Below are 284,449 nucleotides of genomic sequence, written 5' to 3'. Positions count from 1 at the left end.
TTTGAAGATCACTCCTGTGTAAATCTTTTTAAAGTAAGGATTGGCCTACAGTGGAAGGTTTGGCCATCGAAATTTTCTAACCTTTTGTATAAGATGATTTGTGTTAAAAACAGAGGTGTAATAACATGGACAACCCGACCACGATTTAGATCACGCAATCAGTCAAAATGACGCTGCCCATAATGAACTAAAATAAATCTCTTATATAATGTATTATTTAACCAGGCAAGTGGATCGCAGAGATTAAAAATCCCACTGCACGGGCCAAGTTAGCAGCAGCCGGCAGATTATAGGGGAAACATTGCACAACCTTGTACTGAAATCAGAAAGACTTGTATGAAAAGATGTGAACACATGAGATCAACGAGTGTGATGTTATCAAAGATGCTACGTGAACAAAATAGAGAATTATAAGTTAGTATATAGCATAATAGATAAAGAGATTCAAATATGTATCAGGTTAATAAATTGTAAAACAATTTTACCTATCATTCTGAGCAAATTAAATATTATAGAAATTACAGGTTGGCTTGTTTATAAATATATATATTATTTAAATAGGGAAGTAAGACTAAACTTTTTTGTTGCTTCATTGCAGATACTCACCAAGGATGATTGATTCTCGCCTGAACAGAACCTGATTTGGCTGCAGGATGGGGAAGAGTGTAATGGTGGCCTATGCCCTGTGGGCAATAGGTGGGCCTTTGGGCCTTCACCATTTATACCTAGGAAGAGACAGCCATGCTCTGTTGTGGATTCTAACCCTGGGAGGCTTTGGCTTTGGCTGGGTCAGAGAGTTCACACGTATCCCTGCTTACATCGCTGAGGCCAATCGAGATGCAGACAGGGAGAGAAGAAGACCCTCTGTCGTGGCCCCTCCCCCTGCAAGCCCCGTCAGATTCGCTGGTCAGGTTAGCGTTGGGATCTACTTTGGCACCGTGGCGCTGATAGGACTCAACTCCCTCCATTTCTTCTACCTGATCGTCCTGCCTTTGTGTGTGGGTGCGGGGGTGCATCTGGTTTCCACTGTTGGCCAACAGTCCTCTGACCTCAAAAAAACTCTGACTACTTGTCTGGTAACTTCCACGGTATTCTATGGCAGCAGCTTGTCACCTTTGCCTATTAGTCTAGCTGCCAGTGTGACTGCTGCTCAGCACCGCCGATTCAAACCCCCGCGGACACAGCAGAGACCAGAGGAACTAGGTGAGAATCTCACAAATATAATGATTACATCCGGTTTCCTTTTAGACATTGATCAGACTGCTTCTCTTTGGATTTCTAAGACCCACTAACATTGTTTTTCTGTTTTATGCCCAGGGCCGCGGCTCTACAAGCTCGGCCTAGCTTGGCTGGCCTTCTCTGCCCCATTGGGTTACTGTATTTTCCACAACACCACAGCCACACTGTACTATCTGTCCGACTGTGTGGCAGCGCTGCTGGATATCTTCTGGTTCCTGCCTTGGCTCAGAGGTGCGGTGGAGTACGTTCTTTTAATGCCATATCGCATCTTGTGTGCTCTCACTGGAGGGGGGTACTACGAGGAGGCCTGGAGGAAGGTGCTGGAAATTCTGCTCAAAGAGTACACAGAGGAAGAGAAGGCGGCACTGCAGGTAAGCATCCATGCATCTCTGAAAAGGTTATGGAGTGATGAGTCAGGTTTGAGGTGTATACTTTGTGTCAGTGTGTGCATATTCCGTTGCTATGGCATGATCATAATATTTTTACCCGTTATGTTGTAGGTATTGTCATTGGAGGCAGAGGCTACACTTCCAGAGATAACTCAAAGCTATAGGGAGCTGGTCAAGACATGGCATCCAGACCACAACCCCAGCAGTGATGCCGAGGCAACGTTTATAAAGATCCAGGAGGCTTATGAGGTCCTTCTCCGGCGCCACAGGCCCCGTCATCCCTTCAAATAGTTGCAAGAGGAAAAAGGGATGTGAGACTGTGAGATTGATGAGATTGATTGGATTGCATTGTTTTACATTGATCATTTTCTTACCATTACAGAGTGCTGACATTATCACTTCCCCTGGTCTTTGAGCAGCTTTCTGAGTGGTTACTTGGCAGAGCTTGCTGCCACCTTGTGGCGCCATACCTGTAGTAACACCACAAACTATTTCATCTCAACAATTTGACTTGTGTTTTAATGTCTGCTTTCATGCAATTAAAAGCTGAACCACCACAGACACACACGCACACCTTTAATTCAGATTGTGAATAATAAAACGAACCAGTAAAAAGTGTAATAGTTGTGTAATAAATGTATGTTTGTTGCCATAGAGAAGGAGACATTTTAAAATTCCCCTCCTCTCTATTTTTCCACTAGCATATCCGGAAGAGGCCTTGATCACAAACAGTGTCTGAATCATTTTTTGCAGGTTATTGACACTTTATATTCCATCACCTCTCCAAGTAGACATCCAGACTGGTTTCCCGCGGAGTTAACCACTCGATCTAATGACGTCAATTTCCCCCCCACATCCCTCGTTTAGTTTTTCCACCTGCAGCACAGCGCTGACATGCATCGATGCGTTCGACACTCGCTGGATCCAGAGCTCTGTTGTACCATTGTTGGGTCTGTATCCCAGCATGGGCCCGGAAGTTGTTTGGGATTCCCAGGTAAAGAAAAAAAGAAAAAAAAATCCGGGAGATGCTGTCGTCGCCTGGGAAAACAAACATCCAGCCAGACAGTTGGAACAAGGGGGAAGCAGCGACCGGTCGCCAGGTAAGGAGGAGGCCGGTGGACGTCGCCTCGGCTGCCGGTAAGAGCCATCCGTCCGTCGGGTTAGATGAGGGAGTGCGGCATGTTTGAGAGGAGTCGGTCGGGGTGAATGCCAATTGTCGTGTGGTCGGCTGCCATAGCAACGGCTCATGAGAAACACGGTAAAGGCGCAGGCCGGTTTTTGACGCTGCGGGATGACAGCGGCGTTTCCTCGCACACGCAGCGGGGACTCCGAGCACCATGCCCCCGCAAGCCGCCGGCCACAGAGCCGCCGATCGGTGCCGGAGCGGATCACCCGGAGAAACATGAGAGTTGCTGCGGGGCGACGCATGTGTGTGTGTGTGTGTGTGTGTGTGTGTGTGTGTGTGTGTGTGTCGCCCACCTCGGGCAGAGAGAGGTGTCATGCAACAGGCTTGCTGCTGCCACCTCCCCCCCTCCTCCATCTATGTCTTTATCTATTTATTTCTTTGCCCTGGTGAGTCTGGCGCGTCTCTCGGCTGCAGCAGCGCCTGTTGCTCCCCGTGTGAGGAGCTCCATCTCCCGGCGTGTCTCCCCCTCCTCCACAGTCTGCTCCTCCACAGTCTGCTACGTCCACTGCTGTCATCCATTTGTGCAGAAAGGTGCAGCAGCGCCCGGCTGGATCCCCCCCACTGTCCTTTAGACAACACCAGGTTCAACATGGGATTAAATAAAGCCTCACACATCACACAACACACAACATGTCTGGATGTCACAACTCAGCAGCAGCAGGTGTAGTCTACACACCTCACTTTGTTGTCTGCTGTGGAACAATCATGTTGTGGTCATCCTATGGCTGGGCAATACAACAATATCAATTAATAACATAATAATGGTAATAAAATAGTAATAACTTTATTTGTTTAGCACTTTTTTATACAAACAACAAAGTGCTTTACAGCAGGCAAAATATCCAATACAATTTAATAACATGAGGATGTAGTTAAAAGAAATAAAGTGCAGGTAAAACAGCAAGAAGCGTAATGTGATTTTTTATTTAAAAAAAAAAGTATTTTAAAAGAGTAGTCATAAGACTTTAAAAAAGAGGATTTCAATTTAATTTTCATCAATAGCAATATAACAAAAGTCCAGTATATATATTGCTCATGCATTGTGGATCACAGTGAGGAGACACATCACAACATTTTTGTTCAAGATTTGCTATTAAGTGTCATTTAAAACCACAACCTTCACTTATCAATATCGACAGAACATTTACATTCATGTGAGAAAATGCAATATATATTATAATAAAATATATGTATATATATGTGTATATGTAATATATATAATCTGAAGATAAAAAATTTCATTTCAGTCAATATCGTCAAATATCACAAAAATGTGTCACATCATTGTAATTTTTAATGTTAAAGACAAACTTTTCCTTTTAAACTCTTCTTTATGGGCAGAAAATGACGTTTGATTAATAGCAAAACATTTTACTAATCTGAGTTAGATAATTAAAACCACGTGTGTTATACCTCCTCACTGTGTTTATACAATACATAAACAGTATATGAATATATAAATGTAGAATCTTCGTTAAATTGCCATTGATGAAAATGATTTGCTTGAATTTGTTTTATTGCCCAGACCTAACAGGTGTATTTATCAATAACATAGATCACGTCAGAAAACTGCACTCCTGATTTTTCACAAACACAAATTCACCTTAGTTGGTGTAATATTCTATAAAAAGATTTCTGATAAAAGTGTTTTTTAAATCTGTATATAGCAATATTTGGTATTTTTCACTCATCTGCTTTCTTTTAATGTCTAAGTGATTTGAATATCATAATATTGATACTGATTAATATTTTTGGTTGAGATGTCATCACATCTTAAATATAAGGTGTAGTTTTGTGGTGGTTGTTTGGCACTGAATTGCTTTACAGTGTCAAGTGTTCCAGCTATTTTGTCCCCCCCCCCTCAAGTTGTAACTCCTCCTTCAACACTCATTACCTCTCTTTAAATGTGGAGCTTCTCATATTCATGTGCAGAAGAGTCTGGCACAGAGATAGCAGGGCCCAATCCAAGTTCAATCCTCAATTAGAAGTGAACTTATTCTTAGACACTTGGAACTGAGAGAGGGTCAAGCTATCTGTGTCCGAGCCTTATTCCTGGACAGCTACTAAATATGTTTCATATGGTTAGTATCAAAGATATGACATGTATACTTTTTTTGTTTTAACATTGATGATTATGGGGGAAAAGTAATATTTACTACCTTTATTTAAAAATGTATTACTGCAGGCATCTGGTGAGAGAATGAATGCTGATGACTGCAATGGGAGCTCATACGCACAGGGTAAGTTTATATATAAGCCACTCTACGTTTGTGTAGTGTCTAGACCTAATGTTGACTTCGATTACCTGAGCATGTTTTTGTGTTTCAGGTAATGGAGGTGAGTCGTCAACGGAACAGGATTTTTATGGCGCCCTGCAGGGCCCTCCAGCGAAATCTCCAACCAGTCAGCAGTCCTCGCCACACCGCTCCCTCAGTGGTCAGTTATCATCCCTTCGTTGCATCATGGCCGCGCTGAATTCTTCATTAAAATTAAACATGAAAACAATTGTGTTTGTTTTCTGTTCATCCTCTCTCCTCACAGCAAACTCCATCAAGGTTGAGCTTTGCAGTGACGATGAGTCACCGGATGCTCCACAGCCGGAGAACAGAGAGGCTGTGAGGGTTGATAGCGGTGGAGATGACAGAGGGGACCCCACGGAGGAAGGGAACGCAGAGTTCGCTGGAGCTGGTAGAGACAGAGCGAATATTTACGAGGAGATGGCCAGTCCCAATGCTGCTTCACCAGGACCTATCCGGCTCCCCAATGGGAAGCTCCAGTGTGAGGTTTGTGGGATGATCTGCATCGGACCCAATGTGCTGATGGTGCACAAGCGTAGCCACACAGGTGAGGAAAAAGCTGGGCAATACATAACATGAATGAAATACATTATTTATCTGAATATTGATACATATAGGCAATACTTTAAATGACTTATCTCTTAACTTTAAAGCTTTACAAATGTGTTCGTAGGCGAGAGGCCGTTCCAGTGTAACCAGTGTGGGGCCTCCTTTACCCAGAAGGGGAACTTACTGCGTCACATCAAGCTGCATTCAGGAGAGAAGCCTTTCAAATGTACCACGTGTAACTATGCTTGTCGCCGGAGAGATGCGCTGGCTGGACATGAGCGCACACACACAGGTAAACCCAAGATTTATCTGTAGTCACGCAGAACCTGATGTATTACTAGAAGAGATTTTGAATTACTCACTTATTGAACTTGGTGGATGCAGTTGTTCCATAATAATATCATCCCTTGTTGTTATGATGTAAAATGTGTGAAACCTTGGTAACAGGTTGAAGAGGGGATTCATTAAAACAGTCCAAATTCGCTCTTCTCTGAAGCTCAGGGGAAGTGGGGCTTCGTTACCAGAATGTTCTTGACATTTAGATTGTGACAGGAAATCCTGTTTTGTTCAATAGGTGTTCACATAGAGTATTAGTACAGTTGGTCTCTGTGGATTTCAACAGGTCACACAGGTTCATTTTCGAAGAAAAGAGTCTTGCTGGATTTCAGCGAATTGACGTCAGTTTCTCCGACAGCTTACTTAGATGGAACGCTGCGGTGAAGAGTTAGGCGTGTTTCTGTCGTCACTGGTGAGAAGCATGCAACGATGTCAGGAATTCTAAATTAACGGGGAAATCCAATCTTTCAAACTTAGCCAATAATACATTTTTTACGAAAAAAAAAAAGACTAACATTGAAAAATGACACTTTGACAATTTACAAACAGTTTTTAGACCAGAATTTGCTTATATGCAATGATAATAACCAATATCTAGGGTCAGATGGTGTCCCTTTTATCTCACTCGGAAGAAATCCTTGCACTTTGTTCTTTGTATTGCAGTCTCGTCTCCAACGGTGGGGAAACCCTTCAAGTGCAGCGTCTGTAGCCGCAGCTACAAACAACAAAGCACACTGGAGGAACATCTAGAGCGCTCCCATAGTTACGTGAGGAGTCTGGACCACCAGACGTCCATCAGCACACCGACTGCACAAGGTAAAATCTCACACTGACCTGAATCCCACTGACACAGAAACACAATATACCTGCTGCAAGTATATATAATGATTAAGTTTGAATACTAATGATGGTGGGTTTTCTGTTTGCAGGTGAAGAGTCAGTCAATATGGAGATTATCACTAGACCTGGGCCCCAGCCATCCAGTGAAAAAATCCAGTTTGTAGATAGACTGGCCATTAGCATCACCAAACGCAAGAGGTCAACACCACAGAAGTTTTTAGGTGGGTACAGTTTTTTTTTTTTTAAAGGAATTTAAACACCAAACACCCTTTTCTTTTATTGTGTTTCGATTATATTGTAATAATGATATATATTCAGCTGGATCAAGGACTTTTAAAGTACAGAAGTAATAAGATCATGGTCAAGATGCTTCTCAATGTCAAGAGACTGAGGTCATGTTGCAGCATGGCAGTCTTCAGAAGTGGTACCAGTCGCAGACAACAGGACTTGCTTGTGTCTCTAAGAATGTGCAGAGACATCCAGAGATTCTATCTCAGTCATGGTTTATCTCATTGTTTATGTTCTTTTCACAGGTGAAAAGCACATGCACCTTGACATACCTGAAGCACCTTATGAATTGTCCTCTGGCTCCGAGAAAGACGGGGACCTCACGAGCTCTCAGCCTGCCGGGCTGGCTGGTTCACGCCTCCAGGGCGCCAGGGCTAAAGGTGACAACCACGAGTCGCCTACTCTGTCTCAGCTCCATCCTGCCTTTCTGTCGGAGCTCCGCACGGTGATGGGCTCCATCAACAGCAACGTGACTCCTCAGGGCCCCCGAGCCCATGGCGGAGGTGGACTGGCCGCCATGTCTCTCGGGCAGCCTGGCCGGGAGGCAGGCGAAGGCCGTGTCGACAAACCCTCAGCGCACAGCCATACCACCTCACCCAATGGCTGCCCTGACTCTACAGACACAGAGAGCACAGCAGAGGAGCAGAGCACAAGGGCTACAGCCCCAACAAGTACCTCCAACAACCACCACCTCCACCATCAAACCCCAGCACTGCCCCGCAGCCATCCCACTTCCAGCCCCAGCCAGGCCAAATACTTGGACCCACAGTGGGAGAGAGCATGTCCTGTGCCCCCACCTGTAGTAAAGAGGAGCGCTGGCTCAACCCTTTCTTCCAGGGAGACTGTGCAGGTGTTAGACAGGGACGGCCGGCCTGTGCGCTCCTTCCACTGCCAGCACTGCCGCATCCTCTTCCTGGACCATGTCATGTTCACCATCCACATGGGTTGTCACGGCTTCCGTCAGCCCTTCGAGTGCAACATCTGCGGCCACCTCAGCCAGGACCGCTACGAGTTCTCGTCTCACATCAGCCGCGGGGAGCACCAGGTGGGCTGAGGGGAAGGGGGCTCGGGTGGCGGGCGGAGAGGCAGCTACTGCTTTCTAAAGTTGTGGGCTCACGTTTGTTCTGCACCAGATCAGTTGCTTTAAATCCAGAGTGTAAGTAAAAAAAAAAAAAGTTTTTTATTGTGAGAGTATTTATGAATCTAGAAAGTAGACGCAAGTGAAGAATCTTTTCAGCGCACCATTTAAAGTTTAGCGGGGGCTAATGACATGCTACGATTGATTGCACTCCCATATCAAATCATCCAGCAAAACTACTGGTTTTGCTTCTAAAGTGCCTTCTTGGGGGATTTCCTCTTAACGACAAAAACTGGGGTGGTGGGACAGGTGCTCTTAAATTTTGACTAGCCATCTTTTCCTAAGTGATTTAGTTAGCACTTTCCAGACGTCGTGCACAGAGGCATTTAAGAAAAGCATGGTGTGTAGATTCCAAGAATTATATTTGGTATGCACCAGGCGCTTTGTAATTCTGAATGAGGAGGGTGTTTGGTCTCGGGTGTCAGGAAAGCTTTATATGCACTGAAGAGCTTTGTGCTTCTGGGTTTGGGAGGAGCGGTTGTCACGGACGAAGCACAGCAAAGGATTGCCTTAACTCCTACACTAGCACGCTGCTGTAGGAATACATATTGTTTACAGCTCGGTTTTAACGGTGTGTGAAGTCACCTCAGAAGGGAGGATATTGTACAGCTGCACAGTGAGAAGACTATCAGGGCAAAGGAAAATCATGAGGGAAAGTAAAACTTGAAAATCTTCACCTGCAGGGTGAAAAGAGGCGTTCAGGGCTCAGATGTAAAATAGGTGTTTTTTCGGATGTTAAAGCGAGCCTCGGAAAGCTGGTGCAGATCAGACCATGAGCCATGTGGTGTACAGCCTGACTGAGACGGCCTGGGGTGCTATACCTATACAGGTTTGCACTTTTAGGTTCCCTGCTTATATATGAGCATCTTCGCCGAAGCACTTTGACGGCTTTACAATTTGTTTTGTTCTGTGATTGTTTCTACTGCACTGAGAAATCGCATCACGCTCACAAAAACTGATCACGTAATTTGCAACGCCGGTGTGTTTTTAACGGAGCTGGCCTTCTACAGAGTCCCACGACATTGCACTGGTTCCCGTGAGGTCTCCACCCCGAGTTTGCTGCAATGTGAGACTAATAAATCAAATCAGTTCTAACTAGAAGAATTCTTTTGGTGGTTTTGCTCTCAGCGGTTTAGGCCGAAGGTTCTAAAACAATCTCCGTCATGTAAGTGATTTAGCAAATGATTTAAAAATGAATGAACAAATCAGTTTGGATCTGTTGAGTTATCACTTGTGATTATCTATTTAGTGTTGTTTGTTTCAGCCTTGTTGTATTTAATCAGCTATATTCCAAATCTTATCCAGCATATTCCTCAAGTCCATGAAATGTTACCTCCTGCTTCTTTATAGCACCCAAATACCTTATTGCTACAGTATGGTGAGTTATCTGATAATGTTAATATTGGAAACACGAATGAGACCAAACTCAGTATTCTTACTTGTTGTTGTGGGGTTTGCTGCTTCATAGTTTTACTGGATTTCCTTTAATCGCAGGCAAAGATGTACTTGAAAGTGATGAAGAAAAAAAGAAATCTAAAACTGCACTTGGTTTGATAAGTAGAGACGTGTGTGTGAATGGAATATAGCATGTGTGCTTGTCATTTTTTCTGCTTTTACCTGAACCGTGAATTATTTTTGAAATGTGAAGTAATTTCAAGAAGTGAAAATGAGGCATGGGTTTCTGTCTCCTCGTGTGGACTTTTCAATGTACTATGATATTTTGTGAATGATGTAACATGACAAAACACTTTACCTCAAAGTTAAAGATGTACAACTGCCTCATTATTTAAAAAAAAAAAAAAGTCATGTTCCTTTCTGAGATGTTCTTGCAGTTACAAATGCGTGCCCCTCGATATTCTCAAAACTTTTTACTGTCAATAAAGTTACGTTTATTGTAAGACAGATTTTCTCTAGTTTGACTATGATGACATCCACATATTGTTTTCCCTTTTGTGACTTACAATCCAAATAAAAAACACACTAGATATTTATGTTACTTAATATACAACAATTTGGAAATATTACATCATACATGTAAGACTCGGCTCAGAGTGGTCTTTACGGTTTAATGTTCAGACACAATTCATTTAACTATGCTTTAATATATCAAGAAACTGCACTAAAGTGGACCATTTAAAATAAACATAAAACATATCACAATTATAAAAAAAAACGTCATGTTTTATTTAAATCCATAAGATAATAAATCTTGCTCAAATACTTGTCAGTGAAATAAATGTGGGAAAAACAGGGGCCAACACATTTGTTTTCTTCCTGTTTTCCATATTTGAGTAAAATTTTAAGTAAAAAATTCCCTTTATCAAATTAGAGTCACATATTGTACCTTGTAAATGTCAGTTGAAAAAAAAATGTAAACAGTATATACTTTTTACACAGAACAGGGTTTCACTGCAATGAAATGAAAATGGTATTTAAAAGTTTTGTCGCTAAAGAGATAAAGTGTGTTTTCCTTCTGAAAAGAGTGCTCACCCTGAATGCAGTTAATGTGAAAGTCAGACTATTTCTGCGCGACCTTTCAGCTTGTGCACGTGACAGACAATTGTTTTGCCTGTTTCAGGTTAGTTTGACCTTTTTTTTTCCGTCTGCAGTGGAAAATGTGTTTTGGTAACTCCTACATACAGGAGGAGGGCAGGTGAATGTCACATGGTACACAAATTAACCCAAAACCCCTGACTGTTTACAAGTTGAAAACAGAGCCTTCTTTCTCACTCTCACATAAAGTGACCTGCTGACGGATGAGCTTCAGTGGACCTCCTGATGAAGGCAAGGCAGCTGAACATCTCTGGTGAATGAGGCATGGTGCACTAGAGAGGAGTTGCATTATGTGTTTTGATTTCAAATAGATCAGGTTGCCCCTGACTACATGTGCCATTCAAAACATGTATTTGTGCCTCCACCATTAGATTTGCAGCCTTGATGTCAACATCTTGTGAAAATGCAAATGATCGTCCACACCCATCGTGCACAGCCTCTGTTTCGGTTCACCGTTCATTAGTCTGGCTGTCGATGCTATTGAAAGAAACAAATTTGCTTTTACCCTCTGTGAGAATATAATCTGCTTCCAATCCCTCCTTGAATATGCTGGGCTGCTGAAGGGAATTGCCAGTATGGTGTATTGCCTCGTGCCCATCTTCAACAGGAAGCTTCCAGAAGACACAAGCTCCTATTTTTCCGTTTTTACATGTTTTATCCACTTTGCTTCACATCTCTAATACAATATATCTGACTCTTTCCCAAATGTGTTTATTATTTTTGGATACATTTTCTAAAATCCCACTGATCACACTGAACAATATATTATGATTAGTGTTAGTGCAATCAAATGTAAAGAAACAAATCTTTCAAAAGCTTCCCACATGGTGTGTTCACGTGCATGTGGATAAAGCAATTATTTTGTATAAAATGGTCCAGTTTGTTATAACAAAAAACACCAAGGCTCAACTAGAGAACATTACCACAAAATCATCATAGCTTGCTTTAAAGGAAATCACCATATAAAGCAAATAAATGCTTAGACATTCAACTCATTTTACTAAATTAATTAACTGAATTGATCTTGTCAAATATGAATATTAGCATCTTTTCCCTTTTCAATCAATCAACAAGTCTATTATGATTATGATTATTATTTAAAAAAGGAATCATTATTATTAAAGTAAAGCAAGTAAAAATAATGACTAGCAGCTGGCTTCTATCTTAAATATGAGAAAACCTATAGAAACCAATGATATCAATAGACAGTAATATGAAAACAGTGTGTATATTCCCTTGTATAAAGGGAAGCAGCCGTTGACCCAGTGTGACATCAGGTGTCTCTTCAGATAAGATGTTCTACAACCAACACAGGAGCAGGTGGATTTCATTTTACTCAAAGTCAATCACAGTTGCATACAAAAGTCCTAAATTCCTAATTCTGCAGCTTTTTTCAGGTGAAAAGAAGTAAATATAACAAACTGTGGCAAACACGTTAAAGATGAACCTTTCTTAAAATATGAGTTCACTGGAAAAATGTTACCAACGGTAGAATGTGTAAAAGGTTGGGCAGGTTCCGCCCTTTTGGAATTTTCACCATGTCTTCCTTCACATCACCCAAAGTTCAGAGATATTTTTAGATGTTTTCCACACAGAGCATGTTTCAGATCCACCCACATATACATGTATTTCAGTGATGTTCAAGTCTAAATTGTGTAAATTATCTTTCAATCTCATGTACTCTCTGACTGATTGTATTTAAAATGAACTATAATTGGATAACAAAGTGACAGACAATTGTACACAAGTTTGTTTCGTTGAGACGTGTTTCCCCGAAACCATCATGTGGGTGAAGAGGGAAACTCCATCTAGAATGGAGAACATGCTTCAACACGACACCTGTGCATATGTTAACATTACCAGTGGAGTTTATCTGAACATATCTAGCAAGTATAAACTGTTCCACTTAGTCATTTGCCGACAGAATAGTTCAATAAAAAATCCAGGTAACCGTACTGCTGATAGCTATATAGCAGTTGTGAATAAGACTTTTCATGAGGGTAACTTTAGGAGTGATGTTTGTGCCAGATCTGTTCTGTCATGATCATCGGAGCTTAAACCTTAAAGGGATAGTTCATCAAAAAAATTTAATTCACTCATTATCTACCCACCACTATGCCGATGGAGGGGTGGGTGAATTGTTCAAGTCAATGAAGCACTTTAGGAGTCTCAGGGGGAAACACTGTTGCAGCCAAAGTGACCTCTTCTTCAGACGTAATAAAACAACAAAAAAACACAACATGCCTCCATACTGCTCGTGTGGTGTCATCCAAGTGTCAGCAAGCCCCGACGTTCATGTTTGACTTGAAACAGCATCATTTACACTGTGTTTTAAGCCTTAAAGTGTTTTAATGTTTTCCTGTGTGTCCGTGAGGTCGTGAACGCGCCTCCAAGGAGGATATCAGAGGACATTTAGTCTTTAGGCTTAGAACGTGGTGTAAATGACACCGTTTCGAGTCCACTAGGAATGTCGGGGACACTTGGATGTCAACACACGAGCAGTGTGGAGGCATGTGGTGTTTCTATATGATGTTTTATTACATCTGAAGAAAAGAGGTCCCATTTCCTTCATGATTGGATTTGGCTGCAACGCTGTTTACCCCTGAAACTCCTAAATTGGTTTGTGGACTCAAACACTTCACCCACCCCTCCATCGGCAAAGTGGTGAGTAGATAATAATTTAATTTTCATTTTTCGGTGAACTACCCCTTTGACCCCTTCACTCTTATGACACTTTTAAAAATTAGAATAAGTTAAGCTACCTTATACCCACTTCAAATTAATTATTCCTACTATAAGTGTATCTTTTTGATAAAATTGTCTTTTATTACATTGTACCTGTGTTTAAAAACTAATACGTTTTGTTTGAATTATCAATTTATAATGTAATTTGACCCAACCGCCACTAGATGTCAGCCTTACAGCACTGCTCAATGATACAATATGTCACCGTTCGTGCTCTTAGCAGTGTTTTAAAGCAGCACTAGTGAACCTCAGTGATTACCTATGATCCCACAGTGGTAGTATAATAATAATAATAATAATAATAATAATAATAATAATAATAATAATAATAATAATAATAATAATAATAATAATAATAATAATAATAATAATAATAATAATAATAATGGCTTGCATTTATATAGCACCTTTCACAGGACCCAAGGATGCTTATTATCCTTATCCTCATAATAATAATAACATGCAGTGATTACCACACAAGGCTTGATACAGAGATTGAACCAGCGATGCTTAAACCTAAATACTGCAATGAGTGTTTTTTATTTATCAATTAACTAAGTTAAGTGCAGTAAACTGGGGGGAAAAAAACTAAATAACAACTTAATTTGCTGTGACGACATTTTGCCTTTAAAACCACAGTTGTCCTCGGTGCATTTGTGCAGTTTTTGAAGAATCTTGACAGGTGCATTGTTATCTGTAATCCCAGACTAACCTTGTGATGTTTAGATCATGGGCTCAGTAGTTACTATTCTATCCGCTGCAAGACTCCATCTTCTTCTTGTCGATTGAGATTGTTCTTTGGAGCTGGAGCTGTGTGTTTTTGGGCCAGTGTCATGCTGAGGGATGCATTTGGAAGCAATAAGATCGCTCTCTGATGGAAACTGAAATTTATAGTGATTTTCAGCAGTCATGTTTGATATCTGTTTAAACTATTCATGAAGAGGAATAAAATATACTAGTTTCATGTCAGGACATTAACTGTCCTTAGTGTTTCTTTTCCAGGATCTCAGAGGGTCATGCCAGATGCTGAATCATGAGAAAGAAGACAGGGCACAGAAGTGCACAATTATCGATACAGGATGAACCCGAAAACAAAAATCTGCAGACCCCGGATTATTAAACCTGGACTAATGCATAGTCCCCTGACAATCTTTCCCCAAAACCACATCTCTTCATAATCTAGCTCATTAATTTTGATCCCAAAAAATTAAATCAACTCATAATAAAACTAACTTGTTCATGATTAATGATGTAAACTCTCTGGCAGCCAGACAGATGCTTAGCTGGTAGCCTATCAAAACCAGACCAGTTATTCTATCGAGTTTACACACCCATTTGTCTTTCAGATGGTCCGGATGCCAGAAGACGTCAGGAGCGTCAGCCAAGCAAAACAAAGTTGTCCTCACATGCTTGCAGTTCAGAGAAGCTGCTCACTGCAGCTGTTCCCTGAAGGCATGTGATATTAGTTAATGCGCTTAATGAGTCATTTCAAGTATTAATAAAAAGTGTTTATTATTTGGTATCTTTTAACGAGTTTTAACGACGCATTCAGGTGCTGCATTTAATCTTTCACTGTTCTCCTCTGCAAGACAGCGCTGAGGGTTCAATTACTGATTGTCCCAGCGTCCCATATGATGGCAAGCACAGGTCAATTTCTATTATTTAATTATGCACTTTTGCACATTGCCAAAACCATGGACTCTTTAATGGCACTAAATTAACCACGTTTGTACATAAAATCACTGCACTTGTGGCTGATACATTGTCGCTGTGTGTATTACAGACCTAATGAGATAGAAGAAGGTTTTTTTAAGGGAGCAAAATGTATTGAAAGGCTGCTGGCACAGTTTTTCAGATAGCTCTGACTCTGGAAATGATTAGAAAGCTCGGGATAGTGCATTGCATAGAGTCAAGGGTGGGTGGGCGCAGTATTGCATGTGTGTGTGTTTGTGTGTTAGAATGAGTGGGACACAGAGAGAGAAAATGTGTGTGTGAGTGTATGAGTGCGTGTTTTGAGAGAGGGAGACAGGGGAGGTTCTGTTATGCAAGCAGTTCTCAGTATGCATGTAGATTGGAAATGTGTGGCTCCTGTGGTTGGCTGTCCTCTGTGTCACTGCCTTTAAAAAACAGTTGCCAAGAGAAATGTCTTCTTTACAGGCTTTGGCTGCCAGATGCTGCGGATAATGGATGGAACTGCAGCAGGGAAAGATGGAGAGGTGTGTGTGCAGCCAGCCACACAGACATGCAGGAGAGCACACACACATATTAGTACACACAAACATGCACTTTTGCACACTTTGTGGGAAGGGATTCCCATAATGATGAAGTATGGTGTGAATAATTCTTCACTGCTGTAGAGCTGACACACACACACACACACACTCACACACTCACACAGGAAGAATTAGGCCTAGTTACTCATGTCATGTCACTAAGTTGACGTGAATGAGCACACAGTTCAGGTCTGCTTACAGATTCCAGAGGTGCCACATTTGCAGACGTGTGCAGGACACGTTAGAGGAAGTGGACGTGGGTTCAATGTGAACCCACACGCAGGGCGCCAGTGTGCGAATGCGATGGTGCGACTGCGAGCGGGACAGTCAGTGACACAAGAATGTGTCATAGCCACTCAGCTCCTAAACTGCAGCAAATAAACATTCCTCTGCTGCTGTGTCAGTGCTGAGCCTTCGCCCACTGTCGCTGTAAAACACAGCTTGTAATTAAAACCAAAAACAGAGTGTTTTTCCTTTTGTTTCCAGCAGGATTTGTAGATAATGGCCCCCATGCCTTCAGAAATTTCTCAGCGCTGTTAATTTACTCAGAGCTGCCACGGTGTGGCCCAGATAATGTCAACGTGGGCCAACTGCAAAGAACATGACCAGACTCATCTTTATTGATGAAGCACAAAACAGATGGAGTCTTTTTTATGGAGCTTCGGGTCACAGCGAGATTTTGTTTTTGAGGATTACTTTTGCTTTCCCCCACATTATGTTTTGCTTTCTCTTGCAATACTTTACCTAACCTCTGAATTATTTTATGTTACCTCCCAATACTTTGCGTAACCTTGTTATACTTTTGCCTTATCTTGCAAAACTTTTAAATAACCTTTTGTATTAACCCCTCAATACTTTTACATATACAAGTGTTTAGTCACCTGCATCCGTGCAGGTGTCCTGACTACTGTAGCTGGCTCTGAATGATTCATACAGAATCCTGCACATCAATGTACTGTGTTCTTCTGGATATCAGCATACTTAATACTTCAAAGATCAGCACAAATGGGCTGCACATAGCTCAGAGGAATAGAAGACAAGTATCGAGAGGTAACACAGAAGTATTACAAGGAAGCGCAAAGGTATCGCTAGAGAATACATAGCCTATCGCGAGGGAACACCAAAGTTATCCTAAAAAAAGTCCTTGCTGTTATCCTTCGAGGGACTCATTTCAGGACAATTCAAAAACGTCATACACTCAAATCCAGGGTTTCTAGACAGTTTCACAAGGATATATTTGGATGAGTTGCCGTGTTAGCATTCAGTGCAGCCAGACACATATTGCTGCAATTCATCGCTGACTCGTCTGTTTGATTTGGATAAATGCAGGCTTCATCCCTGCTGACAGGTGAAATTACGCAGAGGCTTAAGTTGTGTCACATAAATTCCATCAGTTTGTGTTCATATTTCATGCGGATCTCAGGCCTGAGACGTCCCAGTTGCAGCACCCTTACATTGTCAGATGTCTGTAAACATATTCCACTGTTGGTTGTTCCTTGCCTGGAGTCTCTCCCTGTCATTACAGCTCTGTTTACAGGAGGACTTACAATGTTTGCTAGCATAGGATCTCCCCTGGAATATACAGCGGTTTAAAGTCGCACTCTGACGCACAGTTTTCCAACTGAAACACTTAATCCCAGTGGAGCCCAGTTTGACATGTCGCTGTATGTTTGTTGTCACTCGTCTGGTCTGCCCAGGTTAATCGTTCACAGATTGCCGAGTTCCAGCATCTTGTTGGATGTTGGTTCTCACCAAATTTTTGTGTCACACTGCAGAAGTTTTAATTATTAATCTATTAACAATTGTATATCTAGTATTTATTGTGATTTTATTAGTGTGTTGGTTTCATTGCCTGCTTTATGTTTGAAAGGGACAGTGCTTTATGTTTGCTTCCTCCGGGGCAATCACACTAATGTCGATGACGTGCACCTTTATCTGTGAACTAACAGGGTGGAGGGAAGGACAAACAAGAGATGCAAATTGCAGGAGAGGAGGAAAAGGATGTGAGAGAGACACAGAGGGAAGACATGGCGTGGACGTGGCGTAGGGGAGGAGGACAGCAGACCGTTCAGTGTTTGCAATAAATATAATAATAAACTGCATCCTCAGATCTGCTCCGAATTGTTCACACTCATAAATATCAGTCACTTAATTTTTTTCCTCAAGATCCCATGTATTATTCTGAGAAATCAACCAAAATGTCAAAAAAAATACCCTTTCTTTATTAAAGAGCTAAAAAACATAATCCTGCATCTGCCCCCTAGACTGGATCCTGAACAATGGGTTCTCCCCTCACCCATTCCGCTTCCTTCCATCAAGTTTACTGGTTTTGCATATTGTAGTTTTTGCATAATCCTGCTAACTAGCAACCAAATGCAGATGATTACATAACCTCCTTGGCTCCCGGGCGGATGTAAAGATGCTGAGGGATTTGATGCTGTTTGACGAGCAGCCTCAGAGCCGGGGCTTTCCTCCGGCTCTCAGCTTTTCAGGATGAGCAGATGGAGGATGGTTCTCCACAGAGACGACAGACTGTGACTTTTGCCCTGCTGTGATCCCAGTTGGAGAATCGACAAGTGGCATTTACTGAATGGAGCCACTGAAGGAATTCAGGACTGTGTTGGGACCAGATTGTTGCAATGAGAGTCATAAAGTAAATTATAAAAGCATTAACCCACACAATGCGTTTCCCACTTTACTTTGCTGTCATTATACAGGTGGAGCGTGGTCGGACAGTTGCCTTAAAGCCAATAAAGCTGCACCAAAATTTACACACTCATGATTATCAGTTCCTTAAATGTGTCAGATTTTTTTCATTAAGATATGTCAATGAATCCCAGAGAAATTAGTGAAAATGCCCCCCAAAAAAGCACAATTTTAATGAGAGTGATAAACTAGTCCTGGATTAACCCCCTGATCCTCTTCCACACCAACATTTAATGAGTTCTTTCCTGATCCAAAGCACATCCTTTCACCTTTCATCCTTTCAAGTTTCATGGTAATTGATTCACTTGTTTTAGTGTAATCCTGCTCACAAACAAACCTACCAACAAACAGTCAGACAGGGGTTAAAACATAACCTCCTTAGGTAGCAAACGTTTAGTAGAAGAAGAAAAAGCTAAAATGCCAGTTAGAATTCGATAAAGGCATTTACAGGCATTTAAATTGAACCTTAATATCACAGGCGAACATATTGCATTATTTTGATGTGATTCTTTGTCCCAGTGCTTTTCCCCCCTCTCCTTTTGATTGTTTGTTGGTTTGTTTATAAGCTAAATTATTCAAAAATGAGTGCAGAAATAACCAAGACATCTTTAACATTGCCAGATCTGTTGTTCAACACTTGAACTGATTCATGGGTCTTGATGAGATAAATCAGCCATTTGTAGGAAACCCCTGTAATGAGTGTGTGAGATTCAGTGAAGCTTGAATTATGGGGCCTTGGTATGCGCTCTACTGAGGGACATTCTAGTTTCCCTTTGGTTCATCCCAGTCGTTATCTGATTTTGTTGTGGTGATTCTACTTGTGTAACTGGTTTTCAGACACAACCTAGAGTAATTGCTTATTGTTATACTCCAAAATGAAGTAGGTAGCCTCACTTTATTGCATTTTGGCGTGTTCAGATTTCCCCTGCTCACTTACACAGGAACCAAGAGTCACATGAACAAACTAATAACGTGTGTTTTTACAGTTTTGATCAGCGGACACTGTCAGGATCAGAATCTGTATTTTGACTTTAGGGTGAAGTGATGTTTTAAAAAAAGGCAAGGGCCCGTCAAGCATAGACAACCAAGAGGTCACACAGTTCAAAGGGTGGTGGGGGGTTGTTGATAACTCAGAACATCTTTATATATGTGTGAAGTGTGCTGGCGTGTCCCACACGCATGCTAGCACAAAAACCGCAAAGTTCTCTCCCTCCCACCTTCACTGCAGGCCTCGCTCTCCATCTCGCTCCGCAGGGGCACAGAGCCTGACCACAGACATCAGACTGATTGCTCACAGTGGTCAAGTGGTCTGTCCGCATTCCCACCCCGATTCCCTCTGTGCAGAAAACCCAACAACGGAAAGCAGTGGTTTGAGAGTGTCTGGGGGTTTGCGGACAGCAGAGTGTGTCCACCGTTCATCTCCTTCGTACCCCTGCAGCAACATGGGAACAGTCCAGCACAGACTCAAAACTAGCATGCATGGAATGTCTCGGACTTGAGGCCAGAGGCTGTAAAAAAGGAAGAGGGCACTTGAGTACGTAGAAGCGTGCATCTGCTGGGATGAGTGCAACCTTCCCTCTCCGCTGTGTGACGGGTTGTGGCAGGCCGGTAGATGATGAAGTGATGGAGATGTTAGGAGGCCACAGCCATTGTGATGCTGGGTGGCTGTTACTCTGGAACTGCCATCTGCTGAAAAGGTCAGTTGCTAGGGGATGATTCTCCTGGACCGTGTCTGCTTCCCAGCTGCCATCCACACACCCACACGTCCTGGCCTCGGTACGCGCACAAACTCACACACACACACACACACACACATATGTGAACACACGCACACTCATGATCTTTTCATTGTTTCCTAGAAATCTGAATTGAATTTGATTAAATTTGACCACTGGACTGACCACTATTAATTCACTTGGTAGTTTTCTGTAACTCAAGGTGAGGTTCAGTTGATTATAAATATTTATGCAATATTTGTGTGTGACCAGACTGTAAATGCATATCTTATTACATAATAGCCCTGCGGTCACTTAATGGCACCAAACAACTGCTTCTGATTATCATATGAGCGGTGTGAGGGTGTTCCCATCATAACAGTCCCCTAATTAATTGGAACCTGGCCGCTGATCAAACTCTAGTATAACAATGAAATGTCGGGGCAGCGCAGAAATCGAATCAGTGTCGTGTGCCAGATCCAAGCCGCGCCACATTGTCCGTAGCAACCACTGCGAGCAGCCTATCCTTCACTGCGGCGACCCTAACCCAATTTTAAATTCTTTATCATACGCCCTTCAAATTAAGGCCGGCTCCACCCAACGGGAAAACATTTTTTCCACAATTTAACAGGAATTTTAATATGAAGCTGCTGCGCCCTCATTATGCCATATCATCTTCTCTGCGTGTTCTCCAGTGATTGACCACACGTCTGCATTATTGTCTGGAGAACAATGTGGGCTGGTGAAAACCGTTTCCTTTTTGAGCTACAGTCATGAACACCCTTTGCAAAAGATTGTTCTATTAACTTTTTTCCTCCAGTTGTTTGGCTCCAGAAGTTACAGCTCCTTGAACGAGCACATTATGGTTAAATGAAGCTGTCTTGCTGATGAACTGAGGAATAGATCTATCCTGAAAGGAAATAGACCGTTTAGCAGTTAGTAAGCCCGTGGACCAAAGTGGGTTTTTTAGGCTTATAAAGGAGATACTCCTGCAAAATGTTGTACTGTCAATGTGATAAAGTGAATGTTTTGATGATGAGCAATTCACAACTGCTAGTCAATATGTTAGTGTCAATGTGTTAACCCTAACCCTAGTCCAATCCAAAAAAAGGACTCAACTGTCCACTTGTGTGCCATCTCCATCCTTTTTCTATCCTCCCTTTCAAACTTTCCTATTCTCTGTCCCTTTCCTCCCTCTTCATGCCCTCACCTCCAGCTCAATCTCCACTGGCCCTCAACAGACACTGACTTTTGTGTAGCAGTTGTTTTTGTTTGTGCCCTTCTTACCACGGCTGCCTGCTCACCGCCTGGCAGCCCCGTGTGTCAAAGGTGGCTGCAGCAGAACAGACTGTGGGAACAGCCGGTTAGCCTCCGCTGGTCCCCTGCTCCCCAACCAGAGGGGCAACCATCAATCCAGCACTCCCCCTGCCCTGCACATACACACACACACACACACACACACTGGAGCACAAACACACAAATGCCCAACCAAACACACACTCACACACAAAAAGCCTTCAACGCTCACACCGTCTCCCAATAATCCTCGGAAGCAATTTCATCTCGACTCGGGTGGCGGCCCATTGTCGCCAGCCCCTTCAATCTTTCCTTATTAACTCTCGCTTTGTCCCGCATCCGAGCTTCTGGACTCATCTCTCCTACATTCCGATCGGTGCCGCTCCCAGCACTCCCAGGCAACCTCCATTCGCTAATCCCACTGCCTCCCCCCACCAGCCGCCCCACCCCAAGGAACTCTTACTGCTTCTTTTTTTTCCAACCTGCCGATCACCTACTTACAGAGTAAGGTAGGGGCATTAACTCCATGGGTTTTCTGAAGGCAGAGTGTGAAGGCGGGTTGGGTGAAGGAGGAGGCGGCCACAAAGTGACTCCAGCCCAGACAATTAGAACAATGAGCCGGGCCTGTAGGGGGCTAACTCGCTGCGTCACGCCTGGACGGTGGGGTATTTTGTCAGTTTAATGAATTGTCCGTCAGGCCAGGGCCACATCGCAGGCTGCGCAGGGAGAGGCCAGCAGGGACCCAGACACTAAGTCGGTATTTATTACACTGCCTTTGTCACTAATTGAGCTAATTATCACTGACTCCTCAGCACTCCCACAGGCAGCACCCCCTCCACTCACTCTCTCCACCGACTCTCCCACCTCACTCTCACGCCTGAGATTTGAACCCGGCCTTCCCTCCTCTTTTTTGAAATTGTCAGCCATTTTTTCTGTCTTTTGTTTCTTTCCATGATTCCATGATTGCGCATCATTTTTCTGTCAAGGCTGAGTTGTGGTTTGCTTTCACTGTCCCTACGTCTAACTGTTTTCTCTATTTATTACAATATACGATATCAAATTCAGATTTTAATTTGTGACATACACCAATCATACGACGTACAACTTGCAGTGAAATGCTTTCTATGACGCTCCTTGACATGAATATAAGATAAGAACAAAAGATGAAAAGAAGAATTTGCTATTTTGCTGAGAAAATATAGTATGAGGAAGAAAGGATATACACTCCTGATCAAAATCTTAAGACCAGTTAAAAAATTGCATGAATTTGCATTTTGCACTGTTGGATCTTAGGAAGGTTCTAAGTAGAGCTTCAAAATGAAAAAAAGAAGACCAAAAGTTGTGAGCAGGCAATTTATTGAAAACAACAATTTAACTCAAATAGGCTGTTTATCAGCTGATCAAAAGTTTAAGACCACAGCCTTTAAAAGCCAAAATCAGTGCAAAAATGTGGATTCCATGTAATTTCCTGTCAAGTAATCACACTGTGAAAATCTCTTGATGGCAAAGGCAAAAAAGCTCACCGTCTTTGAACGTGGTAGGATTGTTGAACTGCATAAACAAGGCCTCTCACAACGTGCCATCGCTGCTGAGGTTGGACGCAGTAAGACAGTCATTTTGCATTTCTTAAAAGATCCTCAGGGTTATGGAACAAAAAAATCAAGTGGTAGACCCAAAAACAATCTCACCGGCGCTGAGCCGGAGGATCCGAATGGCTGTCCGTCAAGACACGGGACGATCCTCGTCCCAAATTAAGGCCATTACTGGTGCTGACTGCAGCCCAATAACCATCAGACGGCATCTGCGAAGGAAGGGCTTCAAAAACAAGAAACGTCTTCAAAGGCCACGTCTCCTTCAACGCCACAAAATTGCCCGTTTAGACTTTCCAAGGGAGCACCAAACATGGGACATTCAAAGGTGGAAGAAAGTTTTATTCTCTGATGAGAAAAAATGTAACCTTGATGGTCCTGATGGCTTCCAACGTTACTGGCATGACAAGGAGATGCCACCTGAGATGTTTTCTACGCGGCACAGTGGAGGGGGCGCCATCATGATCTGGGGTGCTTTTTCCTTCAATGGAACAATGGAGCTCCAGGTTGTGTAGGGCCGTCAAACAGCAGCTGGCTATGTGGAGATGTTGCAGCGGGCATCCCTCATGACTGAGGGCCCTCGTCTGTGTGGTAACGACTGGGTTTTTCAGCAGGACAACGCTCCAATTCACAATGCCCGTCTGACCAAGACTTTTTCCAGGAGAATAACATCACTCTTTTGGACCATCCTGCGTGTTCCCCTGATCTTAATCCAATTGAGAACATTTGGGGATGGATGGCAAGGGAAGTTTACAAAAATGGACTTCAGTTCCAGACAGTGGATGCCCTTCGTGAAGCCATCTTCACCACTTGGCCCAACATTCGCACTAGCCTTTTGGAAACACTTGCATCAAGCATGCCAAAACGAATTTTTGAAGTGATCAACCATAATGGTGGAGCTACTCAGTACTGAGTCAGAATTGACACTTAAATTTCTGTTTCCGGAGGTTTGGGGTTTTTTTTGAGCTGTGGTCTTAAACTTTTGATCAGCTGATGAACAGCCTACTTCAGTTAAATTGTTGTTTTCAATAAATTGCCTGCTCACAACTTTTGGGCTCTTGTTCCCATTTCTTCTTTTTGCATTTTGAAGCTCTACTCTGATTCATGCAATTTTTTAAGTAGTCTTAAGATTTTGATCAGGAGTGTATATATGCACACACACAGTGAGCCATCGTGTTTTAGCATGTCCTTCTCTGATAAGAGACAGATTATTAGTTCTGTAGAGATTAGATGTGTTATTCTCTGATCAATATAAACTCGAGGTCTCATCTCTCTCTTATCACAGGCTGACCACCTCATCGGTCACAACCTATTTTGCAGTATTTTGGTTCAATTTGCTCGAATTTGTTATTTGGCTTCTGTTGATCTCTTGATCTCTCTTCTCAGTTTGTCACTTAACCTCTAATTTAATGGCGAAAGCAAAGCGGACCCTCGTCCTCCTCATCACTGTCCTTGGAGCTCCTGGACCTCACCTTGTCTGCCCTCGGAGCTACAGCTCTGCGGCTCTGTTTATTGGACTTCTGGGCTGCAGGGCGAGCGCTGGTGGCCTCACTGCGTCTCCACTGCGTTCTGTCTGGATGACCCCGACTGCTCCTGTGCTGCGGTGGGCCCGAGAGAAAGTGTGAAGCTTTCCAAACTCGCGTGGTCGGTCAGGTTGCCAGGGGTCCGAGGAGTGGGGGTGCATTCTTTTTTCTTCACATTAATTCTTTATTTCTTTCCGACGTTAAACAAATGAGGCAAAAACATTCAATGCAGTAAAATCCTGTATAAAATAAGGTATGTGGCTGGATAAGCTGGGGCCGTCCCTGTGGTTGTGGGAGCACAGATGCAGGGATGTTTTGTGAGCCGGGGGAAAGAGGCTGCTTTGGTGCTGGTAATAGGATTAGGCAGAGGACACCCAGGGATAGGCTTATATGTTCACTTTGTTGGTTGTCAAAACTATCTCAAACACAAACCACAACAGGCATAATAGCATCTTTTGACACATTCAGGAGGGCAACTTAATTGAAAATATAGACTTTATTGTTCTATCATACAATACAAAAGCAGCTGGCACCTAAATCTTTTGATTAAAATCTAGAAAAAAAGTCTTCTCTTACATTTCTCTATAAAAGTATAAAAAAGTCCCCAGAAATAAATATTTTATATTTACAGTGATACAAATGTAAATATTCAGTGCATGACCAAACACAAGGGTTTTTACAGGAAACAAGCAAAAACAAGTGATAATGTTCTGTTTCTAGTAAGAGTCCTACTTTACACCGAAATCGAAAAAGGCATGAGACCCAAACATGACTCGACACTAATGATAGAATATTCTCCAGCCACTGACACGTGCATAAATCATACAGCAACACTTACCAGAGATGTCATTATAAATATATTCATATATTTTAATATTTACAGTATTTTGGTTCTCTTAGCTGATATACAGTATGATTTCTTCTGCACAGACTCCTTCAAAATAAAAGGTTTTAACTGAGACGTGGCCTGACGTAATACATTTTCTTACTAACTGGACTAGCTCATTAACAAAGAATTTATTTGTAGTATTTTTATGTACATGTCTTTTTTATGTTGGCTCCTCTGTTTGCCCCACTTCATGCAGTGATATTCAGTGTATTGATAATACATTCAAATGAATTTTCCTCTCTCAGTTCCTGGTTTTACGTGGCAAGCACCGGTCCAAGTCTTGCAACATCAGGACCATCCTGTGCGAAGTCAGAGTGGCAAGTTATGGTTGAGGTGTTGTTTAACTCAAAAGAAATCTTAATAAAAAAAACTAAAATGTGGTGACGAAATTCTGATTGGTTCGGCTGCATCCAGAACCGAATTACACATTTGGGAACAGAGAGTCCAGATTAACTTCAAATGAAAACAAAATACTTCAGCAGAAGAAAACAAAAAATAGATTTGTTTTCTCTTTTTAAATGACTTCCCTCTGTTTTGAGGTCTCCACCAGTTAATGAGAGAACATGTGGCTCTTGTTCCACAGAAAACCATCTGTGAGACTTTTGTGTCCAGTTTCCTCCCTCAGCAGTGGAGAGGAGGTTTGTGGCTCCTGGTTACAGGTGCAACCTCATCATCATCACTATGTCCCTTATCTTCTGTTTCTATTTGTGCACTATAGTGCAAACACTCATAAGATGTGGATGATTTCACTTCTACATGGAGAGTTGTAGTGGTTAAATACCTCGATGTTTAGAGCAAGCACTGTGACCTGTTGTATTTGTGCTTTTCTCCATCTCCTCCCTCTTAAAAACTACTGATTGTGTTTTTGTGCCAAAGTTTTCCCTGTAATAGTTCACCAGCCTGGAAGCTTCTCTAGCTTCTACCTAACATCTCATACCACCTGCCTGCTAGTCGCCGTCTCAACCAAATACCTGTTTAGCAAAGACCTTCTCCTTTCCCCTTCATATAGGCCTAAATATTCACTTGGTTTTCCACCTGTCATCATAGACACTGGTGTAACGTCCGTGTGCTGGTGCAGTTCAAGCAGCTGACATGGCAGCACCAGTGGAAGGTGCAGTTGCAACGCTCGGTCACAGTCTCAGTCCGGGTCTTAAACCCACGTCCGCAGCACAGCAGCTCACATCCATCCAGGCCCGGAGATGAGCTGTTGCATGTTCTGCCAGAGGTTCCCAAAGTGCCCGTTTTGCCATTGCGGGAGCAGAAGTTTGGTGATTTCTCAAAATAGACCAGGTCCATGGCAGAGGGGGGTTTGTGAGCTGGGTTTTCAGGTTCCAGGTGGCGGGGGTCAGCCCGATGAGAGGCTCGATTGCTTCCCTTGTTGGCGTAAATGACTCTGGAGGCTCCATCAAAGCGGTCTTTAAGGAAGTCCCCCACTGTGCGGAAGCTGGGCAGGCGCATCCAACAGGTACGAACAGTGCAGGAGCCGGACATGCCATGGCACTTACACTCCTGACGCATCTCCGAGGACACAGTCTGTACACAGGAAGAACAAAGACTACTGATAAGATCGCACACATAGTGGAAATCACAAATACTTTGGGGAATTCTGACAAAACAAACAAAACATGGCAGGTTCGGGTATCAAATCTTTACCATTCTTCCAGCTTCGTTATTGTGTAGGTTGGTGAGGTAGCGTAGATCTCTGCCTCTCTCGCTGGAGTCCACGAACTCCTGACTGAACACCCGGCCAAAGTCCACATTGTCACTGCAGCCCCCCCAGTGCCAGTCCGGCCCTCCAGGACCTCGGCGGCGGTAATCGCATGTGCACGATTCAATCGCTCCTTCTGAGCATGAGCGGGCCACAGCATGGGTCACCCCGGCGCTTGTTATTGCGAATATAAACGCTGTCTCTCTGCAACCTGAAGAAACAACATCACAACTAACCATAAGACTTGATCCAACCTTTTTGGACCAAAATTGGCAAACATTTAGCAAACAAAACCTTTAAAATGCACAAAAGGGATTCTGTTGCATCCTGTCCTAAATTGTCCAATGTCGCCTGGTGAGAAAGACAAGCAAGTCTTACCACGATTGAGGATTTTGCCAAAAACTGCCGGGCTTTGGGTGGTCGGGCAGTTCCAGCGGCGGTTGCGGAACTGCCACTTGCACTCCTTTATGGCGGTGTGCAGCCCAGCGGCGATGGCATGCAAGATGCCAGGATTCTGGCGAATCAGCCGTCGCTGGCGACGACTCAGCAGGGCCAGGCTTGGATCCAGGACCAACTGCACGTTCTTGGAATTGGTGAGGAGGTTGGATGAGGAGGCCACATTGACAATACCCCTGGCACAAGACAAGGACAAAGAAAATGAAGAGTGAAGGAGTGAAGGAGCTGGCAGTGTGTGCGTGTAGCTCTCTCTGTGACCTTCTAAACTCTCAAACTGAAGTGTCTTGGCATCTCATGTGCCTTTTTAAAATTACTGTTTTCATTATGTACTACAATAACAAACAGTGACACACGCTGTTCCAAGACCAGGAGGAGACAGGGAGTCTGAGACAAAATGCAGGTTTTTGGCTTGGCAAATAACATGAAACTGAAATATTTTCACCTCTGGCTGCATTAAAATCCATGGACACGGGTATAGCTCGAGTTTCCTCTCAATTAAACTAGAATATTTATTTCTAATTATATAATATTGAGTATCAGTCATGCACTCATCAGGACACAGTTAGATGTATCTGAGTGCTCATTTCTCCACAGGTCCATATCTGTATTATCCTCTTAAATATCACTTGTTATGAACCAAAAGCTGAAAACAAGTGAACTAAAGTCTTCTGCACATTGATCCCTAGTCTACAGATTTGTCCACACATGGTATTCAGTATGATTTCTTCTGCACAGACTCCTTCAAAATAAAATGTTTTATCTGAGACCTGGCAGCTTTTTGTAGCCTTGCCTGGTATAATACACATTTCAAACTTGGACGAACTCATTAACAAAAAACATGTTTTGTTATTTCAATGTTCGAATGTGTCCAGTCAGTCAAAAGGTCTCCAAACAGTTGGCTATTCGATAAAAGAAGCATGCTGGAAATTTTAAATCCTCTATGCCAAAAAACTTAAAAAGAGTAGCAGGTAAAAATATTGATCACCACACAACCAACAACTCAGTTTGTGTTTTAAAATATCATATTATAATCTCTCATAATCAGTGTCCAAACATGTGCTCCTGTAACTTTTTACAAATGTGGGATCACTGGCTCTCTTCTCTGTGATCGAACAGTTCTGGTGTTTCCGTTCACAGGCTGTTCAATTTTCCACTTTACTCGTTGGCACTTCCCTGTGAGATTTGTGTCAACATTTAATGGCTGTCTCCTGTTAAGCATTATTATCCGGAAAAGCGTGCGAGTCTTGGGCCTGTTGAGAGGACTGACCCAGGCAGGCAATTGTGTGGTGAGTGCTGGGAAGATTAATAATGATCTCGGATTTTTTGGGGTGTTTTCCCTCATTCCTCATTCCCATTCTTATCCTTTTCTTTTTTTTTCTCTCTCTCTCTCTCTCTCTCTCTAGCTGTTTTCTTGTATTTCAGCTGAATCTTGAAATATTTGAATAGGGACGCTGCATGTGCGCAAAATGCTGCCCATCTGATGGCACCGCAAAAACGACAAAAACTTTGTTGAAATCATTACCTCAACAAACCCAGCCCACAGTTTATGGATGTTTAAACAAGCGAGACAATAATCCCACTGAAGCAAAACTACACAGATCGGATTTGGGTTTTGTTTTCTCGAACAAAATATTGTGCAACTGGCTGGTTGTAGTTTCAGGTCGCAGTGTATGGACAGAGGAATGCAGGCTACAGTATTAGATCAACACGAGCATGGCTGAAACCTCGTATTCCTTTCAGCTGGCCTATGAAATAAATCCATATTTAATTTGTCCCACATTGGATTGAAAAAATGTCTTGTGTTCAAACCACATTGTCCAAATGACGGGGAGGCGGAGGGGTGGGTGGGGGAATCACATCAACCACCAATAAAAGGTAAAACTGTAATTACACTTTTTGAAATTTAGTTATGTTATCGTCACATAGAGCCAGCTGTAATCTCATATAAATGATGCCAAAATATGAAAAAAATGAAAAAATGAAGTTGAATAATTTATAGCTTCGCTCGTGGAGTAATTTGGAAATGAAATCCCACAAGAGCATGTGGTGGCTCTTTTTTTCAGAGGCTGAACAGAAGTTGTGAGCGGTGCCAAAACTAACACATTATTCCAAGCGCGCAGTAATAAAGGAGCCTGTGCGTATGGTCCTGCCCAGCTCCAACCAGCGTTTAACTGGAGATGTGTATGGCAGCATGTTGACATGTGAATGAATGCATCATCATCATATCTATATATATTGATATATAGGCTCATGCAGGCCTCCGAGTGCCGCTGAACTCACCACCACCGGCCGCTGTTGTTCACGGCCCCGGTGCCTGAGAGCGACGACACCAGCAGGATGCAGGCGGCTTTCACCCCCAGCAGCAGCGCCAGGCTCCTCATCGTGTCTTCAGGTGGAACACATCAACAATCAGCAACAACACTCAGGCACAATTACGCAAAATTTAAAAAAAAAAAAAACATGAAATAAACAGTCAGCTTAAAAACAAGAACAATTAAAAATAGACATTTATAGGTTTGTTTTTAAATTGCATAAACTTACTTGCTTATTTCTAATAATTTAAGTGTTTAAAATGACCGAAGGTGGATAAACACTCACCACAGAGTCCAGTGAGAGGGCTTGAGAGGTGAGACAAGCAGACAGCCCCTATGATTGGCTTGAATGGACGTTAAGTGGAGACAGGTTGCTAAATGATGTGAAGTGTCCGGGCAGGATGCTGCTGCTCCTGCTGCTCCTGCTCCTGCTCCTGCTGCTGCTGCTGCTGCAGTCCTCCTCCTCTTCTTCACTCTGTCTCTCTCAGTGATGCTCTGCGCGGCGCATTGAACGCGTGGGACAGTCCCGAAGACTTGATCCCCTCGGTGACTGATAGGCAACACATTCTTCTCTTATTGAGCGCTACGAGGGGAATAAAAAAGGGATTTGCTGCTCTCATCTCCCTCTGTTTTTTTTTCGGAGCCCTTTCAATAGGATTGGAGGGAGGGATAGTTAATGCTCTTCATAGGGCGCACAATGAATAAGGAAACACAACTGGGCAGAAAGGAGAAAGGAAGAGAAAAAAAAAAACGAGGGCAATCCACAGTGTTGCGCATATTAGGCTACTGGTGGAATCTCACGGTCGTCTCATCACAGAATCGATTCCATGCAAGTGTGTGCGGCGGCTGAGAGTAGTTTCCCCCCCTCTCTTGCTTCCCATGCACATCCAGTCCTGCGTGCGTAAAGCAGAAGTGCCCCTGGAGCAGTGGTGTGTTGGTGCAGATGCTGCTGTGGGTGCGCCCGGGGTTTGCTGCTCCGCCGCTGCTCAGAGTTGGTGTCACGGTGCAATACAGTTACAGCGGAATATGAGCCATCTAAAACTGGCCTTTTTTACCCGCTGGTTGGAATAGCCCACTCCCTAACCGCATCTCCTCCTCCTTTCTGCTAACGCGCTCTGGAAATGTGCAGTGACTAATAGCTTCTCTTTTCCGTTTCAGTCTGATCCTACTGACTACACACTTTTTTTGTTAAACATTATTTTACTTATCATATCTCTAATGTTGTTTATACTTATTTATTATATTGTGCCTTGTGACTGTATCTCTATATATTCAGATAAAAATTTGCATGAGGCCAAATAAACAAAACTATTATCAGCGCACACGCACAACAAATCTTGAATGCAGAAATTAACCATCATAAGCTTTCAGTTGTCCTATAACTCACACATGCCTGCTGGGCTAGAATATTTTTTTCTTTTTTCTGAAACGCGGGAGAGATTAAATACAGTCTCCAATCAGAAGTTTGATGTATGATGAGCAGGAAAAGATGGGGGACGAGTCAGAATAAAAACCATTCCACACATCTGGCCTGCAGACCTCCCTCGACGCACATGTAGCCCAGTGTAATCACAGCTTGAGCCACTTTGCGGCATCTCCATCTATAAGCCCCAGACTGGGAGCGCAACGTGCGTAAATGTCCCCAAAACTCCTCCATGTTGGTTCTCGGGTGAAATGTTTCATTATGTGACATTTATCTGCTAATTTGCATGTCCCACATTAGTCACTGCAGCAGTTTGCACGTTCAATAATCTCCCTCCCCCTTCTTCGCCGTCTCTCTCGCTTTCCCTGATGACAGTAAAAGGAAGTGGGCTTTTGTAAAAAAAAAAAAAAAAAAGAGGCTTTAATGACAGCCGCCCTACGTTTATACTCCAGTCTTATATGAAGGTGCTCAAACGGGCTTCCTGGAGCAGTCATGCGACACCGAGCAGATTAAAGCCTCAATCCGGATAAAGGGGGCCTTTTATATACAAATCAACTTCAAATCACTTTTTAAGCCACTTAGATATACACGCCAAGCCAGAATGCTAATGCACTTTTCATTGCTGCAGCTTAGGGAATGGAAGGAGATTAGATGAATTGGTGTCACTGTGCGAACCGTGTTTGAGGGGGGTTTTAACTTAATTTTATGAAAGTAACCCACATTCTGCTTATCGGTCCCAACAGCAGCGCCTGTCATTGTTGGAGATTTGTTCGAGAAATCCCAATTAATTCGTTGGATAATAAACATTGTTCCTGATGACCTGTGGATTCAGTAGCTGCGCATATTAACTGAGATCAATATGCTGATTGGTTTGATGCGGAGCTGCCACATCCTCATCAACGTCCGTGCAGAAAGGCCTGAGCATCTGGTTCCACAGGCCTGGTCGTTTACCGAGCATGACAAACGAATTTAAATATAGGCCATAATTAATATAATCACTTTTATTATGCGTAAAAGTCATTAAAACCCAATTTCCGTGACGCAGCATCCTCATTTTAACGAATCCATAACTGTAACTTGCAAATAGTTTCCGTGGGAGCGTGTGACACCGCCATTTGATTAATAATCACCAGAAAATCCTGTCTCTCCCCCTGATTTATGAATATCATTTTTTCGACCCTGAAATAAAGACTTTGGCGTGACAAAGTGAAGTTGTTTCAAACACAACAATGAAGAACAGCCGCTGTGGTGGAGGTGGGAGGATGGAGGGAAGGGAGGAGGGGAGGGAGGGAGGGGGGGGGGACCACATGACTTAAAAAAAACAGTATTGTTGCAGGGTCTGTTAGCGGAGCCGCCTGCCTGCTGCTGCCTCCCTGTCGTACAGTGGAAGCGGCAGCTCTCTACCCTCCCCTCCCCCCCCCCCATTCATCATTAAACTCACCCCTCTATGAACAAAAATCTTCTGTTGACTTTCCATATTTCATTTTGCGGAGCGCTTCTTTTGTTCCTGGTCCCCAAAGAGATATGCCACACAGTCTACAGCCGCCCACCCAAACAGCAAAAAATACTAGGACTAAAAACACTTATGTATCAGTGTCTTATTAATATTGTTCAGTATTTTAAATTAACCACACAACCTGAGGCTCGATGTGTGAACAGTTATGGGAAGTGGTGCCCGTGCGTAAAAGTTTGGAGACGTCCTTTTTACGCACGGACCAGCGACCACGTTTGGAAAATAACAAAACAATCAACTGTTGATCCGCCTTTAGATATTGGCCAATATTTTGCAAACAGTCGCCTGTGGAGGCATCTCCTCCCCTCCCCTCTGTCTCCCCCCCCCCACCCCCCCTCCCGTTTACTCCTCTCGCCCCCGAGCTCCTCTGTTCTCCGTCTTCACTCTTCGGTCGTTTGGCGGTGCATCGATAATACTCCACTCGTCTTCTTCTTGCCCCTCATATATTATTTTTCCGGTCCAGGACTTCACCACGAGTGGTTTAATGTCACGTCGTCTCGAAAGACGCTTAACAAAATGGAGCTATCAAACAAACTCCGTTGGGACCAGTTCTTGATTTTGGCTGCAGCACTTATGTCACCTGCATTAACGTAAGTGCACTTGAGAGCTGGAGAGCATGGTGGTACATCCCGGGGTCCGGCTCCGTGGGTTTCGGGAAGAGTTAGATGAAGTTTACTGTGATGTGTGATTTAAACCAACATTTTACAGGTTCAGCTGGGAAGTGAAACATCTGCCTCTGATTTCACAGAAACATGGGATTCAATGTTTGCTGATTTTGTTGCCTTTGACAAGTTTGAACTGTGCCACATACAGGATTCATCCTGGTTTCTCCTGAACATGTTTTCGTCTATTTACTTTCTGCTTGTGGGACTGAATGATCTGTTTAGCATTACATGTTTTCCAGATTCAAGCAACATCAGTAGACACACAAATACGTGTGCAAATGATTAACACGTTTTATTGCCAATTGTATCCAGCAAATCCCTTGGAGGCAAGTTTGATCCAGCGAGATTTGTCGCATATCCTTCTTAAATCTCACTGGTTTTGTTGCTTTTTTCAAAATGTCTTAACTTTCCAAATCCCCACACATTGCTGTGGATTTGACTGATGACCTCCTGACCACCCCTGACTATCCATCAACCTCGTCTCCCTCCCTCTCTCCCTCCCTCTCTCTCTGCAGGGTGCTGTGTAATGATATCCTCAGCCTGAAGGTGGCAGGAGATCCAGTGCTAACCCCGAACTCCGTGTGCCTGAGGCTGGCAGGCCTCAGTAAGCGGCAGATGCGGATGTGTGTGCGCAGTCCCGACGTGACCGCCTCCGCGCTGCAGGGCATCCAGGTGGCCATCCACGAGTGTCAGCACCAGTTCCGGGACCAGCGGTGGAACTGCTCCTCGTTGGAGGGTCTCGGCAAGGTGCCCCACCACAACACCATCCTCAACAGGGGTGAGAGGCCTTGGCACGCTAATGGTGGTCACAATGTTACCTGGGGTTTGCGAAGGGAAATGTTCATCCTAGTGTAGAGAGTAAATGTTATTTTACGCATGACATTTACGCACAGGCGCTGGATGATTTTCGAGCTACTTTGTTGACCATCATGTTCAACTCCTGCTCCCAGGTTACCGCGAGAGCGCCTTCTCCCTGGCCTTGCTGGCAGCGGGTGTGGCTCACTCTGTGGCCACGGCCTGCAGCATGGGCAAGCTGCGGGGGTGCGGCTGCGAGGCCAAGCGTCGCCAGGACGATGACAAGATCCGACTGAAGCTCACACAGCTGCAGCTGCAGACCCTGCAGAAGGGCGGGGTGGGCCTCGGCATGACACGGTCATTACCCCTGGAGTTGAACGGTCGCCATGGTGAGCTGCCCGCTAACCTGCGCTCCACCCACCCCTCCGCCCTGCTCAAGCCTCTCCCAGATGAGCTGAGCTCCATGCAGGAGACCTGGGAGTGGGGGGGCTGCAGCCATGACGTCCGCTTTGGGGAACGGTTCTCCAGAGACTGGCTGGACTCCAGCGGGTCTCCGAGAGATATCCACGCTCGCATGAGGATCCATAACAACCGGGTGGGACGACAGGTGAATGATGTGCTTACCCACAGTGTCCTCAGTGCTCCTCAGAAAGCAGACTTACTGCTCACTGGCATTTATAATCCAAAAGGTATTTTCTTTCTTGTTTTGCTGACATCACTTACCTTTCTCCACACAGGCAGTGAATGACAACATGAAGAGGAAGTGCAAATGTCATGGCACATCCGGGAGCTGTCAGTTCAAGACCTGCTGGCACGTGTCTCCAGAGTTCCGGCTCGTGGGTTCTCTTCTCAAGGAAAAGTTCCTGTCGGCCATTTTCGTCAACTCGCAGAACAAGAACAACGGGGTTTTCAACACTCGAACGGGAAACGGCGCCGGCAGGAGCTCGGGGGGGCTCAACGGAGGCCGCCGCCGCAGCATGTCCAGAGAGCTGGTGTACTTTGAGAAGTCTCCTGACTTCTGTGAGCGTGATGCATCTGTGGACTCCCCAGGCACACAAGGACGCATCTGCAACAAGACCAGCTACAACACAGACAGCTGCAGCTCCCTGTGCTGCGGCCGGGGACACAACATCCTGAAACAGACACGAAGCGAACGCTGCAACTGCAGATTCCACTGGTGCTGCTACGTGTTGTGCGAGGAGTGTCGGCTCACGGAGTGGGTCAACGTGTGCAAGTAGATTCAAGTTCACTCTGCAGTCCCAGCTGCCTTTGGCCCGTCCAGGACTCAAGAGTGTGAGCCTGTCCCCTTGGCCCACTCCTGTTGTTCGAGTGTTTGTTTTGCTCTTTGTGTAACTCTCCCAGAGAATCTGTTTACCCCCTACTCCCCCACCTCTTCTTTTTTTTCACTCCATCATCTGGGATCTATTTTCTCTTTGTAGCCGCTGTTATTCTGAAAATGCCAAGTCAGAGATTGAAGAGGTGATTCATGACATTTGTCTTGTTTAGACGCTGCCCTCTCAGCCATGAAAACCGCCTCCTCGCCATCTTTTCTATACCACAAAACAACAACGAGCAACAGCAAAAAAAGTTATAGCATCACACTTACTCATCTCTTTGAACAATAGCCGTGTATTTTACTGTGTACATGTATATTTGTAAATTTGTTATTAATATTAATATTATTATGGTGTTGGGGCCGGTCTTTTCGGTTCTTGTTAATGACAGGTTGATGCTGGCTCATGATGGTGAGTCTGTGCTGTTGTAGAAACAGTTTCACAGCAGAATATATCTTTTGTGACTTGACAATAATTTGCACCTGAAGCTCAGACAGAGGAGTCAGTCTCAAAATCTGTTTATGAAGGCAAAAAAGAGTAGAGTGGGTTTTTGTGATGTTTGAAGCACTGATACTTGTGACAGTTACCCTTCTCGACAGAAAGCAAATGCATGCCTTTCTAAGCTCATCAAAGCTTGATCACCTGTAAGACTCAAGATGAGATGACACCACATCCGTTCTGGAGACAGATCGAAGCCTCGGATCTCTTAACCGCTGAATAAACTAATCGTTTACATTTATTTATATCATTGTAATATAGTAATTACTTCACAAGAGCGAACACTAGTCCTGTTATGAATTCTTGCCAATATAATGATATAAATATGCTTCGTGGCATAACTGCGATATGTCACTTTGCTGTGAAATCATGACTGAGACCCTGTTGCTCTGTGCCTGCTTTTGTCTGTTTCATCAGTCCGAGCACTCCTTAGATTCTTCCCACATGTAGGACATGTCAAAGTGAGAGATGGACTCGCTTTAGTCCTGAAACAGTGCTGAGGGGGGTGTGTGTGTATGTCTGAGTGTGCGTCTGTTGCTGTGTAAATGGGGGGTAACCTCTACGCACTGCAGATTTGGGAGGTGAGAGCCTATTTTATGGCCACTTCATGCTGAGAGAAGGACTTTTTATGGGCGCAGGATATTGTTTCCTTAAAGTATGACTTTTATTACTGGAGAGAACCATCAAGAGAGCAGAGAGTGGGGGTGACTATACCAGTCTTTGCTGCGTGAGTATCTGAGGGGATCATCTGTCCAGAGTTCATAGCCGAGGAAGGTATACTCGCTGAACCACGTGCGGTCGGGATGCTCAGTCCCTGTTACCTGGGAGACAGACGGCACAAACATAAACACACATGGCTTCACGTACAGAGACACTCGCATGTAGCAATGCTGGCACTGATGCACAATCAAAGACATGCATGCTGGTGTGTACACATGAACTGTCAGAACTCCTGGTGACCCGAGTGATTTGCACTCTCATTCTAGTCACACAGCAAAGCGCTAATGTCAGCACCTGGCTGGATTTATGATGGCTGCATTCCGAGATATCTTGGATGATCCAAACTGTCTCCATGCGCGGCCTACTGGGAAAACCTCTCCTGCTATATAGGATTTAATACCAATTAAATCCTGTTTGTATGGACTAAGGTAAATATCCCTTGACTCCTGAGGAATGGCAGTGCCAGTGGCTGAATCAACTGTTCTGTCTGTTTGGTATTTAGCGATGGAATAAAAAAGAGACAGCGACTGGTGGGGAATAATAACGGACTGGATTTCTGGTTTGCATTTCGTTATTCCTTTATCATTTCACCCTCCAGCTGCTGCAAAGGGGAATTTCCTGTCACTCTGTGACATGTGTGAGACAGAGGTTGGTGGACAGCCTGGGATTGCTTTCTCTCTCCCGAGCTCTACGCACTCTTTTCCTCCCTTTCCCATTCTCCCCCTCATCGCTGCAGACACAGACACATGCATAGCAACACATTGACTGCCCCCCCGAGTAATGACAACCAGACTTGGCTGAAATTAAAGAGAGGGAGGCATGAGAGAGGAAGTTAGGAGAGATAAAAGTTACCCACTATGATTGACAGGATGATTATATGTATAAAGGAAGGCGATTTAGTGTGTTTAGTTGGCTATAAAGATAGAGAGATAGATCATCGCTGTACATGGAGCAGGGATGCCAGCGCAAAGGACAACTGGGGTATGGAGGAGGGGGGGTGAATAAAGTGTACTCTGTATAAATACATGCCTCAAAACATCTGCTTCTCAACTCCCCTTTCATTTTTGATGTGGGACAGGCAGAGAAGGAGAGCGGGAGAGAAAACACAAGGAGCCAGCTACCCAGAACATCAAAGCCCCTGCCCTCAACGCACAGGCCCTCATTAGTTCAGCTAGCAGAACCAGCGAGACTTGTGATTGTGTTTGCTGGGGTGCACGCTGGCAGACACTTCAGAGGAAAGGCTCCTTTAAGTCATAACTCCCCACCCCACCTCTCTTGCCACCACCCGAGCCCGCTGTAACCCTCGCGAAACTCCCAGCGCACACAAACCTCGGCAAGCTCCCCCACCATCCACTCCACCCCGTAATCTGGTCTGCAGCTGCAAACATCTGCTCCCCTCTTTATTTCCCCGGCCTTCACCACTGAATTGATAAAAACATCCATTACCGGACCACTGGCGGACTGACACGCAATAGAGAGGAAGAGGGAGATAAATGTTGGATCCACCTATGACTGTGGGGCTGTAGGTCACAGGTGTGTGTTCTCGTAATAATGGTCGGTGCTCATATGTCAGGATGGACGATATGGCCACAAATAAACTCTTAACATCCAGCGATAGCAATGTTTATCATGTTCAATGTCGCATTATTATTTCTTTCAAGTTTAAAGACTGATTTTTACACCTGAGTGAAGGTTGTGGTTTTAAAATTTTCTTTATGGGCAGAGAAGGACAAACACTTGATAAACAGCTAAATCGATTGTGGTATACAACTGTGCTTGTTCAATGCATACACATTATATGGATTATGGACATTATATCCCTCCATTCATTATCTTTACAGTTTTATCCTGAGAGGGTCACCAGGAGGTTAGCTGGATCCTGACACTGACCGAGAGGCAGAAAATCACAGGGCAATTTTATAGAGACAAACAACCCATGGTCAATCTAGAGTCTCCATTAAACCCTATCCCCATCTGCATGTCTTTGGACTGTGGGAAGAAACCAGAGTCCCTGGAAAAAACCCAAACAGAAACGGGAAGAGCAAGCAAACCCAGCCCAAAAAAAACAACACCTTGGAGGGAGGTGACGTTCCTTCCTGATTCCTAAATGTAAGAGAACATAAATGTAAACCATCACCTTCATAAAATACAATAAATCTTAAAGCATCCCTATCCAAGATCAGTAACCTGCTACAATATTAATTCAACTTGTGTTTTCTTGCCTCACCTAATTATCAGTGACACAAAGACGGGCCGCTTCCAGGAGGTATCACTCAGCATCCTATTACAGCGAGTCGTTTACTTATTCATTAGGATGATTCCTGTTTTAATTATTCAAGGAACTTTGCCTGAAGTCCCACAGTTACATTTCATATCGGTTTAAGCGTTGGGCCTCTGTAACAGCAAGTAAACATTTAAACAGTAGTAATTAATGGTTGTCAGAGGGGACAATGTGTGATAAAAGCTGTTTCAACTGTATTTCAACATCATAGTGAGTCTCAAATATCTGGAAGCTCATTTTCACTGGTCGAGTCAGAACTATGAGATATTAAATCATTGTTTAGTTGTTAGTAAGTCATTATTTTGAGATACAAAGTCGTAATAATGAGATACAAAGTTATTATTTTAAGTGATTATTTTGAGTTAATGGGTTATTGTGTTGAGACACCAACTCATACTGAAATACTGGTGTATAGATACATCTGTTAATAATAAGTGTTTATTAAGAGAAAGCTTTTCATTATAATGTCTAACAGGATTTATATTTGAACAAAGAGGCAGTTAAATTAAGTGTTTGATAATGAGGCAGTTGAATGTCGGTGGCCTTGCAGCCGACATCAAGCCATAAAACTGAGATACTAAGTTTTTATTAGGAGAAATGTTTTAATTATAATGTTGTATAACGTTATTATAATTTGGCTCATGACAGTATTGATGACAGTGGTTCTGCAGCAGATATCAGGTCAATAAACTGAGATAATAAGTTATTATTCGGAGAAATGTTTTAATTAAAATGTTAATATTATAATGTTGCTCAAGATAAAAGTATTGTTGACAGTATCGTTGACAGTATTGTTGACAGTATTGTTGACAGTTTTGATGACAGTATTTTTACAGTATTATTGACAGTATTATTGACAGTATTGTTGACAGTATTGATGACAGTATTTTCACAGTATTATTGACAGTATCGTTGACAGTATTGTTGACAGTATTGTTGACAGTTTTGATGACAGTATTGTTGACAGTATTGTTGACAGTATTGATGACAGTGTTGATGACAGTATTGTTGACAGTATTGATGACAGTATTGTTGACAGTATTGTTGACAGTCTTGATGACAGTATTTTTACAATATTATTGACAGTATTGTTGACAGTATTGTTGACAGTTTTGATGACAGTATTTTTACAGTATTATCGACAGTATTGTTGACAGTATTGATGACAGTATTGTTGACAGTATTGATGACAGTATTTTTACAGTTTTATCGACAGTATTGTTGACAGTATTGTTGACAGTATTGTTGACAGTATTGTTGACAGTATTGATGACAGTATTTTACAGTTTTATCGACAGTATTGTTGACAGTATTGTTGACAGTATTGATGACAGTATTTTTACAGTTTTATCGACAGTTTTGTTGACAGTATTGATGACAGTATTGTTGACAGTATTGATGACAATATTTTTACAGATTTATCGACAGTATTGTTGACAGTATTGTTGACAGTATTGATGACAGTATTGTTGACAGTATTGATGACAGTATTGTTGACAGTATTGATGACAGTATTTTTACAGTTTTATCGACAGTATTGTTGACAGTATTGATGACAGTGTTATTGACAGTATTGTTGACAGTTTTGATGACAGTATTGATGACAGTATTGTTGACAGTATTGTTGACAGTATTGTTGACAGTACTGATGCCTGTGGTCCTGCAGCAGCGCCTCTGGCCTCTTCGATCATCCTGGGAGACGGAAGTGAGTTCTCGCGAGAACACACCGCTCCCCGCAGCCTCGTGTCATCGCGAGACCTCCCGCAGTCCTCCGCCTGACTCCAGCTGCTCGCGCTGCTTCCTGCCGCGGACGGGTGAGTGTAATAACGGTGTAATAAGGTGGAGACGAGGATCTGACGGTGACCCGGAGGAGTCAGCGCTGGTTAAACGGTGCGTGACGCTTACTGGTAAATTAGCGGTCGACGACCAGAGGCCGACTGGTTCCGCTGGTCGTGACCGCACGGGGGGATTACGGGACACCAATTGACCTGGGGGGACTTTATTCCCGCAACACTGAAGACACCAGTTAAAATGTTTACTGGGTGTAGTTAGGTCATCGAGCTGTGTATACGCGATTTGCCGCATATCCATCCCCGGGCTGTGCAGCAGGAGCCGGGATGACAGGTGCACACGGCCGCTGCAGATGGGATGACGGGCTGAAGCGAACAGATCCACTGGTTTCATCCCAATGAATGGGAACCGAGCTCATCCGTGAGTTCGATTCCCCACTGGGATGTTCCGTGTGACAGAGGAAAGTGTCCCAGAGAAGAGAGAGAGATGCTCAGCCTGCCCCACAGGATCCCTGGTGCTGCCTCTCCTCCTCTCTCAGACCAGCCTCTCAAACAGTGTGTGTGTGTGTGTGTGTGTGTGTGTGTGTGTGTGTGTGTGTGTGTGTGTGTGTGTGTGTGTGTGTGTATGTATGTGTGTACCAGCCTCTCAAACAGAGTATGTGTGTGTGTGCCAGCCTCTCAAACAGGGTGTGTGTGTGTGTGTGTGTGTGTGTGTCTGTGTGTGTGTGTGTGAGTGTGTGAGCACAAGTTGCCTCTGCAGAGTTGGCCTGTTAAAGAGCCCACATCAGGCTGGACCACAGACGAGTGCTCCCAGGCTGTGTGCACAAACACACCCTCGGCCGCTGAGGCTGTGTGTCACATAATGTGATATGAATTGATTGTTACACCGGTGTTTATTCGGCTGCCAGCACACAGCATATAAGAGGTGGTTACCCATGCACCACTTGAAAGCCGATCCACATAACAGGGATCCAGTGCGGCAGGGCTGTTTCCCCAGTGAGCTGTCAGTGGAGAGCAGCAGCCTTCAGGGCAGGTCAGCGGCCGGCCGAGGTGTGAAGCCTGTCTTCTACTGGCTGCTCCTCTGAGGTGGCTCAAAGCCATAGTGAGGCTGTGATGTTGAGGGCCGCCTTTTTGAAGAGCTACTGCATCTCCATGTGTGTTTCCTCTCTGTGTGTGGTTCTTGCTGCTGTACGGAAAGTGCTCCCTTCAGCTCGCTGTTCTCACAGTTCTGTTGCAGTTGGGTCGAGAGCCGCCAGTCGTCATGGGGAACATCTTCGGGAACCTGCTGAAGAGCCTGATAGGCAAGAAGGAGATGAGGATTCTCATGGTGGGGCTGGACGCCGCCGGGAAAACCACCATCCTCTACAAGCTGAAGCTGGGGGAGATCGTCACCACCATCCCCACCATCGGTGCGTGAGGAAACAAATATTTGCTGATGACCTAAAATAATTCAATAAAAATTTTATTATATAGCACCAAATCACCACACACATTATGTCAAGGCAATTTACATAGTGAGGTCAAGACGTACTTGTAAAAATGAATGAGAAACCACAACGAGCAAGCATTTGGCTAATGTAGAGAGGAACAAACTCCTTTTAACAGGAACAAACCTCGAGCAAAACACGACTCCATGTGGGCGGCCATGTGCCTGGATTGGATGGGGGAGAGAGTAGAGGAGAGGGAGAGAGAGAAGAGAGAGGGAGACCAGGAACAGTTGTGAAAGATAAAAAATGTGCCTCTTGAGTTAATCCAATGTAATATCTTTAACCTTTTTTTTTTACAGGTTTCAATGTAGAGACGGTGGAGTACAAGAACATTAGCTTCACCGTGTGGGACGTTGGTGGCCAGGACAAGATCCGTCCCCTGTGGAGACACTACTTTCAGAACACCCAGGGTGAGCCACTCCAGCAGCCGTTCACACAATGCACCGGTCGGCCATGTTTAACAAGGCCTCTCCAGATCCTGCAGCACAACTCTCGCCCCCCCCAGCACCTGAGGACACAGCTGACTAATGCTTTGGATGAAGTCATTTGCCCACAACCTCCAACTCTTTCAAATTACCCTCATCTTAGTCATGTTAAAAGCCTTGACGATGACAAATCTGGATTAACCGATATGTTTTGATGGTTTTGTAACTTGTAAAAAAGATTCTTCCACCAGCTTCTGATCTCTCCCCACAGGGTTGATCTTTGTGGTGGACAGCAACGACCGTGAGCGGGTGAATGAAGCTCGGGAGGAGCTGATGCGGATGCTGGCGGAGGACGAGCTGCGGGATGCCGTTCTTCTCGTCTTTGCTAACAAACAGGTAAAGTCTTCTTTGCATCCCTGCCTGTGCATTCTCTGCCGATCCGCACCTGCTCCCTCACCGCCTGTCGCCTGACGATTGACGTTTTCTTCCCTCGTGATTTCAGGACCTGCCCAACGCCATGAACGCTGCAGAGCTCACAGACAAGCTGGGCCTGCACTCCCTACGCCACCGCAACTGGTACATCCAGGCCACCTGCGCCACCAGTGGGGACGGCCTGTACGAGGGCTTGGACTGGCTGGCCAATCAGCTGAAGAACAAAAAGTGAAGGGTTCAAGTCAGTAAGAGTGGGGAAAGGGCCTGGGTGCCAACTCCAGGTAGTGGTTCTAGTGGATCCATTGTGTTTACATGGAGAGGCAATGCAGACAAGTTCCCGGGGGGTAACTCTCAATGGCTTTCTCCTCCCTCCCCCAAATAATTAGATTTAATTTCTTTGCTTTGATTCATTTAATTTGTTTGGATCTGCGGTGAGCGTTTTTTAATTATATAGAAACCAATAGTGTTGAAGTTGACCTTAATGACCTTACACTCTATAAACTGAATACATAAATATCAGGATGTAATACTATAACATTACTGTGAAGGCGTATATTTATTTCCTATACTTTGCAGTCTATTGCCTTTGAGGTTCTAATAATTTCATTTTGTTCAGAAAATGTGATGAATCTAGAGTCATGATGGAAGAGCAACCCTCCCTCAGATACTTGATGTAATCTAGGATTGTCATAATTTCCTAAATTTCTCTCGGGATCAATACAATATCTATATCTATTTATCTATATATCTATCTATACAATATAGTGGGATTGTCATTATTTTCTCTGACTCATTATCGGAGTCACATTATCAGTTTCCGTCCAAACAAATGTTTCACCCATCACCAAATTTATATCTTAAATTTACTTCCTTCAAACTAAATCTGCTAACATACTGGATAGTCTTAAACAATTTTTATTTATATTTATATATTTGTCAACATTTATTTATTCACACGTTTATTTATTGAAATCCATCATTTTTTCTCTCTCCCTTTATTGCAATGTGCATTTAAAGGTAAGGCAGCTGGTTTAAAAAAAGAAGAAAAGAAAACGAAGCCTCCGTATCAAATGTATAATACTGCTTCCCAATGTGCATGGAGATATCCCAGTATCGGCTTGTGAGAGCTGTGAACTGCTGCAGGCCGCTGCTGTAAATAAAGATTTGTTCTTAAATCCAACTTGCCGGGCTCAGTGAGGGTTAGAGCGGTTTGTCTGGCGTCAGCTAGGTGCGACAGCCGAGCTGATACAGATGACAGGACAGGAGAACTGTGCCAGCTCTGTGGCTTAGGGGGGGGGGGGAATGGCTGCTATTGGCCTGCAAGCAATTGGCAGAGTGATGCAGCAGAGCATGTGATTGGCAATATTAGAGAGCTTACACTTTTTTTCGAATGTGTCTTTTTTTAAGAGTCGGTTTGTGCAAGCAGCGACACTTATCTGTCAGAAGAAGTCACACTGTTTGTCACCCGGATTTATTCATCTCTAATTGGCGTGACATCATACGTGTTTCTTGTGTTGAGCTGTGAACCACCAGCACAAAATAACTCTGGATGCGTTATTGTTGTACAAAATGTAACGTCAGATTTCTTCTTTTCTTTTGTATTTCTGGATGGAGTATTTATTTATTTTGGATCAAAAGGCAAAGTGTTGACTTTATTGTTGTTTTTAATCAATTTGCTAACTAGATCAGACGGTCGTCTTTTTGAGTGTTCACAAATCACATAATTTAACACTAACAGGAGAGAGGGTGATAGTAATAATACTGCATCATAAGGCATGTTAATACTGTACAAGATCTGTAATAAAAGTGAATTATAATAGCCTGTTTCCTCAGACTATATTTGTTAGTCTACATTACTGCTGCTGGTTGGAACAACGCTGTACTGATAAATGTTATGGATTTCGTGTAAAGTTTACCGCACAACCTTCTAATATGCAAAAGCATGCTTTTCTATGTCAGCGCAACTGTATATATGTTTATGTAACAAGAAAAGTATATCATGGTGTTCGCGGTCAAATTGAAAGTGCTGTTGATACACCCTGTAGATATTGGGTTCAGTGTGTTGGCAGATGTGTTTAAATGACAGCAGCTTGTGTGTGTGTGACGTGCCCTCGATTACTAGTGTGGTGTGTAAATTGTTTTATGTGGCCTTATTTTGCCAGTGGTTCATTTCTCTTTGATAACGGGTTTGTATGTAGGAATGTTCGAACATTCCAGTATCTCACCTCTACGATCTGTAACACTCATGCACCCGCGGTACTGCTGTGGCTGAACGTCCCTCTCCCAGCGACTATTGGCCAATTTTAATTTTTAAGAAAAACCAGACTGCACAACATTCCAGCTGATAATGTAGGTTCACAAAGGAACACAACTGAAAATTAATTTCAATCCACTTAGTGGAATCTGATAAAGTGGAGGAAAATATAAACAACACAAACTGGTGCAAAAGTGTTGAATGAGTTGATGATTTCTGGCACTTCACCACGATCAGTCAATAAAAAGACCAAACTACAAATTTGCTTTGCTTTCTTGTTTTTTTACCATATTTATTTACTATTTTACAATTGGGTTATGATTTGACTCGTCACTGGAGGCCATCTAGCTAAAGATTGTTTTTATTAGCTCTGCCTAGGAGGTTGTGTTTTCATTCTAGTATATTTATTGGTTAATTTGTTTGAAAGCAATATAAAACAAAAAATGCTAAACATGGCAAAAGGATGGGATACAGGCCATAGAAATATTCTGATTCAGATAAAGGGGAAATCCAGGTTTCAGAAGGGGCCTGTTGGGCCTCAGCAGAGGTGTGAACTCTAGTGGCATTCTTCTCTGTTCATTGAGATATCTGCCCTTTCCCTGCCCCTTTGTAACGTTTCTAAATCCTCTACTTGTTTTATGATGTCAAAATACTCTACTTCGAAAATTTATTTGTCTGATATACACAGTGAAAGTCAAACATTTGGATAAAGTAACAACTAGTGTAGATTGACACTCAATAGAAGTGAAGTTGTTATAGTGGACATATAAAAGAAAAAGTGAAATGGTCTGATAAACTAAATTGTCATAAAACATAATTAAAGAAAGGAAATTAAAAATCCCACAATTAATTTAATAACCATTTAATATGCATCCTTACCCAAATGTAATTTGGCACAATCAGGTAGTTTTCCTGTCGAATAGCTTCACAGAGAGTCGTTTAATCTGTGCCAATCTGAGGTCCACACAGGGGAGAGTGCCGCTGTGTCTCCAGGGGTGTGACAGCAGTATGTGGGTCAGAGCTGCTCCCGGGGCCACCAGCCCCCAGGGCCCCCTGCAGGACGGCCACAATAGTAGCCCCAGGGCGGATGCCATAGCTGGGATTCCCACCCGTAACCGGGACGCCTTCGCCCAGTGCACAGACACACTGGCAGCAGCCCTACAATCAATTCATCAATCTCTGAAGGGAGTGGTAAATGCAAAAGGCCACATCAGTCGCCCCCCCCACACCTCGCGTTGGAAGGGACAGGGCCACCAGGGCAGACACTGAGGCTGAAACCAAAGTGCCAAACTCCTCTCAGAAACCATGCGATCATTGGGCCTTATGGGAATCCCTCTTCTTGACCTGAGCACAGGGAAACTCAACTGAGGATGTGAAATATTATTAATGTGTATATATTACTGTAGTTTCATTTCCACCATGATATTTCCCCCTTTTCACCGTTTTAATAAGCAAGAGGGAAAAAAGCCAAGTCACGTTGTGAAAATGTCGTCCAAAGGTCTGCAAGATTTTCCACCATTCAAAAGGAAAGTAGATCAAAGCTGATCAATTCATTAGTGCAGATGACCACCTGAGAATATTGATACAAAATTTGAAAATACATTAAGGTGCAAACACTTGCTGAGAGTGCACTTCCTGAGGGCCCTGCAGCAGCTCTCATTAAATCACCAACACTCAGACTCTGGCTCCTCCTGCTGGAGGAGTCCATCATTCACTTTTAGGTACATGTACACAAAAGGCTTAGTATTCTCCTGTTTTGTTATTTTAATGATTAGCGAACACATTACATAGATTTAAAGAATCAACATTAGAATAAATTCTACACAGAAGATCCAGTATGTTGTTTGAATAGTCTCGCTGTGATTCAAATTTCTACATAATTCCAAAGAAACAGCAACTGTTCAATTCACTGCCTCGTATTTAGTGAATCAGATTAACGGTCCATCTGTCAGGAGCAGTTACATCAGTGAGTCGTCTGCCTTTCACCCGCAGCTCCATGCTCTGGACATTTGACTGCTCTGTGTCCATTCTCTCAAATTAAGCATGTTCTTGCTTTGGGTTCAGAAGTCACTTGACCGTCCCGACAATGTGCCCATTGTGTCCGGCTGCTACATGCGCATCAAAGAGGTGATTAACCAGTTGACAGGGCTGCGGGCACAATACTGCTCTTTACAGGGGAAACAGTGCAGCCACTCACATCACTGGGTGCTGACTGGGAGAGCCGAGCGTCCACACGCAGCAGCTGACACCAACAAACCAAAATAACTGCACAGTGAAAGTGGAAATACAGGGTGTTCACACTGGTGCTCATATAAAAGGTTTAGATATCAAGTATTGGTTTGGTGAACATATTTATATTCTACTCAACTCTGTTCTATTATATTATATTATTGTTGTTATTATTATATGTAAACATTTTATAGCCGAATTTAAGTTCTGCTAAAATAAGACTCAGTGCTGCATAATATAATATCATATAATGATATATATTATATTTATCATTACATTTATAATATAATATTATATTTATCTCACTATTATTATTGTTGTTGTTTTTTTAATATTACACTTTTTTATAGCAGAATTTAAGTTCTGCTCTACTAAGGCTCAGTGTTGCAGCTGGTAAAAAAAAAGAAGTGACGGACCGACCTCTGATTGGTGCATAAATCAAGCTCCCGGCCAATCTCCGGTCCTGTTCTGGGAGGGGAAAACCAGCATCACAACAAACTACCACTTGTTCGCCTTTCCTCAGTTTTACACTTGGCGCGTTTTATCTGCTCTCATCACTACACTTTTAGGGAAGATCTCTTTTGGATTTTGGATTTGCTTTTTTCAGGGTCTGGAACCTGAATAGTTTTTGTTTGCAATCTTTGTTTCCTTAATTGTTTTTGTTTTTTTACACCCTGCACATGCTCGGCTGTTTGGAGGACAAGCCAGACTTGTGTTTGATATGATATTATATAAGTAAATAGATAAGACACCAACATGAACCAGTGGGGAGTCGTGATGCTGTGTGTGATGATATCTTGGAGGCTGGAGACTTCATCAACCCAAACCCACGACGGTAGGATGATTGCAGAACAGACTCTTTGTCCTGTTTAAAGAGATGTTAGACGTATTTCTATGTTACCTTTACTCTACATAAATCCTTTTTTAAATTATTATGTTTCTGTTTGAATCACCTGCTGGTGGTTGCTCCTCAGCATTACCTGCATTGATAGATCACATGTAACAGCTAAGATGGTGAGATGCAGCTACATTGGAGAACAGAACAGAACAGAATAGATGGTACACAGACTTGTAAATAGAAGAGAACATTTATGCCCCCCCCATGTCTTCTCTCCTGTGTCTCAGATCACACAATGCTCTCTGTGTTCTTTTCTTTTTAATAACGGGCTGTTATCAAGACTTCGCACTTTGTTTACTGTTGGTGGGAAATGGGAGTTATATTAAATCCCTCTGGGAGTTTAAACTTCCTTGTTTGTAAAGCATTTCTGAGAACTACACTGTAAGAAACCACTGCTATTAAATAATGAAGATAAACCCCAGGGACTTAAAACATAGTGTAACTCTTTTAGTAAAAATTTAAACTAATCATTCACTTTTCAAAAGGGGTTTGAGTGTGTTTTGTTGTTGTTGTTTTGGATTACATCTGTTGTTGTTTTGGATAACATGTGCATACATATGTATAATAAATTGCCCAGGTATCATGCAGTATGTAAGTGCATTCAGAAATCAGGGTTGCACTGTGGTGCAGTGGTTGGCACAGCTAGAAGATTTCCCGTTAGAATCCTGGTTTGGTCGAGGTCTTCCCTTGTGCAGTTTGCATATTCTCCCGGTGTCTGTCTGGGTTTTCTCTGTATTTGTATACTGTGCACTTTTGAACGGCACAGCCATCAGGGGCAATTTGTTTAGTATTTTGACCAAGGACACTGCAGCCAAAGGATGGGAAAGACTGGGATTGAACGCAGACCGTCTTGCTAAAGGTCGACCCGCTCTACCCACTGAGCCACAGCCAACCTCGGGCCACCCTCTGGCTTCCCACCGTCCAGAGACATGCAGATTGGGGCGAGGCTAATTGGAGACGTGTAATTGAACGTAGGTTTGAAGGCCACTGACCCAAACATCAGCCCATGACCCTTAAAAGGATAAGTGGTACAGATAAAGGATGGATGGATGGATGGAGCGATAGATTAGGATATGGCTTATTCTGCTGTCATCTGTCAACATGAAACTCCCATGTTGTGCAAATGAGGGTGAATCAATCTGTAACTAAAGAGATTTATACCTCTGCATGTGCCTCCATGAAGACAGAAGCTATGACTGTTTATGTGTTTACTGCTGCAGGTGCAACTGTTGCACATAAAGAGCCTGAACCCCAGCTTCTGTTGCTCAGTGCGAGATGGTGTGTATGTCTCCTTCCGTCCACGATGTTTCCCGTCCCTCCGCCAGAGCGTCCAGCTCACACTTGGCCCATTGTCTGCTGGTATGATCTCAGCAGAGCAGACCCCTCAGACGCACACACATACGCACATGCACTCACACAGAATCACTGTCTGTCACTGCGTCGCTCCTCACTCACTGGGACACACTGACCACATTTATAGCTTGATCACAATGAGTCACTTTGTGTGCGAGGAGCCTTGTTCCCTCGACCCTTGGCCTCCTCTCCGTCAGCCCCGGGCCTGTAGCTGCTACATGTAGCGAGGTGATAGGCCGCTTGTCTTATTCTGCTTCACATCAAACTCTGCAGCTCAGTCATCATCAGGGAAGATGCACCAGAGACAGAAATACTGCAGAAAGAATGCAACCCTATCACTCTGACATTCTTCATCCGTTCAGCTTTAGAGCATCAAAGAGGTGGGGTACCATGCCCAGTCAAGCACAGTGTAATTGTCCCCCAATCACTTTAAACTTTAATCGCCTGGATTAAAACCATTGTGGTTTGACATGGTCCTTAAACAACAGGTAGGATTCAGGTAGCAGTTATAACTCAGTTTCTTTGTAATCCAGATAAGAGAAGTTCATTCAGGTGTTAAAGCCCATTTCCTTTTCACTATCTCTTAAAGGACAGACTCACATTTTTTCAGTTCTCTCTTAAAACAATAACAACATGTCCATGAAAGACTTTTTGTTTGCTGAAGTTGTTCCGTCTGTAACAAAGAGATCCCTTCTTAAAGTCACTGGAGTTGAAGTGAAGAGGCAAAGTCACATTTGGAAAACGATTTGATCTTGATCTTGTTGTCCAGCAGAAAACTCTGCATTCAGCTGAAAGTCAGTCATCATTATTACAGAGAATAAGGACTGTGAATTTGTCTAAAATCACTTTACTTACGTCAAAATCACCTAGAGAGGAGATTGTCTCAATGTGCATATTGTGTGTATTTGGGGCAGCTGTGGCTCAGAAGGTAGAGAGGGCTGTCCACTAACCAGAAAGGCAATGGTTTGATGCCGGCTCCACCAGTCTGTATTGATCCTGCATGAAGTTTGTAATGTGGACTGGGAAAACATTACATAAAATACAATTGATATACCATTTTAGTATTGTTTTATTACATAATTAGTTAATCTGTCCTTTAAATCCCCTCCCTATGTGCCAGAGGTGTGTCCAGGTACGCAGAACGGACTGAGCTCCACAGGCTCTCAGGAGAATCAGTACAACCTGATTAAAGACCGGTACAATGGCTGTGAGATCATCATGGGAAACCTGGAGATCACTCAGATTGAGAGTAACTGGGACTTCTCCTTCCTCAAGGTAAACACCATCCTCCCTCATTCCCTTATCCCTCTCGGTTGTATAAGATGTGCACTGCATGCTGTAGTTTTCTGTTGACTTTCTTCGTCTTTATCTTCACCCCAGACGATCCGTGAGGTGACCGGCTACATCCTGATCGTCATGAACCACTTTCAGGAGATTCCTTTAGGGCAACTGCGGATCATCCGAGGGAACAGCCTCTACGAGAGACGCTTCGCCCTCTCCGTCTTCTACAACTACCCCAAGGACGGATCCAGTGGCCTGCGGCTTCTGGGGCTCGCAAATCTGACAGGTGAGCAGGGTTAGTGGGAGAAGAGATATCAGGAAAACAGAGCAAGATGCCATATATGCATCTTAGTCCAATGTGTTCTTCTGTGATTTGCTCAAGGGACCCAAGTCAGTGAGAAGCCATGTTAACCCAGTAGCTCCAAACAGAGAATATACATTTATCATAAAGTTAACTACATTAAATATAAATTATTTGATGCAATTTTTTGACTGAAAATTACAATAAATCTCACACATGAAACGGAAAATGAAATTTGAATTTGGGATGAGATGGTTGTGTTTCAAATCTTGTAGAGCGAAAGTTAATGAGGACTATAAAAACAATACTATTTAAATATACTATACCAACATGATGAACTTCCAAGCTCCCAAAAGTGTCCTCTATAGTCTTCCAACAAAAAGCACTGTGAGAATCTTGAGATGTGTATGCAGCGGCTGCAGGAGTGGAAAAAAAGATAAATGTAATATCAGTAACACTTAGGATTACATATAGAGTGTAACTGTTTAGTAAATATGGGGTAGAGGGAGTTTAGGGAATAAGGGGATAACAGCTGAAATCCTACATTTCTCTGTAAGTGCTTTTAAATTATTGACCTTGTTAATAATTGCAGGGAACATTTTATATTGTTCATGGGCAACAAGATAGGAAAATGGATACTTTGGGGGAATTAAATTGTCAATGGTTCCTAAATAGCTGACAGACTAGTTATTATTTATGGTGAAGGCTCACTTTGTGTTGCCGGGGAACAAAACATTAAGCCAAGCCTGGGAATAAGGGTGTTACTGCTTCAGACATATAACACGGACATGTTTATAATGTGATTACTAGGATGGCACTCAGTAGAATGCATACCTCCTTTCATAAGTAGAGTGTTGGGCCTTAGCCCAACACTCTACTTATGAAACCACATTTAGTCGCAGATCCCTCCTCAATACGATTTGTTACTCCCTTAACGCCTGTACCCACTGTTTATATTTTACCCAGCATATGTGCAGAATATTAAGAATGCCTTTTCTGTGTTTATTGCGTCTCTCATGCTTCATCCTGTCTTCACAGAGATTCTGGAGGGAGGAGTGCAGATCATCAACAACAAGTACCTGAGTTATGGCCCCTGGATCTTCTGGCAAGATATCATCAGGAACAGCAGCGCTACGATTGACATCCAGCACAACGGAGAGAGAGGTCATTGTCGGGACGGCCCTGTTTCCCAAATCCCAATTTATCTTTCCAGATGGTCAATTTTTATATTCTCAGTCTCTTCTCTCTATTTTAGGCCCGTGCCACAAATCTTGTGGCGATTACTGCTGGGGGCCAAATAAGGACCAGTGTCAGATCTGTGAGTGGCCAATTGTTCTGTGTCCTTTCATTCATCTCCCTCGGTCTCTGACTCCTCCTCGTCCCTCTCTGAGAAATACGCAGAGACAGGGGGGACGTGCACACGCTAGGACATTAACACACAACACACACACACATATTGGTGACCCCTGTTCAAGCCATGTCTCCTGTGTTTCAGTGACTAAGACGGTGTGCGCTCCCCAGTGTAACGGCCGCTGTTTTGGGACGAGCCCCAGGGACTGCTGTCACATCGAGTGTGCAGCGGGATGTAAAGGCCCTCTGGACGTCGACTGTTTTGTGAGTGCTCCGTCTTTGTCTCGCTGCAGGAATGCGATAAAAAAAAAGGGGGAAAGTCCGTCTTTGCAGACAACAAAGTGTAATCTTATCAAGGATCTCATTCGAAATGACTTGATCTCTTTTAAGTCTGTTTCCAATCTCATTTGATCAATGTCAAAGGAGTTTCCCTTATTTCAGGCAGGTGTTGATATTCATTACATTAGTCTTTTTCACTCCTGCATTGTCGTATTTTGGGGCATTTAAAAACCAGGATGAAAGTACAGAAGATTATCCAAATTCGCCACATCTTTGTGTTATTTGAGTCCCTCTTATTGCAGCATGCATAGGACCCAAGGTTGAGTTATGAAGCTAAATAAATAACAACTGAATGAGGGTCAATTAAGGCACTCAGTAGAAATCATACAAAAACTCAATAGGATTAAAGACTGTTGATGAAGAGACACTTCACCATCCTGTGGATGTCAAGAGACGGTTACGTTCAAACGGTTATCTTTGCTTTTTATATGCGAGTGAGAGATACTTCATTTACCCATAATGTACTAACAATAGTGTGTTTGTGTGTGTGTGTGTGTGTGTGTGCACAGGCATGTCGTTATTTTAACGACTCTGGAGCCTGTGTGCCTCAGTGTCCCCAGACTCTCATCTATAATAACCAGATGTTTCAAATGGAGACCAACCCTAATGCAAAGTACCAGTATGGATCCATTTGTGTCTCTCAGTGCCCCAGTGAGTAGCCTCTGTGTGTTACTGTGCATTTGGACACATGTTGTCGAGCCATTCTGTCGTTCATCACCGATGTTTTTCTTTTCTTTCTCCTCAAAGCAAATTTTGTGGTGGACGGCAGCTCCTGCGTGAGCGTCTGTCCCCCGACTAAGAAGGAGGTGCAGAGAGAAGGACAGAGGCAGTGTGAGCTCTGCAATGGACTCTGCCCTAAAGGTTAGCTCTAATAAACGCCGTCCATCATCTCACGCTGAGCTAATATGTCTATCATCAAAACCAATTATGCTGTCGGCTCATCCCTGCAGTGTGCGAGGGAACAGGTGCGGAGAACAGACAGACCGTGGACGCCAGCAACATTGACAGCTTCATCAACTGCACGAAGATCCAGGGCAGTCTTCACTTTCTGGTCACAGGGATTCTTGGGTAATTGTCTGGCTCGCAGTCTGAAGAATCTCAGAGCTCAGTGTCGCACAATCAGCAGTTTCATTTTGTGTTTTTATTCTCCACAGGGATGACTTCAAACAGATCCCTCCCTTGGAGGCCAAAAAGCTGGAAGTGTTCCGCACCGTCAGAGAGATAACAGGTTGGTGTTGTGACATTTGTTGATCAAAAATAATAATTATAATCTTAAAAATACAAATAATCTTTAACACTTTTACCATTCAATCATTTTATGAAGTTTTGAAATGAACTGATACAACAAAGAAACACGGGGAAACACCATAGGCTGTGTAAAAGAAGGATGAAGTGACAGCCGCCCAAAAGTGAAGCCAAAGCATTTTGGTCGCCCTCTGGTGGTTGGCTGCAGTAGAGGTCATAAATCCAGCCTCCTCTGTGTTAGTGGATGGGACATAAGATAAGACTTAAAAGTCCAAATAAAAGTAAAATAAACGTTCCTCAAAGATGGGTTCCGTCACACTGATGTTTTTTCAAGTGACATATATTTTTTCAGGTTTGATTTGATACGTGGGGGAAATGTCATGATTGACAGCTGCGATTGGTTCATCTGTGTATTTGTGGAATTTCAATATCGTGCCAACATCCCCCGATTGTTACTGCGCAGACTCCAAATGACGTTATCTGTTCAAGATAGCAGCGTTTGTATCTGGAATTTTTTGGCTTCATTTTTTATAGTGTGGGGAAGAGGAGACCAAGTGGATTGTCCATCTTTATATACAATCTATGGGAAGGATACGAATACAGAAGTGGCATAGATTAACAGTTCACATCTTTAATAACAATTAAATAACATTTATCCAGCAAATGATATTTGCTTTAATTTGAAAAACTGTACTGTCTGTGCCATTTCATCCAATATCATGTGCTGATATAATTACTGTTTTTTATATTCAGATATTCTAAACATCCAGTCGTGGCCTCGAGAGCTGAATGATCTGTCGGTTTTTTCGAGTCTCACCACCATTCAAGGGAGGTCGCTCCAAAAGTAAGTGTTGTGTGATGCATTGACTTGATAAAACCATAGGACAAAACTAAATCTGAAACAGTGACACTATTGATAACTTATTAATTAATATCTGTGTGATATTTGTGTTGCATGTTTCTGCTCTATACAGTGCACCTTCCAATCTCTCTGCACTTCAAGCCTTCTCAACTGTTCCTCAATCTGAATTTAAAAGTAATTTTTTTGTCTTTTTCTTCTTTTCTTCCTCCACCCCTCCAACCGAAGGCGTTTCTCTCTGATGGTGATGCACATCCCCACTCTGACCTCACTTGGTCTGCGCTCCCTCCGCGAGATCAGCGACGGCAGCGTGTACATCAGTCAGAACGTCAAGCTCTGTTACTACCACACTGTCAACTGGACACAGCTGTTCAGGGGCCGCAAAGTTCGAGTAGACAACATCATCAACAACAGGCCACTGGCAGAGTGTGGTAAGGCAGATGAAAAATAAATAACTGAATTTTTGTTTAGTTAAAACTTTGAAAAACGTAATTTCACAACTCTAAATCTCATGTAGGCCCATTGTCTTCTCCTTGTATCTTACGCTTGCACCAGAGAGAAATGTGATACGTATTGCTGCACACGCTGAGTGTCCTCACATTGTTCTGTGTGTAGTTGCAGAAGGCCACGTGTGTGACCCGCTGTGTTCAGACTCAGGCTGCTGGGGCCCGGGGCCCGACCAGTGTCTCTCCTGTAGGAACTACAGCCGAGACAGCACATGTGTGGGCAGCTGTCATTTTTTCACAGGGTCTGTAGATGCAGTATGTCTTGAAGTTCTTGTTACTGGTGCTGGTCTGTGTGTTGACTAGTTTCCTGTTGCCTGACCGTATTTGAATATCATGTCCACAGAGCTCCAAGGGAATTTGCAGGCCCTGATGGTGAGTGTGTGGCCTGTCACCCAGAATGTAAGCCCCAGCACGGGAAAGACAGCTGCACTGGACCGGTAATAACTTCCTTTAATAATACTGCACTAATACTTCCTTTAGTAATACTCTGTGGTGCCTTCATGTGAACTGTTGTTTACATTTAAATCTTTAACAATTCATAATACTGTGTGTGTGTGGAGGGGGGGGGGGGGGATTTTTTACATCCATTCCAATTTATTATGATGTCAATACTGCCTAGAGAATAATCATAAAACAGTGGTCAATAAAATTAATGAAAGATCATAATCAATAACGGCCAAAGGCAATCACTTATTTTTTATTAGAATTTTAAATCGTTACTTGTACCACAGAGTAATACATAGTGTATAGTATATATTATTTATTTGTCTCTCTCTCTGTGTTAGGGCGCAGATGAGTGTGCGGGATGCGCCAACCTTCGAGATGGTCCTTACTGCATGTCCTCTTGTCCCACTGGAGTAAATGACGGACAGAGGGGTCTGATCTTCAAATACCCCAACAGGGAGGGTCACTGTGAACCGTGTCACCACAACTGTACACAGGGGTGAGATTACAGGCAGAGTTTACATATGCGTGCGTGTTTCCACATGTTTCCGTTCATGTATGACGGTAACACATCCATGAATGTTCTCTTCCAGATGTTCAGGCCCAGGATTAAATGACTGCTTGGAGGCTGGCAGACTGGCAGTTAGCAGGTGAGGGTTGCCCCCTGCTGGTAAATAGATGCTACGATGTGTGTGATCCCTCCACAGCTCACTGCTGCCAATCGAATTATCAAGTACGGCATCACATGGGTTGCATTTCATAACTTCACAAACTGAACCTGAGAAGCTTTCCATTTGATAGTGAGTCATACAAATGACAAAAATAATTTTTTAAACATTGTCATGTATGTATACACTAATTAAGAAATTGATTTATCCTGCTAGAGGACCTACACAAAGCAAGTGTATGTAACATACAAAAAATGACATAACATGACATAAAACCCTTTGTTAAATGCAAAATATCATACCAGCCCCCTGCACTTACAGTCATTAGCCTTAAATAACACAAAATCGGTGTTCTCTCTTTTTAATTGAATTTGATTAATTTTGTTGATTTTTTTCAAATCATGAAAGTCAGAATCTTTTCCCCACACCATTATCTCTCTCTGCTCCAGTGGTCAGATCACAGTTATAGCATTGGGTGTGCCGGCTGGCTTGATTTTCTGCCTGGTGTTGTTCTTCCTGGGGGTGCTGTACCACCGAGGGCTGGCCATCCGTCGCAAGAGAGCCATGCGGAGGTACCTGGAGAGTGGAGAGGTGAGACCTTGGAGACATCCAACCCCAATACACTGCATCGGATTTGAGTGAATCGTGTGTCATCCCAAATCATGTGGGGAATAACTGTTTTAATTTTTTTTCAGAGCTTTGAACCTCTGGGTCCTGGAGAGAAAGGCACCAAGGTTCATGCCCGTATTTTGAGGCCCTCAGAACTCAAAAAACTAAAAGCCCTTGGCTCAGGAGTTTTTGGAGCAGTGCACAAGGTAGAAATTAATATCAATCTGCCCTTCTTTTTTTTATATAAAATTCACAGATGGCCACTAATTTGTATATTTGCTTTAGTTTTGGTCTCTTTTTATTCAAGTTTCAGAGTTTATTGATAATCTATATGATTGCAACTGCACATTTAATTTATGTTAAAGGGATTTTGGACTCCAGGGGGAGAGACGGTGAAGATCCCAGTGGCCATTAAGACCATCCAGGACAGCTCAGGCCGACAGACCTTCACTGAGATCACTGATGTGAGAATCTGATGCACCAAATTTCACACACCCATAGATATCAGTTCCTCAAATGCCTCCACGTCAGCAACAAGCAGTACCTGGAGGCATTATGTTTTCAGGTAGTCCCTCCATCCATCCTATTGCTGACCAAAGGTCAAAGGCCAAGGTCCCGGTAGCCTCACAGAACATGTTGATATGTGTTGAATGTGATATCTCAAGATCATCATGAGGGAATTTCTTCAACTTTTGATCAGTTAATGGGACACACAATATAATATAATGATGAAATGCAGGAGAGACAGGTTTTGATGATAACAATTATACCTATAGTTTATATCTACCTCCATCACCTTTTTCTCTTTGTAGCACATGCTGTCAATGGGCAGCCTGGACCACCCCTACATCGTCAGGCTGATAGGCGTCTGTCCAGGCGCCAGTCTGCAGCTGCTGACCCAGCTCATTCCACAGGGGTCCTTACTGGAGCACATCAGGCAGAACAAGAACAGCCTGGACCCTCAGCGCCTGCTCAACTGGTGTGTGCAGATAGCTAAAGTGAGTGAACCTGCAAATACAGATAAACGTGACAACTGTCATGAATAAACTGAGTATATTCACAGTATGCATGTTCATGTGTTAGGGTATGTACTACCTGGAGGAACACTGCATGGTCCACAGGAACCTGGCTGCTCGCAACATCCTGCTGAAGAATGACTACCAGGTCCAGATCTCTGACTACGGTGTAGCTGACCTCCTTTATCCTGATGACAAGAAATACGTCTACGCCGACACCAAGGTTGATTTGACTCATTTATTATGAGAGGCGCTTTGAATTGCTAAGTCACAATTAAGTGGTTTTCTCCGTCTCTCCGTGTAATGAACTCTGTTTGTCTGGCTTGTCTGCAATTTGTCTCCTAATCCAGACGCCCATAAAATGGATGGCCCTTGAAAGTATCTTGTTCCAGAGATACACTCACCAAAGTGATGTTTGGAGTTATGGTAAGACGCTGCCTGAGCGTCTGCAGCTCTATAAATGCCTGTACTAGCAAATAAACGTTCCCCTTGAAAGAGGTGAATTTGGTCAGGGAGAATTGAAATGGGCCGTCTCTCTTCAGGGGTGACGGTGTGGGAGATGATGTCATTCGGGGCAGAGCCGTATGCGCCCGTGCAGCCTCAGGAGGTGCCGAGTCTGCTGGAGAAGGGCGAACGTCTGTCCCAGCCGCACATCTGTACCATCGACGTCTACATGGTCATGGTCAAATGTGAGTTTGATGAATAAAAAAAACACTGCACCTGTCTGCACACTGTCATGCTCAATGTGGATAATGTGACTTCCTCTCTTAAGGTTGGATGATTGATGAAAACATAAGGCCGACCTTCAAAGAGCTGGCCAGTGATTTCACTCGTATGGCAAGAGACCCTCCTAGATTCCTCGTCATCAAGGTGAGACAGTGGACGAGGAAGTGTCCCCATCCTTTACTGAAATAATAATAGTACTACGGGCCCGACTGGTGTGGACATTCGGGGGCTGATGCTGATATTAGGGAGTGAAATGTTTATATTTTTATTCATATCGATACAAAATGTTAAAATAATGGAAAATCTTTTCAGCATTGTCAAAATAAACGATTCGGTCTGAAAACATTAACGCAAAAATCATATGTCAGTGAAAGGCTCGAACAATAATATTGCAAGTGTATTTATATATATTGTGATGAGTCGAGTTTTTGCATTTTATTTTCACTGAAAAAATAAAACGATATGATGATGATGGACTCTTGCTACCAAACATATATATATTCCTTTTTGTCTGAACATGGCTTGTATGCTGTGGCCCCACAATGCTTCACATTTAATGGTATCTTATATAGACTGAAGGAGAAGAAGCAGTGTCGTCAGAGATCCATCGCAGAGAATCTGAGCGAGGGCTTCTGGACGCAGATTTGGAAGACCACGATGAGGCGGGATTGGAGGACGGTCTGGCCACGCCTCCTCTTCAGCACTCTCCATCTTGGAGTCTGTCCCGTTCGCGGATTAATTCTTACAGGGTAATGAAATATACATCTCTGGTTTGTTAGATGAATATATACGAGACAGATAAAACAATGCAGAAATCTGTTTTTCTTTGCTGTTTTGAAGAGTGGAGCATCTCAGGTTGGACCTATTGGATACCTGCCAATGACCCCCAGCCCTGTGGACAGCTTCCGCCAGGTGTGAAAGACTCACACACACATAAACACACACACACACACATGCATGCAAACACACACATTCCTACCTGTTGAGACTAATGTAAGCTGATTCTTACGTTGCACAGCAACCCTAAAACTCCAAAAGTGTTTTGTGGACTATTTTAGGGAGGAAATATCCCTTTAAGAATCAGCCCTATAAATATAATACCTCAGGAAGTGAGACCCCTTCTCAAGATTGATTTCTGTGAGCTGTCTCAAAGTCTGTGCTTCCATGTCTCAGCTGTGGTTCCAGAGGTCTCGGCTGAGCTCCGTGCGGACGCTGCCTGACAGGTCAGAGGTCAGGGAGAGCGGCAGAGAGGCCGAGCAGCGTGCGGAAGGTCTGCCCAGCGGGAGTCTTCACAGGGCCCGGTTTGGCTCGGAGAGGGGACATCCTTGTATATCCATCGGCCGGCACAGGAAGCTTTCAACCGCGTCAAGTCCGTCCTCATACAAGGTGTGGACGGCGGAGGAGGAGGAAGAGGTGGACCACTTCGGCTACATCCTGCCTGGCTCACCTGGCACGCCGGAGAGAGGTAAATGTTTATCACTAAAACGAGAGCAAGCTGACTTGTCCTATTATTTGCTTGTTTGTACAAATTAATGGCAACATTTCTGAATCTATTGTACATGTAATCAAGGTTTCCTCTTCCTTCTGCACATTTTGTCTCGGCTTACAGTCCCTAGATTCTCTCATTCTGCCCGAAGAAACTTAAAACTGAAGAATAATCTGTCTCTCGTGGTGACGAATCCTTCCCAGGAGTATGAAATCATGAGCAAAGAGTCTCCTCCTTGTTTAACCAGAGTGGCCTCCTCTCAGACAGCTTCCCCTTCAGAGGCGCTCGGCAGCAAAACCTCACCTTTGCCTTCTCGGACCCTCGAGGCTTCGTTATCTGCAGAGCACACAGCAGACATGGAAACACTGACACCATTAACAGCTGTGCGGCGGAAGCACGGAGATGAGGGTCATGAGGAAAATGTAGCTGAGCAAAGGGAATCCACAGAGAGAAATGTGCTATGTGGAGATGCTGAGAGAGGGACCAGAGCTGCAGAGGACCAAGACGAGGCCGCTCGAGTGAGAGGCAGGTACGAATACATGGATATCAGGCGCTCTGACTCCACAGAGGGAGAGGATTCAGCCTGTGAGAGACGTGGGAGTCAGACATCTGCAGAGAAGGCCGCAGTGGCACAGGAAACCCACCAAACTGTGGAGGTGTTGAAAACAGAGCACGAAGAGGAAGAGGAAGAGGAGAGGTGCCACGACACAAACAAACAACCCCCGCATCAGGAGAATCTGAGCGGTGCGGTTGTGCCCACGCCAGATGCGCTCACAGCTGGAAGAGAAGAGGCGGAGGAGTACGAGGAGATGACCACATTTGGAGTGGTGCCCAGAGGGTGGGAGCAGGCGGACTACCAGAACCTCCCAGTGAAGGGGAGAGCTGTTTCTGAGGAGGTGGGGGGTGGCAGGTGTGCAGGGATCGGGGGATACATCAAGGTGTGCGCCGGCATGGGGGAGCCTGGCAGCAACTCATCCTTTGACAACCCAGACTACTGGCACAGCCGACTGTTCCTCAAACCAGATGCGGTACGCACCTAATGACGTGAACTGCAGAAACACTTAGTTAAATCCATGTCATGAATCTTTGTACCTTTGTAATATTTTACTGCCTTTTTTTTATCTGAGTCCCACATTCAAGATGATTTGAAAAAATTTAAATAAAAATATTAAATGTTTTCTCATTTCACAGTTTTATGGTGCAGTGAATAAATGTGTATGAACTGTGAAGTGGTACAAAATAAGAATATAAGGTTATACAGGGAAACGTCATGTGCTTCAATGTTACAAGTTGTGTCGTTTGTATCGGTAAGATTTATGATAAATACAATTATTTTTGCAAGTATCCTGTCATTTGTGCTTTTGAGTTGTGTAGAGCAGACTTTTACATTTTCTTACACTGTGTTTCAAATGAATAAAACAATGAAATATCACCTTTTCTTGAAAGTGCTCATTCATCCTTTATTTATAAGAATTTTTGTTTTTTTTCCACCGTAAATCATTGAATAACACAGACCAACCCAATGCGTTTCTCCAGCTTGAATTCATTGAACGTGACACGGAACAGCAGCAGCAGAAAACGAGATGGAGGAACGTGAACGCATCAGTGACGCAGTCGACTACGACTTGGTCAAAGGGAGAATCAAAGATAATGAGAGAAGCGGGAGGAACTACTGCCTCGTTGTTCCGTTTTCGTTTAAATCCACTTAACAGCCTACTGGTGGGTTCACTACAGCATTAAGCAAAGTCCTTTTGAAAGATCCTTGACACTTCAGACAAGAAAATAATACATATGAACTTAATTATTATCCTGTCTGTGATCTATTAATCCATCGTTCTCCTTTATTTTACCTGCCAAACATGTCAGATTCTTAATAAATAGGATAAAGACAGGAAGCAAACATAAGCAGCTCGAATTATTTCAGACTGTCCCAATCCCTTATTCGTGGTGACAGTCTTAGTGGCGGAACGAGGCTTCTTACATATCCTAGCAATATGAACATGACATAACTATTACTAATTTCTCATCTATGCAATTCATATTTTCATATTTCTGCAGTAAATAGTGATGTTTAATCCGTGTTTAATTGTTAACCTTACATTTCTATGTTTTGGCGCTAATATAAATACAGTTTATTATCATACTTTGAGGGTCATGGTGTAGTTGGAGCTTTTATTATCAATAGTATTATTATTAGTAGTAGTAGTAGAAGTAGTAATAGTAGTAGTAGTAGTAGGAGTAGAATTCATATATTCATACATGATCTATACCGCTTATACTTTAAGTTTCACATGGTGGCATTATTGTAATTATTATTTTCATTATTATTTTAAGTTGTAATAGTAGTTGTTGTAGAAGTTATATTAGTAATAGTAGTAATAGTAGTAGTAGAAGAAGTAGTAGTGGTAGTAGTAGTATGCATTCATTTATCCATTATCTACTCCGATCATCCTTAGTTATGATTATTATTTTGTGGTTATTGTTATTCTTTTGGATGGAGAAGGTGATCGGAGCTAGCTGCAGCCCTGACCGTCCACGTTCCTGCGGGGAGCCATCTTGCCCCGGCCGCGTGTCTTCGGCTCTGGGCGGGCTCTGGGCTCCGGGCTGCCGGTAGTAGAAGTGGTTCGCGGCGGCGCGGAGGAGAGCAGCGTGGTCCATCCTGTGACTGACTGACACCCGCCGGGGAGCGAAGAAGAAAAGTTACTCTGAGCTCTCGGACTCACTGCCAACATGTCTGGAGACGACGACACGCAGGAGCAGACCATCGCTGATGACCTGGTGGTCACCAAGTACAAGATGGGCGCGGAGATCGCGAACCGTAAGTGGACCGAGTCGTTTTCCCCCCGAGTGGAGGATCCTGCTCATGGTAGCTAGCTGTGGCAGCTAGTACCCAGCAGCGAGTGTGCCATGTGCCGCAGCCAGCAGCGGCCATAGGTCGCAGCAGAACGCGGGCCTCCGTTTCAAACCAACACAACCACGGGCTCTTCTACATAACAAAGAAGAACCTCCATTTTCCAATAGACCGTGTTTGTTTTCATATGGCGTAGCTGTCACATTAGCTCGGGGAGCTAGGTGGCTAGGTGGCTCGGCTACACACCTAGCAGGCGGTAGCTAGCCGTGCAAGCTAACGCGAGAGATAACAATGACAAGTACAAAATGGAAAGATAGCAGGCGGCTGTTCCGAACAGCGTGTCCCACAATTGCTGCTAATTCAAATCCCCACTGGTGTAATCGTCATCTACGAGACGTGCCTGGCGAGCTGGTTGTAATGTAAAGGCTCAATAAGCAGCAGGCAGTCAACACCCGAGCTACTATGTTCAATTACCTCCATTTATATCCCGCTTAAAATAATGAAACTAAAGCACAAAGTAATTTTATCATCCCCGCCATGGGTCTTGAACGTGACACGCAGTTCTTACTGGGGATTCGAACCTACGACCTGATGTCTCCATTGTGAGGCCACATGCAACCAGTGACATGTCCTGATAACGGAAGTAAGGCATGAGCAGTCTTGGGTTTGCACCTGTACGTCTTAATGTTTTTGTATAACTTCTGCAAAAATAATTCCCAGATGCACTCCTTTTTTTATTCTTGCTTGAACAAACGAAGCAAACAATTCCCTTCACACGTTTCCACTCACACCTGTTCAGATCAGTCTTTGTCCGCCTGTCTGGAGAGGAACAGCCGTCCCTCCTGCCATGCTGGGTTTCCATATGTTCAGTTAAACCAAAACATATTGAGTAGAATCATGATCAAATATAATTAATATTTGTTCGTTTGACGTGAACTGGTTTTGGTGGTTCACGTTTGTCAACTGTTTAATTAAAAGGTTCCTCAGAATATTCAAATACATCATGTAATTTCTATGATGTGTGACTAATTCATTACATCACCTCATAATATATTAAAGAATAAGGTAACTGAACATCCACGACTACATGGATTAGAAAATATTCAAAGCAGCAAAGCAGCAAATTCTAATATCTGAGAAGCTGTAACTTCACATTTCTGGACCGCTAGTTTGAAAATGACCGAAACTGAGTGTTATAGTTATTTTCTTTTGATTAAAATTAATAAAGCTTTATTCAAAAAGTCAGTTTTCAGTTTCCGGTCGTGTTTCCCTCTAGGTTATTTAGATGCCCACACAGTCAAAACAGACTATTTGTTCTATTATGTTGTTGTCTTATACTGTAGCTTATCACAGCTGGTTTTCCGAAGACACTTATCTTACTAGTGGTATTATGCAACTTCAGGCTGATTGACAGCTGTCAGGCGTTATGTTAAATGTTTATTTAGCTAAATCAAATGATTAACTGTAATTTGGTTTCAGTGATCATAAGTCATTAAGCCTTAAACTAGGGCTGTGCAACATGTCATTATATATTTTGTGAAGATAGAAAAATGTCTCTCTTCATATGATTCTCTATTGTTAACTGATTTGTCACAACTCGCTCTTTACAGCAATATTTCTACTTTATTTGGATAATGCTTTGCGCCCTTCCAAACAGCTCGGATACTTGTATCTTGTATACTTGAAATGTGCGCGAAGTGCTACTTCCGTCATATGACAGACTCCGACACCACCAGACACTTTTACCACCTCCACAAGAATCATGTCAAATAGTATAACATGAGTCAAACAGACAGAAGTAAAGTCGACTGCTTGAAAGAAAACCCAAACTCAGACATTGCTCAAAGCTTTTGCCCACAGCAAAGAAGAGTGAAGATGGAATAAGATAAGAGCTGCTGTTCCAACTTAACATGTCTCAGTTGTGACGGTCTGTTAATTTTATCAGAAATGTACCTTAGTAGTAGGGCTGGGAATCTCTAGGCTCCTCACAATTCGTTTCGATACCAATTCAGAGGTCTACGATTTGATGAGAAAACGATTTATAGATGCATCAAAGAATTTTATTTCTATACATGATTTATTGCTGTATCACTGTGACTTCTAGATGTTTGCATCTTCACTAGCCTCATGATTTGTGCTTTAAAAAAATATTTTTGAATATAACACCTAAAGTGTGCTTTAAAAAAAAAAAAAAAAAAAAAAACCTTTTCAATTCAATTTGACATTCATTCAGTTTAGCCTTGTGTGCGCCACCTGTAGGCTTCACTGTATCAGGGTGGCCCCGTCCGGCCCCTTGGCAGCATCAAGGCAAATTACTCCTCTGGTCACAAGAGATTATTCTCTTCTGCTCTTTTCTAATCACTCACACTTAGAGCTAATCTTTAAAAAAAAACTGATAAATTCATATTTATGTTCCTCGAAAAACTGGGCGTCGCTTCTTCACATGAAGTTTACAAATATCTAAGCGTCATATTCTGCAGGATGAACTTTTCTCTTGTCTGCTTCTCGCAAAAACTGATCACATTCATTTAATTGAAGGTGTCTGATCATGAATCCAGATCATTCTGGTCACTTTATCCCTGTGCAGATAAACTACTAACACACAGGTTTAATTATGTGCCTCACAAACTCTAAAGCTAATCAACAAAATAAGTACTGTTCAGGTCCTAAGAACTTATGATTAGTGTCTGTGTTTTATTGTAAAAGTGTAAAATGAGCACAAGTCAGCGGGAGAGTAGAGGAAAGGACATGAAAACATGAATCGATGCAGAATCGTCCATGTCTGCATCGGCAAAAGAATAATTTTCCCACCTCTACATAGTAGTGCTAATTATAAAACAACTAGTTGTGTATACAATGAAGAGAAAGTTAAAAACTGTGATTTGGACAAAACAAAGAACTTGAGGATCACATCTCTATTTTCTTAACCACGTGATTGATAAGCTGACCCAGAAAATAACACTGAATGGATTCATTAATAAAGTAATCATTAGTTGCAGCCTTAACTGTATACACTCTGTCACTGGTATGTTTTCTTAACATCAGGCTCCATTTCTTGTCTCCCGTCCTGCAGAGGCTCTTAAGACGGTAGTGACGGCAGCTACGGCTGGAGTCTCCATACTCAGCTTGTGTGAAAAGGGCGACGCCTTCATCATGACAGAGACTGGAAAAATCTTCAAGAAGGAGAAGGACATGAAGAAAGGTGAGTCTTCTGTTGCATTTCATGAGTCGTTTTCAATGTCTTGACTCAGCACCGCCCTCATTCACTCTCTCTCTTCTTTCACAGGTATCGCTTTTCCTACCTGTACGTCGGTGAACAACTGCGTATGCCATTGCTCTCCTCTGAAGAGCGACTCTGACGTCATTCTGAAGGACGGGGACCTTGTCAAGATGTAGGCTGCTCAGTTCATACCGGTCAACCCTGTGCGCCAGATAAATTGTAGTATAACAATTTATATGCAGTGCACACTCACGTTTTCTTGTTGTTTTTGTGTGCAGTGATCTGGGTGTGCATGTCGACGGCTTCATCTCAAATGTGGCACACAGCTTTGTTGTTGGAGTGACCAAGGTATGTCATCAGTGTCGGATTAAATGACTCTGCTACACGTAGTGATTTATTCTCGACAGGCACGAGCTGTGATTTACTTGACAACCACTGATAGTCACACCATCGAAGGCTCATGATACTCTTGTTCTTTGACTCCTGTGTTACTTCAGGACAACCCACTCACAGGAAAGAAGGCTGATGTCCTCAAAGCAGCTCACCTCTGTGCTGAGGCTGCCCTGCGTCTTGTCAAGCCAGGAAACCAGGTAAAACTCCATGTCGAGATATTCTGAATCCATTCTCCATACAAAAACCTTGACTTTGGATATTGGCTGATACAGAGTTTCAAATACACACAGAAAATGAATGACATAGAACTTCTTTTATTATCTAATTTGACAGTCATAACTGAAAAAGAACACAACAAGGACTTCCTTAAAAAGTCTGGTATGCGGTGCACAGACTTTCCAGTATAAAATGTTGCCAAAGTACCCACATTTTAGCTAGCACTCGCTAATGCTACATTACCGGTAATCACGTTGTGCTCCTCTAAAGCAATACCTGCCAGTAGATGTACAGCACAAGAGCTTTTTTGGAGCGGCGAAAAAGAAAAGTTTATTTTTATTCTGATGAAACTTCAAAGTATATATATATGTAAATATACTTGGAAAAGAAGGTATTGGATCAGTACATGGACTTTGTGTAATCGCTGTTGCCCAACCCAACATTTTCAACTGTATCGGAGGCCTTTCCAATGCGATCACTGCTCATACTTAAAATATATCGTATCATATAATCATAACCACGTATCTTCTATTAGAACTCACAGGTCACAGACGCCTGGAACAAGATTGCAAAGTCATTCAAGTGCTCTCCTATTGAAGGTGGGTGTTTGCAACCACATGTTACCTTCGAGCTCTGATTCCAATGGTTTATATTTGCTAAATGTAATTGGACCTGTCTAACTCAGTTGATTCCTTTTCTATATCCAGGCATGCTGTCCCATCAGCTCAAACAACACGTGATCGATGGGGAGAAAACCATCATCCAAAACCCAACGGACCAGCAAAGGTCAGTCACTCCGTCGTCCCTCAACAAGAGCTTATTATTACTGACCTGATGAGTGTTCTCTTTAACCAGTGAATGCACTTTGTTGTTGTAGGAAGGACCATGAGAAGGCCGAGTTTGAGGTGCATGAGGTTTATGCAGTGGATGTGCTCATCAGCACTGGAGAGGGGAAGGTGAGAGGAAATCGGATTTATTTTATTCTCTGTATAGCGTTGAAAATGGATAGAATCTAATAATTTATGTTCTGTTTTATCCATTAGGCCAAGGATGGAGGCCAGAGGACCACCGTGTACAAACGAGACCCCAACAAGGTGTACGGCTTGAAGATGAAGACATCTAGGACGTTCTTCAGTGAGATGGAGAGACGCTTCGATACGATGCCTTTCACTCTGAGGTTATATCAGTCATCTTCAGATATTTACTTTTTTCATTTTGTCTTCAAAATTACATTGTGCAACGATTACATCTGTAGACTAACTTCTCTTTTCTTCTTCGTCTCAGAGCATTTGAGGATGAAGGCAAGGCCAGACTGGGCGTGGTGGAGTGTGCCAAACATGAGCTGATGCAGCCATTCAATGTGCTGCATGAGAAAGAGGGTGAGTGCTTAACAGGTTTTAGTTATGATTTTGATTCTTTCATTTTCTAGAAGATGAAAATGTTCAAGAAAAATAGGTGGTACAGTTGGTACTTATAAGATTGCACAATGATGAGAATAAAACATTAATTATAAAAACCTATTATGCTGCCAGATAGGAAGGAAGCCTGATAGCTTATCTAGGTCCTCTACTTATTTATGAAATAACAGTAGAACAAACTAGAATCCAGTAGAGTGCTTGCCTCTGCCAAGGTCCAACAGTCCGCTTAAATTCAATCAATCATAGACATCATTCCCCCTTAATATGGCTTGGTGTGTTTTTCATGAAGATCCATGATTAATGCAATGTTAAAAAACATTCTTGTCAGTAATTCCTGGATTCTCCCATCTGGCCCACAATTTAATTGATTCTGTCTTTGCCCTCGTCCCATCCTTTAAACAAGTTGCATGTAAATCTCTTTAGTAATTTCCGTATAATCCTGCTGACAAACAAATCAACAAAGAATCCAACGGACAACGGATAATAATGACATTTACCTACCGAACGAGCAATAAGGATTTTATATTTGTTCCCCTCTCAATATAATCTTTTACGCATTAAAACTCTGCAGTGACATCACCTCACTGTTGCCATCCATTTTAATCCTGGCACTCACCCTTATATCTGAGACATTTGTCCAAATTGTACAATAAACAGCAGTTTAATGCAACTTTCATCGTGTCTGTGTTCAGGTGAATTTGTTGCCCAGTTCAAGTTCACCGTGCTGCTCATGGCGAATGGACCTCTGCGAATCACCAACAGTCTCTTTGAGCCAGACCTCTACAAGTCTGAGCTCGAGGTGGAGGACGCGGAGCTGAAGGTGAAGTGTTTTTAATGAATATATTGGCATTGTCTCTTCTACCTGAAAATAAAATATTAGACTAATGGAGCTGTTTGTGCATTTTGATGTACCCCATGAGGTCATTGCAATAAATTGTTTGTTGTTTTCTCCCATAAAGGCTTTGCTTCAAAGTTCAGCCAGCCGCAAGACCCAGAAGAAGAAGAAGAAGAAGGTGGGATACGACGCAGTGTGATTCATGGAACAAACAAGAATACGATTACCAAATGTATCCACTAACTTCAGTCTTTTCTTCTACCTAAAGGCATCAAAGACCGTTGAGAGTGCGACAGGGCAGGCGATGGAGACCGAAGCTGCAGAATAGATTCTCTCTCCAAGAAATTCTGACAGACCTCTGATGACCCAAAGAACAGACGTCACAAATCCTTCTGTCCCAGCTGTCCGAGGCACTTGCTGGTGTAGCCGCTGTGAATACCTCTGAATCTAACTGATGTCAGACTGGGATGATGCTGCTCCTAAATTGTCACTCCACCTAAAACACACACACACACACACGTCCCTAGTAAATCTCACTGTCCTTGAGACAGCCTTTTGTCTTGATAGTGAACACAGCTCTGCTCCAAGGGCATTTACTCACTGGAATATTCACCCATTCGACTGATCTTGAGCCGTTTTTCCACATGAACTGTAGTGAAAAATATGGAGAATAAAATGAGTTTGACAGAGCGGCCCAGGATGATGAATGCACAACATCGTGTCGGCGTCTTTGTGTGGCATTTGGATAACTTCCTTGAGGTCATAAGCCTGAAGTTATTAGTGATAACTTGTCACAGAAAGAAATGTAACACCAGACTTAAACCCTGATTTTTCTGACGTTCACACAATTTATCATTAATTCAACGTTATTGTTCAGTGCAGCCGAATTACCCCATTCGTACTGCTCCGGCTTAAGCCTAGTCACTGTGTATACTTCTAGGCATCTGCTGTAGTTTACTAATAATAATTTCTAAAACTGTTCTTTTACATTCTACCGGTTAGTAAAAATAAGAATGATCCTTTCTCACTTGTGGATGTTCTAACTTCTGCCAAGGGTTCAGCATTCAGTCTTCTGGTGCCACCATTGAGTCTGACAGTCTGTGTTTACATAAGAATTCCATACCTGTTAAATATATGGATACTTTTGTAAAACAAATCCCACTTTCAGAGACTATTTTTGGAAACATTAAAAAGCCACCTGACATCATTTTTGTCTCCGTTTTTTGGTTTGTGTATGTTCATTTGATTGTTGGTCAGGATTTTGAGCATGAATGAATCACCATTCTCAAGTTATTTTACTCATTTATCAAATTACAAGTCAGGGCTTGTAACAGAACACCAGAAACCTTGTTCAAAGACCACCTTAAGAGAAATGCAAACTAAGGTTCAACAAACATGTCCATATTTGACATCAGTAGTTGCTTGGCAGAGGGGCTTGTTGCCTGGATTTGACCTGATGTCCCCTTCACTGCCTCTTCACCCTCCATAAAAAACAACACAGGAACTGGTTAACGGACAACTGGCCCACTGCAGGGTGTCCGGGAAGAACTTCATCTGAGACATCAGGTTTGCCATCCAAGAAACTTTATTGAAATGTTAGAGGACCAGTTGAGGTGGAAATGATTCTGCAAAATGAATAGATAATACAGAATGTACCTTAACAGTATTCATATACAATCATTCTGCCCATAGTGTGTATATATTATTCCAAGGGAGATGCGTGCATATTGTGTAACATTAACAGAAGTTGCTAACCAAAGTTTTAACAAAACAGTTACAAAGGCTGAGGTAGAATGAACATCCACATATGAACTGGGGTTTGGCGCAAGATGGTGATATGCACCTTTAAAACTTGGTCACAGGACCTCAGTCTGTATTTGTAGAGCTTCTGTCTAATTAAAATCATTTAAGGGTCTAACCATGGCAAACAAAACTGCACAACCTGTAAAATATGCACACATCCATCAGCAATAGACCTAACACAGGAAACACAATACCTCACAGTGACAACACGCTGTCTCTCATTTAACATGGTCCAGAACCTTCTAAACATATTAACTCATTATTCACACAGACCACTTCATCTTTCTGTTTCCATGGATTGTTAGCTTTAAGACCCATGACAGTTATGGACTGACACACAAACAGTCCATAACATGAAGGGTTTAATGTCTGATTGGTGTCTCCAGGGGGAGAGAGAGTCTGTTTTAAACTCTTAACACCAGAAGAAATGTTTTGCTTTTAATTTTCTGTTGGTCTACTTATCGATTGATTTATTAAAGCTAATTTTCCCCTGCTACTTCGTCTATAGGGTTTTTATATTGTGTTTTATTTACACTGTATATATTGGTTTATTTTTGTCGTGCACTGATTGCTGGTTGTACATCAAATTGCCCTTGAAGGATAATAAAGATTTTCTTTCATGGACAACTTTAGTTAATCACAAGCTGCACAAACCAAGCAAGAGAAGCAGAGGAACCCAGCAGCCAGCAGGGGGCAGCTTCAGGACATCACATGGAAACAAGCAGCAGCCGACTGCTTGATAATTAAGCAGCAAAGATCCAGGGATTTGTTGTGGTTGTAGATTCGTGTAGTAGTGAGGCCTCTGGTCTGTGCATGAAGTGGAAGTCAACCTGAGAAGCTAAACTTGAATGAGGACATCCAGAGGGGGACAGAGAGAAAGCTCACCTTCAGAAGTAAAAGTTCAGGAGGCCGGAAGTTTGATTTGATTAATGAGTAATAAATTGCCCTTACTCCTTGTGCTAGTTGATTGGAACAATATGTCATTTATTCGATCACCGAACATAAACTAGAAGGTTTTGCATGAATTTTCAGAAGTGCGCAGTCCACTTCTGCGCACATTTAATTTAATTTAATTTTGTTTATATTTAATTGTTTTACTTTTTGATTTTATGTATTTTTTTCTATTTTTTTTATTTTTTTTTCTTAAATTTACATAGTGTTAGAAGAAGAAGAAGAAGAAGAAGAAGATACACTTTATTAATCCCACACACATGCACAAACATGCAAAGACACACTCATGCATTGGGGAAATTAGTCCTCTGCATTTCACCCATCTGGTGCAGGACACACTGCAGAGCAGAGCAGTGGGCTGCCAGGTACGGCGCCCGGGGAGCAGATGTTGGGGGAGTAAGGTGCCTTGCTCAGGGGCACTAGACAGGGTAGGGAGAAGAGTCTTTTTGAACTTTGGACAGGTCCAGGTTCGTTACACCATCCAGGCAAGTTTCCGCCGAAACTCCGAGGAGACGAACCGTGGAGATACTGTGCAATGAATAGGTGGTTGAAGTCCTGCCAACACGACAGCCTGCTAAACTTTAGCAGTTATATTAACATAAAGGATTTGATTACCTGCTCATTCCCATGACAATAAAGTGTATACAGAGAAATTACATAAATATAAAGTGTAAACTGAGAAATAATATATAAATATCATCGGTTTATTATGGGGACAGAAAAACTCAATTCTGAAACACTGCACATCAAAACTGCAGTGGAATAACACCGTGTTTCCATATATATGGTGTTTCCCATGAGCCTATGATCTCCTTTAATACCAGATTTCCCATGTTTCCCCGCGATCCAAACAGGGTGACGTCACAATCCCTATAAATACGACGTCGCGGCTTTGTGACGTTCTCCGGGAAACACTTTGGTTAGCGGTCGGTAAGTAGGAGCGCTGCCATCCATCTATGCTGCCATCGACATCAGAATCCATGTTAATCACCTTGTTTTTAAAGCCATCGAGCTAATTCCGTCTCTGTGTTGTTCTGTTTTCAGCCTCCACTCGTCGACATGAGAGCCAAGGTTAGTGATGAACGTCTCTTTCACACGATAACCGTGCTTTGTACTCATGCTAACACCTGTTAGCTGGCTAGCTAGCTAGCAGGCCCCAACAGCCCGTACAAGAGAGTTCGCCTGTGACTCTGTTTCTTTGCTAAGTCTGGTCTCATTTCAGTTCTGTGTGTTTATCCAATGAGTTTTTACATAAATGGAAACAAACTGCAAAGTAATTAAATGTTTTCTTTCCCTTCCTCACAGTGGCGAAAGAAGCGCATGCGCAGGTAAGACTGTCAAACACGCTTCTGTCGTCTGCCCGAGTTTTAAAACTTGTCGCACTCTCTCTATATCCTGATGGACACGTGTCATGCTCATTTAATACAAATGGTCTTGATAGAAATGTTGATCGATTGGTCAAACCGTCATTTAATGCACGATCACATTAGTTTAAATATCATTAGACCGCTCACACTGCTGTGAAATACTCAGATATCATACACGCTAATATCACCTGTACAGAGTTTCCATAATTTCAATCTTATTAACTACAATGATTATTAAACTGTACAGTAATCACTAGGGCTTACAAATAAATGTGAAAATGGGAATCACAATAATACTCGATTTAATAATGAAACAAAGGACCGGTGCGTCTATATTGTGCAAGTGTAGTGAGGTAACACACTTGGAAAAAGGTGTTTAACATTTTTTTCCCCTTATCTGATCATAAAGACTTTATGACCACAACCTTCACTCAGGAATTGAAACTCATCGCCCAGCTCTAGAATCCTGTCATAGTCCAATGTGGTGATGTTTAACCGGCTCTTGTGATCATCTTGCAGGCTGAAGCGTAAAAGGAGGAAGATGAGGCAGAGGTCCAAGTAAACTGTCTTCTCTGCCATGGCTGTCACTTCCAATGTTTGAACCAAGCGGACCAGATGAGCACAGCCAGAGACCCAGGAACCCCCCCTCCCTCCCAACATCTAGTCTTGAAGCCAGCAGTGTCCAAATCGACCTGATGCAGCACAGCAGCAGCTGATCGATGCCACAGAGCTGATCCAGGACCTGCTGGATGTCAGGCTTTTCCACTGGGACTTTCTGAACTCCTTGTTCCTAATTCCTCAACTTTTTTCATTTGTTTTTGTTATTGATTAAAGGTTTTGGTTTAAAAAACAGAATTTGCAGAACTTTCTCTAATTTAAAAGTACAAATGGCTTCAGATTTCTCATGAAGTCCTATAAGTTATCGTGTTGGGTTATATTTTTTGCTTCAGGGTCCTGATTAGATTAGATTTCTTTATTTATCCACACAACGGGGAAATTCACTTGTTACAGCAAATAAGAGAAAACAGAATTTAAGTAACAGTGCCGAAGCACAATAAAAATCACAATATGTACACTAAATTACACAATGAGAGTACAGAAACAAACAACCTGCAAAACAGACACTGTGCAAAAGCAGGTACTGGGGAGAAAGTGGAATGATGTAAGTGTTGTTGTAATGAAAACAAAAATATAAGTAATATTGCAACAGTAGTGACCATGATACAGAAAATAATTAAAAAGTAAGTGACCATAATATGAATAATACTACAAGATAGCAATATGGAAATATATGATCTGATCTTGCCGTTCCTGTGACATTTGAATAAGGTCAATATAGCTGCTGTGTAATTAATTATACAGGATAACATTCAAATTAACTTTGTAGTAGTATCCAGATCCTGTTCAGAATATTCAGTTTCAAGCAAAGGAGCTACTTGTCAGGTTAAACAATTCGTCAAATGACTTAAGTTTGTAAACAAACTGCTGCAATTCAATTTTTGAAGAGTTAAATTATGTGCTAATGTCAACTACTTAAAACTGCAGATTGTTACAAACTAAAAGAGCACATATTGTTACTGATATTTGATCTTAAAATATTAAATATGCCAAACATGGCAGCTTATGTCCATGTTGAAAGAGTGAAACCAGTAGTTATAATGTGGGTAGTATTCAATGAAATAACATCTGAACGATACTGGGCTTCACATCTAGAGTGCACTGTTGACAAACAATCGTGCTGTAAATTGTTAGTGTTATAATTTGATGACCAGAATTGATGCATAATTCAAGGCCTGTCATCTGATTCGGTCTTCATTATAGATTTTTAACAATGAAAATGTAATGCTTACTGACAAACTAGTCCTTTCTGTTAGACAACCCAAAGTGTTCAACACGTTGCACTCACTTCGTGCAGACTGGCAGGGCCAAGGGGAAGTTGTGGGCGAATTTAATTTCTTCAAAAATATTGCAGTTTCTGTGCTTGTCCTGTGACTAGAGTGGGCGTGTGTAGCCTTTCAATAGAGCCCATTGCAAGTCATCTGGCTTTTACTGTAGACGGCAAATAACCAAGCCAGTCCTTACTCAAGGTCAATCAGTCTTAAATACAGTCATTAAAGGATTTATACTGTGATTGTATGATTTTACAATGTCACAAATGACATCTGTCAAAAGCAGTTGAAAATCAGGCAGTAAAATCCGTTCTTTTGAATACATGTTTTCAGCAACAACTTAAAAACGGGTAAAGTGCTGAACTGGCAGGTTCTATCTCCTCAGGCAAGGACACAGAGACTCTAGGCCCAACTGATAAAAGCCAACACATTTGTGAAACTATAGAAACTATACTATACGTGTTAGTTGGAAGATTTTAGATCATGATTAAAAGCAAAGGGAGATAGTAGCTGTGGGCCACATCCTGCTGAGCTTTAAGAGTCAATAGCAGGGGCGGCCCTGGCAATGTTGGCACCCTAGGCGAGATTTCAAATTGGCGCCCCCCAATATACACGCAAACTGTCATGCATCCACAATAACTTTTGGATTGTATACAGATGCACACACAGGCAGACAAAATTGTAAGCTATAAAAAACAATAAAAATATATAACAAAAAATATAAAGAGTCTGAAATCAGCTGTACTGATATGTCATGTCGACAAAAATAAACATTAATTATGTCCACAATCAGGGTGATTCTTACCTCTATATTGTTCTTTCTTCTCCTCCTCTACTTTGCGGGGCTTTCTGAATTGTGCACCTGATAATTTAATATAGAAAAATTAAAAAAAATAATCTTTTTTTTTAATTTAATTTAATTTAATTTTTTTTTTTAATATTTAATTTGAAATGGTTTTGGTTCATTTTTGTTTTTAAATTTACATATTATTAGATATAGTGCAATTAATAGGTGGTTGAAGTCCTGCCAACACGACAGCCTGCCAAACTTACCCATGAGTTCGGACCCAGCTCCTGTGTCCACTGGTGTCCTGGTTCCACCCATGGCAGCGTAGTGGCGTTGGGCTGGCTCATCCCTGCGGCCCAGGGAGTGCATTTCTCTGCGTTGGTTCAGGGGTAAATGATGAAAAAAGACACCTGCTTAATACAAATCCAGTCGTAGTATTGGTGGGCTAAAGATCAAAGGGCCCTGCATATCAGAGTACTGTATAGTCGATAACAACGAGAGATGTAAAGAGTGAATTAATGAAGTATAAATGTAAGAGCCTGTGGGTGTAGGACTGTAAAAGATCCCTGCATTTAAATATTTTTTACATCTTTTATTGGTAATTTTCACATCTTTGTTTTTACCGATACATGTTTATATTAAAAACAGTAAACGTGGAATCACAAAACCACCTGGAAATAAGGACAATTAAATTAAAGTACAGACAGAAGTGCCTCAACACATTTGAGTTGAGACAACATGGATACTGTAAAAGCATCTCATTCATTCACTTGCTTCCCTCAAATGACACCGATAAACAAATATACTTTGCTCCCTCTCTGTTTGGTTTATGTTGCAAACCTGTTACTAATTCTTGGATCACTGTAGTAGGACTTGATTATTATTTCCTGACTGGCTGCATGCTCTCTCTCTCTCTCTTTCTCTCTCTCTCGTCTGTTTACTTAAAAGGATCATCAGTCTGGGAGCAAACAGGCCCACAGCTAACTGGCTGCAGCCTGCATGGTAACAGGGGAGCAATGTCAACCTGCTCTCCTCGGCTACAGTTGCAGATCATAAATCAGGCTCAGAGAATCGAGTGGATCAGCTGGAGATAAACGCCTCCGAGTGACAAATGGGTTGTAAGTGCTTCGTGTAGTTTACATGGTAGTGGTGCGTAAACACTGCGTAAGTGGCAAAGTGGCGCATATCCCCGTAGTGTCACGACTCCCCTCCTCCACCCACCCCTCCACCCAGAGGCTTGGATGCTCTCTGAGGTGGAGAGAGCAGCTCGGTGGATGTGAGAGGATGAAGCCGATGCACCTTTCCTGTGGGTGAACCTGTTGGAGCTCAGCTGCTGCAGTGCAAGTGAGCGCTTGCGCACGAAGACGGATTTTAAATAACGGGTTAAACAGCCCGTGCGTAATTACAGTAATCTGCGCGTAATGGTTCCGCGGTGTCTGTCCTCTGCCTGTGTTTGTGCGACCACCGTGCACATGAAGCCGTGACTGCGTGAGTCCCTGCAAGACGCCACAAGTGAGAAGGTTTTAGATGCGTGCAGCGCTTCGTGTTGAAGGAGGGATTCGAGCAGAGCCCGCCCTCTCTGCCCCTGGTCCGTGCTCGCCTTCAGAGGAGCCTCACACGTCCATGGAACACGGAGCAGCTGGTCCTGGTGCCCTGCGGAGCTGAGCGGAGGAAGGGGGCGGTGAGAGGAACCCGTGATCATGCTCTGATCGATCGATTCCCGTAACCAACACTTCACATCGGTTGCATCTCCATGGCTTCCACAGTACATCGGTGGTAAGTCCCCACTGGCCGCTGCCACCCAGTCACTCGCAGAGGCAGAGCGACGCAGGCGAAGGCCAGCTCGATCCAGCGAAGACAAGCGATGCAAGCCTCGGTCGCATACCCGGGCTCGGTGGCCTCGGCCCCGGCCCCAGCGGACCAGCTGCCCGGCGAGCGAGCGGTCAGTGTGCTGTGGTCCTTCGGGAAATGCCTGGCTGCGCTCCTGCCCGTGTACCTGGCCGGGTACTACGGCTTCAGCATCAGCGTGGTCCTGTTCGTGCTGATGATCTACATGGGATGGAAACACAGTCGACTGGACAAGATGCTCAAGCTCAAGGCTGCCATGTACAACCTGGAGAACGAGACGGATATCACCAGCAGTAAGGTGTTCCGAACCAAAATGGATATGCCACCATGGGTAAGTACCCAGCCTCACTCTCAGCTGACCCACCGAGCCCATCCCAATGCATATCACCTGTCTCATCTGTCACAGGTGGAACTGCACCTCAGATTTTTCTCATCTCATTCATTGCACAGGCTCTTTAATACACCGTTGTCATGAGCAGGCACTTGTTAGACTATTTGTTGAGAAAGTGAACTCGTGAAAGACAGAGACACTAGTGTTTCCCTGCAACACTCAGATGAAATGAATATTTGCATTCAGGACCCTTTTCTGCACACTGTGTTTTCCCTACTGTCCCAGATCAGCCCACATGTTCAGACATTTCTTCTGTGCAATGCCTGCAGGGAGATTATTTGGATCTGCTGCCACATGTCTGACGAGCTCTTTGCAGCGTTATGGAGTTAAAACATGACGCCTGCGAAATGCTCGTCTATATAAGACTACAATCATAGAGATTCTCAGAGTGTTTCCTCTTCCTTTTCCAATACGCTGGCAGTAAGAATCTGAAAAACGTGATGACTCATAAACATCCTTCACATGCAGCAGAGCAGAGGCAGCGACCACGACCACCATATCTGGAGAGAGAGAGGGAGAGAGAGGCAGTTTGTGTTTTTTCGAGCAGATAGGCCTAATCTGAGATCTCAAGCCTCTGTGGTTTGGAGGAAAGTCAAATTTGCTGACTGTTGTTAATTGCATCCTGACATTTTCTCTCTGTACTTCTAATTTGAAGGATGCAAACAAGTATTTAACAGCGTAAAAAAAAACCTGTGATTGTATTTGCAACCAAGTAGAGCTACTGGAATTACTGCCTTGTTATTACAAACTACATGAGGAATATATGGAGAAAAGTAGAAGTTTACAAAAGCATACCCAGGAAAACACAGAGTCTTTAAAATGAATCATCTCATGTATTTAAATTACATTTTTCATATAGTTCTATGTCATTTTACACCAACCTGTCATATTGGAGTTCATGCCTGACCCATTTTACTGGTCCACAGGTCAACTTTCCAGACGTGGAAAAAGTGGAGTGGATCAATAAGGTTTGTTTTTGTTTTTCCTCTAAGACTTTGCATGTGTGCAGCTGTATTTTTTTATATTGGGGAACTTTTTAAAAAACGACTATCTAGATCACAATGCCGCACATTGTACGATTAAGGACAGCTCTCTCTGAACTCTCAGCAGAGCCAAGGAAACAACACATGATTTGAAGATAAGGTGTCCATGAGTCACTTGAGTCTCTCCAGCCTCAGTAGCTTCAGTGGCTCACATTTGATGTTAACGTAAAGAACGACTTGTGTGGACTTGAGGTGACCCGGCTCCCGCTGCAGCCCCTCTCCATCAGAGCAGAAAATCTACCGGTGTAATTAACAGGCGGGGAGAGTGGATTAGATCATATTGCACTCTCTCACAGTACAGTAACATCTCATCAGCATGGAGCGAGCGTGGGTGTGAATACTAATAATGCGAATCGCCCTTCTGGAGGAAAAAAAAAACAAAAAAACATAATGAACTTGGTGACAGAAGCCCAGATCGTGAGATGACTATTTGCTGGCCTCATCTTTCAACCAGCCTATGTCTCTCCTGTGGTTTCCTGACGTGTGACCCAGCTGCTCACTCTGATCCCTCCTCACCTTCAGCCATTAACGAACCTGCTGCATCGGCCTCAAAATGTTTTCATAAAAGGAGCTGATGTGGCTAACGCATGCGAGGAGCTGCGCTTTCCTAAATGCTTGTTCATAACTGTGACGTAAATAATGCATAAGACACTCAGAAGGAGATTTTTCGCCTCAGCAGTCCCGTGACTTGTCGAGGTGGAGGTCAGAGGATTGGTAAACAGCAGCTGACAGGACTGGATGCCCCTCTCTTTACAACTCACACTGACATGCTGAAGCTAACACAAGTGAAAGGCTGCGTCGGGTCGGGTGAAAAACACTGACACACTGATTCCATTCACAGTTTATTAGATTATCAGTGTGATAATGATTAAATTGAATCAAATGCATTGCTCTAATGCTTCATTTCACGGTTCCATAGTTCCTTAGAAATCATAGACTCCTGGTCGCAGCTATCCAATTTCATAGTAATTGTGAGACATAAAATGCATGTTCTTTTAAAATATTCTCATGTCAAACACACGTTAATATTTATTCATAATTAATCAACTATTAGAGACCTTATTCTGTAGAAATGTTCAATTATATTATTTCCTTTAGAGAAATATCTCATGTTTGCCTTTTCTGCTGACCTGCTGTGCACCGAGATACTCTCTAGGTTACACAGGCAATTCTTTTTAATTCATTAATTTCCATCTAATCAAGGCCAAAGTACATCGTGCTTTCCTGTGAAATGAACGATCGATGAATCAAAGCATTGCTGATCATTTTTTACTTTAAAATTGTTCTTCTGAATGATGTTATAACTGCAGGGCTCTGGATTAATTTCTTTGATAAACACCATCGCTGAATTATTGATGGTTGAGCTATTTCAATTTAATTTCGAATTCCCTGCTTGACGGATTTCTGTTAAACCTTCAACCAAAAGCCTTTCGACCACAGCCTGTGGTGCATGGCATGTGTGCAGACTGTGTTTTTCAATGGCTGTCAATTATTCTTTGTTATTTGCTGTCATGTTTTGCTCAACATTATTTTACTCAAGGGAAGGGTAACTCAAATTGTTACCCGCAGAATGAATTTACTTTGGATACAAATATAAAATGCACTAAGCAGTTCATGATTATTCAATGTAAGTTTTATGTAAGGACCCGCTAAGTGCATGGTAGCTTTACAATTTCTACAAAGCGAAAATAATGAATGTCCATATGTTGTGTCATGTAGATCCTGCAGCAAGCTTGGCCTTTTATAGGCCAGTTTCTGGAGAAGCTGCTGGTGGAAACCATTGCTCCTGTGATCCGTGCATCTAGTATGCATCTGCAGACTCTCAGCTTCACCAAGGTCAACATAGGAGACAAGGTAAAGGACCTGTCAGCCATTACAGCAGCAGTTTCTCCTGTTACTGTGTCACCAGAGTCATATTTACATGACTGCTCTCGCTCTCCTGTTCATTACGAACAGCAAGAAGAGGATTTCTTCCTGTGGATCTTTGATGTGCCTGCTAGTCTTTGTTTGTTTAATAGCAGCTGCTTTTGTCCACAGGCTCTGAGGGTGGCTGGTGTGAAGGCTCACACGGAAAACGATAAGAGACAAGTTATGTTGGATTTGTACCTAAGGTAATTCCACTTTTACCACCTTGTTTTATTCTGCTGCTCGAATATTGTGAGTCCCTCCTGAGGGTTTGTCCTTATCTGACTCAGCAGATCAATATTTACTCAGCAGGAGAAAGAAATCAGCTTTATCGTAGCTCGTATCAACTGCTTCACTTTGTGACTCTGGACTTGTCACTGCTCTTCTATTGCAGCTATGACGGGGATGTCGAAGTCAACGTCGAAATCAAGAAGTACATCGCAGCCGGAGTGAAGGGAATCCAGGTGAGAAGAGATATTGGTACATTATTTGTTATGGTTATGTTTAGTGGATCTTACAGTTAGATCTTTGTCCTCGTAGCTCCACGGGATGCTGCGTGTGATCCTGGAGCCTCTGATCGGAGACATGCCGCTGGTTGGAGCCGTCACCATGTTCTTCATTCGCAAGCCTGTGAGTGTTTCCTGTTTTTCCACTGTGTTACATAGAGTTCTTATTTATTTTCCATTACATGCATCTGTATCGTATGTTTGATGTTTGTAGAAACTGGACATCAACTGGACTGGGTTGACCAACCTGCTGGACATCCCTGGACTAAAGTGAGTTGATTATTGCACATGTTTTTTAATGAGAAGTGCCAGTTCCAGTTGTCGTGCTGCAGAAAAGTTTGGGGGGCTGCACTTTGTAGAACCGTTCCAACTGATACTACAGAGAATCTGTTATTTAAGAGAAGCACTTTCTCTTTTTTTTATTTACAGATCTGTGCGATCACATGCTAAAAGGAAAAGGGAGGCGATATTCTTAATTTTTGCTTATGTCAAGAATTCGCCAAAACAAAACACTGATCTAATCCTACAGAGCTTTTAACTCTGGGAGTGTATGTATTTATTTTTAGAATAAAATATAATAAAAAATAGTTTAACTTGTTCAGTTGGAACAAAAGAGCTCGGAGCTGAGTAACATAGAGAGACTAGGTCAGAAAGTATTGATTGATTGAAGTCATTGTTTTTTTTTTAATATACTTTGTTGATGAATGAAAAATATCTAAAAGTGCTAATTCTTTGTCAGAACTTTATGCGGTTCTGTTTCTTCTTGTATTCAACAAGTAATTCTGTTACTCATTATGTAAATTCACTATGTGTGTTTAGATCTTTGTATAGTAAAGCATTGTCAGAGGTGTAACTTCTATCAGTGCATACCAGTCCCCTCTGGCAATACTTTCAATGACAGTTTGTCATTATTTGATGATCATATTCCTCCTTTAGCCAACATTATTTAACAGGAAACTGCCTCTTCTTTAGATCAGAGGAGCTTCCTGTTGGTTCTGGTGCCATGAACCTGCATATATTGTTATTAATGCACGTTCATGTGGTCAGCAGTAGTATATAGCCTTTGTCTGTTTGTCTGTGTGTCCCTTCCCTCTGTGTCCCCAATGTCACCCTTGCATTCACTTGCAGTGCCATATCGGACACTATGATAATGGATGCAATTGCCTCGCACCTGGTGCTCCCCAACCGTCTCACTGTGCCCCTGGTGGCTGACCTGCACGTTGCACAGCTCCGCTCCCCTCTCCCAAGGGTAACTGTCCCGATAACAAATGGCCTGGGAAAAAAAACTTGGTCCCACATTTACTGAAATAGCTCAGTCTGACAACATTAGCTGCAGCAGAACACATAGCCTGAAGGTCATACAGCAAATTCTCAATGTGAATGGCAAAACATCTTCCACTCACGTTTTGTACTTTGTATTTTGTGTGTGTCAACACATAGGGAGTCGTCCGCATTCATCTGCTGGAGGCTGAGGACCTGACTGCCAAGGATACAGTCATCAGAGGCCTAATCGATGGGAAGTCCGACCCATACGCAGTCCTGCGTGTCGGAACCCAGGTCTTCACCTCCCACCACGTGGACAACAACCTGAACCCACAGTGGAGGGAGATGTACGAGGTGAGAGCGGCTGGCGTGGGGAGGAGAGTGAAGCTGAAACTGAGCTAAGAACACAACAATACAAGGTTGACCTTAGGTGCCGCTCTACCCACCAGCTTGTGTGCTAACAGTTACAGCTCGGTGTTGGTGTCCTTGCTGCATAGGGATTGCACAAGTCTTTGGTTAGTAAATATGTCATTGGCACTTCAGAGATAAACAGTTTTGTGGAGATTGTATCTTCTTCTCCGGTAACAGGAAGCTGCCTTTTTCTGAGATAAGCAAGTCTTTGCAATTACTCTTTTCTCAGAGACACATTGGTCTTTTCTCTTGGTACCTTTTTAAAATATAAATCTACCGAGCACAAACATGAAAAGTCACTGGGACTGCGTTTGCATGCCCTTGTTTTATGGTGCTGTGTGTGGCTGTATCTTTATTTGTATATTTGTCATGTGTGTTGTGTATTTGTCCATTTATGTGTGTGTGTGTGTGTGTGTGTGTGTGTGTGTGTGTGTGTGTGTGTGTGTGTGTGTGTGTGTGTGTGTGTGTGTGTGTGTGTGTGTGTGTGTGTCTGTGTGTATGTGTGTTTATGTGTGTGTGTGTGTCAGGTGATTGTCCATGAAGTACCTGGTCAGGAGTTGGAAGTGGAAGTATTTGACAAAGACCCCGACCAGGATGACTTCCTGGGGAGGTAGCTTACTCATTCTCATTTACCTGGTCTCTTTGTGCTTTTCATGTCATGTCCATCTCTGCTCTTCACACATTGGGCCACGATTCTGTTGAAATTTAAAACCCCTGACCTCTTAGATTCAGGGCTTCATTGATTCTCTCTCTGCCTCTCTCTATCTCTCTCTCTCTTTCAGGGTAAAGGTTGACCTTGCTATTGTGAAGAAGGCCCGAGTGGTGGATGATGTAAGTAGCTCTAAGATCCAGTACATTTAGTTGTTTTTTCAAACAGCAAACACGACTACTATTAATTTGTTTTACTCATGGAAAATATCTGAGTGAGACTGCACTAATCCTTGTAGCATGTGACACGGCAGATCCCATGTGCCTCCTCGTGATCTGCTCTGATCTCACCCTCCCCAAATCCTGTACAGCCTCAAAGAAATTCAGTCAGATGAGGAAAAATGTGATGATTGTGTTTTTATAACCCTTCTGGTTTTTTTGGTAAACAGTGGTTCAGTCTGAGGGACGTCCCATCCGGCAGCGTTCACCTCCGTCTGGAGTGGCTCTCTCTGCTGTCCTCTGCTGACAGACTGAGCGAGGTGAGTCCGCAGCTAAATCACCAAAAGGTGCTCTGATGGTTTTCTTTGGGTGGTGGTTTGGATAATTTAATGCATGCATAATCATCATTATTCATCATAGATGTTATACTATTCTATTTATGGATTAAATTTGATTTCATATAAGGCAATACAGAGAGACAAAAGAAACACAGGGTAAGAGACCAATCCACGATCCACATGTTAAATCTGTTATTTACTAGGACACACTTTGACCTGGTGATCATAAACATTTTTTGAGATGAGAAATAAATCAAAATGATTTAAATCACGGAAATAGATTGTTAGACTTTTTTTCCTATTGAGTAAAAAATGATATGTTAATATGTATCAGTGTTGTTATTATGTTTAAATGTATTTACTGAAGCTTTATTCAACCACAAAAATTAACTAAATTAGTTTTGAAAATCTCCTTGTACCGACAATAGAAATCAGGTATGGACTGATGTATAAACAACATAAAACACAAAAATAAATCTGTAACAAAGTCAGAACAAAGCAAGTATGTGACTCTACAGACAATCTACAATCGCGCCTTCGGGTTTGACTGGAAGGTTTTAGTCATTATTTACATGCATAGATGTGTTTATTCTGTGTTTCCCCTGACGGCAAGACAAAGTTCATCTCAGGAACAAAGATAGACTGAAGTTTAAGACAACCTGAAAGCAATTTAAAAACACCATCCAAAATATTTTTTAAAAAAGGCCAATGTAAAAGTGTCAAACAATAAATCTATGATGCACCGTTCCTCTCTGCTATTTATCAAAGTAGTGACATTTTTAGAGGCTTTTTTTATTGGGCTTTTATTAAGTTCCTAGATCATTTTCATGTTCTTTGCCTCCATCTGTTCTTCTCCCAGGTGATCCAGAAGAACCAGGACCTGACCAGTAAGACGGCTGATCCTCCATCGGCCGCCATCTTAGCCATCTATCTCGACCAAGCATATGACCTTCCTGTAAGATTATAACTATTCTAGATGCTGTTATGTGGTGCACCATGAACTTTCATTTGTTACCCACCTCGTATTTAACGTGTTACAGATGAGAAAAGGCAATAAGGACCCAAGCCCAGTAGTGCAAGTCTCCATTCAGGATACGACTAAAGAGAGCAAGGTGAGAATAAAACTAAATAAATGAATAAAATGGTTTCTAAGTAGCTTGAATAAAACTGAATATAATTGTTTTTAACTTTCCTCTGCAGATTTGTTATGGGACCAACCGCCCTGTGTGGGAGGATGCTTTCACCTTCTTTATTCAGGATCCTCAACAACAAGACATCGACTTTCAAGTAAGTCATTAGACAAGTACTTATCACACCAATTAAGTTTTGGGTAAGTCTATTCCCAAAGGTGTCATCGTGATTAGAACAGTAAATAGTAAGTAAGTTGTTCCTCTTTTTACCTAATTTACAGCCCTTTCCCTTTACGATTTCTATCTTTCATTGTTTTCTCCATTAAAACTCCCTCTATATATATTAAAATAATGTTCTTGTTTTTTTCTTTTTTCAATAAGGTCAAAGATGATGACCACGCTCTGTCCCTTGGCAGTTTGTCCGTCCCTCTGAGTCGTATCATGGCGAACCCTGAACTCACCATGGACCAGTGGTTCCATCTGGAGAATTCTGATTCAGCCAGTCGCATCTACATCAAAATGGTGTTACGGGTTAGTGTTTTCAAATTTGGACTTAGACATATGTGTCGGGAATTAGTGACTGAATTAGATGTGAAGAACCCAGCTGAAGTATCTTAGTTGAAGACTTTGAAATCCTACCAGCACCCACTGGCCTTTTGAAGCTATCATCTGGTCCTCTAATTTCAAATATCACACTCATGACAACCCTGTCAGTGTAGATACATCAAATTTAAACAAACCTTTTGTGTGTCTGTCTTCCAGTGACATAAAATCCTGGTGATCTTATCACATAAGCTGCTTTCAGACATGCACTGAACTCCAGATGAGCCCATGTGAGAATACAGAAGGATTAGGTCGGGAGAATTGACTGCGATTGAGTGGACACGTTAATGATGTTTCTAACATGCAAAACTGAAGAGAAAGAAAAGGATACTGATATGAAATAGAGGTGTGATACGCGTAGAAAATGCAGAAGTTGGAGAGACAACAAGACTCGAGAGCCTTGGGGTGATGAGGGCTGACGCAATGTGCTGTAAACAAAAAACAAAAATGTCCGTCTTAAAAGAGAGTTGTGTCTTTCAAGCAGCAGGGTGTTGTCGGAGTCGATGTTTGAGGAAGGAAACCGTGGACCCAAAACTTGCAGTATAACAGAGTTTATTACACAGAAGTATTACAGGTCAGGACGAGCTCTAGAAACCTGGAGAAAACACATAGCCAATAAGTGAAAATCTGCCTTGCCTCTGCAAGACAAGGACTCATATAGGGGAGATGTTTACCACAAACCTAGAGATAAAATGACGTCACCCATAGGGTCTCTGACTAAATTTGGGCATGCGTCGGACCTGTTGAAGAACATCCCTTCTTTTACCCATCCATAAGAGTGTCAAAGATCATTCCAAGAAGGGAGAAAACTAACAGAACCATCTGCAATAGTGTCTAAAAATTCTGAGAATTAGGCGCCATGCAAGTAAACATGTCAACATGGTTTATAACCATGTTAGAAAGGATATATTTGCTAAATATACGACAAGAGCATGTGAATGTAAAATGTTATGAAATCTAAAATGTTGCAAAACCTGAAGTGGCGTTAGTGGCCAGTTAGTGGGTGTACAGTGTGTGTGAGGTAAAGTTCCAACTTAGTGCAGAGTCATGAGTTAAGCAGCCTAACAGCCTTTGGGAGGAAGTCGACTTGCGCTTCTAGTTCTGATGCGCCTGTACATTTTTCAGTCCAGAGATTTTCCTGTTGTCTTGAACACGTCTGACCCAGACAATCACCTGCTGCATTTTTCACATGTGAAATGAAACCCTGTCATTTGCTGGAGGTCATGCCTGAAAACTGCTATAGAGAGCAAGGAATACTACACGTAAACATGTACGTCCAAATGGGCATCACTAGACCTAAGATAGTTATTTTCTCTTCATGAATTTCTAATCCTGACTCACATTCACATGCCTGAACTTCACCCCTACCTCCTGACTCAGCTTCCTGTTGTGTTGAGAACATGAGGTCGTCATAATTCCAGAGAAATGCTCATACAGAAACTTTTCTGTCCTGTGTTTACCCTGATATGCAGAAGTTTATTCTTGGTTCAAGGAAAAAACTGAACTCAGTAATTTACTGCCTGACATCTGATCCCCATAATCTCCTACTTGCCTGCTGTTAGGTTTTGTGGCTGAGCGACGATGCCACTCCCACAACTCCGTCTCCCCGGCCTTCATCCGCTGGATCCGGGCTGGGTCAGGGAGGGTTCCCAGCAGACCTGAACCTCCTGGGGCCTGGCGGGCTGGCTAAACCTCCACCGACACGGCCGCAGCACACCACACCCGACCCAGAGTTCGCAACTGAGGTAAAGGATAGTTGCCCAGAATCAGACACCACTCACACATCTGTCAAACGCGCACTGTTGTAACGCTCACTATCCTTACTGGAACCCACAGGGAGTGCTGCGTATACATCTGGTCGAGGCCCAGAACCTGATAGCCAAGGACAACTTCATGGGGGGAATCGTGAAGGGGAAGAGTGACCCCTACGTCAAGATCCGTGTGGCAGGCATCACCTTCCGCAGCCACACCATCAAAGAGAACCTCAATCCACTCTGGAATGAGCTCTATGAGGTACCCCCTCTGTTTAGCACTCAACTAGTTAGTTCTTGTACCAATCTGATGAAATGATAGAGATAAGAGATTAGATTTCATTTTTTTTTTTTTTTTTTTATGGTTTAGGTGATTTTGACACAGCTTCCTGGTCAGGAGATCCAGTTTGAGTTGTTCGACAAAGACATCGATCAGGACGACTTCCTCGGGAGGTTTGTCCTGACGTCACAAATAAATATTTTCCAGTTTTAAGCGACACAGATCGGAAAAATTGGTCAGTGAAAGGAAAACTAAAGTAGAATTCTGTCGTTACAGGTTCAAGATTAATCTACGAGATATCATCAGCGCACAAATGATCGATATGGTGGGTGACACATAGTTTACATAATTTCAGTATACGTATACAAAACATTTTTACTTAAATGTACTCTTTCTTTGTCAATCTCGTTACAGTGGTATACCTTGAATGATGTGAAGTCCGGCCGAGTTCACCTGATGCTGGAGTGGCTGCCCAGAGTCTCTGACCTGCCCAGACTGGAGCAGGTTTGATTATTTTATTCGATATTTTATCATCATTTATTTATTCTATGATTTATACGAGGAGTATGTTTCGAAAATCTTTATTTCTCTTACCTGAAAGAGCTTTGAACATGGGGAAGACCAGAATATAAGATAATGGATGACTCGTAAAGATCTATGCACTGCAGTTGGAGGATTCGGTGTAAAAAGTCTTGTGAAGCTAATCTGGTCTCACCGGGATCGTTTTCATGTCAAGGTCATATGAGGCTTCAGTGGCCTGATTCAACCAATCAGCTGATTTTCTACCAGGATCTAACACGCCAAGGATTTATGTTTTCGTCTGCATTTGTTTTGTTTTTTTTGTCTGAAATACAGCAGAAATTTATGCAAAAACAACATGACGAATTACAATGAAACTAGGAAGGATGTGGTATAGATCAGGAAACAAGAAACATTTAGGTGCGGAACTGGCAGCAAGAACAGGATGTTTTTTTCACTTTGTTTAACATTGTGTCATTTTTTACAATATGTTTGTTGATTTCTCATAGAACAATTCATGGATCTTAGACTGATATTCATGAGAGTGTGCAATTTGTTGCAGATCGAAATAAATATCCAAATCCAATGGATTTAAATATGGTTTCATAAGACTGTTAGGCCTTGGAGGGGTTCTGTACTCTTCCTCTCAAATAATTTCCCACTTTGGGTTTCTGTGGTCTGTGCCTCCTTTCTGAGCGTATACTTTCCCTTTGAGGGTTATGTGGATCCGGGACTCAGCAACATTAACTTGATTTGTCAGAATGATGTGCATTTTGTGCAGTGGACCGCTGTACCGCCGGCAGGGACTGGGGGAATGATAATTGCAAGTTTGGAAATATTAAAACTTATCCTTTAAATTATGCCTCTTGTACTGTGAGAGCCCAGAACCCTTGTTCATTTTGGTGTGTTATTTTGTAGCTATGGCAGATACAGTAGTTTCCAATCAACAGGAAACCACCTACCTTACCACACTCCGAGGCTTGTGAAAGAGGTTCATGCGTGTGGGCACTATATGATGCTTTGTGTCGATCTTTTGTTGTCAGTGTTGCAAGAGAACCAAAAATGTATTATTGCACTGTAATCTTACCTGAACTCTCTCTTCCCTCTCTTTCTGCATCATTTCCTGCAGATCCTGCAGTACCAGTCGCAGCAGTCCTACCAGAACAAGGCTGTGACATCAACAGCGGTGCTATTTGTGTATGTGGAGCGTGCCCACGGGCTGCCGGTGAGATCACATCTATGAGTCCTCCGGGTTCAATTTGCTGGTCATTGTGATGTGTTTGTCCTCACGAGGTGAAAGAGTGGAGAATCGTTTTAGTGGCTCTGTAGCTGTGCATGACATTATTCTGTGTATGCCATTTCAGTTGAAGAAGAATGGAAAGGAGCCAAAAGCCGTTGCTGAGATTGTCCTCAAAGGTGTTACACATAAGACCAAGGTAGGATCATGACTCAGATCTAAGACTGAACAAAGAAAATGCGAAAAGTCATAATGTTTCTATTGATTCTGTCCAAAGATCTGTGAGCGCTCCACGTCTCCTCGATGGGACGAAGCCTTCCATTACCTGGTCCGTGACCCCAGAGACGAAACGCTAACAGTCAAGGTAGGAATCATCAGTATTATCTATATTAGCTATATAAAGTAATTGAAGGCCCAAACTGACAAAGATGATTTTTATACAGAAATAAAACAACATTATTTAGTATGTACAATAAATATGTGTGTGTTTTCCCAGCTCTCCCACAGCTCGGGTCAGACCCTCGGGTCCTTGACTCTTCCTCTCAGGGAGGTGCTGCTGGAGCCGGGCATGGTGCTGGACCGCTGGCTCAGTCTGGAGGGAGTTCTACCAGAGAGCCAGATCCTGCTGAGGGCCACACTCAGGGTACTGCTATATGCTGAAGCTAATCATTTATGAGCAATGTCTTGATTGGGATGTATTTTTATTGAATCACTCAAAGGTATTTGTGCATATAGAACCAATCATGCAATACACTGAGTACTGACGTTTACAGCATACTGTTGAATAATTACTCTTGGTCCGACATAAGATGTACAGCACTTCAGATCATTTCAGTCATGCTAACCTTGGCAATGATTACAGATCTTGGACACTCAGCTGGCGGCGTGTCGCAGGGATCCAGGCGATCCAGGAAATGAGGGCACGGGAGAATTCATCCCCAGATGGGTTCCATCCCACCTCGACCTCAGACACAGAAGTGGATTCTCCATGTGAGTCACACACATGCACACAGGGGACTAATGTCCCATTGTGTCGACACTCCCTCTACTGCAAAGAGACTTGAAATCTGGATTTCCTTTACTGGCTGTTTTATAGTACAAAGATATACAGTATGTAGATTTCCAATGTTTTTTTTCTCTGGCAGTGTTTGTTTTGCTCGTATATAAGAAGACTTTAACATATCAATAATCCCATTTCCTCCATTTTGTCTTCAGGGCCAGTGACAATGCAAACGGTACAAGCCAGGTGAAGCTCACCATAGCCCACGACGTAGAGGAGAGCCGGCTTTTCATCACCATTCACGGCTGCAGGTCTCCACATCGCACACACACTTTTTTAATGATCACATTTTTGACCCAGAGCAGCCACCGTATATACCATCACATGGCGTGAACATGGTTGCTGTGTGCCCACAGAGCCCTGGCAGCCTGCTCCAAGGACGGCGCCGACCCTTACGTCTCCTTCATCCTGCTGCCGGACAAGAAGGCTACAACCAAGAGGAGAACCGGCACCAAGAAGAGAGATCTCAACCCGGAATTCAACGAAAGGCAAGAAAAAACAATGAGAGACTAATGACAGTGAAAGAAGCGATGAATGTATTTTAATTTATGTGTTTCGCTTTTTCTTTTCTTGCTTTAGGTTTGATTTTGATTTCACTCTGGAGGAGTCCACACAGAGGAGACTGGACCTGTCTGTGAAGAACAGTGTTTCCTTCATGAGCAGAGAGCGGGACCTGATCGGCAAGGTAAATATCTACATGTGCTGCCTCACACATGAAATACAGGCAGTTGTTCCCAGTAGGTGAATTGTAAAATAACTCATAGATGGATTTCACTAAACTCGGTGCGAATATACCCTGGAATTGTATCTCCAAATGACTGATGTTTGACCACATCTCTGCTCTGACCTTCTCCTGTTTTGCTTTGGGTCCTGCCGGAGCTGGCAGCTTCAGCTTTTAAAAATGAACAGATCTAGGGGATTTTGTTATCGGCATTAACTATAGGACGCTTCCCTGCACACACAAATTCTCTCTCTCATACGGGAGAAGGATCCTCCCTCATCTCCCTACAAATCGCCTACTGGTTGCTGCTCAAGCACTCATGAATATCTTTGTGTTGACATACATTAGTTGCTATCAGATTCAATGGATAGAGAAATGTTGGAGATCATCTTTTTGTTTCCTTGTCGCTCTCAGTTGCAGCTGGACTTGGACCAAGTAGACCTGAAGGCTGGTGTCACACAATGGTAATAATTTAACAGCTACGCAGCAATATTTGTTGTTTAAGCAAATGTATGTGTAAATATTAAGTGATGTGACAATTTGTATCCTCTCTGTTTTTCCAGGTACGATTTGGTAGCAGAGGCCAACTAGAAGGATCCATGCTTGATCTTCGATACTATATAACAATAAGTGTTGCTTCTGTGATCTGTGACGTGTGTGTTTGTGTATTCGGCTTAAAATTCAATTTTCCATCATCACTGAAGAAAAAACAAAAAGAAGACGGCACACGTGCGTCATGAAAACCCAGTCCACCAGTATTTACGACACTTGTAGATGTAGCTTCTCATCCATGAAGTGTTAACTGTGCTGAATCCACGCAGATTCTTCAGTAGAATATTTTGGCTGAATAGATATTTGATAACGATGCGACTATGTTGCACAATCTACAGAGTTTATATGTGTTCGAATGCATGTACAAGTCCTCTTTGACTTTTATTTACAAAAGGGCTCATGCTGTGGTTTGACAATGTTTCAAGGATTTACAGCGTCCGACACAACTGAACCAGATTTCTTTTACATTTTATTTTCTACAATCTTCAAACGAATCCCAAAAATAATTTCACTGTTAATATACGTTTATATCATTGCCTTAAGTATTACAAAACTGTGCACAGTTTGTCAGTGTTTGTGAATTATGTTCCAAAGGAAGTTTTATATGTTTTAACCAGAGCTTTGTGAAAGTTACTTTTATAAGTCAAAGTGTTACAAACCTAGACCCTCACATTACCACTGAAAACAGAGGTCTGTACGCAGAGTCTTAATCACTGTGCTTTTATGAAGAGAAAACTTTGTAGATACTGAAAACACATTGCTGGTGTTCTTTATGCTTCGCTGTGTTTGTATCGTGTTTGTACGCGCTAAGTGCAACAGGCCGACGCCGCCGGCCATGTTTCATATTTTGCCTTTTGAGCTTAACAGTCGTTAGACGCAAGTAAATATTCGTACAACAGCGTTGAGACAACTCCCAACAACTCCACCTCGGTCACCTCGCCACAGAGGTCTGGACACTGATCTGTGGTGATGGAAAGAAAACTGTGTTTTTAAGTGTCACAAAATGAAGAAGAAAAACTGCTGTGCTTTAACATAATTTAAACATATCACCATGTAGCTGCTGAATCTCTTGATTAAAGTTTGCCCTCTCAAAAATCAAACTGGATGTCTGGCTTTTTGTTTCATATCTTCTTCTACGACCTGAGACTATTTTACGACAGGGGTCAGCAAACGGGTCAAACCCTGGGTCGAAATCTCAGATTGTTTTGATAATTGGTTTTCTTGTAGCAATTTGACTTAAAAGTAAAAGCACAACATCAATTTTGTGGCTGCAATGATTTACATCGAGCTAGATGGAACATTTATTTTTTCAAAGCTGTAATCCGGGGTCAGAGGATTGTGTCACCTGTTTAACACATCTCTTGAATTTTTACGTATACAAAAAATAACACTTGTTCAGTATATCATTCAAATGTACAAATGAGCCATACATGTTAAGAATAATGCAAAAAAATCTGTTTCATTTCATGAAAAACATTGACATGGATGCGACGTTTTCTAATATTTACTCTGCAGCTGAGACTGTTAATATAAAAATCTCTGCACACAAAGTCCAACACACAAACAATAAAAAAAGTCACATTCAATTGTAGAAGTGTTTGAGGAGGACTCACTATTGACATGGGGAAATTCTGAAGTAGCTTAATTCTCTGATTGTTTTGATATTTGGTTTTCTTGTAGCAATTTGACTTAAAAGTAAAAGCACAACATCAATTTTGTCGCTGCAATGATTTACATCGAGCTGGATCAAACATTTACTTTTTCAAAACTGTCATCCGGGTCAGAGGATTGTGTCACTTGTTTAACATAAATGTACAAATGACCTGCACATGTTAAAATTAGTATAGATAAATCTGTTTCATTTTGTGAGCATTGACTCTGAAATCTTCACTGCAAATAAACCAGGTAGGATGGATGCAAAGTTTTCTAACTTTACTCTGCAGCGTAGACTGTTTATAAAAATCTCTGCGCATAAAGTCCAACACACAAACAATAAAAAAGTCACAGTAAATTGTAGGAGTGTTTGAGGAGGACTCACTATTGACATGGAGAAATTCTGAAGTAGCTTGGCAGCATCAACACATGTCATAGTCATATCCGGCCAGCAGGTCGCGATAGAGTGCTGATTTATCCTCATTTTACAGTCCAGCTGCATGAGGGCCCACTGCCTACAGATGTGAGGGGCGGAGAGGAGGGGGAGTAAGTGATTGACAGGTATTTGAGCCAATAGCAGCGCCTCAGCAGGGGGCGGGGAAGGCAGCAGAAAACCCTGCCCTCTGAGTGGAGGCGGCGGCGAAAGAGCTTAATCAGGATCACACAACAATAATGAATGGAAACGCGTCGCAGCCAAGAAAGTTGAGCAGCAGTCAGAAGGAACTTCGGGAGTGATGCGCGATCTGCGAGTAATGGACGGGCCCGGAGCAGAAGGAGCTACTCTGGAGAGGAGAAAGTTTCATCGCTTTTAAATCCATAACAATAGCTTTCTGAAGGGAGGACAGTGGAAATACAGTGTGAAGCTCGACATGGAGATACACGCGTAAATGGCACAGAGGCACAGTCACAGCAGACTCCTGCGCTGTCAGCCTTTCATCCGGAGAAGTGGATTATCTGGATTCGAACGTCCATGAGACTCTCGGGAATACTGGGAATGAGATTTTTTTTGTGGCTTTTTTAAACTTGGATTTATTGTTGTTTTTTGTTGTTATTGATCGTGAAATAAGTTGAAGGATTAGACACAAGGGGAGAAGATGGGCAACATAGAGAGCGTGGACGGCCAGTCGGAGATGATGAAGCATCACATCATGCCCCTGAAGGTGCCCATGCCGGACCCCAACGAGCTGGAGGAGAAGTTTGCCGTTGTTTTGGTGAGTTGTTATCACCTCTGTGTGTCTCAAACTTTACAAACGATCACTTCACACTGATATACAGGTTTGTTTATATGTTTGTTTTCCTGTTGGCACTGTTGTCTTGGGCCCATCTGCTTAATTTCCACCCTTAAATTTCATTCAATAATAAAGAGATGTTTATTATTGTCCATGTTCAGGTACAATGGCATTTTGTGTGGAGCTGCAGATACCTCGTTAGATAACACACAGTAAAAGATAGAGCGTTAAAAAGAAGCTATGAAATATTAACAGAGGTTATTAATGTGTATTTACAAGGAATTAAAAATAGAGACAGCACAGACACTACTCAAATCAAGTGATGAATCCAAATTGAAATAGCGCTAACACATTATCATAATTTTGAAAGTTTGTTTGTTTGTGTGTGTTTGTGTTTACACTCCATTATGAGCTGCTGATGTTCTAAATGAAGGGACCTGTCCCGCCCCTCCCTCCCTCCCTCCCTGCCTGCTGTTCCCCCCTCTTCCTCCCCACCTCCTCCTCCCCCTGCGGTTCTTTTGTCTCCTCACCAAAAGTCAGAGGAGAACTCGTCGTTTGGCTGAAGTGGCACACACAGCCCAGCATGGTGGATGAGGGGTAGGGGGGGGGGGGGTTGGATCTACGTAGGCAGAAAGGACGTTTCACTGTACGCAGCCTTGGCACAGAACATCACAGCAACATTCCCCGCCTGGGTTTTGCCTGTAGACACTTTATTCTCGCTGCAGGCAAACCATCTGAAAGCAACATTTTCTGAATTCCCCCAAAACTCCCACACCCGACGAGCCTGCCTCCCCCCCCCCCCTTCCTCCTCACCCATCCCCTCCTTCCTACTCCTCACACCAGGCAGCTGAGTGGAGCTGCTGCCTGAGCTCTTTTGTAATAACCACAACACCCACTTTTACCATCCGTCAGCTCGGTCAAGTGACTCTGTCATCCCACGTCAAGAGGGGACTTTACATGGTTTCTGTTTTGACAGGTGACACGTAGAACAAAATCAGTGTTACACTCAACAAGCTATCTATCTATCTATCTATCTATCTATCTATCTATCTATCTATCTATCTATCTATCTATCTATCTATCTATCTATCTATCTATCTATCTATCTATCTATCTATCTATCTATCTACCTATCTATCTATCTATCTATATCTATCTATCTATCTATCTATCTATCTATCTATTTATCTATTTATCTATCTATCTACCTATCTATCTATCTATCTGTATACCTATCTGTATACCTATCTATCTATCTATCTATCTATCTATCTATCTATCTATCTATCTATCTATCTATCTATCTATCTATCTATCTATCTATCTATCTATCTATCTATCTATCTATCTATCTATCTATGTATCTATTTATCTATCTATCTATCTATCTATCTATCTATCTATCTATCTATCTATCTATCTATCTATCTATCTATCTATCTATCTATCTATCTGTATATCTATCTATCTATCTATCTATCTATCTATCTATCTATCTATCTATCTATCTATCTATCTATCTATCTATCTATCTATCTATCTATCTATCCATCTATCCATCTATCTATCTATCTATCTATCTATCTATCTATCTATCTATCTATCTATCTATCTATCTATCTATCTATCTATCTATCTATCTATCTATCTATCTATCCATCCATCTGTTTCTGTCGAACAGAAAATTAATCTGAAACTATTTGGCTGATGTAATTAAATTAATAAGTCAAACAAGATATGAAGCATTTTCTGGTAGCAGCCAAATCCAAAATGATGATTTATTGATTTTCTTTTCAGACAATAAATCAATCAATCAGTCAGTTTGATTTCTATAGCACAATCCATACAGAGGTAGGATAAGCAGTAATGTGCTTTGCAGTAAACATTGAAAACCTTACACAAATGAGATAGAAAAACATAAAGATGCCTTGACATCAATAAATCAACCATAACACAGCACACACACACACATATAAGAAATACAATATTCAACTTAAGTCTGTGTTTGAATCGTGTTTCCATGCTCCACACGCACGCAGGCAGAAAACAGAAAGCTCTACAACGTCACTCCAACTTGTTGCTCTGTTACGCTGTCGTCCAGACAGACAAGAGAATACACTACCTGACCTGTCTGTTTATTTATGTGATTTCTCTTTGTTAAACAGTAGCATGAGGGTTTCTCCCAGGTGCCTATTTTGTGCTCCTCACTCCACATTTCAACACAACCACACCCGGACTTGATTTTCCGCAGTTTGAGACCGTAATTATGGTATCGAGCAGAAAAGAGACAGGATCCTCTCAGCAGCCCGGCCCTGAATACTTTGTGGACCCTCCGTGTTTTCTGGAATAAAACCATTACTTGCTTGCCAGAGCTATCAGCAGCTACAACGTAATGCCCTCTTTTGAAGAGACTCAGCACAGCGAGAAGCCATTCAAGGCCTGCTTGTTGACCGCTGTGCTAAGTCTCAGCCATTATGACAATTATACAGTTTACTCTACAGCCAGTGCGAGTATGACAGCTCAACTTGGGTCTCTTTCTATGGGCCTCTAAGTTTTAGGGGGAATGTAAAGTTTTTCCACGTGACCGATCTGGAGCCCTCACATTTTCCTCAAAGAAAGACTGGGAATGGTTTTATATCAACATTCAGCCTGCCCTGGAGACGGGAACAGTCTGCACTTGTTTGCCCTTCCACACAACATCAATCCCTGTTATTATGTTCAGCCGTGCAGAGCAGATGATTTCTGTGAGAGACGCAGTAGACTCAACAGTTCAGTTGTTTTTCGGACTGGGAAAAGTTTTCAGGCTCCCCGGAATATCCCAGTCCAGCCTATACCTCATAGAGTATCTCCAGATTTCCTTTACTTTTGTGGGAAAGAAAAACCCTCCTGTCTAATTGTTCTTATCAGACGTTGGTCTCCTCTCTGGCCCGCTCGCCCCTTGTTGCGAGATAGCGGTACATCAGTTAGCCTCCCTCTTTGTGGTCGGAGCTCTTTCAGGAAGACAAGGCAATGACTTTGATGTCTGGCGGTGGTTGTATTCCTTAGGGTGCTATTTCCAAGGTGACAGAAATAGCCAGTTAACCTTCATCTCTCTGCTGAGCTGAGCTAGCTTTGTTGTCTGTATTTGTAACTCAACAAATAAAACACTCTCCATAAATGCACATTTCGAAGTGGGTAGTTCCCCCTCCTCTGGACCACTATGGTTCCTGCTGCATGATGGCACGCGGATGTGAATGGATGCGTCGACATCTGCCCTCGCTCCCTCTCTCTCTCTCTCTCAGACACAGCTCACAGACGTCCCACCGGAACGACACCAGCCCATAATGATGTCATGGGTGCAGCGTCCTTCGCCAGTGTAGTAATATCCCGAGGCTAATGACTTTAACAGGGACCCGCTCTACTGTACTGTAGAAGGTGCGGGCCGGTGAAAGAAGGACGAGACCCCTGGGTTATAGCTTCGTCTGCTTCACGCTGGTCTGCTAATAAAGTGCTTGGGTCAGACTTGACTTTTTGCAGCATGTGGTAAAGGCATCGGATTCGCTTCTTCTCGTCTTTTCTGTCCAGCGTTGTGAGGAACGGCCTCGGCTCTGTCTTTTGTGGTTGGAAACAGCTGCCTGGCATTTTCCTGTCTTCATTTTTTACAGAGGAAATTACATTGTAGCCAATGGTGGTTGTGGTTGCTTCGCTCTACAATAAGAACTGTGTTCGTGCAGGCTGCTACTTCTGCACAACACGCAGTTAGTTCAGCGAGAGTTACAGATTCACGTAAACCTCACAGGTAGATGGACATAGACGCTGTGTCTTTATAATCTTTAAAATATCTTGTCTGCTGGTTGTGTTTTCTTGAAACTTAAAGCTCTTCTCCCTTTGTCCTTGGTAACTTTGACTTATTTCTGATTCCAAGTGGAAGTGTAACTTCTCATTCACTGTTTCTCAGACCCTCCCATTTCCTGAGCTTACTCTCGCTGTGGGTCTGGCCTCATAAAATAACCTTCTCCATATGACTCTGCGCTTATGAAAATGATGTGAGTTGAGTGACTGGCATTTTCAAAGGTGATTGTCTGGCCCAGGATCCTCTTTCAAAGTGCCTCCGCACCAATCCACTACTGGATTCCTGTGGTCTGGTCCCGGCTGAGGCCACATGAGAACACAGAGAGGGAAAAATTCCCTTTCAACTGGCGGCCTGCCACTGTTCTCGGTTGCAACGACTTTACCAGCGTTTTTAAGTGGCGCGCTCATATTTAAGAGCTGCTACGGGAGCAGCATGGGATTATTTTCACCACTTGATTGCGCTGGAAAGCATCGTTACTGTTCTGTCTGACTCTGCTCAACGCACCACGTCCTTGAGGCCCTGACATCGAGTTGCATCATGTGCGGGTTTGATTGGACAAGAGGGAAGTCCCTGGAGTTAATGTTGGGAAAACTACAGAAGAAGAAGTGAGCATTAAGTCAGTGTTAGTCAAATCCTACATGCTGACGCTGTGACTTTGCTCCCGGTCTGACATCACTGCCTCCTGACGGCTGCAGTCTAAAGAAAGCTGCCGTGTCTGATAGTTGCCACTCAAGTGGAACTAATGGAGTCCAGATGTGCAACGTGTTTATTAGACATCAAACCTAAATCATTTTTATTTCTCTTATTGCACTTTGAGTTTATTTATGTGCACAATATTTCTAACGCTCCCTTTCTCACACATCATCGTTGCCATCCCTCTTTTCTGGAGAGAGAAAACGTGTTTGTTACATCACACATCTGGCTCAGCCACCCACCGCCATGTCGCTGGAAGAGGATGGGGGTTACGGGAGTTGAGTGCACACGGTTAACTTGGTTTTAGAGCAGCAGAGCAGGCTGGTGGTGGTTGGTGGTGGTGGGTGGGGGCGGGGGGGTTTCAGCACAAGGCTGTCCACCTGGCTCCCTCCGCCCTCGGGCTACAATTCCCCCCAATCTGTGCCGGGCTTTATGGCAACTTTAACTGCCTCTCTTCTTGCCTGCGTGCTGTTATTTTAGAAAGCAAAGGTCAAGTTAAAGACCATGACTGAGCAGATGTAACATGTCACCATTCGACACAGATTCTGTCTTGAGACATTTCTTCCTGAGCTCTACCTGAGTGGTTTCATATATAAAAAAGAATCGTTCAATGGTAATGTCATTGATGTCAGGCTGTGTCTGCACCCCCGATATGAAGCTCCATCCCTGATAAGTGTAGAAGGTCAAACTATCAAACCCTTTAAAGAGACAGCACAGGTCATATTTGTTTCCCCCTTTTTTTTAAATCACATAACTACAAAATTTGTGGATTTATTCATTTTTGCACATGTTTGCAATATGCATATGTGAGTGGGTGTTTTCTTTGGTTTGTGTACGTGTGTGCAGTTGTGCGTGTCAGTGGGGGTTTGCGTGCTGCTCTAATGCAGCTGCACCAAGGCTGTAGGTTGGAGAAGTGGTTTCCTCCTCAGTACAATGGGGACTCTGTCAGTCAGTGTTGTTTCAGAAGGGGGGCCTCATCCCCTGTTGCCTTTTGTGCCTTCGTTTGACGCCCAGTGAAACGGCTGTAAACTCGTATCCAGTATATTACGCTGCTCTGCCTGGTGCTACTTCTCCTATACACAAGTGATGTAATATATAATTGTTTCCCAGGCCGCCCCACAATAGCATAGTGTTTTTTTAATCTTGTCGTTTCTTTTTTCATGACCTGCGCTGCCTTGTCCCTGTGACACTTAAACTCATGAAGTCATATTGAGAAACAAAGGGGGATTTTTCAAAGACTTGTGACTACTAATGGGATTCATGTGAATTCTGTTTTTTGTTTTGGTTTGGTTTTTGTTCCTCTTTATTTGATCGTCACCACCAGGCACATACATCATAGGAGAGTTCATTTAATTCACAACTTGTCATTCTGAGCAGCTCAGGCTCACAGTTGTTGCCCTTTCTCTTTGGCTGACCTTCATGGTTTGAACCTGGCAGTGTGTCAAAGGGCCCGGCCGGCATGAGTTATTGAGGCTTTCGTGTACCTGCATTCCTGACATTCCCAGTATATATCATCAGTTGGCCGGGGCTTCCCTGGGATGTGCACGGATGCACAGAGGAGAACAAACAGGATGTTTGCCACTGCACAGGAATGAAGGAATACTTCCAGTCCATTTTCATTTGGTCATGAACTCCTAGCATCCTTAATATCTTTGTTTGTGTCCACATTTCCCAGAAACTTTGACATGTTTAAAAATTACTATGTTGATTAATTTAGTTATTGTCGAATAGTTTCACATCAAAACGTCAGAGATAAGGTTTGATAAACAACTGTGCATTTCAACTTCACTCACTTTTGAAGCTCGAGGAACATCTGGCTTCAGCGGGACCTTGAGCTATAAGGACATTTTCATCTTTATCTCACGCTGTGGTTGTTGGTTGGGCTTCAAAGAACTCTGTGATGATGAAAGTCTCTAGCTTGTACCCAGCTATCACTGGCGTCAATCACCGCCATGTCATAAATACACACATTAGCAAATGGGCTGTGGGAGGCGGTTCTTGATTTATCAACCGAAAATGGCGTTTCCACAACTTCCTGATGCTTTGAGTGGCCGTGGAACGTCCATTTGGTTGTGTTGTAAAAGAAGGGACCGGAGGGAAAGTTATTTCCTCTCAACAGAGAGACTCAGAGGTCACAGACCAGGAGACGTGAGTTCATGGGAGAAGAAGGAGGCTTCAGAGTGCGCTCAGGCCGGAGAAGGTTCGGTGGTGGATTAGCACGAGGGCAGGAGGAGGCTGAGAACATCACACCACAGCTGTAAACTGTGTTTCCCTCACTTACTGATTCAACAGGGATTTAGCGCTACATGATATGAGCTTCGACGCCACATTAGGTTTCAGCCATTAGCGAAGCCTTGAGTCTTGGGCATTTGTGTTCTGTGATTATCTATGGTAATGTAACGCTACTTTCTGGATGGGTCTTGTTCTCTGGTTGGTGGGTAACACACGGGTTACAGTTTCTCACATACAGTCTAATTATTCATTATCATAGACATGGTGGGACAGGTCTGACACCCAACTTTACACTGTACCAAATTGCACACACTCATAAATATCCATTCAAGGGGAACTCTGGATATACACCGAAATGTCATGGGTTCTTCCCTGACTCATACAACATCCTTCCACCAAGTTTCATAGAAGTCCTTCCTGATTTCAATAATGATATAATAAACAGAATTTTAAGCAAACATTACACTACTTAATATGCAACAGGAATCAGTGTTAATATAATAATAATATGAATTTAAACTAGATATTAAAAAACATTGTATACAGTAACTAAGGCTACAGTCTTAATTCTGACATGTTTTTTTAGATTTTTTAAGAATCAATAATTAATCAACAGTAATTCTGAAAATGGATTAATTGTTTCAGTAAGTAAGCTTAAGGAAAATCCACTGACAAAGCCCTTAGTTGTTTTTCATTTGGATCTCTTTGTTATCTATTATTTACTGTAAAACTCAGCTTGTATCTGTTGAGGAGGAGTTGAGTTTACAGACGTCTTCACCTTTCACCTCTCACAGTTAGAAAACAGTTTCGTTGAACCTTTGTTGGCTAATCACTTGTTTACAGTGTCTTCACTTGCATCATGCTTTGGGATCCACATGTCAAGAATGAGGTTTGCCCGCAGACACAACATTTGCACGTAAATGAGGTGCATGTCTCTACCTGTTGTGTTAATATCTCAATAAACAAACTCTTAACTGAGTCTGTTTATATTTGCTTTGTAAACAAGGATCAGCATTAGGAGGCGTGGCCGAGGAGGGGCCCTGGAAACAGAGCTGCTGGGAGGACTGGTGAGCGTCTCCCTCCTGCTCCTCCAGCATCTTTGTGCAGGAGGACTCGCGCTTTGTTGTGATTGCCTGGTTCGGGTTACCTCACAAAAGAGCGACAGGGCGATCGGGTGTCTGCCCAGAGAAAGGGGGGGCCGTGTTTTCTCACACTCTGCTCTGCTGCCTTCAGCTCAGTGAGGTTTTACCTCGGAGCTGGACAAACACGCATTCATTCATCCACACAAACAGATTGTGGACATTCGATGTGCAACAACACACACTCGTGTTACTCAGAGCAGCTCCTGAACAAACCCCACATCACTCAGGGCAGTGTTCGGTTTCCTGAAGAGCGCAGGAAGTCCCTGCTGCCTCTCATCCTGTCTCCTCTCATTGTGTTTCAGTATCAAGGAAAAGGGGGAATTCTAACTATAGCACCGGCTGCCGCATGTCTTAATAAAAAGCTGGTGTGGTGTTTGTAGATGCTGTCATCGGCAGAGTCTGATTCACACTTACGTTTACCTCGAATGGCGTCATCCCGTAAGGTCATCCGGCTTTATGAGCCCCGCCTTATGTAATCTACTGTTAAGTGTACGTGATGTGCGGCCGACAAGACGCCCAGACGTCAGCTCCGTATTTACCCTTCCTGTCTGTCTTTCTGAGGGTGGAGGCAGTTATTTATTTCTCTTCTTCTTTTTTTTTCTGAGAGAGACATTTATTTTGAACTATATCCAGCCACCTCTGGCACAGCCGGTCCCTGCTGCATTACTTTCCCTCCTAAAATATGCTCAGTTAATATGCTGAAAGAAAACAAAGTCATGCCAGGTCCCATATTCGTTGTGTTTTCTTTGCCTCCTCGTTGGCTCCACTTCCTGACAGGGATCAGGGCTCTAGATTTTTCGACCCTCTCCAGACTTTACCCTTTGTTTAAACATTTTCCCTCCTCAGCATTTTCCTCTCTTACAAGATCCCTGAAGTCTTTTTCTGAAATGTGTTGTTTTTTTTTCATGCGTAGCTGAAACATAATATGAGGAAAAAGGAAAGATTTCCTGCATTTTTCAACACAAACATAAATCTGAGTGTTCTCCTGGACTCAGATCTAACCTTCAGCAGCCATATCAAGTTGTAGCAATATTTTATCAACCTTTTATCCTGTGAAGCATAAAGCAACAGTCACAAGATTTCCATCCAAACAGGATGTGGAAAAGCTGATTAATGCTTTTATTTTAAGTCTTGGTTCATAACTGTTTCTTTTCAGTCTTCAGATCCTCAAGTCTCAGAAACTGTTGTCAGAAACAAAAAATAGGATTCATCTCTGAACTTAGAACAAAAAAGTCAGACTATTGATTTTAATTTTACCTGTCTACAAATCGTTTAAAGAATTAAAAGTACAATAACGTAGTTTGGTTGGTTTTAGGTTTTTGGTTTTCAAGTCACAAATTTACATTGTGGTAAGTATAGTTTTTTTAAATTAAGAAATACATTTTAGCACTCAGCCTGGGTATTGCTTCTTATTTCTGTCCACCCATATTGGGTCTGATTTCTATTATAGTTAGGGAAGTTTCAGTAATATAAATTTTGCTTATGTAAGACATTCTTTGAAACCAAATCTTGTAAATTGTGCAGGGATCCTATAAACTGGTGCATTATTAAAATATTAATGTTTGCATTAAGAAATGACCTGACATACTGCAGATCATCATACTTTGCTGTTTGCTGCTTCAGTGTTTGGTGTAGACATTAAATACATTTTATCAGATGAGAAAATTGACTAAAGGCGTGTGTGATGTGTCACATCTGCTAATAAAGATTTTGTGTTGCTTCTTCAGTGAAACGTTTGTCCGTAAAACATAAAGTGGTTGTAGCATATTAACGCTATATAGTTTATTCTTACATATTAAAGTAGCAACAGACCCACTTTATGATATGTGCCTGTGGAGAACTTCACTACCTTCTTCAGTGCAAATTTGCAGTGATGTGCCATTAAATGGTCTCAGAGATTCTCACAGTATTTCAACTCCATTTCGCCCATCTCACGCATGGGTTTGTTTTCGTCAAGCTCCACGATGTCTTCGTTGCTCTTAAACTCAAAAATCCAAATGGACATCTGCCTTTACGCTTGCCAGTGGCTTCAGTCGAGCAGCTTCCGGTATTGACGCTCATGCAGCCAGATCTTGTTGCATGAGAAGACAGGCACACGCGAATCTAACAAGATTAACGCTTCCTAAATCCATGTGAACAGACCATAAAACTGTAAAAGTCATATATTAAACGATTGAGCTTACAAATTTTGTGATTGCAGTAAATTGAACATAATAAATTAGCATGTCTAAAATGTCAAGCTATTCGTTCAACATTCACATTTTTGGCTCTTATCGTAGTTTTTATTATTAATTTAGTTTTTCAGCCTCTAGTGCCCTAGCTGTCTAATATGACAATAACCAACCCTTTGTTTGAATTGTGTTTTCCAAGCTCAGTGCAGTGTTGTGTGAGGCTGTGACCTTAATGTTGGCAGGGCCAGCTTCCATTTGAGAAGTGCCGCAGGTCCTTTCTTCCCAGACCCCACCCTGATGAGCCCAGTCTCAGACTTGTCATGGTTCTAGACGGCTGTGTGCCCCGTGTCTGAACTGCCACAGGCTCCGTCCAGCGTGGTCTGCTCTCGAACCACCCACTCCTTTCCCTCCGAGCTGATGACAACTAAGTCTGGCCTGTGTTAAACTACCAAAGTAGATAGACTCTGTGTTTCCAGCCCCCCGATACAGCACAAAAGAGGGAATCACACTGAATGCATTTCCTTGGTAGGCCACCTTTAGGGTATCACAGTGGGGAAATTAAATTTACATGATATAAGATAAAGCAATAAAGTTTTATTATTATTTCAGGCCTACAACTGTGCCTAGTCCACTTATAAGGGATTTATCTAAGCCAGGTCCACTATGCTGCTCAAAGAGTACAGCTTCAAACAATGGGCCTGCTACAAATCAGGATCAATAAATCAGTCAGTTTTAATCAGTTTCGCAATCTCATCTAGTCTTTCATTCTTTACAACAAATGTAATAAATCACTGACAAAAGTATATAGACTACAAGAATGGCACCCAGCAGAGCTAATAGCTACGCCAAGGCCCAACAGTCCCCTTAAGAAACCACATTTAACTTCACTAGATCCAGATTGGGAATTAATCTATGAGAAATCAAGGAAAATGCAGAAATATCTTGCAAGGTTAACAAAAGTAAAAGAATGTTCCTGGTTCCCCTGATTCGGATTCATATCAAACTGGAATATGTTCTTCTCTGATGGATATCACTTCCTTCCACCAAGTTCTGTGGTAGTTTGTGAGTATACTCCATAGGTATACTCCTGCTTACAAAAAAAAAAAAACATACCAATAAACGGACAAGTGTGAAAACATAACCTCTTTGGTAGAAGTCCTTTACTGGAAAGACAAAGTTGAACAGCTCACTTCTTCTTCAGGGTTTTGAGCAAAGTTGACAAACCCCGTTCATATCAAAATGAAACAACTTTCTCAGTTTCCCAGAGTATTGGTTAGTGCAATTTTTTATGAAAAGCACACTCTTCAATGACAACAATGCAGTTTCATTTTGACCACAAAGAGCATGCAGAATAAACATCTTCAACTTTGGGAGTAAATTGGTGATGAAGAGTCCGCTAGAAAAACAAACAGGCGGAATGGATTCTGCAGGCAGAGTGATTTGTGGTCAGGGTTTGGAGATCGGTGGTGTGATATCTCATCCTGACTCAGAGTGTAAAGCTGTGAGAGAGACGAGGGAGGAAACATCTTGTCATCCTTTTCGTTTGTCTGTCCGGGGGCCTCCGGCCGGAGCTGCAGGTCAGGGTCTTACCTCAGGGCTAATTGTAAATCAGCTCGGATTAGGACGCTGACCAGTGGAGGGCAGATGGAGTTGCCATGTTGACTCTGAAGTCTGCAGTGACCATGGCCCCTCCAGCTTCCCCCCCCCCCTCTCCCCCTCAGTTGTGTGGGCGTGTGCGTGACATGAGCGCTCTGCTGAGTCCCTGATGGCTCTCCTGGACTCTCCATGGCTCCTTAAGCAGCAACCTGACCCCGTCAACTACTTTAAAACAACTCCTTGAAACCTCCGTCTTCCTTTGTCAGCGGCTCAAATGTCTTTCTGTTTTAGAGTTTAAACCTCGGTTGGCCTGTGCTGCTCCACCACCTCTTTTCCCTCTCAATGCGTGTCCCACTTTATGCTTCTTTACTTTTCTTGTGCATAATATCTTCTCTTTTTCAGGTGAATTATTAATTAGGCGCACAACCAATATGTTCAGTTATCATTAATCTACCGTTGATATGTCAGGTTAATCTTTTAATACTTTTAATAAAAAAAACGCAATGATTAGTGTCTTTAGAGTTCACATTAACATCTTTAAATAAAAAGCTATATCAACAAAATGTATAACTTTAATAAGACATTTTTGGGATTGGTGTTACCAAAAAAGAAACAGATTTATTTTTACAGTGTATTAAATGTATAGCAATATAAAACAAAGAATTGTTTTTTTACTTCTTTGCTGTAAGTATTTTTCTTTGAAAGAAATCTACATAAAAAGTTCCAAAAAATTAATCTTTCAACAAATTGAAATACATTAAATACAGTGGAGTTTCCATTTTGTTTCCTAGGTGGCCTTGTGTGGTGACTCACTCTCTTGTCCTAGCTCACAATGGGGGTGTACTGATCGGAGGGATAGTGTTGATAATAGAACCGGTTCATCTGGTTGTGCAGTGGTGTTGTGTTTTAGCTGGATTCTGCTCCACACAGCACCAGGGGGCAAACACTGACCCTGCCCACCAGCCATTGTGAGCCATTTTCTATGAGGAAAAAAATAGCTCAAATGTCAAAGGATGGGAATGGCACAGTACCAAATCAAAACAAAGCTCCACATTGAATCCTTTGTTGATCCGGTCTCAGGTCGAACAAGACGGGCCTTGCTGGAGGAGGAGAGCGCATGTGGGCTATATGCCTACATCAACAAGTACCAGACATTTTTGGCATTTCTGTAGTATTTCATCCCTAAAATGGGCCGGGGTGTATCTGAAACCAAAAGGAGCCACCCCAGCCCCCTCGCTGCCATGGAAACGACTTCTTTTAGCTTCTCGTAAAAAAAACAGGAAGCGTGAGATAGCATCACTGTGGGAGAAAGTGAAATGAAATTAGCTAAATTGGGTTACTTGGCTCAAATTACCCAAATCTGGTCTGAAAGGAAACATCCCCTCTGCTTTTGGTCTGGTGGAGGGAGAAACCTCCTCTCTATGCCAACGTTCATGTAGCTTTCATACCTGTTATTTAAACAGTTCTTCACACGCGGCTGCTCACAGTTCCACCTGTATTTGTTGACATCACCTGAGGCTCTAACTGACAGAGAGCAGAATGTTATCAGATTCCCCGGTGTGTTCTTTAAAGAATTAATATTTATTCTGTTGGGAAGGGACAGAGCTCCTTGTGCTTTTACTGATCATTATGGAAATTGTGCGTTTGTGTGTGTGTGTGTGGTCTTCATGTATGTTATTCAGAATCAAATAAACACAGAAATCAAGGGGGAAAACAAAGGGAGCTGGACTTTGGAACTGAACAGATGCTGCAGCAGATATCTGGGTGTTTTGTGTCAAAACCAGGCCTATGGAACATAATCTGAGGTCTATTCAAAGTCTCCATATGCTTCTAATTCATTAGAGCGCCCACTTGAACTTACTAAATTATTATCAATACCCCAACCTGTTGTTTTAGCCATAAGCTGGTAAATTCCTATCATGGTTTTCCGGAGCACAAGGGTCGTGTATTCAGATGTCTTCAGAATATCATTTAATGTAGGGGCAAGAAAATGTTAGGCCATTTAACTTTTAGGTTGATTATCAAGATAGTTTCTGTTTGAGTAATGAATAAATTAACAAATGGTTTCTACACTACCCTCAATCCCTTGATTATTATTATTATTATGCATATAATGCATCCATTTGATTTACTGTAATCAGTTTCTTTTGTATATTTATGTATTTATGATAATCACTAACTATTTTTTTAAACTTTTTGAGTATAAAGTTGTGGGTTGTGTCCAGCCTTTGTTAAATACTCAGACAGACAGAGGAGAGAGCAGCTTGGGGGTCAGACAAGAGAGAAAAGTTACTACTATAAACTACTACTATAAACAAGACACATTCCTCCTGTAATTCCGGACATCTGGTATGCATGTTGTGTCTCTCTCCTCTCCGTCATGGGATTTACAAAGCAGGTTAAATCAAAAGCCGCATATGCACATCTTGGCATTGTATTCCACCACAGTTAGAGACTGTTAAAGATTTGTCAGGCATTTTATTTTCTGCATTTTTTAAATATTTTTGAGGTTAACAGTTCCTTTATTACCGCTGCCATGGAGGTTATGTTTTCGTCTCCATTTGTGTGTTAGTTCGCAGGATTAAGCAAAAACTTCAGATGCCTTAAGGGTCAGGAAATAACCCATTGTGTTTTAGTGCAGGTTCAGATCAGGGTTGGATCCTGGAATTATAGACTTTAACATTGCAAGATTTGTCATCTTTTTTGTGGATTTCTCAGAGAATAATTTCTAAATCTTGAAGAAAAAATACAGACTTATTTAGGGGACTGGTATCCCTTAGCAAGTAGGGGTAGAAACCTTCTAACTCAGACCAATGTGTAGGTGGGGGACTGTTGGGCCTTGGCAGAGGTTTGTGCTCTACTGAGGGATATTCTAGTTTGTTTTAGCATATGTTTAATGGTGATCGCAAAAACCTGCTGCTTTATTGGAAGCTCTTAGTCATCACCACATGATTCATCATTGTGCCGATAGAGTGAGCAATGTCGTCCTGATGCCGAAAACGAATTTTTAAATACTGGCACGTGATATTCCACTAGTCAGTGTGGTTGTCATGGTAACAAATATATGTTTTTTTTCCCTCTATGGAAAAAGACCAGTGTGAGCATCATGGATGGCCTGGGATGGGTTAATGTTGTGCTGTAGAGGGCGGGCTGAGTAATAGCAGCAGGTTAAAAGTCAAGCTGACGGGCCATTTGTAGGGTTGAACTGGTGTAAATGTGGGTTCCCAGTAACAATCCTTCATGTCTCTTCAAAGAGAACCGCTGAGGCGATCAGTTTCAGGGGCTGACCACCTCCCTTGTGTTGCTGCACTTCCTCGTTTTTAAGTTGTCAAACCATGTTTATGAGCTTTTCACTTCAAGGAAGTAAATAGTCCAAAAGCGTCACGTCATATCGTTTGTGTTATTATTAATTTGACCATGGTAACAAGGACATAAAACACCGAAGTGGATTTTTCTCCAAACACAAATCAGAGCATCCGATGTTTAATCTGAGCCGTGGTAAATTTGCCGCCTTGATACGTCTCATTCAAGTGTCAAGAGTTTTTATTGCTGGATGAGATAACGTGTCTGATAAAAGGTTCGTACTATAAGCAAAGTGTTGCCTGAATAATACTGACACGCGAGAGTGCAGCGGAGATGCAGATCATCTCCTGCGGCAGGATGCTGAAAGTCAACACAGGAAGTGAGGTCATGGTGTAAGTCCCCAAAATGTTCTCCTGTGCTCTGCCGTTGGCGCCAGAGCTCTGTAAAATTCCGGTGACACACACTACTGTAACCACACATCTGCTACAAGTAATCAAATGGTTACAATATTATATGTATTTTATAGATTAAACTAATGCTTTTGTTTGATATATTCTCAGAATTCTATGAACCTGCCTCCAGACAAAGCCCGGCTCCTCAGACAGTATGACAATGAGAAGAAATGGGACCTGATCTGCGACCAGGTGCGTTCTCATTGAAAAACTGCCAAATCTGCACACACACCCACGCCTGTGTTACTCTGCCAACCCAGTGACCTCAGCAAACTCACAATGTAATAATTCTGACTGTGTTGTGTGTCTTCAGGAGAGGTTTCAGGTGAAGAACCCGCCTCACACCTACATCCAGAAGCTGCGAGGCTACTTAGACCCCGGAGTCACGCGCAAGGTGGGATGCAAACGGCCTTTCTGTGTAAACAGGAACTTTACACATCAAAGTCTCTTTTAAGTGAAACTGTTTAAGAACCTGTCAACTCTCACAGCTCATTAGGGCCGAACTGTGAACGATGATAAATCTGCCGCTAAACTGTTTCTTTCTTTTATGTCGCACAGAAGTTCCGCAGGCGGGTGCAGGAATCTACAAAAGTCCTGAGGGAGCTGGAGATATCGCTGCGGACAAACCACATTGGGTAATCACTTCTTATCTCTGGTTTGGCCCGGAGCTCAAGGAAACCACATTATTGTCTTGGCTCAGAAGAACAGTCCCCGTCTGTGCTCGTGGTGCTGCTGCTGCTTCAGGGACCCAGGGCCGTTTCTCTAGTGCCCTGATCTCCTCCTATTGTTCTAACTTGCCAAGCTCTGCAGCTCCACTTCAGAGAGCTGGTCCTCATAATGCCCAGATGGTAGCCATTGTGCTGCCTGGTCCACTCCCCCATAGTGTGGAGCAGGAAGCTTTGTTGTGGATGCCAGAGGGACAGGAAGCCTGGCTGACCAACGCTGAACCCTGTGAAACACACAAACCTGCACAAACACACACAGACACCGGACACACACACATAAGGATACTTTTATGTTTACACATTTCTCACACGCTAAAGCAAGACAGCTACTGTTGTCATATTTTGTCACCGCAAGACAACACAGTTCACTATGAACCCGGTGTGTATGTGGATGTTATCTCAAGCCTTTGTGGCCTGTGTCTTCACTGTTGCAGACTTTGGATTTTTGACTTTATAATCTGATGTGACACAGATACTCGCGTTTTTAAAAAGTGCTGCTGTGACTTGCCACTGAAGGAGCTGCGGAGAAAAAAAAATAAGAAAAGCTTTTTCGTTTTTCCATAGCATTCACCGAGCTCAAAGAATAACTCATATTCTAAATCAGGCTTCATCAATAACAGTCTCAACAGTTTCAATGTATTTCCCAGAAAGACTCAGTGGCAAAGAGGAAAAAAGAAGGGAGAGCTATTTTCAGCCGTCTTTTCGTGGGGCGGGATTAAGTGTAACAGATGCTGGTTTATTGTGTGTCTGATTCCTGGGCCCTTTTCTAATGTGTTATTCCTCAGATTGCCAAGAAAAATCTGAAATAGCAACTGGTTGGAAGAGAAGTTGAGGCGGGGGGGAATGGGCAAGGGAGGAAGGAGCGGGGTGTCAGAGGCAAAGGGGGGAGAGAGAGGGGAGAGGGAGGGGGGGTGTTAGACAGGAAACTGATGATCAAGCCTGCCTCAGTGTACCCCCCCCCTCCTCTTACCTCCTGCACCCAATCTCTCGCTGCTTTGTTTGCTTTGCTCTGTTCCTCCGCTCACCTCTCCTCCCTCCTCCCTCCTCCCTCCTCCCTCCTCCCTCCTCCGTCCTCCCTCCTCCCTCCTCCGTCCTCCCTCCTCCCTCCGTCCCTCCGCTGTACTTTGAGACAGTTGATTGCCCGCCTGCCATTGGCTGATCGGCAGTCTCTCATCATGACCCACACTTTGTGACTATTTTAAGAACCTTTCACCCCAATCCTGCAGACCCCCCCAGCCCCTCCCCTTCCTAAGACAAGAGTTCCCTGAAGAAGTTGGGGAGGAAGACAAGCGGCTCTGTGGGGGAGGCAGGCTAAATACTGTCGGCTGTCACGGATTCAGAAGTGAGCCCGGCTCCTTCAGCCTTATGCCCTCCACATTCTTTCTCCCGTCGCAATGGGAATTCCTTTGTTTGGAGTCGTTTCTCACTCCGAAAAAACTGGAGTTAAACGGAGAGGAAACCTGAACCTTCGCTCTACTTCTCTTTCCATTGCATATTTGCCGTTTTTCTTTCAGTCTTCGAGTTCCCCCTCAGAGACGTGGTCTTAAGTGAAGTGGAATCACAACCAGCAATTACTTTCAATATTTCTCAACTTATCGACAGATTTGTCGCTCTATAAAACATCACTTAACACGTATGGTAACATAGTTACATAGTTACAAACACATTGTGAGGATTTCAATATTTTAATTAAAGGTTGAATTCTAAACAAATGAAGAACGAAGCATTTCAAATAATAATTGCACTCCTAACAATAAAGATAGGAGTAGTTTTGGCCAGATATTATGCCTTCATACAAATTATTTTAATAACTGTTGCTGCTTAGTGTTAATAATGAATCTTTCACTTGTTCTCTTTTATAACTTTTGTATTAAAGCGTAATTCCCTTAGATTTATTCAACATCATATAGATTTGAGCAGCTGTCTGATGAGTTCTGGAGGCCGGACAGAGTGACTTTGACCTAATTTTGTGACATTGTTTGGTTTCGAGGATCCGAATGTTTACAGAGTCAGGATTGTTTTGATGAAGCAACACATACAGATGTGAACATGCACATATAAGCATAGGATCATATTAATAATGCACATCCAAAGGAACCTGTACTTATTCATTTAATCCATTGCCTTGATGATTTCGCTTTAAATGCATATGAACTTATTTTCAAGATTCAAAGTTCATATTTTGTACTGTTAGGTGTCTTTACCTCTTAAGCCTTGTTTTAATTTTTTACAACACTATTTCCACTTTAACTTGCGTTACATATGTTGTTTTGAAGTGTGTTTGCGTCCGTCTCCTAATCTCCTAACAATATATGTTTTTTTAAACATATATTGTAAGCTGTCATTGGGTATATAAAGGTGCTGCGATATAAAATGTACTGTTATTATTATATTTGTCCTTTTAATCCAGGAGGTATTCCACCTAGTAAGACAAATAAATGTCATCCTTAGTTCTCATTAGTGAAAGGAAGGATGACCATGACCTGACTTATGAACCGGATTAACTCTTTTAATTAGTCCGCCTCATATCGCTCTGCTTTCTCTCCTTTGATGAGTGAACTGCAGTCCTGAAGGATAAGGGTGTGTAGTTGATCTGGTGCCCTGCTAACCTCCCTTTGTTCTCATGCGTCACAGGTGGGTGAGGGAGTTCCTCAATGATGAGAACAGAGGTCTCGACGTCCTGGTGGAGTATCTCTCCTTCGCTCAGTGTGCTGTCATGTGAGTACTTTATATACACGCACACACACACACACACTCACGCAGACACACACACACACACACACACACCTCCTGACCCTAGTCAAAAGGAACTGGGTTGGGCAGTGGATCCAGCTGCTGGGTTAACACACACATGTGTCCTGTTGAGCCTGTAATAAACTGCTTGTGCATCTAAAATGTGCTCTTGGCACATTGCATTCCTGGGATTTGTTCGTTTGCCTTTTTGCATACTTGGCAAACTCAATGTGTTTCTGGACACATGCTATGCGGTGTAGTCCCGAGCCGTACTTTGCCTGGATGGGGTGGAATCTCTGTGCTGAGCTTTATCGTGCAGCTTGATGACAGTTCTTGTGATAACCCCTGGCTCTCTACCAGGCCCGCCTTGCTAACCTAAGCTCCCTCCCCCCCCCCGCCTCTCATCTACTCCCCCATGCCTCTGTGTTGGCTTGTCTGTCTGTCTGTATGTGGCCCAGGTTGGATTTTGAGGGTCTGGAGAATGGTGAGGAAGGCTTCTTGGACAAGTCTAAGTCTTGGAGCAGGTCTATAGAAGATCTGCACCATTCGGGCAGCCAACCCTTCTGCAACACACTGGTGCGCTCTGCCCGCCAGTCTGTCCTCCGGTACGTATTGCTAAGCCAGCTTTCCCGCCTATTACCTATCCCTGTAAACGCCTCGCTCTGCTAACCTTGAACGCTGTAAGGAATAAGCATGCCAACCAGTTTTCTCGGTGCCATCACTGGTGTGCTGACCTCCCAGTTGACCTCAAGGCTATGCCCAAACTCAGTCTGATGATGAGCAGTATCACAGATGGAGTAACTGAAAGTCTCTGACCTCTTGTCCTGTGTCCGACTTTGTTCATCGTCCTCCCTAATCTGTCCAGATGTGCCTCTGCACTGTCTTCAGATGAGAGCCAGCTGTGAGCAGCAGCACATGTTAGACTATTATGATTCTCCTCTTCATCACTAGGCTACGGAGATAGCAAACACAAAAGCATACGATGAATTTAAGCATATAAGAAATAGTCCTAATGAATATTTTTCATAGATTTTCTAACACTTAGAAGCAAATTAAGATACAATTTTTATTAGTATAACTTTACGTTATTTTAGAAATGTTAGTGTATGAATAAAAATACTCATTATATGATCATAGAAATGTAAAATTACATGCACATGATGAATGTGCAATACAGTTGCAAAGCAGCAGTCAGTCTGTTCACAGAAGCAAGGGAACCAGGCTCCCATAATGCATCTGTAACCTCAAAAGCCATAGAAGTTTTTTCTGTCAGACCTCGTTCTCTGTAATTTTCTCTCTCTGTGTTTCTCTCCATGTGACACACTTGAAACAAGAGTCATGAACAAAAACATAAATTTCTGTAATAATGAGAGGAGCTTTTCTAAATAACAAAGTGGATGTAAGAAAGTGTGGTGAATGCAGCTCTACACAGGATGTTAACATGTGCCGCCATCTGTTGCAGCTATGGCTCCGTCTCCACCACCAAAACCATCAAGAACTCCCGCCTTGTGAGCCAGAAGGATGATGTGCACGTGTGCATCATGTGCCTGAGAGCAATCATGAACTACCAGGTAACAAACAACCGCACTCCGCTTGAGAGTTGCAGTTTTAAAGAGGTTCACACACGAGTGATAACCTATGTGACACAGATAATGTCAGGTTGTTATAAACGTGTGTTTCCTTTGCAGTGAAGTGCTGTGTGTGTGTATAAACCCAGGTTTTAATGACCCCATGCCGTTCTCTCTTTCTGTCTTCTTCATGCAGTATGGCTTCAATATGGTCATGTCTCACGCACACGCAGTCAATGAAATTGCTCTCAGCTTGAACAATAAGAACTCACGGTAAGAACTGAGGCCCCCGTCTCCACAGGGCTGGGTCGTACAATGGGGGAAACCCTGCAGCCACTTCATATGATACGCTTCCCATTCTCCGTGGGGCTCGGCTTCTCTCTGAATCCGGGTCTCAGAGGCGTATATACAGGCTGTAAAAAGAATGTTTACTAAAGGGAGATTAGTGGTAAACCACCGGGGCTGATCACTTCATAATGAAGTGAAGGAGGGTAAACACTTAAATAGCTATAAAAGACTGCTTCAGACTCGAGTGTGAATTATTTATTGATGCATTTGCACTCGTTTGGAGGATTGCATGCACAGACGTACATTCTCGTGGTGTAAATAGTTTTTCGCAGTTGAAATGTGTCCAGATATGTTGTTCTTATGAATGTTGTCTGTACTTCTAGGACGAAAGCTTTGGTCCTTGAGCTGCTGGCTGCCGTCTGTCTGGTCCGAGGAGGTCACGAGATCATCCTTTCAGCATTTGATAACTTCAAAGAGGTGCCCAAAGCAACTTTGAAATTAATTTTGAACCGTTGTCATCATCTTATGTTTAGAGTTCAGTGGTAATATATTGCTAATTCTGTGGGGATTGAATAATGTGCGTCAAGGCATAAAGGACCAGTGTAGAAGGATGAAAGTTGAGGAGCTCTGGGAGATTTCACGTCTACTGAGGGTGTAGGCAAAGCTCTACACTGTCTGGGGGTTTTATTCTCATTACGACACCAGATGTGCGGCAACCTTGAACAATGATAAGAATCAAGTCCCTGATGGGAGCCAGCAGACCACAAAGGTTTGCTTAGCCTCTCGGTTTCTGTCTGCACAGTCGCCCAAACACCGGAACAAGACAATTACCTCGCAGCCTAAAGCCCCAGAGATACACACGGCCCAATCAGCCCGCTAGTCAAAACAAGATGGTACTTCTGTGGTGGTATTTCTATATTAATACAAGGTGGCAGATCTTTATAGGAAAATCATGTATAGTATTCGAGAGCAGCTGGATCAGTAATCGAAGAGTAGGTCCACAAACACTTCTGTGACTAGCTGAGATGTTTGTGTGTTAAATACATTTGAGAAGCACTGGGAAAGTAGTGTTTGTTTTCTTCTGGTCCACTAGTGTATTTTTACTGTAGGAATTTGGCTAAAATAAATCTTTCCAATGTTTTTATACTTTTGCTAGCGTCCCTTCCCATGACCAGCTTGTTGCGAATCGAGGAATCTGTCCTATGTTTACATACAGCTAAGATCTTGGGATGGATGATATGGACTCTGGAATGTGTATAAACATCACAAAACACTTTATTCACTTATGTGTTGTCACATGAAATAATACAGAGGAAAGAGTACAGTGGAAACATAGTTCTGGAATAATCATTAGGCACAAGTGATGTCTGTTTCTTGTCAAATTACCCAAATCTATGGTGAACAACATTTTGTGCCAACATATATTAGTAAAATCTCCAGTAATGGCAAAACTCTCCAACATAATATAACATAGGATGAAAAGTTTTGTACATCTCATTCTTCCCACTTCCTCTTCATGTTAAACTTATTTATTAACTCTCCACCTGGTTTTTATTTATCATCACATTCCATCTAAAATTATAATGTAATATCTTGTTTCTTTGAACTGTACTAACTGTACTAACCTCTGTACTGCTGAATATTTTGCCTCTTAGGTGTGTAAGGAGAAGCATCGCTTTGAGAGACTGATGGACCACTTCCGCAGTGAGGAGGGAAACATCGACTTCATGGCAAGTGTTAAACCAAGATGGATTATTTTTGGTCTGAATGTGTGTCTGTCTCGTTTAAATGAATTTGGGTCTTATTCTGTGTGTCTGTGGTCCAGGTTGCTTGCATGCAGTTCGTCAACATCGTGGTCCACTCGGTTGAGGACATGAACTTCAGGGTCCATCTGCAGTATGAATTCACCAAGCTGGGACTGGATGATTACCTGGAGGTGAGGAGACAATATCTTTTACAAAATATCCTCACTTGGGAGACTATTTAATCAGTACAGTGTGTGTGGAATATCCCTCATCTTGACTCTTTCTCTCCTCGTGTCAGAAATGTAAACACACAGAGAGTGACAAGCTGTCGGTGCAGATCCAGGCCTACCTGGACAACGTGTTCGACGTGGGGGGGCTGCTGGAGGATGCAGAGACCAAGAATGCGGCGCTGGAGAAGGTGGACGAACTGGAGGAGCACCTGTCCCATGTGAGTGTGCCCGCCCAGTCCGGACCACCAACACGGCTCTCTGGTCCCATTTATGAGATTGTTGTGGTTCACCAGCTATGTACTTAACTCTGCTGTTTCTACGTGGTAATTATAAATCTACTCGGTGTTTGCATTTCACAAGTGGTGCAGGATAATGACAGGGTGCACAACACTGGAAAATGCTTTGCGCGAAACAGTCTTAATATTGTTCTGCTGCCGGCTCGTTCTTTCTGGGCAGTTGGCTTTTGTATCCCACGCTGCTTTGCAAAAGACCTTCTTCACATGGAAAGGTCGTAGGCAGCCCTGACATCACTCGAGGAATTTCATAACAAACTCTGTTCTCAGGGGTCATGAATGTTTGGGGAGGATGAGGCTGAAGATTCCATACGAATTCCTTTACAACATGTGTAATCTGGTCAAAATCTAAACTATGAGCACTATGTCACATAGCTCATGCTGTGTCATGCTTCTGGATGGGCCTTATTTCTTATTGATCATGCACAGTGTATATGGGCAGAGAGCGGGAGGGAGTGGAGCTGGGAGACATCGGTCCGGTTTCTTGAATTCACCACCTCTCATCCCTCTCTTCTCCCTCTCTTCTTCCTCAGGTGACGGAGCGGGTGCTGGAGGTTGAGAATGAGACAATGATGAAAGTAGCTGATCTGGAGAAGCTGCTCCTTCAGAAAGACAAGGACCTGCTAGCAATCCGGGTGAGCTGGCAGCCGTACAGACGCACTGTTGCTTGCAAGCCTTGCATCCGAAAGGCTTTGCTTGCACTGTGTGTTCTCGCAAAAGATCAGTTTCAGATGTTTGTTGCAGCTAAATTGCTGTGATAGCAAATCAGGTCAGCAGGAAACAGGATGTTTCTTTGGGCTTGTGGAGTCATTGTGCTGTGCTCTTTATCGCCCCCTGCTGCCCGCTCAGGAGACGTACGAGTCGACCAACACCCAGGTCAACACCCTGAGGAGGGTGATCAAGGAGAAGGACGCCGCCTTCCAGAGGTCCTTCAACATCGAGAGGCGGCTGCTGGAGCTGGAGCAGCAGGGCACCATCCGTTTGCACAAGAAGCCCGATGGAGACATTGCAATCGAGCCGCTTGGTGTGGGTGGTGGTGGGGGGGGCACTGGCCTCGGGATCCCTCTGGGTGACATCGGGCAGCTGTCTCGGGTCCCGACAGCAGGGTGGACGGAACCGGGAGGGCCCGACACCAGTTTACCCCCAGCCAGTGAAGCACCCCCACCGCCTCCGCCGCCTCCACCACCTCCTCCTCCCCTGCCCTCAGCCTTAGGTGACAGACCATGACTCATAATGACTATGTCTGGTGACACATACATTTGAAAGTTGACTTACATTGAGCACAGCGCCTCAGTGCAGGTCTATTTTGAGCTCCCCCCCTTTTTTGTCAATCCGTGCCAGGTGATGGGTCACAGCAGTGTTTCTCTAACCCAGACAGGAAGAGGAAACAAGGCTGGTTTCCTGTGTGCATGTGTGCAGGCAGATTGTCTCTTTCACTTCTTTATGATAACTCGCTGAGCCAAGATACCGCAGAACATATAGAACAAAAAACTCAGCGGATGCAAAATGAATAAGGCAATGAAGTATGAAGAGAATAGTAAAGGATATTTAAATAATATTGTCTTCCACTTTAATTCCAGGCGTCGGTCCACCAGCCCCACCACCGCTTCCTCCTCTGGCTCCACCTCTGCCAGATGCTTGTCCCTCAGTTATCCTGAGTTTGGGTCTGTCAGGTGAGAGCCACGACTTTAAGCTTGAGCATCTCTAACTGTGTATTCTACTGCAGGCGGCAGAGCTTAAGTCGACATATTTATATATTTTACAGCCATCAGAATCAAGAAGCCCATCAAGACGAAGTTCCGCCTGCCTGTGTTTAACTGGACGGCCCTGAAGCCCAATCAGATCAATGGCACAGTCTTCAATGAGATTGATGATGAACGTGTGTTGGAGGTAAATCAAGCAGATGAAACTTCACCGATAACTTTGATGTCTTTGTCTCTGGAAACTTGGTTTCAAATCTTTACAACTTTAAATAAATGACTCTGGTAGATTTATACTAACCCTTAGGAATTTGGCTTGACACCAGACTGTCATCCATTTTTTCATTCTTCATCAAGAAAAAAACAGTCATCTCATGTTATTCATTTATAAAATTGTGCTGATGATTCTCTTCTCTCATTTAAAACTTGATAACACTTAAAATAATGCTCACACTTATGTTGGTACAACTGGGTTCAGGTTTTATGCACCTTTTAAATTGACTGAGCTGCAATCTGACCTTCCCCTTGGTGATTTTAAATCTTTGTTATCTGATGTTTTTATTATTCTTGTGATGGTTTTTATTGAGTTCTTCTTGTGTTGCTTCTATTTATTAACTCTGTGTTGTGTTGTATTTATTTGCTGATTGTGAATTTCTCAGGTCTCTCTTGAAAAACCGATCAAAAATCTGATCAAATAAAGATTGGATACAATTTTTAAAGTGATTCAGCAACAAACTGAAAGTTGTGTGAAAACAAACATTCTCATGTGTTATTTATTAAGAGTTTAACACTCAAAAGCTCAGGCTGTGCTGGCAACAGAAGCCACAAAAACCAAGCAGCTGTCATCACAGTTTGAGTCACATGTGGATGAATCGGCACATTGGAATATTTTCAAACTGAGTCCTGCCCACTTTAAAACAATGAGAAAAGCATAGAAAAAAATAAACAGAAATATGTCATGTGAAAAACCGTTACTTATCTAACTTTCATGTTGAAGCCACTTTGCTGTTAGTAAGAAGCTGAACATGTTTTCAGAGCCTTTAAAATGTCAGTTGAGCCTTTTTTGTAACTGTCCCTCATCTGCAGGAGCTGGATGTGGAGAGGTTTGAGGAGCTCTTTAAAACCAGAGCCCAGGGTCCGATTGTCGACCTCGCCTGCACAAAGAGCAAAGTGGCCCAGAAGACGGTGAACAAAGTCACTCTGCTGGAAGCCAATCGCTCCAAGAACCTAGCCATCACGCTGCGAAAGGCGAACAAGTCCTCAGAGGAGATCTGCAAAGCAATAGAGAAGTAGGCACTTGTTATGAACTTCAAATCTGTTTTGAAACATAGATAAGATGGAACAAATTACTGATATGTATGATCTGTGCTCAGGTTTGACCTCAAGGCCTTACCGGTGGACTTCGTGGAGTGCCTGATGCGCTTCCTGCCCACGGAGACGGAGGTCAAGGTGCTGCGTCAGTACGAGCGCGAGCGGCGGCCGCTGGACCAGCTGGCGGAGGAGGATCGCTTCATGTTGTTATTCAGCAAGATCGAGAGACTCACGCAGAGGATGAACATCATCACCTTTGTCGGGAACTTTGCCGACAATGTCAGCATGCTCACGCCGCAGCTCAACGCAGTCATCGCTTCTTCGGGATCCGTCAAATCCTCACCCAAGCTGAGGAGGGTGCTTGAGGTAAGCGGTTTAGATTTCGTCTGGTGTTATTGTTTCCGCGGTGTTGGTGTCTCATACTCACTCATTCCTCTGGTTTACTTGAAGATCATCTTAGCTTTGGGGAACTACATGAACAGCAGCAAGAGAGGATGTGTCTATGGCTTCAAATTACAAAGTCTTGATCTGGTGAGTAGGATTTGGAGATCTCGTTTAACTACTCGGTTTATTACTATGCTGTTACATATCCCAGGTTGTGTATTGTTGCAGTGCTATTGTTGATGAAGACAGTGGTGTTAATTTTTTTTTGTTCCACAGCTGTTGGACACTAAGTCCACAGACAGAAAAATGACGTTGCTCCACTACATAGCTCTCATCATAAAAGAGAAATTCCCTGAACTGGCTAACTTCTGCAACGAACTGCACTTTGTGGAGAAAGCTGCAGCGGGTGAGTTTACACTAAACATCAAACTGTCAATACCTTCACCAAAGATATTGTGTCTGTTTGCTGGTTGGTCGGTTTGTTGTAAGCAAGATACACATAAAGAATTGGATGGATTTCTATGAAACCTGGTAGAAGGATGCAGTATCGGTCAGGAAATAACCCAGGGAAGATCCAGGAATTTCTTTTCACTTTCTTTAACATTGCGAAATAGGGCATTTTTTCAAAATTGTCACCATTTCCCATTGAAAAATGAATGCGTCTACTGTAAATTTAAATAATCAGACACATGGAACTGATATCTATGAGTGCTTGCAATGACTCCCATTCTCATCCTTACAGTAACCAAGCACATTTTTTTATTTGTTCAGCCCATATTCACAAATCACAATTTGCCTCACAGGGCTTAAGAGGGTGCGACTTCCTAGTGAGGGATCGCTCTCCCATGACGGACAGAAGTCCAATAGATGCTGTGTGTAACAGAGCACATCAATAAAATAATATTTAAAACATTCATGACAAAAAAGACATTGTCAAAGATAAATGGTGCATCAGTGCTTAAAGTATTCATACAAAAGAAAATGTGTGACAGAGATGAAGGGAGCAGCAAAGACAATTGAAATTAAAAGTCTCAACCCACAAGATTATGTGTGTACATATAGAAATGTATATTTTAAAGTATTCTGCTATATCTAAAGTATATATTACAAAACAGACACAAAAAACCTGTACAAATAGTTTACAAATGGAAATGTAAGATTTAAGTACAAGTACCTTATGTGGTAAAAATGTGGAATATGGCCAAAATGGCCACTAAATGCAAAATAGCAGGCTTCCTGTTGCGTTTTTCCAATTGCACTTAAAGACTGTTTTGTTTGTGTGGTCATGATACACCTGTTGAGCCATTTGGCCACGCCCATTGAAAATTCCTCCAGTATACGTACATTTTCCCCATTTTCTAACTTTCTGCAAATTTTGGTAAGAATTTGAGCACGTTAAAGCCCTCAAAAAGCCATTTAATTTGCCTGAATAATAATCCTTACAATTTCAATGGGGCCTCACCTGTCAGTGCCTGTCAGTGCTCGGGCCCTAATGATAACTACTTCCAGTAACAGTCATATATGTGGACAGGCATATTAAGCAGTAAAGATAATGGTGGGTGGATGGGGATGGATGGATACGAGCCTTTCTGTACAAATGTATAAAAACAAGTTTGTATAATTCGTGTTGCCTGTGTGTGAAGTATCTCTGGAAAATGTGCTGCTGGATGTGCGCGAGCTGGGGAAAGGCATGGAGCTGATCCGCAGGGAGTGCAGTCTCCACGACCACTCGGTCCTGAAAGGCTTCGTCCAGGCCAACGACTCACAGCTGGACAAGCTGCAGAAGGACGCCAAGACCGCCGAGGTATCCGACGCTCTCCTGAACCTCAAAGTATCCACTGAATATATGCTTCCTCTCCCACGTGCACCTCACTCACCTCTGACACACGTGAAAAGAAAAAAAACAGGAATGCTTACTCAACAGTGTTTACAAACATGTCTCCCTCTCTGGCACTGTGCTCCCTCCCGATTCTAGGAAGCCTTCAACAATGTGGTGAACTACTTCGGGGAGAGCGCCAAGACGACTCCGCCCGCCGTGTTCTTCCCCGTGTTTGTGCGCTTCATCAGAGCCTACAAGGTGAGGACCCCCCCGAGCAGAGGTCGAGTCTCTCCTCGCGTCTCACTGACCGAGGTGCAGCTTGTCCCTGCTGCCCGGGTGGGGGGGGGGGGGGGGGAGTTCCTGGGGTTTGTCTCGGAGCAGAGCGGGTTAGAGCTTTGGCCGCCCCCGTGCCACAGGACGTGGCGTAGAGCGCGAGGCCAAATAACAGGAAAGGCCAGCTGGGTCTGACTCTGGGGCTGCAGCTGTGGTGTTTAGACTGGCTCTTCCCTCCTCCGTCCCTCCTCCCTCCGCTTTACCCCTGGACAGACTCGCCCTACTCCGCCACACAGCACATTTCCTGAGATTGTTCTCGGACTGGATTTATGGGATCTGCTCAAGGAAATGTGCAGCAGGAGGATTAATGTGCACGTCTGTTCATCTTTGTGTTTACATGTGTCTCGAATAGTTAGATAATTGTTAATAGATAATACGGGGACTCACTTTCTTGCTGAGAGTCAGATGAGAAGTAATAGTTTGTATCATATTGAGCTTTTTTAGTCTTGACGTCCATTTTTTCCATTCACACACATCGTGCGTCTGTGTGCAGCCCTTCCTCTATCACACATCACTTACACAATAGACAGTGCTGTTTCCACACAGTGGTTGGCACTGTCATCTCACAGGAAGAAGGTTCCTGGTTCAAACCCGTCTGTGTGGAGTGTGCTCCCAGTGTCTGCCTGGCTTTTCTCCGGGTACTCCAGCTTCCTCCCACACTCCGAAGACATGCAGATCAGGGCTAGATTATTTGGAGACTCTAAATTGGCCGTGGATGAGAGGGAGAATGGCTTTTATACTTTTAGATGTTGATACTGCAATCGGTCCAAGGGTGGACCTTGCCTCTCGCCCTTTGTCAGCTGGGATTGGCTCCAGCTTCCTCTTCCGAACCGAGAGGATATGGTATAAATCTTCTTGTCTGGCACTCAGCAAGAAAACTGCGTTAGTATATCAAATGTCAAATAGTAAGTTTAATACCCATTTAGTCTGAGTGTAAAGGATTTGTGTGGTTGAAGTAGGGAGGCAGAAGAGGAAAGAATACATCTACATAGTTAATCAAAGTGTGTGTTCCCTGTTTCCCTTCAACTTCTGACCCACTTTCTCCACCCTCGAGGTCCACACACGTGCGTTGGCTTGGATTCACAGTAGCATTAGTTCTCTTGTCACTGACTGTTCACCTTTGTGTCTCCTCGACAGGATGCAGTGGTGGGAAACGAGCAGAGGAAGAAGCAGGAGGAAGCAATGAGGGAAAAGTTATTGGCTCAGGAGGCTAAACAGCAGGAACCTAAGGTACGGCCCGAGTGCAGGTGACGCAGATGAATGAAAGCAATCAGATGTTTACCCGTTGCTAAATAAAGCTTTGTGGCGTGCTGAAGACAAAGTGAACAGCACAAATATCCTCTCCTCGCCGCTGCAGGTCCAGGCCCAGAAGAAGAGGCAGCAGCAGGAGCTGATCGCAGAGCTGCGCAAGCGGCAAGCCAAGGACCACCGGCCCGTGTATGAGGGCAAGGACGGCACCATTGAGGATATCATTACAGGTGGGCCAGACAGCACCCTGACAAGACCCTGTGTGGGGGCCAGCAGCCCGGGTCGCCCCAGGCCGAGGATGACTGTGGTCATTCACTGCTCGTCTCCTCTGAAATGCACCTTGTGCTACGTGACCCAGACACAAGCACATCTGGAGCACAGCACGTAGCAGCTAGTTGCTCCATGACGCGCTGTCTCGTTACGTCTGAGACCAACAACACTAAAAGCTGCTGAGCCTCAATATGTTGATAAGTCAGACAGGGACTTTGATTCCTGTTGTATATGAACCTCAGGATCTTTATTTAAAGCCTCTGTGAGTTTTTGTGATGATAGTATTTTGTTACCGGATTCGAATTTTGTGTGTAGAAAAATACGACAGCCCCAGTGAGAACCGATTGGGCCCAGTGCAAGTGTCCTTCTTGAGTCCACCACCAGGAGGAGCCACAGTCAGATATATTAAAACCTTATATACATAAAGGCTTCAAAGGGAGAATATACAGAATCGACAGCCTCAGGAAATCTTCAGTGTTCCGTACTTATCATGTAAATAATACGAATGTTGCATCATTGTCAACTGTAGTCATGTTAATAATGCTTCTCCGCTGCTACTAGCAGAGCTGCAGCAGTCTTTTCATGCACCTGATGCTTAAACTCAGTGTGTCCTAATCCTATTAAACTCCCCCTGAGGCTTTTTAGTTTTTTTTTACCAGGAGCTACAACAAGCTCCACTTATCTCACATTCATTATCATCTCCTGTATGAAACACGATGGTGGTTCCGGTGCCTCCCCACCCACCCCCCACCCTTCCTCCCTGCAGGTGTGACATGTTTTTCTCTTCCTTCCCCTCCTCCTCCCCCCCCCCCCAGTACTGAAGAGCGTGCCCTTCACAGCCCGCACTGCTAAACGCGGCTCACGGTTCTTCTGTGAAGCCAACCTCTGCGACGACGCCAACTGCTAGCCCTCCCCTCCCTAATGCCAAGGTTGTCCAGGTGTCTCTCGTGCGCCTCCTGACCACTGTGCATGCAGCATGACCACCCCACGTCCACCAACCTCCACCCCCCCACCTTACCCTATGAACTAACTTGGGCCATTACTGGTTGTTTGTGTTACTACCACTAGAGAAGACTCCTATCAGGCCATTTGGGTGATAGGAGTCGGCCAAACCTCTTTGCCTGACGCGGAGCTACATGGAACAGAAAGGAAAAAAAGAGAAGTGTCGGCATATTGTTAGCGTGTGAAAAATATGTCGAGACACTCACAGTGCAATCAGACGTGATTAAATGATCACGTCAGAGCATCATGCATGATACTTTAAAAAAGGCTGTGCATCATTTTTGGCATCGTTTCTTTTCATGAAGCTGACGATAAAGAGGTTTGGGTAATTGTTATTGTTTTTTTTCTATCAACGATGCTTTGTTCCATGAAACTAACTTGTTTGGTGTTGGGGTTTTTTTTTCCGGCTAACATGTGACTCTTCTTTCCTCAACCACCACTGTTTATTCTACCCCTCCCTTTCAGCTGAAAAGAAGATTAATGACAGTATTTCCCACTCCTAAGAGAGGGTAAGGAAGGTACAGCCCGGCTGACACCCGGCCTGCTTGGCCTTCCAGGTCCTGTGTGCTGCTACAGTGATGTCAGCTGCTTCAGCTATAGTGCTTCGGGCGCAAACCGAAACGACGCTTTACGACACTGAGATCTTCTTTACCACACAGAATATCAGTATATAATCATATTTAAGATCATTTAAGAAGCGAATTTGTGTTTGGTTTTAGAGAAATTCAATATCCCTAGCCCCAAGAGTCATTAAAACACGAAATTAGTGATTTGATTGTCCACCAAGTCTCAGTCTTTAGTTTTCAGTTCAATATCAATCCATTATTGCAACTGTACCTTTAAACATCATCATCCTCACCCCCTCCTATTACATGTTGCATGTTGTTCACTGTTCATTCACGTCTCACATGTCATCAACGTCCGCCCATGTTTTTGTCCGTGCTAACTGTCATCCGCAGTGTGCCGAACTGCTAGTTGGTCAACAGGCTCTCACATTCAATCACATCTGCACGAACAAAGTCTGAATCCAAAACTGTCACAGACCCAAAGAAGATTTTCTCTCACTTCAGTGGCACAGACATCTCAACTGTCGCTCCACAAACTGGAGAGCTTGTTGACCATCATATTGTCACTGTTTGTTTTTTGTTTTTTACTGCTGCATTATTCGTGTTACAACGTTGCTGAAACCATATTTCCAAAACCTTGGATTTCTCTGTCTTGTGTTTCACTGCTACCAGTGGAAATGCAAGGTCGTGGAAATGTGTCATTCAATGTTTATTGTGCATTATTTTTGCCTTTATTTGCCCATTTTTTATTTTTTCTAATAGACAGTTAACAAATCTTAACTGCAGAAGTTAGCGCAGAGTTCCTATAATTGTTTGGAATATGCTACACTTAACACTCAGTCGGCAGTTTATTAGGTACACCTTATACAACAGTCCTTCCCTCCCTGCACGAGTTCAGTATTTAGGTGTTAAACGTTCAGTGAGTAGAATTTAGTGACATCTAGTGGTGAAGTTTCATATTGCAGCTGAATACCCCCTTACGTCACCCTCCGCTTTCAAACATGAGAGAGAACCTTTTTATAACCTTCAGTTGTCATAAAAACTCAAAAGGTGTTTAGTTTGTCTAGTCTGGGCTACTGTAAAAAAAACAAGATGGCCTCCGTAGTGAGGACCCGGTCCAGATGTAAATATAAAGGGCCCATTCTAGAGAAAGGAAAACAACACTGTAGTTTGTTCATGTTGCTGTTGAACTGAATTATCCAGAGAAGTGTTTCTGTTTCTCAGCTTAACCTCAAAGACACAAATAGGTGGACAACACAATAGGAACACGCTAGGTTATTAGGTGTACCCAATAAAACGGAAGCTGAGTGTATGTTCGCTACATTTACAGTTTAAAAAAGATAAAGTAAGTAGACGTAAGCATGAGAGAATTTACAGTTTGACCTCTGGGTCCTCTAACATGTGTGACCCCCCCCTTGTCTCTCACCCCTTTCTCCCCACCCACTCACAGATCTTCGAAGCCAGCCCTTCCTGCGAGCTGATGCGTTGATCCGAAACGGTTGGAAGAGACCCTAAACCACTTATTCATCACTTATCGCTCCCCTCCCCATTTAAAACCCTCCTCCTCCCCCCTGTGTCCCGACGGTCCATCTCAACCCTGAGGCTGCAGATCACAAAGACTCAAAATAAAAGGGAGGACAGGACAGCGCCCTTGTGTTAGCTGGGTAATTTATTTATTTATGGAGGCCATTAACCGCCACTTTAAGCGAGCAAGGCGCCGTTCCGGGAGCACGTTGGTTTACTCCTCTCTCGCTGCACGTATGAGACTTTCACTGCTCTGTTGGCGTCGAGGGCCTGACCAGTCGGAGCACAGGTGAGGTGAGGACTGACGGACCGCAGCGCAGACGGAATTGTACTTTCACTAACAAGTGCCTGCCAACATGTGGATCTTATTCCCGAGACCATACATTTCCTCCGATGATGCAGTCATAGCAGGACTTCGACTGGGAGGCAGCCAAGGGAAGATGCCAACCACGCTGCTGGGATGTTTTGCCTCCAAGACACTTGCAAAAAAAGAAACCTTCCTCCAAATCAGCGAGAAGCTACTCAACACATCCAATCACAACTTAATACCGACAATGTTTTATTTAGATTTCAATCACATGTATCTCGGAGGAAAGGGCATCTACAGTGCAGGTTCCTTAGGGACAAGCTAGCCAAACCAAACTTTCTTGAATGTCTCATGTTGTTGTTTTAAGAAGTGCCTTTTTTTTCCTGTGTAACCAGTGTTATTTCTCATGGTTCAGCCATAATAAGTTTATTTTACACCCGTCATTGGTTAAATATTGTATTTTCATTGCCTTGTACTTGTAACATTAGCCTTATAACACCGACAATAATATGCAAAAAGTGGAAATCTCCAGATCTTAAGACACACCAGAAGAAGGAGAATAAGGATTTGAGGACTGCTCTTCTATATACCTTAAGTACATCAATGTCTTAAAGCTTCTTCGGATTTGACTTGAGTCATTATGTTTCTGTGCCTTGTTAAAAACTGAATGTTGAACGCCTTGACAACACTTCCTGTCATACTTTGAAGTGACATTATGGAAGTGACACCTGTATGAAGAAGCGGACTGCTGTAAGAGGCCTCGGATGACGTTAACCTGCTATAGATGTGGTGATGGATGAAGGATGTTTCCAATCTTAAAGAGATGTTATGTGTGTGAAGATTTGTCTTATATCCTAGATGAGTTTCCTCCCAACAGCTGTTGAGACTTACAGCCCGTGTTGTAACTTAAGGGAGCGACACTTTGTACACTAATTAATTTGGCTTTCGTTGTATGAGACACTATTCTTTACATTAATGTACATTGAAATCAAGAAATTTACTTTTTAGAAGAAATGATCCATTATATTTGTCTATTGACTGAAAGATGACACTTTCCTTTTTAATAAATAAGATGAATTATCTAACTTTAAGACCAAAGTATATTATTAAAGTGTTATAAGTAAGTTCATGTTTAATTTCAATTCTTTTTTAGGATAGCTGATATTCATTTCCGAATTTCTGCGACTGCTTTTCCTCTCCATCTCTCAAATGACGGACAGAGCCACCGTGTAGTTCTACTATAAAAATCCATTTAATTTCTTATATCAAAAAGAAATAGAATCATAACAAAACAATCAGAACCACAAGTATCCATGTGGGTTTCGCCACCGAAAATGTTTCTCCAACTGAAAAATGATTGTTCTAATTTACATGGTCAGGTGAAAATCTAACAGAGCAGGATGTAAAAAAAAAAAAAAAAAAAAGCACAAACATTAAAAACCCGTTATGAATACTGTTAAAAAGATAAAAGCCGTGAGGGTTTCCTCTAGGATGGATGTGTGAGAGCACCGTGCGGTGTGTGTGTGATGCGGAGGCTGAGGAGAAGCTCGGTGAGAAGCAGTGTGGTGACACAGAGCAACACTTACTGAAGACTGAGAACCAGGCTGACTGACGGACAGATGGTTAGCGTTAGCAGCAAGGCAAAGGAATTAACAAAGGAATGCTTATCAGGAAGCTAATCACTCTCCTAACAGGGAATGCACTTAACAATGAGCATTAACCTAAATTACAATGTTCATGTAATTACATACAACACACACACACAAAAAGAAAAGAAAAAAACTCCCACAGAAGTACGTACCATCAAACGGGCTCCAAGGGCTTTCCTGAACGTACGTTTACAATCAAAAGACAAGGATTGAGAGCTAAGTGTTACCATTCTCCGTTAATTAGTCGTTGCAGATCGTTTTTTCAGTGATGACTGGAAAGAATTCACAGACGCTTGTTGTCACTTCTCCCCCCCGAAAAGGGAACTTTCTAGAACAGTTTCAGAGCAAAGTCCGGCTGCTGTCCCGAGTGTCCTGCAGTAGCTCAACCAAAGGCCACAGAGATCCATCCCAGACTGCTCCTCCTGGAATGTGGACTTTATTACAATCATCTTCATCCAGCACACTCACACACTGCCATTGACTCATTCATTTCTGACACAAGGTCGGTCAATTGTACCACTTAAAAAACAAAAACAAAAACTGTTAAAAAGTACAGACTGCTATTTGTTACTGATGTTTGTATTCCTGGGTATATTCTCAAGACACTTTGTTAATAGGTTTATATATATGCAAATATATATATATGTATAGAACTTTAGTCTGTGCAAGGAGGTAAAAGACAATCACTTGAATGTAGGTTTTGTTTTGAGACAACAGAGAAGACACTGTCCACGATGCTGAGTCCTCCATGTGTACATGTGCAGTTAAACAACTTCTCATTACTCCCTTTAGACCTCCAGCAGCAAACGTACATATACACATTGATGTGAGAGACTGAGCCGAAGCAGCATCCAGGAAGCATTCGTAGTGACGCTGACACTTCTCTTTCAGGGACAACAAAGACTTGGCAACGTTTTCTACGATGGAACAATATTCTCTTTTTTTCCCCCCTATACAATTCATACAAAAATAAAAAATTAAATTTGTTCCACGGCCATCCGGATCGCTCTATCTTTTACATTTGCACAGAGGTAGTGGCTATATGCGTGAGATTGTGAGGAGGAGGTGAGCAAAAAATTAAAAAGAACTGAATAAATGTCTATAAAATGGTTCCTTTTTCATCACCAGATGATTTTTTTTTTGTCAAAGAACAAAATATAATACTGCAATCACTTAAAAAAAGTAGTCCTTCATTTTATACATTTTATACAGTGTTCTTGCTTTTTTTTGTTGCTTTTCTTTTCAGTTGGTAAAGGCAGAAGACGAGTGAGCCTGTCGTCTCAGCACTGGGTTCGGGGGGGGGCTGGGCGACGTGGGCAGAATTCAGTTCATGCCGAGCTCTACGCTAGTGGGTCACTCAGGTCCTCGTCGCCCTGGGAGAGGAGCTCCTTCTTTTCATCTGTGCTGGCCAGAGAGTTGCGGCTGTTGTGGGCGCCCATGTATAGTGTGGCATACACCGGGTTGGTGAAGTTGGTGGGCTGTGGAGCAAAGGAAATGACATGGTCACTCCAGGGACATTTTTTAAATGGGGAGTATTTACCACATTTTGTAGCTTATAAATGGATAGTTAAATTAAACATCTGCCTTTTGCCACCATGTTAGTTTTGTTATATAGTGAGTCTGCCAGCTGGGGTCCTACAATTTGCAGGTGCATTTCAATCCACCTGTTTATATGTTCATTTTTGAATTTGATCGTAAAAAGAGTGTAAATGCCCAAAAATATAAAACCATCTCAGAAATTGCACAACATTTTATATTATGAAGAAATAATGAAGCACATGGAGTTGTGATTTAGCACATTACTCAAGCTCCCAGTCCATAAGAGGGAAAAAAGAGGCAAAAGACCAAAACATCCGATCTGTGTGGACCAATGAGGAGACAGTCCATAAAAAGCCGAATTTCCTATTTTGGAAGATTTGGTAAAAAACTGGCACATTACATGTCAGTGGAAACCGGGCTTGTGGCACCTGGCAAGCTATGAGACTGGGTTTCAACATATTCAAGAATTGTTTTTTTTCTTCCTCTCAAATGACTCGTTAAAACAAGAGTGATTTTAGCTAAGGTACCTTGTCTGGGTCCAAAGCAAAATCTGAATCCAGGAGCTCCCCAGCGTCATCGTCAGGGTCGCCCTCATAGATCTTATAGGCAGGGTTTCCTATCTCAACATTCATGGCTCCATTTGTCATTCGGTGGTGCTGGAAGCCCTTGGCACTGCAGGCAGACAAAAAAAACACGACATCAAAGCAATAGGTTTAAAATTAGATTTAAACTAGATGATTTCATATTTTGGGGAGAAACCTTAAATTAAACAATTCAAAGCTGCTTAAACGTATTATAACTTGGCATAACCCGAGTACTGACTCAGCACCAGCTACACACAATCCACAAAACCAAGACAACATTTACTAAAGGTTGTCGAATGAGCTTTTTGGTCAAAAGGCCATTTGATCAAACCCAGGAAATATACAGCAGCATGTCTATTGTGGAGAATGCTGAATTTCACATTGCAAATATTCAGCCGACTGCAAGCATTTAAACATTGTACATCGATGCACAATAGTACATTTTACTAGGCAAGCACACGGCGTAAGCCCATCATGTACACACGTCAACAAGGGAAGGTATGGAGATGCAAGAAGGACAAACACAGATCAATTGTTTGTGCATCACCAGTAAAACCATTTCAGATAAGGCAATAGGTCCCTGAGCTGCTGGGCTAGAAACCCCAGGGAGGAAACACAGGAGATGGCAGGCAAGGACAAACAGACAGGTTTTCTGCACTGACCAACAGAATGGACAACAGAAGCATGGCCATTCTGATTGGGTGCTAACAAATGGAGGGGACAGGGTTTGTGGGTCCACAGTAAATATATATATATATGATGTAACCCTATAAAGTTACCGCGAGCACCGAGAACGAGATTTGCCCGGCGGCCATAGAGACCTGGGAGACAGGAAATAGATCAAAAAGTAGGAGGGAAGGAGAAGATAGATAGCACAGGTGTGAGGACCAGATAGATGAAAAATGGGAGTTCGGTTAAAAAGAAGGTTTCTGAAGCCAGGTCCTACCCGCGCATTCTCCGCTTGTACCACAAGATGGCGCCAACCACCAGCAGTGCCAGTAACAACAGGAGTAGCACTGGGATGACGATGGAGGCCGTGCCTGAGAGAGAGAAAATAACATGAACAAAGGGCAAAGTGCATGTTTTTATACCAACGACACTCAGGTGCAGTGCAACTTACTTCCACTGGAAGTAGAAGAATCCATAGCAGCAGCTGCAAATTCACATCTGTATCCTTTCCATCCAGAAGGACACCTGGACGCACAACGAGCATGTTACAGTGTGTGTGTGAGTGTGTGTGTATGTGAGTTAAAAAAAGACAGAAAATGACAGAGTGTAGGTTCAGGTCGGGGGTGAGTGTCGTATCTTACTTGCACTGAGGAAGCAGTGTGCGAGTTTCCACTGTACATTGTCCATTTGCGCAGAAATCCAAACAGGAATAGCAGCTGGGTTGGGTCTGACCATTGGGACAGCTACACATACACACACAAACACACACACACACATACAGCAGCATTAATATCTGTATGTTGTAATGATCGAATGTGGGTGCAGATGTTCAGATATCCACATATTATGGGAACTTGCAAGGAGTGTGATATTTGACCTTGCTCACTAGTCACAGAGCTGTCCAGAATAAACGTGAACAAATATTTACGATTTATTACCAAATATTTACAAGTCCAAGTCTGGTTTATTTTGTGCAGCGGCCACGTTCCACGGAGTACCCACCTGCAGGACACCTCCCCCGAGGACGACTTCAAACATTGGCCCGTTCCGCAGAACAGACATTTGTCCAGCTCGCACTGGTTCCCGATGTACTCAGTGGTGCACAGGCACAGTTTGGTGCTGTTGGAGGTTTCTAAGCACGTCCCACCGTTCTCACAGAAGCCTTCGCATTTACCTGAGGGTCAGAGGAGAGAGATGTGAGAGGTGCAGAGTCACAGTCATATATTCTTCATTAGATCAGGACAGTAGAGTGTGGATGTTTTACACATGCTATTTCTTGTAAGTAGTGTACGTCAGAAGGCTAATATACTAGGGTTGCAAAGGGGCGGAAAATTTCCGGTAAAGTTCCGGAAACTTTCCGGAAACTTTCTATGGGAAGTTGAGCTCGGGAATTTTGAAAAAAAAAAACAACTACACAAATTAAACGCTGAGCAATAAAAACATCATTCAAAACTCTATTTTAAAGATGTATGGAATGCAGCACACACTGCACGTTGAGTTTCAACCCTCCACTGTGCATTCTTCCATCACATGCACAGATAATTCCCAGCATCCTGCACACTACAGCAGGGCTAGTGAGGCATGCTGTAGTGTGCAGGACTAGTCAGGTAAGTTTCTATGATATTACTGGGGAAATATATTAGCATGCTGATTGAGGATTGTTCATCTGTTCATCTAGCCTATTTCATTTATCCATCAATTGTAAAATATTTTTACAGACTATTCCAATTGTTTGGCTAACTATTTATATTTCTTGCATTGCATTAATGTTTTTTACAAACTTTTTTTTCATCTTATTCTACAGAACAATGCCACGTGCACTATCTCATGTGTGGAGACATTTCACCCCATCCAATGTAGAAGGAAAGGCTGTGTACATTAGCAAATACTGTGCAAAGACCTATGTTAAGAATGACACAACGATGCAGAAGCGTATTAAGTCAAGTGCCCAAAGTTTCCTCAGGGCACAAAATGTTTATATTTATGTCTGTATATGACAAGGTAAATACAGTTAGTATAAATTACCCACAACATTTCCAGTTAATTTCCGTTAATTCCCAAGGAAAGTTTCCAACTTTAAATATTCCCGGAATTTTGCAACCCTACTAAATACTATACATTTTTATCATCCATCCACTAAAACTCCAAAGCAACGTATTCCTGTAACACTTACTGTACTGGCACTGGTCTCCCTGGAACTCTGCTGGGCAGCTACAGGTTGGTTGGTTGCCCATGTTGACCGAGCAGTTGCCTCCGTTCAGGCAGTGGTCCTGACAGGTCTGCCGGTTGCACGTGGGCCCTGTGAAGCCCTTAGGACATCTGCAGGTTGCCGCTCCTGCATCCAGGGAGAATAGAAATTTAAAGTTAAAAGAAATCTACTACTACGTGAAACTATAACTGAGTTCACAAAAGCTGCAGCTGGCCAACTTGACAACTATTTAACTAAAAACGTACTCTGGTTTAAATGTATAGAACAGAGTAAATGAGGGATGGGGACCTTTGGAAGTTTCTCTCTGCAGCAGCCTTTTTAGCCTGTAAAATATTCATATTTTCGCCCCTGTCCGATAATTTGTTTGTTTGTTTGTCAGCAAAAAGTACTGAATGGATTGCCAGGACATGTGGTGGAGGGTTGGGACACGAGCCAAGAAAGAACCCATTAAATGTTGGCGTGGATCTGAACAAAGTTTTTTAGGCCTCTGTGGAAAAATTCAGGCATGTCTATGAGTGTTTGTAATTTAATGCAGCCTGATTAAATTTACAGGGATTGTTGGACCCGGGCAGAGGTATGAATTCTGCTGAGTATCATTCTAGCTCAGTATTTAAATACATTTTCCTCACAAGGAAAAAATGTCCACTTAATGACCTGCGGATATTCACTCACAACGGGTTAAAACCATCCCATTGTTGAGTTAGTTAATGAATCATCTTCCCTACAGAGAAGTGGTTAAGTGAAAATGTTTGACCTGATGGTGGCGCTTGATGAAGAATCAACATGAATCATTGAAATTTATACCAAAGTTCAGTGAAATCGCTCCAATGGGGGTTTTATAGACAAAAAAATATTTCACAATGCAACTTCAAACAAAACATGCCAGGAGATTATCAAAGGAGGACTCATCCTCTGGACACCATGAATGTTTTAACAAAATTTCACGTCTATCCTACAAAAAGTTTTCTGGACAGACATTAAACTATGCGACTCACATGGTTAGAAATATTAAAAAGGAAGTTTACCTGTACTCTACATAAATATACATCACTGAGGACCAGTAATAGGGAAGAAACTAATGACTACATATATTAAAATTGCTATATTTTAATCTGAGCGTGTCAGGTGTTCACATATCAATAAGTTATCCAGTGATTACAGATGAATGTACCTGTATGAGAGGCCGTGCAGGTGCCTCCGTTCTTGCAGTAGTCCCGGCACTGGTTGATCTCACACCTCTCTCCGGTGTAGCTGGGCTGACAGCGGCACTTGGCCACCTGCCGAGCGTTGAGGAAGCAGCTCCCACCGTTCTGACACTGAATATCACAGGGCCCCGAGGGCGGAGCTGCGGAAGGGGGAATTCCATGGTTAACCCACATTTTGTTTTAGGGATCGGAATTTAAAACCACACTCAAGCTGTTAGTGAAAGTATGGATCAAGTTGTTTACCACTATACAGCCCTCCATGCAAGTAGGTATGTTTGCTTTATGTGTGTAGACTTACAGAATGGTGACTGGGTCGGGTTCTGTCTCTCCACACATGTGCCATTGTCGGCCACGTATTTGTTAGGACAGGTACACACTGGTCCACTGGGGCTGAGTAGACACAGCCACTCACACTTTTTCCTGTCACATGGGTTGGTCACTGACGCAGAAAGAAACAAGACATGCAATAAGAAAACTGGGTCATAATAATGCTCTCACACATTCGCAGTCACACGTACCAAACAGTGAATGAATAATAGGTTTTTTTTGCCACTTAGTGAAAAAACTATGAACTTTATAAAGTTAAAGAAGAAAAACTCTGAAATGAAACGCGTTGAAACTCTTTAGGAGTTTTTTCAGATTTGCATAATTTTACTCTGAATCTTTTCATTCTTCATGTATACAAATGAAGGGCGTATCATATGTGAACCCTTAGTATTTACATCAGTACAAGTTTGCGCAGGAAAATCCTGAGACAACTGAAGGAATCTGTTCACACTCACTCTCGGGCTGCTTGTAGCGGTGGTACAGCACGATGTCAGTAGCGTGGTTGATGCCTGTGGTGAGATTCTCCATCGGGCCTTTGCCAAACTTGTTGACGCGGAAGACAAAGTTATTTACATACGTGACCCCGTAGATGTAATCCTCGAAGATATCTATGCTGAATGGATGAAGCAGCTCTGGAAATAAGAGAAAAAAGAGAAAGGGAAAGAAAGGGAATAAATAAACCGGCAACATGATTTCTGTGTCGTATTCCGTTTTGTTTTGAGCGTGCCTGGAACTCAACTGTTTTTGATGCCGGAGACAGCGATGACGGGATCGGAGCCATCCAGACGAACACTTCCAATAACAGAGAGTTTTGCATCGGCCCAGTAAAGACGCTCGTTGAAGTAGTCCACAGCCAAACCTGTAGAGGCAGAGAGGAACAGGGGCACGGATGAGAACACAATAAACACCTGCAGCTCCACAGTGTGAAAGAACAGGTCATTGTGTGTCACTGACCTGTGGGCCACTGGATGTTCTCGTGCACCAGCGTCTGTCTCAGAGTGCCGTCCATGGCAGCAGTCTCAATCTTAGGGTGGTTCCCCCAGTCTGCCCAATACATGGTACTGAGGAGAAACACACACAGTTTCAACTTTCCACACCCGATATAGAAACAAGGCAATAATGGCAATGACATATTTCATGCGATTGTGGCCTTGAGCAGGGCGCGGTCTCTCACCCTCTCTGTGGATCCACCACGATGGCGTACGGCTCGTCGATCATGCCGGAGATGAGGGTCTTGCAGTTTTGTCCGGACATCTGAGCCACTTCGATGACATCTCGACCAGAGTCGGTCCAGTACAGATTACCAGCCACCCAGTCCACCGCTATACCGCGAGGCATCTTCAGCTCCTTGATCTGAAGCGGCAGAAACGGTATTTATTCAAGATTCAAGATTTTTTATTATAAAATGCACAACAATAACATTAAGCAGTCACTGGCAATGAAATGCTTGAGTCACAGGCTCTCTTCTAGCAATGCTCAAGTAATTACAACCAAAAAATAAATAAAAATAAATAAAATAGAAATAGTAGAATAAAATAGAATATCAAAATTTAAAATAGAAAATAAAATATATATATCTAAATATATATATACAGCTGAAGAGAAAAATGGAACAACAATGGTGCTATTATGTGCAAATATGCAAATATGCCACGGTGCTGGTTTGGTGGAGTTATTGCATTAACAACATATTCAAGTGTTTCTGCCGTGGTGGTGTGATACAGAGTTTCTTTTTAATCCGACCCCTGTTACCTGCAGGTTGGTGATCCTGCCCTCGCTCTGCCGTCGGTTGCGGTGAGAGTTGGTGGAGGTGGACGACGACGTGGACGTTCCCGGAAGTTCGTAGGAGGAGATGCGACCCGTGTGCCAGTTGGTCCAGAAGATGCGGTTGGTCTTGATGTGCAGGTCCATGGCGTCGATGCGCACGCTGGCGTCGCCCTGGAAGGTCTGCTCATAGCGCCAGTTGGGCATGCCAGGGTCCAGGCTGCGGATTTCATTGTCGTCGGCTATGTACAGGACCTGCCTGCTGCTGTTCATGTCTGGAGGGAGAGAAGGAAACAGTCACGAGTGCGGCCTTAGCAATTAATAATCATGATGAAAAGATTGTAAAAACTCACTGTCGGCCTTGCAGGTGTCGTTGATCCTGGTAAAGTATTTGTAGCAACTGCACTTGTAGGAGCCTTTGGTGTTGTTGCAGACGTGGGAACAGACTCCAAACTGCAGACACTCATTCTTATCTGAAGAAAAAAAAATTTGTTCTCCTTAACCACCTTATCCTAAATATTTGAGGTGTCATGAGAGTGGGAGTTTTCTGGGTGTGTACCTCTACAGGTCTGGTGTCCCATCTTCTTGAAGCCTGGTTTGCAGGAGCAGAAGGAGTCGGTGCCGTTGATGACACAGTGAGCTTCGTCTCCGTCGCCACACTGAGTCCTGTTACTCCTGCAGTCGTTCAGCTTGGTGTCTGGAAAACAAGCAGGTGAAAGATGAGTCAGTGGATTTTGCATTGGAACATTTTGTTTTAAAAGATCTGAGGTCAAAATGACATTTATGTTATGGAAAGGATTACTTTCTCCCTTCGTCTTCGGAAAACTGTGTTCATCCAATTATGGAGCAAATGGGTGAGATATGTAAAACCCCCTAAGGCCAGACTTTGTGGTAGTATTGAATGAATGACCCTGTAATGTTGTCTTGATTTAGCGAGCCTCACCAAACTCACATTCTCGCTCAAATCACCGTCTAACATGTTGTTGTTTTTTATTCGGCTTGTTTTTATTTATTTATTTGTTTTTCTCTACTGATCTGTGATTATTGTCTACATACATACGCACTATACCTCTCCCAAAATGTACAAAGTTACCCAATTTTGAAAAAGGTTGACAGCAGAAGAAAGAAAATTGCCCTTGGGCTGATGTAAGTTTTTGTAAACAACGGTCAAAAAATTTTTTTTAAAAAGATCTGAGGTCAGCTGTGGCACCTGTTTTGCAGTTGATCTCGTCGGAGCCGTGGTCTTCACAGTCGTTAAAGAAGTTACAGCGCAGAGTGGAGCTGATGCATCGGCCGTTTGCACACAAGAACTCGTCCTTCTCACACGTGGGCACAGCTGGGGGGGCCTCTGTAAGCAGAGAACACCACACACACACACATGGGTCAGCAACCATCTCAATTAAAGTTGATGGAGCAGGGGTTTCCATAGCGATTTCAAACGACTCACGGCAGTTCAGCTCGTCCGAGTTGTCGCCGCAGTTGTTGACACCGTCGCATCTCTTGGAGACTTGCAGACACACGCGGTCGTTCTGGCAGCGGATCGCCCGGGTGGGAGGACACTGGAACCTCCCTGAGAGCCGAGCAGAGAAAGAAGACAAGAGAGGGAAAAAAGGGAGAAAGAGGTGAACGGAGAAAAAATAGGTCAGGACAACAAAAAAAAAAGATGACACCTGAGAGCTTTTCGAGACGTGTGTGTGTGTGATTCGCGCGGCTGCACTCACTGCACTCCTCGGGATTCTCGTCAGAGTTGTCCCCACAGTCGTCCTCTCCGTCACACTTCCAGGCGAGAGGCTTGCACAGAGTGTTGTTGCACTGGAACTCGTCCTGAGGGCAGTGACGGGCCGCTGAGGAAAAACAAAAGAGGAAAAAGAAGGAGAGAGTTACTTTTATTACTTTGCATAGAACTTTAACATCTGGGGCTTTTTGCGACAACCAAACACATGTGTCTTATACATTTTTGTCTCGTCACAATGTCAATTTATCTCTAATTACTTCCAACGAGGATACTTTGTTTTCACCCCAGTTCCTTTGTTTGTTGTCAGTAAGCAAGATTACAGAAAAACCACTGAACGGATTACCATAAAACTTGGTGGAACATGTGGTGTGTGGGTCAATGAAGAACCCATTAGATTCCAGGGTGGAATTTCTTTAACATTGTGAGATGGGGCTTTTTTGAACATTTTCCCAGGGAATAATTCATGGATCTTGCTGAAAAGAGTCATAATCCCTTTGAGCATGTGGAATTTGGGCCATTCTAGTTAAAGTTTTTAATTGTATTCATGCTTTTTAAATATTATCAGAAGGGTTTCGACATAACTGGAAACGTGCACTTACCAGCACTGCCGCAATGCTCCTCATCGCTGCCGTCCATGCAGTCAGGGTCAGCGTCACACCGCCAGCGGATTGGAATACAGTGTCCGTTCTTACACTGGAACTGGTCGTTGTCACACTTCAGATCGCAACCATTCTGCAGAGACATCACTGAGGATCAGCTTTTTTACTAATACAAGCTAATACATGAAATTAGCATTATTTTCAGTTATTATTTAAAGGTCACGTGAAGACAAATGAAGTTTCTGTACCTCATCCGATCCATCGGCACAGTCGTGGTCTCCATCACACTTCCACCTCCCGGCGATACAGCGGCCGTTGGTGCAGGCGAACTCGCTCTCTGAACATTGTCGAGGCACTGCAGGAGGAGACAGACGAGGTTAATTATTGTCCACAACACTGGCAAACACCTTCAAAAGCACAAAGCAAAACAGAACTGAGACAAGCACAAAAAACTGAAACTTGAAGACAGCTTAGGGAGAACGAAAAGAGATCAGTAAGTCTCAATTTGAGTATTTTATGCATCTATTTTTATACATTTGCAGTGGTATCTATTGGTAAAAGAGAACAGTAGAACGTTTTTTAAAAAGCCTATATTCTGAGCTATCTTCAGACTCTCACAGGTGGGAGGGGATCACAGTTGCACCAGAATGCGAATGAAGGTGAAGAGTAAAAAGAAACAACAGGGAGGTGACACTGAATATGGAAGTAGCTCATATGAAGGTGGAGTAACTTACCTCTGGCTCATGCCAACACGACAGTATGAAATGAAACAAACACCAGATGAGGTAAGATGCATCAGATATGACAGGGAACAGATGTTAGCGCCGAACAATCGACTTCATGTGCACAGTTAACAGGATTAAATGTGCAAAGTGAGTATGTTACCAGTGGGAAAAGAGCATGGGCGCGAATGTAACTGACACTGGACAAGGTGAGATAACAGGTGTTAAGAGCATGAAGGTGTTGTTTGGAAGCTGGAGGGGACACGTACTGCACTTGTCTTCGTCCGAGTTGTCTCCGCAGTCGTTGTCGTAGTCGCACTGCCAGCGGCCGGGGACACAGCGGTTGTTCTTACATCTGAACTGGTACGGCTCGCATGTCCTCTCCGCTAAAGGAAAGAAAAGACGATGGAAATAAAAGATAATAAAATGGAAATAGAAAACATCTTTCAGTGCCGCTAGTGCATCTTGGCGGTGGCCTCAAGTTTTTTGCGGAGTCCTGCAGCTGCTCTGTATTTACTACGGTTAAATTACTGTAGGTGTCTTTTACTTTTTTAGAAAGACAACTGCAACCAGCCTCACCAAAGGCCAAGTGAACAGCCCATTCCAGACAGACGTCTTCAGAACGCCACTGCAATAGTTTTACTAATTTTAAAAAGAGTGATTCTTACCACACTCTTCTTTCGGCTCATCTGATGCATCGCCGCAGTCGTCCTCGCCGTCACACTTCCAGCGAGCAGGGATGCAGCGTCCAGAGTCTTTACATCTGAACTCGTCTACACCACAAGTCATCTGGGCTGCAGAGGCAAAGATTCAGGTGCAGTTATTTAGACAGATGATCGGGATCACTTGGAAACAAAAAGGAAACATTAAGCTTGGAGACTTACTGCAGTTGGCGGGTTCGTCAGATCCGTCCACGCAGTCATTGTCGCGGTCACACACCCAGACACGAGGTATGCAGCGCTTGGTGATGGCGCACTGGAACTGGGTGGGAGCACACGTGACCTCAGCTGAGGGAAGAACAGATTTGTACAAGTTTAACAACAAAGGCAAAGAAAAGCACATCAGATTTGGCACTGGGGAAAAAAAAACAAAAAAACATAAAGGCTTCAAAGTTCAAACTCACGACAGTCCTTCTCATCCTCTCCTTCTCCACAGTTGTCCTGGCCGTTACAGCGGAAGATGCCTGGGATGCAGCGACTTGGGTGGGAACACTTGAACTGGCTTGGGAGGCAAACATGAATATCTGCAGGGAAACAATGAAACAAGCAGAAGATATGAGATGCTGATCAGTCAAATCCATCAAGTGGTTTCTGTGACATGTAAGAAAACATAGGCCCGGGCAGGATGCAGTTATAGTATTGAAAAAATACATTTTAGGAATAAGCAGCTGTATATACACAGAGAGACTTACCACAGTTGGCCTCATCCGAGTTGTCCTGGCAGTCATTGTCTCCATCACAGATGTAGGCAGGGTTGGTGCAGATGCCTGTCCCACACTGGAACTGCCCCGGCCTGCATTTGAATTCAGCTGGAAGAAAGAGTCAGAATCTCAGGATCACTCTGAACTTACACCACAAGACTGTTTTGAACAATACATTTTCACTTCAATTATAAGTTTGATTTAAGAATGTAACCGTTACATTATTACTATTAATGAGGGTTGATTAGTGCGATTGCCGGCTGAACATGAACGCAGTTTACTCAGTCACAGCTAAGCAGAAACTGTCTGCCTGCCTAAGATGCTAAAAACTTGGATTTATGGATGTTTTTACAGTCCACCAGGCCACAGAAGGGGCTTCTGTGTTTTTAGAATTTCTAATTATGTTCCTCTAATACTTACGGCATTCTGCTGGCTCGTCCGAGCGGTCGCCGCAGTCATCCTCCGTGTCACATTTCCACCAAAAGGGAATGCATTTGTCGTTCTTGCACACAAACTAGAGCAGGAGAAGAGAAATTAATCAAACTGCCACCGCCATCGACAAACCAGAGGCAAACTACTGGGCCACCGGCCAGCTGTCAATAGACAATCACCAGGTATAAGGAGTTCCTCAAACAAGCCACAGAGAGACGTGGAGATATGAAAAGCCACTTATCCACAGCAATCATTAGGTCATATTCACATTGATGATTAGGTGTTTACACAGCCGCTCCTACCTGGCTGGCTGTGCAGTTGGACATGCAGGTCCGCTGGTCGCTGGCCAGGTAGAAGTTGGTGGGACAGGCACATTTGAAGCCTCCTCCAGGTGAGAGGAGACAGAGGTTACTGCAGCCGGCGTTGTTCAGCTGGCACGGGTGGTTGAGCACTGGGAGACAGAAACATGGGAACATTTGATTTTTATGATGTTAAGATGAAAGCAGGAAGAATTATACTTCTGGGGGGGGCTAGGGATTGTGTTTGTATTTTAATACATTCAGTGAACCCCCAAATCATTAATGCTTCACATCTTTCCACAAATTTAAATAATTTTTTTTTATGATATAGATTTTTGGCAGCAGATTTGGACATTATGGGGGTAAAGAATTAGGGCTATTAGGGGGTAAACATAAATGCACATCTTCTCTGAATTGCTTAATTTGTCAAATAAAAATTTTCATATCAGTAAAAATAAATGCTGATACAGATATATCTGTGAAAGGTTCATACCACTGATTCCTATGAACTTTCCCAGCGTAAACATTATATTATATGTATTATATTGGGTCATACTGCAGAAATTAAGGATATTGTTTCACAACAAAAATAACAAATATACACAATGAGAGTACAGTCATGTGTTATAATGTAATGTGGTTGGTAAATTCATTTTCTGTCAGAGAACCCTTACCCTCAGGCTGGCGATAGGGATGGTAGATGTGGATGTCCATGGGGCGGTGCAGGGTGCTGATCAGGGTGGTCTTGTTGGTCCCCAGACTCTTGTGACATCTGTTGATGGACTTTGTCTCCCAGTCGGTCCAGTAGATATACTCCTCAAACAGAGTCATGGCAAAGATGTGCGGGATGTCCTGGCTGAGAACTGCAGAGACGCATTCAATCAATAAATCAAACAATCAGGAGAAAGTAACTGGGTCAGTCATACTGAAGATTCCACTTTCATGAGTTTCTAACACTATCATAAGAAAAATTTAGCTTTTTCTGATTATTACAAATTTTTGGCTTAACTTGATATAAAGTGTATGTGAAACATAAAAAATTTCTTATTGAAAATTTTATTTGAAATAGATAATTATGATCCACATCTCAAATTCCCTTCTCGATAATAAGCAATAGCTTGTTTCTTATTCTTGCTGCTGTGATTCCTGCTTATGAGTGTAACTGTAAAACAGCAGGGTGGGGTAAACAGCTACTATTGACTCCACTCTATCTGCGGGTTATGTAACCAGCTACACCTCATTAGACTTAACACTCGTGTTCTCATGTCATATCATGTGTTTGCTGTCAGTGTTTGACGTTGGTGCATTATGGAAACATGCTGTTTATTTTCAGCACAAATTCATCCCTCATGCATGAGTAGGTCTATGCAGCGAGACACACATGAAACACACATACACAAAAACACACACACTTATTTGTTAAATAACTGGGATTTCAGTTCACTAACGATGTGCTTTGAAAAATCGAAAGGTTTTTAACTATATTCTAGAAGTGGTTCTACCACATCTGGTTGAACTGAGATATTGGTCAGATTAGCATGAAGTGCCCTTTGGTCAGTCCTTATCTGAATTCAAAGGCCAAGTCTCCTGCACACACACAAGGCCCCACTGGTGTTTGTAGTGTGCGTTTGATGTGTGTGCCAAAGGAGGAGTGCAACACTCACTGGACATACTGTTGTCTTTCTATCACCAGCAGTGATTTTCTATAATGAGATGCCTTTGTAACTGCACGGGATTTCTCATTGAATTGAATAAAAAAAAACTGCTGAAAACGTCAACACAACACAATAATTGTATACAATCCCATACACCCACATGTTTACATTATGTACTTGGTCCAGCCAAGGAATGATGGGATGCCATAGCTGTTTATGCGTAAAGCAGAGCTTAGCGAATGTGAGAAATTGCCATGCAGACGCCCGCTGAGCTCCGGAATTCATCTGCACACCCGGCTGTCCGACAATATCAACTATTGTCGCAAGTTTGCTGAACAACTGGGAGCTATGCAGACGTCATACATGCTGGAAGCCTCAGTGATGAGGACAATCTCCCCTATTCAGTGTCTCTGTCCCATGGGCCTTTGCTGCAGGACTCAGACGGACAAACAAGCTGCCTGCTTATGCTCATTTGCTCCCAAATAAGTGTGGGTATATATTTATTTGTAAACTCGGTTTAGTTTCTGCACTTCCTTTTTCCACTACTAGTGTGAGTTTACATAGTTAGTTATGTTTGATAATTACTTGTTTTAGGAAGGCAAACCCATGAGAATACAGTTAACTGCACATACAGTACAATGTAATCTGTAAAAAGGATTAACTCCTCTACTGGCAATGGAAATTTACCTTCTTTTAGTGAGTTTACCTATGTTTAAAAAAAAACGCGTATACCTGTTTTTGGTGTATAAGATGTATTGCTGTATCGTGAACTCCTGACCAAACAGTCAATCTTCTCCATTTCTCACTTGTTTCTTATAATAATATACAATAATACTTCCTGCAGAGCAGTCATTATCTGCAGGAGTGAGTCACACTGTTGGTTTCCATGCAACCTTTTTGGTCCTTTTTTTACCTCAAAATGTTGAAATTAAAAATTGTGGGTGTTTTCTGATCTGTTGTGTACATATCATATATTTCTACACACCTATACATATACCTGGAGTATCACACTGTCAACTAGGAGTAGGGAACATGTAACCCATCATGCTCTGATTCTGTAACAACCATAGTACTGTAAAGTTACCTGTGTGTCTATTGGTTCCATCCAGACTGGCAAACTCAATGTAGTCCTCCCTGGCATCAGCCCAGTATAAACGGTCATTGATGAAATCCAGGGTCAGTCCGTTGGGCCAAGTGATTTTTTCCTCTATGATCACGCTTCTGTTGGTGCCGTCCATCCCAATTCTCCCAATGTGAGGGTTGTCTCCCCAGTCAGACCAGTACAGGTACCTAAAGATCGAGGCATAAACAGTGTTAGAATTGAAATGACCCTCTCCTGACATATCTTAGAGGTTGAATAAATGAGCTTGGTTTCAGATGAACTCTCTCACCCGTAGCGTACGTCCAAAGCAACAGCACGAGGTTCCCTGAGGCCGTTGTTGACCAACACAGTCCGATAGGCCCCGTTGAGTTTAGACACCTCGATGGTGTCCCGACCTTTGTCGCACCAGTACAGGTTTCCGCCGACCCAGTCCACTGCCAAACCATCCGGGTTGCTCAGGGAGGTCCGGTGTAACACCTGCCAAGTCAGTCAGTCACAGGGTTGGACCGGGACACTTCCACAACTTCCACGAAAATAAGTAACTACTCTGGTTCAATAATATTCTGGCTGTAACTTTTGACCAGTGGTCCTTAGAAAACATTCTAGCTCACAATTAAAAGTGCATTCGATTTCCTCACTCACCTCAATGTTGCTGCCGTTCATATTCATGCGTCGGATCATGCTGCCCTGAGTGGTCACATCTGTCCAGTAGATCATCTGCTCTGCATAGTGGAAGTCCAGCGCCACTGCATTGTTCAGACCCTGTAACACAGATAAGTAGAAAATGAAACAGGTGTCCAGAGGGATAACTAGGTTTCGGTGAACCAGTGGTAACAAAGTACATTTTCTTTTCTGTACATTTTATATGTATGTGTACTTTTAATAAATTTACTTTAAAGTAGATTTATTTTCACTGTTTCTCTCCCACATATATCAGCAAATATCTGTACTTTCTACTCCGCAAAGTCATCAATAAGGGGGGATTGGTCTCCCTCAATAAGAGCTAAGTGCACCTGCAGCAGCTTCACTTTCACACAGCAGAGACTTCACCATATAATTTTGTTGACTGGTGCATTAGGGGAAAAGGCTACACTCAGCAAGTACTTTTACTTTTAAAACTTATAGTTTAAACTTAAAGTATATCTAACAGCAAGCACTTGCGGTTACGCAGTAGAAAAGTCAACTTTCACTTGAGAATGTTTTGGTCTATGTATTTGTACTTTTATGCAAGTCAAATGTTTGAGTTCTTCCTCCACCATTAGAACCAGAACAGGCGAGGTGCTTACCTGTTTTATCAGAGTGTAGTTGGAACCATCCAGGTTGAGTTTCCTCAGGTAGTAGCGGTTAGCAAAGATCAGATAGGGCTCCTCCTCTGCACAAAACAGAAAGCGTATGCTGCAGGATTGAACTGGCTATTGGACTTAATCGGTCAAATTTGAAACATGCCCGTGAACTTCTTACCCGATGTGGACTTGCAGATGGTGGGATCGTTGGGGCTGAGTTCAAAGCCGTCCACACAGAGACAGTGAAAGCTGCCATGTGTGTTGATGCAGCGCTGAGAACAAGGGTAGGTGGTCGTGCACTCGTCTATGTCCACACACGTTTTCCCATCTCGCTTCAGCTGGAAACCGGGATGACAGCGGCACTGAAGAGGGCGAGAGCACAGAAGTCGGGTCAACATCTCTCTGGCACTTTTCACCTTTAGTCTGGACCAACCACAAGGGCCTACCACTGTTGTTCAAAAAGATCAATCTGATAGATGTGTGTTTTTTTATACCAAAAGCTTAATTTTGTTTTTGTGGTACTGATATCTCAACATCTAAATAGTTCCGTATGGTTTTCAGTTGAAGCTCAGTCCACAGCCTCAACACCACAGACATGAGGGTTCACACAGAGTTCAGGCTGTTCCAGCACTGGCCTCAAACTTTCAAGAAGCCAAAACATGTTTTTGTCTTACATAACCACATGCTTGAAGTCAGCGCTTCCAAATGAATCTATTTTCTCTCTTTTTTTCACTCACTCACCAATAATAGCAGACACCCCACTGCCTCTGCCTGTTGGAGGTTTCATTTATTGGCCACTCAAAACATGTGACGTCAAAGTCGTTTGATTTGCTCTAAGCTGTTTTCAGACATGTCATGAAATGTCCACACAATTAGGTCCAGACTTTCTCCTGACGTTTACAACAAAAGGAAAGTGTTCAGGTGAGGATTGTGTGACGCATTCATTCTGTTGGGGAATTCACGTTTTTGTTTACATAACATCCGACACCGGCGTCCGCCTTCAACACCAAAAGCTCTTGAATCCTCTTTTCTTTTTAAGTTGACGTCTTCATTGGCGTCCTCTACTTATGTGGCAGCTCTTTTTCTTCCTGAGATATTTGTGTTCTTTTTGTTTTTCTCATTTTTGCTTCTGCTGTCTCATAGAAATGTCATCAACACGCCCACTCACTTGATGTGAATTCTCAAGATTATCTCCTGCTTTGTTTTCACATTCACATCCTTGGACATTGTGCATGTTTTTAAAGCTGGAGCTGGCAGGAAAGACTCCAGAGAGTGTTCTCAGGAACAGACTCAGACCTTTGTGTTCTCACAAACAGAGCTGGGTACATGTCTGATAGCTGCTGTGGTTTCACTCCAGCAAACATTCGTCAAAAAAAATAAAATAGAAAGATAAAGACTTTACAACAACCAATTAGAGGGCTTACCTTGTAGCCGATCTTGAGGTCATCGCAGAGCTGGGAGCAGCCACTCATCTTACTGTTGAGACACTCGTTGATGAAGCAGTTGAGTTCATCTGAGCCGTCGCCACAATCATCATTGCGGTCACACAGCAGCGTCTCGTTCAAGCACTTGCCGTTGTGGCACATGAAGGCCGAGTCATTGCAGGTCCTCTCTGAAATCACAGACGAGAGGCTCGTTACATGTGTGTCCTGTCTCAGCCTTTCAAGACGCTGCTCGTATCACAACTAATGAGTCATTATTTTGGAAGAGAAATCAACCTTGTGTAAAATGGTCATTATAAGGTCTACCTGAGTCTGTGCAGCGAGGGTTCTTGGGAGCTTCGTCAGAACGATCCTGACAGTCAAACTCTCCATCACACTCCCATTTCTTCTGGTTGAGGCAGCGGCCGTTGGCACAGCGGAACTCTTCTGGGCCACATGTTGGATATTCTGCAACAGGACACGAGCGTTAACCTTTACAGAACAGCATCACTGCTTTTACCATGACTCATCATCTGTGAGTCACTGGGACCGTCCTGGTTGAATTAGGAATAAATAAAAAAATAAAAATTGAAATACTACACTGCTGTTGTACGCCTCAGAGCTAGTGCAGTTTCAGTGTCCAGGCATTTTTCCCCCCACTCATATGAGCTCACTATGACCTTTGACCACTCAATTCTAGTCTGTCCATCTTTGAGTCCAAGTGACAACTTGTCAAAATGAGAAGAAAACACCTGAAGGCAGTCTTGAGATATCATGTTCAGGAGGCTGAAAGAGGTTTTGTGAGACCATTGTGACTTTGACCTTTGACTTCTGGCTACCAAATTCTAATGAGCTCATCTTTGAATCAAAGTGAATGTTTATACCGAGTTTGGAGAAATTCCTAAGGCTGTTGCATTCACAGGATCATAAACATGTTAAGTGAGGTCACAGTGTAGTTGACCTTTGACCTCGAACATCTTATCAGTTTATCCTCGACTCAAACTGAACATTTGCACAAGATGTGAAGAAATTCCCACAAAGCGTTTTTAGATATCATGTTCACAACAAACTCTCTTTTCTTTCACCTCGATTTCTCTCCCCAGACACAAATATCACAGGCACTCACCACATTCTGGGGATTCATCTGAACCATCGGAGCAGTCGATGTCGTGGTCGCACACAAAGTGTTTGGGGATACACTGTCTATTCTGGCACATGAACTCGTTCTCGGAATCACACGTGTTGTTGGTGTACGCTGGAGGAAGAACACACACACACACTGGGGTCAATGGACATGGAAGGTTTCTGCATCGTTTGCAGGGTGCTGTTTGAAAGTGTCCCACTCACTGCAGCCAGCCTTCACGCTCTCATCCGCTCCATCGGGACAGTCTTTGTCTCCATCGCACTTCCAGCGCTGTGAGACACACATGTGGGAGCCGGGACACTGGAAAGCCTCGGGACTGCAGGTCTTGGATTCTGTGACAACGTTATGGGAAAGATCACGTTAAGCTGAACGCCTCGACCGGGCTTGGGCGTATTTCTTACATCGGTGAGTGTGAGTAATATGTCACTTACTGCATTTCTGGTCCTCATCAGAACCATCGCCACAGTCATCTGAGCCGTCACACACCCAGTGACTGGAAATACAGCGATGGTTTCCACATTCAAACTGGGTGGATGTGCAAAACTTGTCTGCAAGGGAAAGAAGAGAGGGTGAGCTCAGCATTTCAGAGAAATTATCTTAATTTACTCTGACCGTAACTCATGTTTTCCATGTGCGGCAGGAAGTCTAAAGAAAAACACTGGTTATTCTGGTATGCTTTGTGTTGTACGACTCTGTAGAGGACTGACCACAGTGAGTCTCGTCAGCTCCGTTCTCACAGTCGTTCTCCTTATCACAGGTCCAGCTCATGGGAATGCATCGACCGCTGGGACAAGCGAAGAAGTTGACTGGACATTTAGGCTTCCTCTTATCTGCAGGATAACAGTCAAAAAACATTGTGTAAGATCTATGACAATGTTAAGAACGGTTGAATTCACTCAGAGGGGGGAAAACAAGCACGAAACCTGGGCAGTTCTTCTCATCGGAGGAGTCTCCACAGTCGTTGTTGCCGTCGCAGACCCAGGAGGGCAGATAACACAGAGTGGTTTTCTCACAGCTCTGGAAGGACACGCCTTTCACGCCGAGGCGGAAGAAACGGGAACAATCTGTGGCCTCTGAGAAAAAAAGGACAAGGATTTTTAAAAACTGACTCACCGCCAAGGAGGTTTTGTTTTTGTCTGTTTGTCCGCCAGTTTCCTGAATAATGGCAGACCACTTACGGCAGTTCATTTCATCGCCTGCATCTTCACAGTTCACCACCTGGTCACAGCGGCTGAAGTTGGAGATGCAGCTTCCGTCTTTGCACTGGAACTCTCCGACTTTGCACAGGGTCACTGCAGGAAAGCACAGCATAGAGCATTATAAGCATTATATATCAAATGTATAATTATTACATTGTATAGCTCCTCAGACCGAACAAATGCAATCAAAGTGATATTTAAATGTACAGATCAGCAAAAACACTGCTGCGTTGAGTCAAAATGTGTGCCATCTGATAAGTTGTGATTATTTAATGAGAGCTATATTATAGATGCTCAAAGAAACTTCACATTGGTTTCTCTTTGCAAGTAAAACATTTAAATTTAAATAAAATGGACAGAAATGACTTACTGTTACAGGGCAGTTCATCTGAATGGTCACCACAGTCATCGGTGCCGTCACACCAGAACTGATGACCGATACAGCGACCGTTGATGCAGCGTCTGTAGCCTTTCTTACAAATACGATTGGCTGTGGAGAAAGAGCAGTTGTTTAGAGATCCATGAAGTTCAGAGTCCTTTTTATGTTTTTTAAAACACAACCTAATCCACAAATTCATCACCGAAACTGATAAACAGTTCTGTACATATTGATTGAAACTGATTACCTGCTCTCTCTCTCTTTCGTTCTAAACTGGTTTGAACATGATAATCAGCTCGTTGTTCTCTAATCTGAGGCTCCAGGAGGAAACTCACCACAATACGACTGTTTCTCATCCGACTTGTCTTTGCAGTGGGCCATGCCGTCGCAGGTCAGGCTATAGTTGATGCAGTCTCCGTTTCCACACTCAAAGTCATCCACACTTCCACAGGATATATTCAGAGCTGGTGAGGGAAACACATCTGATTACAAAGGACAAGCAACCTTGTGAGCAAGAGGAAAGTCAAGTAATATTTGAACCTGAAATAGTGATTCAGGACTTTCTGTTTCACTTACAAGAGCAGGTGTTGTCTTCCAGAAGTTGTTGTTCTCCGCGGCAACTACAGTTGACCCGACCGTCGGACGTGGGCAGACACAGGTCCTGGCAGCCGCCGTTATTTGTTCGGCAAGGAGAGAACTCACCTGAAGGATGTATAACGCAGAGTGTCAAAGAAATTACAAAAAAACACATACTGGTATCTGCATACTGGTATTTAAATTATATTTTCACTGATTTTCCAGGAAATAATAAATGGATGAATATAAAAAGGCACATTTAAGCAAATGTGATAAGGTCTGATAATGACTTCATGAAATCCGCTAAAAATAAATATGTTGGCCGCTGTATCAGAATTCTTTTTCCCCCCAATATCAGTATTGGTTCCCAAAAATCGATATTGGTTGGGCTCCAATTCGTTAAGGTATTTCAGATTGGAGCAAAAATGGTGGATGGTCAAACTAAGTGACAGAGCAATGAGGTCATTCAATGAACAATACTCACAGCTGTTGGAGTCATTAGCCACAGCGACGATGCCCATTGGCTGCTGAGGGATGTCGGCACGCAGCACCTTCATGTCCCCTCCCGTGTACTTGTCCGCTCTGAGGACAGCCCTCCTCACCCAGTCGGTCCAGAAGATGTAGTCTCCGTACACAGCCAGGCCAAACGGGTGGACGGGCTCATTCTTCAACAAGACCTGAAGGAGAAAATAACAGGCGTCAGTTCACCGAACGTCTCCATGCTTCTTTTTTTACAGCCACAAGAAAAGAAACAGAGAAAGATTATGTCTCACATAACGGCTGCTTCCATCATATTCACAGCGTTCAATCTTGTCCAAGGTGGCGTCGGAGAAGTAGAGTTTCTCAGCCCGGTGATCTATGGCCAGGCCGTTGGGAGTCTTAATGTCGCTGCCGATGATCACCAGCACATTGGCTCCGTTCAGAGACGCCCTCATGATGCTGGGAGCCTGCTCGTTCCAGTTAGTCCAGAACATGAGACTGTAGCGGGGGGGACAAACACAGGACGAGCATTATGTGGACGCTCCAAAAACGTCTCGGGATAAAAGTTACGGTCCAGTGAAGTCAGATAAATCTTGTGTTGGAAAAGGAAAACAGAAAGAAATACGACTGGAGCTGGACCCAGAGTGCAGAACACCGAGTTTCAATATCAATGACTCACTCCTGACACTCGTCCAGCACAAAGGCTCTGGGGTGGTCTTCTCCAGACATGGTGACCACAGTGTTGCGGTTATAGGCCACAGAGCGACTCTGAGCCACAGTGTGGCGAGTGATGGTGGAGGTTGTGTAACTGGTCCAGTACAATGTATCCCAACCGCGGTGGTACGCCAGGCCCTCCACTGACCCCACATCTGCGGAACAGAGAAGGAAGAACTTGGTTAATATTTTTTTGACCTTTTCACAAAGAGTTTTTCCACCTCTGGTTCTTTAGGCTTGAGAAGAACCAAATTTATATTTCAGTATAAAATAACAGTACCTCAAAATGGTTGAATCCACAGCCACCTACAGTGGCACAGTGGAAACAGAAGCTGAGGGAGGTGTATGGAATGGAGTCTTTAACTGCTCAATTACAATTAAGGTCTGATGTTTTTGTGAGGAGGTGGCTTCCTATTGCAGGATACCTCTCTAACTGAGGGGAATCCTGTGGTACGATGGAATGTCTTAACTGTCCATTTATTTATTTATTATTTTTCACTAATCAGTCTGTCATATATAATGTGTGATGTTGTCAAGTAATGTTTGTGTTTCTCTTCAATAAAGTTCTAAAAAAAATTAACAACAGCACCTCTCAGGGGTGTTGGTAGCAGCTTTAATGAGGAACTTCAGTGAGAATTCAACAAATCATTAATCACCGTCATGGTTGTAACAAGTTGCCTGCGCTAGTGAGACTTCATTAAAGAGGCAGCGGTAAATGCTTTTTTCCCCATCTTCCCTCATCACTCTATGAATGGTGAAACGCTGTGAGGAAGGATAAGGTTGAAAAAAGAAGCGAGTAAAAATGGCAGCTAAGGGTACCAAACTCATCTGAGTGTTTACCAAGCCTGCTGTTCCTGGAGAGACTTTACACAGTTTGTATCATCCTGTCATTTTAGAGCCGACTGCCTGCACATACAAACACAGCTCCCGGCGGACGCTCGCATCCGCCGGCGAAAATTGCAAAATAGAACAGCTCGAGTCACTTTAGGGACAGAGGGCGCGGCGAGGAAGTCACCCGTGAACGACAGAGATAAAGCGGCTGTTCTGGATACGCTTCGCTCTTTTTTCACAGCACACATCATCGGACACTGGTCATGTCTGTGCTGCCTACATGACACTGGACATCATGGAAAAGGACAGCGTACTGTACTGCAGGCTGCTGGGCTCCAAGGTGGGTGCATCCATCTGTTTTTTCGTCACACTAGCAACCACATTTATGAGCACTTACCTCCACCAATAAAAACCTGAACACTCACAACTGTTTGCTTTTGGCTGAAAGTCAATAATTGCCCCATAATAGACGTTTCAGATGAATGACAAAGGGCCATAATCAGCCTTAATTTTAATGCGGAATACGCTGGTAACCAACCTGACTAACCTCAACTCAAAGATCAGTTTAAGGATAAACACAGAGTCGTGGGAATGAGTTTCTTTTTGTATGCATCAGGCTGCAGGAGACAGATATGAGAAGAAGGTGAGCACGGGAAGCTTATCACTCGGATGCAAACGCGACCCCACTTTGAACAGGAAGGAATTAAGTTTGTTCAGCGCAGTTCTATGTAATGAGACTCATCACCGTCTCCCCTCCCCTCACTGAGATCAGCTCAGCCCCTTGTCACTGTGCAAACAATGGAGACAACCTGAAGGGAAGAACATTGCCACTCAGAGACAGGAACCTCTCTGACAATCATAGGAGTCGCGCTGTAATCCACCTGAGAATTACTTCATTTTTTTTTAAGCACTACCTATATTCATGTTTTATATTTTTCTTCGATGACTGAAAGCCAGGTTGAATAGGACAGCATCTCTTCTGGAAGATTTTCTTCGAGGAGCTTCCAAGTGGACAACGTGCCTCCTACTGCGGTGGCCGCTCACTCTGGCATCGACTGGTTTTTAAAGTGGAACGTCTGTCAGCGGCTACTGGGATGAATTCGTCCGCCGTTGCCTGGTTTCAAGAAATCAATAGAGCATCTCTCCAACTTTGAACGGCTCCTCCTTGGATTACAAAGGAGATGCTGATGCAGCCCAGGGAAAGCCTGCATGCTCTTTAAGGTCATGCTAAAAGAAGAAAAACAGTTTCTTTCTGAGACTGCTTTTGGATTTTTGTTTTCAGCAAAAGGACTTTGCCACATTACCAGCCTAAAGTGATTTTAGTTTGAGAAACATTTGAGATGGACGCCTCTGAGCAACAGAAAAACCTGATATCTTTTTAAGTGACACTGGACTGCAGATATCTCTTCGCACCTGAAAATAAATTTCCACCACATGATAATGGACTGTATATCTTTCAAAGCTCAATTTACTCTTTCTCTTCTGTTTTCAAGACTCTAAATGTCAATGAGGTTGTCGACTCACCGGTACGATCTGCACAGCTTATCTAACTGCTATGATACCGATTGTCTCTATGGAGTGTGGTGATGCCTCTGTTGGACGCTCTCCCTCTTTGTGAAATAACTGCTCGGATACACAGTACCAGGCCGTTACTTTAATCTGACTCTTGTGTGTGAATGCATGGAGACTTTGGGGCAGCAGGTAAACACCAGCAGCCTTGGCCAAGGCCTCTCCAGGGCTGATGAGGCTTTGGTTAAAGCCCTGGTGCCCATCTTAGACGGGCTGATTCTGGTGACTGGCCTTGTGGGCCAAACCCTCGTCATCATCATCCTCAGAGGCAGGCGGAGGAAGGAGAGTCAACCCCCCCACGGCACGGACACCCTGCTGCTGGCCCTGAGCGCCGCAGACCTGCTGCTGCTGCTCTGCCTGCCCTTCCACACCTCCGCCATCACCCTGGGGTTCTGGCCGTTTGGCAGCTTCCTGTGCAAAGCCATCAGCTTCCTGGGCGTGGCCTGCTCCGCCGCCTCGGTCTTCACCCTGGCAGCTTTGGCCGTGACACGCTACCTCACGGTGGTCCACTCCGCCTGTGCGTACCGTTTGCGGATGCACAGACGCATAAAGCTAACAGTGGCGCTGCTCTGGGTCCCGGCCTCGACCCTGGCGGCGCCGCAATTCGCCTTCCGCACGGTGACCATGTCCGGCGGCGTGTACTGCTTCGCCTTTCTGTCTGATTTCAGCCAGCTGGTTTACAGCATTGCTCTTTTCCTGTTTGGCTTTGCACTTCCTCTAGGCATTATTGTGTTGATGTACGCCAAGATCTACTGTTTCCTTCGACACGCGCGGCTGCTGGGGAACGCGGTGCAGCTGGAACGCTACCAGAGTCAGGTCACTCTCACCTCGGCTCTCCTGGTGCTGGTGTTCACTCTGCTGTGGCTGCCCTCCTACGCCCTCATGTTCTCCTTCATCGGCGGGACAGTAACAGACACGCCCGGCTACAATATCATTGCCATCCTGGCCAGACTGCTGGCCTCCTCGGTAGCCGTGGTGAACCCGGTGCTGTATGGACTCATATCTCAGAAGTTCAGACGAGATTTGCTGGAGCTGGGGAGAGAGCGCTGGGCCTGGTGCAAAAGCTGCCTGATCGTGTGTCCTCCGGTCGTGAGCAGCGACATGGTGCAGCCCTTTGAGCTGGACACCACGTCAGACAGAGGACAAAGTCTTTGACCAGGAGGAAACACAGAGCTACTTCATTACTTAGTTCATCCTGGAAATAGGGCTAGTTAAAAACGTTGTGATTTTAAGGAGAATATTATCATTTCATTAAATACTATCACTACACAGATAAATGTGGAAAGTATAAAGGGAAATATCCAAGGTGATGTGTTGCCAAACAACCCCCATAAATCAATAAACACACAAACCCTATGTATCTCACTTGTTTTCCTGTCTTTCCTATCAAAGAATATTGCTTTTCCATCAACAGCTTTGGTCGAGAGCTTTTAAATGCCATGTTTCTCAGGATGGAGTTCAACAAGCTGCTCTTGAATCATTTAAAGAGACACTTCAGTGTTGAAACACGCCAAAAGCACAGTCTGTGTGTGTGTGTGTGTGTATGTGTGTGTGTGTGTGTGTGTGTGTGTGTGTGTGTGTGTGTGTGTGTGTGTGTGTGTGTGTGTTGTACAGGGGATCCTCCTGGGTGTTTGTGTTGTCAGAATGTGTGATGACAGCTGTTTACAGTGTCGGGGGATGAGGGACTACATTCAGTTATTAAAGGTGACGATAACAGAAAAGGCTTAAATGTGTTTTCACACTGAGCCGAGGGAAATGTTTACCTGCCGTAATGACTGCTGTGTAATGGCACTCACACTTCCTGATGAAAAAACAGAAACGCCAGACTTACTGTCCACCACAATCTTGCGGTCCGTGCCGTCATCGTTGATCTGCTGGATGTTTCCGAAGTGGATGTCGCTGAAGAAGATGCGGTTGGTCCCCTTCCCTCCGCCGCCGTGGTAGTCGAAGGTGAGGGCGATGACGTTCTTCATGTGATCCGGGTCCTCGAACGGCTTGATTGGCGCGTTGAGGTTGGTCTCGTCCGAGAGGTGGATGCTCTTCAGAATGGTTCGCTCCGAGTACAGCAGGTAGCCGTCGTAGTCGCGGCAGCTGCGGTTGTCCTCGGCCAGCATGCCGTGAGCACAGGCGCAGGTGCGCTGCGCGTTGCCACGATAGAGACACAGCTGCTCACAGCCGCCATTGTTGTCTTTGCAGACATTGGTGCCTGGGGAGAGTTCGACATGTTTATGAGGTGTGTGGTTAAACAAAGAATGAGCCTGGTTAAATGCAGCGTTTCAACGTTTCTTGGGGTTTTTCATAATGTTGGGTGGTAAAACATTTTTTATGATTTTGCGTGTGAGTAGTTGTTTTCTCTACACGTGAGAACATGCATGGGCAAACAAATTTTTATGGACATTTTTCATGAAATTCTAAGAGGTTCATGATAAGTTTAGGTGTGTGTATGTTTTGTGTGTTTTTCTACCTTGCTGCCTGGCTCTGTTGAAAACCTTGATGTCCTTCAGCTGTACACCAATCCCAGTCCTGAGCTGCACAGCGTCTGTAGCATTGTCTTTGCTGCCTCTCTTAATGGAGCCATTGGCATGAGTGCTAAACAAAAAGACAACAAATCCATGTGTCAATTAACACGACATTACAATATGAGATTGTCCCCATGAATGAAAGGCGGTACTTTTCAACAGAAAGTATGGATAGATTAGAGAGATGGTTTAAGTTTAACAAACTTATTTCTCCACTGGACTGACCGATCGCTCCAGTAAATGTATTCTTCAAAAACAGAAACAGCAAACATGTCCATGTTGTTGTTGGCCAGCACCAGCTCCCTGTTGTCTCCTGTCTCCAGGTTAATGCGCTCGATCTTGTCCGTCCTGGCATCGCACCAGTACAGAAAACCATCCTGCAGACACAGAGCAGAGATGAGTTATTCAAGTCACTTTTTCAGAACGCAGATTATGAGTATTGATGTAACGGTATCATGCCACTAGGATATATTTAATTTTCCTTTTAGCTTCTTTTCTACAACCCTTGATGTTAACAAATAATTCCACAAGAATTTCACAATTTTTTCTGATCTATTGACGCTACATTAAAGAAATGCAATCATAAAATATCATTCAATAATTCAGCTGTAATTCAAATATATTAATAAACCACTGAATTTAACAAACCAAGGTCTCAAAAAATCCTAAAACATTTGTACAAACGACACATTTCAGCAGAATGATATGAGCTGGAGTCCGCACCTCGTAGTCGATGGAGATTCCATTTGGCCAACTGATGCTGGAATTGACCATGACCAGCCTCTGAGAGCCGTCCAACCGAGAGCGCTCGATCCGAGGGTACTGACCCCACTCCGTCCAGAACAGATACCTGCACACAGACACACACCACAGATGATTTGTCGGTGCATTTCAGTGAATAATAACAAAATAACTCCAAGTACGTTCCACACTAACACACACTGTTGGCAGGAAGTCTTACCCTTTCACTGGATGGACAGTGATGGCTCTGGGTTTGTCCAGGCCCTGGGAAATGACCACATAGCGGAATGAGCCATTCAGCCTGGCCACCTCAATCACGTCGAAGCCCTGGTCAGTCCAGTAAATGTTTCCTATAAAAGCACAGGGACAGAAATCAGCTCTGTCTTCCTGGAGCAAAAATGAAATATCCACAGGTGATGGATAGAATATGTATCGACCTGCTATCCAGTCAACGGTGATGCCCTCCACCCGGCCGATGCCGTTGGTGACCACATCCTCTCTCCACGTCTGATCTCTCTTCGCCCTGCTGATGGTGCTCAGGCCCATGTCCACCCAGTAGATGGTGTCATTGTCTGAAAAGGAAAAGGCCATTTGTGTCACTCTATAAATATTCGATTCACTGGGATAATGAAAGCTTTGCGGTTGCATAGTCACTGAAATCCCTCGGAAACACTCACCAGCGTGGAAGTCGATGCCGACAGCCAGAGAGGTGCCAGACACCGGCACCAAGGCGTCAGATTTGTCGGCGGGGTCGAGTGGAATTCCTCTGATTCCCTCATGAACAGAGTAGAGAAGGAACGAGCCCATACCTGCTCAGAGAAAAGCACATTGACTTGTTGTTCTGAGGACACGTTGCATTCCTACTGTATGTGTGAATGTAGCTGTGACGCAGCGTCTCACCCTCGCAGGACTGCTGTCCCGTCTTGAGGCTGTAGCCGGCGGTGCACATGCACGCCCTGGTTGTTGGCGAGGTGGGGAGACACAGCTGGGAGCAGTCGCCGTTGTTGTTGCTGCACAGGTTGATTCCTCCTGCAGAAAAGGGAGAAGATCAGTGAGAAATAAACACACAAAAACAGAGAAACGGCTCTGAAGAGGAGGAAGATAAAACCACCAGCAGTAGCAGTATTTTCAAATGATATTTCGTACCTTTCTGCACGTCCTCATCATAGATCCTCATGTGCATCATGGGAGAAGTGTTGTTTCGCAAAACCTTCCAGTCTCCTCCGTCGCTCTTGTTACAAGTTCCGATCTGGTCAGTGCCCTGATCGGCCCACCACAGCTTGTCTCCTAGAGTGAGGGGAATTGATTTACATCTTAATTCCCTCATCATGAGCTAATGTTTCTGAGATATGGATTCTGCCCAGAATATAAGTAATAATACGATCCATCTAATATAAAATACTCACAGAAACCAAAGAGGATAAACTAATAGATTTGGCTGCGGTTGATATTCAATTTTTTTTTTTTTTTATCTTACCCATGATAGCCAGCGCAGTAGCCTTGATAAGTTTGCCTTTAACACCCTCCAGGATCTCCAGGTTAGATCCATCCATCTGACAGCGGCTGATGGTGCTGTTCCCTGAGCTGATCCAGTACAGCTGCTCTTTCTCAAAGTCAATAGAGAGGCCTGTGTGGGAAGACAATCATACAAGTACAACTCTTACACTGATCCGCTTAGTCTGTGCTTCAACCCTGTAGAGTTCAGTGTTATTCTGCAATCAGTTTCTTGGAGGACTGAGGGGAAACGTTTGCTCACCTACTGGTCCCTTCTGATCAGTGAACAGTGTGGTGCTGTTGCTACCATCCATGTTGGACATGCTGATGTTATCCCCATCAGTCCAGTAAAGCTTCCTGGGGAAGGATATGGATAATATAAGATGCAGAGAGGATTTGAGGAATGACAATGATCTAACAAAGGTCTTATCGCAGTAAACGAAGCAACAGGAGAATCAAATGTCTCAAAAGCAAATGTATCAATGAAGAAAAAGAGACTGATCACTGTGTCTCAATAATCCACAATAATTGAAGAAGCAAATGAAGAAGACTGTCAGAGAATTATGTGTTACTGGAAGAAATGGCAACCAGAAAGCATTCACATAATGTATTACAGTCCTAACAAACTGGAGATGACGCTTACCCCAGTATAGGATGCAGCACCAGGCAGTGGGGCTTGTCTAATCCCTGGATCACAGCATTCTTGAAAGACCCATCCAGTCGGGCCACATTGATCTGCTTCTTATTGGCATCATAGCTGGTCCAGAAAAGGTTCCTGGACACCCAGTCCACAGCCAGCCCATGGGCGTTAGGAAGGTCTGAGGAGGGTCCACAGAGCGAAAAGGTTAGAGCTTCCAGGGCATGTAGTCAGTTATCAAAACCATTTCATTTCAAATAACTACTTCAAAAAGAGAAACAGAAACATTCTTTATAAAAACAGGATGCCACCGATATTCCTAGGATTGCTCTTACCAGCCGACACCACGGTCTCCACCCCGGTGCCATTGATGAAAGCTCTCTTGATTGTCTGCGTTCGAACGTCTGACCAGTAGATGCGATGCTCCACGGCGTCGTAGTCGACCGCGGTCACGTTGTCTATGTCCGGCACCGTGAAGGAGATGATGTAGTTGTAGTACGGGTTGTCGATGTCCACGCCGCGGATCTCGATCTGACGAGCGTACAGAAGGAACTTGCGAGACTCTGGAGAAGATGAGTAAAAAGCAAAGGAGAGAAAGAAGTTATTGTACTTTCTGTGAGATCTAAAAAATGAACGAAATGTTTAAGTCCATTATCAACAACAAAGATTTAACATAAGATTTCCAATAACGTCTGCATAGAAAAACCATTTTCTCATGTTCTAGTTTGTCCCATTACACTGTTATGAGCGCACTGTGATTAAAGGTTTAGTTCAGTTTATGTGTTTTCTCACTCGACGGCCAGCACAGTTAAAGGCAGCCGGCTGGATCCCAGGAGACAGATGCTCGAGAGGGTCAAAATAACCAGTAACACGTTGCGTTGTTTACCTTCTGAGAGGCGGGAGGTGCAAACAACCGGTAACTCCCCCTCAATCAAGAATGTGATTGAAGAAGTGAGTGAATCAGAGTTCAGGGGAAAAAAACTGAAATCTGTTAAATCAGCTGAGACTCCCTCAAAACTCCCTCGTTACCGGGGAAAGCATCAGACGCACTCTAATCCAATTATCCCTCCATCTACACGGCTGAGGACTGTTCTGCTGAATGCTAAACATTTAGACAGACACTCAACATCGGAGCGTGTGCACACAAGCACATCCAGTCCCACGGCTCCCCCCCTCAAAACCATCAGGAAATCACACCGCGTTAAATGAAGACTTCAGCACTTGTCACAGTATTTCGTATAAAATGATATTAGACGGAGAGTGTGGCACAAACAGGGGAGATGCAATCAGTCACGAGAGATGACGGCTCGTGACGCTGGTGTCCCACTCGAAGCCGAGTTCACTGCCGGAGTCTTGACAGCTGTGAGAAAAGATCCCTGCAAACAAAGAGCTGTTCCTCTGCTCCTTAATGACACGGATTGTATGTCCCGGTGTTGTGTTCACATTCTCTCTAAGAGGGTTTTCTACATTGTGTTCTTACCTTTGCAGGTTCGCTTGTCGGGCTGCAGCTTCATGAGGTGAGGGCAGGCACAGGAAAAGGTCTGGTTGAAGTTGATGAGACAGAGGTGGGAGCATGGGCCTTTGCCGTCACTGGTGGCACATGGGTTGGGAGCTAAAAGAGAGAAAGAAAAGACATATTAAAGAAAAAGTAAGATGTGTAAACCTGCAGAGCAGGTGTCTCAATTTAGGGGCTGCATCTTCCAGAAGCTGCATCTGAGGACTGGACCCTAAACCCCTTGAGGAACCCCAGCAGTATAACATGGCTGTTGCACTTTGAAGGCTTCTTTAACAGCGGCTAATGCGTCCTTTCATTCCAGAGAGACGAAGGCTCCAAGAGGTGGATCCTTCCCGGGCCCAACCAATCCCAGGATTCATTGCACTTTGATGACGAACAGTTTTTTAAAGAGGTAATAGCGTCGGCCAACCACGCTTGAGTGTCGCGCTTCAACTCAACCGAACAGCTAATGGTGCACATGATTAAAAACCGAGAAACATTAAAACGTTCTCGTCCTGTCCAACTGAAGCTAGTGAAGCTGATCACTGAAATGCTCTGATATCAGTTCAGCTTTACGCTCTACGTGATCCAACCAGACCTCCTCCGTGGGCCGGGCAGCTGGCGCCCTCTGAATGAGGCGGCCCCCCGAACTTGGACACAACTGTGGCATGTGAAAGACACAGAGAGAGGGAAGGTGTTTCCTTGTTTTTTTCCTTATTTTGCACACTGCATTGGATATGATCTTTTCAAAAATGTAGAAAAAAGCATGAAAGTAACATATACATGTCGTCCCAAGCTAAGCTAATAGTTTTAATGTGAGATGCAATTTCCAGAGTATCACAGTCAAAAGGGATTTTCTCATTTTCCAGAGTGTAATGGACCCACAGTGAAAGCGAGGGTGCAAAACCTGTCGACGCCGCTTGTTGCTTCGTCACTGTCATGGACACTGGCTGCAGCTGTCAATCAAGCATTCTGTGAGATCCCTCTTCCCTGCCTCCAATTACAGGACCCAGTGCCTCACACACCCCCCGGGACCCCCACAGGCCATCGGCTGCTAACCATCAAGGTGACAGCTTACTGTGACAGAACACTGCAAAAACAGTTCCAACAAGACCGCCTGCCATTTTGTCAATCATTGTAAAATCACATGATATTTAAGTCACAGGGGGGAGGGGTTTTATTCCCGGCCCAGCTGGGGGGGAAATACCAAACAGTGAGGTGACTTTTTGATCAGCGAGGCAGCGGGAGGTGTCCAGATTGTTCCCGGTGCGAGGAGACAACGCGCCTCACAGCTCGGGAAAGGTCAGCTGTCTACGGGGTACAGGAGCTGAGAGACAACATGGTCGGCAATGAACTGCGAGCTTGTCACCACTCGCCTCTGAGTTAGAGTCCGAATTAGCCGGCTGTGCTGACAGGCCGGGGGAGTCAATCTTCTTTAGAGAGCATTTGATTCTGCCGTGCCACATACCTTGGGGTTGCCTGGACGGGTGATAGACCTGCAGGTCAAAGGGCTGCGTGTTGGTGCGCTGGACGACAGTGACGTTGTGTCCCGTCCATTTGTTGGCTTTGGCCAAAGTGTTGGTCCTCCAGTCCGTCCAGTAGACCTCGCCGCCGTACATGGTCACGGCGAACGGGTGGGACAGATACTCGTGACCTCGCAGCACCTCGATCAGCCCAGAACCGTCGTACTTGGCGGAGTAGATGGCGTCCGACCTGGATGAGAGTGAAAGGCAGAGGTGTTTCGCTTTACATAACAGTATGTGCATGTTGTCCATGTTACTAGATGTGTCAGTACTGCGTGTTGGTGGTTTTACATAAGCATACCACCTCTGCATGTTTGTCAAAACAATTACATAATAACAAGAAATGGGGGAAAAACAAGGAGGGAGTGATGCAATCGGTGAGTGGGCGGCTGCAGCGCGATGAGAGCGCTCTGCATATTCAGAGAGAAGAAGCAAGTGCTACCTGGCATCGATCCAGACAATGCGTCTCTCCATGTAGTCCACAGTGAGTCCGTTGGGCCAGCCGCCGCTGCCGGTTTCCTTGTGGATGGTGCGTCTGCCTTCACCGCTCATAGAGGCGGCCTCAATCCTGGGCAGACTGGCATCCCAGTCAGTCCAGAACAGAATGCTGCAGACAGATGGTTAAAATCATCAATTTGAGGGATTATTACAGTAAAGAACCTTTTATATATACATACTGTCACTTTGAAATGAGCACAGTACTCTTACCCATCACGGGGGTCTAGGGCAATAGCTCTGGGATGCTCCACCTCCCCAGCCAGCAGGGTAGTTCTCATGGTCCCGTCCAGTTTGGCCACCTCAATCTGATCCAGATTGCTCTCCACCCAGTAGATGTTTCCTGCGATCCAGTCCACGGCCAGGCCCTCGGGAGTAGCCAGTCCGTACTGGATCACCACCTCAAAGCTGGTCAGAGCTGAACCCAACACATAACAGAGAGGAAATGGGATTTAGTTGCATTTCATGGGAGAAAAAAAAGCAGCTGTAATTCTCGTCATTTGGTTTAATAGCTTGGCTCATGTAACACTCCCCAGGTTGAGCAGATCTCAAGCCAGCACATATGGTTCAGGGTAAAAAAAAGAAAAAGAAAATGACTACAACACTGAACTGTTTAGAATTCTTTTCTCCTATGGAATCCGTCAGTGAGCGACATGCACTGCTGCACTGCGTCTGTCAGTGCGACTTCCACCGAACCCACTGCCCCACTTCTAAGCCCTCTCGCTCTTTATTATTTCCCAGAAACCACAAAGTGCAAAACCAAAATGTGTGATCATCTCTGGCTCAAGGAGATCGGACAAGTTTTTCACAAGTCCTTCCAGTAGTAATTAGAGGGAGAGGGATGGGTCTACTTCAGTTCTCTTAAAGGAATGCTGGAGTTGGACCGGCTTCCTGTGAGGATTTGTGGGTTCGGGACATCTTTATTAAGCAGTTGGCACAAACCGGTGAATGCCAATAACTTTGGAGATGCTGGATTTACTTCGATAACAAGCAGCAGGAGCTGATGCATGAGTTATTCACAATGTCTCTGCTCAGAAGCCCTGTTTTAATGGTGAAGTTGGAGAGCTGGGAACGGGAACTACGGCGTGTTGTGCCTCCTACGCTGCACCAGTGTTCTGGCTGCAGTCACGCACAGCGAGTGCTGAGATAAATGGGAAGAGACAAAGCCTTCCGTGTGCCCCCTAAGTGCTGTGCTGGGAACACAACCTTGATTGGCAAAGAGACCTGGGGTTTTTGGAGCAGGAAAGGGCCGACAATGACTTGGGAGATTTATTCAGGGTCACGAACCGCCGCTGCTGACCACAGACTCTTTCTGGCTCGGAGAAATTACAGAGTGTACTCGCTCAGTGGAAGTTCATTTCTCAGAATTGCACTGTTAAAAGCGCAAACATGATTTGCTATCTCATAAAGAACAATCCCTTCCACTGTTTGTTATTTCGCTCACAAAAGGAAGACACTGAAAAATGATCTTGTAACAATGTAAATTGCACCGTTCTGAGTGGCTGTTCATCCCACTTTCCCCATTGATCTTTCACCGAAACCTGAAATTACAGAGAGCTGCGGCCGGGCTGCATGCCTCACCTCCGTTGTCTGACAGTTTCCCACGGTAGATTTTGTCCTCCACCACATCGGTCCAGTACAGGGTGCTCTGGTTCAGGTGGAAGTCCAGTGCGATGGTGTTCCTCAGGCCTGGTACCAGCACACTGAACTCCCCCTTGTTGAGCTCAATTCTTCTGATCTCGTGGCGGTTGGAGAAGATGATGAAGGGCTTGAACGGATCTGAAGGCAGAGAATTAAAACTCAGAAAAGGGAAAGCGCCGCAACAAAGTGAATCTCATCTCAGAGTCCAGATCAAAAAACACATTCACCCTTTTTGGTGTCGGATTAAAATCCAATCAAAAGAATTGAACATCTAGAGAAAAATACATTCATAAACCATGATCTAACTAAATTATGAAGGACAAACAAATGACATTTATAAATAAATTATGTTTAAGGTAAAAGGTCCTATTTCTGCACAGAAACAGCATTTTCCATTCCAAACTAAATACGTATATATATATATATAGCTGAATCAGTATCGAAGAGCACAATCTGAAAGCTCTGGTGAGTTCCTCACCAGAGCTTTTGCAGCTCTCCATGTCAGCCTCCAGTTCCCAGCCCTCGTAGCAGGAACACTTGACGCTGGATTTCTCCTGCTCGCACTTCTGGCTGCACTTGAGGTGTTTGGCGCAGAAGCTCTGAATCTGGCAAGTCTTGTTGTCGGCTCCCAGCTCCATACCCAGGGGACAGGAGCACATGAAGCCCTCCCCGGGAATGATGCTGCAGTTGTGGCTGCAACCACCGTTGTCCAACGAACACAAATCTGCAGGCAGGAAAACAGATGACAGAGCTGGAGAGCGTCCAAGACAGAAGGTCTGTGAGCGGTGTGTGTGTGTAGTGTTTGTGTTGCTTTGAATATCACAGGACAAAATAATATTGTTGTGCTGGATGTACAGAAATGTTTGTAAAGATTGTTGTACCACAAAGCTTCTCGTCAGATCCGTCCGGACAATCGTCGGTGCCGTCACACAGCTTCTCGGCGGGCAGGCAGATGGAATCGTTGGTCGCACACATGTGGTGAGACAGCTTGCACACCAACGCCTCGCAGTTGTCCTCGTCCGAGTTGTCCTCACAGTCGCTGTCGCCGTCACACACCCAGGCCTTGCTGATGCAGCGAGCTGACAGCACCAGGAAATGTCAACTTTCAGTTTTTGTTGTTTTCCATATTTTAATCTTAATATATTCATAGAAATCGGTTTTAATAGGCTTCAGGGCTCTGTTACATCAGAGTGAAGCGAAAGTTTGGAACTAAAATATATATATATAATATAAAAATGACCACAATCAGCAGATTCGCTCAGGAAGGAAAAGTGAACCTCAATTTTTTAACTGACGTGAAAATCTGAGCCGTTAAACCATCATAAACCATCATGACAGGGCTGACATTTGAGTCCAGAATGGAGGAAGCTTGTAACATAAAATTTTATAAGTACTCCTGTTCGCCAAATGAGACGCAAGGGTAATAACTTTCCTCTTTGTATCCAGTTTGCCACAAAGAGCAGCCACTGCATGACGCACATTAGATAAATTTCCCACTGACGCTTTGTGGTGACTGACCATTAACTCCTTCAGTAATCTGTCACAATTAGAGGAGGATATATACCTTTTAGAAATAAGAAAGCTTCAACACTCTTATCTAACCTCTGGTGCGTCACACAGTTTAAATCATCCTTACCAGAGTCCCTGCAGCTGAACTTGACCGCCGGGTCACACATGTGGGTGACCCCCTCACAGTTGTTCTCGTCACTGAGGTCCATGCAGTCTGTGTCGCCGTCACAGCGCCAACGCATGGGAATGCACAGGCTGTCCAGCCGACACTGGAACTCGTCTACATGGCAGCCGCCCGGAGGACGAGTCGCTGCAGAGAAAAACAAAAACAAAGACAATGAGTAAAAGTTAGGAAACCAAAAAAAATAAAAACAGAGTGTGCAGTTAAGCCAATTTCTAAGAAGTAACAAAATACCATCATAAATCCACAACTGAAAAAGAACCAGCGTGGAGTCGCAGCCAGCAGACACCACTGACACTCAGACCACACACACATACACTCTGCCAAAACTGAGAAGAGGAAGAATAGGCCATTCCAGACATTAATTAATGTGTAGGTTTGCTGGAAAGCTGAGTTAACAACCTGACGCCGAGCCAAGTTAAACAACAATGACACACACAGCTCACGGACTGATGTCAGAGGCAGATTCAAGGCCCCACTGAGGAGGTGGCACAATGACATCCCCTCATGGCAAAGGTCAGCGCTTGGCACGGCTACAGCAGGAAATGGACCGGCGACCTTTCAGCAGAGAACACAATATACAGGAGGGGAAGGTGATAGTATTGCTTTTTTTATTTCAGCTAATGACTTCCAGGTGGCAGGCTGAGAGAGCTCACAAACGCACACACACACGCACACACACACACACAGCCAGACACACAAACACAAAGCACAGCTTGCTTATTAAACCAACAGGTCAGGCTGTGCCCAGTATTTGCATGCTGAGGCTTGACAGCAGTTGGCTGCGGTTCAGCATGGATCAACCAGGACATACAGCACGGACAGCGTACAGGAGCGTTTGCTTTCAGACCAACAGCTGAGGAAAGAGCAGGACACCGAGATCCGGCAGTGTCAGAGTCACCGTCACAAAGAGCGGTTAACCACCAGTCAACGTTCCGCTCTGGACATGTAAATTCATGTCGTTTGCAGCAGAGTCAAAACACGTGTGCTTTGAAAGAGTTTAATTGTTATCTAACCACAAAGCATAATCACATCCTGAACAGTGCAACAGAGAGGATTCTCTGTAAATGATAAGTGGAAGCCCGGAGCAGGCCGGGGCATGCAGAGCAGAGGAAATGGGATCATTATGATAACCTCTATTCAACTGCAACATGTACAGGAAACAATGTGAGAGAGAGTGCATGATGTGGTGAGAGCTTGAAGAGACTTAGGACGAAAACAAGTTTCATTTGCAACACCGAGTTTGAGGAGAGAAGGTAATAAGCAGCTTCTAGCAGTTTGGTGAGCACAGTATTGTCGCCTACCCTGGTTGGTACAGTTGGCGTGAGTCTCGTCACTGTTGTCTCCACAGACATTGTCTGTGCACACGCAGTCACGCGAGATTTCAAATTTTTCTTAACTTTATGAGAATAAAGATTAAAAAATATATTATGATTGTGTTTTAATAAAATTACCAATTTCTTCCTGTAGTATTATTACTTTAGTCTTGTAATATTACGAGAAATAAGTGGTAATTTCTGCAAAAAACAAAGTTGTAATATTACGACTTTATTATTGTAAAATTCCCACTTTGTCCCACGACCATCTTCTAAGTAAATTGTGACTTTATTCTCGAAATCTCACACCTTTACTTTCCTTCAACACGGCCCTAAAACTCTGTTGTAATAATCAGCTGTAAACCCACTTAGATCTATTCAAAGGCCGGGGCATGCAGAGCAGAGGAAATGGGATCCTTATGATAACCTCTCTTCAACTGCAACATGTACAGGAAACAATGTGAGAGACAGTGCATGATGTGGTGAGAGCTTGAAGAGACTAAGGACGAAAACAAGTTTCATTTGCAACACCGAGATAGAGGAGACAAGGCAATAAACAGCTTCTAGCAGTTTGGTGAGCACAGTATTGTCGCCTACCCTGGTTGGTACAGTTGGCGTGAGTCTCGTCGCTGTAGTCTCCACAGTCGTTGTCGCCGTCGCAGGTCCAGTATTCTGGGATGCAGCGACCACTGTTGCATTTGAACTGGACGCTGGAGCAGGAGTGGCTGCAGCCGGCTTCGTCGCTGTTGTCTCCACAGTCGTTGTCTGTGCACACGCAGTCACACGAGATTTCATTATCAGCTGCTGGGTTGTTTCTAAAGTACAGCTGGAAGAAAAGCAAAAGTGGCCGATGCTCACCGTTGTCACAGCGCCAGTTGATGTTGATGCAGCGGCCGTTGGCGCAGGTGAACTGGGTCAGAGGGAAGCAGGTTGGGTATGCTGGGAAGAGGAGGGAGAAAAAAAATTATAAGCAAGTTTGTCATCTGTAAAAATAATGCAAAACCAACAGTATGACGGTGCAGTAAAGACTCACCACAGGAGTCGGGTTCGTCGGAGCGATCTCCACAGTCGTCGTCCAGGTCACATGTCCAGGAGATGGGGATGCAGCGCCCGCTGGCACAGGGGTACTGGTTGGGTGGGCACGTACGAGCTGGCAGGGGAACATTGCATAAAGAAGTCAAGTTCTCTTTCCTTTTGTAATATCCCTGACTCAACATTTCAGCTTGCATTAAGTGATGACTGTTAAAGAAGACATCTTTAAAGACCTAATGGATCAGGGTTTAGCTTAATTTCCCATAATCTATTGCTACAAAAAGTGATTAAAAATAATGGAAGCTCCCTTTATCTTAATTGAGTTAAAGACAAGGTGGAATCTGCTTCAATTTACGTGGGACACTGACACGCTCTTGTGAAAAGAAACAAATTATGTTGGCCAAGAGCCACCACTGCGTTTCAGCCCAGTGTCACTGAAACAGAAGATTAATACATCCGTCCGTTTCTGAATCCCTGCTGGCATCAACCGCACTTATTGTCCGATTCCAATCTCTATGCTGCAGATGCAACTTAGAGGCTTCATCATCTCAGTAAGAAACAAAAATTCACCACTGAATACTGATATATTTGTTAGTTCTGCAGTCACAACCCCACGTGATTCTCTTTGTTTCATTGCAGATCATGATTCCATACCCATCATACAGGATGTTCATTTGCAGCATTTTAAAAGATGAGAGAATAACTCACATGATCTCTGAGTAACAGGAGACATTATGTAACTTTATACGCACCAGAACAGGTGGTGTTGGACTCATCTTCATCGTTGCCGCAGTCATTGTCTCCGTCACAGAGCCATCGCAGGGGGATGCAGCGGTTGTTCTGGCATTTGAATCGGTCAGCTGGGCACGTGTGCTGGTCTGGGAGGGAGAAAACAAAACGGAAAATGTCAGATAAATAAACCCCATAACTCTTCAAGTATGTCACTTTAAGAATACGAGTCCCTGATTCTCACAATCGCCTGATGAGGAGAAAGCTGGCCAGTAAAATGACAGCCCCATTACACAGCCTGGAAACAGACAATCCTGGAAACTATAGTTTGCGCCCCGTCGGCTCACATTAGCTAAAACCTTTCAACTGAATTTATGTTTGTCCGTGTGTTGCTGCGTAACCAATGACGACAGTGACGTGGCGCTCTTACGGCACAGCTCGGGGGCCTCGTCGCTGTTGTCCAGACAGTCGTTGTCGCCGTCACACTTCCAGCGCTCCTGGATGCAGCGGTTGTTCTTGCAGGCGAACTCCCCGGGCTGGCACTGAGGGGGGGGCACGTAGGAGGGGTTGGCTGTAAGATGAGATCAGGGGTTAGAAGCAGAAACAGATGGGCCGCTGAGACAAGAGCAAATCTGTATTGTGCTCAGGTCAGCGTTTGTCTCTCTTTTAAAGTTGCAACAAAATATCGGTGGAGGTTGTTCAAAAAAATAAAGATTTAGAGGAGAGGAGCACACAGAACGTTGTGAAGGTACAAGCGAGACTCCTCTACCCGCCTCGACGACTGCTGAGTAATGGATTTTCCATGACCTTCCACGGTGAGCCTTAAAACCTCTCGACTAGTAAAGCAGCTAAGTACCTTTGCAGGTGACGTTATTGACGTCCAGGATTTGATCGTCAGCACAGCCGCAGGACCGGCCGTCAGGGACAGCGAGGCACAGGCTGCTGCAGCCGCCATTGTTCACCCGACATGCGTTGGAGCCTTCGCACAAAGACAAACCAAGGACACCCACTGAATACAGCAACCACAATACACAATGTCATTATTTCATTATAAGCCAGAATGGGGGGGAAGATATTACCTTGCTGCTGGTGTGCATCGTACACTCTGATCTCGAAGATGGGCGGCCTCTCATTGCGCAGCAGGGTGACCATCTTCGTGGCCTGGTCCAGTTTATAGATGCTGCCTCCTCGATACTCATTCCAGAAGAGGAATTGTTTGTAATGACACAGGCCGAAGGCGTGGTTCAGCTCCTGCCCCTCGTACACCACCTGAGGCAACAGAGAATTCAGAAATTTGAATCATTTTCCAAATAATGATATTAAATGTAGCAACTCAAATCCGCAATCAGTCTCAGCGCCATGCCAAAGAAATAATGAGATTTTGAGGAAATTAATGAGAAATTCTGAGTATTGTAATTTTGCAATAATAAAGTTGAATATTTATGACATTAAAGCTAAATATTACAACAATTAAGCCATAATATTTTGAGAACAATGTTGTAATCTTACAAGAATAGAGTCATTAAATTACCAAAAAATTGTCTTAACTTTACGAGAATAAAGATTAAAAAAAAATTGAGAAGATAGAAAATAAGCAGCAGAGTTCCACTACTTCAAAATCCAAAATCTTTACCCAATTTCATTGTGAAACCTCTTGAATCACATGCAAATGTAGCCTACAATATACAGTCATCCACTAGTTTTTCCCTAACTTTATTGTTGTAAAATTGCTTATTGTTCTCATATTACAACTTCCTTTTTGTAATATTATGATTGTGTTTTCATAAAATTACCAATTTCTTCCTGTAGTATTATCACTTTAGTCTTGTAATATTATGAAAAATAAGTGGTAATTTCTGCAAAAAACGAAGTTGTAATATTACGACTTTATTATTGTAAAATTCCCACTTTGTTTGTCATCGACCATCTTCTTAGTATAATGTGACTTTATTCTCGAAATCTCACACCTTTACTTTTCTTCAACACGGCCCTGATACTCTGTTGTACTAATCAGCTCTAAACACACTTCGATCTATTCAAATTCCCAGAGCATCACCAACCTTTCGCTCGGTGGTGTTGAGGTAAACCAGCTCAATGCGGTCGTAGTAAGCATCTACCCAGTACAGAATGCCATTGGGAATGTCCAGACTCAAGCCGTTGGGCCACAGCACCGTTTTGCTGGTCAGGAACACTTGGTGATGGGACCCGTCCATCCAAGCCTTCTTGATCTTGCCTCTGTTGCTCTCCGTGGGGTCCTCCTCCCAGTCCGTCCAGTACATCCAACTGGGAGATAAGACGACATCACATTCAGAAGGCACGTGTGATAAGACATTTCTGTGAGAGCTCAGGACATCAAAATGAAGTTCTTAAGTTTCTATCTGCTCTTTGATGGAGCATCCTACAGAAAGACAAACACAGAAGGTCTTTCCACCAAATAAAATATTTTGAAGACTCACCAGCTCCCACACACAGATGTAACCGACGAGTTCAACAAAAACCTATAGAGCAGGCCGCCCACGCGGCTGCAAATAACTGAACCCAGACCTTCCCGCTAGTGAATGATGCGGCAGCCAGGAATTATAACTGGAGAAACAACTTTTCTCAATAACGAAGAATCCATTAAAAATAACAATGCCCTCCCTCTGCAGTGTCTCACCCGTGCTGGGGGTCTACCACAATGGCGCGAGGATGACTCATCTTTCCCTCAATGAGAGTCTTGCGGGTCTGTGAAGCTTTTTCCAGCCTGGCGACACTGATAGTCTTCTTAGGCCCGTCGTCTGTCCAGTAGAGATTACCTCCCATCCAGTCCACCGCTATCCCCTCCACTGTGTGGATACCTGAGATAAGTAGAAGAAGCCAGTGTGAAAGAGGAACTGTTAGCTGGCCAATTCAGGATGAAGGCGCAGAGAATAAAGTGGAAAAGATACGGAATAACCTGATTGAATACTTATCCTCTACAAAGTCTTTGTAGCAGCTTGGATTTGGTTAGAAAGAAGACATATTCTGGAATCCTGTGCAAAGCTCTCACCTTCTTTCAGTATGGTGTCTCTCTCCGTGCCGTCTATCTTCTGTCGTCCAATGATGTAGCTGGTGGCGTCGGCGAAGTAGATGTATTCACTGGCGGCGTGGAAGTCCAGAGCTCGGGGGTTCATCAGGTTCTCAATGGGGATCATGTACTCATCAGGCACCTTCGCATTCATGTCCATGCCCCTGATGATTCCAGGACGACCCTTACCGTAGACCAGGAACAACTCGTGGTCTGGTTCTGGGGGAGGGGAGAAGGAAGAGGAAAACATTCTCAGTGATGCAGTTATCCCTACGAGCAAATTTGTAACCACGGATATTTACGCTTTTTCAGTTTTTACCATTAAAATAAGAACACAAATTAAAATGACAAAAAATCGATCTGTGAATTACTTTTGATCTCCGTCTTGTTGTGATGACACTCATCTCCATTTGAAGTTGATCTTATGACAGCCCTGGTACAAGTTCCTCACAGTAAAAATGTGGAATATGGCCAAAATGGCCACTAAATGCAAAATAGCAGGCTTCCCGTGGCGTTTTTCCAATTGCACCTAAGACTTTTTTGTTTGTCTGGTCATGTATACCTGTGTATTGATTTTTGTGAAGATCGGTCAATGTGAACACATTCCGGGGGTCTCGGGGGCACCGTTGAGCCATTTTGCGACGCCCATTGAAAATTCCTTCAGAATACGTACATTTTCACCACTTTCTAACTTTCTGCAAATTTTGGTAAGAATTTGAGCATGGTAAAGCCCTCAAAAGCCAATTAATTTGCCTGAATAATAATAATAATAATATTAATAATCCTTACAATTTCAATAAGGCCTCACCTGACCTTCGATGTCAGTGCTCGGGCCCTAATAATGAATCTGATTTAAGCATATTGTGTCTCCCTTAATTTTCTTGATTCGTTCTTCCATCATCGCTGCTTAAGCTAATAGTGAAGGTTTCATCTTTGCAAAATCAAAACACCTCCTCGGGCTCGATACTCACTCTTGCAGGACTTTCCATCGCTGCCGAGGCTGAATCCGGAGCGGCAGCGGCAGGTGCGGGTCTTGTGGCTGTTGCTCAGCAGACAGATGTCTGAGCAACCTCCAGCCTTTCCAAACTGATCCAGGGTACATGCATGGCTGCGCACTAAGGGAGGAGAACCGGGCACAAAAAGCAACGGTCATGCAATGGTAAGATTTGTCAGTGGGTGTGGATCAGAGGTGTCTGGCCGGCTAGTTCAGATCTGAGCTGTGCCCTCTTGAGCGCGCACCTTGTGGCTGGCGCCTCTGGTGGTAGACGTGCAGCGCGGCGCCCCGGTCGACCCGCGTCACCACCTGGAAGTCGGAGCTGTTGAAGCGGTTCACTCGGATCACGCTGGTCTTGGGGTTGAGGTTGCCTTCATCCGAGTTTGTCGCGTACAGATAGTTCTCAAACACAGTCAGGCCGTACAGGTGCTCAATCTGAAAAGGCAATGAGACCATTAAGCACATTGTCTTGAGTTTGCCTTTGAAAACGCTGACGTTTCCAGTAGAGCAGCTCATGGTGCATGACTAATAGCTCGAGTGATTTCGTTTGTGGACAAGTTTTATCATAAACGCTGCCTGGCAAAATTCTGCTAATGAAACGTTCTTATCAAACTATTTATCAGCATCAAACAGAGAGAGACCAAGCAGAGAAGCAGAGAGAGGGTTTCTACCGTCAGAAAGATCCAAACCTCTCACACACACACACCACAGCCCTGATTTCATTAAGATCATTACTCCACTATAAGTTTGAGCCAAGCTTCCCGAGGAGGAGACTAATATATTTAGAGAGGCACTGGCCAGGAAAATCACACAGTCCTTAAGTAATATCAATCAAGGCAATAGAAAGGACTCGTGCCCAGGAGAGACGGACTCTTTGTCCAGATTCACAGGAGACAAGTGGAAAACAGCACTGCATCTGAAGATGATGAGACCAAATCAATGATTGTACAGATTTGGAAAAACAGATGTTTTGTGTTGTCGAAGGGAAGATTATTGCCGTTTGGTGATTTGCAACCTTTCAAATGAAATCTCAACAATTGGACGTCTACAGTTTTTGGTGGAAATGTGTGGAAAGTTTTTTTTTTCTTCCTATCTTTATTCAAGAGCGTGGTCTTTCAGTTTGAGGGAAAACTATAGGGTGACAAAGGAAGGAAGAAATGTATACATGTATAAATTATAAACTTCTGGTTAGGATAGGTGCAACAACAGTTGTCTGTATGGAATTAAGTGTAAGCATTTGCAGTTTATGTGCAAACATGAGCTGTCCAACATCAGACTGGGGTATTTGGGGTGTTCAGTGTGTAATGAATATGATAAAAAGGATATGGAATATTAAGAAATGTAGGGGGTGAGGTGTAAGTGGGTGTTGTGCCAGAGGCCAATTTAGTAGCACGTAAAGGGCACTTACTTATAGCATTTTGTAGTTTTGCTTTATTTTTGAAGAAATTGTACTTTCTTGATTCTTGTTGTTCTTGGTTTGTACCCTCGGGGTTGAATCCACTTATTGTAAGTTGCTTTGGATAAAAGAGTCAGCTAAATGAAATGTAATGTAATGTAATGTGTTGGCCTGATCGAGTGTTTGGTTTGCCTGCAGGAAGAAGCTCTTTCCATTCTCTCTGTTTTGGCCACAATGGAGCGGAAGCGCTTCCCTGACCGCATCAGGGAGAACAGTCCAAGACCTGAAGCTGGAGCGTAGTAATCTAAGCACAAGCAGGGCACATTCGAGTAAGAGCATTACAAATCTGAACGTGAAATCAATAAGTCCCGCTCTCAAACTGAAAGAGCATGCTCTTGAATAACGATAGAAAGAAGAAAAGAAAAAAAAACATGGAGTAGCTGACTCATAGGTGCGGGACCACCGATCCAATGCCTCAGAGCTCACCAGCAGGCCCTGGATGATGGTGTGTCGGTTTTTGCCCTCGTAGTCGACCACTTCGATGTAGTCCAGGTACGCGTCGGCCCAGTACACCAGCCGGTTGACCAGGTCCAGGGTGATGCCGTGCGGGAACACGATCTTGCTATCCACCAGCTTGGTGCGATTCTGTCCGTCCATGTCACAGCGCTCCACCCGCGGCGTCGACCCGTAGTCTGTGAAGAACACTTTCCTGTAGCAGAGGAAAGGGGGGGGAAGGATGGAGAGGTTAAGATGAAGGCAAGGAGACGGGAAAAAAAATGTCACTAACAAGAGAGAATTTTATACTAAAAGACTGCCATTCATTCATTCATGTATAAATTCATCTAGACATTACACAATTAACTAAAAATAAACTTGTTATAATAGAGAAGTGATACTCTCAAAAAGAAGGAACCACAGCTAATACCAGCTTTTCAGTATCAGGAACCTGAAACATCCGAAGTGTTTATGTGGCACACCAGTATCTGTCCTTCTTTCCATCTGGAAGAAGTGCTTTCATTTCTGACCGCCTGCTTTGTCAGCACGTCGCCTGATCATAAGACGGCTTTTTTCCTCTCAAGCGTTTCTAAAACAGCACTGGGGGTAGCGTTAGGTCAAGAGGGACCGGGGGGGGGGGGGGGGGGGGGGGGGGGGAGTACAGACCCCATGGCCGGGTCCAGAGCGATGCCTTTAGGGTTGTACAGCTCTTGGTCCAGCAGGGTCACACATGTCTGGCCGTTCTTGTTGCAGACAAACACGCGGTCGTCCACGTCGTCCACGAAGTAGAAGTTCCCGGTCAGCCAGTCGATCGCCATTTGCTCGACATCTGAGAGATGCAGAGGAGAGAGGAGGAGAGCAAAGAATCGAGGCATTAGAAAAACAGAGTCTATACAGTCAAACAAGTCTTGGTCATTTACCCAGATGAAATGGCATATTTTTACGATACTATGACCTTCTGCCCACTCTCTCTTGAAACACAAAATAATAGCGGTGAATTAATGAGCCACTTGGTGCATGGGGGAGGGACAGAAACAAAGAAGATGACAGATAGAAAGTGAGAGGTGAAGGCCTGTCAGTGGACCTGAGCAGCAGGACTCCATGTGCAGGGAGAGTCAACACTTTGTCTTTCCCTTGGTTTGTGGATACAGAGCTAGGTCAGTTAAAGGTAGTGTTCATTAGGTCAAAGGAGCTGTGAAGCACTGACTGGTCGAACACAGCCCAGCAGTCCCCAGCAGATACAACCCTAAGTACAACTTAATTCACAAAAATAAGGAAGCACATGATGCCACTAATATTAAACTATGGATTTCTTGGAAAGTCCACAAACCTTTGAAACTTAAATAAGTGATATATATTATACTTTTAAATGTAGGATATATAACTTGGGTCATGATTCGTCTCTCGGAAAGAGAAAATCAGACAAGTGAATGGTTAAAAGAATAAATAACACTTGATAGAGTGTTGGGCAAGATCTGTGCAAGTAAAAGTGGTGCATTGGTTAAATTTAAAATCAAGAACAATTTTCTTCCACAGATTTATTTATTATTTGGTGTTTTGGTGGTTGTGTTGGAGATCACCAACACATTGTTCCAAAATCATTTAACCCGTCAGTGAACTCTTGTGCAATGCATATCCTGTCTCTCCACGTTTTCATTCCGGTCTTTTAAACACAGAAACATGAGTCATGACTTTAAGAAGTCAAACCAAGTATCACTCAAAAAAGTGATGTAAAAGAATTGTCGCAATGCCTCTCACAAAAAGGAACTTGAAATAAAGTAACCCCGGCTGCTTACTAAGCCAAACTGGAAAGAGGAAGCGTTCCGGATGGACACAGTCATTTCAGATATATGAGCAGCATTAAGAGTTGGGAAGTGCTAAGTTAGCAGTGGAAACATTTCCCACTCTCTGAGAACCTGTGGATGCTGAGGTCCCAGACCACAGGGAGACCGAGCTCGAAGGGGGGCTTGGAGATACATACAGCCTTGTGTTTTAACAGCTGCCGCCGTGCCTCCTTTTCAAAGCAGTGCACTGTATGCACACATGCATATCACACAAGCGCACTACTCACACACGCACTATCAAAGTAACCACAGGTGTTTCTCCGGTTATTCCGAGGGACAACTTTGATGTTGAGGTACACAAGTGGGGTATCGCACTTCTGCCGTCAGCCGGTCTCAAGGCTTTGACTATTCATTAGAAATAAAAAATAGAAATTCAGAACCTGAGCTTCTGACAATGACAGCCATGTTGCACGGAGACAGAACTGAAGCAAGTTGCACAACAGAACAAACATCTGGGCCCAATGTAGAAACCCTCCAACCCACCTACCGAACGCACACACAGCTTCAAAAGGCCTCTGCCCCACATGGGACTTGTATTATGCTCGGTGTTTCAAAAATAAGCAGTAGATTGGAAGAGAAACCATGGAGGACGGGAACGTGGCAAGAAAAACAAAAGAAACTCTGAGAGCGAAAATAAATTCATATCAAAACATTCCATGTTCTGGCTCACCTCCGATGTGGAAATAATTTATAGAGAGTCGTTTAACATCCTAAAAAACAATGGGTTATAGTCGTGAATACATGAGCTAGTAAAAACATGAAAAGGGAAGGAGTGAAAACCAGTCCAAGATGTTTCATTTACATCGGTACCAAGTTGTGATTAAGGGGGGGAAATTTGTCATGCAGCTCTGAGGGATAGTGATACTCCCATTGGTATCAGCCCTTAACCCATACGCCTCTAAAGAAATCCAGCTGGAAGCCTGGCTGCACGAGGCATTGATTAGATAGATAGATAGATAGAGAGAGAGAGAGAGAGAGAGAGAGAGAGAGAGAGAGAGAGAGAGAGAGAGAGAGAGAGAGAGAGAGAGAGAGAGAGAGAGAGAGAGAGAGAGAGAGAGAGAGAGAGAGAGAGAGAGAGAGAGAGAGAGAGAGAGAGAGAGAGAGAGAGAGAGAGAGAGAGAGAGAGAGAGAGAGAGAGAGAGAGAGAGAGAGAGAGAGAGAGAGAGAGAGAGAGAGCGGAGAGACGCTTGTGCAACTGGTGGAGGCCGTTATCCAGAGAGTCAGCCAGTCTGAGGACGTCGTCACTCACTCGGCTCCTGGTAAGTGGACAGTTTGCTGGGAAACGGAATGAACCCCCCCACCCCTCTCTCTCTCTCTTCACGCAACAGCCCCAGCCCTCACAACCTCTCTTCACTTCCTGCCCTAAACACCTACGAGCTCACGCTACACTGTGGAAACGTTTCACAACCCGACCGAGGGGGGGTGGAGGATCACTGGCAACAGCAAACACACATTCTGCCCCAAATTACACACGTATATATATATACAGGACTCGGCTCTGTTAGAATATGTTTGCATACTTTGCAAGTATTCTTATGTTTACCTGTTAGAGCAAAGCAGGACAGCATCATCAGGCAGTTTCTTTAATTCTCCTTCTGCCATGAAGATCCTCTTAATCTGTGAGGAAAACCTCTTTGACCTCCCTGGAGCTCAGGTTGGAAGTTTAGCGATTCTGATTTTCCATAAGGATCTGACACGTGACCCCAATAGAAGAGGCAGTGATTTAGGTAATTTAATGATAAACGTTGGGCAATTTTTAAATCCCCTTCACCTGCAGTAAGTGAAAGAGAGAGGTTATTGGGTGGAGAAAATAAAATGGTGGATAGAACAAAACGGGTCATAAGGGCGAATAGAATGTTTGGATTCGAGCAGCTTGAGATGTAAACATACGGCTACTTAAATCAGTATTACATAAAAAACTACTAAACAGATTTCCACAAATTTGGTCGAAGGTTGAAGGGAATTTCGAATTTTGATCCGGATCAGGATCCAGGATTATTTTTCCTTTTTCTTAAACATTGCAAGGTTTTTTTTGACACTTTTTAACATTTTTTACAGGGAGTAATACATGGACCTAGATGAATATAAATATGAGGCATATAACTGTTGGTGCTTTAGCTGAGGTATGCGCTCTTCTGGGGAAACATTCTAGTTTCCAATGAGAAAGGGAGACAGCAAGCCCTGGGCATTTTTGCTCCATGAAAAAATAAGTTAATGTATTCTGGGTGAAAGAAGAAGGTGCCTAAAGCTCGAGAGCGGAAGAAGGACTGAGCGTTGGCCAGTGGGACATGGGGAGAAGTGCTGCTCCCTGCTGTGGAGTTGTGCTCAGAGGGAGGAGAGGAAGGGATGAGTCGGAACTGCTCCCCTTTTATCTTCCCAGTCGGGAAATGGCACATGCAAACAGAGCAGGGCCACATCTGCAGCCCTCGTCTACTTATCTGCCCTCCTCTCTCTCTCGGGCTCCCACAAGCTATAAATCACCAGGTTTGTGAGAAGCCTGCAGCTAACCCCCCCTCGCCTCCACACTTTCATCAATATCCATCTTACACCCAAACCCCAGGTCTGCCCATCACACTTTTAGGGAGTGCACCTGAGCCCTGCTGGTTATAAAAAAGACAATAGAACTGACACAGACCCCATGTCTGTACATTCATAAATCAGATTATTGTTTCTGTAAAGAGCAGGTTCACCTTTAAGTGAAGGGATGGCAGATGAGTAAATCCGGAACAACGCAGAATTCACACAGGTCAAGGTGAACTAACATTTTATAAAACCACAAGGGAAACTACAGAGTTGACTAACAGCCTTGACTGGGCTCAGCTCCACCAAAGTAAAGGAGGCCGTTTGCTCTCTTATCGCCGCTAAAAGCCCAAAGTGACGTAACTTTCGAGAAATGTGGAGTCACTGCCAAAATGCAAAGACAGCCTCATGTCAGTTTGCTCCCTGAGTGACTTAGCAGAGCTGAAACCCCCCCGACTGACCCCGGTGCACTCACACAGTCGGGGTTCAAACAGCCACGGGCCACCTCACCCGAAACCAGCACGTCAACACTCTTCAAAGCGAACACACCGGAATCAAACAGCAAATCAAACAGCATGTGCAATGTACTGAATACGTCAAGATCTAATTATAGACGCTGCAAAACCAATTTAACAGAAAGTCATTTACCTGATTGTCTTATTCTAAACTAAACTTTCTGATATCAGCATTTGATTAAACTAAATCATTAATGTACAATCAGAGGAAGACTCATGGAAAAAGTAAGAAATACAATAATCCACTGCAGCAACTGAGGGTGACTAAAAAAAATAAACGTAGTGATTTTTTACCGATGTCTCTTATTTTACTCAAATGCAAGAGGATCCAATTGAAGCTTTTCATATTCTAAGGAGAACACAAACTATAATCTCAATGTGTCACTGAGTAATGAGTGCATGAGGGAAAGGTATTTGGGTTGTGTGTGTGTTTGTGTGCGTTTGTCTGAGCCCCAGCTATGAGCATGTTTAAGTGACCTGACTGGACAGGACCTGAGCCGGCCAGAGGAATGTAGAGGCTGTTCAGGCTGACATAACCCAACCGAGGAATGTAAATACCATCTGCATGACCACTCGCGCACACACACACACACACACACACTCACACACACACACACACACACACTCACACTCACACTCACACACACACACACTCACATACATACACACCTCCAAGATACAGAAAATCACTACCTTCTTTCTCTCCCTCTCATTTTATCCGTCCCCTGTCTCTTTTACTTGACTGTTTCTCTCAGGGTCCCCCTCTCTGTCTCTCGCCGCCCCCCCACCCCCCTTGCCCCCATTCACCCGTCAGAACACTTTAAATCGGGGGGAGATGAGACGTGATCAGCTCATGAGAGAGCAGTGACTCTACAGGAGTTTTAGGAAGCTGGGGTTCACTGAGCCCCGAAGCCTCGGCTCAGCCCCGGCTGTCAGTGGTGGCAGCGGTTACACAATCTTCATTTGAAGTGGATATGAGCCGAGGTCCTTCCAACCTGAGCCGCCTCTCAGAGTCTGCACACCCAACGTCTTCACTTGTTTTCTTCACGTCTGCTGTTTCATGCCCGGGGCTAGTTCTCAAGGGAACCTTTCCCACACGCACCCACGTAGGAGCAACGGCACAAACCCACAGCCGGGCTTTTCTATTTTGTCTATACCTCTGCCCCCCCCCCCCCCTTTCCCAGAGAGTAAAGACTTTGTCAGCCAGGCGAATAAAAACAAAACCTTGTCTCTCATAATCAAAGATGTCAGCATTACATGAGAAAGGCTCTCAAAGGGAAGTGTTTGCTTGTGTGTGTTTGCGTGAGTGTGAGTGTGTGACACAAGGATGGGTCTAAAGAACACATTGAAATGTAGTCCTTTATAAATACAAAATACATAGCAAATTGTGTTAATAACCACATAATCCATTGGATTACAGAAAGGTTTGATCACTTTTGAAATGATTTGATTGTTACTAATACTATAGAAATGGATGCCACAAACAATTTTTGAGTTCTACAAATAGTACCAAACAAGTTTTCAATATAAATAAAAATGTAGGTTGCATGTTAAGCATTTACAGCCTTTTCAGCATTTGTACATGAGCTAATAAGCCAAGCCATCGCCATTATCAACCATATTACTGTGGCAGATGCAAATGAGCTGATGAGCACCACAGTTAAAATGGTTAAAACTAGTCTGAACTAAACCAAAAGAAAGAAATAAGGATCAAAACAACAATTTATGGGAAATTTATCTGAATCTGTCTCTTCGGAATTAAAGCTTTTATACAATTTATTGTTTGATTGTGACATTATATTTATTAATGTCGGCATCTGTATTGTGTGTAATTGAATTCAATATCACAAATCACTTGTGTTGCACAGGAATTGGAGGAAGGCTGCTGCTGCTGGAAACTTCCATCTTGACTTAGAGACTGTCTTAGAACCCTGTTTATGTCAGACACACTTTTCACCTGTTTATAGCAGGCCTATTATATTATATATATTTTGGTTCAATGAGTAAAGTTTAATATTTTTCAAATTGCTATATTTTAAAAGACAAAATCAAAATAAAACATGTAGACCTCCACAATATAACCATTATCTATTTTTTTACAAAATATGATTTAGGCTGATTAGAATGACGTGTGAGTAATCTGATAATGAATGATCTTTTACTTGAAAGCCGTTAAGCTACAGCATCTTGATCGCCACCTGGTGGCTGGCTGCAGTATAGACCATAAATTCAGCCTCCTACATGTTAATATATGGGACATGAACCAAACCAAAAAGTCAAAATGGCTTCGGTCATTTCAGGTAGTTCTGTCATGTCCACGTGGTCAGTTTGGTTTTAAGTAGTTATTTGATATAAAAACAACATCATGATTGACAGTTTAGATTGACATGCATCCAACAAGAGAAGTGGAAACATTAACTAAATCAAACGACACAGTCGATTACTGTTTACATGTCACGAAAAGTGCAATGCAACATGTGCAGGCTTGCTGGCAGCCTTCTACACATCATATCACTGGAAGTCAGCTGCACACACACTGGCTCCATGGGATGATTTAGTGGTGTGTCAGAGCGCCGCGGTTCTTCAAAGAAAAACCTTCTGAAAAATAAAGCCGGCCTCAGCATTTTTTACCGCCGCTTTAATGACGGTATCGACATATCCTGCATTGCTTCACATCTTACTTTTGCCTGAGCTGGCAAATGCAAAGTTGACCATTTCATTCCTGAGGCAACGTGCGGTCACGTAGGCTCAGTACGACCCATACTGATTACACGAGCGCTGCTTGTGTGCTCTTGCGCAAGGCATTGATCTTTCATTCGCTGGCAGATGACAGCTAAAGCGTCATGTCCTCAGTGTACTATTTTTTTAAGGAACACTGTGTCAGCAGAAAGTAACATTACTGGAAACCCGAGCTTGTGAGTGAGTGAGTGAGTGAGTGAGTGAGTGAGTGAGTGAGTGAGTGAGTGAGTGAGTGAGTGAGTGAGTGAGTGAGTGAGTGAGTGAGAGAGTGAGAGAGTGAGAGAGTGTACATCCATACTACGTTTTCATTTGAAAGCAGCATTATAAACTGAGGGCGAACTCTGTCCACATGAGCGGTTTTGCTCCACATCGAATAATAATCCCAGTACAGACCAATGCCTGACTCCCATTCCCCGTTGGAAGTCTAGTTGAGACTGACAGGAACTGATAAGGAAGCCAATGTGGGTGACTGCATCATTGTTTCCAAACGTCTCCACTCCTGCCTGCCCAGAGTCCAATGCAGTCCTGGAGTTTTCAAACTAGAGCAAGGATTCCAAAATTCTCTGTTTCAGGTGCTCGAAAACTCAGTGATGTGTATGGATTTGATCTGATTGAGTGAGTGACAAAATTACACTATTGGTCAGGTTGCAGAGTGCTTGGGCTTTTCCTACTCTGCCATTGCTGTTACTTTTACGTTGTCAGAGCGATTCATTTCTGTTGACTCACCGCAGCTACAAGTATTGAAGCCCTTTAACAGCACTCAAATGCAAATGTGTCAGAGGGCCTGTTTCAGGTGTTTGCAGGGTTTTGCTTGCCTGTCACAACTAAAGCAGAAACAACCAAGGATGAGCCGAGTCAACACATTGTAGGAATTCATAACTGAGCTATTAGATCAGATTAGATTAGATTCAACTTTACTGTCATTGCACAGTACAAGTACTATACAACAAAATGCAGTTTAGCATCTAACCAGAAGTGCAAAAAAGGCAGTAAAAGTGCAGGAGTATTGTGCATATTTAAAGTGGAATATGTGATATATATATATCTAACATATCCAATATATGACCAGCACACCAACTTTATGTCAACAGTAAATAAAAAAGGAACAAGTCAAATTTGAAATTTCACATCGCCATACACAGAAAATGAAGCTACTACTCACGGTGCAGGCTCAGGGTGATGTTAATGGTCCGGATGTTTGTGACGTATTTGAGGTCGGGGATGCTGGCGCACTTCAGCTGGGTGGCGGCAGGCGTGTCGCCCACATCGATCCAGCAGACGGTCTCCTCCGCATAGATGAAGTCCATAGCCATGGCCTGCTTGGTGGCGATGGAGGCCAGCCGGGAGGTGGAGCCGCTCAGGGAGGTGCAGCGGATGTCATGGAGGTTGGCGATCAGCAGCATGGGCAGACGATCCACTGGCTCTGAGGACGGAGAACGAGACAGTGGAGTGGAGAGGGGGCGAGAGAAGAGCGAGAAGAGGTACAGGAAAATAAAGAGGTGGAGAGGAGTCATGGGTCATATATTTATCACACACACCTGTAAACACATCGCACTCCAGTAAACAAGCTCATAAAAACACTAAGGGTGTCACACCATGCAGATGTAATTATCTGATACAATACAGCAGGGAGCCACCTCCAGCAGAGAAACAAATCAACTCTAATCTTTTGTGGGTTTAGTATGAGCTGCATCCGTGGTCTTTGCTGCTCCTTGCGTGTGTGTGTTTGTGTGCGTGTGTGTTGGTGTGTGCATGTGTGTGCATGTGTGTGTGTGTGTGTAGTCTCACCATTTTTGGCTTTACACGAACGGTTGTCTGGCTGCACCAGGTAGCCCTCCACACAGCTGCAGGTGTAGGAGCCCTCATGGTTCGTGCACGTCTGGCTGCAAGTCCCGTACACATTGCACTCATTGAAATCTTCAGGACAAGAAGACAAAGTGTTAACACACACTCCCAGTCTGTGATGAGATACATAGTGATTGAACCATACTTGTACAAAGCTTACTGAACTGGCTGCATTTTGAATTTCTTCAGGGTAGGCAACACAAAACAATGATTTCAACAAAACCCTGGATCATGCACTGATCAAGGCTAGGAGGATTTTGATATAGAGTCCTGCAGCTGGTCATGTAAGCCAAAGAAAAGATTTACTAAATGTGGACCGGCAGCGAGTGATAACTAAAGGTTTTAATTTACATTTTTTAATCACAAATTAAAATGTTAGAGCAGTGTTTTCAACATCCGAATCAGCTTTTTGAAACTTGGTCAGCTGCAAGGATTTGCTTCATTCACAAAGCCTATTACAATACCTTAATTTCCACTCAAATACTAGCTAATGCATATGTAGTATATGTGTTATATCACAGGTGATCGTGGGGTCGGAGGTCGTATGTTATTGGGTCCGGGCAGGTCCGGATGTGAATTGGAGGTTATAGCAAAAATTTACCTGTGCAGGATTCTGGTTTGATGAGGAGGTTTTTTATCAGCAGGCAGAAAGTCTGAGTAATCAGATGACTTTCTGTGTTACTTGGGCCAAGCTAGAATAAATCTGCCAAGTCACCCACTCACCTTTACATGTCTTTCCATCTGCAGCGACCTCAAAGCCGCTTCTACAGTAGCACTGAGGCCCATCGTGAGTCACAGCGCAGTGGAACTGGCACCCATGGGAGTCACAGTCTGGTGCTCGTTCTGTGCCGGAGAGAAAAACACAGACAGAGAGAATGTTACATACTGAGGAGGCAAACATCTATGGGGGGTAGGTAACTTTGATTTAGAGGGCAGAGGAATCGGGAAAACAATAAAGGCTCAGTGAAATCTGCTCAGCTAATTGTTTCCTTGATCAGGTTTGTGCACAGATAAGCTTTCAAATGTTTATGCTAATCTTCACAGAGCCATTCTGTCATATCCTATCACATCTCCACTGGGAGATCAGATAGGACTGTGGTTGTGTGTGTGTGTGTGTATATGTGTGTGTGTGTGTTTGTGATTGTGTGTGTGTGTGAGAGAGAGAGAGAAAGAGAGAGAGAGAGAAAGATAGAGAGCATCTGTGCATGTGACGGACGGGGGTGATTTGAATGCACACGCGTTAAAGGGCCTCTTATTTCCCGCCCTCAGAGGGAACTCAAGGACACATCCTTTTGGCAGGAAATGAAAGAGGAGAATCCACACATGCTCTCATAGCTCTCCCTCTCTCTCTCTATATGGGGTGTGCACGTGCATGCAGATATGTGTGTCAAGGCTCGGCGATAATTGGAGTAGAGTGTCTAACGTAGGTTGAAGTGATGTGTCAGAGAGGGGGTGGGCTCACATCAGATGTTACAAAACAAATTACATTTCACTATCAGCTTCAAACCTCTAATAAAGAGTCCTGTGACACTCTTGAGCTCAGGTTTATAAAATATTTCATTACTCAGGTCATAGGGGCTTCCACCAAAAACGGGTCCGTGACCCACAGTTCCCATTTACTGTGATTAAGAAAAAAGAGAAAAGAAGCTTCCACTAGGGAAATAAAATTTACTTCAGTGGCTAACAAAAAAGAGGGTTATGGTCGTGGACGCACAGTAACAAGTGATAGCATGGCTGTGAAGAGTGGAGACCGGACCAGTGAAGGGCTTATTATATAAAGCCTTTGGCACTGTGGGCCACAATGACCCTTTTGTTGTGGCCCCACTGAAAGGAAGAGTACCCCAGCAAACACTGTGGCCCATATCCAATCCATTCACCAAGCCTCAAACTGTTAGGGACCACAGGCAACCAGGGAGCTAAACACCCACCAAACGCAACTCTATTCAAGGTCACGTCATCTCTGCTACCGGTGGTCAATATGAACAGAATTAATATTGCTAAGAAAACGAAGACATTATCTCAACCTCTTATTATGCAAAGTACATAAAGTGTCAAATTATTTTTTATTTATTACTTTCTCAAAATGTATCATAACCCCATAATTGTCTTCAAAAGTCAATTACTTTTGTTGTAGTAGGATAAGACCTTTGTTATTACATGGAGAAAAGGCATTTGAAATGATATTGAAAGAAAATATTGCTCAAATCTCTTGATTCCCATTAAGGCTTTTCCTTATAAAAAACAGCATATTTCGGGTTTTGCCAAGAGAATCTTTGGCTGACTCTTACCAGAGAACATTTGTGGATGTGTGGTAGATAGGAGAGGTTACACAGGGAGAGAAGTGGAGGTAGATAATGTGAGGAGAGGAACAGAGGGCTGGAGAGGAAAGGCGAGGGAAGGTAAACAGAGGTGGGAACGAGCGAATAAAGGGCTTCAGGATATGGAGAAGTTAGAAAGTTCCAGCTCAAAGCAAACGAGAAACAGCAGCGTGACAGACGTTTGACCAGGGGTTAATGAACGAAGCAAACAAATCACACAGTGACACACTGCAGGCCTCAGTTCTATACAAGCATACCGAGGCTACGGATTCTAGAGCGTTTTACACAGCCTCTTTAAGGCAGGAATGTTACACCTTTATTCCACCTTGCCATTCAAATACAGAATAGGGAGGTGTCGTTGTTCCACCTGGCAGCAGAGAGTCACAGAACTGACTCTATGTCTTAGTTAAGCCTAGTTTATATTTCTGTGGAGGATTAGCCTATGCTGAGGCCTACACGTCGCCTATTCTGTTTTGAGCATTTGTGCCCTAGAGTCATTCTGCAATCACACAACCAAACCCGTGGCAGTGGAGTTTGCCAATGTTGACATTTTGCAACGTCATGGCTCTGATTTCAGAATGCCAGAATAATAAAAGAGCAATTGTTCAAACAGTAACACTGAATGAAGGGGTGAAATCTACCAAAACAAATATTCACACAATTCTGACCGGCCTTCTGGTGATCGAGCTCTTTACTTTTAGATGCTAAGATTGATTTAATGTATTACTAACACACACAACACGCAGACGTCATGGAAAGGGCAAAGGGGAGTTTAGTATAAACAGGAACAGAATAAGAGACGATGAATGAAATATTAGACAGAAGACTGAGGCAGAAAGAAGGAGGAAATACTCTTGGCCTCTGTCCACAACCCAGCGCTCAAGGAAATGTATGAAAGTTTAAATTTGTACTCTGAAATCCAATCATGGGGCTGACGGGTCGGTGCAACAGGGTAACGCAGGTCGAATGAGACGGAGACCAGTTGGTGTTGGGGGTCACGGTTGTTGTTACGTAACAAACCTGTCACAACTGAATGATTTCATAAACCTCTCTCCTTAAAAAGGACCGTTCATCTATCCATCAACTGGCTTGAAGACAAATCCCCTTTCTAAGTAAAAATGAATTAAAGTAAAGCCCTGCTACATTTTCTACAACTGTAGTGACTAAACATGCACTTGTGTAAACAGGCTATTGGAGTGTGTGACAGTTTAAAAAGTGGTGATTCCCAGGACATTCCTACCTTTGTGCTCTCACTGTCTGGAAACAAGTCACCACATGTTCTTGTCCTCTACCTGCAGCTGACAGGAGCCTGTCTCCCTACATGGTTCCATCAAATTACCAGATTTCTACTTCTTAAACTTAATGTCTCATACACATACATCAAGTTACTATTCCTAAAATATGGAGCATACCTATGTCCTAGACCAGGTTGTTTCTATGGCACGAAAACCCTTCAATTTTTTTTAAGAATTGTATATCTGGATCTATGCTACTTTTTTCTGTTAATAGCAAGCTTTCAGGATTAGTTTGTATTCTAGCAGAGCACGTAATGTTCAATCTTAATAAAATTTATTTAGCAGATTAACCTGCTCAATAGCACTGAGTCACACAGAACACTCAGACAATAGAGCCGTTTCCTTCTAGGAACTTGCCTTGTCATGATATGGTTTCCTGGTGCACACCATCCCATAAAATACTACTTAGTTGTAAATGTTGCATTACTGCAGAGTGAAAGTCGGCCCTGTTGGGTAAGGTAATTTAGAGATGGAGGTGATAACGGTGTGTATACGCAGGCATGTGTTCAGAACAGGGGCTGACGGGAAGGCTCTGATTTTCAAAGTGTATTTACTGGAAGTTGTTTGCAGGCTGCATAGTCAGAGGGGGCAAAGTTAACATTTGCAAACAAAAAAAGGGCAGCGGCTTGAGTAATGAGCAAACAGTAGCTATCGTAGTGCCAAACAGTGGCAGCACGCTGCCCCAGACACGTAGATCTAAACTTACAAAATACACACAGTGTGGCCACTAACCCTCCCACACACGTGACTGAGTAACTTGCCTTTATGAGAATTTACAAACCTACTGTCCATGCGCGTACATTGATTGGTAAAGAGTGGCAATAAAACAGGTCTTATCATGCAAGACAACTCTAACTGGAGCCCATAAACTAATCTCAGTCAAGACCCACTCATGAATAAAAGATGGTCTTTCCGCTAGAGAGCTTTAAGCAGCCTATGACCGATTCTTATTCCATGTTTGGTGGGACATGAAGGACAATGAAAGCCCACTGCATGCATAAGCAATAGCAGGCCATGACAATAATCATTCCCTTTGGGACAGCAAGGAACAGGATAAAGGTCTCAGGAGTGTTGCTATGACCCCATTTTCTCTTTTTTATCAATCAGTAACTTCTGAGGGAGGCAGGTCTAAGGCCTTGCCCCCCAAGAGACACCCCTCACCCCCCAAAATGGCAACGAAAAGGACAAATGCAGGCTGCAGATCAATGAATAGACTCAACTTTCACCCATGTGACAGAAAATCTGAATAACTGTCACTTGTCTGTAAAGAGTTTATTTAGATAAGGTCTTTAAAATATAAACTGGATTGTTTTTGACCAAAGGACGGCAAAGATCTGAGGTGTTTATTGATCCACATTAGAAAAACTCATGTTTTTTACCCCTTTATTTTTTTACTTTGGCCGCTACGGTTCTCTGAATCAAAACATTTGATGACGAAGCAGCATATGATTGTGGGTGTTGTTGTCCTCACCACCATTGCCAAGGAAAATCTACCTGATCTCAGGCACAAATCATTATATATTATATAATATTTTACGTAACGCAGCACACGGCAAAGAACAATCATGATTGATTAAAAGTCAACCAAAATGAAACTGTTGATATCTCTGGGTTTGAACATTGATGGAAACATTTAAGAAAATATGAGGACACAAGTCAACAAAACATTTACCATAGTTCTTGTAATTTATATGAAGAATGGTAATATAAATCAAGGGCCAATCTCTTATGATAAATGAATGCAAGCTATTAATGGCCAGTTGTATCTGAAAATATGGCTTCAAACCTTAATAAGTATTAAAACATTTTTATTTAAACTTTCTATGATCTAATTATCTTCTTCACAACAAAAGCTAATTCTAAAGGAACAATATAAATCGAGACTTTCAAGAGTCAAGAACTGAAAACATACAAACTGAGTGAGAGTAAACGCTGAACCTTGGAGCCGAGCTGCCAGTATCACCATTTCACTCCCTGCTATCATTCCAGCACATACAACATCTAATCCCAAACCTTGCCACACACTATGAAAAACACTAAGGAAATGTATTTAAGCCAGATAAAATTCCTGCCTGACCTACCTCGCTACACTCCCTTTTTCTAACTACTCCTGTCAACAGCTTTGGCAGAATTACTCGGACACACTGACTGACAAAGTGGGCTTTCAGACATCAGCACCCAGGTACACTTGCACAACCCGGCAGTTTGTACAAGTAAACACTAGGGAGCTTGTGAAAGGCCAGACCTTTCCCTGAAAAGAGGGGAGCTCACAAACAGCAATGCCAAAGGCTCTGGACACACTGTGTTTGTGTGTGGGGTTGATGGGTGTGTTTGGGAGTGTACTCGCAATAATGTGACTGTGTGAGCGTATGTTTGTGTGCGAATGTAAGTGAGTGCATGCCGGCACTACAGGCACATGAACGCGTAGGTGTGTGTGTATTTAGGTGTGTCTTGACCATCGCCTCACTGGGGACAGCTGGACTTGTGTCCTCGGGAACAGCCGGCGCATGTTGTGACTGGATGATATCACTGCTGTGTTGGGTAGAGGCTCGTCCAACAGTGATGACCAGTGTGTTGGACGCTCACACTCATCCACTCTGTGCAACTGTCCACTTCATCTGTCCAACAGTGATCCTGCTCCTCTGGGCTTATCGCACTTAATTGTTCCGATGAAATCTCTACAACTTTTTATCTAATAACTCAACCGTGATTAGATTTATGAAATATACAGGGTGATCTAACAAGAAAGATTTACAGGGTATGGAATTAAAGATATACTGCTGCAACTGATGGACATCAACAAAACTCTTATAAATGTAATAAATTATGACTCTTAAAAGTCTGTACCATTGTCCATTAGTTTTGGCTTCACACTAAGCTTCAGACTAAAAGACTTTTGTATCGGACATTGGCGTGTTGTCAATTTGGCTATTGTATTCACTAACGTTTTTGTATTAAGTGCATTAAATAAGTAGTCTTTCCGTTTGAATGGAGAAAATAAATCACTTTGTTCATTTTCTTGCCAGTGTAATATTGTCATTTCATCTTATTGTCGAAGTGAAGTCTTTTTCTTCTTCTATTGTTTTATTACCGTTTCAACTTTCTGCAATTGATCAGAAAGTCTGAACAATGCCAAAGAAATTTCAAACTGCAAACAAACAAAACCATTGTTCAGTCTGATTCTACACTGAGATCTCTTTTGTTTGGACCAAATTTCGGTCCATTGGTCTGGACCGCGATCCGAGGCAACTTTCACGCCTGTTACTTTGGTTTGGACTAAACTGAATGTTCTGAAAATCCGGACCAAACAGGGTAGATGTGATTCCCCCTAAAAGTACAAGTATCCAATTGCATCCAAAATAACTAAACATGTACCAATACAGAGGAGCTTTAAGCTTTAATATTTTGATAATTATCAGAAAAAAAGAGATGATTCAAGATTACAATGTTTGAAAAGCTGACAGCACCTACTATTTTCTATAGCCCTGTTTCTGAATATTTGATAACATGATCTCCTATTCCAGGAAAGAGATATCCATAGTGCATCACTACCATGACCAGTATATTAAACACCCAGGGTGCACAACAAAAAATAAAAACACATGTACACTGCAACATGGGGTTTTGCAGCTGCTAACAGGCAGCGCTTCAGACAGCTTCATCTGAGCACTGCCTTGCTGAACTGCCGAATACTGAGGCAACCCTCTGAAGGCAGACACTGCTGGCTCCTTTGTCTGCTGCAACAAAGACCAACACTATGGACCCAACGTGTTCCATCTCTCATTCTTCTGTCGTCCCCAATTAACAGTAGGATGGGATTCTTCTTAAGCTGCATCTGGGCTGAATGCTCATCGTTCCCCAAGGGATTGGAGAAACATCCTCAAAGCTGAGCTGACTGATTAATTAATTACATTTTCCCCAGAAAGAGAAATTCCTTTGTAACTGCACAAGTCACAGCAGAACAGCTCATTAAAGGGATAGTTCACCGAAAAATTAAAATTCACTCATTATCTGCTCAACACTGTACCTCAGGGGGGGTGGGTGACGTGATTGAGTCCACAAAACGCTTTCGGAGTCTCAGGGGTAAACAGCAGCCAAGGGGACCTCTTCTTCAGACGTAATAAAACAGCAGTAATAACACAACATGCTTCCGTACTGCTTGTGTGGTGTCATTAGGGCTGCAAAATTCCGGAAATATTCAAAGTTGGAAACTTTCCATGGGAATTTACGGGAATTAACGGGAATATACAGGAATTAACGGGAATAAACTGGAAATGTTGTGGGTAATTTATACTAACTGTATTAACCTTGTCATATACAGACATAAATATAAACATTTTGTTTTGTCATAGGCTGATTTGAGCCCTGAGGAAACTTTGGGCACTTGACTATACGCTTCTGCATCGTTGTGTCATTCTTAGCATAGGTCTTTGCACAGAATTTGCAAATGTACACAGCCTTTCCTTCTACATTGGATGGGGTGAAATGTCTCCACACCTGAGATAGTGCATGTGGCATTGTTCTGTAGAATAAGATGAGAAAAAAGTTTGTAAAAAAACACTAATGCAATGCCAGAGATATAAATAGTTAGCCAAACAATTGGAATCATCTGTAAAAATATTTTACAATTGATGGATAAATGACTGGAAATAGGCTACATGAACAGATGAACAATCCTCAATCAGCATGCTAATATATTTTCGCCAGTAATATCATCGAAACTTACCTGACTAGTCCTGCACCCTACAGCAGGCCTCAATAGCCCTGCTGTAGAGTGAAGGATGCTGGGAATTATCTGTGCATGTGATAGAAGAATGCACTGTGAAGGGTTTAAATTTAACGTGCAGCGTGGTGTTGCATTCCATACATCTTTAAAATAGAGTTTTGAATGATGTTTTTATTGCTCAGCGTTTAATTTGCGTATTTTTTTTTTTTTTTCAAAATTCCCCAAATTCCCGAGCGTAACTTCCCATGGAAAGTTTCCGGAAAGTTTCCGCCCCTTTGCAACCCTAGGTGTCATACAAGTGTCCACAATCCCCGCCGTTCATATTCGTCTCGGAACGAGTACATTAACACCAAGTTTTTAACCTAAACGTCCACCAGCGAAAGTGGCTAAGCTAAGTACCAGAGGACAATTACGCTAAAAAAAAATGTGTAAATGACACTGCTTCGAGTTGAATTTGAAAGTCTGGTCAGTATGGAGGTATCTCAAGTTATTTCTGTTGATATATTATGTCTGAAGAACAACCTAACAATGCCATCTGTTTTACACTTCAAGTCATTAAATGTGTAGGCATGCTTGTGTTTGTTTATCACCTCTGCAGTGTGGCCCCTCGTCCCAGCCGTCGGAGCAGTCGGGGACGCCGTCACATAGTTTGCTCATGTGGATGCAAACGTCCAGGTCCAGACACCCGTGTTCATTGACAGGACATTGGTTCACTCGGTTTTGTGTGCCTGTAACATAGGAAAAACATGTCTCAGGAAAAAATAGCACAATTACATACAGGACTCCTTGTGGTCAGCCATTTAACCTTTTGTTACAGAATGTAGCGCCTGGGCAGAGCATGCAGGAGGTGACGTACGAGTTCTGCTACGGATATCAAGTTTCTGTTTACAGCACATGGCAGCATGGCCGCTCTTATCTCCAGAAGCTCTTAAATTCCGTCGTCTTCCCAAGTGTACATCCAACTTCAGCGTCTTCTAAATGTTTTGGGGTTTATTCTTTCAATTTTTGAAATGGTAAATGTCCGAATGAGTCTTAAAATCCATTGTTGGTTGAGCTACAACAAAAAGCCAGTATGTGAATGTCATGTCATAACTTTGGCTGTTATTCCTGTACTGAAGCACAAACTGATGAGGGAGCTACCAGCCTAACATAATGTGTTGCTGTATCATTGGGTTATAAGAGCAACCGGAGCCCCCAATGAGAAAGAAGCCACATGTGGCATTGTACTACCTGCACTTTCTCCTGTATCCACCATCAGGAGAGATTACAATGTAGCTTTACCTTTCACAATACAACAGGCTGCAAGTCTTACTCAGAGCCTGCAATTACCATGAGCTTTGTTTTACTTTTAGTTTCATTATTCTGTTCCTCAAAACATTTCGGAATTACTACATCTTTAGGGGGCGATTCCTAACAGTGTGTGCACTTTTGTGCGAATCCAAATCAAATCTGGATCTGGTGAATTGAAATGAGGTTTCATGAGAGGAAACGTGTTCTCTTAATGTGGCTGATCTGTGTTTAAAACTGTAGAAGACTGCAAGGAGATAAAGGGTTCTGGAAGAGTGAGACTTTCTGGCATGTGAGAAACTAAATGTTCCTGAGACTGAGAAAGAAAGAGAATTATAAACATACTTTTATGTGCACATGTCTTCAATATGTACAGAATGGCAAGAAGCACTCTGTGCAAATTTGATCTTTTGGCACATGGTGAAGGAGAAATATTAGAAATCTCCAAAAGCAAACAAAGCCATATGGACTCTGACGGGCTGTGGAGGACAGAGGACAGAACATGATCTCCTCTGGTCCAAAAACAGCAGAGGCTTTTTTCCACCGGTATCAGATCAGAACACACACTGGATACAGTCTCTTCCCTGCACTGTCTCCCACTCTTCTTTTTCTCTCTCTCTCGCTCTCCCTCTTCTCAGCCCACACTACACAGCAAACAGTTTGCTTTGGCTGTTTTTCTTCTTCCTCCTCCTCCTCCTCCTCCTCCAACCTCACTCTTCCTCTCTCTCTCTCTCTCTCTCTCCCTTTATCTATCTTTCTCTCGCTAACATCTGCTGACCCATTTTAGAAAACACTAGAAGCAGAGAAAACAAAGTTCACCTTCCTTCACAGGAAACGCTCTACAGACTCCTGCAGGTTGTGCGCACGATGCCGGGTTTCTGAGGGCATGATATCTGCATATGCGCCGCCTGGGGTGTAAAACCTGTTTCTGATGCCTACTTCAGAATCTCCCAGTCGCAGGGTCTTTGGTGTTTGAATATTAAGAAGCCTTCGCAGCCAAAAAATGCAGTTGCTTTGACCCTTATTTCTGCTTTCATCCATCTGGAGTTTTTTACTTCTCTGAACTGAGGGTCTGTGGATAGAGGGTGTGAGACTGTATCCTGTCGAGACTGTGGAGCCGGCTAAGAGAAAAATCTTACATAAATATTATTGACTTGACATGATATACAGCATCTAATATTTTCTTTGTCATGCACAGCTGAGATGTGGGGACTTATATCAACTAGGAAAGATAAAAAAAAAAAACACACCTCTCAATAGCTACGATTATGTATAATCAACTATATGTAATCTGATGAATAAAAGCGTGGATGTGCATGAAGACTTATATGATGGATACCATTATAATGTTAAGTAAACCACACGCATTCCCTCTGAGTCCACTCAATCCACTCCAGGGGATTAATAACCACGCATAAAGAACATAAAATGTAACTCATGTCAAACAACTGCCTTAAAGTGACAAGCGCTTCCATAATAATCCCACCACCACAGAGGCCTGCGTGGAAAATGTGCCACATTCAAACAGAGAATTAGCCTCTAATGCATCTGGCTTAGGGAGAGGGAGAACAGCTCTCCCCATCTGGGGGACGCTAGCATATTAGCAGCCCTCCAACAGCTTCAGCCCCTAAGCCAGCCTGATTTACATTCAATAAACAACCTGGGGATTTCTGCATGATCTGCAGTAACAGGAATAAACTGCCACGCACACTGGAAATGAAAACCTCTGCCAAGGATTTAGCATTTGTCAACAGTTTTTCCTCTAAAGGACGAGACGTGGTGAATGTCATCTGAATGACGATGATTCACTGTGGCCGTGACACACCAGCGTCTTCGCAAACTACACGTACGTATCTTTGAAAACTAGTGACATGTTAAGAATTGAGCTGTCAGACAGATTAACTAATATAAAAAACTGTGTGTGTGTCAGTTACAACGTCCCAGAAACCTCTACTTTCTTTCACACACGCAAACACACCCACACACAAGTTTGCAGTTATCCTTATTAGGACTTTGCATTGACTTCCATTTAGAATTAACTTTGCCGTGACCAATTCATATCTAACCTGAACCTAATCACAATTCACATCTTATCTCCAACCTTAAACACGGAGTGGTTATACTGGAAAGGGTCCTAAAGAGGGGACGAAAAAGTACACACAAATTTGCGCAGCTTTCCTTATTCAGACTTTCCATTGACTAGACTCATTGTGGAAATTATAATCAAAACCTTTTCCTTCACCACGACTATTCCTACCTTCAACCTTAATCTGACACAGTTCATGTCTTACCCTAAAATTAACAAGGACCTCAGTAATGACCAAGCTTTGGTCCCCATGTGTTCCACTGGTCCTGACAAGGTCTGTGTTTATACTGGAAAAGGTCTTAAAGATGTTAAGAAAACGAGCACCCGCAACATCAACAGCCTCTTCTCTTACACACACACACACACACACACACACACACACACACACACACACACACACACACACACACACACACACACACACACACACACACACACACACACACACACACACACACACACACACACACACACACACACACACACACACACACACACACACACACACACACACACACACACACACACACTCCTTCCCGTCCACTGGCCAATCAGAGAGCAGAATAGAAGTTTTTGGAAGCACACGACAAAAGCTGCAAACAACAACACAGACAGAAATATTTATTTGAGATCCACAACACAGTAATACCTTGGCAGGCGCTGAATATGGACCAGCAGAAAAAAAACAGAAAAAACTAAATACAAAGGACAGTACTGAGGATTGAATAACTTTGCAGGCAGGACAATGGAGGGGAGCCCTGTACACTCTGCTCCAGTTCTAGAAGTTATTGGTAACTTCCCAAACTGCCCTTCCAGCCCCCCTCAGTTATGTCTAGGGGAACCAGAGTGGTACTGCACAAAGCTGAGAGGAGAAGAACACAGTGTTTTTTCATATGCACACACTGTACACACACACTACACGTTTTTCCAAGAAATAAGCCGTGACCACTTCCACTTCCTTTTCTAAAACTACTATATTTCCAAGCTGCTGTATATGATATCCTTTCCTTTCACGTATCATAGCATCGCTCTGTGACACATTGATCTTCTTTCAGCAACCAACTCCATAATTTGTTACAACTAAAGTGGTGTTTCAAACCAGATTAAACAAACTGGTTTCCTTAAAAACACCTTGGAACAGTCTTAGATTTAGCATATTAGTGTATACTATTTCCATGTGAGGGAGTTTAAACGTACATAACGATATAATTAGCACTGAACATTATATTAGAATAATGTGATGAGTCACTTAAAGGGACTCTTACCTTTGTTGCATTTGAGAATTACAGCACATTCAAATCATCCCGCCTTCCTCCAATGCCCCACCCCCTCGTTCCTATCCGCGGTGTTTTTTTGAAGAAACTTTATTTACAAGCAGACTTTCAACCTACTGCCTCCGCGCACGCACGTGAGTTTTTGTTTACCAAAGCAATGGATTTGGATTCAGAAGCACCGGTAAGTTATATACATTGATGACGCGGGCCCGAATGCGCCACAAGAAGCAGACGGAAAACCTGCATGTCCATGTAGCAAACAGACAGGTCTGTCGGCCAATAAGGTCCTTCGGTCCGAAGAATTTTATTGGTTGAAGTTTTCACTAAATATTATGAGAGTGAAATAATTGTTTGTTTTTACTCCTGGTGGGTCTGTCTTGCATTTTATAGTGTCATTACCTTATTAATACCAATTTAACCTTATCCAAAAAAAGTGTAAAAATGCAACAAAGGTAAGAGTCCCTTTAATGCAGGGATTGCACAGAGTCTTCTGTAAAGTTTGGGAGCCTCGGCGATAGCACTGCACCTAAGAACAATGTGAAACACTCGGCAGTGACGTGGTTATCGTAAGAAGAAGAAAAGAATAGGGGGATACAACCCTCACACTAATAGAGGGTAGAGTGGGGATAATTATCTTATTGCACTAAACTGGGTGATCAGCCAACAGGGGCATTAGATTATCCTCACTGTGTCTCTTGAGATCTGACCCGATGAAACCTTTCTCCAACCTGCTGTGTGATATCTCTCTCTCTCTCTCTTACGTTTCTTATATGAATCTCATATTAAAGAAATTAGTGCTGGGGTTCATCATGATTAAAACATTATAAACCATACGAGTCAGAATACACAACTTATGTTCAGTTATTAAAACTCTTATTGCAGCGTGTGCTTGGTGCAAACACGATGTTACAAGTTTCCTCTGAGTATTTAGGAAAATGCATCCCTGCTTGTCTCGGCTTCTAATAATCCCCCAAACCCAGATCACACGTATCCTTCGCATGTTGCTTTGGGTTCGGCTAAACTTGTAAAGACCAACACAAGGCATCAGGAGGAGGGTCTCTCCCAGTGTGTGCTTCCCTCCAACACCTCTCAGCTCCACCATCCCCCCACGTCTCAGTTATGCAATGACCTTAAATTTGGATCCCCTGTCGATCTTTTGTCCGGAGCATAAAAGACTCCTATTCTTCCTGCTCTTTGGGTTCCATGGCAGCCCCTGACTGACTTCCATAAAGTCTGCTGTCAGCTCAAATGAATATGTTGTGTAGGGTGACAGGCCGGCCTGCCCACTGACCGACTCCCCCCCCCCCCCCACTCTCACTTTCTGTACGACAAGCACATGGCCAGGCCGAAGCAGCAGCACAGAGGACTTTCGGTGGAGCACATTCTGCTCGCACCGGAAGAAGACCTGTGATGTGCCGGTTTTCCCGCCCACGCTTATAATTCATACCACAACCTGAGTACTGAGACAACAGATTGAAACGTAATGAACAGAAATGTTTGTGAATTTTACTGCATGGCACAGTAGAAAAGAGCAGACTTTATAGATCACGTAGGGTTGAAACGCGCTGCAAAAAGTTTGTTTTCACAGTGAACAGCCTTTTCAAACTAGAACAATCTCTGGCCACACAGGCGTTTAGTCTCTCTATCAGTTTTATTCTGGAAGAGGGTCAAGTGATAGGAGCCGGACGAATCAGCGAAAGGTAAATCGTGAGCGTCTCCATTATCAAACGTCCAGATTAATACGCTGCCCTCCGAGTTATCAAACTACAACGGGGGAGCAGCGTTTCCAAACTTCTCAGTTTTAGCGTCTCTCAAACTCGTAGCAGTTCTAAGCTAAAGCGAAAGGCAACGTGACCATTTATACAAATCTGCAACATTTGCAACTTACATTTATTTGGTCCAACTAGATCTACAGTTTTTTAACAAAGTTGCAACGTCTTACAGCCTTTCACGCCCACAGGTGTCGAGTGCTTTACCCTCAATAGATGGAGCTCGGGTGGAGTATCACTTAAGGCCGAATTCTTCCAGTAAAACAGCCGTCAAACTATTAAATCTGGGGACCTGCTTATTCAAACATTTAAGTCTGTTAAAAGGTGTTGCCACAGTGAAACAGTGCAGTGTCTAGCAATCTATCCATCTGACTACACTGCATAAAATCCACTACAGACCATTTCCCTACAGAAAAGAGACAGCCAACAAAAAAAAAAAGGTCACTGTCTGCAACAAGGGGAAAAAACCGTGAGGCGATTACACCAGAGGAAAGACTGGAGATGAGATATGAGGAAGAGGGATCAGACGAGACTTGAGTCTAGCTTCTCCAGCTGCTCCGACAGACAGAGAAGGAAGACGGAGGGACACGGGACAGATTGAGAGAGGGAGAGAAGGAAACGGGGCGTGGAGGAGACATGAGAAAAGGGGAAGTGGTGCCTGTGTGGCGTGAGAAAGCGCTGTGTTCTCTGTCTGTTGATAGGCCGGTGAGGAGGGCTCAGGGCCACAGACCAGGGGGATTTACTGGGCTTTGCTCCTTCCTCTGTGGATGCAGTGTGTCAACCGCTGCCTCTACAGACCCTCCTAGCCCTGCCCGGTGCCCCCCCCCCCGCCCAGCAAGTACAGCTGCATGCCTGGGCATTGAAAGGATCGCTCCCCCTTAACTCTACTGTAAGGAGCTGTGGCTATAGAAAGAGGATCAGAGCTTAACAATGCCATTTCCATTTTCCTCCGGAGACTAAAGGAGTAATCTGCTCATTTTGTCTTATAGAAAGGCTTCTTCTGTAAGATCATCCCTTCTCCTCATCGCTTTATCCCTCCATCCCATCCCATCCCACCACCTCTGCAGTCTGCTCTTCCTGGTCGTCTCGGAGAGGCGGCCGGGGCCGGACAGTCGGATGCGCCGGACAAAGGCCCGGGCCGGTGGAGAGATGGAGAGATAACCTTTCTGTGTGGCCCACAGCAGCCGAGGGCAGCTGCATGGAGAAGATAACTCAATCTACCCCTCAGACCTTCACATCCACTGACATGTATTTTCACTACAGTTCTGTGCCACCACTGCTCCATCAGACAAACTATTTGAAGCAGTTTCCAGTGCGTTAGGGCAAATAGTCCCGTTGAAGGCACATCAAAATGAATGAAATCAGGAGCGTGTCCGGATTCGAGGGTCCACATTGTTACGTTAAAGACTTTTAGCCTCTTCAGCCATGGGACCCTCACTTTCATTATGAAACTGCATTCCAGGTATATCCCCTCAAAATTACTTTTTTAAGCATCAACAAGGAAAACAAATAAATTTGTGTGTGCATACATGTGTGTGTATTAGCTCTACAAGCCTATGGAGATAAGTTGAGACAAGTTGACAGTGCGAGAGCAGGGAGCGGCTTGGGATTTGCAAGTGTTAACTACGTTGAGTTATCAGCTCATTTTCTCCCCCTCAATGAAAGTGGATAACAGTGCATGGGAAGAGAAAGGCGCTGTATTTGCATGACTGAGACGCTTCTCACCCCCTGCGTGGAAGTCCTCCTGTGGACAGTTTCAAGCCAAATCGGGGGTTAAAAAGTCTAACAAGAGAATTAGGGACAGGCAGTTGTTGTATAAGGTTTTTTCTCGGATGTTGAAAAGGATTCCTTCGTGGCGGAGGGCTTCTCATGACGGAGAAAGTGCTTTACATGCTATGGCTTACTCCAACATCTGCCCCCATTCGCCGGCTCAACCACAATAATGAATCATAATTGAACACAGGCTCGGATCACAGCCAAAAAGTCAGTTTTTTTTTTTAACAGCACGGTTCAAAAAGAACAGTGAAATGCAATGCGAGTTGTGACACAGTACTTTTTATTTTAACAACAGCGCCATGAAAGTACTGTTACTGAAATAGATTGGAAATTAAAGCTATGGCTGTCAGAAGTCAAAGCCCTAATGATACAGTGAGACGGAAGATTTCACTGGAAAACCATCTCATTTATCCAGTTACTTTTATAACATGTCATGACCTCATTACAACCCCTACCCCCCCCATCTCTGCGTAACAAAAAAGCCCAGAAACAAAGAGCTGAAAATCGGTTTGTTAAAAATAAACTGCATTCTGCTGCAAAAACAATGCAGAGTGACAGAGAACCTTCTATTGGGAGGTGTCTCAGTGGATTTACCTTTGTTTCTGGTACTAAACTGTAAATAAACTGGATGTGTTCAAAAAACAACCACAACCAAGTTAATCCACATCTTTCTGGTCGAAAAACCTCATCAGTCACACGCAGGCTTGTGTAGTGTCTGCTCAACATCTGCTAGAAAAAGCCCAGCACTGATACAAGCCTCTCACACATGCACAACGCAGCAGGAGGTTCTTGGCTAAGACGCCTTCGCAACAACACAGAAAGCGGGAGGATGTCACAGTAACTCTGCTGCGGAGACCGTGTGTTTTTGTTTACAGCGCATCGACTTTGGCTCTCATCACCAAACGCTCTTGTGACATCTCCGTTGGTGTCGTGTATGGCACCACATTTTTTCATGCGGAGATATTTGTTTTCTTTCATGTATTTTTTTTTGTAACCCACTCCCTCCAGAGATCTCCTGCTGTGTTCTCACATCGGCTCCTCCAGACTTTCTGCGAACTTTATACAAAGGGGCGTGGTCAGAGAAAGTCTGCAGGTTTACACACACAGCCCCAGACAATATCCAAATGATCTCCAGAGTTCGGTGCGTTTCCAAAAGCAGCTTAACTGGACAACTCAAACACTCACCCTCACCTCTATATCACTGCTATCTCTTTTACACCAGTTAACCTATACATGGGTTTGCCTTTCTGCTTTTATATTTTCATGTTCTACGTCCCAATTATACCAGAAACCAACACATTGGAAGGGTGAAGTACATCATAGTACAGAGGAAAGCACCTTGCAGACCAAAGACAAGGTTACAGTGTTTGCACTTTTTTTTATCTTTCACTTCAGTCCCTCTTTCTCAGCAGAGGCTGAGCGATTTTTGAATTATACGAAGAAATAAATCGCTGGCTATTTACACGCCTATTGCCTGGAGTTCAATGCGTGTCATAAAGTAGCCCTTGAAAAGGTGCAGTGTCTGTCAGACAAAGAATGAAGAAGAAAAAAGAAATTAGCACATTCACCCATGAATGAAACCATGTTTCCATCATTGCCGATCGTAAGCGGGAGTAAATAAAAAAAAAAACAAGTCTACTGCAGAGTCTTGCAGGGAGTAAACTCAGATTGGATCCATTTCCACTGCAGATCAAATCCAGATGTTGGTGGGATCATTGATCGGTGGAAACAAAGGTTACTCTTGGACAGCATACCACAACTACCTCCAGGAGCATTAAAGAGCAGAAGTCCTGCACCGAGCACCATCGTTGAGACACACAGAGCATAAACTCCGGCCCTGAGGCCACGTTTCAACCACTTCCGGAGCCCTAAGCCTGTATGTAATTGAGGTGAGATGGTTTGTCTGAAACCACTTGAAGCCAGGCAGTGAGGGGGGGGCAGAGTGCAGTCCCTGGGAGAGGGAGACAGGGTCACACCTGCAGATAGGGGCATGTACCGGCAGCCTGCTGATGGCTATCTGAGCGTCTACTAGAAGCAATATGAGGGAGGTGCACAGGTGGGGGGGGCGTAGACATCCCTACAGCTGGCAGCCTGCCCACACCTCCACTCGGCCATTTATCATGACAATTCATGCAGATCCATATGCGAAACACACTTCCGTGCACGCAGCTCTCCATCACTCTGCTTCAGTGCTAAGGATGCTAATGCACAACACCGACCTCCTGTAGCATGATCTGCCATCTCAACTACGGCACCTAAACGCCTCATGTGATGCAATGTTACAACCCCACTACTCTGGCAGATGCCTGTCTTTAGCTGCTCAACATAATTACAGCCCAGATGAATGGTTTTGGAAATGACAGGCAATTAGACCTCCAGGCAGAATGATGCTGAGGAGTGCACTTTCTTCCAACCAGGCCACTGGAGGTGTAGATCAAAGATCGGCATCGGACAAAAGAACAGCCGCCGGTCGGAACGCAAGTGAATTCACGATAAACAAAAGAGGTGGCATTCACTAAAAACCCACTTGAGCCAGAGGAGGAGCAGAGGAATTCAGGCAGATTCAGTTTTTTCTTGCAATTTTCAAATGATGAATACATCTAATTAAGAAACAAAGCTTCCTGTTGGCCGCATGCGGTGCCTGCGCGGCCACAGTCTCTGATCTATAGGACGGCCAGACTGCAGGATGATCCCACCCGGGGACGGAAGCAGAGCCAAAGCGTCCACAGGAGGGAGGGACGGAGAACAGACAAGAAAGGAAAGTAAGAGGAAAATGGGAAATCTCAGTGAGCTCCCTTTGTAAACTAAGCCTGTAGTCAGTAATTAACTTGAACTGGAGATAATGTCAAAATTATAGGAGCATGCGCCACTATAACTCCCATCAACATCCACACACAAACCTAGACTGTGGTCTGGATGCGTGTTGGAACAAACGTCTTACGAGCAGGGACTTTTCTTGGAAATGTCTGACTTTCATGAAGTAAGTTTGAAAAGAGGAGGTCAGACTAACTTTTCAGGGGAGCACCAGACACCATGGCACAACCCAACACCTTGAACTTTCAAACTATTAAGCAACACACAACACAAAACTGGCTCGCTGTAAAACGGATCAATGTTTGGCCTGGACCTTCCATTTCCACACTAGCTGAACTGAGAGCAGAATTGTTTACAGCACGTCTCTGGTGAGGCTTTCCAGCAGGAGCGAGTGGGCTGATGACCTCCACACCGGTTTAGCCTATGAATGGGGAATGCTATAGGAGGAGACTTTTCCATTCCCCTTAGTCAGAGCAGGACTTTAAATAACACATTCATTCTGTGGCTTTATCTGCAGCCCTACATTCCTCACTTTTTAATGGCTGGATGAACTCAACGACTAGGGACAGAATCCCAGTCAGGCCGCCTTTCATTGTGATTCTTTGAAACACCTTGGCTTCCTTTGACTCTTAAACCTGCAAACACACAGTGCTGCACAGAGGAATAAGTGCATTAATTGCAGAAACAGATATTTATAATGAACGGCTCAGAAACTGACATGAGGAGAGAGGGGTGCTCTCACTGAAAAGGTAAATCCACAGTCAGAGAATAGCCCGTGAGACGCGGGTAATTGAGCAGAACACATCCTGATGTTCCTGTGAAACACTGCTCTCTGTCTCTACATGCAGAAGATGATTCACATCATTGTCCCGTGTCACCAAATTACACAAGTGCAATGAAAAGTATTCACTCCGTTCAATTGATAAACTAAAAAGGGGCAGAAACCGAATGGGCGCAGCTCGCTCAAGTGAATTATGCGGGTCACGCTTGCATAAAAATTGCTCACGCTGGGGATCGGTGACATTTCCAAAACTTCAGATCATTTATTTCCCCTCCTGGAAAAAAAAGCTATTTATTTTACCTACACGTTTTTGTATGCTTCATGAATAAAGAGTCCAGATGTTGGCAGTAAATTCTCAAAGTGAAGTCTGTATGAATCAATAAACAGAAGAAGAGAGACAAAGAGTAGACGAGAGACTTTTGTGTTCAGCTCCACCTTTGTTTTTCAGCTCTGAACCAGGAATTACTCAGTACCTCATTCTCAAAATCCTTTCAGTGACCGGATATGGAACACAGCAAAAATCTGTGCACGGGAGAGGACTTGACCTGGAAAACTATTTCACCACCTACGGTAATGTTTTATGAACACATTACCCTCAAAGGCATCACAGGTTTTAATCCGTAATCCTTTGTGTTAATACTTAATTGTGTTTTCACCCAAAAATAACAGGTCTCTCGGTGCATGGTGTCGACCGGCTGTCTCTGCGTGCCAGGCTATTGTGAGAATACTTGTGGCATGACAGATGTAAGGTGTGGCACAGGCAGACAGTAAAATCACCATTAGCGCCTGCACATAAACAGAGGGGAGGCTTTTACCAGGGAGAGTTTATGGATGGAATGGCAGGATGGGGCGGCCGGCGGAGGACAGCGGCTGGGACAAGACTCAGAGGGACTGCACGGATCCCACAAGAGTCCAGACAAGAGCAGACACATCCCCGAAAACACTCAGACTAAACATGGCCACATAATTAGAGCTATAATTCAGCAGAGCAGCCAGAGCACACACTGTGAGCCTGTGTCCTGCTCAGATCGGGCCATAACCCATCCTCCTTTTCAGGCCTAAATTAAACCGTCTGAACAGTGTGCCTTCGCCTCTTCCGAGCCATTCAGAGGAAGTGGATTTGATATTTTAAAATCCTGCGCAGCCACAACATTGTGATGAAATGAGATTTGACAAATACGGTTTGAATAGGTTGATTTGCAGAGTAGCAAATTAAACGGAGTAAATGGAGTAAATCCAGTGGTAATCCTCATCGCTCGGGAACCAACAGCCTGGAGGGAACATGAGGACACGAAACCTGCTGAGAGACGTTTTTTGTAGCTTTATTTATGTCGGCATGCTCACAGATATCTGGGGATTCGTCTGAGCCATCTGGACAGTCCTTCTCTCCATCACAGCGCCAGCCCTTGGAGATACAGGTCACCTGGTCCTTGCACACAAACTGCTTGGTGCTGCAGGTCTTGGGATGGTCGTCAGCTTTGGGGGCTGAAAAAACAACAAAAACAGGACAGTTGATGTGTTAATAAAAGCAGCATTGGTTGAAAAAGGATTTTGACACCACACAAATGCAATTAGGAGGAAATGCCATGCTCCGAGCTTTGAGCAATAGCTAAATGAAAGTGGAAGTTTCAAAAATCCATGACCCCCCTCCCCCGCACACCCGTCTCTCCTGAGCAGAATCCACGTAGGAAATTTCCAGTTTGAAGCAGCACAGATCTTAACTCAGCGAGGTAAAGCAACATGCAAGGGTCAACTCAAGTTTACAATGATGTTTTTGTATCAAAGAACCCACAGGCGCACTCTATTCAGGAAAAAAAAGCCTCCTCTACAAGTTTACAAGCAACAGTGGTGCCTTTTAGTTCTGGTTTGTTTGTTGTTTCCCTTCTTCTTACGGACATCTCATTTCTTTTTGCTTTTTTTCCAATTTTTTTTATTACTCCTAAAGGTGTTTTTCAACTCTCACCACAGAGGCTCTTTCATGTGTCGTGGCACAGACATAACAGGGCATTCAATCTCCATCCGGCCCATGGGATACTGCCGAGCGGTAGTTCTGGGCAGTAAGTCGGAGCAGATTGTTGAGGCGTACCACGGGCGGGCAGCACCGCGGCCATGCTGACGCTCCATCAGCTGGGTGACGATGCAGACGTGCTGTCACTCAGCCACCTCCAGTGGAGAAGTGGTCCCTCATGCACAAATCTATCTCAGGTTACATACACACTAATATATTGTAGTTTTACACCTTGATTTAAAACTTTCTCTGTACAGACAAGTGCTCTGGCTTTAAAGTAATCCACATGAGACGTAGTTTCCTTCGATGCTACACAACTGAAAATGCTTATCACGAGCACCGAGCATGTGCGTCGGGTTTAAACAGGAAGCAGTTTTCCTACTCTGCAGTTGGTTGCTTAGTTACAGAAAGAACTAAGAACAAGAACAAGTAAAGAAGTAAGAGCAGGGATTTATTTTATTGGACGGACAACGAGGTTGGCAAAAACAATCTTCTCCGTTTCTGGCCGCGCAGACTGAAGGGACGCCCCGGAGTTTCCAATCTAAATCAGGGCCAATTGTGTTGTTCTCAATTTTAGGCAGCTGAAAACTCTGGATTAGTGTGGACACCATGCGTAAAGCACTGAGATTTGTGCTACCACCTCAACATTGACGTGAATAAAACTGTGTTGCGCACAACACAAAAGAATTATCAAGTTGTGACAATGTACCTCTTAGGAACGTTCTTGTCCCTGTGCCTGGGCAAAGGAACATCATACGGACGCCTGCAGGATCTTACCAACTCGCAAAATCTCTCTTGGAAAGAAAACAAAAGTGCGGCCATCTTTGAATCTTTCTTCCTAGTGTCTTATGGTCAATCTAACTTGAATTTGGCCACACTGTCTCCCAGCTGTTTCAAGTGGTACTGCTCTGTTTTGTCCATATCCGTAAGCTTTCAGTAAAGGTTCACAAGGTTCACATAAGGCGCCATCCATTTTCCTTTACTTATGCAACATTGAGCATGAATGTGTCTTTCCAAGAGAATAAAATGTTTAAATACGTAGAGACTGTGCGAAATAAAGAAGAGTCATGACTGTGTTTTTTACATTACATTACATTACATGTCATTTGGCTGATGAATTTGTCCAAGCGACTTACAATTAGTACACTCAACATTTTATGAGGGGCCATTTAGGGGTTCAGTATCTTGCCAAGGACACTTCGGCATGCAGATGGGGAAGAGTGGGGATTGAACCGACAACCTTCTTGTTGGAGAACGACCACTCTACCCCTTAGGCCACACCTCCCCGTTTTCAAACTCATTAATGATATAATCCTTCACTGGAGTAGCCTCATCAAACCTGAATACAAATTATAGCAGAAAACTGACTTTCTGTGGCAAAATTGACCCTTTCTAAGGAAAAGTGGAAATAGAGGCTAAGTATAAGGAGGGAAAGTGCTTCCTTGTATGCGAGTGGTCAAAAATACAGCACTGGCCATACCAAGCAGGAGGCTGCTGTTACTGCATTGTTGTGCAGCAATGCTCTGGCAAGGACAACACCAAAGGTCTCATTGTGATTCCCTGCAGGGACTGAGCACTCTCTCATCCTGGATGACTTGCCTCCCTACGTACTTGGCAGGCAGGGGGGTGTTCGGGGTGGGCAGTCGGGCTGTGTGGGGGTGCACCGCAAGGGGGCTGGGATGTGACTGAAATCACAAGAGAGCATGAGGCTCCTGTATCATTGCAATCACGTTGCTTCAGGCTGTCAAGACTAACGGGTTCAGACCCTGGTCTTTTTTCCCCCTTCCATGTGACGGTGAAGTGTACGTGTAAGTCAAACACGGAGACTTCTGAGTCTCATGTTTTTTGTAAATACAATTAGATGCTAAAGAGTTTCAGGGATCAGATCACAACTTTCCCATTACATGAACAAGACCTTGATATCTGAGGAGATTAGGAGAAGGAGGAAACACAGGTTTTTAAAATGCAGAGCTGTTGACCCGTTCACACAATGACAGGGGCAAAGCTTACTAAACTAAATTCAAGTGATGCAAGAGAACAAGATGTCAAAAGACAAAGGCCATATTAAATGTCAGGCTGAGATGAGAGTTGGAGAGAGAGAGCTGTAAAAGAGTTTAGATGATGTGCACACACCCAAACACTTGTGAGTTGCCATGGTCTGTAGCCAGTTTGTTACTTCTGCCTCTTTAATCTTGCCCCGGTACGTTTGGTATGGTGGTAAACAAGGTTTTTCCAGCCCTTACATGTTCCCATTCAATGTGCCTAAAAGACCAGACAGCCAAACTGACTGGGCCCTGAGCTGAGACGGGTAAACGCACCAGAACCTGTGTGCTATGTGAAGGCATTCCCTCTGTCTCTCTGGTGCCTGTGTGAAGCAGCTGGGCTGAGCCAGTTGTTCCCTGTGAGTGGGCATAAAACTGGAAATAAAACATTGTGGTTTCTAATTTTATCATCGCTTTACACACCAGCATGAAATGACCGCAGAGGGGGGAACCTCGGAGCCTAATTGGAGGTTGTGGCTGAGGAGGGGTTAGTGACTGGGGCAAATACTGGCATCCTTCCTTCTCAGTAGTCCTCTTTCAAAGCCCACTTAAAATATCTCAGACAGAGATGTGAATTGTTAATTCAGCCGGCAAAGTCGCTTTTTCCGAAAAGTTCCTGCCAAAATGCTGACCATTTTTTTGGAGGGTCCAAATCAGGCTGGGATGTTAAACCATTTGAGTCGTCCTTGCCTATAAGGGATTTGAAGACGGCCTTTATTTTTTGTCTTGGGATTGGCCCAACAACAAACATCAATCCGGTTGAATCAAGTTACATACTCCACTTACAGGAACTCTTATAAGCCCCGTGTGTTTGCCTCCAGCCGAGCTCCCTGCTGATAATGCCATCCTTACCAAAGCATTTCCTGCCACAGCTGAATGGCAACTTGATCCCACTGCTGTGACTTAACAGTAGGAAATCCCATTAAGGAGGCAGGAAATCACATTTTCAAAAAGACATTTAGAACTTCACCTTGTGTAGTTTAAAGTTTTTTTAAAGTGTGATCAGTATGGTATAATCATGAAGAAATATATACCCTCTGCATTGAGATGACCTGATAAAAAACAATCGTCCTGTGGGTAGGCCTGTCGCGATATGCAATAAATCAATTAATTGCGCGATAAATTAAAATGAGCGATAATTTTTTGCCGGCTGCAATAAATTCAGGGATTAAAGTTTTCCGTCGCTATGACGGATTTCCGTCAACTCCGCTCGCATAAGGCTAATCCCAGATCCCATCCGGCAGTCGGCCGCGGCTGCCGGTGGACAGACTCTTGTCTCCGCGCTGCCCGCGCCCCGCGTGCGTCAGGGCTCCCGTGCAGGTGTGGGAGGATCTCCTTGCGAGCCCTCTCCCAAGCGCTGGCTGGCCCCCGCCGGGCGCATTTCCTCCGTGGTGCGCCGCGACGGCTCCGGGTCGGCTTGGAAAGGCTCGGGGCGGGAGGAACGGAGACCACGGCAAGAAAGGTTTCACAAAAGCGTTCGGGGGGACGAAGGCGGGCGGAAGCCTGCCTGCGACAGCCGGGGTCTCAATTGGCTCAGGCACCAGTCACGAGTCAGAGTCACGAGTCAGAGTGTGTCTGTTTTGTATTTATTTTTATTTATTTAAGTATAGTGTAAACTTTTGTTAACAGTTCATATATTATTCATAGTTTTAAGTTAAAAAGTTTTTGTATTTATTTATATTTATAATCTACTTTAAACAGTTCATATATTTGGCAATAAAAAAGTCTTTCTTAAATGTCTTCCAGATGTCCAGTTCCAGTGTTCTTTAAAAATAGAAGTTTATTGATCTTCGAAAGGGTGTACTTGCATTATTATTCCATTATCAGTATATAAGTTGAAAATGGTGTCAAAACGGCAATATTATCGCTTATCGCAATCATTTCTGGGGCAATTAATCGCACAGAAAAATGTGTTATCGTGACAGGCCTACCTGTGGGTATGTATTAGAGCAAAAAATGCATCTCATTAGGAGATGAAAATGAGAACTAACTTTGGCAGCTTCAGTTGAAACCCTCAAGAGTTTTGAATTTCACACCATTATTCAGTAAAAACAACTTTGGACGGTCTTCAGGAAAGACAGTTTCTATTTCTGTCCAGAAATTACAGCATGTATGAATATCTTTATTTGGCTGGTTGAAGAAAAAAAGAAAGAAAAGAAAAACAGCAGCCTTTCCGCAAAAAACAAAATGTCCATATCTGACACTCTGATGTAGTTACAATATGTTTCACTGTGTTTAATGCAAAATATCCTTATTGAAAAGTGATACAGTACCGACTGTATGCTCCCAAGCGTCTGAAGGAAGTGCTTGTCCAGTAGACAATGGATTAGTGTTTCTACTCAACTATTTAATTCTCTACACTCAACTGGACATCAAATTAAGTTTATTTAATGGATTACAAGCCCTTACTTGAAGGGCACTGCCTTTAGATGTTGGTCTTCAGAATGAAATGTAATTCTGCTTTCCTCATTATCTCATTTTCTTAAGAAATGTGGCCATTTGACTGATTTAATGAAACGCTTTTCCTCTGGTTAAGTCCTCAAACATAGCTCAACCCGTAGCAAGTTGCAGAAAGTTTCTATATTTTAATTCCAACGATTCATCTGAAAGATGTGAAAACTTGGATTTTAAAGAATAAAAACTTCAGAAAATATGTGCCTATATGTTATAATTTTTCATGAAAAATGTTTGTTCTAAATATTTGGTTGTATTTGGGTTTACTTTTTATTCATGGTATTTATAGTAAAGTTTATGATTAGACTATAAAAAGTCGGGGTTCGATAATAATAGTCTTGGCATTATTAACACTTTAAAAAAATACATTTGGCAGCCAATATATCCGTTTTGAAAAATTTGAACCTGAACAATGCATTTGAAGAATCGATACACTTCTATTGAGCAAATATTCAAATCCCGAGTTGACATACAGACAAAGATATAAATCACTGAGTTGCTTCCTGGTATGGTAGTTGTCCCGGCTCCAGTTGGCTGACACTGTTTGACTTCGAGCATACTGCCACTTGTATGGACTTATGCAGGGCCACTGGAGCTCTATGCTGTATAAACAGTGCACACTGAATTGCCCCTGAGCCCTGTGCATGGCAAAAAGCATTAAACACGAGCGAGTGAGCAAATGCGTAAATGTACAGAGAGCCTGGGTCTTATAGAAAAGTCCTACTCTTGTGTGTCTAATAAAAGCAATGCTCTACTTCCAAGGTCTTCCTTTCATCTGCAGGAGGAAAGTTAAGTAAAAATAGTAAGTAATAAGTAAAGAACTTGCTCTCTGTGTGGTGGAGCAGGATGGGACGGTGAGTTAATGGTGTTGTTGTGGCACCAGTTCAGCAGCCAAGCGTTTGGAGGCCTCCAGACAGTATCACCAGCTGGGACTCCACACTGATCCACCCCCCCCCATCCGCGAGCTGTCTTCCTCAATATGGCCATCCGTGCTCTACAAATCAACTCCAGATCCACGCAGCACATTCCAGCGCCTTCTAATTGATTTCATGTGTATGGCTTTGCCTCCAAAAAGACAATCTGTTACAAAAGGAGCAGCTCCAAGCAGCTTTGCATTTCAAAAAGGCCTCAAATATGTGTTGCATAGTGTAGTTTAAACACCACAGAGCACAATGATCAATCAATGAAAACTATGCACACAGAACACAGCCTCAGATAAAATGTTCACCCCCAAAAACGACATACAAAATGTAACCTTTCCCCTTCAAGTATGCCTCCAACACTGAGAACATCTCGGTGTTCAACCAACCCGATCACCTTGTGGATCACTTCTAGGGTGAGCAACAGAGCATGGATTCTATTAAATGCAGTTAAAAGATAACAGTACAAATGAGGATGTGAAACGACTTGACTGAATGAATAAATGAATGGTTCTCGGTGGTCCTGCTGGATACAAAAGCAGCGGCAGGAGAAAGTGGGAACAAGACTACGCCTGTTTCTCATCACCCACCACTTCTTCCCTTCCTGGTCCTCCATTGTGAAACCCAGGTCTTCCACAGTCTTCAGGGGAGCAAGGGGGGGGGGGGGGGAGAAAAAGCAAACAGACTACAGCATGTAATTAGACCCCTGAGGTCAAGTTTGAAGTGATTTCTCTGTGCTCAGTTTAGCAGGATTTCAAAGCAAGAATCCATGCATCATGAGCAAAATTAAAACCAAACAAGGACGACAGGGAAGAGAGCGGAGGCAAAGGGAGGTCATTATTCCTTAATTTCTGTGCTGCATTAATCATTCATTCTTTAACCAGAACATTTCAGACTCCCATATGTAAAAATGGAGATAATTGTGTTTCCAATGTCAGGCCATCCCTGTTGCTGAAACCACCGAGGCTACATCCATACTGCTAGGTTTTCATTCCAAAGCTGTGTTTTCAAACTTAAATGATCTCTGTCCAGGTGAGTGTTTTGGTTCTGTATCAGTTTTAATCACTGTCCATTCTTAAGCCCACCTCATGCTTCTGCTTTGAAGCTACGCTGTAGCCTAGACGTGTACCCTACACCACAAATTGCAACTACGTGTCGAGACGACGCAGACCACAAGAGCTGCGATTGGTCCACTTGGTAGCACCGCATTTCCAGCTGACTCGCCGCCATTGTTGAATTGATTTGAAGGAATAAACACGGACAACATCTTTCTTTTCTTTGTTGCAGTTCTTTTAGAAAACGTAATTGCTCTTCATCATCCATAAGCTCCAATTCCAACACGATCCACTTTTTAACACTCACCATTGTTCTGAAGTTAACAGAGACGCCAGAGAATTTGTAAATTAGTTGACCAGAAACAGGAAGACACTCAACACCAGTATAGAACCTCTACTGCCACTAGCGCAACTCACACACAACTATGAATGATCCTGAATAGGCTAGGTGTGTAGGCTACGTGCGTACCTACGGCGTAGCTTCCATGCAGAACCATGAATTGGGCTTAAAGCAGGGACAGCAACGTTAGTGGCTCTAAGAATCTGTGTAGTGTGGACGCCAGGCAAGTAAGGTTTACGTAGCCTGAATCAACTTCTTCAATGATAACGCTGTGCAGCATCTACATAGTGGACACAGCTACTCAGCTTTGTGTCAGGCCGCGGCCGAGCACTTTAACCAGCTCACAGGGGGCATAAAATGTCCTCAAGCCCTGATTCACAATAGCTATTTTCAAAGAGGTTGAACTTGCATTAACATTAAAAGGCTGAGTTGGTGCCTGCTCTTGTGCCTGAAAAAGCCTTGTTTTTGTGTCGTCGCACAACAAAAGGGTGCAGCTCTGACCTCGGAGGTAACCCGATGAGGCTCTGCAGGATGTCACAGGCCACAGCAGTAAAATGCAACGCAGTTAAAAGACATGGCACTGAGTGAGTGTGATGGATGGACATAAAGATAAATGTAAATAGGCCAGTGGTGCTGCCAGAGGAGAGAGTTGGTCTACACTCTACACACACCCAGGCCGTCTCCGCATAGCACAGTTCTTTGCATCCGTAGCAGAAAAGTCAACCCAGAACCGGCTGTTACAAAAACAGAATATGGGAACCACTAAATGAAGGCTGGACCACATAAATTGAGGCATTCGTTGCTACTGAGACAACTGTAAATCCGTGGCTCGCCTCTGTCCTTCGGTTACCTCTTTGCTTGGGTTGAAGGATGAAAGGTTTCTGTGATTTACTATGAGGGGATCTCTATGAATAACTCATTAGATTCACTCTGAGGGAGGCAGGAGGGACTAACGTTCCTTGCTGAATAATTGCTAAGAACGACTCATATACAATGCACCAAAGAGCCATCATCCACTTCACAGATGACCTCTTTGGTCAGTGGTGAAAAATCCTACAACCTGAGTGTTTCATGAACGTTTCATGAATGTTCTTTGGACATTCTGAAAGTGACTAATGCTTGGCACTATAATGCTAGAAGGGATGATTCAGTTCTCCTAACTCTCCATGAGCGCGAGTGTGTGTTTGCGATATAACAAATGTTTTGATAATTTTAGCACACGCAGCAGGATAATACGGCACAGATCTCTGGATGATGTCCAGACAATATCAAGAGTTAATGTGTGAGAACAGCGAGAGAGAGAGAGAGAGAGAGAGAGAGAGAGAGAGAGAGAGAGAGAGAGAGAGAGAGAGAGAGAGGGAGGTGTCCCTCTCGCTTGCAGGGCAGTGCCAACAATTCTCTTCCACAGAAGGTAGCTTGTGTTTATCCAAAAAGTCGATAGATTCTTTGTTAAAGTTACAACGACAGAATCTGTTTGCACCAATTTATAAATTAACAAAAAGCAACAGCCAATAGGAAGTCCCAGCTGACCAATGGTGTAATTACAGTCAGTCACGCACCATCGGCCGACCAATACTGCAACTTGATCACAAACTCAACTCCATCATTACCTCACAGAGATTCTGGGATGTAGCTCTGGAAAAACAGCAGACTCGGCCAAAAATAATAAATTAGCACCGTGACTTTACCGTGGCACAGAAAGTATCTTTGTTTGTTAAAGATCCGAGAGGCAAGGCTGCGACTCTGAAGAGAGTAAATAGCTATGACGCTGTGCAGCAATCCACGAAATTGGAATCTTATCTCCATACATTAGATCCTCCACCCTGACCAGGTGTGACAGCGACCAAGGGTCCCTGCCATCAAATCGATTCTCCAGTCAAGCGCGAAAACCAGCGACGTCTGCAACATCTGAGATGAACATGGGCGCGAGTGGGTAAAGGCAGTGTTCTCACAGCTGTGCCAGGTATCAGGCAAACATTGCAGCCCTTTGTAACATTAGAACAACCATGTGTATTCCCTTTATTACGGGCATAGAAAAACAGGTTTATTTCTCATTTACATAACTTAAATGTGTTTTGTTCATATGTGGCAAAACCTACATCCTAAGAGACGTTGTGATATAAATGACAAGAGGCAGAAATACATAGACAGATTTAATCGCCTACAAAAACCCAATGAATCCTGCAAAGCAGCATTAACACGCACTCCCACACACGCTCCCTATTTTTGTTTAAGAAGCCGCTCTGTTCCTTTTTTGGGTCTTGGAAGCTAAATAGGGTAAACAGTGATGCAGCTCGCAGAAAACACCAATTACAGCGCACCCCCCCTGCCATTCACAATTACCAAACACTCTTTCATCTGCTGTCTCACGCCTTCTATGTGTGGGGAACATTCATGCTGATCTGCTTTTTACCTTCTAGACTCAGTTCATTGCAATGCAGCTCAGGAAGCGGAGGGAGAAAACAGGGGATCTTTTTCTGCAGCGTCGGTCAAGCCTGTCTGCTATTATCATTTCACAAATATTTTAACTACATTGGGACCTAAATGCGAAACACCTGCACATGAGCTTTACATCAGGTTTCACGAAGCCGAGCCAAAGAATGTTTCTAAATCGGACACTTGGCCACGTTTCACTTCAAATATTTGAGTTTATTCTCTCTTTCTTTGTGAAAAGACTCCGACTGGCAGAAAAACCGTTCAGAGGATTATCCGTGCCATCTGATAAGCGTGTGGGCGACAGATAACCTCAGGTGTGCAGAGTTACAATAACCGCTCCCCCCCAGTGACCTCCGCTCGGAGGAGCTGCAAAGGGCAATCCTGTTTCCATTATCTGTTGAATTTGTATGAAGGATGCTGAATTTTTCCAGCAGATGTTTCCAGTGACAGTTCTGAGGAAAATGTATAGCCAGGTCTCAATAAAAAGGTCAGGCAAACAGAGTGTCGGCTCCTCAGGAATTCAACCTCTTTAGCCTCTGACCCACAGTAACACTTTTCACAAACAGGGTTTTTCTCCCTCTAAAGCTTGTTGGGATCCTGCGATTCGCAGAACATTATTCAAAGCAACAAATGAATCGGAAAACAAAAGAGCAAATATCGGTAAAAAATTGTATCGACAGCTAAAACCACGAGTCACAGCATTTACTCTCACGTTGAGCAGAGCTGTAACAACAGTGGATTGAGTGACTGGTTGGAACTATTTGGACTAACAATTATCAATGGGTTATGTCAGATAAATGTCAGAAAAGAGTACTTTTGTCTAATCAAAAAGTACATTTCCAGACAAAGAACTGTCTGTATAATCATTCCAGCTCTATAATTGACTGATAGATTTTTATGATGCCAATAATTTAATAGTTCCAATATGCAAAGTATCAGGATTCAACCCTTTGCTTTGTTTGATTATTAGAAAAAACTGAATGTCTTATAGTTTTGTACTCTTGGTTGGACAATCTGTATATAATCACTTTTACTGTGTGCAATATTCTTGCATTTTGTTGATCAAACCTGTAAAGAACAGAAATACAACTCAGCAGAGTACATACAAGACCCAACAGTCCCTTTAAATTCAATCCAGCTGCAATAAATTGTACACATATCAGTTCCCTAATGTACCCGATGTTTGTTTCCATCAAGATCCATTAAGTGTTCCCTGAGAAATCAGAACAAACGTTGCAAAATAAACACAATACCTCTCAACGTTAAAAGCAAGGGGGAAATAAACTGGACAGATTACCACGAAACTTGGTGAAAGGATCCGGTATCTCGATCACAGGGCGGATCGGTACCAACATTTAATCTTCCCTGACTCATACCCTGACCCATCCTCCCACCATGTTTCCTGAGAGATCTGGTCAGTGGTTTTTGTGTAATCTTCAAAACACACGAATCAACCAACAAACGAACAGGGGTGAAAACATATCCTTCTTGCTGGAGGTAATAAATTGCCAAAAGAATCTGCTGATCAATTTAAGAAAACAATTTTAAGCTGCATCCCAAATGCCAAGAATCACAAATTTAATCTGTATCCATGTATCATCATATCCCTTCATATAACCAAGCCCAGACAAAGCGGGACTAGACTGTGCCAAACTGGACTGGATTTTGTCGGTTTAACGGATGACACCAGTTACTGCGGCAATAATAAACCTTAAATCAGCATTAAAGATAAACAGCCAACAAAATGGCCTGTCCAATGTTTAACTGTTAACCGTGGCCTTTTGACCCTGCTGTCTCTAATCCTCTCCCATTCATTAATTCACGCTGCGGACCAGGGGTGATCCAGACAAATCCATTCCAAGTGGCTGGCCTCGGGGTTTCTATCCGCTCACTTCGCTGCTCCAAAACGAGAGAGGCTGCTAAATCAGTTGTTATAATGACATAACACACATAACACACACACACACACACACGCATATCATTTCCATCCCGGACTCCGCTGTGATGTAACTACAGAGAGTACCCGAGACAGATTCTGGAATTTGGCTTCACCTCTCCCTCATCCCCACCCCTCTGCCTTTAGCTTGGATTAATGGTCACCCTGTGTCCAGATGTTACATCCTGATGGAGGAGGGCGGAGCTTGAAGGCTCCTCTAACCTATAGAACTCACTCTTAACAGGCTCCATCAAGATCTAATATCTTATATGGGAGATCTTACGAAATAGAGAAATGTTGTGGAGACATGATAGCTGGCAAAAAGAAAAGGGTTTTAATGTGTCTATATAAATAAACATGGAGTCACATAGTGAAATTAAGTGCTGGGTGGATATTCTTGAATATACAAGGCTGTCAGGTCACATCTGGATGGGACATCACTAGTGCATGACTTGGTTTAGAAATATTGGGGATGACTCACACCAGACTCCAGGATGTTCTGTTCTCGCCCCATATGAAGATCAACAGGTGTACATTGTCACAGGAGCAACGGTGCCTTTGAGAATCTAATTATTACTATCAGGGTATTAAAAGGGGCTCCGGGGACATGAGAGGGTGACTGCACAAGACTGTTGGTTCCATGATCACACACTAGCCTAGCATGTACCTGGCTGCTGTCACTGATACATTGGGATTCCCAGACAGCGGCTACACGTTGGGACAAGCCGCCAATGAGCCATTAAGATTACACCTCCACAGGCCAGCACAACTGTTGTTTTCATGTTTTCATATGTGCCAAGTCACTGAAAACAAACATGGAAACTGATCTGATCCCACAGGTTTAACATGGTACCAGTGCTGCTGTGATTTTGTGGATAAATAAACTGAAAACCCCAAGCATTCTTTGGTTTGTATGGTAGCTATCAGCTGTCTCTACACCTAGAAACATTCCCTATCTGAGAAATTGTGTGTTTTTTTCTTTGATAAATGGGGTAAAAATGCTTATTTTTTGTTGCAATTCCTGAGTAATGATTTGGTATTTCTGTGAAAATGGGTCGTTCAAGTGTTGCCAGAGCCTTCTACCTGCTGGAACTGTGAATAACCTCACTGTCTGTCTGCCATCCTTGCAGGCAGGCCCATTCTGTCTGCCCAGACACTAGCAGAGCCAAAAACACACAAACTCACAACCACACACACACATACACACACACAGTCAAGATTTTAGGCCACAGCTCATTTGTGTGCTACTTTCTCTGATTAAAGGATTTTCCCCCTGATGATCGATCTCTGCCTGTGAGCAGACAGCTGTAGCACACAGTGTTACTATCAACACAGCCTGCTTTCTTTATGCGATCCTGTCTTGGCTCCAACTCTGGTGAACACAGGCCCGTGTGTGCACAGATGCTTTTGCAGGAATACAGAAATAAAGGAAAAAAGTGCTTTTGCCTTTTGCAGAACAATGGAAGACAAAACACACACAACAGGCTTCTTACCTCCGGTTGCACCGTTAGGAGACACGATCCCCAAGTGGAGTATAAATCCCAAGCAGAGCAACCTCATCGCCATCTCCGGAGCAATGCCCGGTGGCACCGCTGTTCGAAGGGAAAGGAGGAAAAGTTGTGGCTGGATTTGTGAGACCGAACACGCCGATCGGCCACCTCATCCGAACCCGGCTCAGTTCAGAGGGTTCGGGGGGCGATCGTCCCTTCAGCTGCAGCCTCAGCCCCGGCTGCACGGCGGCTTGGGATAGAAGGAGAGAGAGAGGGAGGCTACAGCTCCGGTCCGGCGAGGCTCCGCTCAATGCAGCAGCGCAGACGTGTGGATCTCTAATTGATTATCGGCTTTCCAACATGATGCATGGTGTAGCCCCAGTGTGTGTGTGTGTGTGTGTGTGTGCTGGGATCTCTGCTTCAACCACCTCCACCAGCACAACCACCACCATGCCACTGGAACCGTCCTCTCCCACTGAAGCCCCTGCAGCCGCCGCCCGGCCCCGCTGGGATCAGCTCATTCCGGGCCGAGCTGGAAAGAATCCGGTTCACAAAGAGTCAAAGCTTCGGGTTCGCTCGTAGCGTGTGGCTGGCTGCACGCACTGGATGGTGAATCTCTCTAGCTCCTGCGCTGTGTGGACGAGCCCGTGACGTAACGCTCGGTTCCTCACACACACACACACACACACACAAAAAAAATGGGTATAACCGAAAGGCGGCGAGTGTTGCGTCTGCGCATGCGCCAACACACCTCCCTTTCTCCTATTTCATGCTCTTTTTCCTCAGCCGTGGAGGTGAGAGAAGAGAGAGGGGGAGAGAGAGAGAGGCGGCGCTGCAACTGGGGCCCCGCGATCCGCCATGTTGGCTCAACGTCCATGAGTGTTTTTGTCGGGGTCCCGGTGGCCCCCCCACTGTACATGTGATGATCTCCTTAGGAACCGAGGAATCAACCAGTTCACAAGAAGTGAGGGATTCATTTATCAAGTGGCCCAATAAATTAGTTCATTGGTAGAAAATCTATTTCACCAATTTTGACATTGTGAGGTCATTTTTAAGAAGAAATACAAAAGTATCAGGGAATATTAAATCCCAATTTGTCTCATTTGGGTTTAACATGGTGCAAAAAAAAACTATTGACAGGGTAAATAAAACGTAGACACATCAGAGAGAGCCACATGTGAGGAATCCCTCTCCCAGGACCCAGGTGTAATTCCCTGTGTAAGAACATCAGCAAAATAACAGTATCTACAACACTGATTAGAAGAAACCAGCTTCAAGATTCAAGATTTAAGATTTTTATTGTCAAATGCACAGAGATAACATGAAGCAGTCGCTGGCATTGGAATACTTGGGTCAGAGGCTCTCTTTAATCAATGCTCAGTAGTTGCACCCAAAAAACATAAAATTTAAATAGAATAAAATAGAATATCAGTAAAATAGAATAGAATCCCAAGCGTGTCTGTGTAGTCACACAACAAAATTAAAGCAATTAAGGATCCAACTTTTAAACAAATTGTCACAATTGATTACAAAATACATGAATTTAGGTCATCAAACGAGAGTCCTCTATTCCAGACCAGAACTACAAGATGGAGGATGGAGAACCAATCGCAGCTGATTTTAGTATTTGGTACTTCAGTGGTTCAAAAAGAAAAAATCTGATATCAATCAGTTTCATGATGTGGAGTAAACCTGAGGCTTCCAGGCCCCTGGAGGTCTGGGTCCCAGTTGTCTGCTTTGTGGGTTAGTAATCCAGCCTTGTTCACAGCTGCTGGGCCTTTTATTTTTTGTATTATCATTTACAGTTTGGACTCCATGTAGGTCAATGGCGGGTTAGGCTATTATAAAAGTTATTTATAATAGCCAACTTGCTCACAGGAAGATTAGAGCATCCAAATCATTTAGATACACAAACATTGTATAATCTACAATTGTATGCCGTGACAAGTGAGAGTTCATTTAAATCTATATTTACTTTAATTCATGTTTTTCGGGGAAGCCAATATATCACTTTCAAATTGTGTTATTTGCATAGGAGCTCTGATTTTGAATCACAGTTTAATGGAGGCATTTAATAAATTAATGTTCTGTAAAGTTTAAACTAAATGGTGGAATCTCACGTTGATCGCACTTACTTTGGTATTTTTCAAGCCTTGCACGCTCAGAAATGGACAAATGTCAGTGATAGTTCTATGAAAGGTGTATGTAACCTACATATGAGAAACCCTTCGTTAGGCGCATTCTTCACTAAATCATGCCCCCTAGCGGTATATGTGGATATTACAAGTCAGTCAGATCGCTATGAAGTGGACCTGGCTGCAGGTTTTGGGATATCTTTGCATGTGCCATAGACCAACAGTCTCCTTAGCATCAAGCAAGCAATCACCAAATAGATATGTAATTGCATTGTATTGCAATTAATTTTATTGACTGGTTAATATTGTAAGTTAGGGAAAAAAAGACCTAACTCTTTCTGAACATCAGATAAAAACCCAACCGACAGTATATCCTCCAGTCCATTAAAAAATCTTTTCTAATCTAGAGATTTTAAAGACACAATTTTGAGTATGAAAACAACACCAGTACCCAGATCTGGCAAAATACATTGAATGATGATAATATCATACATTTGACGAGGCTATTAAGATCCTAACAGATTTAGGCTCCCTCTATGTAAAATTATAATAGTAAAATAACAAAAATAAAAATTTGTCATGATTCATTAAAACATATTCTCCATGACAAGTGCAAATGTAATATTCTCATAGATTTAAACAGAAGTATTCTTTATGAAATTATTCTTTGGAGTTGTGAATTAAATCCTGGATCTTCTCATGAACCATATAAACCTGCAGGGGGCACTGGGTACTTACACAACAGAGAGACATCCAGACTCACTCATTTCACTAATGCAACACATATAGCCCATGCATGGGTTATCTGATTAAAAAAAAAAAAAATAACTGGCACACTTTCTGAGAATACTCTGATCAAATAAACATTTGGTCCAAAGTGGAACGTGAGAGGATCTTCACCCTGAACAACTGTTTTATTACCAAAAGGCTCTTAATCACGCTTCCTGCCAATCCATGTCATTATCCAGTGTGTGTCTTCTTTTCCCACAGTTATTTAATCTTTGCATACAAGAAAACAACAGGTGTGTGTTTCACAGCAGTCGGTGACCTTACTGCCTCTGGTGTTAAGAATAAACGTGCCTTTGAGGGGGTTTCAGCTTTCACATGTTTACCCCGAGCCCGAATCACAGGGGAGAATGTGAGGTATGTGGAGAATCTGTGAAAAACATGCATGAAGTGTCGGAATCCAAGCACATTTCACTCTTGGGATCAAAACGAAATATCCATGCAAAAGTTAGGGGAACATAGTTCAAATCACAGCATTTTATACGTGTTGCTTTTTGGCAGCTAGACTCAGTCAGTCCATGTGTTTCAACAAAGCTCCCTGTAAAGTTCCCTGGAAAACACTATTTTCTTTTTGATGCCGGGGGAATTTGTTTGCTTTTTAATTAGCATTGCTGCCTCTGCTGTTTGTCAACACAGCGAATCAACATGATTGCTGGTGTTACCTCAACCTGAGAATGCCCCCTTTGTGGGAGGAGGGCTGAGCACTGTCATGCAGGAGAGACAGACGCCAGCATGCTGTGTGGGAGACAGCTTGAAAGAGTGCCAGCGTAAACACTCCCGGACCACATGTTCTCCCAGGGCAGAGGGGCTGGCCTCTCTCCAGGCACATCTGCACACAATCCCTCAGCTTTGAGCCGAGCCTGCCAAGGAGACAGAGCAGGGCAGAGGAAGGAGAGCATAAGTGGGAGAGGAGAATTCCCAGACAGGGAGAACCTGCTTCATCTTTGTCAGTACTGTCAGCGATGAAAGTGACGAAACAGCTGAAAGAAACAATCAAACACACAATGGGAGGAGCACATGAATCCGCCAAACTGTTTGCTAAGCTAATGCACATTCGGTGAGTGAAGGCCGGCCACTGTACGTCTGTATCACTCCGCTGATTCCACATGCCCAAGTGTGCTTGGCTGAAATGGTTCGCCAACCGGCCCACATCCTTGAGAGAAGATGGATTACTGTATAAATCAAGCTGCTGACTCACAGGCAGCCAGTAGGTGCATCTGAAGCTGCACTGCATGCATGCACTACATCATGTCTGTAATTGGTCAGTCATTTTCTACATTATTCTGATGCACTCTTTCAAAATAAATAACCTTTAACCCTCAAGGCTAAAAATGTAAATATGAATGAATTCCTGTCCGTCTCTGACATGTCCTCCACCCCAGCCTCTCTCGGGTGCTGCCCTCTGGCTCGCTGCTAAAGTGTGGCTTTGTGCGTGTGTTTCCCAGAGAGGTAATTACTGAGCGAGCTATGCTGACAACACCTGAGGAATGTGGAGCATGCACCAGCGGCCTGTGTTCTCTTAACCCTGCCATCACTCACCCCACCTCAACCTCTCCCCCATCTGCAACCCCATCCCCCCATGCGGCCCACTATAGAGGGAGAGCCAGACCCAGTCCAACCCAGAGTTCACCCTGACATTTCTCACAGGAGTCGTGGACTTGTGGCTACGCAGGTGTTGTTTTATGTAATATTGTTGCTGTTCTGCCAGGAAACACAGCCCAACTCTAGATTACCCTAGATTAAACTGCTTGATAAACAAAATTGTATTGTAGGTCTCAGTTACAATAACATCAGATTTTTTTTATCATCTGAAACCCTGTACAAAAAAAAACTCAACTCCCAGCAGGCCCCACCGTTCTCGTTGCTGGTAAATTCACTGTATGTGTTGGCTGGCTCAGGCCCCTCTGCTGACTGAGTCACTCCCCAAACTGTCCTTGAGCTCGGTGGAACTCACAGCCCATCTGGCCGAGCACCCGCACAAGCATATCAAATCATCGCATGGATCGAAGCCGGGGGAGTGAACAACTCTGTGTGACCTAATTGTGGTGTAGTCCAAAAAAATGTCAATATCAAGCTGGGGAGAATGATGGCCGCTCGGAACAATGTTATTTTTATGGAAATGCAACCGAGGCATAGAGGTTTGAATGTGTGTGTGTGTGTGTGTGTGTGTGTGTGTCTGTGTGTCTGTGTGTGTGTAGAGAGAGATTATAAATTCAGCTGAGCCTCTCCCATCTGTCTGACTCGCCCATCATGATGAAATCAGAATGAAATCCCTTGTGCATGTACATCAACACAAGTGCACATTTCCGTGATGCTGAATCTGGCCACTTTATGTAAATGCTGTGGCTAGAGAAAAAAAAAACACACACGAACTGACATGGCTGAGTGAATAATAACATATGTCTTCCGCACACTTGAGGGTTAATCAGTCAGGATACGCAAGACAAGGCAAAAGGGTCAGGGGATTTAGTTGCCAGGCAACTTCTGTTGATACCAACACTTTTTTATTCATATGATGGGAGCCATGTAAAATCAAGACAACTGATGAAGAGACAGGGGTATGTGGGTATAATGTGGGCAGCTATCAAGTGTTATCAGTATATGACTTTATTTATATCTCATCTGTACTATTGTTTTTTTGCAAGCAAACACATGTGTCTGTCTCTTCCTGTCATACAAGTTAACAGCAGAGAGAATGTCTTGGTTTTCTGATTATTAGATTTCAATGAGATATCAGCCCTTTGCCTATATGTCCATGTGGAAGCATTTACCATGGTTTTTATTCTTTAATCCATGTCATAGATTAGCTCTGTTACTACTGTAAAAAAGGTTATCCACCCTTAAATAACTTCTGATGATAGATACATGTCATTTGTTTAATGTGCCATGAGGGATTTCAGTGCTTTTCCACCCTCGGGGGCCACATCTGCTTTGCCTGGCAGTGTAAGATGCAACCAGATAATCTGATGTTTTTCTTTGTATTAGCTGTAATATATGTGACATATTTTCGATGTCATTTAGCAACAGTTTGGTCCAGATTTGAAGATGAGGCTGTGATTAAGTGTTTGTAAAATCATTGGTTTTATTTTTCCTGTTGGTATCAGATGACCATGTTATGCTTTAGTCTTTTGTTAAGACGCAGGTGAGATTTAGTTTTCAGTGCCTCCCTCCACCTCTTGACTTGAATAACCCTATAGTGTCACCCAGATGACAAACTGGAGGAATTTAAATCACATTTTGGAGATGAGTTAGTGTATATGCATGGCAGCAGTTTATATCAAAGACTTGGAACAACATACATGTAGACCTCTACAATCATCTCAACAATGAACCTTTAAACTTTAGTTCTGAAGGATTTCAAACACTGAGAAAACAAAGGACGGGCTGAAAATGCCCTGAATAATCATTTCCAATAGATTCAATAAAACGAGTAAATGAGGACAAATGAAATATGCTACAACTTACTACATACAAATACTAACTTGAACCACTTCAGTTAAACTTGTTTCAGGACATGGTAATGCGTGTTTGTAAGAGTGAAAGTTATTCCATGTCATGGTGAAGAATACTTCCTCCTCAGGAAATACATGTAGTAGTGGTGAGCTATTCCTTTTCATCTCTGGTGCATTATTGTCCCTTGACCTGAAGCTTATTTAGTTTGACACAAAGCCACCTGCTAAAACGTTAACTAAAGATTCAAAGGGCAGCACCCAACCTGTTTTTCTAATCATTCTAAATTTATATGAGCTTTTATGTCATAATATAGAAATTTATCAGCCAGCATATTCACTACATCATATTTCATGATTTAATCACAATTTGCTTTGATTTGTTTTATCTTATTTTATTTATAACAAGTACATCATCAGTGGTCATGTTCCAAAGGGCTATGAGTTTTTTAATTTTGTAATAGTTTAATACTTTCTTTTGTCGTGCACTGATTGCTGGTTGTACATCAAATTGCTCTTGAAGGATAATAAAGATTTTCTTTTGTGGAAAACTTGAGTTAATCACAAGCTGCACAAATCAAGCAAGAGCAGGTGTGGAACCCAGCAGCCAGCAAGGCCAAGGGGGTAGAGTGGTCGTTCTCCAAGAAGGTTGGAGGTTCAATTCCCACTCTTCCCCATCAGCATGCCGAAGTGTCCTTGTCAAGATTCTGAACCCCTAAAATTGGACGGACTTCAACCACATATCCATTGCACAATAACTCACACTATCTTATTTAAAAATATATATATAAAAAAATGAAACATAAGATTAATTTAAAAATTAATTTAAATTAAAATAAAAAAACAATTTAATTAAATCCTGCGCAGTTCACGTCTGCGCAGGAGCTGCGTAAATAAATTAAATAAAAAACAGAAATAACAGAAAATAAATGAAAAGTACATTTTCACCACTTTTTAATTTTTTGCAAATTTTGGGAAGAATTACCTCAAAAAGCCATTTTGCCTGAAAAATTATAACTAAAGGGCCTCACTGTCTGTCAGTGCCTGTCAGTGCTCGGGCCCTAATAATAATAATAAATAATGTCAATGACTGTAATTTAAATAAATATATAATTGTGTTTCATAGTGTTTCCCATTGCACATTAATCTGTTTATCATTTACCAATTATTTCATTCCATATGTGTTTCTTATTGTGCATATCAGTCATATAGATATACATAGATATATTTACGTTGTTATATTATATATCTATGAAATTATACCCATTTATATAAAAAACGTTTCATTTCGATTTTCTTCTCATGATTAAAATATTTTTTTATTATTACTTAGCAGTTTTAGGGGAGTGCTGAAATAAAGCCACATCTATCAGAAGTACATATCAGTAATATATATATCATATAAGAAGTTTACAGGAAGTGTGTGTGTACACACAGTGTGTGGAGCAACATCACAGTGGTGATGGAAAGAACGTTTCCAGCCTCTCTCTCTCTCTCTCTCTCTCTCTCTCTCTCTCTCTCTCTCTCTCTCTCTCTCTCTCTCTCTCGCTCCCTATCCCTCTCTCTCTCTCTCTCTCTCCCTGGCTGACGTCAGCTGACCGCCTCGGCTCTCTCCGCTCCTCTGGACACGGCGCCGCGTAAAAATGCTGCTCTCTGTGCCGCCAAGGGCAGGAATCAACCCATACCACGGCTACTCCGGCAAAATCATCAAGAAGGTGAGTAACACCACGCTTCCGCTACTTCTCCTTCATTCTTCTCCTTCTCCTCCTCCCGTGTTTCTGAGGAACACAGCGGTTTCCCGGTGCCGAGCTGCGCCTGGAGCCCGGTTCAGAAGCCGCTCGGTGGTTTAAGCTGCAGTGTCCTTGAGAAGTGGATCACATTAGAACTCCCTCTCGACCCGCTGCTGGAGGCTGCTCTCCGGCTGTTGTGGTTGTTGTGACACAAACTAACACAGGAGGACCGCACACATTGTTGCCTGTTCCATTACTGCCACAGTTTCGTGTGTCCGCCGCTCCTCTTCCTACGCGGAGCCACAGAGAGGAGAGCGGCGCACAAAGTGCCCGGAGATGCTGGATCTCCACAGGCGTTTCTTTGACTACTTGTTACTGGACTTTATTTGTGTCGGAAGCAAATCCACTCGGCGTTGGTACCGCTTTTTTCATTGAATTACGCACAAGTTGGTAAAGTTTTTTTTCCCCCTTGTCTGTCTTTTACGCGTACAGATATGCCCCACCCCTTCTTTCCTGCTAATGATGACTGAGAGGGGCTCTGCATGCATGGCTCTGTGGAAAAGAGCAAAGTTACAAAGCCCATGTCAGAGTCTATAGAGATGTAACACAGTGCGTGTGGATGGATGGATGGATGGGTGGATGGATGGATAGACAGAAAGACAGATAGATAGATAGACAGACAGACAGACAGACAGACAGACAGACAGACAGACAGACAGACAGACAGACAGACAGACAGACAGACAGACAGACAGACAGACAGACAGACAGACAGACAGACAGACAGACAGACAGAGGTGGATGGTTGGATGATGAATGGATGGATGATATAGATAGACAGACAGACACATAGACAGACAGACAGACAGACAGACAGACAGACAGACCCATAGATAGATAGAGGTGGATAAATAGAAAGATAGATAGAGGTCGATGGTTGCATGATGGATGGATGGATGATGTAGACAGACAGACAGATAGATAGATAGATAGATAGATAGATAGATAGATAGATAGATAGATAGATAGATAGATAGATAGATAGATAGATAGATAGATAGATAGATAGATAGATAGATAGATAGATAGATAGATAGATAAAGGTGGATAAATAGAAAGACAGATAGAGGTGGATGGTTGGATGATGTAGACAGACCGATAGATAGATAGATAGATAGATAGATAGATAGATAGATAGATAGATAGATAGATAGATGGATGGATGGATGGATGGATGGATGGATGGATGGATGGATGGATGGATGGATGGATGGATGGATGGATGGATGGATGGATGGATGGATGGATGGATGGATGGATGGATGGATGGATGGATGGATGGATAGATAGATAGATAGATAGATGTACTTTATTGATCCCAAGGTTTCAGCCACATAACACACTAAGCAACATATACAAATAGATGTGGCCATGTAGGATATGTAGATCGGTCGTATAAGGACCAATACTGATTCCATATTATCTTGTCATGTGAGTAATTCATGGATTAACATTGTTATCTATTTTTTTATCTGCTCAGAATATATATATATATATTCAATATGGATGTTACACAGTGGCGTCATATGAGATGTTAGTGAAGATCCAATACTGATTGAATGGTGCTTTCTCACGTGAATAATTTATGCTGAGGCACTGTTATCTTTCTTCTCTGTGCAGATAGGTGTAGAAAGGACAGGGTTGTTTGCAGCTAGCGCAAACTGTCTCTCATGCCGTGTACGCTTTCACGAGTATTTACACTGTGAAGTATACGTCGACGCCTGCCTCTCAGCATTTCTTTGACTTAAGTCTCCACAAAGCTGAAATCAAACACCCCCCTGTGTTATTCCCTTCCCTTTGCCTCAAGGCTGGCAGGAATTCAGATTGCTCAGATTAATGACCTGGAATTCCTGGAATCCTGGATTCACACAATGTGTTCATTTCGAGAAAGGTGGGGGCTCTGCAAACTCAAACGTGTTCCTTGAAAGAAGAAGAAGAAGAAGACATGCACACACTACTTTTTTTTTGGGGGGGGGGTACTCATTTTGCATTGTGCCAAAGTCACACACAGAGAGGAGACTTGTAAATCCAGCGTCAAGTGGTAAGCCCCTGGTCTGTGTCTTTTTACTATACGAGAAAAAGGGCGGAGAAAAGAAAGGGATTAAGAGACCCCCCCTCTCCCTCCCCTCTGCTTTCGATTAACTGCCCCGAGTCCTTTTTTTTTCTCTCTCTCTCGCTCTCTCTCTCTCTCTCTCTCTCTCTCTCCCTCTCTCCCCTGTGTGTTTCACATACCTCGATTTCTCGTCTGTCAGTGGCTGAGTTCACATAGAGAGGAGAGGCTGAACATTCCTCCCGACCGATGAATTCTTTTGTCCGGAGACTTTACTTTCTGCTCTATTAGGAAACAGACTTATTTTGGGAATATTTGCGTTTTTCACAAATCTGCATTGAGTCAGCAGAAGGAGAGCGCGGAGCCGCGTCTCACCTTGTAGTCACGGGACGCCGAGGATTTCCATCACTTTTGTCTGGTTCTTCTCACTTTGTTGCACCTTGTTTTCGGCCTGCAGCTGCAGAGACATAGAAGGAAGACATTGTGTCTGTAACACTATGATCTTTTCCACGGTGCCTTTTAAGGTTTCTGTTGCCAAGCAGGTAGGACTCCTCATTTAAGATCTCTCTCTCTCTCTCCTTCAAGATATGTAGTTTACTCATATACGCAATATCTCCCATAGTGATAATGATTAATGATTAGTTTATTTATCCATTATTGAAAAGTATTATGATTTTAATATTGATAAGCGATATACTGATCAACTGTTTGGAAATATTTGATTTATTTGACACTTATCCCTCTGACTTTTGCTTTCCTCGGGATAAAGATGATTAAATGACAGAACTAAATGGGTTTGACCTTAAGACGTTTTTCGAAGCAGCGTCAGCATCCCTTGGATAAAAAGCGACATGGTGCCGGAGGGATGTTGCGTTCAAGTGTCAGACAATCAAGTGCACATCTCTGGTGTCGAGTTTTAAGACGCGCATCCTGTTTCACTTAGACCTCCATTGTTGTCTCTCGGAAGAAAAAGTCCTTGAGTCACCTGCGCTCCCTACAGGCTTCACCTCTGCTCCCTCCAACTGTAATCACACCATCAGTCTTCGGCCTGGAGCACTCTCCCCCCCCCCTCTCTCTCACTCTCTCTCTCTCTCTCTCTCTGCACCATACTGTGCCGTCCACTTACTGTGGTTATGCTTCTTGCACGACTGTAATAATAACACAAAGAGCTGATGTATCTCTCTGCAACTATAGCTGCGGACTCTGATATTAACGGCGATGTGAGTGCTCTGTACGTCTCCAGCTTCTCTCCGCCGAGTGGCTGAGAGCGACTGAGCATCACTTGTTCTCGGGCAGGATTAAGTTATAACGCATCGTAAAAAAGAGTTCGCCTGTTGTAAATAAGTATGGGCTTTATGTACCCACAGAAGGATTTCCTGTGTTCCTCGGAGATGATCCTGTTTTTGTCACATTGCCCAGTTCCCACAGAGCTGGGATGCCTCCAGGAATGTAGTTTAATTTAACAGCGACAGCTTCACCTCTGGGTTTAAAACCGTGCCCCCCCCACAACCCCTGTCCTCCTCCAGCAGGGAAACACAAACATTTGTGCATCGCAAAGGAATGTGAAGAATGCTTGGAGATGACACTGTGATACATGTACGCAGGGGAAACAGAAATGTGGCCGGCTGTGAAGAGTAACGAGTAGAATCATTGGATATTATAGGATGTAGGATATAGGATGTTATAGGATGTAAAATTAGATTTGTGTTTCCCGATCCTGCACTTATAAGACTCTCATCATACTTTCTGTCGGTCCTTATCTGGATCAATGGATCTGGATCGGATTCTGCATGTGAATGTGAAGAATCTGTTGGCGAGGGACAAGATTTTGAGGCCTTCAGTTTCCCGTATCTAATCCAATTCCATTTCCGACCAATCACGTTCGAGCATGCAGGCTTCTGTTGCTCACAGGTAAACAGGCTTTGAGAAAACGAGGTGGAACAGATTGACCGAACTATCTTTTCATTTACTGGCATTCATATGAGGATAGCTTTTAATAGAGATAAGCCAACATGTCGTCTTGACCTAAAACTCCAATTGTGTGTTTTGTGTGGAGAAATGTTCAACGCTCCAAATTATTGACCCCCACAGGCTGCTTTGTCAACAGATGATACCTGATGGGAGATTGTGTTGCTATCTGCATAAGAGCTCCTCTGCACGCATGTTTTGCACCAGCACATCAGGCGAGAACACCTGGATCCCGCGCTGGGCACGGGGACAGATGGGGAGAAGGTGTGGAGCTGACTCGCTGCCATCCTTTTCTCAGAAGGAGCCTAGCAGAGCGGTCTTAATGAGACACTGCCTTCTGACTGGAGAGCACATGAGAGGGATTAGCACTTTCCGCTAACAAGCTCAGATCCCAATTAGACAGGCCTCACTAGCCAGGTTTGGTCCCGGGCTCAGCCTCCCGTCAGATTCGATCTCCCCAGGCCTCTGCAGGTGCATCCCCCCCGATAGTGTGTGCAGGCGGCCCACAGTGAAGCCGAGGGAAAGCACAGGGAGAGGTTCCTGATTGTGGAAAAACAAACAGCATACTATTGATGCTAAAGAAAAGGGGGAGATTAGAGGAGACGGGCGGAGATGAATGGGCCGTGTGAAGCTCTGTGATTTTCTCAGCTTGACTAAAAAAATACTGGGAGTGAGCTCTGAGGGCTGATTCCAAAACAGGTTGAAAAACAAACAGGAGCTCGGAAGTGGGGATACAAAAACCTAAATCCCAATTAAATAACTTTTGATCTGTGTCAGTTGTGTCTGAACGATTGTTACTATAATACACATAAAGCTAAACTGTGCGTGCACAAGAAGCCAAAAGCAAAGTGAGGAGGCTTTCAAAGATAATCACTTTACTTCATAAAAAGTGCAGTATCAAACCAATATTTGATGTGACCATCCGCAACAAATTCAGAATTTAGAGTCTCTGTTTCTTCATGTAATATCCGACCGGCCCCATGATGCTGAGCCGGGGCCTCTGTAGGGGCCACACTGTTTGTTCCAGGACTCTTTGTGACTTAAGGTAATTCTGTCCGACTCTGGCTGTATCTTCGGCTTCGTTAAAATGCTGCAGAATGAGTTTGGTAGAGCTCAGGTGCCTCCCTGATGGATAAGAATAAACCTAATGCTCAATACCATTTTCAAACTGTGTCAGAAATCAACAAATGTGGCTAATGTTAGACTCTGAATAATTTGACTCTAAGGTTAACATACAGTGTCAAAAGAGTGGGTAACTGTCCTTAATGACAGGAGGACCTCCAGCTAGAGCCAATAATAAAGTTAATAAAGTTTATTTTTCATCCCAGCCAAATCTTCAAAATATTCAGTGGAATGAAACTGAATTCCTCAGGACCCGTGTGCACATAACGGACAAAAGACAAAACAAAAAAGCAGTTTTTAAGACATGCGATCAGAAAGTTCAATCAAGTGCAGGACATTAAATTATTTAGAATAATAAAAACGTAATAGAAGGAATAATCAATGCTGAATTTAATGCTGCACTTTCCCTGTCCTTTCCTTTGCTACTTTTCTTGGGCGGAGTTGTTGAACCTCTGTGTTGTCGTGATGTGCAGCCAATAAAAATGTGTTTAGTTGGAGATCTATTCGTCGTTTGGCTGCAGTTTGTTCACTGATTCCTTTTATCCGCTCAGGGACGGTTTTCAGCGACTGGTTGAAAAATTGCTTTGTAACATTTTGGATGATAGAACAAATCCGATTTTTGTTTAACTTCTTTTAAATCCCGATGATCTATATTGATGAACAACGGTGTAAAAACTGCTTTCAACTTCAAAAATCTTAATTTGAATAAAACATGATGTTGCCTTTCAGGAATCTGAATCAAACTGGTGCCAGTGGTTTTCATCAGAGTTACAGCAGAGAGAAGTAGAGAGGACGTAATTAGCTTGATTCCAGCCGTCTTTTGACAGCTCCTCCTCTTTTAACAAGCTGGTGGTCCAGTGCTGACCTTGTGGTGTCCAACAAGCCGCCCTATTGTTCCCGGGGGCCGGGCCTGCTGACCATAACTAATCAAATCGTTCCTCCTCCTCTGGCACTGGGAGGAAGTGGGCAGCACCAAGGCCAAACTTATCTGACATGTTACTTCCTGACCAATTCTATTTAGAATTTCGGTTTCAAATCGTGGCCTGTAATAGATTTTAGAAATGCTAACATTGAAAAGAGCCACCACATAAAATTACCAGTGCATCCGTGACATGCATAAATCCCAACACACAGTACTGTACTAGAAAAACCTTTTAGACCCCCAGACAATAGTGGTGAGCATTTTTGAAAAGGCAAATATTATAATGTCTGTCCAGAAACAATGTGCTGGCTGATGTTGATCGTCCACAGATCTGCCTGTGAACAGTTTGGATTGGAACCGTTTCAAATACCCCCAGTGAAAACTGGTTCAGCTTCAGACCGCAGCTCTAAAGCCTCTCATGCAGCAGAACTCTCAGTCACTTTAATTCCAGCCAGATTTAACATTAGGCTTTTATTGTTTTTTTTTTTGTTGCATTTATTAAAGAGCTCAGTTCCCTTGTGTGCTGTACTTTTTTTTTTACAGTTAACTCTTCAGCCAAAAGTTGGTTTTCAAAACAAGGTCATCTGGTTCGGCGCTCCTACACATGTAATAATTAAGTTAAAGTCTTGATATACACAGTTATGTATGTGCTGTGTATTGTTTTTAATACAAGCTGTGAAAGATGATAATCAGTGTAGAATGTGCATCAGATTTACAAACGCAACAGTGAAACAATGACTCTGTGTCCCGGCCTGCACTGATGCATGTCTACAGGCACCAGTGGTTTCACTACACAGGGTCAGGTTGGTATGCCAATCAACGTTAAAACATTCCAGATCATTTATTTGTGCACTAACCTACATGTAGAGTAGTAGAGGCAGGGCTCATTTCATCTCCCTGTCAAGCAGGATATATTGGAGGGACTAAATTACCGCCTGACACATATGGATTTTCGGGGGTTGATGCCGATACAGAAATTGAGGAGTAAAAAAAAAAATTCAGATGCTGATATATTGGCCAGTTAAGAGAATTTGGCAATGATTCCTATGATGTAATCAACAAACTGTTATGATCAAGAAGGAGCTTGATATTTGTACAGTTTAACTGTAAACGTTACTATAAATAAGCATAAATAAAACACACAAATATAGCCAAATACATACAACTTGAGTTAAAAAAATGAATGCATATTTTTTTCTGCTTTGTTTATTCTGTAAAATCAAATTAGTTTGTAAAATAGCCAATTATTACTCATCAGGCTTTAGACCAAATCCCTGCTGAGGGTTTACAGAAGCTAGAGGCTAAATATTCAAAATTGTATCTGTGTAACCTGCTCATTTTAAATCTCTTTTTTTTTTCTTTTTTTTTTATAAATGAGCCGAGCCTGCAGTACATTGTCTCAAAAGCTCACACGTTACTTCATTATGACCTTTTTCAATTTATCTGCTCCGTAAAGTCAGATGAAGCAATGAGATTAGTATTGATATCCTGGCTCTGACTCTGTGACCCAATTTGGACGTCTGACATCATGTCGTTAGACTAACCAGCCACTGTGGCTCATGTTCTGGCTAATTGTGTCCTTAATGGATTTTCTCCCCATAAGCTTGTAGTTTGAGCAAGTCAGTAAGTGAACAATTAAACAGCTGTTCTTGCCTCATTTCCACTGCATTCAGCCACTAGGTCCATTTTATTGCACATATGTTCGTCTGTATCGTCTTAAATGTAACTCTGGCCTTTCTTTCTTCTGCAGCAGCCGTATGTGTCCCCCTCCAACCATCAGATGGCTCTTTCAAGCCCCAACAACAACAACAACATTATCAGCAGCACCACCAGCCTCAGCAACGGCGGTGGCAGCGGCAGCAGCAGCGGCAGCATCGGGGGAGAGCAACTGAGCAAGACCAACCTGTACATCCGTGGCCTCCACCCGGGAACCACAGACCAGGATCTGGTCAAACTCTGTCAGCCGTAAGTCAACCAGAAACCTTTTGCTTTGGCGTCTACTTAAGACACCCAATAAATCTCTCTCCCCGGCTTCCCCTCCGCGAACACCAAGCGGGTTAGGGGAGCAGGGTAGATTAAGATAGAGCAGAGTGATGGGCGGATGGATAGATGGTTTGTCTAAAAGATTGAGTGGATTGCATTACTACGTGGGCAAACACGGTCGATGGATGGCTTCCTCACGCTGGAAATGCACATTCATTTCCAGCTCACCTTAGCATGTATTCCTGGAACAGAGAAGAGAGCCACACATTTTTTTTTTAATCCAAGACCCATCATGTAGTGGCCTTATGGAAAAACCAACAATAATTTGGTCTGCAAACTAAGAGCTCTCAGTTTGGCACGGCTGAGCACAGACTTTCCAACAGCCAGGTACAGAGTGTTTAGTCTGCCTCCCTCCTGCTTATTCTTCCTGTGTGTCTGCTCCAGCTTAGGCTTTGACATTTAACCTACTCTACATGAATTACTGCTCATCTGCGCTTTATAAGTATTTATTTATAGTATTCTGCGATGTGTTGCAACAGCGCGAGTGCCAGTCTTTGAAAAGCTCCGTCGTGGGCAGCGGGTAGTCAGACATCAAACGGCGGCATCATCCAATCCATCTGCTATGTTTGTTGGGTCGTCGATTTTGGGACTTCAAAACAAGCCGGGGCTGAGATGAATGATCTGGACTTGCTTAATTGAAATTTGTAGCTCGTGATGAGAACCAGAAGAGGGAGAGAAAAGGAGGGAAAGAAGGGGGCTGGGTAGATTGAATAAGGGAGAGAGGGAGGGACGGAGAAAGAGGGAGGGAGAGGCCTGCTATTTTACAGCTGTCTGGAAGATATGGCCCACATGAGGCTGCCCAACCCAACAGGAAACGGCGAGCCCAGGGGAAAGGGAAAGGCAAACAAGGGCAATGGCGTGGAGAGGGGGGGAGGGTGGATGGACAGAATCAGAGGGGGTGGGAGGAGTGAATGGAGTTCAGGGTTTGTGTGTCAGGTGGTGTTTTTTCTGTGGGGGCAGTTCTCGTATTTCTGCTTTTACGCAGCCAGCAGATAAAATCACCGCATGAAATTTGCCTTTTGGCGAAAAGCACAATCAGGCCGACGTGATTCATGGTTGTAGTCGACGGAGATGGGAAGCTGGGTCCGGTGATGGCAAATCATGGAAACGCTCGAGCATCAGGATGTAGAACAGCCCGGTAGACCACGTATTAGGGGATTTACACAGACTTTACCCAAGTTTGAGTAGTTTGCGTACATAGGACTCCCGGTGCTCCCCTCCCCCACACGGAGAGTCGGTCGTACGCACACTGCGAGGTGGGAGTGGGGGATGAGAGGAGGGGATGGGGGGGTTGGTTCTCCATCCACAGCCCCTACAGTTGTCTCTGTGGGTGACTCGCGGCCGCTTCGGGTTCTCGCCTCCGTGTCCTTTCTCTCTGGTGGTTGACCATGGACGGATGTGGGGCTGGTCCCTGTGTGCTGGGCTCTCTCTCACACATGGCTGAGTCTCTACAGCCTCCTCTGTTCATTCTGCAGCACGTAGCCCAAGAGCTCTGAACACAAATGAGAATCTCAACTGTGTGAGCAGTGAAGAGTAAACAGTAACTAAGGTAGAGGGGGAGTTCTTGAGAGGTTTAACCCGAGCTAGTTGTGTGTCCCTCAGTAATGATGCATGTGGAAGTATAGGAAGACAATGTTGGCTCATCCATCCAGTCCATGTGGCTGCAGCTTATGGTTTAGAATCAGGAATGAACCATGAAATAGTAATGGTATATAGGAGGTCAAATGCATAATTCAACAGATCTTCATGTTAACACTGGATATATTCAATTAGCAGAGAATTTGGGTTGGATGAGGAAATGAGTACGATGTCTGTATGTGACGCCCTCAATTAAAGATCATTTTCAACACATTGCAAAGTATTTCATGAAGGGTATGAAAGTCAGTAAGCCCAAATAATTAAGAAGAATAAGATATATATTATACTCAAGTATAAGGAAGAAGTGAGTTCTATAATATGAAATTAAGCAGATGACAAACAGTTTTAGGATCAAACCAGTGGTGGCTTTTCTCTTTCTTGAGGCTGGATGGTTTTATTTCAAGTAAAACACTGTGAACACTATGCATTCAGTACTTATATATCAATACAATGTGTATTTGTAAACATAAAACATAGTAGTGCACTTTGGTACTATCCGAATAATTCATTCTGAATTATTTGATATTCAAATTTTCTTCAAGGGTGACCTTAAAGAGACTATATTTTGGCCGTGTACAGTTTTATAATTTAGTCTACCAGAATAAGTTCATGTAAATGCTGTTACATTCAAAATATGCATTATTTTATTTTGTCTCATGCGTTGCTGCGATGCTTCTTTTGACTTTCTGTCTGAAAAGGATGTCATCTTCCCAACGCTCCCTTAAATTTGCTCAACTGCTTAGAGCATGTGTTGAAAATGAACCAGAGGCTTCCTTATCAGCTGTAAACACCGTTGTAGCCTTGAAAATAATGACGCTGGTTCTGCCGTGTACCAATTTGAACAAAACAAGCCGGTTGTTGAACATGTTGTATGTTATTTGGTGACGTAGGTGCTTTACAGGAGCAGTGTTTTCCGTGGGACAGATGGAATCCCTTTGTTGCGGACTTTGGCCTTTGTAACGTAGCCGACCTCCTACACGCTCAAAAACAATATTTGACACACTAAAAAAAAGGAAAGGGAAAATCTTCAAAAGCATAAAATGTGCACTTTAAACTGTTGAGATTTAAAGATCCTGAAGTTGCAATTCAGAGTAAACCAACAGATGACCTGACACATTACTGGTCATCGCTTGACAGTTGTCAATAAACCACACCATGAAAGCGACTCTAGCTCAGATGAAATGTGGCGTTGGTGCAGTGTCACTGGGTGAAAAGCTGGCTCGCTCCGTGAGGGGCACTAAGACCCAGTGGAGGGTTGAACGCTGCCTGGAGTGAAGCTGGTTAGCAGAATGAGAGTATGGCCGGGAGCCAGCGTTGGACAGGACAGCCAAGGAGAGGCATATCAGATTACACTGCATGCACATGCCGGGAGAGATGGGAACTGATAGACAGACACTGCCTCACAGAAGCATTTGCCCACTATCCTGTGCATCTGCAGTATCCACAGCTGGCCAGCTCTGAAGAAAAATGCAGCATTTTCATAATCTGAAAATACAGCAGTACACATTTTATCATATCATCACATCATGTTGGATTGACGTATGATCCCCTGTGTGTATAATAAGATATATAAATCCTATAGTTAATCCTAGCGAGCAGAAACCCACAGGACACCTCTTCCTTCATGTAATTTATGTCCCACTGCCCTCTCTAAAGATCTCCCAATGCACATCGTTCATTATCAGATGGTGCAGGCGTATCGAGTGTCACTGCACTGAATCTGTCAGGTGAATTGTAATTCAGTCATCATGGAGCACCCTCTCTCAGGGTGTGTTGAGTTTAGGGAGAAGCCAGCCGCACTGCGTCAGCAATGTTGCAATGCTAATATTGAATGTAAACAGGTAATTATTTTTCAGCAAACAGTGCAAGGACGGTCTTCTGAGAGTAAACCTCACTGTTTTTCAGGTACGGGAAAATCGTATCCACTAAGGCCATCCTGGACAAGACCACCAACAAGTGCAAAGGTGAGGGTGCAAACAACAGGTCGAAGCAAAGTGTTGTGCAGAGAAAAGCACGTCAGCATGTGACCTGGGGGTTTCCAGAAGGAGCATGACTGGGAAATCATTAAATTAGGAAAAAGAATAGGCTGTGCTTTCTGTGTTAGCTCATTGCAATCTTTGTTTAAGCAACTGTTGAGTATCACATAATAAGTAATAGGGAGGACTGGTTAAATTACATTTAAATACATGTGTTGTAAAGTTAAAAGTATTTGTAAACCAGAGGGACACTCAGTAAAGTGCTGTGCAAAGGCCCAACAGTCCCTTTATACAACTCCATTTTAATGCACTAAAATACACACACTGTTAATTCTATACTCATCCATAAATTATTCTCTGAGAAATCAAGGGGAAGTATTTTAGAGACAAAACATCTAAACAAAAACAGACAAACAAATAATAAAAAAGTATTTCTCCGGAAATTATGTATGTATCTTGTTGAAAGTCAGACACATTTAAGGTGTTAAGATCTGTGAGTTTGTACAATTTGGTGCAGAATCAGATCCAGTGAATGGTGGAAGGAAGGTTCTGTGCTTCGTTTCTTGAGTCAATAAATCAGAGATGTAAAAAAAAATGAAATCCCTAATCCCTAATATTTCTACTTTTATTACAATCATTTTATTGTGACAAGCAGTGTGGCAGATTGTAAACAGGGAAAATCGTGAATTTACAATGGATGGAGACGTACTTAGCATTTAATTATGTTTTGTATTGTTGCATTGTGCCTCCCTTGTTGACTCTTTAGTAGATAATATATGCATAGACACCTTTATCCTGTCAGTTGCGGATGTTTTCACTGCATATCAACAACAGAGAGGTGGAAAAACGGCACAAGCACGAGACAGTTTGTCGTCTCTGCCGTCGTTTGTGTGAAATATTTCAGTTCTGAGGTCACGTCACGTTGCTGAATCGCTCTTCTCAGTAAAGTTCTTTTGCTTTTGCTTTTCCAAATGTTTGTTTAGATTCGTGTCTTCAAAGTGCACGTCTGTGTGTATAGAGTCGAGTGTTATGCATACCTCATGCTTGAAGCTCATATGTCTCCGTTCCTGCAGGCTATGGATTTGTGGATTTTGACAATCCAGCCTCGGCTCAGAAGGCCGTGACTGCGCTGAAGGCCGGTGGAGTGCAGGCTCAGATGGCCAAGGTAAGAACCACACATCACATGTCACCATTTGACAATATTTATTTGTCAGAGTTAAATGGGAAAAAAAAAAAACACAGATATTTTGATAGTGATAGTAAAAGGATGACTTATTGGGCTGCGTGGTGTTGTGTTAAGCACTGTTGCCTCCAGCCAGAAGGTTACGGGTTTGAATCCCGTTTGGCCGGGATCTTTCTCTGGGGAGTTTGCATGTTCTCTCACGTGATTGTGTGGGTTTTCTCCAGGTGCTCCGGCTTCCTCCCACATGAAATACATACAAGTTAATTCTCAATTGACCATAAGTGCGGATGTGAGTGTGAATGGTTGTTTGTGTCTCTGTATATTGGCCCCGTGATACGCTGGTGATCTGTCCGGTGCCTCGCCTGTCGCCCAACCTTCAGCTGGGATTGGCTCCCCTGTGACCCTCAAAGAGATAAGCGCTGTAGATTATAGATGAAGTGATCAGTGTCCTTGCAGCAGAAAGGTTGTTCCTAGGCAAAATGTAGCTTTTTGAATTTCTCTTTTTTTTCCAAGTCTTCTCAAGTGTGTCCTGGGCGGTGCACTGTATGCACGTGTGGGTGTGTGTTGACATCAGCACATTTATGGATATGAAAGCACTGTAAAATACATTATGTGTGTGCACGAACAAAAGGGCACGGACAGGTAGCGCGTGTACGTGCGTGTGTGTGAGCGTGCCGTGCTCCTTAGTGATGACGGTGTGTGTGGGGGGGGGGGCTGGTCCCAGGGCCCTGGTCTCTGAGCTCTCTGCACAAAGGACCTATCTGTTCTCCCTGGTGGCATCTGACTCAGTGTCTGAGCAGCTCCACAGTCAGCAGGGCCTTGTGCCCAGCCACCCGCCCTGTCAACACACACACACACACACTTGACACAGTCAAAAGCAAGCACGCGCACACGCACGCCACCGACACCCTGGGAAAGCTGATCTGTCACTAAGCTGGATCACTGACATTCATACGGCTTCTTGCTCACAAAATAACTTGATTTCACACAGCCAGACTTACGCTTGTGTCAGATTTCTCTGTGACTCACTCTGACTCATTCGCGGTCGAAATCCACAGCGGATCTCCTCCGCTCACTCTCATTGGTTCCAGCGCCGCCGTTAGCTCGTTGTGAGGGAGGAAGAGGAGGAGGAGGAGGAGGAGGAGGAGGAGAGGGGGGGCTGAAGGAGAAATCACCTTCACCGCAGGTCGCAACGATTACACATGCATTATTTATAGAGTGGAAATTAATTCACGCCGCATTTACAGGTTTTTAATCACATCTGTACTCGGAGATCATGAATATGCATCATGGTTAGAGGGGGGATACAGAACGGTTATCTCATAAGATACTGTTGTTCAAATCAAGTTTGTTTGAGCAGGAGGCAAAGGAAGGACAATAAAAGCCCACAACACGGCTCAAAAGTGTAAAATGAACTGTCGAGAGATTCTTATTTCAAATTCAGATTTGGGAAAGCTGCATAATTTGTGTGATTTATGCAAGACGACAGAGCCTGTGCCTGCATTCAAGGTCAGGATTGCCACATGAATATAACGGCCTGAATGCAAGCAACACATTATTATACTCCGACCTGGGAAAGGGGATGATAATGTTTGCCTTGTGGCGAGGTGATAGCACAATGCTTTAGATGTTCTTCAGATTATTTCCAATGGTCTTCGTCCGAAACGTCTCAGCCGCGATTTCTCCACCAGGCGAGCGAGAGCATGCAATCATCTCAGATCATCTGCGGACGGGGGAGCCATTTGAAATGTAATTATGCTTTGAGATCACATTACCTGGATCCCGCTCTTTCATCCTAGTTGCCTACAATTGCCCCGTCCTCTACCCTTTTGGCAAGAGCATACGAGTGATAGAGAACGAGCAAGGAGTGATGAAAGAAAGAGAGCTGGGTGAATACAAGTGGAAAGGAACAGAGAGAGAGAGAGAGAGAGAGAGAGAGAGAGAGAGAGAGAGAGAGAGAGAGAGAGAGAGAGAGAGAGAGAGAGAGAGAGAGAGAGAGAGAGAGAGAGAGAGAGAGAGAGAGAGAGAGAGAGAGAGAGAGAGAGAGAGAGAGAGAGAGAGAGAGGCTCAGGTTACGTTCCTGCCAGATCTCCACAGCCTCTGAGTACGTTTGCTCCTTAGATCTCATCCATGCTGCTCACGTTCTCCTCAAAACCAAAACAAAAATCCGCCTTTGACTTCAAAACCTCTCCCTGCCCCCTCTCTCTCAACTGTTCCTTTAACTGTCTGCCATCCTTCTAAATATCAGACGTCTCACACACTTCCTCTTAAAAGGTTAAATATACACGTCCTCATACTATTATTACGATACAGTCTGGATTCTATCACTGAAGGAAGTAAAGAGCTCTCACTCTGTCTCGTCCTCTTCACCTCCGCCAATGTTTTCACTCCTGTCCCTTTGTTTTTGTTTTTCAGGGGGTGGATCCAGTAAGTTCTTTAACTCACTTACTTTAACATTGCATTTTTTGGGGATTGGCACTTTTGGGGGTCTGATTTTTACGAGTGTGTGCCATTTGGTGCAGCTTGATTGAATTTGAGGAGACCACAGGGCCTGGTTCTTACTGTAAATCCTTCTTTTTCTTTCTGTGTGATCAGCAACAGGAGCAGGACCCTACCAACCTGTACATTTCCAACCTGCCTCTGTCCATGGACGAGCAGGAGCTGGAGAGCATGCTGAAGCCCTTCAGCCAGGCCATTTCCACACGCATCCTTCGTGACGCCAACGGGACCAGCCGGGGAGTGGGCTTCGCTAGGTATAAACTCCGGATGTTCAGTCACGTGTGTTAGGGCCGTGGATGTGAGTTTATTAGTGATGGTGTAGCCTCATGGGCTTCCAATAAAATATCCAGTTATACATATAAATGAGTGTAGTCAGTACACAAGCTGAGGATCAATTTACAGTATTGTCAAGGATTAATGATGGTGAGTGAGCCCTCTGGTGGCCAATACTTGTAGAACAGCTCCAATTGGAAATGAGATATGATAGGATAAAACTTTATTGATCCCACACTGGGGAAATTCTCTTGTTACAGCAGCAGACAAGTTGGAAATGAACAAAATATATAACAGAACAGAACAGAATAAAAAAAATAATACAGAAAGTGAACATAATATACAACAGAAAATTATTGTTTGTACAGAAATAAGTAATTCAGTAAAGTGCAGTGGTACAGGATGATTGCACAAGAATGCAAAGGCATAAGGTGATACTGAGATAATACAAATATTAACACAGCATAAGGTTGTATCACCTGCTGAAGAGATTGTTTCTAAATGAGACTTAACATAACCTTTTCTTCTAGGATGGAGTCAACAGAGAAATGCGAGGCCATCATTCAACATTTTAATGGAAAATACATCAAGACTCCACCTGGAGTCCCAGGTGAGTTTTTTTTGGGTGGGAGTACAAATAACCAGTCCAAACAAAATCTAATCCAGAGAGTTTTACCTCATGCATTAAACTGAATATAGTCTTTCACAAATATAATAAGCTCTTATTTTGAAAATCCCTGGTCCAGTGCCGTCAGAACCCTTGCTGTGCAAATTTGCTGACGGAGGTCAGAAGAAGCGTCAGAGTCAAGGGAAATATCTGCAGAACGGCCGGCTCTGGACAAGAGATGGGGAGACTGTGAGTTTATGACTTTTCTTCATTATCTGAGATTTGTGCTGTCGTACAACGATCGGCCTCTTAATGACTCGCTCCTTCCCCTTTTCCCTCCAGGGAGGAATGACCCTCACCTATGACCCCACCACCGCCTTACAGAACGGGTCAGTACTCCTACTCAGTTGAATCCTTTGTGTGTGAGTGGGATCATGTTGTGGTTTCTCATGACTTTGTGTCTCTTCTCTGCAGGTTCTACTCCTCTCCCTACAGCATGGCCCCAAACAGGATGATGGGACCAGCTTCCCTCTCCCCTTACATGCATTCACCCATGTCCACCTACCAGGTACTGGAGGATTTTTACTCTTAGGGTTGATAGTGTAGATGTGACAGATAATCGCAGTCCTCCTGTTACACAACAATAAATCCAATCATTAATATCCACAACATGCTTTATCTGTTAAATAACTACAGCTGAACTTGTCAGGCTTTGCTTGTCTTCTATCTAAGGAACAATTCTAGAATTATCTGTCTGTTTATGGCGTGCAAATCTCGAGAACCAAATTTTGAATATCCCAATGAAATGCAGTGATGAATTTGGTACGTTTTGGACACATGGTACAGTCAATATGAATAAGCAGGCGATCAGCGCTCAATAACGTGCTCAGACTAAATAACGTACTTGATGTAGTTGATCACAACAGACGCGTTCACGACAACAGCTTCAAAAGCTGATTCTCCAGGGCTGGGTTCTGCTTTCTGAGTCGAGCTTCACTGAACTTTGAATAAAAGATTGTGTTCTTTACTTTCCGTGGCTCAATTACTGCAGGTCACTCTTAAACTTTCAGAAAAGCTGCAACCAGCATCACCACAGGAGCCATTCCTAACAGGCAGGTTTCTAACCTAGTATGTCATTTCCATCCTTCATAACACGTGTCTTTCTTGCTCCTGCAGGTACACAACCCGTCCTGGATACACCACCAGTCGTACATCATGCCGCCCAACGTAAGTCTTTACACAAGTCTAGAAACTGTCGGTTTTCCCTCCTGCTGCGGCTGATTTCTTGTAATAACTTGCTGCCCTCACGCTGCGTCTAACACCACCCTGTGTGTGTGTGTGTGTGTCCACAGGGAACCGTCCTGACTCCAGGGATGGACCACACCATGTCCATCCAGCCCACCTCCATGATGGGGCCCCTGGCACAGCAGCTCAGCCACCTCTCCATGGGCAGCAGCGGCACAGTGAGTAATGAGCGCAGAGCGAAGCATTGAGCAGTCATCCATATTTAACGGCTAAAGCTGCGAGAGGCAACTTGAAACTTTGTTGAGGGTAAATGTGAGAGGGGGGGCAACTTTCTACCTGAGCAGTCCCTGATACAGAAATGACAATACTAGAGTAATGAGAAAAGAAGTTTTTTACCTCATATTCATTAAGTGATTTGGAACTCCTGTTCAGACCTGGTATTAATGTTTCTCCTGTGACCACTTGTGATTGAATCTCACTTATCCACTCTATATGCAAACAATGACGTGGGTCACTTCTCTTCACAAATACCAAATCATGTTGTTTTACCAAGTTAGCAATGAGATGAGGTAAGATTTTACCCATTGGAAAAACTAAAATAGAAATTATGTTTTGGTCAGTTTTGATATTTTGGCGATGGAGGATGATGGCTGAGTCGGTCCTTCATACGTGGCCCAGGACGCAAAGTAAATGACGGAAGTATAAACAAATAAATGCAGAAATAAATAATGGACCGGCCGAGTCCAGACAGAAGTAGTAGATATACCGCTATAACCAATCCGGCTTTAGACTTTAGAGTTAAACCTGCCTTATAAACAAAATGGTGCAGAAATAAATGTAACAATGTATAAATAAATGAATGAAAACATGTAGAAATAACTGCGTAATGAATAATAATAGACATACTCAAATGCTATTTCAAGCTGTATACTTTTTTTTGAATAAAATTAATTCTATGATTTTAGAAATACAAAAATATATAAATAAATGTAGCAATGTACAAATAAATGAATGAATAATTGCAGAAATGAATAAATAGATACATTTTAGAATAAGATTTTAATTGTTTGGTCCTTATTGGACAGGACTTGACTTGCAGCATGTTCAGGAGTTGATGAAAGTTTTATGTGACAGTTTGATTCACCACTGTAGCGTCCAGTGACCTTATTATTTCCTCTCCCCTGCAGTATATGCCTGCAAACACATCTATGCAGGGGACCTACATCCCCCAGTACACCCAAGTGCCTGCCACCAGCATCTCAGTTGAGGTAAGCACCGCTCCTTTTCCTCTCTCGCTCTCTCACTAGAGCAGCATCACGTTATGTGAAACAGTCACTTATGGATTTGATCTTTGCCGCCTCCCTCTCAGGAAAGTGCTGTCCAACAACCTGTTGCCATAGAGACACCCACGGAACACACAACCTACACCTACCAGCATAACAAGTGAAGGGGTGGCGGAGGTGAGCTCTGACCCTGTTCTGTGCTTCTGTACATCTTCATCTTTACGTGTGAGAGCTCAAGGACTCGCTGCCGTGGCTCCGGTTTCTAATTGGCTGCTCTTGTGTCAGATCTTCCTCTGGAGCCGGAGCGACTCTCAAAAGGGCCCAAGTGCTGAAGCTCGGCACAGGGACTCTGCATGAAAGGCACCAGGCGCTCGGGGGGAATATGGACTGTTACACAGAAAGGGCAACAAAATAAAAAGGACATTTTCTACAAACTCATATTTTAAAACAAACTCTTTTACTCGAAACAAGGAAGGCTGGAGGATGGCAGGCGAGCTGAGACCGAGGAGCAGAAGAGGGAGCGTCTATTTTGATAACAGTCAAGGAAAAATACAACAGACACACATTTCACAGGTTTTTAGAGGTTTTATTTCAGCATCATTCTCATGCTTTTTTTGTTACTAGAGTGAATCCAGGAAAAGAACATTTCAACACCATTTTTATTTTATTTTGAGTCATGTTTCGTTGACCTTTTTTTCAAATGTGCTGATTTTACTTCTCTTTTGTCTTTAGTCTGATACTTTCAGGCTTTAAAAACCTGCCTTTTTGTACATAATTGTTTGATTTGTTGTGTTTCTAGCTTCACGTGTCCTGGTTTGATCGATTGGTGCAAATATCTGAAAACAGACGGCAGAAAGCTGAGGAATCATATTTCAGTTGGATATGGTGCTGACTCGGAATAAGCTTCTCTTCAAGTGGCAGCAAATTTTTATATTTTTGTTTCTTTCCGAGTGTTTTTTTGCTTCCTTTACGGCACTTGACTCAAATAATTTAAAGTTCCAACAATCTCGACAAAGCTTCAGACAATCAGAAGATGACAAAGACCAGTAAATTTAGAGATGACGCTCATTGTTGACAGATTTCACAGAGTAGACTCCTTTTGAAAGAGAGATAAATAGGTTTAAATCATTCCAGAGATAAAGAAAAGTCTAAATGTTGTTTTACTTTTGAGCTCCTCCAATCGATTTAATCCAAAGTTGCTTCACTGGGATCACATCTCACTCAGAGCTGCCCTGTAAATAAGAGATTTAAATTTATGGAGGTTTTCTTTCGATTTTCATTCCTCTGTGTAGTAAACGCTTCCGTTATTTTAATAACAACAATTTACCAAATTCAACAAAGGAATGTGCTATTTCTTTTATCAAAGGGAAAGCCGATGTCCACCAAACCCCAAAAAAGGGTTTTTCTGAAACAAGTAGATGTTGTTATTAGAGTCTGAAGTTTTTATTGCACAGATGTGGGAACGAACAAGTGCAGCTCTGCCCTGTCGGATCTTTACAGAACACTAAACAGGTGGATTATCATGGACAGTCAGGATGCCGGAAGAGGCCATTGCTGTGTTTTTGCATCTGCTTCTTCTTTTCTGTTTCTGTCACCCTCATGTTTTTATTTTGACATTTTTCTTATTTAAAGCTTTTCTTAATTTTTTTTTTTTTTTTAAATACTTTTAAGATTTTCAAAGAAGCTTTGATTTTATTTTTGATAGTGTGCTGTGTGCTTCAACTAGTGAGAAATGTTTTGTGATTTGTTTGTATGTTTGCTCACTTCTCTCGTTCTGGTTTCAGTGCTGATGTTAATTTTTGTTTTGTTTTTGCGAGGGGGGGTTGGGGACATTTCAGTTTGTGTGTCACAGTTGTTGGCGCTTTTATGACCACGACTCCTCTCAATGGTTCAATTATATTATATGCTATAGGTTCAGATGCATTGTTACAGAGCTTTGCCCCGAGCCGTTGGGGCAAACGACAGAACACGAAATATATGCTCAAAAAAAGAAAGAAACCTGGACTTACCTCATCCTGCCAGAAAGATGTACAGTAGATTCAGTTTTATGCGCAAGGTTCACGGGCAATAGACAACTACAGCAGGTCTCATGGCTGTTCACAGCTGGTACTGTGTCCACATCCTTTAACTCTTCCGTCCAACGTTTGGAATAAAACACACGCCCAAGGTCTGACGATCTATGCAATTAATTTATTATCCTTATAAATGCAATACTACAGATACCACACTACGGATCACCTCATGCTAATACTTCAGTTCAGCTTACGTGGACTTTTTCTTTCATGTCCATACTATCATTTTCACAGTGACACATTCATCTTTGGTTCAGTAAGTTTAGTAAGATGCTGCATTAAAAGGGAACTGTTTCAAACCAAAATGAGGTTAATACAACTGCAGGAGATGGAGGAATAATACAAAAAAAACTTAAAAGAAAACCATTTCATCCAATTCACAATTAGTTGTTTTTTTTGTGCGATGGAAGCTGTTTTGCTTCTTTTAAACCATGAAACTGTTTATTTACAGGAGAAACTTTAACTTCACAGAAATGCCTTAGATTTCACCGGAAGGGATCGTGAAGTGCGACTCACATTCGACGGGCTTTACCTCCGACTGGAATATGTTGGGGGGGGGTTATCCTCATGCACTGCTGTTAGAAAAAACTTTTGTTAAAGCAGAACTACTCTGAACACAGATCTATGAAGCAAAGAGATATTTACAACTTCCTTCATTCTGTGTTACTTTCTCATTCCGTTATTGTTCATCCAAGAAATGGAATAAAGTGAGCGGTGGTGTACCGAGTCTAACTATTGCTGCTATGTGTGTTTAGAGAACTTTGAGCTGAAGGTCATTCAATATATCAAGTCACACATGGGACCAGTTTGTAACTCATGTTCAGCGACGTCCATGCATCCAGACTTCTCTGTGCATCAATCTCCTCAGTAGATATCGGGGCTGTGACACAGGTCCTGTCTCCTCCAGATAGGAAACCCTACAGCTATTAAAACATTTTATTTGGTTTGATTTTGAACTTGTCTTTTTCTTTTTTTAATAAAACTTTTTCACTGTGGTTTGTGTTTTTTTCTTTTTATTATACAAGGGGCCACTAGGCACTTGATTAAACAAATAAGAATTCATAAACTTCAAATAGGCAAAGACATGTTTATCAAATGTGGCAGTTTTTATATCAAAACCAACTCCTTTTGAGGTAATACACAAAGAACAGTCACAATACAGGAGAATTTTTATTCTAAAACAGACTGAGATCTAGATAAAAATAGATAGGAAACAGGTATATATATAAAAAAAAGTATATTACACTGTTCAAGGGTCGTATATGATTTAAGTATGTACAAAGTTCAAAATATACTGAATATGCCCAAAATTCGCTGTGAACTTAACTACATAAAATAGACTTTGAACCTTAATTTACATCTGTTATCAAGATTTATGAATAAGAAGGAAAGCAAATCCGGTTTGCCCTGCTGTTGTAACGTGCAATAAGACTATTCTGTAGAACTTGGCAAAGTAAGACAATGTCCTGTTTTCACTTTGAATCATACTCTGAGGCAATACCACATCTGAAAACCTTTGTGCATTTTAATCAAATTAACAAAGATGATCATTATTTGGGGGAGTAAAGTTCATATTGCAAGGAAAACAAAAGCAGAACTCACAGTCCAGATACAAAGAGAGATTGGATGCCATCAAAACCTGATGGGCATTTATGTCATTGTGGTAAAGTAAATTTGCATTTGTTCATTTCAAAAGTATCAAACACTGCCAGCAAAAATGTAGCCTCACTGTCGTTATAAAAACAAATCTTATCTCCATGTATGACAAAAACATGTAAACTTTGTGTGTTTGCATCCAACTGAACATCGCAGCTCAGAGTATGGTCTGTCAGTCAATACAAGTGTGAGTTCAAAATCGATTCTGGCTGGGTAGTATAAAACACGCAGTGCTTCAGCTGCTGTACCGATGCTCCGTGGGTGCACCATCACACAAATAAACTGGAAAATAAGACTGGGTGGCAGTGCTTGGCTACTTCAGCAATATCCTGTCAGCCGAGTGCAGCTGAGGTCTTTATTGGCCTTGGAGGATGGAGAGTGGCAGAGCTGGTTTTCCTGATCCGATGATGAGCTGGTGTGCAAGTTTTTCCCAGGACAACACGACTGTAGCTCCGCCCCTGTTTGTGACGCAGTGAGCGGATGATACAAGGTTCACAATCCTGACATCACAACAGCTTGTGGTTCACAATCTCCCAAACCATCCTCCTCCTGAAGTAGGGCATGTGTTTCTGTGAATGAGAAGAGCCGCAGTCAGGACACACTCATGATGACTTCACCAGACGAATCTCTGTTGCTGCTGCTTGGGATTACCTGTGTGAATGTGATTGGCTTGTCTTTGGTAATGTAATCTGCATATTTGCACGTGAACATTCCACAGTCGCTACCGTTCATCTGCTGAGGGATTTCCTGACGGACAAAGAAATAAAAATGTTAATAACCCACATGGCAAAAAATGTTTTTAATCCTAAAAATCAGAATGCTCCTTAAACAAAACCAGCACAACATATTCAATGGTACGTTTCCACAGATGTAGTGTTTGATGCTGGGATACACGTTTTTTTTATATTGGACTCTTGATGGATGTGCTAATGAAACAAAGTGGGCTGTATGTCAACAGATGACTTATAGGCTTTCCTATTCCCCCCCTTCCCTACACAAGGCCCATTATTTATCCAAGCTCCAGGAGACGTTTTCTTCTTCTGAATTTACGCATTCAAATGTGTGCAAATGCTGAGCAGGCTGTTCAGAACCTTGAGGCTGATTTGTGATATTGGACGACATAAACTTGAACAACATGGCATCACTTGACAAATAATAAAAACAGACAACTTGAAGCTCTCATCCTTGGTGTGTGTTTGACTTACGCTGGGCTTTTTGCTGTGGAGAGTCCAACCTGAGGTATCCAGCTCTTTGCCCTTTTTGTCCTTACTTTCCTGCAGCAGATAGTCACTGCAGAAAATGTTTTTTTTTTAAATTTCTATGTCACTTAATGGCACATAAATAATATATGTTTGCTCTAATGTTTCAATAAGCTCTCCTCATATGTATCTCTTTCAACACACAAACAAATCTGATGCAGACACTCACAACAATATCTTGCAGGCTTTATCGTTGTTCCTTCCCATTGAGTCAAAGTACACGACAACCTTTTTCCTGAAATCCACAATCTGAGAGAAAAAAAGATGAAGAAACACTTAGCAAAAGATAAATCAAATTAAAAATGTCTTCCACATTCACAATTATGGTCATTAAGACTTACAGAGAGGCACCAGTGCACCCCCAAGTGGACAGGAACCAACAGGATGTCTTTAGAAAAGATGTCTGTCTTTTTGGTCCAGCGGCGGACGGCCGAGTAGCCGCTCCTGCACAGCTTCGGAAAGAAAAAGGTGTTGAACGTGTTCACCGTCGGGAGTTTGGGGCTCTTGCTGCGCTCGACCAGCAGGTTCATGTAAAAGTTGATCACCTGAGAGATTGCAGAAGGAAAGTTTCAATGAACTGGACAATTGCTCAACAAATCTCACCATGGTCAAGCTTTTTTAATAGGGCAGCCCAATATTAGGAAAACAAGTGTCAAGAGTGATTATTATTAGTTTACAGTTTTTGCCGGAGGATCATGTGTACTCACTTCATCATTCAGCCAGTTGAGGTTGCTTAGGGTGTGCAGATCTTTGCGTGTAAGCTTCAGACCAAAACCTTCACTTAACACTTCTTGAAGGCTACTTGCTCTTAGCACCCTGTTCACCTCATCCTCCATTTCCTAAAGAGAAACACACAATACATGTAAAATTAGATATTGCTGATAATATATTTCAATGTGTACAATTTGCTCTTAACTTCAGGTTATATACAACTTATTATCAGCCTGAATAAATTTACAATAAAACCAAATTTCACACAGCAGCAACTTTGTTTTTAACTTTGATGTAATTTTTTTTAATTTTATTACTACAAGACAAAAAATAGGCCTGTGACAGTGAAGTTATTTCTACTTTTTAAAAGCAGAAATAACATTCAGAAACAAAATCTTCTAAGTGAGAGCAAGTCTATTTGGTTGAAGCATCGGAATAAAGTCGGGGTATAAAAGATTCAATGTTTATACCTCTGTCAGTTGAGGGAATTCTAGTTCCTTTTCCACAAGCTTTGTTTCTTCTATCACAGCAGTCAAAGGAACCTCCTTCTCCAAAGGAACTCGAATGTGAACCTCCACATCTGGGCTGCGTTGCCCCTCGTCAGACAGGCGCTGGGAACCAGTAACAACATGACACAGCTTAATGGAGGTAACAGGTTTTTAAAAAACAATGGTTATGATACAGGTGAACGTGAAAGAGGGCTTCAGTGATGAAGAGTCACCTGTCGCAGCAGCTGGGCAGCCAGGGCCTCCTGCTCTTCTATCTGTCTCCGCCTTTCTCTCGCCCGAGAGTCGTACATACTCGTTCTACAGAGACAAAAAAACAAAACATGTTTACCTTGTGGCTCTACTTACTACAATATCAGTAAGTAATGAATCAATTGCTTAGTCAGAGATTAAATGTATTTTTTGTGCACTTACAATTCTTTGATCCATAACTCAGCTTGGAAACATGGTACACTGTGAAGACAGATCAATATGCATTAGTACAAACAATAACTTGACTCAAAGCTCTGCTGACTGGAGGCTTTGTTCTTACTCCACATCACCTACACGTTGTGTTCATACAAATAGTTCAACATTATTAATTCAGATGTTTATGTCTTTGACCAAGCTTACATTACATGTATTATTAACTAGAGTGAAGTGTACATCATCATAGCAAAATTACCAATACTGACCTTGAGCCGTCTTGCTTTTTACCCTTCTGCTCATTGATAATAATTACAGAGTCACCATCGTGAGCTAGAAGAGAAAACGAGGACATTAAAACTCAAAAAAGAAACACAAATAGAAGAGAGCATTCAATTTACTTATGCAGTTTTTCCAGGCCGAAAAAAATCGCAATTCTTTACGCAGGAAAGCCCCTGTTTAGATGTTCCATTTTCATAACCTCTATATTCAGTTTAAACTCAAGTATCTTACCTGATGACTGTGTGTCCTGAGAAGAGTTATCCTGCAGAGCAGATGGGGAGGAAGCTGACGTAAGAGTAGCTGCTCGGCTGGAGCTGATGTCAGTGTCCAGCGACCACATCTGGATCCCTGGTTTGCTCGATGTCCCCCCTGGGCTGGGGAGGTTGCTTGAGCTTTGGCTTGACATCCCTCTTGGGCTGGGTGGGCCGCTGGTTCCCTCTGAAGTTCCTCCTGCTGCTGATCCAGTAGGGGAGGAGTGCTGAAACAGTCTGCGGCTGGTGGACAGGAAGCAGGTGCTGATGAGAGGAAGACAGGGGTACGCAGATGAAAGAGCAGACACAGTCTAGATACAGTCTCTACACAATTGTTGTGTTGAAGGGTAGGAACAGGATTAAAATGTTATCATCAATTTACTTTATTAACCATATACTGTAAATGTATGAAATGACTTGTTGTTGCCAACAACACTTGCTGCTGCAAAGCTATGAAAGTAAAGCATGTTTAATCTGACCAGGGTGCAAGTTAAATTAGCAACGACCACAGAAGGTCGTTTTTTAGATAAAGTAAATACAGTTTTAGTTATTTGCATGCTGTATTTGAACAGTTTGAATCTGGCCATGTTATTGTATCATGTATTTGTGTGGGTACTTACAAATCTCTGTGCGACCTCACGATAGCATGTGAGCTGCCATTGTGAATGAAAGACGACTGACCACCAGAGACCATGGTCAGAAGCTGCCTGTAGACCTCCTTCTCCTCTTCACGCACAGACTGGACAAACAGAGGAGAACCATGAAATCTAACCATGAAATCTACAGAGAAACGCAACAGCTGAATGAGAAGAAATCACGTGTTGCTTCATCGACTGAATGTCTGACCTCCTGTGCTGTGCAGCGGGGCTTGGCTCGGTCTACGCGGCCAGATGAGGTGCTGTGTGTTGGACTCTGCATCACTTTGATGGGAAAGGTCTTCTCATACATGCTGGTGCAGGAGCTGCTTGCAGTGGCCATTCCAGTACAGAGACTGCAGACACAAAATGAGAGTTTAGTAATCTACTGACAACAGTTAACTGATAAATCGTAAACAGTAACAGACAGGAAAGTAGCAGCAAAAACAAAAATGTAAGAAATACCTCGGTGTTCCAAATGGTCGGAGGTTTAGGGGTCTGCCGAGCCGTGGGGACGGTTGCAGTTTGGGGGTGACAAAGGGAGGCAAGTTGACTGAATGACCATTTGTTTTTGGCAGCTCTCGATGTGTAGGAGTCATGCACACTTGTCGCCTGCAGAGTTTTGCTCCCATGATGGACTTCTCATTACGCAACCATTCTAAAGTTGTAGAGGGAAGAAAAAGTTCAGTCATTAATTTCTCTTCAAGAGTTCAAACAAACCTTGATGCAAAAGTTTTTACAATGCTTGAAGTGTTAAGCCTTGCCTGATTTGGTTGTTTTCCACTCCAACGTTGTTGAGGGAGCAGCGAACGTCTCATTCAAAGAGTTCCCTTCAGCAACCTTTGCATAAAACATACACACGTGTTAAAACAAAGACAACAATATTGTGATACATGTTTGAATAAAGCTGATTCCTCACCGGCCTCCCAGCCCAGGCTGCTGCTGCTGCTGCTGATGTGGAGGGCTGCGACTCTCCAGGTGGAGGTCCAGGGGAGGCAGGCAGCATAGTGACCTTCATCCACTCAGCCACATTAGAACTATGACTCTTCACACCTTCAGCTGCAGTCTTCACGGAGTCAATAATATCTCCTAGGGCAGATTTGAAACAGACAAAAGTAGGACAATAAGGATTTGAAAATACACCTTCAAGTGTACTCGCACAGTAAGATACAAGAATGCTTCAGTGTGCATTTACCCATTCGTGATTTCTTTCTGATCAAGCCATCTTGGTCCACGTTATGTCCATCATCCAAACTTGAGGGAAAACAGTGAGATGCAAATACGGTTAAAAAAAACTTCCATTCGACATTAGTGGGTTTTCTCCACATCACAATAACACCGAGGACCAGCGAAGCAACACACAGGAACAGTTCATTTCAGAGCAGCCTCCGGACTGGTGTTAAAGCTCCTACCATTCAATCGGTCTCTTCCTCCGGTTCGGACCGTCCTCCGGCGCCGGGTGAGCATCCGAGGGCTCCTCCGCCGGGACCCCGTTCCGGAGGTGGGCGAAGCTCGTCTCTATCCATCCGTAGATTTTATTCAACATGGCTCAAAAGTTTCCACGGACAGCGCCGCTGGTTTGAGTGTGAATCGCGTTGGCTGCTTTCAGTCTACCTGTCAATGTAGTGAGAGCTAATGCAGCTAATACACTTCATTCGGCTGAAGTGTGTTAGCTGAAGCTGCTGGAGGCGCGAACACTCGTCACAAAGATCATTTCACTTCTCCGACTACGCGAGCTAACCGGTCGCTGGTTGGCAGAGAAACTCGCTAGCTGCCGTGCTAGCCCGCTATGCTAACCACTCTGCTAGCCGACGCCGTTAGCTACAAGGCTAATCTGTGGAAGTGTGTTTAGTTTCCCGTGGGAATGCGGCGAGTCGCAGCCGACGCGTTCGGGTAAACAGCCACCATGCTGGGTCTCCCCCCACCCCCGGTCACTAGAAGAGCCGCAGCGGGACTTTAACTCGCGTATTCACTCTTTGAAGAAGAACATCTCCCGCTTCTTCCTCATTCAAAACCACAACATGGCTGCACCGGACCTGTCAGCGTCGAGCGCGGTGATTGGACTGCGGCCCGTCGCGAGTCCCAGTGCAACGCGCTCTCATTGGTCGACTGCGGGCTGGAGGAGAGAATGTGCTGTGACGTCACGGCCGCCGGCTCTGCCTTTGAAGCTCCATCACAAACGCGCGTTACATTTTGTGTCTGTTTCCGTTTGATGATTCCCTGGAACACTTCAATAGTTCCTCCTGTCTGATCATATTAATATACAGGATTTTGAATTGAAACACATGGCGCCATTATTTATGCCAAACAGTTACAAAGGATGAGATAGTAATCCACAGGACACACAGTTTGTTCCCCTGGTAGTTTGAAAGTAGTTGAAGTTGTGTTTGTTATAAGGTGGTGTCACATGCTGAATGTTACGGGATGCGTGAGGAGCTGCAGGTACATTGTTATCTATCGCTTGCTTGTAATGATGGACTTATGCTAGTTGACTTCATGTGAGCTTAACTGGCTTACAGGCTTGCGTAGGTCAGTCACCTGTGAAGAGCAGCATCATTTACCCCTGAACCAGCGCGGAGAAATGCGCTCCCTGGGCCGCAGGGATGAGCCAGCCCCACGCCACTACGCTGCCATGGGTGGAACCAGGACACCAGTGGACACAGGAGCTGGGTCCGAACTCATGGGGAAGTTTGGCAGGCTGTCGTGTTGGCAGGACTTCAACCACCTATTCATTGCACAATATCTAATTATATGTAAATGTTAAAACAAAAATTAACAATAACCATTTCAAATTAAATATATATAAAAAAAATTAAATGAAATAATGAAATGAAATTAAATGAAATTAAATGCAATTTAAAAAAACAATAAAAAAACTGCGCGCCCACATCCTGCGCAGAAGCCCATTGCGCAGGAATTGCGTGCACAGCTTTTTTTAAAAAAAAATTTATTCATTTAATTAAATTTTTCTTTTTTTATATTTAATTAATATAAATTTACATAGTGTAATATATTTTGCAATTAATAGGTGATTGAAATCCTGCCAATTTTATTGAACCCGCAACCTTCATGTTGAAGAATGTCCACTCTACCCATTAGGCCAGACCACCTGCTGGAATCTCTCATAAAACATTTCCAAACAGGGTTTTTAGTGTGAAGCTAATGAGGTGTTTTATAAAGATGTGATCGAAAAACAGTTTGCGTGTGTATGTTGGGGGGCGCCAATTTGAAATCTCGCCTAGGGTGCCAACATTTCCAGGGCCGGCCCTGTGGGCAGACGTGTTTGCACTCCTGCTCTCCTAGCATGCCCCTTTTCACAGTTCGTACAGCCCTGCAATATATGAAATACAGACATTTCAAATCCACAGTTTGAATCTTTATTTGGTCTGTCCTCTGCTTCGTTGTGACATTATTATATGTCACAACTGCCCATCAACCCTATATGACCTTGTTGTACCTACCAATTTGTCCAAACTATACAACCAGATTAAAAACTGTAAATAGACAGTTTGGACAAATTTATGTTATTACGTACATATATGAAGCCCACAATATGCAAGTGGGTTCACAAATGAAGATATGTACTGGGTAATATTACTCTGTTCACTAGTATAAGGTAAATACTTCAAAATCGAGCTATTGATGAAAAACTAATGGAGAAGAACAAGTATTTTATCTGAGGACCATGCAGGGGCTGTTAAATAACACAACCAGGAACTGCATGACGTTTAGCTATGCAAGGGATTTAGCAAGTGATGTTATCACAGGAGATTATCCTGAATAATAAGAGACACTTTAAGTAACAGACCGCCCCGACGCAAAAATGTTTACTGTCAAAATATACAACTGAAATTAAGCTGATGTGTTTCCCTGCTGAAAAATGCCTAATGTGAAGCTAGTGTAGATTTAGATGTGGATATAACATGATATATTGAATCAGAATGAACCAATGAGCATATTTACACACATTCACCCTTTTAATAAATGCATACAGTAACACCACTACTACAGTGAAATGTTCTTAAACAATATGCAACTACTGCATCAATATCATCAAGACAATGTAATCTAAGATGAGTTCAAAAAACCTATAAATTCATTCCAAGCTTCAAACCATTCAACATTGATCACAAACTTTCAGAAATATATGATTCTCTTTTAAAAAAATAAACTTCAATTGTCATGAAATACAGCATCAAGCCCCTGCACAAATGCAGGTCTTATCAAAAGTAAACCCATGCATGTATGGCACTTTCATGTTGTGTTAAATTATTGCGTGTTGCCACTGCAGATTAACGTTTTTGTAGTTTAAATAATACTAGGAGCAGAGATTATAATACAAAAATCAAGGTTTGTTGAAATTAAATATTCTGATTTAAAGATTTCTGATTTAAACACACCTTCTACAAATAGCAAAAAAAACAAAACAATTTTAATGACAGCTTCAGAGTTAAGAGAAGCAAAAATCAACATATTGATGAAGGTAGCGACAAGCAGCAAACGTCCCAAGTCAAATAAATTAATAATTTAATTCATGATTGTCTTTCAAAAGCCAGAAAACATGTCACCTAGGCTCAAAATGCTAAGAACAGGTTACTGAAAACACAGGAAAAGATTTCAAGTCTTTTTTAAATTCACTTTTGTGCTTTCAGCAACTAAATAAACACCCACAGATGTGACGAGGTTACTGTACTTGGCATAGTTAGAGTCATGCATAATATATTATAGACAAGTACCTCCTAAACAGCGTTGACATCTATTGTTTGCAGGACATTTGTGATACTACAGGAAGTATGGACATAGGTCACCCCTACAGCTTCATATGGACACACGGAATGTTGTATCTACGTCAAATGGAGCTACATCATGAACTTCTAAGTACTTCTGGGTGGTAAAGCTGGCAAACCTACCCTATAATGTGGTGAGGGTTCCCAAACATACTAGAGAGCAAGGTTATTAACATCTCAGTTGCTTTGCTCGGTAAAGCTGTGTTGGAATCTTTGTCACCAATGATTGAAATGTTTAAATGACTCTTATCACATCTGCCTGCATACTGGTGATCCCCTCGTCTGAAGGTCAGGGGGGTAGGGTGATGGTTTATTCATGTTTGGTTCCAAAGATTTGGAGGAAGAAGGAAAAGATATAAATAATATCCAGGTAGATGTTGAGAGTGGCGAAGACATACTCTTCTGGACTTATGGTATATCTCTTGTTTCCCATGAGGAGCTGCGTGTCGAACGCCAAAAACTGTTACAGAAGATGAAAGAGCAAGAAAGACGTGTTTTAGTTTCTTCTGATTATGACAGTCTGCAATAAATGATATTTTCTATCAATAATGTCTGAGTGTCTGCACTCTTACCATGGTAAACAGTATGGCTCCCAAGACCGCGTAGATGGAATCCAACCATGGTACCTAAATGGCAATAAGGACTTGATTAGCTCTGACCCCAGTGTTTAAGTGGAAGAGTTTTTTTTTTTTTTAGTTTAATCTGTCATCCAATATTGGACTGTTTTCTACCATATTTGAGAAAAATACATCCTGGCGGGCTTACAACCATCCACACGTCAATCATACATGTCACTCAGTCGATGTAGTCACTTTAATTCATCATACTTACATATTGATAGGGAAGGACAAGTGCCAGCACTATGCCAGAGATGAACATGACCATGCAGAAGATAAAGAGCACACCTTGGTAGGAGGTCACATCAAACTGGATGGAGAAAGCACAAGATATTAAACCAAAGTTGATCAAATCGTGTAAAAAAAAACCTGACAAACACAAATAATTTCACTGCCAATCAAGCAAACTGTATATCACATACAAATATTGGATTATAGGAATGGATAAATAAGATTTTTCTCACCTTAGTTTGGAAGCTGAACACTGTGACCACGAGACAAACAGCTGCTGTGATGCCCAGACACATCACAACCGACTTGGTGTTATAGAAACTAAATGAACGAAAGAATGATAAAATTACTGAAAATGTCTGACCAGTAAGATATTCTTAAGATGGAAATCCACCACAAGATAAATTGAAAAGTAAAAGAAAACGATCACATAAAGCAGTGAGCAAACACGAAGCATACCTGGACAACATGCCCGTCATGTAGGAGAGGGACAGGGTCTGTAACACATGACAGGGAAAGTCTCACTTCACTTCAGGAAAGCCATGAGTGGACAGTATTCACTTTCACAAAGTATTTGTATTCATTTGTTTTAGATCATTTGATCAGTCAACTTCTATTCACGTGTGGAGGAAATGTTACAAATAAACAAATACTAATAATTAGAATGACACTCAGTAGAGCGCATACCTCCGCCAAGGCCAAACAACCCTGCAGATTATTAATGATTATTTAGATCTTATAGTAGAAAGAAAAAAAGAAAAAGGAAGTGGTGTGATAACCTCAATGATTTGTTGATCATCAAACATATTCGTTAACAGGGGACATGAAAAACAATGGAACATATATCTTGCTTGGGCATCTGCTAAATAGAAATAAACTAAACAGAGTATTTTATAGCAACACAAAATAAAATAGAAGAAGGGTTAAAGTCTAAGCACAATGATCATCCAATGTGGAACAAATAAGTTTATGAAATCTATAAATATGTAGCAGTTGGATCCAAACTATGGTAAATGTAAATGTGCTATTTTAAAATCAAGATCGGTGCATTATTCTCTGAAAAAGTTACTAAAATCTTGGAAATGCTAAAGAAATGTATTTTCATCCAAATCTGCATCATGATTTAATTGGTGACTTCCAGACTCAGGCCCCCATGCCTCCACCAAGTTGGGTGGAATGGATTTAGTCATAAAATAATCCACTGACAAACAAACAAACAAACAGGTAGTGAATGAATTTACTGTTTGCTATTCCAAACCCCTGCGTATAGTTTTGATTTGAAAACATTGTCTATTCAGGAAACTGTACAATAAAAACACAAGTAACAATCTAGTACTTACAAAGATGGCAAGCAGAATCAGATTCCATGGAAACTGTCTCCTGTAGGTGTGAGGAAAGACATTTCCAATATTTTAGTTTAGAATTTTTTCCAATTTTATTCATTTACTTTTGTTGACGTTGGAGACTCTTAACTTACCTTGGTGCAGAGCAGCAGGACAGGGTCAGATATGTGACAAAGAACACGGCGCTATTAAAGAAAGGAAATATTAAAATATTATATGTTGGTAGACATAAGTGAGTACATTATTGACTTGAGACTGATCGAACTTGTTACTCACTAAGAGGCCCAGTACCACCCAGGGTTGGATTGGATGTATTCCCTCACAGGGTCACTAAAAGTAAGCACAACAACCAGTGATTTCTAGTTCCATTTTTTATTCATTAAATATTAGATAAAATGGAAAAGGGAAAAAATTGTCTCACCAGAATGTGAAAATAGCCACAATAGCGAAAGTGACCAAAAGTTGGATCATCAAGATGGAATACACCTGAAAGGAAGCAAGTTCCAATGTTAAAACAAATACATAGATGTACATGCGGGGCAGCTGTGGCTGAGGGGGGAGAGTGGTTGTCCTCTAACAGTGGGAGGTTCGATCCCATCTGCACACCGATGAGTCCAAGGCCAAGGTACTGAACTCCGAATTGCCCTTCATAGAAAAAATGCTGCCCATAGATGCACTGTATGAATGTGTGTGTGAAGCATTTAGAGCAGAACTCATATAGTAGCCAATTTAATTGTAATGCTTATTATACCTTTCTGATGAAGATCCTCCTGATGTTGCGATCATCCCAAGTGAACTCTGTGAGCATCTCTGCATCACTGTAGCAAGGAGCACTGGTGCCTGAAGGAAAATAAACACTTATTTGAGACTGTTTGTTGTTTAAGATATACAATACATATTTACTACCACCATTACAGCACCATTCCAAAAAATCTAATCAAATCAAAATAATAATGGCAGAGAAAGGTCCTGTCGTACCTGCCGTGGCTTCCTCGTAGCTGGGAGGAGCTGGTGCCACCGTGGCCTCTCCACTGGAGGAGCCATTGGCGGATTTGTTCGCAAGTAACAACTGATGGTACAAAAGATGCACAGTTGATTATTTGTTAGTTCACTGTCAGTTGCTCATTTTAGCCGAGAGTGAATCAATATTTGAAGGAAAGAAAAGCCCCTGGTTGATTTAACTTGAAGATGAAGATGAAATTCCTGGTTTTGAGTGTAACATTTTTCATATCTCAATGTTGTTGCTTATACTTTAACTGGAGTAATATGATGTATAATTCATACTATTCAGGACAAATATAAAGAAGAGCCCGACCGATCAATAGGTTGGCCAATAAAAAATAAAAACAGCCAATATGAGTGTTAGTGTTTTGGGATATGAAAAGTTTAACTTTGCGGAACAAAGAAGACAGAAAGGAAGTGCATTTATGTTTACATCATATGTAAAACAAAATCCTAATGCGAGATCAATATGTGTGAATTATTTTTATTTGTAGTTATTTATAATTTAGTTAAACTGTGTGATGTCAAGCCTCGATTGCACTTTCTGTTGTAAGGGATCGGATCGTTGTCATCATTATTTATTTAAATGTAAATACTGCCAGAAACTGGTCGTCATGGTGACCAACATGGCAAAACTACTGATGACGCATCAGGCTTTGCATTAGTGGACACAAAAATATCACATAAGCACGAATGAATGAAAAATAACAGAATTTGACTAAGATGCTTTGAACAAGCTGCTCTATGGTTCATTCACTCCTGCTGTTTGTGGCAGTAGGCCCACCACTATGATGCAGGTCACAGAACAACAGTCCAAAAAAAAACACTAACACTAGTGATGCTGATCCTGAACAGTCTGCATTGCATCAAACATTAAATATCAGTGAGACCAAATATTTGAAGTAACGACATGCATATGAACATAGGACACATACAGAAATAAAAAAAAAACACCTGTTTTAATGTACGTCACAGAAGATGAGGCTGGAAAAAACCACTGAATGATGCATTTCAGCAAACACATACCTTGCCCTGTGTCATGATGCCTGTCTGTCCTCCTGCAGTATGATGCCTTGTTCTGTTTTCCAACCAGTCAATGGGAGTCTGGTGTCTGAGGACTGACAACTGTGTGAAAACACCTCAAATTGATAATGCGCTTCCTCTCTGCCCGGACTGAAAACCCTGTGACGATACAGTGATGTAAGCCCACAACAACGCAGTTAAGAATTGGGCAGATGCCCCCTCCCTCACCCACAGAGGGATGTTCTAGCAGCATCCAAGTGACGCAGCACCATAGAAAAAAGCTAGGACTGTACCACAGCACCGGGGAAAAAGGGGAGAATGGATGCCTGCATACCTAGTGAGGAGAAAAGTCCAGAGAAAACTGGAAAAATGCTCTACAGGAAAAAAATAGACGAGGGGAATCACAGGAGTCAAAATAACTGTCTAATTTAAATATTAACAGAATTTATTCAGTGTATAGTCAACTTGCCACCAAATTACCTGAGAATGTAAATGGAAGCAATTATCAGAGGATTTTTGTCAACTGAATTAAGCCATATTGTATTGTTTTAAATGAAGGAAAATGAGACCTCAGTCCGAAGAGGTTACGTTAATTATCTATTCAATCAAAAGACATTTGTGAGAACATTTCCCCTTTAAAATATGGTAATTTAAAATATCTGATGATCTGATCTTGTATGATCTGAGGCCCCTACCTGAAACAACAGTATACAAGTCAACGTCATAAAACATTAATTTGCCACAGAATAGAAATTCCAATAAAAAAAACATGTACAATATTACTGATTTTATTTACAACTTTGATGAACAGAGACATAGAAAATATCCCTAAGATGGTGCAGGTAGAGTAAACCTAACTTAAATCAAACATTCAGAATCCAAAGTACAGTGCAGGAAGTAATGTAAAAACTGACATTCAGATCTACAGGCTTCTCATTTTCTTATTTCTTTGGATATTTATTTTGCCCACTGTAAATTATTGTCTTTCCATTTGATACAACTGCAGAATGACTGATCCCCAGTGGCAGGTCAAATTTATTATACTGGATCCTGTGATGGACACATTGAGTCAATTGCATGTTATATAAAATAATTAATGGAATGATAATAAAGGAAGGTTGATATGACCACGTTCCACCAACATCCCTACACAGATAATAATAATATAATAATCTCTCCCAAAAAGCAAAAGTAAACAATAAACATATAAAAATGCAAATATTATTTAAATTGAATCTCCCAGACAACCCTTTGACCTTTGATTTTCTTCAGTGATACATTTGGCAAGATGCAGACATCTCCTTAATCTGTTCATTCACATTAGCTTTATACTTTCAGTCTCACAAAACTGGTATAACTCATTTCAAAGCACAAATGATTGGGGTCAATCTCCTCAGTACATCTCCCCCTCCTCTCTGGTTTCCTCCAGTTTAAGGTCTGTGTCATTTCTGCCCAGAGTGAACAGACTAACAACAGCCATCAAAGCTGCCAGCATCATGAGGGCACAGCCTCCAAACATGTGTCTGGTGCCGCTGCCAGCCTCCCCTGCACCCTCTCCCGATACCTCTCCATGGAGGGCCAGCAGCCCGAGGCAGGCCAGCAGGTGCAGAGGCACCCGGAACCAGGCCAGCACACCAGCCCGCTTCTCCTCTGGGATAACCCTGCCCTGGAGAAAACTGAACGCTGGGAAGTAGAGGCCAGAGGCCAGCTCCAACAGCAGGAAGGCCACGAAGGATTCATGAGGTCGAGGCTGGCCTGCAGCGGTGGAAAAGGTCAGCATGAAGCAAGAGAAGAAAGCCATCAGCACAGCCAGGCAGAGCACATGGCCGGGCTGGAGACGGTAGCGAGAGGAGGTGGCTAGGCGGTACAGCAAGGAGCCAACCATACTGGCAGCCATCAGACAAGAGAAAACTATTCCTAAAGGGGCCCCATGAGGGTCCAGTACTGGGGTCCACAGGAAAACAAAGACGTAGAGGACACTTTCAAACAGAGCTTGCACTCCTCCCAAGAGAATAACTCTCCTGTCTGTAAGCATGAAGCGTAGCCCCTCTTGGCAGCTGCGTGTGAACCGGGCCTTTGCAGACAAATGTGTCACAGCTCCAATTGAAGTGCCAAGCAGTGTCTGTTTGTCCCCTGCAGAACCTCCTTCAGTCTCTTCCTTGCCCCAGTCTGTTAGCACAACCCAGCCACAGCACACCAGGCAGGGGACAGCCAGGAGAAAGGGAGCCACCGGCCCCAGGTGCAGCCACTCGGCCAGCATGTTGGCCACCAGCCCCGCGGCAACGGCAAGTCCGTGGTTCCAAGTAGCCGCCTTGGTGAAGGTGCTGGGGATCCACTCCTTTGGAAAATCATGCACGTCTACATGTCGGTGCACGTACCAGGACTCAAATGTGGTGGCAAGCAGGGACGTGGACAGACCCCCCAGGACACGGCCCGCAATCAAAACAAAGTAATCTCTGGACAGCTTGGTGAGGCAACACGCTGAGTAGGACAGGCAGAAGAGAAGACATGTCTGTCTGCGGCCCAAGACTTGTGGGAGCCAGCCTGAAATAGGAGCAAACAGAACGCAGGAAGCCAGGCCACACACATATAAGATGGCTATTTGGGATTCCAGGAAGCTGTAGTGACGGTAGAGTTTGTAGAGGTAAGGGCCCTGGAGCCAGTCTGCCCACAAAGCCAACAGGTACGCACGGAGGAATATGCTCTGGAAGCGACGGAAGGCCGGGTTGGCTTGTGCAGTCGGAGTAGACTGAGGGGGGGTGAGGCGGCGTGCAGTGAGCTCGAGGGCGACACACAGGGCAATCAGGAAGATGATGGCAAGATATGCAGTCACCAACATGGTGTGATTAACTGCACCCACTTGGGGTCAAACAAGGGGTCTCGGGCTGTTGGCAAGTCTCGTCTTTCTGTTTCTCAGCACCTAAGAAGACAAGAGGAGAATAAGAAGTGATTACAGGAAGAAGAACGATGCTGAAATTAGCTTCAGATTCACAGTTTCTAGTGATAGGTAGTAATAATAATAATAATATTTAACAAAAAACATTGGATGCTCAGAAACAGAACATTACAGACATATGAATGACAGTAACACAATAAAATCTACCCATTCCAGTTAAAGCCTATAGAACCATGTAAAGCTTTGTATCTACATCCAGACACAATAATGGATGATGTACTAATAATAAGTGCACTATTCATTTCAACAGTTTACTTTCCAATTCAAATCTGTTTGATCTCACTTTGATCAGCTCCTTAGATGTTGTTGCAATAAATGTGTACGATACGCAATGATGCTTTTATACAAACAATGCGGCTAACAGATAAATAAAGTTATTTGAATTCCATTAAAAGCCTTCATCCTCTGTCAGAATCCTGAACCTTTATTTGAGAAATCAAAACAAAAAGGCCCAGATAAAATAATTTAAATCACCCATCCTTGATTTATAAAACTTGGATTAGATTTAACCAGAGAAGCTAAAGACTGTTTAATTTGTGAAACCTTTATTTATGTCCTTGTTGTTGTTGATCTAGAACTGGGATTAATCACAATCCACATATGTCTTTAAATGATCGAAGAATGAAACATTGAACATTATCAGAAACAAATTGCGGCATTTAATAGGCCTTGAGTCAACATTGTAAACTGAAGGTTGAAAATATGTTATTTTACAATGGGAATTAGTGGAATTATATATAGATTGTCACATTTCCCCTTGAAATTACTAGAACAGATATGACAAATAAAGGTCCAGGTGAGAGGTCTGTCCTGTCACAGTGGACACACTGGGATCACTGGACAGGGGGATGATGGCAGCAGGTGTCTCGGTTCCTCTTCAGTATGAGAGCAGAGTTTTTAATCTCAACCTGCTGTGTCCTGGTTGGAAAGACGTCTTCACTACCGTCGTGTCAGAGGAGTTTCCTGGACAACTCAGGACGACACTGGTCACCAGTCGTTGTTCACTCGGCGAATAAGCTCCACTTTTAAAAGTCTGGTCACGATATGACGAAACCCTCTGCAACACGAGGCCACGACCTCTTTGTGCTTTAAATGCTTTAAACCCGATGAGGTATCTTAACACGTCACTCACAGGTGCACCCTACATGCTACAGCCATAAAGCTAACGCTAGCCTAGAAGCTAACCTGCTAGTCAAATAGAATCGTTGTAACTTCCGCCAGCGTTAAGTTAGTTTTCCTCTTTACCCCTTGTGATGCCACTTGGTGTCTCTTACCGTGTCGTTTGGCTGCGGTCCCATAGTAGACACGACGACCTACGAAGCGGTAACATCACACTTATATAGCTAACTGGTGATGGAGGATACAGCTAAGCTAGCTTGTGTGTACTAGCAAACAGACACGTTACTTCCGGGATCTGCAGTTTCACCAGCGGGGGGCGCTCCTCCATTGTTTTTGTCATTTGCAGAGGGCAGGGGAAAGTTGCTGCGTGTTTTCAGACGCCCCGTGTCCAGGCCTTATATATACAGTCAATGGTCCAAGGCTTTCAGAGGGACAGATGAGTCTTAAGGTTGGATTTAATTTATTTTGTTTATGTAGGCGGTGCTTTGTGGCATTTCTTGAGATGTGTACAACTTAATGGAAATTAACTATGTTGTTGTGTGCTATATAACCTGGATTTCTAGTTATGGATGCAATCACCCTTTGAAAAAAAAACTACATTCACATTATAATTCCATGCATGGGTATGAACCTCTGTTGGATAATAATGTGAATTGAAGATGCATTACATATTTTTCAGATCCAATCTTATAGTCTAAAGGTTGGATTGTATTTGATTTTCTTTATGTAAGCGGTGCTTTGTGGCATTTCTGTAGATATATGTACAACCTAATGGGAATTAACTATGTTGTTGTATGTCGTGCAACCTGGATTTCTAGTTATGGATGCAATCACACCTTTAAAAGACTACATGCACATTATAAATGCATTCATGGGTATAAGCTTGCGTTGGATAATGTAACTTTATGTTGGATCAGACATTCTGATCCATACAGGCCCAGCTACACAGTGCATCTTACTCATTTTGTCTAAAAGGACAGAAAGGAGCGACACAGAGGCAGGATTATACATAATTCAACTTTATATCATTATATCATTTCTATCCAGGAAGAAATATTTACAAATGTACAAGATGTGCTTGATCAGCCATAATCAAACAAGCAAAACAGTGAGAGGACTGATCAAATAAGATCTCTCCCCCAAAAATATCTCTTGTGTTTGTATGACAAACATTGGGGGGGCAGAGGCAGGGTGCATGTGGAGTGAGTGCTGGTGATTTCAGGGAATATGCTGGCTGGTTACATCATCCGATAGCAGTAAGTGCGTCAAAGCTATCTAAGAATCCCGACTACATAAGTCTCCGGTGAAAAGCCCCCCTTGCATGGTCAAACCCCCACCTAGTACAGGAAGGTCAGTACATTCTTCTTTACACCGAACTCATCCGTCCGGTCCATCAATTCAGTCACTGATACATAGACTTTGGGGTAAAATAATATTTACAGCAACGAAAAAATAAACAAAGGAACTACAAAACCCAACATGCATGGGGCATCTCCATCTGCCATTTGATACAGTATATGCAAACAGAATGTTTTTGTGAAATCACATAAATTGCCATTGGAGAATGAGGTTATCATGTTAAAACTGAAGGTGTGTCATCTGGAGGAATGGTCAAAAATGGTAAGAGACTAAATGCATCACGTTAACTAGTGACGTTTTGAAATAGTGGTCTCATTCTCATTAATGCAGATGGCATGTTTGTGAAACAGTGATGCACAATTACCTTAATATTTCAGATTTCACTATGTATTATATACAGGTTCCCTTTCTCTTTTAACACAAACTGAAACACAGTCGATCATCGCTTATGGTCCCTAAGTAAGAAACTGTTTAATAACTGTCTACCATATTTTGTCTTTCAGCCGCTGCTGCTTAGTGATGGCCTGTTGATGCTGTACGACTTAGGGAATACACAGAAGAGAACTGGCTTTTATTCTTAAGAACTTTGGATATAACGAGCAAATGCACAAGCGATCTGTCCAAAGGGTAACAGTAACTCTACACAATTATTCATTTTCTTACTGGAAGAATGTCTTTCAAGAGGTGTTGAGGTTTAAGTATATACAAGAGTTTGAAGGGGTTTGTTTATTTGTCCCAAAAACATTGCATGAAGATCTAGGATGTAAAAAATATATTCGCCATTGGCCTCATTCATCCTTTTTTTAAAAGTCTTGTGTCTCTGGTTGAAGGAAGTCGTGCCCTTGGAAGGTAACATGTGTGTTTAATATGTGGTGTACGTTTGTGTCTGTGTGCAAGTGGTCTGCTCAAGGGTCAATGCGGAAGGCCAAGAGTTTTTCGGAGTGAAAGTTGTTGAGGGTGCGCAGGTCTGGCAGACGCAGGAGGAGTTTTGGGAAGAGGGTGGAGTCATCCGGACGACGCCGGTTGATTAGTGAGCGCAGGGCACGAATCAAACCCTCCTGGAGCTGCTCTACGGCCCACATGTCCAAGATGCCAGAACGGTCTGAAAAGCACAGCGGATGCCAGGGTAAGTGGTTGTCAGACACGGGTGATATTTAAATACCTAGTAATTAAATAGTAATTATTATAAAAGCAACCTTTGTCACAGTTTACCTACTCATAAATCTTACCTGCAGAGACCAGCACCACAGCCATGAAGAGAGCCATCTCATCAGGCTCTAGGCCCAAGGAGCCCAACTTCTCACTGAAATCAAACATGGCGTCCAGCAGGGTGCCCATGCCCAAAGCCCTCAGGGTAGACAGTGGGTACGTTTTTCCATTCAGGAAGGTCACTGTGCGATCCTCAGCATTGAACAAGGTGCAGAACCTCACCATCAGAACCTAAACACACAACCACCAGAGACAAAAACATAGAACATTAAGATATGTTTCAGACAAATATTAACATCAATAATACATTTTGACTTAAGAAGAAGGGTTAATAAATGGCACATGTATTGCAAGCCATATTAATCATTTGAAATGTAAGGCTTTACCTGGAAGGTGCCTGACTTGAGCAGCATGACCTGGTCCTGTTGACTAAGCTCTTGAAATCCAGGGATGCCCTTGGCAAACTCCACAACCTCCTTGACAGCAGGAGTGAAACACTGAGAGAAGGATTCCCATATCTCCTGACTCGACCGATCTGCCCCTGAGACAGGGCATGCATTGAGAGGACAGGCCTTAAAGGGAAAAAAGAGACATAGAAACAATTAAATTGTTGCTCAAACAAGACATAACACTGGTTAATCCTCATCTTGTTATCAATATTCTTCCTACACTTACCAGCACTTTAGCTCCTTGAGCTAATTTCCAAGGGCAGGACGGCGGATTTGTGGCATTTCCTGCATTGCGATAACTGTTGTGATGGGCAGCGGTTCCGCTTTGAGGTGTTGTACCATTAGACTGGTTGTGGTTCGGATTTGTTGACACAAAGTAGGTGTAGCGATTGTTGTCCACATTGTGGAACGTAGGTTGGTTGTCATTCGGGGCAACCGGGCATATGGTGGCAGGGGCAACAGGGCAAGACTGATAACTCTGGGTGGAGATGGGGTGAGATGAGGCTTGGGGAAAACTGGCATCCTGAGAAAACGAAGATGTGTTGTTGTTGGCGGGGACGTTCGCCCTCTTGGCTACTCTCCCTTGGCTGCGGCTGCTGCTGCTGGTGAAGATGTCATGGTAGGCTCTGGAGATGGCCCCAATGGCCTCTTTTGAGTTGCCCTCATCTGGGCTCACTGAAGATGAGTCCATGTCCATGGCCGCCGACTCATTCAGGCTGTTCATGTAGCTCTGCATCTCATCCAGAAGACGCTGCTTCTCTCTCTTGGGGATGCGGCCAAAACGTACAGCTGGTGAAGACACAAGCAGTGAGGACAGATCAGTGACTAGTCATTGAACAACATGGAGATTAACACTAGACATGTTCTGTGCTCTATTGTTAGACTTTTTAAATTAATGTTATCCCCACATTTCTGAAGCAGAGTAGAGTGTTATTTATAAATTACAGGACTTCTAGTGTAACATAAAGGTAACCATGGTTAAACAGCTCCTCTTTTCCTTTCCTTATACACACACACATCAGAAGCATGAACGACGCCTGAAGTTTCAAATGATTTCAAGGAGAATCACATAAGTTGTGAGATGAAAAACTTTCCCCATCCCCCTCCCCCTTCCCTTTCCCACAGTAACCATCAGCTGGCGAGGCTATTTATAGACCCCCCTGCTACCATCTGCCTCATCCTCTCCCCTATCCACCCCTGTCTCCTTCCGTTCCCACTCGCTCCCTCCATCTGTAAGTAGGGCAGTGGGGCGGCGTGCGCGTGATGTCACCTGCACTCAGATCGTGAGAGGGTGAAGGATGGGAAAGGTGGGCTTCAAGTGCATGACTGACTTGAAGAGGGCTGACACGAGAGACTTTGGTATGCTGAACGTCAGAGAGTGCGTGTGCACGAAAGTTTGAGTTCGATGAAGCAGAAAAGTTGAGCTTGTACAGCTTCAAAGACTTTTGCAAGTAAAGCACACCTGAGTTTTTTAAAGTATAGCTGAAAACTTGCATTGCAGCAAAATAAAGTTTAAAATTCCACTTCGAGTTACATTGAAATATGCATCACCTCAATATGCTTACATTGCAATGTTCACTAAAAATACAGCAGGGTCCGTTGATGAGGAAACGGCCAGTAACTTAGTGTTAGACGAATCGATTTTATCATGTTTAAAAAGAGGAAAATGCAGACTAATGAACTGTTGCTTTAAAAAAATGTTGCCCTGGTTAAACACAGACAGGTGTGTCATAATGCAAACAGACCTAGATATTTGCCTGGAGCCAATGTCACATGGCAACCTGGTTTGAAATCAGGCTGTACTATTGCTTGTGGGCTGCAGCAGTTGCATGCGGTTTTCCTGTTTTTGTGTTGGTTGAAAGGGAGCAAAAAGGGTTTCTAGGTCGTGGTCCCTAACATTTTCAAAAAAAACCCTTTTATGAGGCTCGAACCGACTGATTAATGTCTTATTGATCTGCATTTTGTCACACGATTTTCTCCGTGCACCAGAAGTGTCGAGCACACGCAGAAATAACACCAACGCCTTAACTAGATTAGGCAATGCAGGGTACTGGATGGTGGAGATAAGCGGAAACAATGCTGAGAGGTAGAAGACAGGAAAAGTACACCAAGTAGGTCACGATGTATGAGTACACTACGTATAGGCCCAATTCTGCATTGTTTTTCTAGGTCAGCGCAGCGTTTTCTTAATCTGCAATGATACGTGATCAATCACTGTTCAACTTTCAGAGCTAAAACTGGATAATGTGAGCGTCACGCCGGGAACAAATTCTGTCACAAGCACTGCCTGTTGTTATGCATCCCTTGCCTCATTAATTGCAGTAAGATGTTATATGGGCATACACAAGGTAATCAAGTTGACCCTGTTCCAATTTCCTAAAATAATTCTTGTTTGCTGCAGTTTTCCACATGATAGATAGCTTCAGGGAGTTCAAGGCTCCTCTTCTCATAAATCATTGTCTGAAGGGGGAGATGTAAGGGAGCTGAGGGAACATGGTGGGTGCATGCAGGAGGAGGGGCTGAACTGAACACGAGCTTAGAGGTAACAGTATTGCAGGAAGACGCTGCAAAGGGCAAAGACGTTTTGAAACTTAGGAGAGTGATACAAGGCCAGATGGTAATCTTTGGCGGTGCGGTGAAACAGTGGAAGGGCAAGGCAGCTGCAGTTCTGCTGATAGGGAGAGAGAGAGTGACTGCGCTACTGGCACGATGACCTCAAAAGACTTTCCGCATTACATTTTTCACACAGACCTACATATCAGTACTGCGCCTCTTTTTCCGGCTGCCCATTTCCCTGCTGCTTTGGCTAATCAGGGCACTGTGGTATTCTGGCACAACTGCGTGAGGGTCTCTCTTGCTCATGAAAATGTGTCAGGAAGTCTTACCATCTCTGGACATGCCCACGGAGAGGCACTTCTTGAAACGGCAGTGCTGGCACCGGTTCCGGTTCATACGCATGATCAGGCAGTTCTCATTCTTCACACACATCTTGTAATTGATGTTCTGCTGGATGCTGCGGCGGAAAAAGCCCTGAAACACATGCACACATGTATATTAATATATGTATGACAGGAAAGTAGTTCAGCAATAGCGTCATGTTGTTTAAGCCTTCCACAGGATTTCTCTCATAAGGGGCTTACCTTGCAGCCTTCGCATGCATGCACTCCGTAGTGGAAACCCGATGCAATGTCCCCACAGACTTTGCAAAGCAGAACCATTCCACCTGTTTCTGAAGAACAATAAACAGTATTGTTAGATAAGCTGCCATGGGTTTCATCAAGGGATACATCTTTCTGTATATAGACAGAGAGGGAACACTTACTGGTGAAAGCTCCTGTGAAGCCACATGGCCTCTTTCCTGCGATGGGGTGTGCGTAGGTGTGCTGCGGAGTGGCTGCAACCGAGGGGCCACTGTAGACCTCTGGGAACTGGAACACCAGTTTGGAAGATGGGGCTGTGCACTCGGCGGCCCTCTGTTTGACTGGCCCGATCTCTGTGAAGGTAAACTCTTCTGGGGATGAGGGCTGGGAGTGTGAGAGGGGCGACTGGGTCTGGTACCCGCTGGAGGGGCTGCCGGGGCTGGGGCTGTTGCTGCCGGAGGAACCGGCGTACAGGATGACCCCCCCGCCTGCTGCAGATGAAACAAAGATTGGACAACATCAGATATGGTCAATGAAGGGATTCAATCTCACAGGTTGACTGTCCGTATTTCCTTTAGAAACCGTGCAGCTATACTCTACAAGGTGGGATGGGATGTGATGTAATGTTGAAACCTCTAGGCGGCAGAGAACCGCTCTGAGAATTTGCAGCGTCGTTTCCTCATCCTCAGAGTGTAATGGGCGTAATGGTGCGTTCGAGCGGATAAGGGGGGGGGGGACGCTAAAAATACCACTGGTAGCACAGCAACAAAGCGGGTAGGTCTCCTCCTCCAGAAGCGTTTTCTAAATCATCCCTGCGTCATGCTTATGCAGTATTCATACAGGCGCCATGTGAATATGTGGACTGTTTGTTCCCTCTCTCTCTGTCGTTAAGCTGAAATTTCACTTCCCTCACATCCTCTCACTCTCTCTCTCTCTCTCTCTCACGCATTTCCAGTCATGCGGTGTGGATGAGCTGAGACACAGCCTCACGTGGCTGGGGGGGGGGGTCTGCTGCCTCCTCCGCTCCAATAATAGCCGCGCTCCCCTGGCTCCGTGCCCAGCGAACAGCGAACAGCACGACACCTGACCGCCGCCTCACATGCACGGACTCCTGACACGGTTACTGGCCGAACCGAAGCAGCCTCGTGTTGACACATACAGCAATCTGCAGTCAGATCTGTGTTTATAAACACTCGCTTTGCTGCATGCAGGGAAGGCTCCCCCGGGCGTGAGGTGGCACTAAAGTGTCGGCCACCAGCAGCCAGTCAGTCGGGGAATGTGAGTCACGTTTTTGCAAAAGGAAAAGCCCGAACAGTGTAGAGACCCGAAGAGCTGGTACGTTACTACAGCTGTACAGTGGAGACAGCCTGACAAATCACATGCAAACTGAGGTCAATATTCAAATAGATAATAACATTCAAAGAAATGTTGGTGCAATTTGATTTTTTTTGCCAGATTGGCTTGCAAGTGCAATTAAGAAAATAATAATTTCTACCATCCAAAATGTAGGCTATACGCTAAAGTGTTTATATCACATCCCCCTTGTTTGTGGAAATCATGTGTACGTGCAGTGGGCTTGTGGTTGTGCCGCCCTTTGCTGCACTAGGTATTTGTTTAGCTCCAATGTTTTGATAATCCCTCCAGCAGCACGTGTCAGTGGATTTGTTGACTCATGCCATACACAGGTCCAGCAGACTGGAGCCTGAGCCTCACCTTCTTCTTGAAAGCACACATGCAGACAGCGGTGGCCCCCGCCCCCCCACTCCACCCAGGCAGACCAGTCCACCTGAAGACTCGCATGTGCTGAGTTTATGAATGACCCCTGGAGTCACTGTGCTGTAAACGGTGTTAATTAACAATCCGTTTTACAGTCTGCTTTCCTGTTGTGAAAAACACGGTCACGTGCATGTGTCTGGTGTTACAGCGGAGAAGTTAATGCAGTTCGATCAATTGTATTCCAATCACCAATCAATTGATTGGTTGGCAGTATTACTATTAATGTAGTTGTTGTTGGCAACAGATCTGGTCAAAGCCTTTATGGCCCCCCGAGCTGTAATAGATTTTGGTGCCCCCACCAACTTGGCGCTACCACCACTATAAACTATTACCCGCGCTTGATCATTTTCATCCATACTGTTAATCTAACAATCATTATTTTATTAGCTGCAGCATGAGTTCCTCCGACAGAGGATGAGAATCAAACCAGCTGTGTTTGCTCGCCACTCCATTAACATAATATTGTGGTTTAGTATAATTACAATTGACATAGATGTTATATTATGTCAATTATAATTATACTAAACCACAAAAAAGCACTCTTGGGCACTTCATAGTGGCCACAGGGACCTTAGCAGACACTTGTTTGGCTTACGCCTATAGGTTTGGTTGTGTTTGGCAGTGTGTAATAACACTCAACTTCAAAAGTGAACTTTTAGGCAATGTAATAGTGTATTATATTGTTATATCAATTTCCTTTAATGTCCGTATAAGAACATTTAAATTTCTGTTCAATGAAATAAATGTCCTAACTTTGGGGATCTGGGGTAAAATTTGTCAACTTGGTATCTTTTAACATATCTGCTGGTTAACCGTCACAATCCTATTGCAGCTGTTACAAACTTAACATGGTTTTCTCATGGTTTTTGTTGCTGTTTTTGCATGTAAAGTGGTATTTCCGGTGTAGGTAACCACAGCGCCACATTATGCACAAGACAGTTGAAATTTAGGTCACTGCAGACAGCATTAATTGAGGAGTCAACCGGTCCTCAGTGCCCGTTTAAGGCTTAGCCAACCCGTGCAAGCACTAATCTGCCTGGGACTGGAGCAGGCAGAGAAACGTGAGCAGTTCACAGGCATAATAGCTCTGCACTCCTCTCTTCTCCTTTTCTCTCTTGCCCTCAATCTCTCACAGTCATGGGTCCACCTTGTAATAGGCAGATCCTCTCTATACAGTTACGGTTACTATCTATTTACCCTTGTAATGTTACGTTTATAATAAACAACCCAGTGTTTATCATGCTGTAAAGGAGAAATAAGTGGCTCTGGCCAATAAAAAGAAGAGTTACAGAATTGTGTGACACTGAACAACCAATCTGTGAGCCCTCTGGTTTTCTCTCAGCAGACTTCATTAACTCAGACTTGTGTAAGTAGGTCAATATCACAGGAACTTGGTAGAACTCTGTGCCTGCAGCCTTTCTCCAAACTGACGCTGCATCACACTCGGGCTCAGGCAATTATCAGGAGGACCTGTGTTAGACAGTCACAGCTGATATGTATAATTTACCAGCAGCAGCCATGATATGATTTGAAATCTTCAATTTATTATCAGGGTTTTTTTTTATGGTATGCGTCCGAAATAAGTCTGTCCAAACATGGACCGAAAACATCCGCTCCAGGGAGATGTGATTTCCTCAGGGTGGGGGCAGAGTCTCGGGCTCGAACATGTTTTTATTATGATAAGCTCGGCCATAATAAGATTTGAAAGCCTGGATTTTTTTTAAATGTGGTTTTTATGGCATGTGGCCAAATGAGGTCTGTCACGCGAAGCCCCAACCAAACGTGGACCTGAAAAACATCCGCTTCAGGGAGATGTGGGTTTTTCTCAGGGGGGGGGTGGGGTGGTGCGAGGACTTTCGAGATGTTTTTAAATCCGCTATCTGTCACAGAGGCGTTTGGACGGGAGCCGGGCTGTGGTGTTTAACAGCAGGGTCACGATCCAGCTGAAACGCACACTAAGCGGATGTGCGCGCGGAGGACAGATGTTTTGCCGAGTCAAAAGTGAGTCAGCGTCCCCCCCCCCCACGCCCTGGTCTGTGATTCACAGAGAGAGAGAGGAGGAGGAGGAGGAGGAGGAGGGTGATTATAAAAGCAATGCAATGGTCGCATGAGGCGGGGAAACGTGACGAGAGAGGGGAAAAAAAAGTTGGAGCCTGGAATCGCTGACCCACTGACCAAACTCCCCCCCCTCACCACCACCACCACCGCAGGCGGCATCAACACGGCAGCGTCCGTGAGAGCGAGGGAGGGAGGGAGGGGAGGGGAGGGGCGAGCTGTCTCACGCGCAGCACGCGGCTCTGCGAGGGAAGCCACGTGAGGAGGAGGCTTCTGATGGAGAACACGAAGCTCCTGCCAACCAGCCAGGGCTCCTGCAGGCCGCCAGGGGGCTTAACACGGAGGGGCCGAGTTAAATAGACCAGTGTGTTATGGGTGGTCTGGCCCAGCAGCACCACCAGCAGCAGCACCGCCTGCTCTGTCAGCCAGCAGCTGCACTGGGGCACCACTGCTGTGACGGATTCGATCTTAGAGATGCATTCAGAGATAGGATTCTTCTAAAACTGTTTAATCGCAAGTGAATGGAGCCCAGTGGCTGTTTTCTTAACATCTCTTCTAATGACATGACAGCAGTTTAACATGGGAGAATGGGTTTGTTGGTGTCAACAAGCCTTGCATTGCATGTCCTGCTTGTAACAAGACACACTCATTTGGTTTATATATATATGTGTGTCCTTAGCAATACATTTTAAACATTAAAATGCTGTTTGAGTTTTTGATGCAAACTAAATTTTATATTTAGTCTCCCTTTTTTGGCATTCCTCGAACTGTAATGTGGATATCTTAAAAACCACAGAGTTGTTTATTTTGATGTTGCCCCCGCTAATGATTTGTTTTGCTCTGCTAATTATGTTTTCCAACTTATGGTGAGGACTGAGCCAGAGTTAAAAGTCCCTTTACTTTAAACATGCAGAGAACAGTGCGGAAATCGTCCACCAGGGGACTGTCAGAGGAGGTATCAGTGACCGAAAGTGAACAGTAGGTAAAGTCTGTTTTTATCATGTAACCACAATTCGACAATTATGTGACCTAGATAACATAAAAAAGTGCAGCTGAGCAAATGAGTGATTGTGTCGAGAAAGACTACATATGTTCATTGTTCTAACTGTAAAGTTAGAAGTTGATGGTTTATAGGTTTATAAGAGTCAATGGAAGGAGTGCATAACACTCTGTTGTCATGGCAGCATTTATCTGTATATCAGGATCACCTATGGCATATGCAACACGCCTATACCCTCAACCCAATCATCTCTGCAGTTGAACACACACACACACACACAGAACCACTAACCCATTTTAATCATAACCAATTTATACCAAACCTTAACCTTAGCCCCACATCAATTGGCACCTCAACCAGGACCTTACAAATGATGTTTGACCTCATTAGGACCGGGCTTGTTTCTACTGGACGCAACAAGGTCGATGTTCATTCCGGAAAAATGTCCCTAAGAGATGACAATAATGCACACACACACACACACACACACACACACACACACACACACACACACACAGGCTCAGGCTCGCACACCCACACGCAATCTCATTTTATCTACTGGACTTTATGAGCCCGGCACTTCAGCCATATCTTTTGACAGGTTATTATGATGTTTATGAGCTTTGTTTAGATTCCCACTGAACTCATGGGTGAAATGAAGTCATGTGCGTTTCAAAAACCTTATGGAAATATTAAAGGTCAATGAACCGAGGTCAAGGTGGTCACTTATGAGAGGAGAAATAAAATAGCGAAAAACTTATGGGGCATTGAAAACATTAAGTCATTTAAATAAGACTGTAAAAATACACAAATAAAATGTTTAATAAAGAAATCAAAACACACACACACACACACACACACACACACACACACATACTCACACTCAACAAAAAAGCTCAGTCCTCACCTTTATCGCCTAATACTACAGCTGAAAAACCCCGGCGCGCCTTATCAAGGTAAATACAGAGTCATAACCCGGTGAGTGGGTTTAGTGTCGCCCTTTAGATTACAGTGCAGACTGGGTGCGCCCGTCACCTGTGCTGGAACGTGACCGTGGCTGTTGTAAATGATTCACCGGCAATTAGGAGGAGAAGCCGGAACCACGTTCACCGTTGGCTGACCTCGAGCAAACGCTGCCTAATACCACTTAAAGGATGGGAGACACTTATAAACTCGGATGCTGCAGGCTCCTCAGCCACGGCCTTGGTAGTAGAGACACACACACACGCCCATTACGCGCAGGGGATCGTTCGTTTATGTGTTTGTTTCAGCAGTGAGATGATGGAGGGTTGACGGATGATGATGACAGTGACAGCCACAGAGTACTGTAGCTGCATGTGAGTTTGTTTTCATGGAGGAGGAACAGGAAGTGGCCAGCCTCCCTGTACAACCATATGGCTCGGTTCTGTCTGGAGCTGCTCGCCAGTGGCCGCTCCGTGTGTGCTGGCGTTTCAACGCAATGCAGCAACTTTTTTGGAACAACTTTGCGCAAAGTGCCGTAGTTACATAAACAAGCACAAGTGATAAAATGTCACTGGAGTAAACTTATGCATAACGATAATGTTTTCATATAGTGTTAATCCTGTAAAATAACATTATTGCCAGTGATACTCATATTTGTGAACATTTCTTTACTAATATGCATTCAAGAATGAATACAATTCAGCTTTTTACATTAATCAAAGTGGTATTTTGTCATTTTTGAAGACCAATTTTATTCAGTTGGAATTATATATGTAAAATAGACAGCGCTAAATCGATTTAGCCTTTTAATTATTGGTATCACAATGTATGCAACAATTCATAAATTCGGACATAATCGTATTCTATATGTCATAATTAGCATTGCTATTACAATAGAGTTCCCATTTACATCTTTGCGGGGTTCACCAAATAACAGAAACATCTCCAAAAAGAGAGGAGGCTGCATTCAAGTGAGAAATAATTAAAGTGAATCTTACCTCCACCAGGGCTGTTATCCATTCTTCTGGTTGGTGTCGGTGACTTGAGACAAACTTGAGGATAGTCGTCTTTGAATGTCACTGGACTACAGCAAAAGTCTTTTCGAAGATAGGTGGGAAAGTGGAGAAAAAGCTTTGCGTAAAAACACCTGCTAAAAACTGGAACAGAAGCGATGGCAACGCGTCCGGTGCGCGTAAAGATGCTCCCCGGGAAAAGAGCAGGCAGGTGTCAGAGTCTAAGTTCTTCTCCTCTCTCTGGATACAATGTTGCAAGAGCGACGACTGAAACGAATCTCATGAATTCCAAGAAAGTGGAGTCAGCATAACCAGGAACAGGGCGTCAGCGGTGACACTGGTACCCACACCCACATCAATCACGTTTGCAGGTAAGTAAGGAAATGTGACCGCCTCTCCGCTCGCTCCCAACTTGTGTTGTGTGTCTGTTTGTGTGTTGTGTTGGGATCTGGCTCAGTCTTTGTATCTCGCGCGGGCTCCCTTCTCTCCCTCTCTCTCCCTCCACGCTTTTGTGCCTTTTCATTGGTGGAGGATGTGGAGCCGAGGGGAGTGTGATGCGCTTATTCGACCGTGGTATGTGTTCTGCAAAGCCACGCTGCATGTGCGCCCTGCATGTGCCGCGGAGAGCCGCTGCCCTACTGATACACATTTTATGCAAAGTGCGGTGCGTGTGTTGCAGAGGAATGGAGGGATTGGTGGATGGAGCACATGGACAATAGGCGTGGCTCACCGTGACTGCTTCACTTGACAGGCACATCGCTACAAACGGAGGGTAAACACTGAGACATGCCAAACACCGGGCAAGTGTCAAGTTTAAAGCCCATGTGCCAAAAGGAAACTCCAGATCCCCCAACTGGATCCGTTACATGCCAGCAACACGCTGGCTGGAATAAACCGCAGACTCTTAAACTGGGTCAAACGTTACATGATTGAAAAATGTTCATGTTAAACATTTTTAAAAGAATTTCTTATGAGTAGTGCGATTACTTAACTAGAGAAAAAAACTAGGTCAGCTCTGTGCGACCCGGCTCCAGCCTCCCTGCTCTGTGAGTTTAAAATAAACAGGTCATATAACAAAACAAAAAAAAAAACTCCCAAGTTCAAAAATTCCAACACAACGTGAGGGAAGCGCCCCCCAGTGGTAAGTCATGGCAATGACACATAAGCAGGATTCTTTCTATCTG

At 43.3% G+C, this 284,449-nt stretch overlaps 15 protein-coding genes and 1 long non-coding RNA gene across 21 annotated transcripts in view; 10 read left to right on the top strand and 6 right to left on the bottom strand.

Moving 5' to 3' along the window:
* The window catches only part of dnajc22 (DnaJ (Hsp40) homolog, subfamily C, member 22), a 4,296-nt gene extending 2,047 nt beyond the window's left edge, over positions 1-2,249 (top strand). For both annotated transcript variants that reach the window (XM_061073955.1, XM_061073954.1), the window contains exons 2-4: positions 599-1,203; positions 1,318-1,610; positions 1,740-2,249. In XM_061073955.1, coding sequence (XP_060929938.1) covers positions 654-1,203; positions 1,318-1,610; positions 1,740-1,919 — 1,023 coding nt within the window. In that variant the 5' untranslated portion in view covers positions 599-653 and the 3' untranslated portion in view covers positions 1,920-2,249. The remainder of the gene's footprint in view (positions 1-598; positions 1,204-1,317; positions 1,611-1,739) is intronic.
* Positions 2,250-4,735: 2,486 nt separating this feature from the next.
* On the top strand, positions 4,736-8,178 carry ikzf4 (IKAROS family zinc finger 4). Its single transcript, XM_061073952.1, has 7 exons — positions 4,736-5,054; positions 5,143-5,250; positions 5,356-5,658; positions 5,785-5,952; positions 6,660-6,812; positions 6,926-7,057; positions 7,370-8,178. Exons 1-7 carry the CDS (start codon positions 5,015-5,017, stop codon positions 8,176-8,178), a joined length of 1,713 nt encoding a protein of 570 aa, XP_060929935.1. The 5' UTR covers positions 4,736-5,014.
* An 18,414-nt stretch (positions 8,179-26,592) lies between these two features.
* Positions 26,593-30,096, bottom strand: wnt1 (wingless-type MMTV integration site family, member 1). The gene is made up of 4 exons (XM_061075012.1): positions 29,996-30,096; positions 27,638-27,891; positions 27,205-27,470; positions 26,593-27,084 (listed from the first exon to the last, which is right to left on the bottom strand). Exons 1-4 carry the CDS (start codon positions 30,094-30,096, stop codon positions 26,593-26,595), a joined length of 1,113 nt encoding a protein of 370 aa, XP_060930995.1.
* A 3,383-nt stretch (positions 30,097-33,479) lies between these two features.
* wnt10b (wingless-type MMTV integration site family, member 10b) lies at positions 33,480-35,661 on the top strand. Of its 2 annotated transcripts, XM_061075342.1 has the most exons (5): positions 33,480-33,553; positions 34,144-34,406; positions 34,579-34,760; positions 34,818-35,030; positions 35,161-35,661. In XM_061075342.1, exons 1-5 carry the CDS (start codon positions 33,480-33,482, stop codon positions 35,659-35,661), a joined length of 1,233 nt encoding a protein of 410 aa, XP_060931325.1. The 2 variants fall into 2 exon arrangements, with proteins under 2 accessions (XP_060931325.1, XP_060931324.1); XM_061075341.1 differs by having other exon boundaries at positions 34,579-35,030.
* A 5,378-nt stretch (positions 35,662-41,039) lies between these two features.
* arf3a (ADP-ribosylation factor 3a) lies at positions 41,040-44,293 on the top strand. Its single transcript, XM_061074842.1, has 5 exons — positions 41,040-41,070; positions 42,273-42,455; positions 42,833-42,943; positions 43,230-43,354; positions 43,461-44,293. Exons 2-5 carry the CDS (start codon positions 42,308-42,310, stop codon positions 43,620-43,622), a joined length of 546 nt encoding a protein of 181 aa, XP_060930825.1. The 5' UTR covers positions 41,040-41,070; positions 42,273-42,307; the 3' UTR covers positions 43,623-44,293.
* Positions 44,294-48,629: 4,336 nt separating this feature from the next.
* Positions 48,630-61,994, top strand: erbb3b (erb-b2 receptor tyrosine kinase 3b). The gene is made up of 28 exons (XM_061074843.1): positions 48,630-48,708; positions 51,245-51,399; positions 51,505-51,691; positions 52,745-52,870; positions 52,962-53,024; positions 53,202-53,320; positions 53,905-54,046; positions 54,143-54,256; positions 54,346-54,463; positions 54,550-54,623; positions 55,394-55,484; positions 55,728-55,930; positions 56,115-56,247; positions 56,349-56,442; positions 56,791-56,948; positions 57,043-57,099; positions 57,567-57,708; positions 57,813-57,932; positions 58,092-58,190; positions 58,539-58,724; positions 58,810-58,965; positions 59,093-59,168; positions 59,285-59,431; positions 59,515-59,612; positions 60,041-60,217; positions 60,309-60,380; positions 60,642-60,933; positions 61,078-61,994. The coding sequence occupies exons 1-28, from the start codon at positions 48,630-48,632 to the stop codon at positions 61,992-61,994; spliced, it is 4,395 nt and encodes a 1,464-aa protein (XP_060930826.1).
* Positions 61,995-63,572: 1,578 nt separating this feature from the next.
* Positions 63,573-71,094, top strand: pa2g4b (proliferation-associated 2G4, b). Its single transcript, XM_061074125.1, has 13 exons — positions 63,573-63,772; positions 66,879-67,007; positions 67,092-67,197; positions 67,304-67,373; positions 67,523-67,615; positions 68,170-68,233; positions 68,342-68,420; positions 68,512-68,590; positions 68,678-68,811; positions 68,919-69,013; positions 69,745-69,872; positions 70,012-70,065; positions 70,156-71,094. The coding sequence occupies exons 1-13, from the start codon at positions 63,685-63,687 to the stop codon at positions 70,213-70,215; spliced, it is 1,179 nt and encodes a 392-aa protein (XP_060930108.1). The 5' UTR covers positions 63,573-63,684; the 3' UTR covers positions 70,216-71,094.
* Positions 71,095-73,527: 2,433 nt separating this feature from the next.
* LOC133004973 (uncharacterized) lies at positions 73,528-74,863 on the top strand. Its single transcript, XR_009678351.1, has 4 exons — positions 73,528-73,571; positions 73,686-73,712; positions 73,947-73,969; positions 74,528-74,863. It is a non-coding gene; the product is annotated as an uncharacterized LOC133004973 (long non-coding RNA).
* Positions 74,864-77,657: 2,794 nt separating this feature from the next.
* Positions 77,658-94,209, top strand: esyt1a (extended synaptotagmin-like protein 1a). The gene is made up of 31 exons (XM_061074086.1): positions 77,658-78,863; positions 79,850-79,891; positions 81,686-81,820; positions 82,004-82,077; positions 82,266-82,335; positions 82,412-82,501; positions 82,592-82,647; positions 83,506-83,626; positions 83,818-83,994; positions 84,579-84,661; positions 84,834-84,882; positions 85,149-85,238; positions 86,116-86,211; positions 86,297-86,368; positions 86,457-86,543; positions 86,768-86,917; positions 88,552-88,734; positions 88,826-89,002; positions 89,111-89,193; positions 89,297-89,345; positions 89,435-89,524; positions 90,669-90,764; positions 90,904-90,975; positions 91,054-91,140; positions 91,273-91,419; positions 91,639-91,766; positions 91,992-92,087; positions 92,193-92,324; positions 92,416-92,521; positions 92,972-93,021; positions 93,121-94,209. The coding sequence occupies exons 1-31, from the start codon at positions 78,549-78,551 to the stop codon at positions 93,146-93,148; spliced, it is 3,231 nt and encodes a 1,076-aa protein (XP_060930069.1). The 5' UTR covers positions 77,658-78,548; the 3' UTR covers positions 93,149-94,209.
* A 1,232-nt stretch (positions 94,210-95,441) lies between these two features.
* fmnl3 (formin-like 3) lies at positions 95,442-130,561 on the top strand. 4 transcript variants are annotated; one of them, XM_061075507.1, is made up of 26 exons: positions 95,442-95,973; positions 111,521-111,604; positions 111,726-111,806; positions 111,971-112,047; positions 114,772-114,855; positions 115,329-115,475; positions 116,333-116,441; positions 116,635-116,711; positions 117,110-117,203; positions 118,382-118,456; positions 118,552-118,662; positions 118,770-118,919; positions 119,528-119,629; positions 119,844-120,207; positions 120,575-120,667; positions 120,760-120,884; positions 121,781-121,983; positions 122,068-122,371; positions 122,456-122,536; positions 122,666-122,795; positions 124,033-124,193; positions 124,365-124,466; positions 125,679-125,771; positions 125,899-126,019; positions 126,875-126,988; positions 129,078-129,144. In XM_061075507.1, the coding sequence occupies exons 1-25, from the start codon at positions 95,857-95,859 to the stop codon at positions 126,964-126,966; spliced, it is 3,177 nt and encodes a 1,058-aa protein (XP_060931490.1). In that variant the 5' UTR covers positions 95,442-95,856; the 3' UTR covers positions 126,967-126,988; positions 129,078-129,144. The 4 variants fall into 4 exon arrangements, with proteins under 4 accessions (XP_060931490.1, XP_060931493.1, XP_060931491.1 ...); XM_061075510.1 differs by lacking the exon at positions 126,875-126,988 and adding an exon at positions 127,527-127,570 and having other exon boundaries at positions 129,078-129,137; XM_061075508.1 differs by having other exon boundaries at positions 126,875-126,997; positions 129,078-129,111.
* Positions 130,562-130,688: 127 nt separating this feature from the next.
* lrp1ab (low density lipoprotein receptor-related protein 1Ab) lies at positions 130,689-223,117 on the bottom strand. Its single transcript, XM_061075506.1, has 89 exons — positions 222,481-223,117; positions 209,141-209,281; positions 196,600-196,737; positions 188,394-188,513; positions 187,614-187,742; positions 186,988-187,248; positions 178,874-179,036; positions 178,199-178,421; positions 176,562-176,751; positions 176,294-176,437; positions 175,305-175,541; positions 174,933-175,113; positions 174,337-174,559; positions 173,356-173,545; positions 173,133-173,255; positions 172,707-172,847; positions 172,300-172,425; positions 171,549-171,665; positions 171,374-171,454; positions 171,113-171,280; positions 169,146-169,328; positions 168,391-168,588; positions 167,988-168,233; positions 167,450-167,647; positions 166,082-166,286; positions 165,816-165,980; positions 165,319-165,563; positions 163,836-163,967; positions 162,691-162,918; positions 162,362-162,536; positions 161,981-162,075; positions 161,702-161,851; positions 161,371-161,511; positions 161,125-161,253; positions 160,902-161,033; positions 160,662-160,796; positions 160,445-160,574; positions 160,207-160,333; positions 159,709-159,860; positions 159,429-159,553; positions 158,796-159,170; positions 154,530-154,719; positions 154,144-154,348; positions 153,855-154,047; positions 153,371-153,496; positions 153,130-153,258; positions 152,786-152,905; positions 152,395-152,508; positions 152,140-152,289; positions 151,924-152,046; positions 151,648-151,764; positions 151,420-151,548; positions 151,199-151,327; positions 150,400-150,540; positions 150,076-150,263; positions 148,830-149,013; positions 148,655-148,740; positions 148,011-148,130; positions 147,658-147,845; positions 147,351-147,556; positions 145,286-145,474; positions 144,615-144,763; positions 144,301-144,394; positions 143,872-143,988; positions 143,584-143,703; positions 143,345-143,467; positions 143,129-143,254; positions 142,730-142,846; positions 141,987-142,093; positions 141,739-141,871; positions 141,126-141,248; positions 140,852-140,974; positions 140,615-140,752; positions 139,964-140,101; positions 139,758-139,877; positions 139,393-139,679; positions 138,815-138,993; positions 138,595-138,701; positions 138,380-138,499; positions 138,096-138,272; positions 137,612-137,752; positions 137,280-137,453; positions 136,073-136,234; positions 134,902-135,073; positions 134,541-134,642; positions 134,351-134,424; positions 134,177-134,270; positions 133,174-133,318; positions 130,689-132,585 (listed from the first exon to the last, which is right to left on the bottom strand). Exons 1-89 carry the CDS (start codon positions 222,551-222,553, stop codon positions 132,448-132,450), a joined length of 13,662 nt encoding a protein of 4,553 aa, XP_060931489.1. The 5' UTR covers positions 222,554-223,117; the 3' UTR covers positions 130,689-132,447.
* A 7,316-nt stretch (positions 223,118-230,433) lies between these two features.
* rbms2b (RNA binding motif, single stranded interacting protein 2b) lies at positions 230,434-252,513 on the top strand. Its single transcript, XM_061074925.1, has 14 exons — positions 230,434-230,562; positions 238,450-238,664; positions 242,286-242,344; positions 243,430-243,521; positions 246,135-246,292; positions 246,842-246,921; positions 247,058-247,167; positions 247,261-247,307; positions 247,393-247,486; positions 248,095-248,145; positions 248,271-248,381; positions 249,351-249,431; positions 249,533-249,623; positions 249,732-252,513. The coding sequence occupies exons 1-13, from the start codon at positions 230,491-230,493 to the stop codon at positions 249,608-249,610; spliced, it is 1,248 nt and encodes a 415-aa protein (XP_060930908.1). The 5' UTR covers positions 230,434-230,490; the 3' UTR covers positions 249,611-249,623; positions 249,732-252,513.
* A 254-nt stretch (positions 252,514-252,767) lies between these two features.
* On the bottom strand, positions 252,768-259,243 carry senp1 (SUMO specific peptidase 1). Its single transcript, XM_061074939.1, has 18 exons — positions 258,636-259,243; positions 258,419-258,477; positions 258,143-258,312; positions 257,988-258,063; positions 257,689-257,881; positions 257,435-257,579; positions 257,209-257,327; positions 256,569-256,852; positions 256,325-256,388; positions 256,065-256,103; positions 255,866-255,950; positions 255,615-255,755; positions 255,141-255,272; positions 254,775-254,978; positions 254,603-254,682; positions 254,380-254,464; positions 253,826-253,921; positions 252,768-253,743 (listed from the first exon to the last, which is right to left on the bottom strand). Exons 1-18 carry the CDS (start codon positions 258,767-258,769, stop codon positions 253,681-253,683), a joined length of 2,169 nt encoding a protein of 722 aa, XP_060930922.1. The 5' UTR covers positions 258,770-259,243; the 3' UTR covers positions 252,768-253,680.
* Positions 259,244-262,320: 3,077 nt separating this feature from the next.
* On the bottom strand, positions 262,321-266,244 carry LOC133005636 (protein lifeguard 2-like). The gene is made up of 12 exons (XM_061075381.1): positions 266,230-266,244; positions 265,180-265,270; positions 264,953-265,041; positions 264,623-264,687; positions 264,478-264,531; positions 264,336-264,386; positions 264,199-264,238; positions 263,318-263,355; positions 263,092-263,179; positions 262,842-262,937; positions 262,583-262,636; positions 262,321-262,470 (listed from the first exon to the last, which is right to left on the bottom strand). Exons 1-12 carry the CDS (start codon positions 266,242-266,244, stop codon positions 262,321-262,323), a joined length of 831 nt encoding a protein of 276 aa, XP_060931364.1.
* Positions 266,245-266,998: 754 nt separating this feature from the next.
* mfsd5 (major facilitator superfamily domain containing 5) lies at positions 266,999-270,572 on the bottom strand. Its single transcript, XM_061074528.1, has 2 exons — positions 270,457-270,572; positions 266,999-269,146 (listed from the first exon to the last, which is right to left on the bottom strand). Exon 2 carries the CDS (start codon positions 269,063-269,065, stop codon positions 267,620-267,622), a length of 1,446 nt encoding a protein of 481 aa, XP_060930511.1. The 5' UTR covers positions 269,066-269,146; positions 270,457-270,572; the 3' UTR covers positions 266,999-267,619.
* A 1,642-nt stretch (positions 270,573-272,214) lies between these two features.
* nr1d4a (nuclear receptor subfamily 1, group D, member 4a) lies at positions 272,215-283,816 on the bottom strand. The gene is made up of 8 exons (XM_061074502.1): positions 283,251-283,816; positions 276,641-276,949; positions 276,459-276,547; positions 276,204-276,348; positions 273,545-274,107; positions 273,256-273,441; positions 272,890-273,100; positions 272,215-272,762 (listed from the first exon to the last, which is right to left on the bottom strand). Exons 1-8 carry the CDS (start codon positions 283,270-283,272, stop codon positions 272,566-272,568), a joined length of 1,722 nt encoding a protein of 573 aa, XP_060930485.1. The 5' UTR covers positions 283,273-283,816; the 3' UTR covers positions 272,215-272,565.
* Between the last annotated feature and the right edge of the window lie 633 nt (positions 283,817-284,449).

Source organism: Limanda limanda, chromosome 7, assembly GCF_963576545.1.
Source record: "Limanda limanda chromosome 7, fLimLim1.1, whole genome shotgun sequence".
NCBI classification, from domain to species: Eukaryota; Metazoa; Chordata; class Actinopteri; order Pleuronectiformes; family Pleuronectidae; genus Limanda; species Limanda limanda.
Note: the sequence above shows the minus strand (reverse complement) of the source record. Positions and strands in the feature narration are given on the sequence as shown.

What these genes read in the sequence shown, in the direction of transcription:
- ikzf4 (XM_061073952.1), top strand. Translation starts at nt 5,015, where the DNA reads ATGAATGCTGATGACTGCAATGGGAGCTCATACGCACAGG. An exon ending in TGGGAGCTCATACGCACAGG is followed by an intron (nt 5,055 to 5,142) that starts GTAAGTTTATAT and finishes TTTGTGTTTCAG; the next exon opens with GTAATGGAGGTGAGTCGTCA. An exon ending in CAGCACACCGACTGCACAAG is followed by an intron (nt 6,813 to 6,925) that starts GTAAAATCTCAC and finishes TTCTGTTTGCAG; the next exon opens with GTGAAGAGTCAGTCAATATG.
- wnt1 (XM_061075012.1), bottom strand. Translation starts at nt 30,096, where the DNA reads ATGAGGAGCCTGGCGCTGCTGCTGGGGGTGAAAGCCGCCTGCATCCTG. An exon ending in AACAACAGCGGCCGGTGGTG is followed by an intron (nt 27,892 to 29,995) that starts GTGAGTTCAGCG and finishes GTCTTGTGCCAG; the next exon opens with GGGTATTGTCAATGTGGCCT. An exon ending in ATAACGAAGCTGGAAGAATG is followed by an intron (nt 27,085 to 27,204) that starts GTAAAGATTTGA and finishes TCCTGTGTACAG; the next exon opens with ACTGTGTCCTCGGAGATGCG.
- wnt10b (XM_061075341.1), top strand. Translation starts at nt 33,480, where the DNA reads ATGGAGCTATCAAACAAACTCCGTTGGGACCAGTTCTTGATTTTGGCT. An exon ending in CTTATGTCACCTGCATTAAC is followed by an intron (nt 33,554 to 34,143) that starts GTAAGTGCACTT and finishes CTCTCTCTGCAG; the next exon opens with GGTGCTGTGTAATGATATCC. An exon ending in ACAACCGGGTGGGACGACAG is followed by an intron (nt 35,031 to 35,160) that starts GTGAATGATGTG and finishes TTCTCCACACAG; the next exon opens with GCAGTGAATGACAACATGAA.
- arf3a (XM_061074842.1), top strand. Translation starts at nt 42,308, where the DNA reads ATGGGGAACATCTTCGGGAACCTGCTGAAGAGCCTGATAGGCAAGAAG. An exon ending in CACCACCATCCCCACCATCG is followed by an intron (nt 42,456 to 42,832) that starts GTGCGTGAGGAA and finishes TTTTTTTTACAG; the next exon opens with GTTTCAATGTAGAGACGGTG. An exon ending in TCGTCTTTGCTAACAAACAG is followed by an intron (nt 43,355 to 43,460) that starts GTAAAGTCTTCT and finishes TCGTGATTTCAG; the next exon opens with GACCTGCCCAACGCCATGAA.
- erbb3b (XM_061074843.1), top strand. Translation starts at nt 48,630, where the DNA reads ATGAACCAGTGGGGAGTCGTGATGCTGTGTGTGATGATATCTTGGAGG. An exon ending in CTGGTCACAGGGATTCTTGG is followed by an intron (nt 54,464 to 54,549) that starts GTAATTGTCTGG and finishes TATTCTCCACAG; the next exon opens with GGATGACTTCAAACAGATCC. An exon ending in AAGTGATGTTTGGAGTTATG is followed by an intron (nt 59,169 to 59,284) that starts GTAAGACGCTGC and finishes GTCTCTCTTCAG; the next exon opens with GGGTGACGGTGTGGGAGATG.
- pa2g4b (XM_061074125.1), top strand. Translation starts at nt 63,685, where the DNA reads ATGTCTGGAGACGACGACACGCAGGAGCAGACCATCGCTGATGACCTG. An exon ending in GGGCGCGGAGATCGCGAACC is followed by an intron (nt 63,773 to 66,878) that starts GTAAGTGGACCG and finishes CCCGTCCTGCAG; the next exon opens with AGGCTCTTAAGACGGTAGTG. An exon ending in TTGTCAAGCCAGGAAACCAG is followed by an intron (nt 67,616 to 68,169) that starts GTAAAACTCCAT and finishes ATCTTCTATTAG; the next exon opens with AACTCACAGGTCACAGACGC.
- esyt1a (XM_061074086.1), top strand. Translation starts at nt 78,549, where the DNA reads ATGCAAGCCTCGGTCGCATACCCGGGCTCGGTGGCCTCGGCCCCGGCC. An exon ending in AGTGGAGGGAGATGTACGAG is followed by an intron (nt 83,995 to 84,578) that starts GTGAGAGCGGCT and finishes TGTGTGTGTCAG; the next exon opens with GTGATTGTCCATGAAGTACC. An exon ending in AGCGTGCCCACGGGCTGCCG is followed by an intron (nt 90,765 to 90,903) that starts GTGAGATCACAT and finishes ATGCCATTTCAG; the next exon opens with TTGAAGAAGAATGGAAAGGA.
- fmnl3 (XM_061075507.1), top strand. Translation starts at nt 95,857, where the DNA reads ATGGGCAACATAGAGAGCGTGGACGGCCAGTCGGAGATGATGAAGCAT. An exon ending in TTGAACAATAAGAACTCACG is followed by an intron (nt 116,712 to 117,109) that starts GTAAGAACTGAG and finishes CTGTACTTCTAG; the next exon opens with GACGAAAGCTTTGGTCCTTG. An exon ending in CCTGAGTTTGGGTCTGTCAG is followed by an intron (nt 120,668 to 120,759) that starts GTGAGAGCCACG and finishes TATATTTTACAG; the next exon opens with CCATCAGAATCAAGAAGCCC.
- lrp1ab (XM_061075506.1), bottom strand. Translation starts at nt 222,553, where the DNA reads ATGGCGATGAGGTTGCTCTGCTTGGGATTTATACTCCACTTGGGGATC. An exon ending in GGGACAGCAGTCCTGCGAGG is followed by an intron (nt 161,034 to 161,124) that starts GTGAGACGCTGC and finishes TTCTCTGAGCAG; the next exon opens with GTATGGGCTCGTTCCTTCTC. An exon ending in CATCTGCAAGTCCACATCGG is followed by an intron (nt 148,741 to 148,829) that starts GTAAGAAGTTCA and finishes TGTTTTGTGCAG; the next exon opens with AGGAGGAGCCCTATCTGATC.
- rbms2b (XM_061074925.1), top strand. Translation starts at nt 230,491, where the DNA reads ATGCTGCTCTCTGTGCCGCCAAGGGCAGGAATCAACCCATACCACGGC. An exon ending in CTGGTCAAACTCTGTCAGCC is followed by an intron (nt 238,665 to 242,285) that starts GTAAGTCAACCA and finishes ACTGTTTTTCAG; the next exon opens with GTACGGGAAAATCGTATCCA. An exon ending in GGACAAGAGATGGGGAGACT is followed by an intron (nt 247,168 to 247,260) that starts GTGAGTTTATGA and finishes TTTTCCCTCCAG; the next exon opens with GGAGGAATGACCCTCACCTA.
- senp1 (XM_061074939.1), bottom strand. Translation starts at nt 258,769, where the DNA reads ATGTTGAATAAAATCTACGGATGGATAGAGACGAGCTTCGCCCACCTC. An exon ending in GAGTTATGGATCAAAGAATT is followed by an intron (nt 255,951 to 256,064) that starts GTAAGTGCACAA and finishes TTGTCTCTGTAG; the next exon opens with AACGAGTATGTACGACTCTC. An exon ending in AGCCAATCACATTCACACAG is followed by an intron (nt 253,744 to 253,825) that starts GTAATCCCAAGC and finishes TCTCATTCACAG; the next exon opens with AAACACATGCCCTACTTCAG.
- LOC133005636 (XM_061075381.1), bottom strand. An exon ending in CTACGAGGAAGCCACGGCAG is followed by an intron (nt 265,042 to 265,179) that starts GTACGACAGGAC and finishes ATTTTCCTTCAG; the next exon opens with GCACCAGTGCTCCTTGCTAC. An exon ending in TCCTGCTGCTCTGCACCAAG is followed by an intron (nt 264,239 to 264,335) that starts GTAAGTTAAGAG and finishes TCACACCTACAG; the next exon opens with GAGACAGTTTCCATGGAATC.
- mfsd5 (XM_061074528.1), bottom strand. Translation starts at nt 269,065, where the DNA reads ATGTTGGTGACTGCATATCTTGCCATCATCTTCCTGATTGCCCTGTGT.
- nr1d4a (XM_061074502.1), bottom strand. Translation starts at nt 283,272, where the DNA reads ATGGATAACAGCCCTGGTGGAG. An exon ending in CGTGGGCATGTCCAGAGATG is followed by an intron (nt 274,108 to 276,203) that starts GTAAGACTTCCT and finishes TGTCTTCACCAG; the next exon opens with CTGTACGTTTTGGCCGCATC. An exon ending in TCAAGTCAGGCACCTTCCAG is followed by an intron (nt 273,101 to 273,255) that starts GTAAAGCCTTAC and finishes TTGTGTGTTTAG; the next exon opens with GTTCTGATGGTGAGGTTCTG.